This window comes from Triturus cristatus, chromosome 4_2 (genome assembly GCF_964204655.1).
Source record: "Triturus cristatus chromosome 4_2, aTriCri1.1, whole genome shotgun sequence".
NCBI lineage: Eukaryota > Metazoa > Chordata > Amphibia > Caudata > Salamandridae > Triturus > Triturus cristatus.
In genome coordinates, this window is record NC_140586.1 from 253,093,661 (window position 1) to 253,337,453 (window position 243,793).

General features: G+C 44.9%; 1 protein-coding gene and 1 long non-coding RNA gene across 2 annotated transcripts; one reads left to right on the forward strand and one right to left on the reverse strand.

Moving 5' to 3' along the window:
- Positions 1-98,554: 98,554 nt before the first annotated feature.
- Positions 98,555-230,370, reverse strand: VAMP4 (vesicle associated membrane protein 4). Its single transcript, XM_085601442.1, has 9 exons — positions 230,235-230,370; positions 209,689-209,793; positions 187,524-187,642; positions 186,931-186,977; positions 186,210-186,260; positions 154,244-154,344; positions 136,591-136,670; positions 119,338-119,389; positions 98,555-102,541 (listed from the first exon to the last, which is right to left on the reverse strand). Exons 3-9 carry the CDS (start codon positions 187,587-187,589, stop codon positions 102,513-102,515), a joined length of 426 nt encoding a protein of 141 aa, XP_085457568.1. The 5' UTR covers positions 187,590-187,642; positions 209,689-209,793; positions 230,235-230,370; the 3' UTR covers positions 98,555-102,512.
- LOC146833585 (uncharacterized) lies at positions 145,766-152,405 on the forward strand. Its single transcript, XR_014960601.1, has 3 exons — positions 145,766-146,535; positions 148,753-148,873; positions 149,531-152,405. It is a non-coding gene; the product is annotated as an uncharacterized LOC146833585 (long non-coding RNA).
- Positions 230,371-243,793: the final 13,423 nt, after the last annotated feature.

A 243,793-nucleotide genomic window follows, 5' to 3' on the forward strand; every position in this document is an offset into this window, starting at 1 on the left:
CCAATGGTCATAATGATAGAGATCTAATAGATATAAAAAAGGCAGGAGAAACAGATATTTTAACTGATTTCGAGATACCATCGGTGGAGGAATTCAGCAAAATGGCGCTAGGTATTTCCTCCGGCTCGCCGCTGGACCCCTTGCCACATAAAATATGGAAGGAGTTGGGAGCAGAATTGTTCCCAATACTCCGCCATATTTGTAATCAATCTCTTCTTAGTAGCCTAGTACCGACCTGTTGGAAACAGGCATTGGTGCCGATCTCCCTGCTGCCATACCCAGCATAAATTGTAGAATGCCTGGTTAGCACATCACTTTCAAATTATTTGGAAACTAATAACATCTTGGAGGATGTACAATTTGGTTTCCGTCCTGCCCATGGCACAGAGACTGCCCTGGTGACCGTGATGGATAAGCTTCGCATGCGTGCAGACAGAGGTCAATCGGTGGTACTTATCCTGCTTGACCTGTCTGCCACATTCGACACGGTCAACCATGACATTCTCTTGAAGAGACTCAAAGAGGTGGGAATAGCAGGCATGGCATTGAGCTGGTTTCAATCCTTCCTTTTGGATAGGAGGCAGGCAGTGGCTCTTCCCCCCTATCAGTCTTACTTTGTTAATATCATGCATGGCGTTCCTCGGGGTTCTGCGATCAGCCCGATTTTATTTAACAACTATATGAGACCTCTAATCGCTGTTATAAGGGCGCATAATATTAATATCATAAATTATGCGGGTGACACTCAACTTATTCTCTCAGAGGGAGAACAGTCTACATCTCTTGAAGTGTTTCATGCATGTCTGCGAGATACAGCGCAGTGGTTGAGAGAGAACTCTCTACAACTTAATGCTGATAACACTGAGATTCTCTATTATGCGGTGGGGAAGACTCCTCCTGTGCTTCCTTCGAATTTCTGGCCATTAGCTACTGATAGCCCACTGATTCCCGTTGAGAAGGTACGAAATCTGGGTATCATGTTTAACAATAAGCTGACGCTGGAATCACAGGTTAATAAAACCGTGGGGAGTTGCTTTGCTATCATTAGAGTCCTTAGAAAAATTCACGCGGTCTTGCCTACACATGCTCGATCATTGGTAGTACAAAATAGCATCCTAAGTAGATTGGACTATTGCAATGCCTTGCTGCTGGAATCGCCGAGATATCTAATAGAGAGACTCCAGAGGATTCAAACAATAGCAGCTAAATTAGCTTTGGGGAGGTCAAGACGCTCCTCTACCTCTGTGGCCTTGATGGAGTTGCACTGGATCCCGATATTGCAAAGAGTCCAGTTTAAATCTCTCTGCATAGTCTTCAAGGCCCTGCATGGATCTGGTCCGAAACTAATGCAGAAGAAATTTGCTTGGTATGTGCCTGGGAGGAGCCTCCACACCGCCTCAGCTAGAATGGTGAAGGTGCCAAGATTTAACAAAATAAAATCAGGAGGTAGAGCTTTTAGTACCTCTGCTGCCCGATTATGGAACAAGCTCCCACTGGAGATGAGACAACTGGAGGATCTCCTTCAATTTAGGAAGAGGCTTAAAACTTGGCTCTTCCCGAACGTTTAATCTGGTTATTCTGAGAATTCCTCGTAGCATTAGTCTTACTGTGCACACATATGTCAGCGCCAGGATGCCTGCTAGGTGATAGAGCGCTTTATCAGTGTCGAAAATAAATAAATCATCTGCATTGGGATAGTCAGGGACTTCCCATGGAAGGGAACGGCAGTGTGCATCATCTGAGTGTGCTTTCATCAATGTGTGCATTGCCTGACGTCAGAATTGTGAGGACTACACATCTGACAAAAATGTGCAACTGTAGTTGTGCCCCAAAGTACGACATGGTGGATGGCATGAGCTCATGGCCATTGTGGACTGTTATGATGGCGTCTGTATCTGTGTTGTCCTCTTCTGCTGCCTCCAGATGTGACTGTGGAAACATGTTGGGAGGTGCATCTTTTCACCCCTTAGGGCCGTAGGTGTGCTCAGAGGGATCTGTGTTCCTGGTTACAACGAGCCACCGGCAGGCTATTAGGCTGTGTGATCATCTCATGGGTCACTTATGCCACGTTTGCATGATAATAATCCGCAAAAATCGACTTTTGAATTGAGGTTGCACAATGTTACTGCACAGGGTGTTGTGCAATATGGGGATATCATCATCTTGTTTCGTGCTTTGCTTGCATATGATGTTTGTGTTAATGCCACTGAACTGACCCTACATCTCTGTCTCATGCAGCATCTCCTGTGGGCACAGAAGGACATGGGATGGACACCAGTGGTGAGGCATCAAGCACGACTGCTATACACGAGCACAGTGACACTGATGTGACCAGCGCATCGGAGGGGGACAGGAGTCTGCTTTAGGAATCACAGCCAGAGACACCAACCTCAATGTCATCTGACACCAGCGGTAACACATCTATGTTGGTGGGCACAGGGAGTGGGAACTCTGCCTCCTCTTCCACCACACAGCGTCCAGTGCCCACCCTCCCAGCTACTTCCACTAGTGCTGTCCATGTTAGCACCACTAAGAAGGGAAGAGTGTCTATCACCCCAGGCACCGCTGTCCCTGTCTCCCCTGCTGCCATCAGTGTTGAGTCTGTGGACCTTTTGCACCAGCTGTGTGTGGGCCAGACAACTCTCATCAACGACTTCCTAGTCCACGACAAAAAGTTGGCACAGGTAGTTGCTTTCATGGAGGGCATTCATTCAGACGTGGGTGGGCTACACTGGACTGTCCAGTCTTTGTCCTCCGCAGTGACGGCAGCCATTCAACTGGCACAATCTCAGAGTCCAGCTCCAGTCCCTTTGGCCATCCCCCTGCCAGTGGCTATATCTGAAGATAGTGACCACAGACCTCAAGCTCAAGATACAGCACACGCAGCACACAACAGCAGCAGCCCAAGCAGTCCATAGCGCGGACACCGTCCCCCAAAAACAAAAGCCACCCCAGAGCGCAAAGGCAAAAGCCCTTCAGACGACACTCAGGGGCATAAACCCAAAAAGCAGGCCTCAGGCTTACATGCCTCAGAGGCATCCCCATCCAAGGACTCTCCTGTCCCAAAAGCGTCTTGCAAAGCCAAGCAGACAGTTGCCATGCCCGCTAAGAAGCTGGTGCCTGCTAAGAGTCCACATAAAAAGGCTCCAGGGCAGATTCACCCACAACCTCAACTCCCATCCACACCCCTGTGAAGCAGGAAAAGGAGGGCACTGTAGGGGATACACCTGGTAAACAGGGGATAGAGGGGCAAAGGCAAGTCCAGGCCAAGCGTATCGCTGGATCCAGCATGTCCCCAGAGGGAGGGCCACCGGCTGCACCTGATGCAGCTTTGGTGGAGAGTGTGCCTGTTGTGTCCACCCCACCTCCCACTCCTACCAAGACAGGGAAGCCATTTAGACTCCCCAAGAAGTGGAAAGGCACCCCTCCACATTCTCCCACCTACACTGTATCTCACGGCAGCATGACTCCACCTCCACGTGCCACCACACCACCCGGTCCAAGCAATCCTCCGGCTTCCAAAGCCACTGATACCTCTACCTCAGCTGGGCCTCGCTTGCACCGGTCCAGTCCTCCAACTGTGCCCGACACTCAGCCACCTCCCAGTCCGACTTACAGCCAAGTCTGAGTGAAAGTCCCCCTCACACACCTGTTTCTCCCATAGCGGTGCTGGACTGCCCATTGTTATCCCCCTAACTGTGTTACAGACCAGGGCAGAGTACAGTCTCACCCATTCCCTGTGCAGGATCTAATGCACACATGTACCTACTCTGCACCTTGGACTGGCCACTGGCCATGATGTTCACTGCTGTTTGCCCATTCCCTGTGCAGGATCTCCTGTACCTACTCTGCACTTTGTACTGGCCACTGGCCTTGCTGTTTGCCCATTCCCTGTGTAGCTTCTCATGTACTTACTCTGCACTTTGGACTGGCCACAGGCCTTGATGTTCACTGCTGTTTGCCCATTCCCTGTGCAGGATCTCCTGTACCTACTCTGCACTTTGTACTGGCCACTGGCCTTGCTGTTTGCCCATTCCCTGTGCAGGATCTCATGTACCTACTCTGCACCTTGGACTGGCCACTGGCCTTGATGTTCACTGCTGTTTGCCCATTCCCTGTGCAGGATCTCCTGTACCTACTCTGCACTTTGTACTGGCCACTGGCCTTGCTGTTTGTCCATTCCCTGTGTAGCTTCTCATGTACTTACTCTGCACTTTGCACTGGCCTTGCTGTTTGCCCATTCCCTGTGCAGCTTCTCATGTACTTACTCTACGCGTTGGACTGGGCACTGGCCTTGATGTTCACTGCTGTTTGCCCATTCCCTGTGCAGGATCTCATGTACCTCCTCTGCACTGGCCACTGGCCTTGCTGTTTGCCCATTCCCTGTGCAGGATCTCATGTACCTACTCTGCACTTTGTACTGGCCACTGGCCTTGCTGTTTGCCCAGTCCCTGTGCAGCTTCTCATGTACTTACTCTGCACTTTGGACTGGCCACTGGCCTTGATGTTCACTGCTGTTTGCCCATTCCCTGTGCAGGATCTCATGAACCTAATCTGCACTTTGTACTGGCAACTGGCCTTGCTGTTTGCCCATTCCCTGTTCAGGATCTCATGTACCTACTCTGCACTTTGTACTGGCCACTGGCCTTGCTGTTTGCCCAGTCCCTGTGCAGCTTCTCATGTACTTACTCTGCACTTGGGACTGGCCACTGGCCTTGATGTTCACTGCTGTTTGCCCATTCCCTGTGCAGGATCTCATGTACCTACTCTGCACCTTGGACTGGCCACTGGCCTTGCTCTTGTCTACTTTTGGTGCCTATTTATGTAATATGTGAATAAAGACAGTTACTCCTGTTGTCTGCTTTGTCAGTGTCCTTGCTAAATAATGGGTTTTCTGTGTGGGTATGGTTTAATGTGACACATGCTCTGTATGCCAATTCAACATTAACAATGGCTTGTTTCACTTTTTCAGGCTTTTGCAGAGGTGACAGACACTTAAGTTCTCTTCTTGACTCTTGAGGCTTGGGGGTGCAATGATGATGGTTTGTGATGAACTACTGTTATCATAATCATTCTTTGGTCAGGTTAGCTAAATTGTGCACATGTCATGTATGGATGCACTGCCAGCACAAAGTGGGATTCTATCCACAGTATTGCAGGCAGGCTGGCCAGGGAAATCATGTCTGTGTGATCCTTCTTGATGTGTGAACAGCAGTGTTGGTGTATGCTCATCTTGTGATGGCCAGTCATCCTGGCCACATGGGTACATTTCAATGTGTGCACTTGGGTGGTCAAGAAGTGTGCAGTGTGAAGGGGTGACTTTGTCAGTAGTGTTGATGCGTGTGCCCCTGCAATGTCAACTGCACACATATGTCACCCAGGAGTTGAGTGCCTGTTATTTCTGTGCTTGTGATTGTGTGCACATGTGTGAGTTGTAGGTTGTGCACTGTGAAGTGTGTCCTTGCACTTCTGGGGGACACCTACTTGTTGTTGGTGGCAATTGTGAGTATGCAGAGTGTGTGACTGGCGAGTCAGTGTTGTGTTTTGTTGATCAGCCATGTGTCTTGATACTGTTGTGCTAACTATGCAGACCTGCTCAGCCACACTGACATTGTGGATGTGTTTTCTCATGCATTCCTGTCACTTGAGGCTTTTTTGGCTCCATTATGGCATGTGGGGTGTAGAGTCATAACATCCTCTGTCTGTGCTTCTGATGCCTACCCATTGTGAGTGTGCACTCCATCTATTTGTGTATGGGGCACTCCTCACCTGTCCACTACTGAAGAACACACCACTTCAATCTCATGTCTTCCACCCCATGGCTTGCCAGTGTGTGAGCCTCCCCGCCACTTTATAGTGTGACACTATACTGTGAGAGGCGGATCTGTATACAGGACCAATGTGACACTCAGGACAGTTTCCCAATTGGTTATATGTGATTTTCTTGTACTGTTTTGCAGTCATGGTTGCTCATATGCAGTTTAACTGTTTGTGCTGTACAGTCCTCTGGTCATGTTGTTTTCACCTGGGTGTCACAGACTTGTGCATCTGTGGGTGATGGGTGAGCTGTATGTGTGTTTGCTGAGGTACTTCTTCCCTCCCTGAGTGTGATGTTGTCTGTGTGCTATGGTGATTTGTGTTGTGGGGGTTCATGTTGTGGCACTCATATCTGTGTGGAACTGGTATGTTTGGTGTGCACACACTGCTTGTTGTGCATGCAGTGCTGAGAGTGTATTTTGCCTTGTAATTGCCTGGTGTGCATCCCCTGATGTCCAGCTGTGTTTGCAATGTGATGGATTGGCATGTGCATCTGTTGTCTGTTTGATGTGGATGTGTGCAGTGTTTGGCCTGTGTTGTCTCTTGCAGCTGACAGATGCCCTGTGTGTGATGTTCTATTTGCATGTCAGTGTGTGTGATTTGTTTGTGCGTTGTGATTCATTCAGATGTATGTTGCCAGTTTAGTGTGCATTACTTGTGTGACTGTCACATGCACTTAGGGCTATTCTTGTTCCTGGGTTTGTTTTGAGTGCATCCTTGGGGTTTTCTCCTCTTATATTTGACCTGTCACTTGTCAGGATTGTGCATGTGCAAGCATGTGGTACACTATTACACCATGTTGACTTGATGGGTGGTGTGGTATGTCTGTCTGTGTTTTCTTATTGGCCCATTGCTCCCAGTTTGTGTCCATGATTTTTTTGAGATGATGCACTTCTTGTCTGTGTTGGGGTATGTTGTCTGTGCATTGTTCCTGAGTGATGATGTTGTGTATTCATGTTCTGTCTGGGCTCCCATTGCCTTTCCACAGTTTTACTGCACAGGTCTGGGCTTGTTGTACTTCTGTGTATGTTGTTGATGAGTTTTGTGTTGGCTGTTGTTTTTGTGCCAGCATTGGTTCAGGCATCCCTGAGTGTGTGTGTGTGAGTGTGTGTGATGTTTGTGGATGCCCCCCAGGGAGTGTGATTGTCAGTGTATTGACTGGATATTATTGGCACCCTTCTGTGTGTTTGACACTGGTGTTGAGTGCTGCAGGTGGGAGGTGGGGGGGTATGTGTGAAGGATCCAACTTGTGTTTGACAGTCATGGAGTGTGACAATGGGCCCTGTGTGTTGTGCTGCTAACATACACCTGTCAAGTAGTTGGATACAGATGTGTGGCTGATCACTGTTTGACTTCAGAGACTTCCTTTCATCCCTGTGCCTATGCATGGGTTGTCTTGCTGTCTTCCTGATTTGTTGCACAGAGGTGACTGCGGTTTCGTTTCACTCACTGTGTCAGCCATGTGTGATTTGATGGGCTAAGGGTGTTTTTATATGTTCCTTCTCTTGCCTGTGATGTACACATGCTTAGTGGTTAGCTCCTTGGCCTTCCATTTGAGTTCACCTCACTTTAGCTCTCCCATTTCTTGTCCTCCATTGCTGCTGACATCTAGTCTGTGTATGTGGCTGTGTGTCAGTGTGGGGTATGTCTGTGTGACTTGACAGACTGTGTGTCCAGTTGAGTGATTGTTCCTATTCTGTATGAGTGTTCATTTTGTGCTTGGACTCAGTTTTTTTGACATGAGTGTAGTGTAGGTGTGGTGTGAGGGTTGCCCTGGACCTGAGCTTCTGTGCTGTGTGTTCCTCTGCAGCCCCACCTGCTGAGACTGTCTCCCTAGTTGCTTGGTGTGTGGTGCAGGGTGTGGGTTCACCTGGCTGGTTATTGTGCATGGGGGAGCACAAAAGGGGCACATAGCATGTCCCTTAATGTGTGTGGGGGGCCTAGGGTGTGGAGGGTGGAGGTGTGGCCCTGGGATCTTTGTGGACTGCCCATGCCTGGAGTTGGCCCTGCCTTCTACATAGTGCACATGGTTCCCGCGTCTTCACCGCTGCGGTGACGTGACCAGGACATTGCATTGATATCGCGGTTGGTGGGTGACCTGGATGTGGAGGGGTGATTTGGTGACAGATAGGACATGTGTGGGTACACTTGTGGATGTGTGCCTGTCCCCACCATGGTGTCTGGTGTGGACAGGAACCATATATCAGTCCTGGAGTTGTGTGGTGTGGTTGTGTGCAGAGTTGTGTTTGCGTACCTGCGGCGTCGTCCGCGACGGTCCATAACTTGCTGGTAGTGTATCAGGTACAGCACCGGGAAGACGTGTAGAGCTGGATCCATTGCGGTCGGGTCCGGGTGGAAGGGACCGGGAATCTGGTTTCGCGCTCCGCAGTCGTGATTCTGCCATCTGTGGTTGGGTGGTTTATCTGGTGCGGTGCGACTGGCTGTTTGGGGCACCCTGATTTGTACGGCGGTCATGACGTCATTCCGCACGGTGGTGGGTCTCCATTGGCTCCCACCGCCGCTGTGGCGGGGGCATTTTTATGGCTGTTCGCGTCGCACCGCGGGAGACGGGAAATGGGCTATATTTGGCCATACTAATAGGGCGGGTGTGAGGACCGCTGCTGTCGTGCGGAAAATACCATTTTCCACCAGCACCGCGGTGGTGCCTCCGCCCACCATCCTAATGGGCTCCTACCATCTTAAATCACATTAACCACAACTATTCACACCCTGCACCCATAAAACCCTAAAGAAAATGTTATAAAAATATACTGCCATCTCTGTTGAACAGGAACAGGCAACCAACCGCAGCCTACACAAAAGATTTTGACCTCAAAAATAACACTACTAGACTACACTACAAGTAATAGTAAGAAAATGGCTGTTCAATGAAACTTAAAAAAGACCCTTTCTTTAAAAAACAATAGAAATTATACAAAATGTTAATGGATGTACAAAATATGTAAAAATGTTTTAAAAAGTTTAAGAAATGTATTGAACAAATATAAATGTATTTGTAAAGTATTAATTAAATAGTACTAAAAATATAACTTTACATTAAATAATACTAATTAACTTATGCAACAAATGCATTATAAAATGTAAAAATATAAAATACTGTTTAAAAAAAATTCAGGTACAAAACAAATGTGTAGTATATTTGTAAAAAAGGTGAAACTATACGTATTTAAAGTATGCTTGCCACACGGTGCAGGGATTAACAGAAACTCCCATTTCTCTATGGGAGCTTGTGCAACGGCCGGTTTACGGCTGCAGCACAAGCTCCCATACAGAAATGGGAGTATGCGACTGCACCATGTGCGGTCGCATTGTAATAGTAGTGCCGGGTGGACATAAGTCCGCCGACATCGTAATAAGGCCCTTACTGTTACCACTCAAATATAAACAATTTTGGAGCAGGTGTTGGACACTGAAGGTGTGAAATTTACCATTCCTCTTCAAATATAAACCAATTTGCAGAGGGTGTTGGGTACCAAAGGATTTAGATTTACTATTCTCAATCCATTCTAATCCATTTTGGGGTAGGTGTCGGACAGTAAACTAATAACACTCAATAACACGATAAATTGTTTAAGAAATACAAAATATCAATAGAAATCGTATCAATCAAACTTACATTACATATTTACTATTTACATAAATAATCCAACAAACAATCAAATACAATATAAATTGAAATATTTAAACAACATTTAATTAAAAATAAAAAGATAACATTTATATTTTCAAAATCAAAACAAAATAGACAGCTTAAATTGTCCAAATAAAAAGTTATGCATTAATTTTATTATTTTTTATTTAAAAAAGATATTTACTCAGAAATATAAAAATGTTTTAAAAATCCAAACAAAACACAAACACAAAATTAAAATAAATGTTAAATACACATATAACACATTCAAAATAATATATTAAAACATAATATAAGTTATTAAATGTATAAATAATTTAGCCACCAAAAATAAATATATACAGTGTTAAATCGTACTTCTCAAAGATAACATTTTAAAATAACAAATTAGAAACATTAAAAATAAAATTTATTAAATTAAATACAAATGTAATAACAAATAAAAAAAATAATTCCCCAACCTATTCCCATATAAAACCAGCCAATAACAATACAAAAACATTATTAAAAATTAAAGCATTTAGATTGAAAACATACATTGAACAAACAACATATCTAAAATATAAAAATATTGAAATAAAATTTCTAGAAGAGACAAAATTAATTTTTACATAAAAAAGCAACATTTAAAATACATTCCTAATTTAACAAATCTATACATTTCACTTCTAAATACAAATTATACATCAAATAATAAACCAGACATACATTAAAAAAAATTATATTTAAAAACATAAATGTTCACATTAAAAGAAATATATTAACATTTAAATATTATTCAAAAGAAATCTTTACATATAGATATTTATAATTTTAAATTTTAAGAACTTAAAAAAAGAATGTTTACATAAATTAAACATTTTAAAACAAACATTTTTTTACAATCACCGTACCCAACATCCTGTTACTGAAAATATTACTAATCTCCCTACCCAACATCCTTCCACAAAAATATTATTGGACAAACACTTTTTTTTTAAAGTTAACAATGAAAAAATGTAAATAAATAAATATTAAGTTTTAAATATATATATACATATATAAAATATGCACATAAACTAAACAATTATAAAATTAAATAAGTAACAAAAAATACTAGAAACATTTAACAAAAACATTGTAAAAAACACAATTATATGCAATATTTTAATAAACTATAGATTTTACAACAATATTAAAATCACTAAAAATAAAATATACTTCTCTCTGATATTTATGTCAATGATATTTTGACTTCACAACATTCTTGCAACTATATTTTGGTACCACAGTATTTTTACTTGATAATCTGTCCAAACATTCATCTCTATGCGCGAGCGGCTAAGTGGACGGACCAGGGGGCCTTTGTGTGGAGGATGGTGTGAAGTTATCTTGTTTTATGGCTCATGGAAATGTTTGCAGTAAACAAAGAGAAGAAGGATTGAAAAGTGATGTGGGGATACTGTTAGTAAGAGGTCTAGACTAGGTGTGAGCGAGTGTCAAGAAACATTAGTGAGTCACCAGATCTACTCACTGGTTAAGGTCATACTGTGCAGGTTCATCAATTACTCAGCCTGGTTGGTGCTGTGGCATCGGTTGGTCCTGTAGACATGATGAAGGTGAGAATTTTAAAAATGTTTATTTTTATGCCCTGAACCACAAGGGGAAGAATTCACGTAAAAACTGAGAGACATGCTCTCGTGATGAGGCGGCACTCTCGTAGGGTCCTTGGAGGCATTAGCCATACTAATTTAAATACAGATGGCCCCAAGTGGCTGGAGCTGCAGCAACTCGAAAATTAATGGTCCTCATTGACTGGTGCTGTGGAAAAACGTTTGCAGGTCCTATGTAGCTGGTGCTCCCTTGCAAGTACCAGAGACGTCACAAATGTCAGTGGTCACTTATAGGACAGAGAGTATTCAAGTCACACCCCTGAAGGTCTTGATGCTTTGCATTGAGACTTGCCCTATGGCAGTGGATTTTGGACTCTGCTCCCAGCATCTACATCTAAAATATATCCAGTAAGTAACCAGATAAGTGGCAATCAATCAATCAATCAATCATAACATTTGTAAAGCGCACTATTTACCCTTGAGGGTCTCAAGGCGCTGGGGGGTGGGGTATGCTGCTACTGCTAGAAGAGCCAGGTCTTGAGGAGTCTTCTGAAGGACAGCAGGTCTTGGGTCTGCCGTAGGTGGCTGGGGAGGATGTTCCAGGTCTTGGTGGCGAGGTGGGCAATGGGCCAACACTGAGATTTGAACAATTATGCTTGCATAGAAATATTGATAGTATTTTTGGACGTAGGTAGTGCACATCGCTCATTCCTTTGTAGTGACAAGAATGAACCTTTTATGATTTGCAAAGGTGACTCTTAATAAATCCTTCTGAATATTGTAGGGGACCTGTGGATCTCTATCTGAACTAACCAACAGAGAACTGCAGCCCAAAACTGGCCCAGATATTTCTATTTATTATAGTTGATTTCTTTTAAGTGTGTAAGGGATCATTAATGAACGTTAAGTGTGCAGCCATTGATTTACGTTTGAATGTATTATTAAAACCAGAAGCTGGAGTGAATGAGAATGTTCCAACATATTGTGAAGTAAGCAGATGCCTTTAGTTGAAAATCCTGTCAGATTTATTGAGTGAGAAGTTGAAGCCCACAGGAACCATAAAGATTTTTTCATAGGTGTTTACATGAGTAGGAGAGGAATGGTGGTGTCGGCGGTCTTCCACCCCCGCTGTATTACACTGTTGTGGCTGGAGTACTCTGCTGCTGTCAGGCTAGTGGTATAATGCCAAGCCGATTTCGATGTTTCCAATGGACTGGCAGGCCCTAGGCGGCACAGTTCCAATGGAGTGACGTTTCTCAGCTGTAAAGATAGGTAAGTACTATCTGTGAATATCACAAAATTCATATATATGGTGTGTATGTGTCATAATGTATATGTAGGCCATGTGCACTGTATGTTTTGTTGCATATTAAATATCACAAACTGTTACCATGCACTACATAGGAGAAGTGACGGGGGAAACCTACCTTCGATTCTGGTGACAACAGGGTTTCAGAGCGTTGTGTTCAGGTGGCAGCAGCACAGAAGGACCTGGACAGTGGCTTCCAACACATATTCCAAAGTGGAACCCTGAAAAAAGGTGAGTTTTAACCTTTTTTTCTACCTCTCCGCCGAGTCACGCATGGCGGTGTCCCCGCCATGAACATCTCGGCAGAAAGACTGATCGTAATCTGGACAGTGGGAAGCTTGGCAGGACAACCCACAAGATCTGGCTCGCCCGCTGTCGACGCAGTAGCAGGAATCTCAGCGGTGGCGGCGGTACAGCAGCGGTCTTGTAGCGGAGTTCCTGCCAGGATCGTAATCAGATGGTCGGACCACCAAGGCAGCAGGTTGTAAGACCGCCAAAAAAGCAACAGAAGTCCCATTCTACCAAACTCATAATCTGCCCCCAAGTGTCATTAATACCCATGTGAAAATTACTCATTTTGTTCAATGAGGGAAGGATGAAAGGTTAAGTGGGCCAAATCAAAATTAAGCTTATAATATGCAGTGTAAACTTATGCTGACCAACCATCAAAGTAGGAGTAATTCCTCGTAAGCAAAGGGATCACAAGGTGGTGAAGCCACATGGCTGGCCAATATCGTCGCAAGGGGACCAGAAGGTCAGATCTTAATGCCCTCACACACCTGTTAGGGTGTCATGCTTCATCATTGGGCGCTGCTCGTCTGGTCGGCACGGCAATGCCTTATGGGCCTAGGGATTTTTTGTCAGAGAACTTATGCAACATGCACACTAAACCCCTGACTTGTGTTTTTAAAATGTTGGATGGTGTTTTCTTATAATAAATGACTGAAGAGCAGGAATTCATTATAGAGTCTGTTCGAAGGCACTGTTCTCAATACGTTGAGCAAGCAACACTTAATAGATATTTAGATATATATTTTTAGGGGGAAAAAGGAATTAGTGCTTGGGGGCTCAATGAGGATGCAGTTCTGTGCATGCTACATATAAATGCAAATATAAAAACCAGATTACTTTACCTGTATGACAACCACAGACTGGGTCTCTTGTTTTACTTTTACGGATATACTGTTGTGTAACAACAAAATCAGCAGTGCACATGGAAGGAGTCCTCGTGAAAGTTGCTGTAAAGAGCATGGTAGACCAGGTTAGAAAATGGGAAGAAATGTACAGAAACACAGGGAGACTAGCATTAGCAAAAAAGCTTGTCTTAAGTTTCCTATGTTTTCATATAAAAGGTGTCATGAAGGCTGCTAATTGCAGGAGCAATGCGATCATTTGTTTATTTCTTTGCAATTTTAAATAGTGTGAACTCGAGTCTGCAGGAGCGCTTACACGAGCACCATTGACATTACACAAGGACACGTTTTATTTTATTGTAGGCATGGTGAGATTAAGGGCCTTACTATGACATTGGCGGTCTTGGAGTGGGCCCGCCACGCTGCCACCCCACTCCAAAACTGCCAAAGCTATAAAAGAAACGCCCACCAGAGTACGACTTTTAAAGTATCCGGCGGCCAGTTATTTGGCGGTGCCTTTGAAAAAGGCACCGCAATTGAAGCGTCAAAGGCAATTTAGTCCATGCTCTGCAGGAACTGGGGATGCATACACCAGGGGGCACATCCTGCATGCATGCACCCCATGGCGCAGAGGCACAAGGGGACCCTATAGGGCCCCCTTAGCTTCCTCTCTGCCACACTTTTCCTGGAGGTCGCACCGCCATGAAAGGTAAGGCGGTTAGGAAACTCGTAATATGCTTGGAAGGGCCACAGCAGCCCCACCATGAATATTGCGGCTTCAAGACTGCCGCAACATCGCCAGGGATCACAGATCCCTGGCGGTACTGCAGGGTCAATGCAGACCCACTGCCCAAGTTGTAATCGGGTGGTCAGACCGGTGGTGCCCGCACCGCCACCGTGGCTACGGCGGTCTTAATAAGGCCCTTAATATTTTTGCAGAATCGCAGAATGTTGAGCCGACACTGAGACTCAACCTGGTTGCCCAGTTCCACAGTCTGCAGCTCTGGCCATAACACCTCATCCATTTAATTGACATGGCTCCCCCGCAGGCTCGGGGCATAGTTCTTCATTAACATCACTAAAGTTTTTGTAAGACAACATTAAGCAGGCCTCCCTCGCTGTGCTGCAACTCCTCCCTACCATTTACTGAAACAAATATTTCACTGGAACATCTCTTCAGCAAAGACTGGTCCATTGAGATCCATTTTATAACTTGGAGTTGTTTGTGTTGTGCACTCTTTTTATAACTTGTGCACGATGAGAAAAGAAAGTCTGCACGCCCGCACATGTGTGCGTTGTACAGAGAAGTATGACGACTACTGATTGTTGCCGTCATAACTACCTCCCCAATTTCTTTAACAGGGCAGGTCCTGAGCTATATACTTTGGAGGAAGTCTACTCACACACAAAGGAAAAAATGCATGTCTTGCAGAAGTAAGCATAGGGTACCATCAGATCAAACAGAATATTGATTTAAAAATTACCCAAATTGCAGGTCAAGCCAAGGCAGGAACATTCACTGATTGAGATTTGTTAGTATTTTCTTATTTTAGTTCGCTTTCTTCATTTATTTTTTGTTCCGGACCCCTTTCCCTTGGGGTCACTGAATGGTTACTGAGGTATTCAATTCACTGACCATCAGGTGTCAGCAGGGGATTGTGTGGTTGATGCGGCCTTTGTGATCTTATAGGAAGAAGAACGTGTTCAAACATTTAAGATTCAACAGATGTAATGGGAAGTCTCCAATCACTGTATAGTGGCAACAATGAGGATTCCTGCCAGAACCCAGGGATTGGAACTGCTCTTTAAGGGTCAAGTGGTTGGCCTCTTGTCTTCTGCTACAAAGACACAAAACAACAGAAGCATTTCTGTCTCCAATAAACTGGAACCCTGGGAGGAGAGAGACCTGGTGCCTGGAAGCCTAGCTTGAGGAGTGCAGGAGTGAACAGCAGTTGCAGTGAAGTGGGTCTTAGTCATATTTTCCACCTCCAGATGTTCATGATAAGGTCAGATTCCTCCCTGGGAAGGCGGCGAGGGCGACCCTCAGCAGACAAAAACAAACCAGTTCATCCTGTTAGGAGATTTTTTGCTACACTGTAAACTAGAGCAGAGGGGGCTCCTAGTAAACTTGAACTTAAGGTCATTCTCTGCAAAAGTGTCTGCTTCTTATGCCACAGTTACTGGAAATTGAGCAGAGTTTCTCGGACAATTGTGTTGTAATCTATGCAGGGTGTGTTTATTAAGTTTGAAAGGGTCACCCTCACCAAAATATTAACACAGATTCTGACAATGGGCAACAACAGAAGAACAGTGATCAAATCTCCTCAATTGTTTAGCAGTGGCCATGTTTTTTAAATAGTCTGTGTAATATTGTGAAACTGAACTGTAATTTGTTTCATAGGGTTTAAAGTATATTGCACATACTTCAAGGGTTTACTGCTTACAACTGTGTCCCTTTCTACACACCCTTTGTTTATGGCCTGGGTCTAGGACTCAGTCCAAGGAGCAACATCCACTCCTCCAGGGCCTCCTGACCCATTTGGAGATACTGTTGTAGTTTTCAGCCTTCTCACCCACCTCCATGTACCTTCTTACTTGATTACTACTCTTTGATTGGACAAAGCTTGCCATAATGGTGCATGAAGAGGTACCTTGTAGGATGACACTAAAGGAAAAGTTGAACAAATCAGCCCTACTTATTTGTCAACTATAATCTGTTTGGGCACTGTATGCCCAATATCTCTGTTAGTATGATATCACAGCATCTGTGGCAAGGAGAAGGCTGCACTTTCCACCCGGCACAGCCTGTGCCCAAGACCACTGCTCCCGCTCTCATTCAGGGTCGATTTCCTTTCAGGTGTCTGTGTACAACTTTGCAAAAGGGATTAGGGCGTAGGGGAGATGGGGGCTGGATAATATTTGGTTAGGAAGTTTTAGCGGAAGAAACAGCCTGACAAAAAGTGATACTTACAGATACTAAATGAGTTAACAAGAAAGGAAGTTCTTTTCTGCATAGTCACCTTGGATTATTTACCTTTTACTGGACCTAATTTTTGCAGTTTTATTTTTTTTTAAACTCTGTGCACTTTACCCCTGCTAAACAGGAGTATAGGTCATGTGCTCCCAGGTTATATTGGCTTGCATCTGATTGACATATTAACTTGGTTAAAAATCCTTTTTTAATGGTGTGGGAAATACACCCAGGGCCTGGAAGTTAAATGCTGCCTGTGGACTGCAGCACCTACGGTGTCATCCACATGGTTGTCCTGTAAAACATGGCTTCAGGGTCTACCATGTAGCCTGATCACAAGATTCTAAATCCTACTGTCAAACCTGTCAAAATGTCCCTTTTTAATAGGTGGGAAACTCTTGTTTTAAATATTGGTAGGTCACCCTTAAGTATACCTTGTCGCCCACAAGAAAGGGTGTCTGATATTTAAAAGTAGAACATGTGTGAAATTAAAGTTGCCATGTTCCTCCAGTGACTAGACCACAAAATCTATTTTCACTGGGCGCCCTGTAGTTGGCACCTGCAAAATGCCAATCTACAGATTAAAAACTTTAACCTAACTTTTGACATGAAACCGCTAAAATAGTCATTCAGGGACTATTTTCATATTTATTAAAAGTCCAGCTAATTGGTGAAGTTAGGTTTTTAATACATTTTTAGGAAAAGTAATATTTATAAAGTTACCCGTTCTCTGCCTGACACTCCCGTGGCCTAATTTAATTTGCATTATCCTGCCAGCAGCTGCCCAGCAAGTGCTTGACTTTAATGAGGTCTGGAAACTGCTCTCAAGGCAGACAAATGGCTTGGGGCTGGTAACACAATGGACTGGGTGTGGGGCATTCAATAGTTATCAGCCTAACCAGAACAGTTAGAATAGACCCAGGAACTTCATGAACTTGAAGGGGACAGAGGTGAGGCAATCCAGTTGATGGTTTAGTGTAAAGAGAGACCGGAAGACTGGAAAGCCTCTGTCCCCAAGGCTTACAGCAGCCAGGCTGTCTCCGAAACCGGTGGAAGGGACCCCCAGAACAGATTTGGAGTGGACACAGGGAAGGGGGCTGCTTATTTTCCTGGCCACTCCTCTGTGTGGATACAAGAGCTCTGCAAAAGAGAGAAGGGCTTCCCCATCTTGGATTTTAGGAGTGAAGGGCACAGTGGGATTGTTTGCAGCAGGGCAAAAGTAAACTTCGGAAAAAGTGGGTAGGGTTTTCCCTAGGAACTGTTACCCCTTTGTTTAGGGAGGAGCCAGGAACTACCCCTAACCACCAGATAGTGCCAACCATAAATAGTGAATCCCAAGAAAACCTCCTCAGAACACTGTATGGGCTTGCAGTAGATCAGAAGAGGACTCCGCTCTGCTTGCTGTTACCGGCTATAAGCCCTGAAGGACAGACCTGAACCCTCTTGTAACAAAGACTCAAAAGGTCAGTTGAATGACCACATTTTTGTTTAAAGGCAAACAATAAGCTGCAAGAGGCCTTTTCTGGAAGTGACCAGTTGACCAGTACCATCTGGACCTGGACCTGACACAACAGGTAGCCTCTGCTGGAGTGAGTCCTGGCCCCTAAGTGCTCCTTGAGGTCCTGTAAGCCTTAGAAGTGATCCACAGGAGCTGCTCCACAAACCCCAACAAATTGTGACTTAGAAATGTTTTGCACTTCAAAGACCTCCAAAGCCGTCAGGGGGGCTTTGCGGCAAAGGTGACTGATTTTCATTTAACTTCATCAGATACAGCTTCAAGCTTTCCCCGCTGAACGATTTTGAGCTCCTTAAAAATGACTAATTGCCTAATTACGTGGTGGCGGTCCCTGGTCCGCCAGACTGTCGGTCTACTCACTGTATTGCAACTACGGTAGTGGGACCGCCACAGGACCATATGACAGCTGGGGATCCCCGATCCTGCAGCGGTGTTAGGCTATAATATGCTGGCTGTGCCACTGTGGCATCACCAAGCATATCACAAATTTCCTCAATGCAACCCTTTTCATGGCAGTGAGCCCGCCATGAAAAGGGTGTCACTGAGGAAACTAAGGGAACCCTACAAGGCCCCCTGTTGCCTCTCTGCACGGGGGTGCATGCAGGGGGGAACATGTTGTGCCCCCTGTATTTTTGCACCCCTTGTTCCTGCACAGACTGAAATGCTCAACATTGTGCATTTCTGTCCCTGCAACAAATGGGCTGTGGCGCTCTTCTGGCAGTGCCTTTCTAAGGCGCTCATATAAACCTTAGAAAGGTATTGCCGTGGGACCGCCACCACAGGACTATCTGCCAGGATTACAACTCGTAATCCAGCAGGCAGACTGACTACGGGTTTGGTGATCTTGGAGTAGGGGGTGGCAGCCCACTCCAAGACCACACAACTTGTAATCAGACCCTAAGTCAGAAGGTAAAATATTTGCCCGTAACAAACCCACTTGGGTTATTCGACCCATACTCCATCTCAGTTGCCCTGAAAACACACCTAGGTCCCAGTCTAGCTCTTCTTCAGACTATCATTGGTGCTGAGTGCTTTTGAGCATGATCTTTACTTAAAACTTTTATTTTCAATCATATCTCTGGCTCCCCTTATGGTATTTTTGTTGCTTTTGCGTCATTCTTTTTATTAAAATGTACTCTATTTTTGTGAATTAGTTTGGTATTTTTATTCTTTGTCTTTTTAACTTTATTACTGTTTTGGTACTACATAATACTTTACACACTGCACTTAGTTAAGCCTGTCTGCTCTGTGCCATAGCTACCAGGGGATGGAGCTCATGTTAATTTAGTCACTTTGAGCTTCACCCTGACAAGTTAGTATTATTATTCCTTGTACTGGGCGACTGTTCAACCCAAATAATCCACTTTTTAATAGAAAGCATTTGCCATCTTTGAAGAAGTCATCTGTCAACCCCTTGCCTCATATATGTCACATGATAACCGCTGATACGGCGCCTAGAACTCGCCATTAAAAAGCATAGGTGTAAGGCTCTTTCTGGCTTGCATAGAGCGGGGCTGAGAGGCCGCTTTATATTAGCTGGGTTGCTGCAAGGCCAAAAGAGATTGCATATCAGCCCATCTTCCTTCTGAAATTGAATAAGTGACATTCTTGTGGATTCTTGTTGTCCTGGCTTTTCAGAGACTAAGCAAGTCAAGCAATCCGATTCTAAACCTTCATTTTATTAGCTATTTATCAGCTGTTATTTCAGCCCCTGGGGACAGTTGATTCGTGATTTCCAGGTAGCACTGCCTGTACTGGGCACGTTTAAATTGGCTCTGGGTATGTTTAAGTTGTCCCCATCCTCAAGCCTGAGTTGTGACTGGGCCTTGGTGGGATTTACCTCCAGGGATGATCTCAGTCTTTGGGGATATTTGAATAATTTCAGTAAATTTTGACTTTTTTGGGCTCATTTCAATGTGCTTTGATCATGTTTAAATGTGCTTTAAGTACCATGCTCTAACCGGCTTCAGTAGGTGTGACTGTTCTGCTGGGACATACCACAAATCACCACCAAGTGTAGAAGGCGCATCAGATGTGCTGATAGCTCTGCTCTCCTTTACTTCACTCCACACATAAGCACAACTACTGAAGTACCGGGTTTTTAGAACCCAGCGGTGCAGGGGAACACACCCTAAGACTTCGGATTCTTCCTGTTTCAGACCCACAGAAACACAGAGTCTTCTAGGTGAATTCAAAGAACGTCTTTATTGGCTGCAGACCAATCACAGATATCCGAGAAGTACAACACGATGTATGTTCTCAGGAGACTGCTCCTGTTACAAAACCAGTCTTCTCCTTATATACAAAATATCATGCTTCAGGCACACATTCCTCGTTTTACGATATGGTCATTCATATGTATTCATTACAAACGAAAAGGCAGAGTCATGATGACCATCCCACATTTCAGTTCAGCCAGCCCACAATTATTTACCCAGCAAGGCTCAGATCCCTCATCAGATATCAGCAGACCCCAATAAACACGGGCACCTCCTGCTCGTAAAACAAACCATAAAGTAGGAAACAGAGTCAGGTGTGAAAACAGCTTAGTCAGGGATCGTGTGCGAACAGGGGCTTTATGACGGGCCGAGCCCTGATGCAAATCACATTAGGGCGCTAGAAAGGAACCGGCCGGACAGGATTGACCTCGGGCAGCGGAGTGGGCTTGCACAGGTCAGAGAGAAGTCACCGAAGGTGTACGTGTCCTTTAAGCCTAGGCATGGCCTTAGTGCGCAGCCTATGTGAGGGCAACCACAAAAATGGCTACTACTGTAAAATGGAACCCATGGATAGTATTGTATACACGGTGAATGCATCAGTGGAACATGATGAAAATACTCATACATACCGCGTTGCTCATTTGCGGTTTGCTGATACCAAACTTGGCATGGTGGGACCATGCCACCTACATGGTTCCGATTTTTACAGTACCACAGACCCTCCTTTTGCCCTTACATAGGCAACAACTATACTAATCTGAGTCCAAGTCTACATTCATGAAGTCATGGAGATGTTGCTGTAGCATCATCCTATTGCTTAGCTCGTCCTTCAATATAGGTTTCCTTACACATGATGTAACACAGAGGCTACACATTACAGGAGCACACTGTATACATAAACTGAACAGGAAAAGAATGGCTAAGATCATTCCAATGACTATTAGAATCTTCCATCCCCAAGCTGATATCAGTCCCCAGAACCACCCCATCAGTGACCAATCTCCTTTGTCTACGTGCATGGATTCGGAAATCTTATGCAGTTTGGAAATGGCCTGGTAGACTGTCGGAGCGTTATCCGGTATGAAAATACAACAGCTTGATTGGATGACCTTGCATACCCCACCACGGTCTGCAAGTATGACGTCTAGAACCATACGGTTCTGTAACGTCATGAGGCGATCCGCTTGAAGCTCAGCTGTCAAGTTACCAAGGGCACCAGCCGTCACATTAACAGTGGATTCAACTACACGGGTCAGTTGTCTCAGGTTCCGGCTATTGACCATTGGTCCCCAAAACGGCAGGAAACCCAGGAAAAAGTCTCCCGCTTCCTGACCGGCAGTATCTTCCTTACTAACAACGCCTCTCACAACTCTTGTCTTGTGATAATCAGAGGCGGCAGTAAATGTTGGCGGTAGCAAATTCGCAACATAGCATGTGCCCGAGAAATCAGGGGGCAACCATGTATATGCTCGATCATTGCAGACAAAGTATGTACCCTTGGCAGCCAAAAACACAGGGGAAAACTGTGATGGAAAAGTGTATGTTTCAGTACAGTTACTCTTCCCCAGTTGAGCTCTTGGATTCTGACCATTACCTTGTAGACAGAACCGACCTATGTGGGGTACGACCCAAATCGGAGATGATCTTTTGCGCTGTTTTTCACCCAAACTGATGCTATACCCAGTCGCGTTCCAACCTACATAAGCTCGCAACTCGTCCTTGGGAATAGATTTATATGCATCGATATCTCTACTCATATCTGCAACTCCTTTCATCAAGGCTTTATTATTCGAGTTAGGTCTAATGGAACGCGGTGGTCGCTGGGAGTAGGTTTCAAGCGCAAAAAGAAACATGGTCTGGAATGCCCATGATGAACCATTATAGCTGAATGGCAGTACTAGATATGGGATGCCCTTATTAATGGTGTGCGGCATCAAACCACACACCCAGCAGTTCGTTGTATTCATAACTAGTTGGTGCTGGTGCAGGAGTTGAATGAACGAATTGTTTACAAATTCAGCACGTCTAGCTTGTTCGTGTTCTGGCAGAGGGTGGAAAGAGTGTTGGGAAACAGTAGGAAGAGGTGTGGGCTGTACAGTGGGTGCAAGTGACACTTGGAAAGATAATAATACGCAAACTACAGAAAACATCATTAGGCTAGAGAGTACAAACAGACATAATACTACAAAACATTTGTTATTCATTATTTTACATATTCTGCTCTTGAAATTAATTTCCTCGGTGGGCTTCTTCATCCTGAAAAACTCCATCCTCTAATCGTGCTGCTCGCGGCGGATGAGTATCTTCTGCTAAGGAGCACACCTGTCAGTTCAGGGAACGCCCTAGACCAACCAGAACCGTTGACCTAACGTCTTCGGCTTGTACCCCAAAGTCTTGGCACCGCGACCCTGCAGCTGAACCCGGATGGTGGTTCGAAAACCAAAAAGTCAAAAAGTTTCTCAGATGAGAGCTGCACTTTTGAAAATATCAAAGGAAAAATAATTTTTATTTGTCCATAGTTCTTGGCCTCAAATTATACCTATTTCTGCCAGACACTGTCTGGTCTTGAAACAAGAGGTCAGGCTCTGTGGTATTCAATCGAATTGATGGCGATATAGCTTCTTGCAGAATGTCGTCACTTTCTCGCTCTGTATTTGTCCCCTTTACACGTGCATCGCTAAATGGCACAAAACGAGGCACAGTCTCAGCCTCGGAGTCAGCGATCCCCTCCTGGACCCACCGATCATACGGTAGGGGCAAAGGGATCCTTTTACAGTGTATGCCGTGTATCCAATTCTTTTTCCCTTTCACTCGAACTGCCGATCTTGTTGATAGCAGTACTAGGTAGGGGCCGATCCAACGGGGCTAATCATTCTTTACACGTTGAAAATGTTTAACTAGGACCCACGTTCCAGGATTAATAGGGTGTCCTGGAGCTTCAGAGGCCTGGGGCAGAGTATCATGAACCTGTTGGTGTAAGACACGTAATTTAGCCGTCAATTCATACAGGTAATCAAGCAGTACTGGATATTCAATTTCACTGAACTTTGTCGGCCTTGGCACTCCCCATACATTGGCCGGACGGCCAAACACTATCTCATAGGGACTAAGTCCCACTCGCGAATGTACAGTCATTCTTGTTGACAGGAGTGCTAAGGGCAGAGCGTCAGGCCATTTAAGGCCGGAGCTCGCCTGAATTTTGGCCAATTTAAGCTTCAAGGTGCCATTGTAGCACTCTACTAATCCAGCTGATTGGGGGTGATTTGCAGCGTGAAACTTTTGCTTAATGCCTAGTCCCTCACACACATTCTTCATCACTCGGCCTACAAATTCACTCCCGTTATCACTCCATACCATCCTTGGCATTCCGAACCTAGGAAAAAAATCTTTAACTAGGGCTTTAGCTGTGGATAAGGCAGTATTGTCTTTTAGGGGATATGCTTCTATCCATTTTGAAAAGGCACAAGCAACAACCAGTACATATTTCAAATTGTTGCACCTTTCCATGTGGATGAAGTCTAGTTGCAGAACTTCAAAAGGATATGATGGAGGCGCAAAATGACCAGGTGGAGTTGGGGTTCCCCTACCAGGATTGTATTTCAGACATACCATGCAATTTTTGACTACATTCTCTGCACATTTAGGGAATCCAGCATTCTGCCATACTGGAGCCAACAACTTACAAATCCCTTTCACACTGATATGTGCCATTCCATGCGCCATCGTAACCACTGGAAGCACATACGCATCAGGTAACAACCAACGCCGGTGTTCTGACAAATCAATCCAACAACCGTTTTCATCTAATTTACCCTTACTCTCTTTCCACACACTTAATTCTTTTTCTGTGGCTTCAGCTTGAAGGGACTTCACACTCTCTATCGTGTCTTCACACATTCCAACATCACCAACCCATCTTGCGGGGCCTGCAACATATATTCGGGTTGTCACATCTTATGCTGTTTCTTTCGCGATCTCGTCAGCATATGCATTACCACGCCCAACATCATCGGTAACCTTCTTGTGTGCGCTGCATTTCACAATCGCAACTTGTAATGGCAAGGTCAGCGACTCAAGGAGATCATTCACTAACTCACCATTCTGAATTTTAGCTCCATGCGAAGTCAGGAACCCACGTTCTTTCCACAAACGCCCAAAACTATGGGCCACACCAAACGCGTACTGACTGTCAGTATATATGTTCACTTTCATTCCTTTCGACAACACGCATGCTCTTGTGAGTGCAATTAATTCTGCTGCTTGAGCCGAATTATGTGGTATGCGTGCAGTTTCAACAATCGTGTGCAGAGTCGTGACAGCATACGCAGCAGTCGTATCACCATTCGGAAGCTTGAAGCATGAACCATCCACCCACAAGGTACCATCACATTCAACCAGGGGAGTATCTTTAAGATCCACTCTCCCTTTTGTTTCTTCTTCTGTTCTGAACAGACAATCATGCTGTTCAACCTCATCTGTGTCTGCTGAAATTGGCAGTAATGTGGCTGGATTCAACGTATTGCACCTCTTTATGTGTACATGACTCGCTAGCAGCGTCAACTCGTAACTTGACAATCGAGCATTAGTTAAATGCTGTGTCTTGGTCCTATTTAATAATGTGTCCACTACATGAGGAACCATTACAATCAATGTGTTATTCATCACTAGTCCAGCAGACTGTCGAATAGACGCAGCTGCTGCCGCTGTAGCTCTTAAACAACTTGGCAATGCCCTCGCTACAGGGTCCAAAGTCGATGAAAAATACGCGCATGGGCGCGGTCTGTCTCCAAAAGGCTGTGTCAGTACTGACAATGCACAACCGTCTCTTTCATAAACATACAGGGTAAAAGGCTTACTATAGTCGGGGGTACCCAACACAGGAGCTGAACATAATGCCTCTCGTAATTCCACAAAACTTTTCTGACACTCTTCAGACCATGGGACAGGATTTGGTATATCTTTATATGTTAATGCTAGCAATGGTTTTGCCAATAAAGAAAAACTCGGGATCCAGTGCCTGCAATATGAAGTGATGCCCAGGAAAGCACACACTTCTCTCTTTGTCTTTGGCACGCTTAATTGTGCAATGGCTTGGATTCTTTCTGGGGTCAGCTTCCTTCCCTCCTTCGAGAAGAGATGACCTAAATAGGTCACCTCTTGTTGACAATATTGCAGCTTAGAGAGAGACACTTTGTGATGGAAGGTAGACAAATGACGCAACAATGATGATGTAGCTTGCTTACAAATCTCCTCAGTATCTGCGGCGATTAGTAAATCGTCAACATACTGTATAAGGGTAGCACCCTTAGGTAAAACAAGGGCATCAAGCTGTGCTTTTAAAGCCTGACTGTATATTGATGGGCTTTCACAGTAGCCCTGTGGAGCACGTTTAAAACGGAAGCTTCGACCTCCTAAACAAAAGCCAAAAATATCTTTGCTCTCCTCTGCAATCGGGATACTAAAGAAAGCATTCTTCAAATCAATTACTGAGAACCAAGCAGCGGAAGCTGGGATCATAGTCAACAAGGCGGTTATATCAGGGACCACTGGAAACTGTGGCACAACAACCTTATTGACCTCTCTAAGATCGATCACAGGTGGCTGTGAAGGGTCAGTACGTTTCAAAACAGGCAGAACCGGACTATTGCAAACGTTGCCTCTTGTCTCTTCAATGACATCCTTCTCAATTAAATCATAGATAATTGCTAACAACGCTTTTTCACCTTCCTTAGATATCTTGTACTGGGGAATGCGGGGCAATTTAACATTGGCTTTTAAAGTGACAACGTAAGGAGGTATTTCCAAAAGGCCCACATCGTTAGGGCCAGTGGCCCAAAGGGCGTCAGGAAGAGACGTCAATTCGGCTGGCAATTCATTCTTTGACAAATACATGGGAGAAATTACTTCCTTACCCAGTGTAAGTTGTACTGCTGAGGGAGAACAATATAATGTCGCATGTAATCTCTTCAACAGGTCTAATCCTAACAAGTTTTCATTACATCCTGTCGTTAGGATGAGGGGTGCTTTCAGCTCACAAGGTCCAACAGAAAGGGCCATAGGACTTGAGATCGGGTTCCTAACCGGGGCGCCAGAAAAACCTACGGAAACATTCATTTCGCCAGACAAAGGCTCGCCAGGGAGTTTGGAGCGCATAATAGAACTCTTTGCAGCACCAGTGTCCAGCAGAAAGGGCTCTGTTATACCCGCTGTAGTCACCTTAACATACGGTCCGCTCTGGTCCACTGGCACTGCAACAACTCCCTCTCTCTGTCTACGGCTGTCCTAGTAATCATCCCCTTCCGTATTATCATCTTCTGCATAGTAGTCATTATTATAGTACTGCGCTGTCTTGCCGGTCGCATTGGCTTGCTGATCAAAACTATTCATCGTATTTTGAGGCGGAAGAGGACGCGCGTTCTGGGGAACATTTCCACGCCCTCTACCTCTTGGGGCTTGCTGGCCACCTCTACCTCTTGTGCCATAAGCATTATTCGTGCGTTGTAACAATCTGAGACAATTATTTTTAAAGTGACCCTCCTCCTTGCAATATGAACATTGATTGGGACCGATAGGGACACGTGGTTGATAATACCCATACATTTGCTGATTATTCTGAAACTGTTGGGGTTGCTGATAGATACCCTGTGTTTGCCTATAATTATTCTGACCTGCACGTGGCGGATAAGCCTGCTGTAAAAGAACCTTCGTTTTCAACTCTTTTGTTTTCTTATCTGTTCTATCCTTCTCATCTTTATCCCTATTTTCGTAATACTGTGCAGTAGCCAGTATTTGTGCTGAAGAGGAAACTGCCCAAGAACTCTCCGAATCTTTTAATTTCTTACACAACTCTGGAAGCAAATTATGCACAAATTTATCGACAAATAACCGTTGGCCACCTTCTGTACTCATGTCCTGACCACTGTGGTCGACAAATGTTTCTTCAAACCTAGTGAAGAAATCGGACACTGTTTCATCTTTCTTCTGTTTGCACGCGGATAATTTATCCCAATTTACACGTATCGCGGGCATTAAAGTTTTCATATAATTAATTATTCTACCAGGGAGTTCTGCTACCACGGGATCAGGCTTGGCACCACCGACTTGTCCATTGTCCACATTAATGATATTAGCCCATGTGTCACCTAATTCTGCAGCATGATCTGCATTGCAAATCAATCCCCACAAAGGCTGCGGAACAACATTTCCGAACAACATATCTATGTCTGCCAGGTTCATGACACACGATTCTGCAGTCTGTGATAACTCCTTATAATATCCTGCAGGGTTCTTACGGGGGTCAGGCAATGTCTGTTTAAGGGCTAAAACTTCAGATCGTTTCCAGGGAACATGTACCCAAACACGCTGAAAATGTGCCAGAACAGGTGGATTAGCATTCGCATCACCAGGTCTCCAAACTGGAGGAACCTCACGCATCGGATATTGTCGCGCTTTTACTTGTTTCCCTTCAGGGAATTCCTGTCCAAACAACGATTGCTGACAATCCCCATTCCTGAAAGACAGCAGTGTCGCAACTGCTTTCTCAACATCAGAACCCACAATCGTACCTTTTCCAAATTCAAATCGCACTTGACACAGCTCTTGCGGACTGGAGTCTACATCATTATCTTCCAATTCCTCACATAGAATTTCACACATTTTCTCAAAAAAGTACCGCTGTTGTGGCGCTTCCCACTGATGAAAAACATTAACAACAGACTCTACATCATTTCTAGAAGGATAAACAATCCATCTACGTGCCATGCGGTCCAGTTCTTCTTTCTCCCTAGGACCAGGTATTTGACTACGTAACTGCTTACGCTGTGGACCAGGGGTCGTAGTAGACGACCCGAAGAGGGGTGATATAAGGCTAGTGACTGCACTAGCTATTCGCTGTCGTGCAGAAGGAGAAGTCGAGGCAAGAAAAACGGGTGCAGATACAGATACAGGGGTAGCAGTAGGTAGGGCACCAAGAGAGGTAGCTGATGTGCTTGGAAAAGTCGCAAGGGGCGCAGAAGTGGTCGGTAGCAAAATCGGCGGCCCTTGGGAAGGCTGTGCTACCGGGAAAGGAGCTGGCTGGGGAGGAGCTGGCGGCTGCTTGAAAGCTTGCTGCACATTAGCTGGAGGCTGCACATTGACGGGCTGTGGAGGCGCTGTAGCATTTTGCGCATAAGGGGGTGGCGAACTTAGCAAATGGGACATTAGGGAATCTTTCTCTTTCTCTTTTGACTCTTCTTGTTGAAGGGGTGGCAACACTGGGTAACATTTATCAATGACTAGTTTGCGTTGCCTATGCAACTGCTCATCCATTCGGTCCTCTTCATTATCCTTAAACTGCAAAGCTGCTTGCATGATCGACATACCTCTCTCTCTTTTATGTTTCTTTGCTAATTTAATTTCTTTTTTTTGGCTTCCTTTCGCCATAGGCGGAAGGAATCAAACATTGCCGGCCGGGCTTTCTTCTTGAGCAATTTAACTTCTAAATTATCTAGAATCTCTGTGTCGAAACTACCATTTTGGGGCCATTTTAAAACACCATCCTTTCTAGTGTATCGGACCCATACTTCATTATACGTAATGGACCCACGCCATGTTTCACATAAAGCTCATAAGTTGGAGTTCCAATTGGAGGAACCGGACACGAATCCTCCAATCGGGAGTCCCTTTTACAACCAAAACAAAACAAATTTCCAAATATACTAGAACCAGGCATCTTTGCTCACTAGTCTAGTTTCAAACTTCAAAGGATTATCGAATACGATAGTCTCGTGAATACACGAGTCCTCTGGCTTTGGCACTTGCAAGACCCAAATCATAGCGATCCCGAAGGATACCAAAATCCCGAAGGATACCAAACAAACTGGGAGACGCTCCACTTATACTTAACTGAAGTATCGATGACTTCACCAGAAGACTCTCTCAATTGTTTCGCTCTACTAAATCGTCAAGGGTCCAAAACAGGGCGATTAATCAGGGCAGCAGTCCTTAGTAGCCGTCGGGACGCGGAGAACCTCGCAGAAAAGACTTTCGGACCACGTCGACATGCAGGGGTCGATGAAGTGGCGGCCTTCCTCCAGAATTTCCACACGAAGCTCCTCACGAACCTCTGGCTTTGACCGGTACCACTGAAATCGCCCAACGTTGGGCGCCAACTGATGTACCGGGTTTTTAGAACCCAGCGGTGCAGGGGAACACACCCTAAGACTTCGGATTCTTCCTGTTTCAGACCCACAGAAACACAGAGTCTTCTAGGTGAATTCAAAGAACGTCTTTATTGGCTGCAGACCAATCACAGATATCCGAGAAGTACAACACGATGTATGTTCTCAGGAGACTTCTCCTGTTACAAAACCAGTCTTCTCCTTATATACAAAATATCATGCTTCAGGCACACATTCCTCGTTTTACGATATGGTCATTCATATGTATTCATTACAAACAAAAAGGCAGAGTCATGATGACCATCCCACATTTCAGTTCAGCCAGCCCACAATTATTTACCCAGCAAGGCTCAGATCCCTCATCAGATATCAGCAGACCCCAATAAACACGGGCACCTCCTGCTCGTAAAACAAGCCATAAAGTAGGAAACAGAGTCAGGTGTGAAAACAGCTTAGTCAGGGATCGTGTGCGAACAGGGGCTTTATGACGGGTCGAGCCCTGATGCAAATCACATTAGGCCGCGAGAAAGGAACCGGCCGGACAGGATTGACCTCGGGCAGCTGAGTCGGCTTGCACAGGTCAGAGAGAAGTCACCGAAGGTGTACGTGTCCTTTAAGCCTAGGCATGGCCTTAGTGCGCAGCTTATGTGAGGGCAACCACAAAAATGGCTACTACTGTAAAATGGAACCCATGGATAGTATCATATACACGGTGAATGCATCAGTGGAACATGATGAAAGTACTCATACATACCGCGTTGCTCATTTGCGGTTTGCTGATACCAAACTTGGCATGGTGGGACCATGCCACCTACATGGTTCCGATTTTTACAGTACCACACTACACATACGGAGCAACACATATGCAGTCTCTGCATTCTGTCTTGTCGAGGGTACTAAATGCTATATAAAAGCAAATGCTATACAACATAACTTAATATGGACACAGCCCACACCAAAATTTCTTTTTTCTTAGCTCATGCATACTTAAGTTGCCCAAGCATTTTTGGTCTCGCCTAAGCAACGCTTGCGCTGTCTCTTCGAGACATGCTGTATTCAGGTCCAGACTTGAAGCTCTACCTATTTTCCGCCCATCTTTTCAATTGGCTCCTGTTACTGTCCTTTGTAAATGGTGGCTTTTGATTCGCAAATAGGCTGAGTAGTCCCTTCTTAGTACCTCCTTTTGTATCCTCCCATGAGGACTGCCCCTCTTATGTGTATTGTTACTTGGCATGCTTTATTTACAGTCTGTGAGCATTTTCTTAAATGACTTTCTCCTATTGCACGCATGACATGATTTCCTGCAACTGCTTGTTTTTTTTAAGCAGCGTGGGTGCGCTTTTTTTGAGCTTATGTTTTTACTTCAGAAATGGCGGCCACGCCATTAACGCTGCTCACGCCATAATATTGTTTTTAAAGCACCACGGTTTTAAGCCGCGCTTTATGTTCTTTTTTCAAATGTGACGCACGCTTCAGGGTTAAGAATCGCGGCCACGCATTTCTTTTCTTATGTTCGGCTCGTCCAAATCAATCAACAAACACTGCACAATGGCATCCGTACAGCCCGCTGACCCTCGTACTCGTCCCGCCCCTGGGCGCTGTGCTTTATGTTTCAGCACAGCGCCCGCTTTCATATTACAGGTGCCCGCTTTTATGATTTTTTTTAATTAGCATGGCGCCCGCTTCATGGGCCGCAATGCGCAAAACTTTTTTTATTAGCTGCCTATTACTCTGCTTTCACTTTCACAATGGCATCTGTGGGACGATTAGGGCTTTGCTGTTGTTTCGTGAAAGTGGCTTTGCTTCCATACATCTTCTGTTTACTGCCACCGGTGTCTTTGATCATTACAAAAGTGTGTTTTTGGCAATCTTTCTCAGGAGGTGCTTTTCAAGCTACCTCCGAGGACAGCTAAAATACATTAACAAAGAGCAATTGGGCTCTAATAACACAAAGGCACAAGTTAGGTAGCTTTTAAACACACACATTTAGACAAAACTGTTGTAAAAAAACAAACATCGAGCGTGGGAAGAAAATAAAAAAATGAGTTTGTATAAAAAGTGTTAATAAAAGCACATATGTCCTACACTGGAAAATTGCTTTTATACATAACATTGTTAAAACAAAACTGCGCAAATGTTTTAATTTACAGAATATGCCACCAGAAAAAAAAGCAAAACAATATTAAGACACTCCTAGAAATGTGATCCTAAAATTTGTCCTACAAAACCAAAAGTGTGCGCTCAAAGACCAGCACAATCGCTTCAGTGAAGCAGCACCAAGAGCTCTGGGTAGGAATGAGAAAGGGGAAGCAGCCCACTGGGAGAAAGGTAGAAGACACATGCACTCTCATAGCATGCTGGTAGCAAAAGGAACAATCATTTACAATGCAATAGGTCTCGCATTACTGAAAGTTTGAGCTATTGGCTTTGCATTATTATTTGCAACGCCAATAGCTCAAACTTTCAGTAATGCGAGACCTATTGCATTGCAAATGCTGGTTAAGTACATCTTTCTAAAATCATGTTTAGAAACAACGAACCTTAAACATGGTCACTCAGTTTGGTAAACTAAATTAATGCATTACTTTGAAAAACATAAAAGTGCAAATGCATATATAAATATATATTTTAAGCAAGCTATTTGTTTTTAGGTTGAGCCTGGACAGCGCATGCGCTGCTCTGCGAGGCATGCTGTATTCGAGTATAGACTTGAAGCCCTGCCCACTTTCCACCCATATTTTCCATTGGCTTGTGTCATTGCCCTTCGTAAACGCTGGCTCTTGATTCGTTAATAGCCTTGTTTTTCCCTCCTTAGTACTGCCTTGTCTTCATTTGTACCCTCCCATGTGGCCAGGCCCTTTTACTTCTGTTGTTTGTAACACAGTATGTCTTATTTAATGTGCAAGTACTATTTTCTTTATTGTGTTCTCCTACTTCAGGCACAGCATGCTTTCCTGTAACATTCAGTGCCCCATGCACGCTTTCACTTTCCAAGCAGCCCGGGACAATGGCGGTTGCTTCTTTGAAGTGATATAGGTCTTGCATTTACAAGAGTTTGAGCTATTGGCATTGTAGATGACAATGCCTTTTATGTATGTGTTAATTATCAAAACAGATAAATAAAAGGCATTGTCATTTACAATGCCAATAACAAACTTGCGCGAATGCGACTCCTATTGCATTGCAAATGCTAGTTTACATGTACTCATTGGAATGATTTACATCATGGATCATTTGGTGGTATGGCTCGGCTCACTCAGTGATTTGGAAGCTTACATGCCTCTAACCCAGCATTGGCCAGCCCTCCATTTAAGTTTTATTAAACACCCGCACTGAAAGTAACAGTGCAGAAGTTCATGCAACCGAAAATGGGAAAAATAGCTGTTGCCTAGATTAGAGGCCGCCCCTTCCCTCAGCACTCCTATCCAGGGCTTTAAGTGGTCCGGGTCTCACCAGTGCTGACCACCGGCAGTTTTTTAAAGGGGGCCACGAAACGGGTCTCTGTTGGGCTCTGTTTTGTGCCCTGGCACAGGCTGTCCGTTTTTTCCAGACAAAAGGCACATTCCTGTGCGCATGCTCACACTGCGTACTTCTCACTAGTGGAGAAGTTACGGCATGACGTCATGCCAGGTGAGCGTTGTGGGGGAAGGGAAATCCTTTAAAGAGTCCTTTTCTCTCTGGATTTCCCTTCTCTGTTTGAAACATCGTTGTGGTGTCACCAGGGCTTTAAGTGGAAGCTTTTTCAATATTATATACAAGCCATAGTTGATGCTCATTTATCTTATGCAACTAACAAGCATTGACAAAGCCAACAGTCCTGGCTTGTTGTAGGTGTAATGTTACTTGTTGCATCATATATCATGACAGAAATAGCAAAATCAAAGTCGGGTGGCACACTATGCTACAGACAGATTTTTAGCCTTGGTGTTTTCAAGCCACACCCTTAATTACATTGACCACGCCCCTTTGAGAGACCCCAGTCTTTTCATCCCACTTAAAGCCCTGCTCCCATCCCACCTGATGTAGTCATCCTCACGATGAACTAAGACGCGAACTTAGGTTCAGGTTCCCCGGAGACAGCACATAAATCTTCCACGATCTGCGGCTTGTTGGATTTATGGCAGGTCACGGTGAGTTCTTGTACAGTCACCAGTCAGGCAGGCGGCCTCCAGTTCCCTTTTGTCTGCTATGCTCTCCGCGTTCTAGTCACCCTTCTCCGCGGGACATTCCCCGCGTGTTCCTCTGAGCTCACGAGCAGCTCTTAGCCCGCGCTAAACACTCTCACAGCTGTTTGTCAATAAACCTTCTATGACGCTGGCAGGTTAATCGAGCCAGACCCTGTAAAGAAAGACCGAGGCAGCGAATTAGCTAAGTAGACATTTAAACACATCCCTTGCCCTCCCTCCTCCCAATCTGGGGGGAGGTGTGTATGTTACAGCTGTGGCCTAACGGCCAGAGCTTCTGACTTTAGAACGAGGGAAACAGGTTCGAGTCTCGACGTCGACTCAACATCCTGTGATTCTGGGCAAACCACGTAATCTCCCCGTGCCTACAGAAATTAATGTGTCCTTGTGTAAAGACTAATTGATGCTCCATTTAAAGCGCTCCAATACCTACGGGTCGAGTTAGCGCTAAAAGAAACTGCACAAAAAACAAACATACTGTGCTCTCAATCAGTCCACCAAACTGAAGTACAATATGGGTTTAAAGATAACCAGTAGCAACAGTGTTGTCACCTTAATCTATGCATCCAACTCCTATCTCTGCCTCATTTAAAGCAGTGAAGAATCCATACATCCTTTATTCTTATTTATGAGTGGAATGCAGAATTGGGATGGTATTGAAAGCCTTTTTTTTTTTTTTTTTAAAGTACTGACTATGCCAAAGTTTTCCATGACACAGGTGATAAGGATGCAGACAAAACGTACAGCCTAATATTATATTTCCACGCGGTCAACATTACAATTTTGGAATATATTATTGACATCAGAAAGATAAAAATAGCATCTTACTGCAGAGAGGAGGCTGAGAGACTTGCGTGCAAAATGGGCTGCGAGGTTAAGAGAGCAGCTGAAGAAAACTGAAGGACATCTCCTTTTAGGCTCTCCCGTTTTTAACGACCCGTAAAATGCTTTCAAAACTTAAAATACAAACTAGGGCTAAGCAAGCAACCAGAGAAAGGGATTTTAGTTATTTATTATTGCAGCAATATACACCGTTGTGGGACGGACGGAGAAGTGGCACAGTCTTACCTTATATCTCAGCTTGACCCAATCTGGAAATCAGACAAGCGATTCTGAAATTTAGAACATGGCTAAATACATATTACGCCCGACCAGAGATGGAACTATGGTTAAAAGGAAATGGTATTTGTATATGCGGAACAGGAATGAAATGTTCTAATTCCCATATTTTATTAGATTGCTTACTTTTATATAGGAAACGTTGGAGTATTTTGAAGGTCATTTTGATGAAATATGGAGCAAATAATCGATGGGTTGCCATGATATTTTTATTTTCAATGTAGTCCTTGGATGATGATTGTGCAGTAGAAAGAATCTTATTAGTGGTTAAGGATTGTACGAATATATAGGTTGTTCATAATGTAAGTCTACAATCTGGTATTCTAAATAAAGTGTTTTATGTTTTGAATTCTAAGGTCTTAATAAATGTATATCTTCACTAAACTGAATTTATCCTTTAACTTTCTCGGCCAAAGTTACAAGTAATTCGCTCTCAGTTGAAGGAAGAGAGAGAGAACACACGTGAGGAAAGAAGTGGTCAGTGCAGACTCAAAGCACAACTCACAAAGTCGTTACAGAACTTTGTACTCACCCAACAAAGCACACATTGCAGTCTCATGCAGGCACACGTCTTTATTTAAAATTGCCACTTCCCAGGCAATGCTATTTTTCACCATTAATTAACTTTTGCCCTCCTTTACTAGTCAGTGTGCATCAAACTCCGAGGAAAAGACATTGATAAGAAACGCACTGAGTGTGACGAATTTAGCGTAGATTTGCCAAGTGGATCAAAAGTCAAAAGTAGGAGGGAAATTGCAAAACCCGTTACGCGCGGGGGAAAATGACACTAAAATGTATTTGCGCGAGCGCAGTGCTCAATTTTAGCAGGTATTTCCGGTGCTCTGCACCGGCAATTAATTGTCAACATCGGGACTTACGACAGCCAGCCACATGGTGGTGCTGCTTGACCAGTTTTGTGATGAACACAACAACAGTTGTTTAATAATTCTATATATATTAAAAATGACTAATACCCGCCACCCAAACCCATAAAAATAGTTTGGGTGGCAGCTATTAGTCATTTTTAGTGTATAACAAGCCTGAGTTGCCATTAGTAGCACAATGGGTGGTGCAAGCTGCTGTGGTATCCTGACAAGGGCCCTGGCGCTTAATTCTTTACAAATTAAGTACTGCGGGATAGCCTTTACATCACTCGTTGTCCTTCATTGCTATGCTGGATTTTCGACCTGTCATTTAGGAGATACAAGTCAGCCTATCACTGGCCAATGCACATGCGTCAATTAAGCATGTATCTGTGAATGTTGACAATCACCACAAAAATACAAATTAGAGAGCGCGAAAAATGCGGTAGCTAAGCAAGGCTGGCATAGGTTTGTCGCTTCCACATTTTACCCAATAGCAGAGAGGAAATTAGCTCAGACATCATTCCACACTGCCCAAGTACAGAGGAATTTTGACTACCAATCAGATCTTGCCCAAGGGTGATAAAGAGGCATCATTGGCTACAGTCGCCCTACCTTTGGAAAAGTGTGGGGTATTTCTTCAGAATCATACCCTACCTTGTACAGAGGGCGGGGGGAAGGGGGTCAGCCATCGTCCACACACTGCCTAAGTATCAAGGTGTTATCACCCCTGTGTTGCAGGCATATATTGTATTGCAGTATTTCCATAGCAATTATCTGCTCCTTGCTTTATAGATAGATAAGTGGCTACTCTGCTGTATATGGATGGATGCAGTTTCTGGGTGAGGTTTCAGCTAAAATGGGGGAGTTTTGGTGTCATGAGTAAAGCTCAGATATGTGGCTCAGACAGGATGCAGAGGCATGTAGCAGCACCTTACACACAAAGCAGTATACAGAAAGTGTGTGGGATAGCTTTTTGGTCTGCCTATTTTGGCCCCTTAGCTAAAGGCATGATGCCTTCCATTAGCTCAGCTTGAGGTCCTCTTGGAACTTCGAGCCCACAATGAGATGAGCTGTCACTGGTGGGGATGTGGCCTAGTGGCTACAGCTTCCAACCATGTAACATCTGTGTCCAGCTTCGAATCCTGACCGTGGCTGTCTATCCTGTCAATTTCGGTGCATCTCCCTGTGCCAGGAAAAAAATATTTAACAGTGAGTAGGATTTGAAGCGCTCGTATGGCCTTGGGCAAAGCTCACGCTATGGAAAACTGCCCAAAATGAAATTTGGATTTTGCCTGGCATGCTCTAATCTCATCCTCCAAGAATTAAGAACAAAGCTTTAAAGTTTGTTGTTAGAAAGGGATGCCCATCTAGTGGCTGAATTGCACAGCCTGACACTGGATAATCTGGGATTAAGCCTAGCTTCCACGCTTGGCAAAATTGTGTAATCCTAGGCAAAAACTTTATTTCACCAAGCCTCATTTTCATTCTTTACATATGAGAGCACCTTCAAATACCTGAGTTTAGGATCTGCAAGGTACAGAAGCCTCTTTAGTGTGAACTGCTGTTTGGGCCCCATTTTAGTTTGCGAGAGGGCTGCACAACTGCTTTAAGTTGTGCCTGCTCTCTGTTGTTATTTAAGAGATGGTAGGACTGTGGCCGCTCACCACTGTCTCACTGCCTGGTTCAATAAATATGCACAGGTCAACCTTTTGCCCAGGGTCATTGTATTTCTAGTGTTTGCACATGTGCAAGGCAAGGGTGTTAGAAGATATGCGCCCTTACCACTCTTGGACACATTAGGGAAAAGGGCACAGGTGGCACCTGCCCATCTAATGAGCTGCCTCATGCTTTTTGTTTTTGACCTTTTTTGTCCTTGAGAAAGGAGGGGTTTGTGTAATACCTCACTCATCACACTGGGGCACAGCAGTGGAGGGATGGGAGCACAAACAGCACAAGGGCAGCTGTGAGCTGCTCCATGATTTGTAACTTCTGCACAGAAGGTAGAGAGACAGGTATGAGCTGCCTGGTGCCTAAATTTATTTTGGTTTAAACTCCCTGTCTGCATCAGTTTGTTGAACTTCAAATGAGCACATTTTTTCCTTTATGGATATTTCGGCTTGGCGCTGGTTCCAGTCTTCGTTTAAGAGCTCTTGTACTTTAAACGTTAGAGGTACGAGGCGTACTATGGTTATTTACGCTGGTTTTGCGCTGTCGGGATGATGTTCATGGGTGTTATTTTACCACTCTCTTTCCTTTTGTCACTAAGTAGGGGTTCAGGCTCGGTTTATATTGTTTCATTGTGTTTTATGTTGGTTCACAATTAATTTTTTTTCTTGTTTTTTTCTTGTTTATTGCTCATTCACACTTGATTTTCACTTATATTTATTTTCATCTTCATTCTCTTTTAATTAATGAGACTGCTAGTTAACATTCCTCCTGCCCACCAATGATCCATATTGTCTCAGAATTTCATGTCATGATACTTTATGTGTTACAACTAGGTTATTATCGCTTTTGCAGATTCCCCTGACGAAGGGCTCATGTGGAGAGCCCGAAATGCATTGGGATATTTGAAACCTTGATGTTTCGCTGATTACAAGCAGAGTTTTCTGTTATCTTTCAACCACAACCATATCTGCACTCCTTAGAAATAAAGCAGATTTACATCAACTTCACAATTTGGACTGTCAGAATATTTAACTCTTCGTTATGGATTCATTGAACACTAATTTGATTATGATTGTTCACGATTAGAATTGTTTATGATTATTACATGTTTTGATAACGTTATGTACACTGGATAGTGTATTGACAATAGTGCACTTGATACCCCCAGATACATTTCTGGGTATTTGTCTTTCATTTTTTGAATCAGGCGGCCTGCAGAGCCCCTTATCTGGTGCACACAGGATGTGTTTAAGTTTGGTGAAAGTTTGAGTCAATATGTATATTGTCTAAATTTGATTATTTGAGTGCATCGCAGCTGCGCTTTATTCATTGTTGTTCAATTTTTCTGCATAGCAGCTATTGTTGCACCACTTTGCATTCATTTGTTTTACTTTGTGATTAAGCCTGTCTTTTGATGATATCCTTCATCTTACTGAAAATAGAGCACAAACTAAAGTTTATTCAGCCTCTGAAACGGCAGACATTTATGGACTTATTAAAGAGGTCAGGACTTTTGGTACAACTTCAGGTCCTATTCAGCAACAGATTCGCCAATTAGAGTACCTAATGCGTAGAGAGATTAACCAACGTCTGCATGCCACAACGCTGATTCAATATCATAAAGCTAGCTTAGCTTTAGTGAATGATACCCAGCTATCTCGTCCACCTGTGTCCTCTATGACCCAATTACCTGTGAGCGACATTACTACAACAGTTCCCGGTACCTCTAAGGTTTCTTTTTTGGCAACCAGCCCGGCTGCAAACCAATCACCTACGCAAGCAATAGTAGAATCAGTCAAACACGTAGAGGTCACCAATTTAACAAAAACAGGGACAACACGTTGCACAAAGAAACATTAGTTGTGAATATTTCTTCTAAAAGATTGACTAACAATCAGGTTGCAATACTGAATAAGGGATGTTCATTTGTACCCACTCATCACTCTAGGGGTTTGGACTCTTTGATTGCTTTATACAAATTCAAGAGAAAATTACGGTTAAGATATTTCTTTTCAACCATTGATACTGATTCTGAACCCAAAACTGATGAGGAATATCTTGAATTCAAACCACACAGTACTTTTGTCTCCCCTATTTCACGCAAAACTATTGATCTGTTTGAAACTTTGGTCAAACAAGATATTACCAAATTACCATTTGAAATGGCAGGTACCCCCAATTTATCCAAAAGAGAGAGATTTGCTTTAAAATCTTTGCAATCGAATGAAACCTTACGTTTCACTAAAGCGTCAACGGTGGCGCATTAGTGGTTATGGATCGTACACACTACGCGAATAAGATCGATCAGATGTTACAAGACTGTTCCACTTATGTACCATTGGCTGAGGATCCAACTGATGATTTTTTAACGGTATTGGAATCCATTTTGTTACATGCGGTTGAGATGAAATGGATTACTACCAAAACCAGAGAGTATTTATTTACTCGCTTTCCTCAGAGACCAGGGTTATATTTGCTTCCCAAGATACACAAAAATGTAAAGGACCCCCCGTTGAGACCCATCGTCTCCAGGTGTGGTTCTATACATGACCCGTTGGGCCATTATCTGGATGTTTTTTCAACCGATTGTTCAAAACAGTCCGTCATATGTTCAGGACACCACACATTTGTTGAATATCCTTCAAAACACTGACATCCCTGAGATAGGTGACACATGGTTATGCACGATAGATGTTGTATCTCTGTATACATCTATTCCTCATTTGGAAGGCATTGAAGCCATAGAATGGGCTCTGTTGAGACAGGACAACATAAGGGCCAACAAACTGTTTCTTCTTGAAATACTTAATTTCTGTTTGTTTCATAGTTATTTTCAATAGAAAAATCTGTATTTTCTTCAAGCCAATGGAACATCTATGGGCTTTTCTGGAGCACACAGCTACGTGAACATCTTTATGTTAAAATTTGAAACTGAACATATTCTTTCCAAAAATGAATGGACATCGAGATTGATAGCATATCGACGCTTCATTGATGACATACTCATCATTTGGCATGGATCACGAAGTGATCTAGAAACTCAAATCTTGTCACTCAATGGCATTAACCCCAGAATTCAATTCACTCATCAGATTGAATCCTGTAGCATTGCATTTCTGGATGTATTGCTCACTTTATCTGGTACTCTCATCAAGACTACTATCTTTAAAAAACCTACTGATCGTAACAATGCTTTGCTATATCAAAGCTTTCACCCTTGGCCGCTGAAACATCATCTTCCTTTTTCTCAGTTTTTAAGAATCAGACGTATCACTTCAGACTCAGCGTTAGGCCTGCAGACCATTGAAGATTCCAAAGATAAGTTTTTAAGCAGAGGTTATCCTGCACACATAGTAGATCAGGCAGCAACAAGGTCATTAGCTATTCATCGTGATGATTTGTTAAAAAAGAAAATCAAACAAACTGGTAATACTAGAGAAGTGTTTGTTTCTATGTTTTCAACCCATTCCTATTTGTTAAAGAAGAGTATATTACAGAGATGGGATTTGCTCCAATTAGAGTCTGACTTTAAAGGGTTGTTCTCTGATCTTCCTTTGTTTGCATACAAGAGGCCCCCAAATTTAAAAGAAATTTTAAATAAACCCCGAAAAAAAATTCAAATGCCCTATAAGGGAATGTCTAAATGCATGAACTGCTCACATTGTAATAATGTGATTGTGGGTAGTAGTTTACCACATCCTCGATTACAAGCAGAATTTTCTGTTATCTTTCAACCACAACCATATCTGCACTCCTTAGAAATAAAGCAGATTTACATCAACTGCACAATTTGGACTGTCAGAATATTTAACTCTTCGTTATGGATTCATTGAACACTAATTTGATTATGATTGTTCACAATTAGAATTGTTTATGATTATTACATGTTTTGACAACGTTATGTACACTGGATAGTGTATTGACAGTAGTGCACTTGATACCCCCAGATACATTTCTGGGTATTTGTCTTTCATTTTTTGAATCAGGCGGCCTGCAGAGCCCCTTATCTGGTGCACACAGGATGTGTTTAAGTTTGGTGAAAGTTTGAGTCAATATGTATATTGTCTAAACTTGATTATTTGAGTGCATCGCAGCTGCGCTTTATTCATTGTTGTTCAACTTTCTAAAAGTGGCATTTTCAGAATCGTGACTTAAAATCCTACTTTACTATTAAAGAGAATTTTAAATTACAATTCTCTGGACACCAAACATGACATTTCTACCTGCTCCCAAACAAACGTTACCACTTATTAAATGTAACAAGGGAACCCAATGCTATCCTATGTGAGAGGTAGGCCTCACAGTAGTGCAAAACAAATTTGGGAGTTTTTCACTACCAAGAAATGTAAAACTTAAGAGTACATGATCAACTGTTCAAATACAATGCACCCTGCCCTATGGGCTGCTTAGAGCCTACCCTAGGGGTGCCTTATATGCAACAAAAGAGAGCTTTAGGTCTGACATGGGGATTAATTTTCCAAGTAGAATTGACAGTTTAAAACTACATACAGGCTGCAATGGCAGGCCGAAGATGTTTTAAAGGGCTACTTAAGAAGGCAGCACAATAAGTGCTGCAGGCCCACTAGTAGCATTTCATTTACCAGCCCTAGGTATATGGTATACCATTTTACGAGTGACTTAGAAGTAAATTATATATGCCAATCCGGTGTAGGCCAATTTTAACATGTTTTAGGACATGAGCACAAACATTTTAGCATTGGTTAGCCCTGGTAAAGTGCAGAGTCTTAAGGTCAGCAAAAGCAAATTCAGCAAAACAGAAGGGGAGAAGTCTAAAGGTTTGTGGGATGACTTCCTTAAGGCTGATGGGCCTAACAGTTTGGGAAAAATATCTGGTTTTATTGTAAGAACATTCTGGAGACTGGGTTAGGACTTATTACCAATCATAAGTTAATGGCTACTACAAGAAAGTCAACACCTCCTGAGAAAACAAACTTAATGAAGATCAAAACTGGATTACCATTCTATCTGCCTGTTGAAAATATCAGTGGACTATCTGCTTTCTCCCCATAACCAAGAACTGAAGTACTTTTCAAGGGTCAAACCAAACCATCTAGCCTTCTGTAGCCCTTGAAACATAACAGACAAGACAGGGCACCCCTGAAGGAGGCTTCTGTAAGACTAATGGGACTGGAGTCCTGGTTACGGCCCCAAAGCACAAGGCAACTTAATGACAGACTCAGCAAGTCTGTAGAACTGAACTTTGCTTCCTGAAGGAGGCTGAGGTCAGGTTGGAGACCATAGGAGTATTCAGTCAGAATGTATTCAAAGTTTGGATAAATTGGGGACCTGATTTTTCGTTAGGGGAGAAAGCAGATGTGCATGGGGGGCGCACAAGCGGAATGGCCGCCACCGAGTGAGGCTCCCGCTGTCTGGCACCGTTATCCTGCAATAATCCTGCCCCAAAGCTGAGGTTCGGCCGCTTATGAGCGCCATTTAAATTCTCAAGCACTGGGGAGCAAGTGTCCTGAGTTACCGGGATCGCCGATGCAGATCGCGGCAGCAATCGCCGGAGGCAGCTGGGACGGCGGTGCCCATTGGAACAGCCTGGAACTCCCGCGGGGCACTGGCGTGCACGCAAGCACCGCGGCTCCCGCGAGGTGTCCAGGCCGCGGGGCTAACATAGCGGCAGTTGTGAGGTGGTGAGTGGCGAGTCTGACGGGCGCAGACATTTATTAAACAGCCGCCACTGCTTCCTCGGAGCAGGCATTGGAAGCTGGGGGGGGGAGCGGCTTTCGGCCCCTCTACACCGCACAGACGGCGGTTCGGCCGTTAGCGGCAGAGGCGCTCGGTGCATAGCTCACGGGGGACTGGCGCATGGGAGTGTGCGCGATCCTGGGGGCGGCAATAAGGAGCCTGCTGTGAATCTGCCTGGCTTGGAGCGGCGGACACATGTTATTAAAGTGACCACTTAAGCATACCTGGTGCGGAGGAAGGAAAGCTGCACAGCATATAGCTGGCGCCATACAGGAGAGTGGTGGGGGCTTATTGGATAGTAGAAGCCCTATAGAAAGTCACTGTGCTTCGCCTGAGCGGTCGGCACTGCGGGGAGCGCAGGTCACAGGCACTGATTTTCGCGCTAGCCAGGACTGTGGAGTACTAGTTCTGGGGTGCTGGCTGGCGGCGCGGTTCCCCAGCGCTGAGAGCGGAGGGCAACGTCGGAGGACCGAAGGCCTGTGGAGACCCCTACCCTGTGCTACCAACTCCCCCACGGGGGCCTGCTGCGCAGCCTGCTTAGCTGAGCACACCACGATGGGGAAACCGGATGCGAGGCAGCCCCGTCTCACCTTTGAGGCGAAGAAGGGAAATCGCCAGCCGGCAGTGGTGGAAGATGAGGGTGCAGACAATTTGTCGCAAACCCCACAGACCGCGCACGGAGAAGACATGAAAGTAATCCTCATGGAAATGAGGCAGGGCTTCGCCAGTATCGCGGATAAGGGGGACACCTTGAGCACACGCATGGACGCGATAGCCCATAAGATTGATGGACACGAGACGCGAATAAAGGAGGTTGAAACACGCATTTCGGAGGCCGAAGACACCATGGCCCGTATTCAAAGCACAGTGACACAAATGGACAAATTGGGTAAGATCATCGCGGCTAAAAATGAGGATATTGAAGCACGGAGTAGGAGGAATAACATTCGCGTACTAGGGATACCGGAAAGCACCAATACGGGCAGGATGGAGGACTACATAGAAAAGATGTTGAAGGCAGTGGTGGGGCTGGAAGCTCTCACCCCTCATCTCGTCGTCGAGCGGGCCCACCGATCCCTTGGGCCGCGGCCTCCCCCTGGTAGTGCGCCAAGACCCATCATAGCACGCTTGTTAAATTACAGGGATAGGGATGCGGCACTGAAGGTGGCGAGAGCCAAGCAACAGCTACACTTTGAGGGGATATCCTTCACCATATACCCTGATTTTATTCTGCACATGCAAGAAGAACGTCGCAAATTCCTCCCAGTTACACAAAAACGAAGGCAGGCGCAAATTTATTATGCTCTTCTCTACCCGGCGCGGCTCCGCATCACCTACCAGGGCAAGCAAATGTTTTACACAAAGCCCCAGCAGGTCGAGGATTTCCTCAAACAACTTCAGAGACGAAAGGCTGCTGCTGCATCACCGGACGATTCACCATGACAATACTTGTGGAACACGGATTGTTGAACATTAAGCTGTGGGGAGGCTGGCAGCTGCTTCGGACACTGTGTTACAGTGGCACAGCGGACACTTGTAGTGTATTACATGACATGCTTTCCCGGGAGTACATGCTGATAGAGGCAAAACCTTCTTGCTACTGGAACACAAACTTAGGAGGCCGCCAGATACCCTTGGCGTCTGTTTAGGGGCGTACTCCACAGCACAGAAGACCTGAACGACGCGAGGTACCCGTGAGCCACCTAGTAGGACTTCCCCTTAAGGGAGACCCCCTTGTTGGTTCACTCTGGCCATTGGCTAGAGATGTTCATAGGAAAGTTTTGTTTGATGGGTAATGGGAGGGGCTACTGTAACTGGCATGATTGGGATGCTTCAGTGGGAGGGGGAGGGGGTTTTTGGGGCTACTGAATGTTTGATTGGACTTAACATACAGCACTACTTTTGGCATCATAACTCAAGGTTTGTGCAATGGTTTTGTGCACGGCTCTGCAACTCGGAGGCTATCACATTGTTAGATGGTATGGGAGACATGGTAGATAGGACCCAATAGAAGGTAGTATCTTGGAATGTACGAGGTCTGGGGGACCCACGAAAGTGCAGACAAATTTTAGCTTATCTGGATCGTCAGCAGATCAGTATAGCTCTGATTCAAGAAAATCATCTCAACCCGCATTCCCCCAATACGTTCGCTAGTAAGTGGGCTGGCAGTAGAATATTTTCCTCCTATTCCTCTTATGCTCGCAGCACGGCGATCAGAATAAAAAAGCAGACACCATTTACATTGGCAGGGACGATTACAGATCCACAAGGGAGGTATGCCATAGCATGGGGGCACCTGGACAGGGAGTAGATCATGATAGCAACATGTTATGGCCCGAACGTTGACACACCAGAGTTTTTCACCAATGTCTGGGGAAAAATTATAAATGTAGGATCCACCCACATAATATGGGGGGGGAGATTTTAACGTGGCCTTTAACCCGGCTCTGGATAGGTCGAACACTGCAGCACATCACTACAATAATTCTCAAGCGACATTGAAGGGGATCCTAGATGAGGGTGACTTGATAGCTGGCGATATCTACACCCACAGGTCAGGGAGGGTACACACTTTACAATGTATGCTGGGACGTGAGCTCGTATAGACTATTGTCTGTTGTCCAGGGGCTTGGGGCCGGCACTTCGTAGCGTTGAACACCCCGCTCGTACATTTTCAGATCATTGCCCAGTGAAACTCACACTTACACTCCCAGGATATGAGGCGCCCAGACCTCGCTGGAGGCTACAACCTGCTGCCTTGCTAGATGCAGTCTTTCAGAGGGAACTCGGGGAAGAGATACAGGATTTCTTTAAAAGAAATAAGGGGTCGGTGGACAGCGTGGAGACGATATGGGAGACCTTCAAGGTCACCATCAGGGGGTTCTGTATCTCCAAGAGCTTTGGTGTCCTAAGGGATATCAAGAGCACGCTCCAAAAAACTGGAAACAGAGTTGAAGGCTTTAGAGATGCGGATGGGGACGGGAGAGACAGGACAGGCGCAAAAAGAGTTTCGGGAGAAATTGACTGAATATGAGGATACTGCGGCGCAGGAGGTGAAGTTCAGAGGACGGTATAGGGCGGCCCGTAGATATGGTGAAAGGGAACGTCCGGGGAAGGCGCTGGCTGAGATCACTAGGCGCCCCCGCTTCTCAACACATATTTTAGAGATCGAGAGACCTAGGGGGGAGATACAGCGGGACACTGAGGGTATACTAGGAACGTTCACCTCACATTATAAAGAACTGTACACTACGCAGCGCGATGGGGCCATGGAGCTGGATGACTTCCTTGGGGATGTGGCGCTCGGGTGGCTGGGTGATACGCAACGGGGATTTCTTTGCCTTCCCTTTGAGAATGATGAACTCAGGGAGGCGATAATGCAGCTAAAGAGTGGGAAGGCGCCGGGGCTTGACGGCATTCCCGCTGAGTTTTATAAATGTTACATTGACATCATGGCGCCAGTCCTTAAGGAGGTCTTCGAGGAATCCCTAGAAGTGGGCGCACTGCCCCCGTCGATGAGGGAGGCCCTGGTCATATCCCTTCTGAATCCCGGTAAAACACCTGAGTCCTGCGATTCCTATCGGCCGCTGTCACTTATAAACTGCGACACAAAAATATTAGCTAAGGTGCTGGCTAACCGATTGACTCTCTTAATGGATAAGCTTATTTTGCCGGATCAATCGGGGTTCGTCCCTGGGCGAGCCACCACTCATAATTTACGCACCCTGTTTTCCCTGCTGCAGAACGTTGAGCCTGAATTCCCGCTAGCTGCAGTTTTTTTAGATGCCACAAAGGCATTCCACTCCGTGGAATGGGATTATCTCTTCGGAGTGCTTCAGCGAATGGGGTTCCCCCCTCTGTTCATCTCCTGGATCAGATTACTATACACACAACCCACGGCCAAGGTGCTGATAAACGGACACCTCTCTCCCGCTTTCTCCATCACGAGAGGCACCAGGCAGGGGTGTCCTTTGTCCCCACTTCTATTCACCCTAGCCATTGAACCGCTAGCCTCTTAGCTCCGCCAACATCCTCAAGATAAAGCTTTTCGTTGCTGCATGCGCCCAATTTTGATTTCACTATACGCGGATGATATGACTTTATATATCAGACATCACAAGCAAAACCTCGACCCCTTGCTGAGGGAGTTCCTTGTATTTGGCAGACTGTCCGGGATTGGCATTAACTGGGGGAAATCTCAGTTCTTTCCTCTGACCTCAGCGGTCCCAAGGTTTGCTCTTGACTTCCCGTTGGAGTGGTGCGATACGGATCTTCGCTATCTGGGCATACGTCTGGCTGGGGACAGGGACGGCATGCTGCGGCTCAACTACGGCACGGCTATCACGCAACTTTCGGATAATATTACTCGGTGGATAGCTTTACCTCTCTCTCTGATGAAAATGGTGGTTCTTCCACGGTTCTTATACCTTTTCCTGAATATACCATACTATCCTGGCTCGCATTTTTTTAAAACACTGCGCACTGAGCTGCTTAGATTATTGTGGGGAGGCAAGCAACCGAGGCTCTAGTGGTCCATACTCACGAAGCCCAATGCGCAGGGCGGGTTTGATGTTCCAGATTTTGAGATTTATTACCTGTGCGCGCAAGCACATTATGCTTACTATTGGATAATTCCTCCCCGCTACATGCCACAGGTGGCGACGGAGGACTGGCTAGCAGATCCCATTCCTCTGGATGGTGTTATATACTCGCCTGCTCGCTCCCGTACAGACCCGCCCACCACGGTTACAGGTACGGTTGATGCCTGGCATTCTTGATGCCCCCTTTCTATATTCGTTGCGGCTGTCGCTGTCTTATCACCCCTGCATGCCACTGTTACAGGAAACAGGCTTTCATAAATTATGCGAGCGGATTAAGGTAACTAAATGGGGTGACCTTTTTCGCAATGGTATATTTCGCTCTTCTGACCAGTTTTTCCAGGGGATACAGCCCTCATCACTAGATATTTTTCTTTACATACGACTCAGACAGGGAATTCGAGCCATTATACCAGACTTCCCGCGGGAGCCAACTAATTTTCTCCCACTACACCAAATGCTGGGATCCACGGATGGAAAGCACCTAGTATCTAGGCTTTATAACAGCATACGCACACAGCAAAAGGGGGTCAGGACTCCAGCTCGCGCACAATGGAGTGCAGAGTTAAGGAGGGAGGTGACTGATGAACAATGGGAATACTGCTGTCTCCAAACTTCACACATCTCCGCCAGCTGTCGATTGCGAGTAATACATTATAAATTCCTGCATCGCTTATATTACACCCCCGCTAAAAAATATAGGCACAAATTGTCTGAGAACGATAGCTGTGAGCGGTGTAGACAACCGGGGGCTGGCTTCATACATCTAGCATGGGAATGTCCAGGGGTGCAGGAGTTCTGGGGACAGGTCTTGGAGGCACTTGAGAAGATGACGAATACTACATTGGGAGGGATCCTGTTGGGGTATACGGCACGAGTACCTAAGGCATGTAGTAAATTTTTAGCTATGGCGTTCTTGTTGGCCAAGCGTAGGGTGGCCTGCAGGTGGGGACGGGGGCGCGCCCCGAAATTCAAAGATTGGTTGGCAGATCTATTATACTGTCAGGAACAATTGACTGTCTATGCTGAGCTACTCCCGGAGGCTTCCAGACCTAGGGATATATGGGGTCCGCTGCAAAGTGATCTCCTACAGCGAGACTCTGATGGGTCAGAATCTCTGCCGCCGAGACTTGATTAATGTCTGTTGACTGCAGTGTGAAGTTCTTTGCGATCCAGTGTAGCGCCTCCTATTGATGATGTCTGCTATTGAGGCACCCCATGGGGGGTCGGGGAGCGGGTAAGAGCTAGGATATGAAAGGAGGCGACGATGAATATTTGCTGAACTGTACTTTCTTTACTGCTCTAGAGGTGATGTTGAGGGGCTCTCTTTTACCCGCATAGTCCTATGATGCACGAATACGGATTGGGTCTAATACCATTGTTGTCTCCACAAGAGTTGCAAAATGAAGAGTGAGTATATAAGGACTGATGAATATGCGGTGCAGGTGCTGTGTTTAATACTGCTTTGGTTGCTCGAAGCTGTAATGGTTTCTTATATATGCTGTAAAACAATAAATAAACGTTATAAAAAAATTAAAAAAAAGAAAGCAGATGGGCATAGGAGTGTGTGCACCCCCAGAATCTGTACGCCAGATCCGCACTCAAACAGCGGGAAGAAAGAACACATTTGAATGTACCTACCACAAGGTAACTGAGTGCTGCTGCAGCCTATATGTGGCCTGAGCATTGCACTAGTAACTTTCTTTTCTTTTTAGCACAAGTGCAGAATCTTGCGGCAGCTTTTTCGAATGCACAGCCTAATATTGACTTAACACAACTGAGTTCTATATGCAGTTTTTTTATTTACCGGTTCTTAAACAATCGTATCACGCAACTTACTTATTCATCATTTTAGTCTTTTAATAATTAAAAACATATTCTTACTAAACTAGTTACAAAACGGACTTGTTTCCAGCTTAAACAATGTTCTGGTCCTGCTTGAATACATTAGCATTTCTCCGAGAAAAAACTAGCTGGCTTTTACCATGCGCAAGCTTAAGTTTTCTAATTGAAACTGTATTTACATAATAAGGTAGCAAATGAGTTCTTAAGAGGGAGCATTTCCCCCAAAGTACTAATTCTCTCTTACACAGCAGAACATCTTAAGTAAAAAACCATAACATACAATCCAAACACACAGGTATGCAATGATTTGGCTGCTACTGTGCACAATAGCACTTTCTACACCCATGTACCTTACAAGCACACATTCTTCTGTTGGACAGTGGGCATGTCCACCATTTTGGAAGATTCATAGACAATTTTGTGCATCCCTCAAGTTTCTTCCATCAAACTTCAAGAACATTTAACCATCACCCTTAAGTTGACAAATGATCCTTCCATAGGAACATACCTATGTCTGCTACTGCTCTTCACCTGCTGAATCAGATTCCTGTCTGTGGTGCAGTCCTTGAAACAGATTATAAAGTCACCACCAGGCTACCTAAGTTGCTCTGATGCCATAACCAATTAGGCATTATGCACTAGAAAAATGGCAATAAAATAATAAACTATTACGATTACCAAAGTCAAGCTACTGGCTTTTCGAAGACGTAAGACAATATCAAGGACACATGCAGGGGTGTGAGGTGGCAGGAGCCCAGCAAGTGAATTAAAAGCATGGGGGCGGGGAAGATTTCTAAAAGTAGGCCTCCATGCACTGCTCCACCCTCTGCTACGTGATCAGAGCACATATGCAGAACTTGGTACAAGATGCACTGTGAACCCACAATGAAGCCTAAAGATCTATGTCAGCAAGATGAGTCTCCAACAAAAACGATGACCACATTCCCACAACAGCGTAACACTAAATGATGATGCAAATGGTCCCTAAACTTTCACTCAGTCATGTCTTACCCAGAAAAATTGAGACCCAGGGCCCAGCAGCTGCCCCTAAAGTTTGATTAGAGAGTGGGGTGAGGGTAAAGGGAAAGAGGTGATGGTTCCCTGCACTACAGGGGCAGTAGAGGGCTGCCTTCCGCCCTGACCCACCACACCTATACACAGTCAGTAGTTTGTAGTGTGAACCAGCTATAAACACTACGCACTTTGCGGTGGCATGCTTAAGGTAAACTGTAGGTGAGCAAAATTGACACAGTGGGGGAGACACAAATTTTTTATTGCCTTGGAATATGATATGTACCCAATGTAGGAGTAAATAACATGTTGATTACTTTCAGTGATGCTCATTCCTGTGGATGCGCTAACCACAGATTCCTCAACTTAGAATATCCCATGGTGCCAAACTGGTGGCGAAATACAGCCCCACATTGACTACATACCGCCACGGAAGTGATGGAGCGAAGGCGAATAGAAGCATCACCCCTCCATGTTGACGTCTGTTTCCTGTCTTTCCCTTTCCGTGCTTTCAGACAGGAGCAACAGTTGCTAAGAATGTGCTTAGCACTAACATGGGACCTTTTTACCTGTTAATCTGAAGCCACTCCACGGAAGACTGAGGTGGAAGGCAACAAGGAATCTGTGGCTAGATACAGTAAACAAACAAAGAGAACAAGCTCAAAGCATAGCTTTTATTAACCCAATAGTCAAGGCTATCAGAAAAAACTCCCTTGCAGGGGACCCATTTGGTTTTTAAAAGAACCCTCACCTACCAACCTAGTTGCTGGCATGCTACATCATAGGGTTCCCACCCAGGGGGCCGAATGCCACCTGGGTGAGCTTGGACGCCGGATTACAGTGGAGCTGGTTTTTGTTTTGTTTTTGAGTGAGATGTGGATACCGTGAGAGTGAGAAATTTTAAAACTACCTCCAGGGTACCAAGTTTTTTAATATGAGGTTCCTGGGGTAGGGTTAAAAAATAATTTGTTTGGACGTGAATGAGAGAGTATGGTCTCGCACGTCCCCAAGGATTATACAAATAATCCAAGTGAAGTTGTCTACATGTTTCAGCCAAGAAATTCCCAATTGATTGGCTTTTTTCAGGACCCGAAGTTCAGGGGTTTTTTTGCCCTGAAAATGCGTGAACTATGCACACACGCCAAGGTGTGCATAGGTGTGTAAAGTGCGTGACTTACGGGTATCACCGTCAGTTTAAGTAATTCCTGCAAGAGAAAGGAGACATAACATTATTAAAAACATAACTAGGTCCCCAGTGGTAGAAACCTATCTTCAATCATGTGCCCGAAGCCAGTGTTGAATCCTCTACTGCCTGGTGTGACCCTGAGTGTAATGGTCGCATCGTCTAGCATGCAGCATTGCATGCCAGATAAATCACAAATTAGCCTTTGACTGTTATCTAGGAGATTCCAGTTTGTATAAAAGGGCCCCTAGGTCTAAGATTTATGAAAATTAAAATTACACCTAATGTGCCATAAAACGCCCAATTGGCCCGTTGCATCTGTAATGAAGTAAATCACCATATTGAGCCGGCATATCAGGTAGTTGGGCAAGACAAAACAAAACAAAGGGCGTAATCATGTCCCAGTAGATTGTCAGTATATACTTTGCAAAGTGTGAACAAGAAAAGATACCACCTACTTAGGGTACAACATTTTTTTTAACATAGAACCCGGTGGAAGGCGGTGCCTGTTGTCATTCTCTGTATATATTAATCAGGGTAAAGAAAGGAAGTAAGAATTATGAAAAAAGTACCAGCACATGGATACCTGTCACGCGGCTTCTTGAGCAAGCAGTTTTAGTTTTTTGTTCCTCACTGCGTCAAGGACAACCACCTGCTCAGTTACCTACTTATTTGTCTCTACCAGGATTTCGGCGAAGTCGTGTCTCCGGTCCTGGGAGTATAAATGCCTGATGATTTCCCATATTAGCGCGCGGTGCGTGCTGACTTCAGGTGTAAGTCTTCCAATTGGTTGGTGCGGGTGAGCCCCTCTTGGGAGATTAACCCTCACCTTCCCAAAGAGAACGAGGTAAGTTTTTAGGTCTCGCCTAGCGTTGCTGCGCACATGCGCAGCTCGCTCGGCGAGATTTAATGCAGATGAGTACTTTTACAAAAGGGCTTTAAGCCCCGCCCCTCATTTCCATTGGCTGGCGTCACCGTTTATGCTAAACGGTGGCCAGCCATTGGAAAAGAGCTATGTATGTTGCCTACCTTTGGCTTTTTGGGACGGCCCACTTGGACTGCCTCGCCTGCTTTCCGTTCGTCGTAAACGTTTTCTTATCTTTATGGGGCCATGTGTTTCAAACACATGGCCCCATAAAGACAAGCTCCGGCGCGATCCTCTTTCGGGACCACGCTTGTTGGGGAGGGGGATGAATTGGTTTTACTGTCTTTAGGCGAATGTACCCATTGCTCTCTATCGGTGGTTCGGGCATGCTATACTCCCGGACTGAGGTTGTTAGACAGGCCGGTGTGAGGCACACTGCAGCTTTATGAGTAGAGGCTGCTGCGTGATTGTTTAATTCGATGCAGTTTGTTAAACCTCCTTTCTGCCGATAACACTTTTACGTAGTCACATTTACACAGCATCCATCCATCAATTACTTCACTTCCGCCCAGGCTGCCCTCAACTGTCATCTTGTATAGCTCCCCCTCTTCTTGTACCCTTCTGTATTCCTGTGCTCCTCGGTGTTAAGTTAGTCCTCACACGGCCCCTTCTCTAGCAACCTCCGCCCTCTCTATCATTCATACTCCCCAGCTGTGTAACGCAAAATGAGGGGGGGGGGGCGGTTTAGAAGGCGACGAGGGTGCCTGGGTCTCCCACATCTCACATATATATATTGACATTTGGCTGAATGCGGTGGGGTCTCTTGCACCGCACAGGCTTGGCTACGTCCCTGATGCTCCTATCAGAGAGTCATCCCTCGGACTCTGCCCGCAGGCTTGCTTCCTCTCTCCGCCTGCGCTCAGTGCTGAACTTTCTCTCCCCAGGCTCTCGGCTGCCCTCCTATCATTATCCACTTATTCTCAGTGCTCATCTCCCGGGCCCCCAAGTGCCACCTCCCCTCCAGCCACCGTCCATGGGCAAGTTAGGGCTGAGCCCTCTGCCCCCAGGCTCCATGCTGTCCTCCGATACGCCTGAAAGCTTGCCCCGCCTCCAGATGCACCAGATGATCCCCCGCGCTCCCAGGGCACCAGCTGCGCTCTTGTATTCACCGAGACGGTCTCCGCCCTCCGACCACATCTCTCACCGGGCAGCATTCTGTAAATCTGTATATTGACGTTTAGTGTCATCAAGGCAGAGTGCTCCTCCCCGGGCCCCCGGCTGCCTTACTCTGTACATCACGTTTTCGCAAGGTTGATCGGGCTCTCTACCCACGCCCTCCCCTCTGTTCTTGAACCATTCATAGATTATACTCACTTGGGGTGGGGGTATGCCCCCTCCCTCCATTCCTAGCTGTCCCCTCCCTCCATTCCTAGCTGCCCCCTCCCTCCATTCCTAGCTGCCCTCTCTGCAATCTTTGAGCCACGGGTTCTGACTATTTGACGCCGTTATTCATAAGCTTGTGGTCCCGCAGCAGCGCAATATGACTGAGACTCAAGCTAGACGCTGCCTGTTGCAGCCTTGGTGGGAGTTGGGGGGCTGCTAAGCGAAGAAGCGTGCCCCCTTCCCCCCCACCTCCTTCTCATGTCTGTGCCATGAGGCAAGCTATTCCTGAACGCTGTACACAGCCCAAAGTAAATTCTGACTCCTACATTTAATGGTACTCGATGCGCCGACTTCGGAAGGATGGAATGCTGATTAGGCCATGCCAGGATTCGAGCTCTAGAACAAGTCAGAGAAACATGAGTTAACTGAATACTGGTACTACCTCCGCCCCCGTCTCCTACTACGTATGATTCACACTGTGTGTGAGGGTGCAACATTTTTGTCTTCTGCGCCACACGTGTGACGTTCCCCATTCGAGAGGGGATGAGTGGCGAGGGGGTGTTCAGTGGCTCTTCCATGCCCGGCTACACCTGTCGCCCGGCGCCTCTAGGTGGGCTCAGAAGTCCAGACCTGCCTTGTGCGGCTGGTTGTGGCTCCGCAGCAGAGGACTGCGGAAGCGATGATTGTCAGCGAGGCTCAGATCTCGGGTGCTGTCCCTGTGCCCCACTCCCTCCCGCATTCAGGAGAGAGCAGCGCGAGATCGGCAGACGCACAAGGCTGGGCCTTCTTGGCCGCCTTAATTAGCGCCAATAATTATTTAATTGTGTGTCCCTGTTTATTCTTCTGTGACCACGGCATGTGAGCCACCGTCCACGGCCAGTCCATTTAAATCGAAGCCTGACTCCGAGAACGCTTACTGAAATGTGCAGTATTATTAAACGAGATGTATTCATCCAGCCCGTCCCCCACCCCTTCACAACACGCAGTGGGCGACACAGGGCTTTAAGTGGGAGGGAAAAACTAAGGGGTCTCCCAAAGGGGCGTGGTCAATGTAATTAAGGGCGTGGCTTAAAAACATGTAAGCTAAAAATCTGTGTTTAGCATAGTGTGCTGCCCCACTTGTATTTTGCGGTTACTGTCATTGCGTCCAGATATATGATACAAGTCGCATCATACCTACGTGTCAGGACTATTGGCTTTGTCAGTGGTTGTTAGTTGCATAAGATAAATAAGCAGCAACTATAGCTTGTATATAATATTGAAAAAGTGACACCACGACAATGTTGCTGCTCCTGAGTTTCAAAAACAGAAGGGAAATCCATAGAGAAAAAGACTCACTTTAAAGGATTTCCCTTTCTCTACAAGGCTCACCACGCCAGGCGCGCAACACCCATTGAACTCAAAGGGCTTCAGCCCCCCCCCCCCCCCCCTCGTGTGTGGCAGCCCGGGATGAGACCGCTTCCCGGGCAGGCACAAAGCCGCGCCCGAGCACTTCACAGGTCTTTAAAAAGACCATTTGCATGTTAATGAGGCCTCGCTGTTGTTTCACCCCTTCTAAGAGCCCCTGCAGCTCCACTCTGCCTAGATTGAGCCCCCCACCCCCGAAATCAGCGCCACTCTGCCTACTGTTTAAAGATTCAGCCCCCCCCCCCGAAATTTTTGGTCAGCCCCCCCCCCCCGAAATTTGGCTCTAGTTGCGCCTCTGCACCACGCGCACATCGAAGTGCTGCTGTCACTGCAAATCCGGAAAAAAAAACGGGCCGCCTGTGCCAGGACACAAAAGAGAGCCCGATAGAGACCCGTTTCCAGGCCCCCTTAAAACAAGCATTTACAATGCAATGGTCTCGGCATTGGTAAAGTTAGAGCTATTGGCATTGCTCATGACAATGCAGTTTCTTTAAATGTTTTAAAAACAGAAACAGAAACAAAAATAATGTCATGAGCAATGCCAATAGCTCTAACTTTACCAATGCCGAGACCATTGCATTGTAAATGCTTGTTTCATCTTACTACCTCCTACAGAATACCGGTCCATCGGTCTGCCTCCCGGATTCTTACCCCATTTCTCCTCATGTGCATGTGATCTCTATTGGACAGTCCAGGTAGAGTGCAGTGCCTCTCTGCTCTGGGACCAGCTTCTTTGATGGTATCATGGTGACAGGGTCTAATATTCACTCCATATTGCACTTTCTTTCTGGCACCACTATGTGAAAGGTGAGGAGCCTTAAGGATGTGAATGCACTGTATCTACACTCTAGTTGTTTTCCTTTTTGCACCCTCTTGTGATCTTCCTATTACTCCATGTTGGTGGCACGTCTCCCAATGTTACCCTTTTTTGATTTTTTTGTATCATGAACGTACCTTCCACCTGTATCACTTTCTCCTCAATGTTTTCTAGTTCATCGCTTCATCCCCATATAGTCTATACATGAATTGTTGTTCTTATGTTCCCCTGTTTGCCTCTCTTGATACTGCGCCCTGAAGAAGGTTAGACTCAATATTGGGGTCACACACCGAAACGCGCATCGGCACTGGAGTTCTTGTGTTTCTTTGCATCCCTCCAAGATTGTTTACATATAACATTTTACGTCTGTCAATAAATCATATATCAAAATGTCGATGTAACTGATGAAAATAAATTGTGTTGACGCCACTACCTAGTGAATCGGGATCCTGCGGCTTTCCAATATTGTTCACTTTGTTGTTGGAGAGCGGATTATTCACTAGATGTTATTATCTTAGTTTGCTCGCTGGATCTGTGTGTCTTTTAGGATATGTGGGAAAGAATGAGTATGCGTTGGTTCGAGTGAATGGTTGTGTGATATTTTACTGGTTGCGCCTGGTTTATTCATTTTTGGTATTTATTTCCTATTATTATGTTTCATTATATTTATTACAATAAACTTGATGCAATTGATTTTCAATATATTTGTTGACTCAGTTTCACCATTCAAAATTTTTTCTCTAATGAGTGTTTTCGTGTGGGGGGGGTAAGGCTTCCTTTGTCTGTTCATACATATCAGTGAGGATTAGCACTGCTACAATAAGCTGCTAGGCAGTGGGGTTACTGTTTGCGAGCATTACTGTGCTTTCCCCTGCTTCCCCTCCCTACTTATCGGACTAGGGCCCCCTTCTGTGCGACTGATCTCGTTGGTCTCTAAAAGAACTGTCTGGTAGACACAGTGGACGGACGGACGGACACAGACACACACAGACACACACACAGACACACACACAGACACACACACAGACACAGACACACACTTGCCCAGACACCGCACTACACAAAAAGACACACAAAAAGGAGAATGATTTAAACCAGCTGGAATGTGCCACACGTGATCTGTTTTTAAGGGTTTGAAACTCGGATCGCGCTAAGAGGATAATTCACATTTTCCAGCCGTAGTGAAGAAGGGACGTTTCACCCGTCTCCATAATTCTAAAACGCTGTAAGTCATCGGTAATTGTATCTCGTGTTTTGTGCACGTGCGCTGTAGTTTTGTAAAAGAGTTGCTGGCAGTGGCATGATCTGTGCGAGGGCACACACATTACCTGCCCACCTACCTGTGCAGCGAGAAACGCAAACACAAACCGAGCGAGTCCTTAATGTGAAGGGCTGAGCGGGAGGCAGCGCAGGAGAGAGCACTCACGGGGGGTGAGAGATGTAAATACATGGGGGGGGGGCGCACGGCCGCTGAGGCTTGTGAAAAATTAAACTCGGCGCATTCAAACTGGCCTATTTCCACTTCAAAAGGGACGAGCGCTACGCGCCCCACGCGGCTTCAAACACCAGCGCCCGCCAAGGCTTCCAGGAAGGAGCGAGAGCCGCGGCTCCCGGGCCCCGAGCACGGGCCGCGCCGGCAGCCGCCGCTAATTACACCCGAGGGGGACTACTAACTAGGCGCTAGATCACTGATGGAGGGGCCGGGGAGGGAGGCTCGCGGCCTCGCGGAGGAGGGCACGGGGAGAGGCACCGTCAGGGCGGACTGGCAGGGCCCGAGTGCTCACTGGCAAGGATCTCAGGCAGAGCGGAGAGGGGAATCACAGAGCAGAAATGCCTCGCAGAAAGGCAGCGTCCTTTTCGGATTCGGGGGCGTGTTTTGCTGTTGTCTCCTCCCTGAGACTTCTCGCAAAAAACACGCCCCCCGATCCGAAAAGGACGGGGCCTAATCTGAATGACTGACCTCTTCTCCAATGGCTGGCCAGCATTTACGAGGCCAGCCAATGGAGAACAGGGGAGAAGAGGGGCGGGTTCAAGCCCCTCTTCTCCAAGTCATTAAATCTCCGACTTCCGGTTCTGCCTTTCGGCAGACCGGTAGTCCTCGACCTAAAAAGGGAGGGGAAAAGGATGCCAATTTGCGCTGGGTATCATTTGTGGAAAAGAAAAGCGTCTAAGTGCAAAGTGCCCAACACATCAAAAAGGACTCAGCACTACTAGGGTGGGAAAAGTCTCAGTACCTCACGGGTGAAAATACATATACACACACGATAGACTACTACTCCGCCCAGAGGTGTACTTCATTATCACATCTTACTACTGACTGTGTGAAGCGTCATTCCAAATACTTAGGCGTTTGTGTACTCAAATGGATGGAGTACTATTTCACACCTCGAAAATACACTGCATCGTCACACATTCAGTTCTTTATCTCATTGATGCATCATGTGCAGAGTGCAATTTCGGTTCAGTTTTTTTCACTGCTGCAAACTTTTTTCATATTTTAGAGCAGACTTAAAAATGTAAGACTAACTAGTGGCTTTGCCAACTGCTGTGTGGGCCCTGCTCAGCTGCATGAACACAGGTTGCAAACGTCTCCCTGCGTGGAAGCCTTCAGACCAGTGCCAGCCTCAGTGTGCAGACCCTGCCTCCCTCCCTGTGCCTTCTGTGGGATCAGCCCTTCACCTGTCAGCGCCTTTGTGAAGCGAACGAAGGAGCGTGTTCTTCTGCTAGCGAGTCATCATGAGCAGTAGAATAAAGTGTTCCAGCTTTAACTACCTTTGGCTAAAAATAGCCCATCCACATACAGCCCCCAACTCCCCCCCAACTCCCCCCCCCCTCCCCCTCCCCGCCCCTGTGTGCTGCACCCGGGCGCTCCAGTATCCACCGTTTAGCTCTCAACTACTTCCACGCAGTCTACTGCTTAACACCACGTCACTACCCTGTTTCCGGCTCTTGCACCCCAGCCAATTGACCCCACCCTACCGCCCTGATCATGCCCGCTGCTCCCCATCTATTCTAGCTTCCCTCAAGTCAACCTCGAGTCTACCGCTGTACTCCTGCAGCAATGTATCACTCCCTACTGTCCCCAGCCATTCTGTAACTGCCTAATGTACGATCACAGATTAACGTTCCCACCTTCTCCTGGCCCTATCTACAACTCCCAACTGTACCCACCAAGTCTGAAAATGCCTACTCCGTCTACAGCTCCTTAAAGCTTTCCTACAGTCTTTAGCTCCCAACTGATGCCCAATGTTTTCCTCAGAAGCCCACGACCGGCCCTACGAATTTCAGTTGTGCCAAATACCAAGGTTACATAGTCTTGATTGCATCTCTATTCTCTTCGATCTACTCCCAGACCCAGACTCGTCCTGCCTCTATCTCACTCTTGCTTGTTCCCTTTCTTCCCGTCTTTATCTTCCTCCTCCTTTCCCCCTTTGTGTTTTTTCTCTGGCTCTGAGTGAAAGTCTCATGAAGAAAAATAAGTGCCAGTCCCAAAAAATGAGTTCCTGTCAGCCCCACCTTCAACCCCCAGCTGAAATTAAGCACTGGTTCCCAGACAGTTGATGGCCCAGGCCCAGTATGCAGCTCCACAAAATTACAATCCTAATGCCGTAAACCAGACTACATTTCTCCTGTCTCCCGACCACATCTATAGCTACTCATTTCCCTGACCAGGTCTGCAGCTCCCTATGCGGACTCTCACTACAGCGTCCGCTCCTCCCTACCAGTTTGCAGCTCCTTACTGGTCTCCTACTCTGTCTACAGCTCCATTTCCCTTCTCCACCAGTCAACCTACTCCTTGACCTAGACTACTACCTGACCCAGTCAGCCGGCAACAACTGCTATTACCCATTCAGCTGCCGACTACCCACCACCTGGTCCCCGACTAGAGCTTTTTGCAGCCCTCATCCATTTTAATGTTCTTATTTTAACCTCCCCTTTCTGCTCACCTCCAGTAACTTTAATTGTTGCCGTCTCGTGACCAAAACCCGCCGTGGATGAGAGAAGATCTGCCTCACATCCGACGCACGCAACAATCCCGGGACTCATGAGAACGACGGCTCACTATAGGTAAATCCTCTAGGATAGCCGTCAAGGGATACTGGTATGGAGTTAGTTAAGGACTCATTAAAATGAGGGGAAGCGCAATTTTCAGTACAGTTTAGCGTATAGAAACACGCACACAAGGCATTTATCGTGTGTTTTTTCTCCGTGTAAAGCGCCTCCGAGTCTAATGTTCAGCGGGCTACGCAAGAGAACACTTTCTTTCGTTCCTACCGCTAAAGAATCAACACACGGGATTATTCGTCGCGGCCTCGGCGGTACCAGTAAAATGAATATCCCATTAGGATCCGAGAAAACAGGCCGGCGCGCCTTCCCTCAGCAGGCGGGCCAGAGCGGGGGGAACCACTAATGATTAATTGGAGAAACACCCACTGGAGTCAGCCGCGCAGGGACCCCGTGCATGTCGACAGCTTAATTCTTAATTAAGGGTATAAGTGCTCTGCACCCATGCCTAAAGGAGTGATTGGAAACGGCTTGTGCAATAAGGTTAACCTTACAGGCAGACAGAACGAGCATCGCGTGTCGAAGGCTGTTTACGCTCACCTATTTTCGGCATGCTCATGACGCAGTTTGCTTTTCATTTCTCACATGGGGACATTTCCTCGTACCTCCTGAGCTTGTCTGGGTTTAATTTCAATGTTTCTTCCCAGACGACGCGCGCAAGGCTCGTAAAAACGATCTCTACTGTTTAAAGTCACACTGCGCGTCAGAGGACAGCCAGGAAGAGGTGCGTGCGTTCCACTGTGAACATCGGTGACAGCGGTGACCGCGGTGACCCCGTGCCCTCGCGGAGGAGGGCACGGGGAGAGGCACCGTCAGGGCGGACTGGCAGGGCCCGAGTGCTCACTGGCAAGGATCTCAGGCAGAGCGGAGAGGGGAATCACAGAGCAGAAATGCCTCGCAGAAAGGCAGCATCCTTTTCGGATTCGGGGGCGTGTTTTGCTGTTGTCTCCTCCCTGAGACTTCTCGCAAAAAACACGCCCCCCGATCCGAAAAGGACGGGGCCTAATCTGAATGACTGACCTCTTCTCCAATGGCTGGCCAGCATTTACGAGGCCAGCCAATGGAGAACAGGGGAGAAGAGGGGCGGGTTCAAGCCCCTCTTCTCCAAGTCATTAAATCTCCGACTTCCGGTTCTGCCTTTCGGCAGACCGGTAGTCCTCGACCTAAAAACTGCCGGTGCTCAGACCCGGTGAGACCCGGCCCACTTAAAGCCCTGGGGCGACACAACAGTCGCCAACTAAATGAGCAAGCATTAGCAAAGCCAATCGTTCTGGCTTTTGTGTAGCGAAAAGCTTTTCGTAAGCGCTAGTAAGATGCAAATGAAAGGTTTCCTAAAGTCCCCAGCATTTAGAGGAGCCCGGGTCAAATACAGAATGGGAAGTGTAAAAAGGTATAGTGCTTGATTTACACCTTCCAGACACAGTACAGGGAGCACTGACGAGCTTTCCTCACACAGAACATGCGCAACAGAACAGGCTGCGCTGTGATTTGATTGCCTCGCCTTTTTATCAGGCTTCATCAGCGTTAAGCTTTAACCAGCCGTACCAGCAAAGACGACGCAGCAGTAAAGTGTATGCTAGAGTACGGTTCTGCAAGCTGCAGCGCAAGCTTCCCTCCCACAGAACAGACAGGGCAGTCATGGACAGCTCTTGTAGGAGCAAGCGAGCTGCCGCTAGGTACAGGCAGCGTGGAGGTCAACTCACGCCATGCTCGGGTCAGGCGGCATCTACACAATCAACCTCACTACACGAGAAGGACGGATCCCTACTCTTACATAAAAGAGATAGAAAACTAAACTAAGAAAAAGGGGATGCTACATTTATTCAAGATTGAAGTAAAAGAGCTGTGATAAAAACGAATTGGAAAATCCAAAAAGCTTTTATGATTGCCCTCACCCACTACATAGTAGCATGCGTCAAAGACAAGTAGGCATGGAATATGCCTTACTTCCTTCACTTTATTAAATCAGCAGCCTTTAAAGAATATATTAAAGAAACACGCATTTGCAATGCAATAGGTCTCGCATTTGTGAGAGTTTGAACTATTGCCATTGTAAATGACAATGCCTTTTATTTATGTGTTTACAAAACCTGCAAGCGGTGTCTAAATACCCACTTTGTACTTCTAGTCGGTGCTTACGAGAAGCAAGGCAGGCAGTAAAAGAGATGCAGTTACTGCCAGCCTTGCTTCTCAGTAACCTCTATAATTACAAAGTATGTGTTTACGCAGCGCTTGCACGTTTTACAAACACAAATAAAAAGCACTGTCATTTACAATACCAATAGCTCAAACTTTCGCAAATGCGAGACCTATTGCATTGCAAATGCTTGTTAACAACTTGTGTGCCATTAAGTCATTAGAACCGAAGTGGTTCAGGGTGAATTTTTGACAAAAATGTTAATAAAAATATTAAGCCCGGTCTCATGTCTCCGGTTTGGTCAGAGGGAGAATCCAGATTGATTTATAATCTATTCCAGTACAACTAAGTAGATTGATGTCACATTTGTACTCAAGGGTAGATACAATAGCCGCCTGAAAGAGCATTACCAAAGGTAAGTAACTTGTTCTTCTGATGGATAAATTTAATTGCAGATTACTCACCTGAAGAAAGATACCAAACCAGTATCTTAAAAGGTAGAGGGTCTGTGGAGTCGGCTCACATCCAAAAAGTCCTGCTGAACTGAATTGTTTCCAGACCTGGCTACCAAAGCAACAATACTTTCTGAATGCAAGTATCAACGTCCATGTTACAAAATGGCAGATATCAATGACAGACACACTTTCGCCAACACAGTGGTAATGGCGTTTGCAGGAATTGACTCTCTGACTTTCTGTAGCTTCCTACTCAGCCAGCACGTATCAGATCATAATGCAGAGCACAGGGTCCCCTTCCTCACAGCCTCACCTTCCTTTGCTCTGGAAAACCACATAATAAGATAACCGTACTCTCAATGGTACTTGGCACGATCAATGTAACAATTTAGAATCCATTTGGATCCAAATGATGGAACCTATCTGTCTATTTGGAGGGAAGAGGGGCAGCAAAGAACAGCAGAAAAGTGATTGACTGCCAGACATGAAAGTTAGCCACAACTTTCAGCTGGGAAGGTCTGTAACTGACTCACACGATGGGTTGACGTCGAAGCAAAGAGGAACAGTCTTTAAGGTCAGGAGACATAACATGCAACTATGCATAGGCGTGCACATGAGGAATGTTAAGACCAAAGTAAGGTCCCAGGGTTTGGGAGTAATTGTGTGCCAAACCTTTAATAATTTTTTTTAAGTGCCCCCTGCAAAATCTTGCTGGGCTAATGACAAAACAAAAGGACATTCCACAGCTTTTCCTGTAGGGGGGCAATGTCCCAGGCACCACACGAGGTTACAAACTTGTCCCAGCATATATGGATTTTGTGCAGGGGTGTCTGGTAGAAAGGATAACATCTACCACTTCAGGTGGCAGATCAGAAGTAGTTGATTGCAGCCACTTAATCTACATGCATGGAGGTGTAAATTGCAGAGATTTGGGTGGAGGCCCCTGTCCTGCTGCTGAAATATGAATTCCTCCCGAAGTGGTAGCATGCTTGGAAGACAAATGTTCATGTTCTGAAGTTCTGGGTACCACACTCTCCTGGCCCAATCCGGGGCCACTAGGATGACGTGGGTCCTGCCATTCCTAATTTTCCGAATTAGAGGCAGAGGAGGTAATTGCGGGAAGACATACCTTGATGCATTCCTGTGTAAATGCATCTTTTGAGTGTTCTCACCGAAACTCCAATGTTAAAAATGTTGACACTGCGCATTGTCGGTGGTGGTGGAAGTTCTAGCCAGGGTTCTCCCCACTGACCAAATACGCCCTGTTCCACCTCAGAATGTAGGAGGCGCATGTGAACTGCCAGATGTCTGTTCAGTTTGCCCAATATTGAACTAAGCGACCTGCCAGGTGGTTAGCAACTAGGAAGATGTCATGCCGTTATAGTCACAGACAAAGATGGAAAGCCTCTTGTCACAGCACCCAGTAATCCACACTGCTATGCTCATTATAGTGGTGCTGAACGGGAGAACCTGCACCACCCACCCCTTAATAGATTTTAGGAATTCTTTCAGGGCCCGGTCTAAGGCCCATGGTTCCAATAGGTTTATGTGTAGCTAGCTCTCCACTGAAGACCCGAGGCCTATGATATCCCTCCATCCCCAATGTGACCTATCAATCTCAGTAACACTGCGTCTGCCACCACTTGTAGCTCTGGGTGGAGAAGGGATTGCAGAATGTCAGAGGTAAGATTGTATTTTTTTCAGCCCAAACTGTCAAATGTGGGCCATCTGCTCCAAAATCTGGAAGGTATTGGAAAGATGTCCTCGATGTTGGACCCTTTGCAGGATTTGCATGTGCCACCAGCCATAGTTGACGAGGAGGATGCACGAGACTAAAAAGTCTCAGAGTCAGTATCCCCTAGATCCATGATCAAGCATAAAACATTGGCACTACAGCCCAGGACTTGTTGCAGCGAAGGAAAAGCTTTGAACTCCACAACGTCCAGTATCACCATGAGTGGAAACCTCTGTGAAGGAGTCAGTGGAGTCTTAAGCTTGCTTATGGTAAACCCCAACAAAGTTAGGAGTTCAGCTGTTGTTCGGTGGTGGTCCACGAGTGACTGATGCAGGTCTACATTTAGAAGGCAGTCATCTAGGTATGGAAATGCAGAGACCTCTGACATCAGAAGAAGGGCAGAGACCACTGCCATCCTTTTCACGAATACCTGAGGTGCACAGGTGAGGCCAAGCTAAATAATCTGCAGGTTAACCTTGAACTGTAGGTAACGCCTGTGGGCCTGCAGAACCGATATATGAAAACGCGTGTCTTGCAAGTCCATGGACAGCATCCAGTCTCGTGGGTCCAGGGCAGAAAATAATCTGAGCTAATGTGAGCATTTTGAATTTATTCTTCTGCTTGAAGATGTTTAGAGGTCCGAGGTCCAAAATATGCTAGCCCCCCCCCCCTCTTTTTTCAGGACGAGGAAATAGCAGGTGTAACAACCACCACCTTTCTCAGAGTCTGGTAACGTCTCCATGGCACCCTTGGAGAGCAACAGGTGTGCCCTCCTGTAACCAGATGAGCAGATGCTCTTCTGAAATTTGTTCTTTTGAGGGAGGGATATGAAATTTGTTCTTGCGATGGAGGGATATTGGTTGGAAGGAGAGGCGGTAGAGTGTAGCGTTTTTGATCATTTTCCAAGACCCACCGTTCAAATGTGTTGGAACACAAACCTAGAAGGAAGAGATGAATTCTGACCACACCTGTTGGACATGTGTTATTAAGGGCAAACTAAAGCGGTTTGTTGGCTGCTGTAGCAGAACGAAGAGTTGGAGGACTGACTCACCTGCTGGTTTGCGCACTATCTGCTAGTTCTGTATCAGCATCCTCAGAGGACTGGGCTGCCTGCTGCATCACTGGCTCAAAATGCTGTCTCTGCCTATATGAGAATTCCTTGTAAAAGGTCAATCAGGGAATCTGTGGGGGCTGCATTAAATGGGACCAAGAGCTTAGATGTTGGTGGCCCAGGCTGTAGTATTTCTGGCAAACTATTTGCTATAGTCTGAGAGGAAAGCCGCTGCAATTTTAGTACTTTGTACTGCCTTCCAGACCACCGCTGAAAACGAGGCATGTTGTTCCTTGTGTGGCCCATGTGGAGAAAAAAATGGTTTCAACAAATTCCATAGTAAATTGTGCTAATATTTAAGATGGTTTTCTTCTGCATGCACAAACTGTTACTTTCAGCGCCAGGACACTTTTGGGTAACAACACACTCAGAATTAAATAGAAATAGATGGAGGGACAAGCTCAATCCCAGGGGGTGCTATCAATCGAGCTGGTGTTTTGTAAATGAAGGCATACGGCATCATCGTTATAGTGACGGAAGAGAAAGCCACCCCCCTCGCAAATATCAATATCCCGAGCTACACCCTGGCCTGGCACAAAATCCGAGTCAAAAGCAAAAAGAAAATGGTGTCTCTTTTGATAGCTGTGACGCGTAGAAGATTAGAGTCGCTGCATTGCGACTGGTTGCACTTTTGTAATTGTATAGCTTGACATCAGTTCGAAGTCTGACATGGATGTCGGCACCCGACCTTCAGCCGGTGCCAGTAATGTCCGTACTGGCATCGGGGACTTTCAGGATCTCAGGGCTGGAGTGGAAGTACGTACCAGGGTTGGGATGGGCCTGTGACCAAGGGGGCAGACAGCGCGGGTGGAATTACCAGCGGGAAACGAACTGGAGGCCCCTGCAGTTCAAGGATGCCCAAAGCCAGAGGTGTGCAAGAGGGAGCTGGAGGCACACTGAAGATTTGAAGCATGGCTTCTCTGAAGGCCTCGATCTGCAGCAGGGTAAACAATGGCCTGGGGAACTTGGGGCGCGTCTGGATCCACTGAAGAATAGATTCTCTGGCCTTTGACATCGAGGACGTGAGACTTGCATCTTCACCCGTTGCGCCTTTTCTTTGGTGTCAGAGTGGACGGATGGGGTTGAGTCCCGCTTTGCTTTCTAATACTAGAACTGGAACAGTTATGGAAACCACACGTGGACCGTGACTTGGAGTGGGAATAGGGCCTGCATGAAGACAGTCACTTCTCGGTTGGCAACAAACAACTTCCCCTTGCTTCTTTTCCTGCGTAATAGCAATGGTCCACACAGCAGGCCAAACTCCCGATGCCCTTGTGGGGGAATCCAAAGACCGCACCCTATTGCCAATGTAGGCTTACCTGCATCATTCAAGGCAATACCTCAAAGCAGTGTTTTGCTATGCAAGCCCCTGACACCAGATAGACTCCTGGTGGACACCAGTGGGAGCTCCATCTTGCCCGACACTAGGCCCTTCCCTTTTGTGACTAGAGCACGAAACACTGGTTGTCAATGAATTCAGCGGCGAAAGCTCTGAGCAGCAAATCGCCTTTCACCGACTTAAACAGCAATGACACTACAGCTCCCCTTAAAGTTCTTGCAGTTTCTGCCTAGCCCAGTGTATCTTCTTGAGTTGCAATTTGTACGTAGCACCTTGTACATCACCGTGTAAAGGCACTTGAGGATAATGCTTTTACTCTTGGCTGGTAATCACATTTTTAGGGCTAAAACAAGCACTCCGATTACCTTTCCTACAGTTAGTTTGGACTGGATGATGACCTTTTAACTGAGCTAACGTTGAAATGCCATAGACACTGCTCCAGTCTTCTTTAAATTAGGTGAAAGAGATGATGATGAATTAATATCCAGATCAAATGTTTTTTGGTTGTTTACTTTTAGGTTTACACACGTTTAGAGTCACTTTTATTAATATCTGTTTTGTGTGAACATGGGGTACCTTAATCACTCGTTTATTATTCTAGGTTTCAAACATTATACCATAACTGGTTGAAATTATATAAACTCTTTCGGATAATGGGAAGAGTAGCACCATGTTTATGACCACATACTGACATGGTCTTGTACAATTTGTTCAGTGGCGGCTCCTCTGCTAAGGAGGAGGAGTGTCGCCCCACTGGTTTTCAGCACAGCAACAAAGGAAAAATAAAATAACGCGCCGTTATTATGATTTTATTTTTCAGTGCGAAGGCAGGTCTGCTCAAAGACCAGAGGGAGGAGTGGTTGTAGCACTTTGTAAGTGCGCATGATGGTTTGTCCGGCCGTTTTGGGCATTTAGCATGTTCTCCACCAGGTTGTAATGCACAGCCTGTGTAGAGAACATGCAGTTTCGAGTCCCTGTTTGAGCACGAACAACTGCGCTCAGAACAATCACAATGCTGCAGCGTTGTGATTGGCTTAGGGGAGTCTAGGAGCCTGCGTGCTTCCAGTTCACACAGAAGCAGAGGACAGAGGTCAGGAAAGCAATCTTTTTTTTTTACTTACCCCCCTCCCCCCCCCCCCGCCCAACTACTACTGCCAAGGAGCAGCCGCCACTGAATTTGCTATGCCCTGCAAATACGGATGTATTTTTCAATTTAGTTCCTACTGAATCTTTTTCTTTGATAATTCTGTTGCATTAAGGAGCATTTATCACACTACTTCGACTCGTGTCTGGAGCCCAGGCACCGAAAACCATCCTTATGTGGGGTCCATCATCTGCTTCCTGCGGTTGGACATGGCTTGAATCCGGTCGTTTTGAGTGGGAATGGTTCCTATTGTTTACAGTGAGGGCATTGCATCCGGGCAGAAAGTGCAGTCGTTTTAGGAGTCAGAGACTGACATGGTAGGAGCAGGACTCTGGATCTGCATCAGGAGTACAACGAAAAGAATAAACTTCAGAGCATGGGTGGGCTGGCGATTACATGCGGGTCCTCTCAGCTCTTAATTCGTAAAAGAACGAGTGCCTGTGACCAAGCCTCTGCTCAGAAGCCTACAGCCAGCGCTATTGAATGCTGTGTGCCGAATACCAAGGCTTTGAATCTACCTCAGGACTATTTGATCCAATGCCAGAAACTCCCTCCCCTTTACCTTATCCCTGCCGTCCCTGCTTTCTGCCTTTGTGACAGTTTTGCCTTTCTTCTCTGAAGCACCGCTGCCTCTATGGTGCAGTTTGGAGACCGCACGGGCCACACAATGCCACCTGTTGGCATGCCGGCACACTGCTAAAAAAACAAATTTTCAGGAGGATCCAGTCTGACACCTGTGGAATATTCTAACAAGAGTAATCTGGTTAAAAGTATCCATCGGAATAAATCAATTTGTTTTGACATTTCCTCTTATTAACCAGTGGGGCCTAAGAGGAGATTTTAAACTTGCATTGTCAGTGTCTTCCTACAACAGTAGTACCTCAATAGGAGTGGAATCTGTGACATGCAGAATACACATAGTTTTCGACCTTTAACAAGCTACCCTATCTCAGGAGGGCAGGAACCAATTCTACAAAGGATACATCTAACACTTTAGGAATTGCACTCACATTTCAATTCATTACAAACAGCTCATAATAATTCTATGCCATGTACTTTCTTTTCGTTTTTTTACTAAATTCTCCGCCCCCACTTTCAACCTATAGCAGTAAATATTATTTATATAACACTTCTTGCCACATTTGGACTATTTGTATGTGCCTTCAATACCAATTGTTACTTTTCACCCTATTTAATTGTCTTTAATTTATGACACTGGAAGGATGGAAATCACAATTGTTTTAAACTGTTCCCTGTAGATCAATGCAGAGATCAGCAGCGAGTGCTCACTCAATGAGTCACTCTGCCATTTCCCCTTTTTTGACTACAGTTTCTACTTTCCCCTCGTTCCTCTTCTTTTTGCTGTTTGGTGTTCTTCACATAGAAGTGTACAGCCAGGAGTGAGAAGTCCTGAATGGGAATCCAATTGCTGTGCTGCTAGATGACTGCCACCCAAGACAAAGTGGTCGTCTCTATTTCAACATACCGCATTCTAGGATGTTGCATTTCGGCTTCAGTTTTGTTGATGTCATTTACTACAACATAAGGAATTACATATTTCAGAAGGAGAAGGCAAGGACTACAATAGGAAGGTGGAGAAATGCAGAACCTAAAGCCTAGAAGTCAATGTAGCAGAAGGGGGTAAGAGCCACTTTTAGGGGAAATCCAACATGGAAAGACCTTGGAGTTTGGAAATTCAAGCCTGGTCACAATCATGAAATAGTGGAACGATGCATTCAGATTATTATATCAGACACTCTCTCTGTGACACATGCACAATCTGTATTCTGGTTTTATGTTTGTTTAGTTATCATTGTAAAACTGAAAAGGAAAAGGTTACCCTGTAAGAATCTGCTCGTAGCATGTGGTGCTGTTGATTCCCATGCTCTGCATACTCTTTCCATCTAGTGTTAGGCACAGACAGATGCTAGTTGTTTTTCTGCAAAGATGTTTTTCGAGTCACAAGCTATAGAGAGTACTCCCTTCACTTGGGTATCGGCTCTAGGTTAAAATGTTTTCCTCACAGAGGCTGAAAGGAATGAGGAGGAAACACGGTATGATGCATGTGTGTATTACACAAAAAAAGGTAATGGATGACATAGTGAAGATCTAAATCACATACATCCATGGATGAGGGTGGGCGCATGCGACTCTACAGCACTACATACCTCAAAAAGATGCTTACAGGGTAAGGAACATTTTCCGTTCATATTATGTGTTGTTGTAGACACACATGCTCTGCACAGAATGTAAAGAAGTACCTTCGTATACGTGCTGGCTAGTGTGTAGATGATGCAGATGTCTGAAACAAGGTCTTATTTTGTCAACCATAGCCTGTTGTCCAGCTAGAACAGGGGTACTCACAAACTTTCTCTCGGGGGCCAAATTTACAGTGTGGTTTGTGGCAGAGGGCTGCACCGGTGGGGGCGGGGTCAGTGGGGGAGGGGGCGGGGCTAGAGCAACAACAAAAAAACTGTGACCATGAGGTTGAACACAGGCCCCTGCAGCACACGCCTTCGTCCACTGAGCCACCAGACCCGGCATTCACACATCTCTATCTATCTATCTATCTATCTATCTATCTATCTATCTATCTATCTATCTATCTATCTGGCTCCCTCCCTCCCTCCCTCGATCACTCTCCTTCTCTCTGTCTCCCCCTCTATCTATTTCTCGCTCTCTCCCTCTGTCTCCCTTTCTCTCTCCCTCCCTCAGTCTCTGTCTCCCTCTGTCTCCCTCACTCTGTCTCCCTCCCTCTCTCTGTCTCAGTACCTCCCTCCCTCCCTCCCTCTAGTCTCCCTCTCTGTCTCCCTCCCTCCCTCTTTTCTGTCTGTCTCCCTCCCTCTTGTCTCCTTCCCTCTCTCTGTCTCCCTCCCTCTCTCTCTGTCTCCCTCCCTCTCTCTCGGTCTCCCTCCCTCTCTCTCTGCCTCCCTCCCTCTCTCTCCGTCTCCCTCCCTCTCCGTCTCCCTCCCTCTCTCTCTCCCTCCCTCTCTCTCTGTCTCCCGCCCTCTCTCTCTGTCTCCCGCCCTCTCTCTCTGTCTCCCTCCCTCCCTGTCTGTCTCCCTCCCTGAAGGACCACACAGTGTTCGTGTGTGTGCAGTTCTCCCTGTAGAGTGCACGTGTGCAGACTTCCAGCCTACAGGCTATAGATATTCAATCTTCCCTCCTGCGCTCTATGCATGTAGAGCCCTTCCCTTTGCAGGCTATATGTGAGACGTTAAATGGCGTTCAATCCTCTGTGCAGCGAACACATACATCCCTTTCCTGCAGTGTTTAGTGTTCACGTTTCCAGGTGGGAATTCCCTCAGAGTCTTCCAGTTCACCCCGGTATGGAGTCTGGGCAATACTTTTGTGGTAGATCCTGGTTTGATATAAAATCGCCTCGCCTGCAGTCGGCCCTATCCAGAAAATGCAGACGTCCATAGACACGTTTTCTTTTTTGGATCCATTTCACAGGGCAGCAAATAAGGAAAGGAGGAAAGAGAAGGTAATACCCCTTTCCTGGAGTCTTGCTTTTCACTGAGGAGCGAGACCGAAAGAGAGGGAAGACTCGGAGGCTTAGAGGCCGTCACCGGGGCATGCGCTCACAGTTTAATTTATAGGGGCTTGGGGAGGCTGTGCGCAGGAGCCAAATGTACATAACGATTAAAAAACACATACCTGTGCAGGCGCTGCTGCGAAGGTTCTCCGGGGCTGGAAGGACGTCGTGACACCAGGGGCACAGGAAGCTCACCAAAAGGTCCTTTAAAAGTTAGCTGTAACTAGCGCTAGTTACCGCTGACTTTTAAAGGGCCTGAGCTTCCTGTGACGTCAGAGGCAGGCAGGCCAATCGGAGGAAAGCAGAGACGATGGCCGCAGGAGGAAACGTTGTGATTACGTATTAAACGCGTATTCACAACGTTTGCTCCTGCGGCCATCTTCCCTGCTTACTCCAGAGAAGTGCACTGTACTCTATCTCGATCAAGGTCCGCGGGCCGCCAATGAAGGCCTGGCGGGCCGCCAGCGGCCCGCGGGCCGTACTATGAGGAACACTGAGCTAGAACATAAATGCAATGGTGTTTAGTTAATGTGTGGGGTTGACCATGAAGCTGCCTTACATATGTCAGCTAGGGGAATGTTCCCTGAGAAGGCCTTGGATGCAACCTTCTTGCAAGTAGAGTGAGCCCTAGGACTAACGGGGAGGACTCTTGTTGCCTTTTGAAATCACATTTGCATACACTGCACTATCCATCTAGAAATTCTTGCTTTAGATATGGATTACCCTTGTGAGGCTTTGCAAAGGCCACAAACAACTTGCCTGCCTGGCGAAAGGGCTTGGTTCTTTCTATGTAGTACATGAGTGCTTTTTACATCTAAGGTATAAAACGTTCTCTCTGAAACGGAGTTTGGTTGGGAAAAGAAGACCGGTAGCTCTATAGTCTGGTTGAGATGGAAAGGGGAACAGCCTTGCTCAAGAACTTGAGATTTGTGATGAGTAATAGCCTATCCTTGTGACTTGGATGAAGGTTTCTTGCTACAGGAGGGTTTACAGCTCACTAATGTGACATAAGAAGTGATCGCAACCAGGAAGGTTACCTTCTAGGAGAGGCACTGGAGCGGGCAAGAATGCAAGGACATAAACAGGGGCCCATGAGTCTGGTAAGGAAGGTACTATGGTTCAACGCTTGTGCATGCAGAACCCTGGGAGGGATGACTCTTGAGGACTTCCATGAATGCCTCGATTACTAGAATGCAGAAGAGGAAGGAAGGCTCCCTGTTTTGCATATCTACAGTGACAGCTGCTAACTAAAGCTTTATCAAAGTGTAGGCTAGACCTGACACCTGGAGGTGGAGGAGGTAGGTAATAAAATCGTAGACTGCAGGCCTTAGAGGCTCTAGGTTCTCAGCAATGCAGTAGTGGACAAACCTTTTCCACTTTGCTGTGAAGCATGCCCGTATGGTAGATCTACAGGACTCCCGCAGGTGTCCATGCATTCCTGGGGAAGACCAAGGTAACTGAATTGTATGACCTCAGGTGGCATATCACTAGATTGAGCTGCTTGGGATCTGGGTGCGATTATGTTGACAGAGTTTCGGTACATTCCATCCGCACCTAGAGTGGTGTCACGCCTTTTCCCCCTGCATTGGGTATGACCTGTAGTAGAGGCAGGAGTCACACAAGAGAATCAATAAAAGGAATCCGGGAATACTCCTGTAGTTTCAGTAAAGTACCATTCATAGTTCGAGTGCCTCTTGTGCCATGTCGCTACATTACCAGGCCTACTGTTCCCAGCACTCAGTAGGCCACCAGCCAGTTAACAACATAATAGGTGCCTGACCTGTCTTTGGTTCCTAGAGAAAAGGTCCGCTTCTTGTAGGGGCTGATTGACATCGCTAGCAAGGCAGAATACCAAGGCTGCCTGGCCCAGGTTGTGGATACCAGGATGAGGGTTTGATTTGCCACATCTTCTGAACCACAATTGGAATGAGCTGGAGAGGCAGAGATGTGCAAGCAAAGATCCCTGACCAGTTGATCCATAGTGTATTGCCTGTGGGTGTACTATCCTGGAAGCGAAGTTTCGGCATTTCATGCTCTCTATGATGGAAAATAGGTCTATGCCAGGAGTGTCCCAGTGCTGGAAGTACCTGTAGGTGGAGTTCCCACTCATGGACTGCTGGTTGCTAACACTCTTGATCAGGAAATCATTGAGATAAAGAGGCGGGAGTCCAACTGTTTCTGTAAGTGGGCAGCAACCACTGTAAGGAACTTGGTGAAGCCCCTTGAGGCAGCGATGAAACCAAAGGGAATTACTATGAATTGATAATGATGACCTCTTACCACGAAGCACAAGTAGGTAAGTGGGCCAGATGGATGGGGATGTAGGCATCTTTGAGGTCTAATGCCACCATGTAGTCACCTTACTGAAGCAGCTCTATGACATCCTGCAGCATTACCATATTAAAAGTTTCTAAGAGAACATATCTGTTGAGGGTTCCGAATGGATCTGAAAGAGCAACCCTTTTTGGGGATTAGAAAGAGTGAGTAAACCACTTTGAATTGATGGTGGATGGGCAGCAGCTCTGTAGCATCCCTGTGAAGGAGTGATTGGGTCTTTTTCTCTAACATACGGAGATGTTCGTTGCTGAGGCAGTACTTGCGAGTTGCAGAGTGTCTGATGAGGTGATCTTCCTACCTGCCCTACACTGCTGCCTACGAAAGCACTCCCTTGGCTTAGATGTTTGGAGGGCACCGATAGCCTTGGCAGTGTCTGTGTCCTTTAGTCTCTCGAGCATCTGGTCAACATGTGGGTTGAAGAGTTTCTCACCAAAGGGAAGGTTAATCAGATGCTGTACCTCTGGTTTAAACTCAGAGATACAGAGCCAGGCGTCACGTCTTACTAAGATGCTGGTATTTATTCCCCAGGCCACAGTGGCAGCGGTATCCGGAAAACAGCAAATAGTGGCATTGGGATGGCCAGAACTGCTTAGGGGGGTCCTGCATTACATCACAATGAGCCCAGTTGCATAGAGAATGTAGGCCAGCAAAGTTGGCCCTGCCCAAAGTTTTTTTCCCTCTCCCTCTCCGTAGAGAGAGCATCTTATGTGTCATGGGCATTTATGTGTTTTGCTAACATGTGGACCACCAAGGGGCACTTGCCCATGTAGGTAGGGTGGGTCACTAGGCGAGGGCTTGCACTTTTTGTCCTCCCAGGTTGCGACTACCCTTACAATCAGGGCTCCTTAAAGGTATCCGTGGTAATCTTAAGCATACCCTTGAGCATATTACGACATGGTACTGGATGTTAGACAGCATCTCTATCAGGAAGTAGTAGTCATCCACCTTATGATATGTCTGCCCAAGTGTCATCAGCAGGCACAGAATTGGAAGGTGTGGCGGTGGTGAACAGGTAGAGGACTGGTACCCCTGTCCTTGTATCTTTAGAGCTCAAGAGGTTGGGAGCACCAAAGCAAGTTCCTCCTCAAAAGTGAGCTCCCTCTTGCATGGCAATGTCTCTGATGGGTTTGGGGGCATCTTGATGGTGATCTCGCCTGTCTAAGGATGGATGAAGGCGTTTGTCGATGAGCCAAACTTCTCTTGCAGCTGCTGGAGGATGGGTTTCTCAAGAGTCCTCAGAGCAGGCCATAGAAGGAGTTTTCAGCACCAAATGTGCTCTCGACGTTGAGGTCGATTTTTGCGTTGACAATTTTTGTGCCGAAAGAGGCCTCAGTGCGGAGCAGAGCGTCACTTCACCCTTGAACGCTTGTGCAGGATTGTTGGACTTAATGGACATGCCAGATCGGTGTCTAAAGAAGAAAGCATGGTCAGGTCCAACTGTTTAATCTGGTCCACCCATGGTCCAAGTGCAGTGATGGCCCAGGTGGCTGTTTTTTCTTTAGGTACGGTACCCAGCCCCCTTGGGACGCTGCTGTGCCTCAGCTTTGGATTGTTGTGCTGCCCTTCGTTGTTTGTCAGTGAGGAGAGTACTCATGATTATGGTCTTGGCTATGAGGCACCTAAATCCTGCTCTTAGGACGTGGAGGAAAATTGGCCTCCAGGTTGGGAGATGACTGGATGAGCTGTGTCCACAAGGGGCCAGCTTTCTCCTGTCTTTCTGCTGTGTTCCCTGAAGAGGACAGTGGTGTCATTCAACTCCTGCCTCTGCATCCTCTAATGGGTCTACATACGCTCGCATCCGTACTGAAGTATCTTCTTCAACCAGAAGGTGAGGCTGTTCTCACTTGGTTTCATTGTGTTTGGAGCAGAGGCAGAGATTGCAGACAATTCACTGTGATCCAGCACTCCATGTAATTAATCAATAATCGTAAAATATGACTGTCCATACGGCAGGTGTTACTTCAAAAAAATTCTTTCTTTATTAGGTGGTTCTTTTCTTCACATATAGAAAAGGTACATACAACGTAGCCAATGTAGCCGACGCGTTTCGTCCAAAAGGACTTCTTCAGGGCTACAACAGACAAATACAGAATATTTTTACCCACATAGTTTACAAAAAATATCACTAAATATATACATATCATTAAAATATCATCTAGAAACATATAAATGCATTTCCTATATACAATATTATTAAAAAATACACCTGGTGAAGTTCTGTATCTCCCTATACATATTACTCTGATCATCCAACAATACAAGATAAGTTCTCTAGAAATCTACACCTGCCAAAGAAAGATATTAGCATTTTTTACAAACATTTTATCTTCCAGTCAGCATCAATTCTTTAGATAAGTGTCCAACCAATGGATCGAGTGAAGGCATGAGGACAGAAGCTGTCATTAAATCTATTTTTTCAATAGAGACTTGAATCTATTTTTTCAATAGAGGCTTAATTGTATATTACAACTCAGCATTTCTTATCAGTCTATTCAGCATTTGACTAATTCTTACCAATTAGAGTTGGTTTTAGATATGAGACGGATGACTTTCTATTCTCCTCCATCTCGGGAAAAATTAGTGAGTCTTCTTCTAATATGCCGTACTAGATCACGCACCTTTTTAAATGAAAGAGAAAATATATATATGGGTATTAGCCTACCCATCAGATGATATGTTAATCACTAGGTTAAACTTCTTTTAAGATATATGAAAGGCCCACCAGTACCTTAATTGTTTTATATGGCTTGAGTTTCCTCTCCTTATTTAAAAAATTAATCACCATGTGTAAAATCCCTAGAAAGATCCACAGGTTAATTTTCTTTTTCGTGAATTTCATCAAGTTGGCTATCCTAATGTAAAAGAGAAGATAATGCATGTTTCCCATATTAACAATGTACAAGGGATTTTATTAAGGTTCTCCATTCAAAAAGACACATATTGCAGACAGTGCCTACCTACCTGATTGTTCTACATTTAAATATTCTGATAATGTTGTGGTTTCTTATTCTTCAATTGTAATTCACCCTTATACGGTTTACATCTGTGGATTCTAGGGAGAATGAGAAAACCCAAATTAGGGATATTGTTCATACTGACTATGGTCTGATCTGACACAAGAGTTATAGTTTTCATAACTAAGTTCAACCCAGACATGTGTTAAGGCCTTCTATTACTTCCTCTTTGTCTCCAGATAGATTTCAAAGCTAATGAATATTAATCTGTTAAGTTTAAGTAAAGAAGACATTCCAGTTATGCAGATTTTTAACAGAGCAAGAACTAGGTATCAAGATTATGCTAAAAATATTAAAAGTTCCATGTGGGAAGATAATGTAGCAATAGGATTCTAATTAAAAGGACTAAAGTTCTTCCAAGTCCGTATGGCTTACCAAAGATTCAGGAGCCGATTCCCTCCATATCCAGGTCCATGCAGTGCTGATCTGCGTTTGTGGACCACCTTAAGTACCCTAGAAAGGTACACACCTGAGGTGTGTTCATAATATAATTGCCTTAGGTCGTCAAAGTACAAAGACGCTATCTTTAAATGGTGTATTAACTCTCAGTACCCTGATTAATTTCTACAAATCTAGAGTTCGATTAGTCTTCCAAAACCACGCAGCTTGATGAATAGTCATCTCACCTGGTCTTGTATTCTTGCTCGATTTTAATAATCTACATTTGACGTATTAAAGAATTTCAATTAAACACCATCGTGTATATGGTTGCCTTAGATCGTACGCATACAGAGCCGCCATTTTTAAACGATGTGTTTACTCTAAATACCATTCTGCTGCTGCAATTCATATAATTACTTCTACTCGTTCAGAGTTCGATTAATATGCCAAAAACACACCGCTCGAATAGTGATAGATTGCCCTCATCTCGCATGGTTACTTGATTTGAGTAATTTGCATTTGGCGTGTTGAAAGGTTTTCTTTGATTAAACATAATCGTGTATATAAGCGCCATATTGTAATGGTCAAAATACCGAGCCGCCATCTTTAAATGATGTATGTTCTCTCAATATTAGCTAAATTTTGATTGATATGCCAAGGCCACTTGGCTTTATGAGCGATAGTATTTACGAATCTCACATGGTTATGTGATCATAATCATACATATTTGCCGCGTGAGAAAATTAATTAATTAATTAAATACGATCATGTAAATAGACGCCATATTGTAATGGTGTATAGTATTACCGCCATCTTGTGACCATATTTTATGGTACTATAGGTATAAACATTTAAGTTCGATTAATATGCCCAAGCCACATAACTTGATGAATAATAGTCTCACCTCAACTCGCATGGTTACTTGATTTTAGTGATTTATATTTGATGTGTTGAAAAGATTTCTCTTATTAAACATAAACGTGTATATAAACGCCATATTGTAATGGTCAAGATACCGAGCCGCCATCTTTAGATGGTGTCTGTCCTCTCAATATCGACTAAAGTTTGATAATATTCCAAAGCCACATGGCTTGATAAGTGATAGTCTTTCCGAGTTTCACATGGTTATGTATTTATAATCATAAACATTTACCACGTGAAGAAATTAATTAATTGAACAAGATCATGTATATAGACGCTATGTGGTAATGGTGTATAATATTACCGCCATCTTGTAATAATATCTTATAGGACTATAATATTAAGCATTCACAGACCTACATTTAATAATAGTGTATGGCAAAATATGCATTATCCACAACCCACTGATCTCAATGTTTACATAATGATGAAAAGGGAATCTAAAAGGTCGAAAAAGTATATTCATTTGAAAAGTGTATTTATTTGAAAAAACTAATTAAAGGCGATGTCAGTAATTTATGTGATTGGCTTTAATGTTCTTGAGTTTAATTGTGTATTGAAAACAACACACAGCCCAATGTGTAAAACCCAACAATATTTCGTTATTACCATAATGTATTGATTTAGCTCTGGAAAAAGGAGAATGAAACGGGTCATACACAGAACGCCATGTTGACATAATGTGTAGTATCGCTATCATCCTGTGTTGGTATACGAGAATGAATATAATAATGCCCAAAAAGTTATTTTTTTCGATCTCTTTGAAATTTTCGAGATTTATTATTATGATATTCTAAAGATGGTTTTAAGGAAGACTAATTAGTCTTTATCATTAATAAGGGCAATTCGGATATTTCAATAGTTAAAACAGGAGATCACCATCCTATGATTTCATAAAGTATTACCAACATTTTATGATGGAATACTTCCCCATTTTATTTCGTCACAGACTCAGATAGTTTGGTTGAGGTTAAATCAAATCGGGCTGATGTATTTCCAGACATCAGATAAGGATATTTTACAGCCCTAGTATGTAGAAAAGAACCCACCCTTTATAAAAAGAAAAGTGATACATTTCATTATTGATGTTCAATCCTCTACTGATAGTTCTAAGGCGGCAAATCCAACTTGCTTCAGCTTGCCTAAGTATCTTCTCTCTATCTCCACCCCTCTCTGGCACTTTTATATGATCAATTGCATGAAACCAGATTGCTGTTTCTTCGGGATGTGATTCAGAGATGTGGATGGCAATAGGATATTTAATATCCCTATTTCGTATCGCTCTTACATGTTCCTGTATTCTAACCTTGAGGCAGCGAATGCTACTGCCCACATAGATTTTAGCACAGGAACATCCAATTACGTATACAGTGTGTGTCGTGTCCATACTGAAGTATCTTCTTCAACCAGAAGGTGAGGCTGTTCTCACTTGGTTTCATTGTGTTTGGAGCAGAGGCAGAGATTGCAGACCTGATGATGGTCAGTCCATGGGAATTTGGAGTGGCAATACTGGAAAGGCATCCTTTCCATCACAGTCCATCCATTCTGGATGTCAAAGTCATCTAGGCAAGGGGCACAGTGCCCTGGGGAGGGCCCTACAGTGAGGCATCGAAAGGCGGCAAATGTGTGTCGAACGTCATTTGGGAAATAAGTGGTGTTGAGATCTTAAAACTGAGTGGATTCTCTTTCGGTGCTACCAGAGTCGGAACAAACAAATAGGTCCCCAGGTAAGCGCTACAAGTCAGCGAACAATGAACGCTGTTAGTACATGTCAAAATCTGATGAGGAAAAAACACAATTTACCATGGAGTTTATGCCTATGAGCATTGCCAACTAAGGGAGGAGTCACAATACCTTGTGACTCGAAAAACGTCTTGGAAGAAAAAGAACTGGCAAAGTTAGCGCCCAACACTAGATGGTAGAAGTATGCAGAGCATGTGTACCAACAGCAACTCACGTTACCAACAAAGTTACTGAAAAAAGAAAGGTAAAAAAGCACCCAGGGCTACAGACCTAATACCATGTCACCTGTTAACCTCAGGCTAGGGTTGCAGATATTAGTGCTGCAGGTAAAATGTGTTTTTCCAAAACAAAAGCTGCAAACAAAAATGCATCTGTTACATGTGCACCCGTAAGCAACAGCCAAATCAGGCCATCTGGTGGCAACACAATTAGTAAAATAAAATTACTTTAAAAGCAGACGTAAATTGGTAGATTTAAGAGTGTATGTGGTAGGGGGTAGACTACTTTTATTTTTTTAGCAATCTACTGCCCAAACTATTAGAATTATGAACATGGGAGGTCCAGTTGTGCTGCCCTAAAAAAGAAGCTCGGTCTTTCAAAAGGCTTTACCAAGAGGCTCTCTGGAAAAGACCAAGCTACAAGAGCAAGGCACACTTTGTGCTATGCCCACTCTGGCCTGCTCATTGTTATTATGAGAATTTAAAACGAGCTGGCTCAACAGGATATGCTCTGGCTTGCAGCTGCCTTCAGGGTCATGTGGATGAGGCGCAAGCCAACCTGCACACCATTTAACGGAGAAAAGCATGTGCTATTGGTCTCTTGGGTAATGGTTTATTGCCCACAATGCCAATCAGACTGTACTTTCTTTCTGGTAGAATGGGCTCTAGGTGTTACTGGTAGAGCTCTTTTTGCCTTGTGATAAGTTTCAATACATTAACTATCCACCTGCAATTCCTATCTTTGATATAGATTGTACTTTGTGAGTAGATCAGTTTTTTGCAAGAGAAAAAAAAATGTTCTAGCAATTTAGTACATGAGAGCACGTTTTAGTATGTAAGGTTCTCTTTGCTACATGGTCTGGGTTTATGGGGAAAAAACCTCAAAAAAAAAAAAAAAACTGGGAACTCTATAGTATGATTAAGGTTGAACGGGGAAGCTACCTTGGAAAGGAAGTGGGGGTTTGTCCTGAGAACTACCCTGGCTTTTTGAACCTGTACAATGGTTCCTTTAACGTGAGAGCTAGTATTTCACTAATGTGGCCTAAAGTTATTGCCACTAAAATGCTACTTTGCAGGAAATGTACTGTAGGTGACCTAAATATAGTGGCTCAAATGGAGGACGTATGAGTCTGGTACATCCAAAATAAGTAATTCCATAGTCAGGCATGTCGGACTCGGAGGACTAACCCTTTTAAGGCCTTCCATGGAAGCTTTAAACACTGGAATGCAGAAAAGGAAGGAATGTTGCCTGTTCTGCATGTATGCCACTACTGTTGGTAAATGAAGCCATATAGAGGTATACACTAAGGCTGACTTTCATACATGAAGTAGTTAATGATGTCCTGAACAGCAGGTGTAAGAGGATTTATATTTCGTGTGGTATAGTAGGGGACAAGCCACCGTTTCCACTTGGCAGAACAGCAAGCACATGTAGTAGGTCTATGATACTCCTTCAGGATGTCCATGCATTCTGGGGGTAAACCTAAGTAGCCAAATTCTAAGACCTCATGTGCCAGGTTCAGCCGTTTGGGATCTGGATGTTTGATCTGTCTGTGCCTTCTGGTGAGCAGGTCGACCCTGTTTGGGAGCTTCCCATGTGGGCTGATGAACATTTCTAAAAGAGAAGAGCACAAAGGCTGCTTCACCCAGGGGTGAGCAGCTAGCTTTCGGGTTTGTGAAGTTTACTGCATCTTCCGTATCATTTGTTGGAGTGGGAGCGGTGGAAAAGCGTAGGCAAATATTCCTGACCAACTGATCCATAGAGAATTTCCCAGGAAACGTGGGTGTGGATATCTGGAGGCGAAGCTTGGACATTTTGCATTCTCAGGGTGGCAAATAGATCCACGTCAGGAGTGCCCCAGCAGTCAAAATACCAGTCATGATCTGTGGGTGGAGTTCCCACTCATGGAGTTGTTGATTTGTCCGGCTCAACAGGTCCGCAAAGTTATTGTATGCCCTCTGCAAGTATTCTGCCAACAGGTGAATCATGTAATGAATGACCCAATGGCAAGTGGATTGTTCTAGGAGACAGGGCGAGGAAGCAAATGGATACCTTCCTCCCCACCCCCCGTTTCCATAGGTACTACATGGCAATAATGTGGTCAGTCATGATAAGGTCTACTTTACTGCAAATAAGTGGACGAAGGCTTTGAATGTAAGGGGGACTGCCAGAAGTTCTAAGTAGGTGATGTGGTGAGCTTGTTGGGTGGGACTACTTAGATCATAAACTGTGTTCTGATTGAGGTGAGCTCCCCACTTGGTTAAAGAGGTGTCCAAGGTAATGGCCACCTGCAAAATAGGGTCCTGAAAAGGCCTACCCCCCAAAAAATTGTTGCTGTGCTACCACTGCAGAGAGCAACGGGCACTGACTTTTACCAACACTAGATCCGCCATGTGGCCCTCAGCTTCCGACCATTGTACTGCTAGGCACTGTAGTAGGGGGCACGAGCAGCCACACGTAAGCAACAACTGCAATACAGGAATTCATTATACCCAACAGGAGCATTACGTTTTTGATTGAGGCTGAAAAAGAGATACAAGCACTCCAAAGGCTCCCACTCTTTGTGGGCTGAGGTAAGCTCTTCCTATGACCGAGCTTAGAACCACCCCGAGAAAGGGTTGTATCTGGAGTGGTTGTAGGTGGGATTTGACCTTATTTATAGTAAAGCCGTGATTGTGGAGTAGTCAAATGGTAGCCAGTGTATGGTTTAGGCACAGTTAGCAGCTTAACCTCCTGATAAGCCAGTCATCGAGCTAGGGTAATACATGAATTCCTTATCTCCTCAAGTGTGCAGCGACAACCGCCAGACACTTGGTGAAGACATTTGGGGCAGTGGTAACCTCAAATACAAGTAATTTGAACTGGTAATGCTGGCCACCTACCATGATCTGCAGGTGGGCAGGATAGATGGAGATGTGGAAGTAGATGTGCTTGAGAACTAGTGCTTTCATGTATGCACCTCCTGTAGCATTAGCATTAACATGTGAAAATGCTCCAACAGGATGCATCTGTTGAGTGGTATGAGTGAGCCGTCCTTGTTGGATATGAAGTAGTGTGAGCAAACTCCCTTGCCCAGCTGATTGTGATTTACTGGCTTGATTGCACCCTTTAGAAGGAGGGGCTGAACCTCTTCCTGTAGCAGACAATGGTAGTCAATACTTAGGGCCAGATTACGATGGCGGTGGGCCCACCCCCGACAGCCCACCGGTGGCAGTCCCCTGACAGCCCATCGGTGGCAGTCCCATCGCCATCAAGTTCTTTGCCCGCCACATCTGGATGGCAGATGGCTGTGTGGCAGTTTGAAAGACCGACCGCCACGGATCTGACGGGCTCATGGAGCCCATTGGTGGCTGAGTAACACCTACAATGGTGGCGGTGCCTTACGATGTTCTTTTCCTCCAGCCCTTTCATGGCAGTGAACTCGCCATGAAAAGGCTGGCGGAAAAGAACATTGAGGGCCCCTAGCAGGCCCCCCTAACTCCTGGCTCCCAGACACGGAACCGGGGGGGCACCTATGGTGCCCCCCCCCCCATATCCTTGCACCCTGTGGCAGGCACTGCATGGTGCCTGCTACCTAGTGCCGCAATATGTAGAGTCCCTTTTTAGGTCTCGGCTAGCGATGGCTGCGCTTGCGCAGTCTCGCTCGCGAGACATAATGACTTGGGTGAAGAGGGGCTTGAACCCGCCCCTCTTCTTCCCTGTTCTCCATTGGCTGGCCTAGTAAATGCTGGCCAGCCATTGGAGAAGAGGTCCCGTCACTCTAATCCTGCCCCGTCCTTTTCGGATCGGGGGGCGTGTTTTTTGCGAGAAGTCTCAGGGAGGACACAACAGCAAAACACGCCCCCCAATCCGAAAAGGAGGCTGCGTTTCTCCGAGGCAGTTTTTCGCTGCCTCTGAGAAAGGCGGTGGTGTCCCGGCGTTGCTCCCTCACCTGATCTCCTTGTTCTTATTGAAATCCCACAGCTCTTGTATTCACCAGCCCTTCTTTAACAATAGTGCACAGTAAGATTTGTAAATATGCATGTCTTTTATTTTAAAAAGTTGCGCTCGTTTAAAACTAATATTTTAAACATATATGTAACATCTCATTTACCTCGCTGTGTCTCATGTGAATTTTATTTCTCTCCACTAAAGAACGCACGTGTTACCCCGGGTAGAGTCACTGCCTCTTCTCTGTGCCCTCAGAGGCGGTATTTGCTGCCTTGTCCAGTGTGCAACTAATTGTGACACCAGTCTGGAATTCCTGCCTGCTTTCCGAGTCCCCAAGGCTACGGGATCTGCCTCCTTTGCATGGGTGGATCCCGGCAGCTGCCTGCTCCAGAGCAACAGGTTGCAGCGTGTGTGGTCCCAGGCTGGAACAGCTGCCTGCCTTCTCTCCCCGTGACCCCAGGCTCGAGTTTCTGCCTGTTTTCTCTGTGTGCCCCAAGATGAAGTTGCTGCCTGCTCTCTTTGTGGTCACCGAGGAAAGTTCCTGCCTGTGCTCTTTTAGATCCGCTGCCGCCTGCTGGCTGAGAGCTCCCAGCCGGCGGTGCTGCCTGCTCTCTGTGTGACCCCGGACTTCGGCTCCTGCCTGCTCGGTGTGTGTAAATACGAGCTTGGAGGCTGCAGTGGATGCGAGAGTGTAGATCAGGCTGTGGGCTGCCGAAGATCACACGCAGCCCCTCCCCCTCGCCTCCGGATTGGTTTCCCTGTGGCTCACATTACCCTGAGCAGGGCTGCTCTTCCCACCGCTGTGCAGCAGTGTGAGTGACCGAGGATTGCAGCGGTGCTGGTGGTGGGCGTCTGTGGGGCCCCTCCCCACCGGCACCCCCACCCCCTGAAGTGTACGCACCTCAGCTGGAGCTACGGCTTGTCAAACTTCACTCCCCCGCCCCTCCCTCCTGCACCCCCACCTCCAGGGCCTCTCAGCTGGCTCCTGACCCCTTCCCGCCCCCGAGGTGGCACTTGTACACACTCACGGGAGCCAGAAAACCCTCCTCCTAGACTAGTTCTCCATTTATTTGTCTTTTTTCAGTTTTATATAGCGCAAACTCCACTGTATTCTAGCGCTCTATACCTGTGCCTACATAAGGCCAGTGTTTGTTTTAAAGGTAACGGGGATATTAAATGATGTGCCCAGAATCACAGGCTGTAGAGCCGGCGCCGAGACTCAAGCCTGGTTGCACAGTTCTACACTCAATAGCTCTATCGCAATGCCTCATCTTCTCCAGTTTTGTTCCCAATATTGGTGATAGTTCTGGCTTTCACGGGCAGTGCAGTTGTGCTACCGTGTGCTTTGCCTGTGACCCGCCCCGCGGCCACCAATCTAAAAACAGAAAGTGCAACACCGGGTCAAAGTACTGCCCGAAAAAACATATTTAACACTCGTAAGCATTAGAACATTTAGAGAGTATGATTCGTAGCTCGAGAAGCATGCTTTGCACACCAAACCGCTCAGCACTCTGGGACTTGTAGTTTAGCATGAAAACAGTACAACGATAACGTGAATGCGGAGAGTCAAATAAAACGAGGGCTGGACCAGCTGTTCGCGACTGAACTGGCCTAATTTCAGAGCTGTGCCTAAAATTATAATTCCTGTACAGTTTTCCCAGGTCCATGCGCGACTAGTTCTGCCAGGTCAGTTATTTTGCTTAGAACTGTAAAGCGCTCCAATATCTTCGGGTCTAGCTAGGCGCTTTATAACACTAAAAAAAAATCTTGGCCATTTAGTCTTGGGTTTATACGTGGTTAAATGAGACTGCAAGTCACAGAATTGCAAGGAAAACCTGGCCTGGCCTGACATGTCACTCAAGGACCTGCTAAACCTAGCAGCTATGTACATGTAAGATGCGTGGCGATGAGAGAGAGGACAATTTATATATCAGTCACATTGGATCGAACGACTAGATGTTCTTTTGATTTTTGCAGTAACTGTGACTTTCAGTGTTGTGTAGTGTATGTGGTGTTGGTGTGTGCGGCTGGCTTTTAGTGGTTATTGGCTTTGATGTGTGGTGGTTGTCTCTGTTGTTGATGCGTTGTGTCTATATGGCAATAACCTTTGGGGTTCATTGATAATGCTGCTAGGTTCAGTACTTAATTTGTGCCGGTGTTTTCAGGGGGTGGGCACTGGCACTTAATTGTCAACACCGGCACATATGATTTTCTGACACTTGGTGGCGCTGTTTTTCGAATTTAACACAGCAACAGTTGTTTATTAATTCAATATTGATTACAAAAAAAAATATTAAAAACCTGCCACTCAAGTCATTCTTATAGTTTTAAGTGCCTGGAATAGTCTGAATTGTCACACTTGTAAGAGTGTGATGGTTGGTTGTTGTGTTGGTACTGCCAGTGGTAGAGCTGGCGGGGGTGCAAGCTGCAGTGGCTTCTTGAAGAGGGCCCTGGCACATTTTTTCTTTGACAAATTAAGCACTTTGTGATCTTTGGAGGTACCGCTTATGTCTGGCGTTTTAGGTCTCGGCTAGCGATGGCTGCGCTTGCGCAGTCTCGCTCGCGAGACATAATGACTTGGGTGAAGAGGGGCTTGAACCCGCCCCTCTTCTTCCCTGTTCTCCATTGGCTGGCCTAGTAAATGCTGGCCAGCCATTGGAGAAGAGGTCCCGTCACTCTAATCCTGCCCCGTCCTTTTCGGATCGGGGGCGTGTTTTTTGCGAGAAGTCTCAGGGAGGAGACAACAGCAAAACACGCCCCCCAATCCGAAAAGGAGGCTGCGTTTCTCCGAGGCAGCTTTTCGCTGCCTCGGAGAAAGGCGGTGGTGTCCCGGCGTTGCTCCCTCACCTGATCTCCTTGTTCTTATTGAAATCCCACAGCTCTTGTATTCACCAGCCCTTCTTTAACAATAGTGCACAGTAAGATTTGTAAATATGCATGTCTTTTATTTTAAAAAGTTGCGCTCGTTTAAAACTAATATTTTAAACATATATGTAACATCTCATTTACCTCGCTGTGTCTCATGTGAATTTTATTTCTCTCCACTAAAGAACGCACGTGTTTTATTGAGTTCATTTCCTGGGGCCTGGATGCCAGGGCCTTCTCCGGACGGTGCCCTCAGAGCCCCTCCCCCTCCTCCACAAACACCCATGAATCCAATCTTTGTCTGCAGCTCTGGAATCCCTTGCACGGTCGGGGGCTTCGGCGCTATGCCCACCTTACTCTGCGGCGCTATGCTCTCAGCGCCGAGCTGGCCTTTGGGTGACTTGGGTAAGGTATCTGCTCTGTCCCCGGGGTGGCCACGGGCGCACCTGCTCTCAGGGTTTATTTTACAGCCAGAGGACAATAGACCGCGGTTTTTACACACATCTTAAAGACAACTAGCGTCTTGCCGGGGGCTTCCGGCCGCTGCATCGCTCCCACCGGACCCCGATGCAATAACGTCGGCCGGATACTGGCCCCAGGTAGCGGAAAGATCTCTCGGCCCCCGGGACTGCGCTTAATTAAAGACCACAGGTATTCCTGGGGGATGCGCAGAGCGCACGGCGCGCCAGCTGCGCGCCGTGACATTAAACAATCCTATGGGCAAACATTGGGCCTCGCTGCTGCACCTGCGAAATGTTATTACATACGAGTGTTGCGTGCACCGAGGAGGTACAGAAGCGTGCCACGAAGGCGAGGGGCCAGGCCTCGTCTGCGCCGTCCAGCGCATCTCTGAGCCAGGCACAAGGAGGCCCCGCGCAGTCTGTGGAGTCACGAACCGTGAGGGGGCCCCAAGCGAAGTACATGGAGGGGGGCCCATGCTCTGCTCCCAATGAGGAGCTCTCCGTCACCGCCTCTCGCTCGCGAGACATAACAAGCATTTACAATGCAATGGTCTCGGCATTGGTAAAGTTAGAGCTATTGGCATTGCTCATGACAATGCCGTTTCTTTACATGTTTTAAAAACAAAAACATAAACAAAAATAATGTCATGAGCAATGCCAATAGCTCTAACTTTACCAATGCCGAGACCATTGCATTGTAAATGCTTGTTTGCATTGCAGCGGGTGCTGCAGCCAGCAGCACCTTACAATGCAAAATATAGGCATTGCGACCGCTGTGGTGGCTGTCACATCAAAATGCCTACTGCGGGACCACCAACAGCCTGTCGGGCGCTCCCAACCCCCAATAGGGTGACGTCCACTGCCATCGTAACGAGGCCCCTAGTGTGTGCTTGCGGGGGGGGGGGGAATGTGATTTGGTGTGGCAATGCGTTCTAAGCAATATCCTTGCTGAACTATGCTTACTACCTAATTGTCTGTTGTGATTACATGCCAGTGGGATCGGCATCTTAAAAGCAGCCTCAACAGATGTTAGATGACCTGGGGGTTAGAGGTGGGGTTTGTTAGTGGAGGCTCCTATTCAAGTGAACAGAAGGAGATGATGAACGGAGCGCTGAAACTTTTCAAACACACCCCCAGTCACAGATCTGGATTAAATCCATCATCATTCTTTAGCTCACTTCGCCACCTCAGTTCAGACCCAGCTATATGTAAATCAGTCTTGATCCTATGCCTTATGCGAACAGTCCAGCCCGAATTGCCAAGCCAGGAAACAAGGTCTTCCCTGGACCAGAAACAAGCATTCTGGGACCGATTTCTGGGTAACACCCTTCATCAGCCAGGCTAGCTTGAATCCAGTGGCAAAGTGAGCAAGGGACCCATGTCACGGTCTCTGAACTGGGGTGGCGAAGTAAGCTAAAGAACGATGACGGATTCAACCCAGATTTGTGACTGGGGTGAGTGTCTGAAAAGTTTAAGCGCTCAGTCCATCATCTCCTTGTGTTTGCTTTGTTGGCCCTAAGTTGGCAGGTTACGCCAAGTCGTAGGTACCTTGCTCACTTTGCCACTGGATTCAAGCTGGCCTGACTGATGAGGGCTGTTAGCCCGAAAGGGGTCCCAGGATGCTTGTTTCTGGTCCAGTGAAGACCTGGCATGGCAGTTCGGGCTGGACTGTTCCCATGAGGCACAGTATCAAGCCTGATTTGCATATAGCTGTCTGAACTGGGGTCGCGAAGTGAGCTAAAGAACGATGATGGATTCAACACAGATCCGTGACGGGGGTGAGTGTCTGAAAAGTTTCAGTGCTCCGTCCATCATCTCCTTGTGTTTTCTTCCTTTTCAAATGCATCATTACCTCTGTTAGTGTTTCTATATGCCCATTAAGAAATCCATTTAGGACGATTGTTGAGATTAGCTCTGTTGGTGCCTCTGGTAGGGAGTGGAGGGGAGGGGGGGGGGTTGGAGTCTGGAGAGGTAGCTTTAGTACATGCTCTATAATGATTCCTAGTAAAGGAAGCACCCATGAACTTTGCTGTGTCTGCATTTTTCTTTTAGCTTCTGCAACATTTGGTGAACTTTGGATTCAAAGGGATGCTCACCAAACCGCAAGTAGAGCAAATGTTGTTGAACTTCTGGCATAAAGCTGGAGACATGCATTCAAGGGTGTCATCTAATCAGGACACTGGTATTAATACACCCCGCCGCAGCGTTAGCTACGTGAAGGACACAGCAAATAGTTGTGTTGGAAATGGTCTTTCCTCAGCTGCAAGTTCCTCCACCTTCTTGGTCTAAACCAGGGGTCTCCAACTGAGCTACTATTAGTGATGCAATAGTGACTACCCCATCCAAGATTGTCAGCAGTGATCACATCAGTGCATGAGGGACAGTGTCCAGGACTAATGTGAAAAACATACTTGAACAATTTAAAATGGCTGTAGATGGGAAATACATAAAAGTCATAACTGCCATCCCTCTGACACAAAGTTAATATGAGCAAAAAGCTTCCTCAAGTGAATAATGGCTTTAAATACATTATGAAAATTCAATCATTTTTCTCCAATTGTCAGCTTATGAGTTCTGAAAATACACACATTTTCGTCTTGAATATATATTATTTCATATTTTTGTATACATATAATAATTCAACCAGCCAAAAGCTTCTATATAAGTAGGCTGGACTTCGTACAGGAGAACTGCTCACAAGTAGCTGGAGAGCTACTTGTTGGAGACACCTGGTCTAAACTGTGCTGGGGAGAAATTTGAGGAGATTGTGTACCTTATTTAAGTGTGCCGTATAGCATCTGGAGAGAAACCAACACAACTAGAGATTCGCCAATGTGTAGCTGCTTGTACTGCTATCCTCTTTCCTGCTACATCTAGCTTTTTGCTCTCCTTATCTGCAGAGGGTGCATCCTCTGTATTTTTACAGTATGGACTTCTAACTAATCCACTGGTAACAGTCCTCAGACGTAAGATGGATCCTTTGGGGAGGTTTTATATTTTTTGTGAACGAGAGAGGTGACATTTCTAGCATTACAGTATCTTTAAACATCTCAGTTGATGTTTTTTATACCTCTTTAACATGGAACGGTATTGGACTGTGCAGTGTGTTCTACATAAAGTCTCCACAATGAAGTCTTAATCTTCCTCCGGGACCGCCCCTTGGATGACCTCAAGGAGGTAGTGTCATCTGGTGGGGATGGTTTAACTGGACACACGTTGGTGGATTAATAGTGTAATCCTCCCATGGGGCGTCTGTAAACACTGGCCTATAGGGTGCATCCTAGGAGTCCATAGGCTAGCTTGGGCTCCCCCACCATGCAAATATTCAGGGGAACCCTCTATGGAGAGCATAGGAGGAAGTGATGGAAGAGGTGGAGGAAGTGATGGAAGAGGTGGAGGAAGTGATGAAAGAGGGTGGGGAGTGGATGTGGACAAGGGGGGAGACTAGTGCCTCAAGCCTTGCCTTTTTATCTGCTTGGGGTGCTGGAGGCTTCACAGCAATATACTCTTCAAATGTTAGCCTTCTTTTTCTAGGCAGAGTTTCTGTTGACTTTCCCTTGGTATCTAGTCTCCCAGTTTGGAGGATGAATAAACAAGCGCTTCTGCCTGGCTTCAAGCTCGTCTTGCAGACGTTGAAGAAACAGTTGTTCAGAATGGTCATTTTCGGTGCCAATTGGATTCTCAGAGGCAATTCTTAATTCTACGTTGAACTTGGCCTCAGTGTCGAAGCTGGTTTCAGTGCCACTAAGCTGGGCCAAAGTGACCCTCAGAGAACACAATACTCCGTCAATGTCTTTGATGTGGTGTGGACAACTCCAAGCTCTTCCTGCTGTTCTTCCTCAGATTCAGAGGAGAGCTCAACCTCGACATTTGGAGACAACTGGGCAATTTCTGGTTCTGACAGCCCAAAATACTGTTTTGATGTCGTGGTCCCTGAAAATATCAAGGGTGCCTGGTTCCTAGTGCTGCATCCTATTAACCCTCCTGCACTCCTGTCGGTGCCGACAGGTCTTATTAGACCGAAAGAAAAGGCAGGCCGAACACGTGGTGCTCCTGGCAGTGACAAAGGTTACAGACTTGACGGTGTCAGTCCAAAGGCAGTTTGAAAGGACACCTTTTTAATACTGTCCAATCATTCCAGGCACATCTTTGTCGAGAAATTTCAAAAGAAGGAGCGAAATACCCGAAGAAGATCCGAGGCCCTAACTGTTGAATAGGGAGGGTCTTGTAGGTTTCTAGTACCTTGATTTGCGATGAAAGCTGAATCGATTTTCGAAGAGTTTTCTAACGCTACCAGGTTTGAAAAGATGCAAAGAGATGGCCCAAAAAAACTGTGCTGTTCGCACAAAACACTGAGCTCCCATCAGACGTCCGGACCCAATGGTAGAAAAAAAAAAATCTAACACTATTTAATTTTTATTCTCCCTCATTTTAGGTGATTGTTGGTTATGTATTTTCTGGTTTTATTCTAGATTTTTTTCTGATTGTATCTAATGTATATGCATAAACTGCACAATATAATGAATTTGAAAATAAATGTAACAAAATGATGACTCCAGCTGCATATACAACAAGAATTGGCAAAGCCAAAAAAGGTCTGGCTTGGACCACCACCCTTTTAGACTTGGTCAATGATTACTTTGTTTTGTTATGGTTTTTGCAAACCTCGATTGTTAGAGAAGCTGCGGGGCCGACGTCAATTAAGAAAAACTGATAAAAAGCAAAAATATTTCATTGTTTGAAATTCACTTTGCTATAATAGTCCCTAGCACCTAAGGGACCTACTTGGTGTGTGGATGTGCTCCTTCTGAAAGAGCAGAATGTCCTCACGTAGTTACATTAACCAACGCTGAAGTGGGTTGACCAACTAGCTCATGTTTTATGTTTTAGCGGGCACAAGAAAATTTTGAATTGCTCACCAACGGATGAAGAGAGCAGACTGAAAGCCCCTACATGTATATTAAAAATATAATTTCAGTAAAATCAAACATCTTGTCTAACACCAGGCCAAAACAATTCTAAACAATGTTTGGGGATACTTCTACAGATGCAGAACAACTCAAACTAAAGCTGGTGTGTTGGTTTGTAATGGATATGAAGGTATCAACAGTTTATAGTTGGACCACGAGCACCAAAATGTTGGGCGTATTTAATATGGATGTGAGAGCGAGAATGTGTGTCAATGTAGACTCAAAAGAAAGGCTCAACAATAAGAGAAAACTTGCAAGCACAGCCATGATCTTCTCACAAAAGAACAAATTACTTACCTTCAGTTACGCCTTATCTGGTAGAGACCTAGTATAGCTTCAAATTCCTTACCTTAGAATTCTCCCCAGGTGCCAGACTGGATCTGGAAAGTTTTTCAGTATTACCCCTACGTGTTGGTAGAGGGCGCTGTGTGAATCCGTACCCATGTCATCTACGTATGCGATGTCACCAGAGTCATTATAAGCCCCTCCCCAACACATTGAACGTAGCTTCTTGTATGACTATTTACTGTTGTGGTTCCGTGAATTCTGAACCCGTTCAATGAAGGTTGTCGTATCGTGATGATTTTGGTATCAGCGAACCGCGACTGACAAGTGCGGTATGCACGAGTGTTTGTCATGCTACACCGATGGATTCACTGTGTATTTAACGATCTAGTCTGCACCCTTGGGTTTCATTTTGTGCATAACCGCCATTTTGTGGTTGCCCTCACATAGGCTAATGACTACAGGATGACTGTGGCCGAGCGAGCCTCTAGGGACACATACACCTTAGCTTGAGTTCGTGTTGACTCCTGTTTGACCTGAGTCAACTGACCCTGTTGCCCGAGGCTAAACTTGTTGAGCCAGTACCTTGTTAAGTAGCTGGTCAGATAGAGATCAAAGAGCAGGACATTATTGATTCTATGGCACACGCACACACCCCTCCATCTTGCTTCTCATCTGTTTCTGCTCCTTCCTTTTATGGCCTTATGGCCTAATTATTGATTTGGGTTGAGGTCTTTTATGATGGGCCCGTCCGGCCTGTTCGAGCAAGAATACTGGATTTTTACCTTGTCATTGGCGATGGGTTGGATAACTGAAAGTGGGTTTGTCGTTATGTGATGCCTCTGTAAATATCATCCTCTGATTAATCAAATTTGTGAGTAATTGATGCTAGCCAGGAACTTGGTTTTTGGCATAACGATGCTCCGCTCTATTATGCTGAGAACATACACCGTGTTGTACTTCTAGGACCTCTGTTACTGGCTGCAGCTAATAAATTTGATCTTTGATGTCAACAGAAGAAACCCGTGTCTCTGTACACTAAGACAGGTGGACCCGAAGACTTCGGGCGTGTCCCCTGCGCCGCTGGGTTTAAATCCCGGTTCTTCACTGTGCCAAAAAACGTGGAGCAATTATAGAAACAAGCTGTGGAAACAGTGTGCCATAAAAGTAATCGCTCATTGAATTAACAATTCTGAAGTCGTAATGCACGGTGTGCGAATACCAAGAAAGAGACTTTTTAAGTAAGAAAGAAACAGTTCGCAGAATGGGGAGGACATGTGGCTCAGTACGGAATCTATGGCTAGATTATGTCTCTATCAGATAAGGTGTTACAGAAGATAAGTAACTTGTTAATCTAATAGAGATGTCTAGCAGCAAATTCCTTACCTGAGAATAGCTACCCAAGCAATACCATCCCCAGAGGAGGGTCTGCGAAATGATCTTACTAAAAATCCCCGAATAGAACTAGCCGGTCTATATTAAGACAGATGAGACAGACTTTGTTAGGAAGGTAAGTGAACAAGAACATACACTTCACCCTAAGAACCGTGGCAAGAACCACAGGCAAGTAAAGTCATAAAGACATTGAAGAACATGGAAATAGAGTAACCATGGCAGAGGAACACAAATGTGTCCATAGACAATATTCAACACAAATACAATACTAGGTCGCTCCCAAGTTGGAATCTGACCCATGGTTGACCATGACTTGGGAATTCAAGCCAACGGCCAACGCCACTAAGCTATAGGGCCTTGACGTAGGAAACCATTATGTCAGTCAAGCGTACTCTGCAAAACATGAAGAGAATAGGGCCAAGAACTGAACCCAGGGGCAGCTGGGGCTCGGAGGGCCATAGGCAATAGCGAATGTTAGAGGCAAACCTGTCCTGAGAGACATTGAGAAAGGAATCTTAGAATAGATCCACAGTGGAGGAGAATGGATTAATGCAACCACCCAAAAAATTGCGAAGCTAGAAAAACAAGTATTGACAAGTGCAATCCAGAGACAGAAAGACACAGATGGTAGTCATTAAACGCGCAGAACCCATAGATGTAGAAAGAGCTAGTGCATACATAGCGACTAAGTTAAGATGAGTGGAAGAATAGAATGAAGGGTACACCCATGCAAGCCCTTTTTACGAAAGGTAGAATAACACATATATAAAGATATACACAATATATATGCACCGCTATATATACACACACACTAACCTCCATTCATATAAATATATCGATGATTGAAGAAGCCATCACCTTACTGAAGCTAAGAAACATGGGTAGAAAGACTGAGTAATCAGCAACATTACTAACCATAAAATGGTGATAGAGGGAAAGAGAGGGAGATCATACCCCTCAACAAAAGAAATAGCCAGCAAACATTGAAAAGAAATAGCCGGCGAACATTGAAAACAAATGGTAACAGATTAGCCCTTAATGAGAGTTTAAGAAAAAGAAGATTATAACTAGGCCCAGAAGCAGGCCAAGGTGAGAGAGGCTAACCCATGGAGGCCTAGAAAAAGGTATCTATCCTAATTATCCAACGGTAAGGCATATGCAACAAAAGAACAACAGAGTAATAAAAGATAATGCATAGGTGTAAAGACTAACCCCGAGGGTAGGATATTAGGACACCATACAGAACAAAACGAAGGAAAAAAGAAAAAAAGGGAGTTGTCCACGGAGAGAGTTACCGAAAGGGAAATACAATCCAACAAGGAAACTTAGTCCAAGAGGACAAAACCATAATGTTCTGCGAACAGTTTCAAGTAACAAGGAAACCACCAATAGGTGGATGAGTCATTCTCACACAAAAAGAGACCACAGTGTCTTTGCAAGGATAAAAATGTAGACATCTTGATGCCACACGTGTGTTTGAACTCCGAAAAAAGGAAGTGGCAATAAGGGGAAAGAGACTTGTCTGTAGGCAATAAGTGAATATGACATGTCCTGACAGGAAAAGGCAGATCAAGGACAGCAAGGCCGGTGATGGAAAAGAAAAGAAAAAAAAATAAATAACCCCCATTTTTATTTTAAACACATATATATGCGCATGCATGCATTTAAGTACTACCACACAGATAAAGAATGTGTAGGAAACCACAAACAAGACGATCAGCAGGACAGAGGAAAAAAAAAAAATATAGAAAAAAAAAAAAAAAAAAAAAACACAGTTGTGAAGTCACAGTAAGTGAATGAAACCTGTGCACCAGAATGGCCCATTAAAAGCGCACCCTGCTGAAGAAGAGCGAGAAGCTCGCTAAAGAAATAAAGGACAGAAAAAAAATGTCCTAGCAGGAAATAATGGACAAGCCAGTAACGTGGACAACAGAGCAGAGAATGTGGCATGTGTCCCACTGCTCCAGTGGAAACCTAGAGCCTTTGACGAAACAGAATTACACAAGACTGGTAGCATAAAGGGCACTACCTGTAAGATCGAGGAGAAACGAGAGATTCACAAGAGAGGGATCTCATTCAACAAGCTATATAGAAACTCCTCCATGGGAAGGAAAATGAAAGGTCCCTACAAGGGATACTAAACGTTACTTATCAACATGAAGTGCTGGGGTAAAAATGTCCTGCAGTTAGGATGAGAGTCAGAGCTCGTAAACTCTAGACCAGAAGTGGCTCTCATAAGTAGTACGTAAAGCATACAGAAGTGCTCTGAACAGCAGGTAACACAAGTAATGATTCTTGTGCGAAAAAAGAATGCCAAAACACAATATCCTGGGCACCGAGGCCAAAATGAAAGAAACAGAACACCGATGCAACAGGTGTGCAACCCCACATAGGGTCATAACAGAACCATAACCTCACCAGTAGGTTCGTTAGAAAACAATGAACACCACCATGGAATGCTCAAACGACAAAGAAATCAATGACCAACATCCCCCATACAAACTGAAATAAATAGGTGGATTCAGGGAGATCAAGAGGAGCAAGAGCAGAGCTAAGTTTCTGTTCCACCCATCCCACAGCCGATGATTAATTCAGCTGCCCATCTTAGACCAACAGGGTAAGCTTGTTGCTGGTATCATATGGAGGCAACGGAATCCCACAAAGTATGGGAAAAGCGACCAAGAATGCAAGATGTATTAATGGAACACAAAGCAGAACTTGTGGAGGAAAAGATATGCCTGCCACAAGAGCCATGTCAACTTGAATCTCTGTCTGATGGAACATGAGGAAGAGAGTTGATATCATGCGAGGCTGAAGCAGCCTGTACCACCAAACTATAAGGGGTAGGGTGCCGAGGAAAAAGGCCAGATCACCAGGGAACTCCACTATAGGGAAGCAACGTCTCCACCGCTGTATGGCCCTGCTCGAGAATGCCAATTAGGGGATCAGTTGATTTTTCTACAGAAGAACGAGTTAAACCCAAAATCAGAGCAACTCACCTTGGCATATCATCCTCTGTAGCGAGACAAGGAGGGGAAAGAAGGCCTGAAGCTAGGTAGATGACTCTAATCAACTAGCTTAACTCACTTCAGTTAGCCAGCTATCCTCCACAGGAGGCTGAGCAGCATCAGATATGGGGTGTAGAAACCCCGAGTCATCCCCATCACCTCCTAAAACGTGTTCATCAAAATAAAAACATTGGAGGGCTCCACAGAAAGCAGAAGAAGGGTGTTCGAGATAGGCAGCACCATTTGCTCCGTACTAGATGTTGACTGTTAATGAGTTAGTGATGCCTCGACGTCAGAAAGGGGAAGTGGCGCGGTGTTGATCAGCGCCATCGTCATCTGAACAGACACAAGCGGCAAAGGTGAGAAACCCAAAGGGTTGTGCACCGGCGCCAAGAAGGAGTGACAATCGAACCCGAGGGCCTAACTGAAGCAGAGGGTGCACATGCCAGCATGAACACAGTTGAGGCATCTCTCGCCTCATTGGGGCCCAAAGGTGCTCAAGAGAAAGGCGAAGACCCAAAGATGGCATGCAGAGAGCAATAATATACTCGTATCTTGGTCAGAGCCACCCCGACTCCAGGGTAGACAGGGAGGCGCGGGGTAACTCGAACACGGAGCTCTCAACCGGCAAGCGGGAGGAGGGGTGAAAGTTGGAATCTGCCAGGTGAAGTTGGGGGATGCCGCAAATTCGACCACCCACATCGAGACTTCTTATTGGACACGGATGGAGAGTGCCGTTCACAGGAAGGGCTCCTAGACCGGGCCCGCAGATGGACCGTGCAGTGACTGCAAGAGCCGCGCTGACAGGAGTTTTATCCGATGCTCACGCAGTGCTTTTGGTCGAAGTAGATGACAGGAGTCATACTCCTCGGAGTCATGGTGCTGTCCCAAGCACCACATACAAATGGAGTGAGGGTCCACTAATGACATTTGCCGTCAAGACCCACAAGGTTTGAACCCTGAAGGCATAGAAAAAGCACACTGTTGAAAACAAAGTACACCAATAAAGGCCAGAGGTAACCGCTTCTCCAGATCCGCATTGTAAGTGTGGAAAAGTAGAAACTGACTTCAGCTCATTGGGGAGGGACTTATATGGACTCCAGTGACATCACATACATGGATGACGTCAGTACGGAGTCGCACAACGCCCTCTACCACTGCACAGGGGTACAGCTGAAAATATTTCCAGATCCAGTCTGGCTCCTGGGGAGCATTCTAAGGTAAAGAATCTGAGGATAGTCGTCTCTTTCAGATAAGAACTCTACCATCACATGCATCACTCTCTTAAGGGAATTATCCCAAAGAAAGAAAAGCAGCCTACTTCACCTGAAAAGCACCAGCTGTTAAAAGGAAATCACTGAGTGAAATGCGCAACAATTCAATTGGTAATAGATATTCAGTTGAAGAACAGCCAAATTGTTTTAAGCTGATGAACAATTGCAAACAGTGAATAAAGAGACTTAAAATACACACTTTGGGTTATAGAACACAACTCTTTAATGCTTTCTTTACCTTCATTTCATAGTCATGCCCCACCACACACTCCCTTTTTAACAGTACAAGCAACTTTGGTGGAAATATAAATAGGAAAGAGCACAAATACATTATCAGACAACATCAATAACTATATACAAGTAGAAACCCAGCAGAGGCAGGGATGAGGGACTGCACTGCAAGCGCTCGGTACCCGAATGCTAACCCTGAAGTACAGCAAAGTATGTCCCAAACATGGCAACTTCAAATCAGTATAAGAGACATTATCAGTAAACAATCTCGATACAGGCAATATCATATCAGAAAGTGGCCATGCAGGCACAGTCCCTAGACAGCACTTAATCACAGTGCAGAACTGTAAGGCAATGGCACACTAAGAACAATTTCAGTACCAGGGGAGGACTGGGGGGTCCCGTTTCGGGCAGAATTCTGATTAACCATCAGTCAAAGATAAAAAGTTTTGAGAGATATTAAAATCACAATTTTTTCTTTAAGACCCCAAATATTAGGGACATTAAACCACACTTGAATTCTTCAATTGGCTTTTCTTGCAATTTCATGCCAAAGCATGGATTCCTACTAGAAGTGCCACAGCGCTGGGACTATTTTTCATGAAAAAACAACGTCTTGTTCTGCTTCTACCACAATATTTTCCAGATGCGTACTACAACAAGGTCATTGAGCCTTAGTAGAAAAAGACTAATTTCCCATCTTGTAAGCAAGGTTTGCTTTGCTGCCATGAAAAGCTAGCAAGCACGCACTGCACACTATCTGGAGGCCTTCGTAGTCACACTGTCGAAAAAAACGTATCCGTTGAATGTGCGACATTCAAATAATAATCTAAACATGGGTGAAAAACGTCTCCGACACAAATGTGCACCTCTTGTCAAACGTTAAAGTACTCACCCTGGCATGCATGCATGCCTTGCCTCAATTGATGCAAGCCGTTGGTGAATCTAAACTCACAACTGCTCAACGCCTGGATATCCTCATTAGTAATAGTGCCCTCTACACATATGCATAACATAACCTTACGCGTCTGCCTCGCTAGAAGACGACTGCATTAACTTGGTCATCTCAAAAAACCCCTAGCTTGCACCCACATTTTTCAGAACCACTGATGTGTAGAACGTGGAATGTTTATTGGCACAAGCAGAGTAACTTGCATGATACTCTTAGGTAAGGCGAGTTAAATAGTCAAGAAATTCAAACCTTCATCTAATGGCCAAGGCTAGCAAAAGCTAAATAAAAAAAGCTAAAAATCTTGATGCCTAGCTTATATTGTTTTGGCAGTAATTATTCAATGTGGGTTTAATTATTTTGCCAGATACTTAGTATATTCGATTATCACCCAGATTTAAATTCTAGCCATTTTATTGATTTTGGGTGAGTGAAAGCCTAGACTGGCTTAACCAGCACTAGCACATGGGTCTGTACTAACTTTACATCCGTTGAAAAACCAACTTAGCATTGCAATTGGATAATAGGTGGCACGGAGCTGAAACAGTACTACTGTATCGGTGTGTTAACTAGGAAAACCTGCATGTTTCTTTAAATCTTACTAACGTTATTAAATTATCAAAAGAATATCAAATATTTTTGCCATTAGTTGTATAACAGACACTTTCTGTTTAAGTGACATCTGCACAACACTAATGATTGCAATGTAGGAAAATGCGAATTATAAGGGGTCTGAAAGTAAAACATAGGATAATTCTTAAGGCTGTGTTTAATAACATTTGGAAGTTGAACGCTGCCTTTTTTGCTTCCTAAACCGATTTCCATCCCTTTTCATGGTCGCAAGGCTAGGTATGCTTAACCCCAACCCCCCACCCCCGCATTCCCCCACCTGCCGTACAAGTGATGTAAACATCTTGGGAATGTAATACTGTCATGATTTTAAATAAGCTTTAACAAAAAAATGATCCTTAGGAAGCAACGGAGACAATTGTATATACAACGTACCTATCAGAGAGGCTAAAACAGATCTTAGATGGATAAAAAGCGAAATGCACTACAATAAAACATTGGTTAAACCTTACAAATATCGGCTCATCATTACTGCTCATCATGGATACGGTTTCCTGGAGAACCAAGTGGGCCCAAAGATGCTCAAAATTGGTCACCATTTCCGTCAATATTTAACTTCCATGCTACACTCTCTTAAATTATGATTGCACCTACAATCCACAGGAGACGGTGGACAAGGATCCCTACAACAGATGGGCCATGTGAAATTAATCTGTTGCATCCTCCGCAACTCTGCATGCAGAATGAAAAGCATGAGGCCACCAACAAATAAGAGGGATCTCAATGTTGTCCTCAGAGGAGCATACACGTGTGACAAATCGAGTCACCAAACAACACTTTAAAGTTAGCCCTGGTGGAGCAAAGTGGTTTTCTAAAAAGCAATCTAGTTGCTTTCCAAGACCAAGTAATTGAATGGGATTAGAGCAAATACAGAGCAAGTTCTGTTGTGAGACTAAATCTGGTGCTTGTGAAAAGTTAGACCTTTGATAAGAATAATCTTCAAAGCCTGGACTGGAATGGGCTCACCATTCTGTTACAAGGACTCCATAGAGATCAACTGTAGAGAGGGTTGCAGCAGGTTCAAACTAGAGGCTTTGCCTCGGTTTCACAACAGCAACATTCTCGCCTAGTGAAGACAGTGCAGGTTAGTCTCCTTAATCATCAATATTAAATTCAATAACTGATCAGGGGACTGTATCCTTAGAGATTAGAAATGGTCTTCAGTCTCTCCAAACACCCCGCCACTTGTATCTAGAGAAGAATCAGGCAGAGGAATGGACTTGCCAGACAATCTCTCTCAGAAGCAAGACGTGTAATTTGGACTAACATGCTCATCACATTTCTGGCTAGATGCTGGAATGGTCTCGTCAGAGAAGGGACATAAGCATGTTCATTTGCCCCCCCCTAAAGAGTTTCACCACCGAGTAGGGCCCAACCAGATACTGAATCCCCCCAACTTGATGTCAATCAACACTGATCGGGTCAACTGGCCACTTCGGATAGCAGCTACCCATCAGTGTCATGACAGCTGTCACAGACACATTGTACAGGCACTGAAGAATGGCTTTGTACTTCTACAGACAAAGACAACACATTAAGCTCTTCAGACCAGGAGCAACCACTCAAGTTACGCAGTCTCTTAACGGAATCAGGGACAGAAGCTGTAGAATATTTTTTCTTGTCATGTGTTCCTGATGCATGATGTCATACATGCACAGGCAAAATAATCAAGAAAATGAGGAGCCTTGAAAAACAAACCATGGTGATTTCCCTTTTAAGCGTCAAATAATCTTTCCCTGGTGCAACACAGACAAGGGTCTTGGCTGCGAACCAACAATCTCCTTGACAAGTGGATACAGAGCAGCAGCCAGTAGACAGATTAGGCGAGAATATGAACACGGATCAAGCCCACTCAAGACCCTTTTCGTTACAGTATATTCATAAAACTTAGCCTCAAAGTGAAAATCATTTCTTGACTAGTAAAAATACAGGCGAGAGAAAAACAGGCAAGTAATGGCTGTCGCTTCGTAACTGGGTTTTCTGGAATCTAGAATCCCAATTGGGTCATGGCGTATCATGAAGGCTGTGATGTAGGAGAGAGGAGGTCAGCTCAAAATACAAACCATAAGCAAAGAAAGCTGAAGCTAGCTAGAAACCGTGAGATCTCACTGGCTCAGACTGCAGTGGCATGTTTTTTAATTTAACTTTTATATATATATTATTAATGTATACATTTGTCATATCCTGGAATTGGCAGCAATTCGAGAGTAGCAGGGCCAGGACAAGATCTTGCATGTACAAAACAGAACAGATCCGGGGAGTATGTACATGGGTTAAGCTTAAATAATGCAGCATTTTAATTTCCTAAAGTGGCTTTTAAGCTAGGATCCTTTATTCAGTCTCCGTGTCAGGTCCGGTACTTCAATACTATGGGCACTGCAAAAAACACATAGAAAACACTTTAGCAATTGATAACTACATTCACCAAGATAAATAAAAACATGAGTCAAATTCAAATCGGTCAAACAAAATCTTCTGGTCGCACATATGTTAGGAGAAGGGGGCGAGCTGAAAGTAGGTCAGGTACCTCTGTACAGTCAGAGAGAAGACCCTTTTCAAATATGGTGGACAGTCCTTTAACAGAGTGGCACTGCTTTGTATTTACCTACGGAAGCTAGTTAAAAAAACAAATGCATGATCAGTAGTTTTTACTCAGAATGGAAGTCTGGCCAAAGAACAGTCTCCTGGCACAAATAAGCATGATCAGCAATCACCTAGAATTAGGAAGTCGATAAAGAAGAGCTGGCTGCTCCCTGAGCCACGATGAGTCAGCCGCTGGTCGCAAGATGTACTGTACATATACTGAACACTGCTGTTTACATGTCATAAGCACATCTACAAGCTGCATGAGTAAAGCTTACCTCCGAACGTCACAAATGATACTAAACATACTACTCTGGCTAGAACTCAAAGCAATAATTTACCAATCATGCACAAAAATCATAGAAGCCATTTAACCATTCAGACGGTACTTTGAGGCCTTGCTAGTTCTGGGAAAACAATATAGAAACGCTACAATACTATACGTATTGTTGTAGCATTCTGACCATCACCTGGTGGGACCTCTCTCATAAAGCAAACGTTATGTTCTCCAGGATATTCTGTGTTGGCTAAGTACAGAGGAACACCTCTTGGAATCATGTAACCAGCTTGGAAGTCTATGCATCTGATGGGGCACCCATATGCACTGGTAAACTACGAAGACTACATTTGCCAGATAGGGAAATCTGTGCATCCATGTGTCTATGTCCAAAGGAAGAAGCTCATGTATGAACTACGGTAGTCTACAAACATTTATACAACTACCATTTGCTTATAACAGTCAGTGGGGTATTGCAGGTCCAGACAGGACCTACTGCCCGGTGCACATGCCTCAACACTAGGCCACTACAAGGTGGCTGGAGGAGGGCGGTGCACCTTGGAGCTTGCACTTAGTCAGCCTGCAAGTCTCAGTTGACCTCTCTCCCTGCCACACCACAATGAAGTAGCATCCAGTGTTATTCCGGTCCCAGAGTACCTTTGCAAGGCCACTGTGGGACCACAGCCAATGACACACTAACTGGCAATAATGAGCACCAGAAATAACCTGCACTTGCATCCTTGTCACTTTTAAAATCCCTAAATCCTTTAGAGGGGTCAAAGAAGCTAAATCAAAAAACATAGCTTAGAGGAGAGTATACACAGCACTCCTCACTAAGCAACATCCACTTCCTAAAAGAGTACCTGCCCTACATATTCTTTGTTCGCAATTACAGACTTCAATTTGATGCTAGTTGAATTCCTGCACTTGTGGACATGGACATGTGACACACAACACCCCCACACACAACGCCCCCCCACACACACAGGTTTAGATGTTTGGGTCAGAAGGAAGAAGCACTGCAGCCACATCACATGGATCTCTACAGCAATGAAGAAGATTGGAGACTGCACCTCCTGTGCAGCTAGTGAAGAGCATAATACAGGGATTGTTAGGTCTAGATACGCCTGCTTTTACCTTTTCCATCGCATCTAAATTAACAGTTGCACCGTTCAAAGAGGTCAACTGCCATCTTCAAAATGGAAGAGCCAGACTCAAACACCATAACACAATCATGGTTTTCATATTTTTCCATCTTGGTCTCTTGGGCTAACAACTTCACTCTCTTCCCTCTTCTATTGACCACTCTCTCCAAACGATTTAATTGCACTGTACAATTTAGATTGAAATTCGTTCTTTAAAAAGACCAATAATCATATAGCTTGACCACTGATGTAGGAGATATGGTGGCAAGACGAGTGATCAACTTGGAATGCACTGCTCGATAAAGCTACACAGAGGTCAATGCAATGGAGTGTCCCTGTTTATATCTCCAATTACATGTTGCTCCTGAGCCAGGTCCTAGCCCGCATCCTCCTACATTGATGACTTAGGCTATTTTTCCGGAGAATATATACTTTACAGAAGCTCCCTCTTCTCTTCCAGGGTATCCTCATCAATAGTCATAAGCATTCGAATATTCCCGCCCATGCGCGGGACCCCGGAAACACTATATTATATGTGCCCCACATATATATATCCATATCTATATAAATAAAAATAAGCACTTGCCGCCTAATAAACACCAGAGCTGAATCATGCTGTAAGGAATTTCCACCATACATGAAAAGCATGCATTAGAAACAGGAATAACAACAACAAAACTCGTTTAGAAACTGTTTTAATGCTCAGCAAACAGAAATTCTCATAAATCACTGAAAGCATAGGAAGCTCCCAGGCTGCATTGCAAATACCCAGTCTAAAAAGACTGAAAAGCTAACCTGTAGTTGCATAGCAATAAACTGACACCGTGCCTTTAAGGCACTCCTGACCCCCAGCTTCCCGTCATGCCTCAGGGGTGACAGTTCGGTCAGGTGTTCTTTCCGGCTCCTTCAGGAAGGATCCTGGCAACACAGCTCCACTCTTTTCTGCTTTTTGTCAGAATTTTTTTTCACAACTTTTATTCCTTACTTCAACGTTTAAGAAGCTGTCTTTTTCTGACAGGTTTGGGCATTTTTTAACAACTTAAAATACCATCTCTTTTTGACTCTTGCCCTTCTTGTGGTAAAAAGAAGGCCAAAACAGACTCTCATGAGGTCTGTATTCTTTGTCTACCTGAGGATCATGATCCTAAGACCTGCCCTCACTGCCAGAACTGGTCCAGACGAACCTTAAGACAGGGAAAGAATTTGCCTGTATGGCCTGGCAGATAAATCATCTAGAGGAAGATCTCCGGTAAGGAAGGGCTCCAAGAGGTCTAGAATGCCTTCTAGAAGCAAGTCCTCGCGTCCTTCTGCTTCAGCGTCGGGCTCGGCGCTGAGGCAAGATCTTCAGGTGGATCATTTATCTAAGAAAAGACCTTCGACAGCGGGCTCGCCGTCGAGAAAAGGTACGTCGTTGAAGATTCGGGATCCTCCGCCGGCATCAACCCGGCGACGATCGACGTCGAGAGACAAGACCACTCCGCTGTCGTCAACCCGGCGACGATCGGTGTCGAGGAGCAGAGACCCTCCGCCATAGTTAACCCGGCGGCGGCGGCGAGGGCAGGCTCACTTCTGTCATCGCAGTCCCATCAGCGATCGATGTCGAGAGCGAAGACTCCTCCGCCGTCGTCAACTCGGTGACGATCGGCGTCGAGGATGAGGTCTCCGTCGTCGTCTCGACGGCGTTCGGCGTCGAGGGCGAAAAGTACCCCTCCGCCGTCGTCTCGCAGACCTTCGATGTCAAGATTGGACACAGCTCTGTCGTCGTCTAGACGACGCTCGGCGTCAAGTGAGAGTCCCTCCGTCGTCAGCTTCACATCGCCGTTGAGACAGCATTCTTCACCTGCTTCTCATCGGCACCGGTCGCCGTCGAGACGGCGTTCAACGTCGAGCAGACGGGAGGTCCAACTAGCGAGAAGTCAGGAGCCAAGATCGACGTCTGGAATGCGTGCAGGATCGACGTCGAGAGCAGGCGCGACGTCGAGACAGGCCTCGGTGAGGTCTGGGGATAGATCGGTGGTCCTGGTGACGGAGTCAGCCTCGCGCCATTCGTCCTCACTCTTCCAGGAGGACTTCAAGGTCAGCCACTCTCCGGAAACTGCTAGCCATGTCCACAAGTCTCCTTCAAGACAAAAGGAGGCCCCTTCGGCTATTCAGTTGTCCCCAAGATGGCAGCTACCCTTACGTCACTGGCAGGACTCAGTGGCGACAAGGCGAATGCAGGAGTATGCCGGTCTGGTTCATAGATCTCCTCTTCAGAGATTGGTGGACAAAGTGGACAGAGTGAGTCCTCCCAGGCATAGGCATGAGAGGTCCCCTGAGAGACGGCACTATAGATCGCGTTCCCCCAGGCGAGAAGAACGCGCAGTCAGATCACGACAAAGGAGGCACCGTGCTCATCGGCGAAGTAGAAGAACACCATCTACTTCCTCGACTTCCTCTACCCGGTCCTCCAAAAGAGATTATTCCCCCACGATATCGGACAGCCCGGTTTCCAGGGTCTCTCCCATAGATTACATTAATACATACCATGAGGTTCTGCAGAGGGGTGCTCAGAAGCTCAACATTGAGATGTCTGTCCCGCAAGTCACGACGACAGTGATTTTCGAAATTCTTCATCAGAAGACTGCATCTCGGCCATTGCTTCCATTGGTTCCTGGGATCCTTGACCCGGTCATGGATACTTTAACTCCAGCAACCATCAAAGCGGTGCCGGCTCGCATCCTAAAGAAATATAAGCCGGCTACCTCGGACCCGGTCTTCGTCAAGACGGACCCTCCTGCAGACTCAGTCATCGTGGCGGCAGCAAAGAAGACGCATGCTGTAACGGCCACTTCTTCAGTTCCACCGGATAAAGAGAGCAGGTCTCAGGACTCGTGGGGGTCGCAAAGCCTGCACTTCTGCTGCTGCATCCCTTAAGGTCTCCAGCACGGCTGCGTTGCTAGGTCGTTATGACAGAGCTCTCTAGGACTCTTTGGAGCGGTTCAAAACCAAGCTCCCAAAGGAAGACCAAAAGGATTTTGACGAGATAGTCACCGAGGGATCTTTGGTGGCAAATCAAATGATTAGCACAGCGGCAGACGATGCGGTGCTATCAGCGCACTCTTACGCGCATGGAATATGTGCCAGGAGATCGTCCTGGTTAAGATTGACAGGACTAAAACCAGATGCGCAGCAGAGGATCTTGAACCTCCCATCCTCTGGCTCTTCTCTCTTCGGCACACACGCAGATGAAGAGATGAATAGACTGAAGACCGAGTTGGACACCCTCAAGGCGGTTGGGTTGGAGAAAAAGAAGGAATTTAATCGCCGCTACAGATCCAACCAGCACAAGGGGCCTCAACAGAGGGTTCAAACCCCTCAGTGGTCCCAGAACAAGAACCAGGGGAAGTCCCAGTTTCGCGGAGGAAAGTCCAACAGATGTAGAGAGGGTCACCAGCAGCAGTCCTCTACCATGGCGAGAGCGGGAGGGAAGTCATGAGCAGTGGCTTCCTCTGCCACCATTGCCCACTACAGTGAGAGGAAGTGCTTCACAACATCTGGCAGAGTGGGACAGCATCTCAAAAGATCGCTGGGTGCTGAATATACTGTGCAATGGATATGCGCTACATTTCCGGGCGCTTCCAAAGGACATACCACCAAAAAAGTCTCGTCTTCACCAGTTAAAGCTGCTTCGAAAGGAGGTGAGGGCTCTTCTTCAAAAGCAGACTATAGAAGAGGTTCCGCCCTCTCAAAGAGGAAAAGGAGTTTACTCCAGGTACTTTCTTGTCCCCAAAAAAGATCAGGAGCACAAGTTTCGACCAATCCTGGACCTTCGACTTCTGAACAAGGTCATAGTGAAGGAGAAGTTTCGCATGTTGGCCCTTCACCAAATATGTCCACATCTGCAAGTGGGGGATTGGATGTGTTCGGTGGACCTCCAAGATGCGTACTTCGACATTTCCATTGCAAAGCGTCATCGCAAGTACCTATGGTCGGCCACAAACATTATCAATACAAGTTCCTGCCCTTTGGACTCAAGTCGGCCCCGCGAGTCTTCACCAAATGCATGGCAGTGGTGGCAGCTTTTCTTCACAGAAAAGGTCTCTTCATCTATCCATACTTAGACGACTGGCTGCTGAAAGGTCCATCCCCGCTGCAGGTGAGGCACGACTTCCAGATCTGTCTACAACAGTTGCACGATCTCGGCCTTCATGTCAACATGGAGAAGTCAGTGCAGCAGCCCACCCAGACCATCCACTACCTCGGCTCCATTCTGGAAACAAGCGTGGGAAGAGCGTATCCTTCGGAGGAGAGACTGTCTTCGATGAGACAGAAGTGCAGGCTTCTGCTCCAGGTGCAGAATCAGACAGTCCGGCAGGTGGCATCCCTGCTAGGATCCATGGCGTCCTGCATCTCTCATATTCCTAACGCCAGGCTGAGGATGCGGCCTTTGCAGCAGACTCTGGAGGACCAGTGGGATCAGTAAACAGGTCGCTGGGAAGATCAGATATGTCTCTCCCAGACGGCGAGATCCTCCCTCACATGGTGGACTCAGCAGCGGAATCTGATGGTGGGAGTTCCTTTTCAGCAGCCACTTCCTGTGCAATCGGTGGTGACAGACGCGTCTCTGCAAGGCTGGGGGGCACACATGGGGTACCTTCAGATACAAGGACATTGGTCGGCGAAGGAACAGACCTACCACATCAATATGCTGGAGCTACGAGCAGTCCACCTTGCTCTGAAAGCTTTCCTACTGGCAATCGAGTCTTATTCGGTCCTGGTCCAGACCGACAACACGACGACCATGTTCTACCTAAACAAACAGGGTGGAACTCGGTCGCGTCCTCTTTCCCTGGAGTCACAGGCGATCTGGCACTGGCTTCTCGCCCGAAACCTCTCGGTGGTGGCAGTACACCTTCCAGGAGAGCTAAAAGTCAAGGCAGAGGCACTCAGCAGGCACTTCGAAGATCAGCCAGACTGGGTGCTACACGACGAGGTGGTGGCGGACCTTTTCCATTGTTGGGGTCGTCCAGAAATAGATCTATTCGCAGACGACGAAAACACAAAATGCCATGCCTTCGTGTCCAGATTCCACCGTCCAGAGACAAGGGGGAATGCGCTTTTGATGGACTGGTCAGGGACATTTGCCTACGCCTTTCCTCCTCTGCCCCAGATCCCGAAGGTGGTGTCCAAGCTACTCAGATCCAGCAGGACGATGATTCTGATAGCTCCAGACTGGCCACGGCAGTGGTGGTACCCGGACCTTCTTCGTCTGTCGGTACTTCCACACAGGAGAATACCTGCTGACCAAGATGGGCGGGAGGATTCTTCATCCCAACCTTCCCTCACTGAACTTGACAGCATGGCTCCCGAGTTCCTGCAATACGGACATTTGAAACTGCCTCCTGATTCCATGCATATTTTGAAAGAAGCGAAAAGACCCTCCACAGGAGCGTCATATGCGTTTAAGTGGAAGAGGTTTTTTCTTTGGTGTAGAGAACATCACCTTGACCCTACGAAGGGGCAGGAGGATGTCATTCTCCCTTACCTTCTGTACTTAGCAAGATCGGGTTTAAAGCATGCTTCTATCAGGGTGCATTTATCTGCCATTACGGCGTAGAGGAGATCACCTAGTCCGCCCTCTTTTCTCCAAATGCAGGTGGTCAAGGACTTCTTACAGGCTTTGAAGAAAGTGCATCCCCCTGTTCGAAACCCTTCTCCTCCGTGGGAGTTGAACCTGGTGTTATCTAAATTGATGGGCCCACCTTTTGAGCCAATCCACAGAGCTTCCTTGCAGCATTGGTCTTGGAAGGCCGCTTTTCTGGTAGCCATTACATCAGCGCGCAGAGTAAGCGAGATCCAAGTGCTGTGTACCAATGAGCCTTACACTGTTTTCCACCATAACAGAGTAGTTTAAGGGCGCATCCATCTTTTCTCCCTAAGGTGGTGTCTGATTTTCATATCAATCAGTCCATTTCCCTTCCATCTTTTTTCCCAAATCCAGCGACCCCGGCTGAGCGGTCGCTTCATTCCTTAGACCTCAAGAGGGTGCTTAAGTTCTACTTAGAAAGTACCACGGGCTTAAGGAAGACAGATCAGTTATTTGTCAATTATGGGGCCATGAGAACAGGCTTCCCAGCCGCTAAGAGATCAATTTCGAGATGGATTGTATCCTGCATTACCTTAGCTTACCAGCTGGCGGAAAGACCCTTACCGTTGCCTCCTAGGGTGCATTCCACTTGGGGGAAAGCGGCCACAGTTGCTTTCTTACATGAAGTCCCAATGTCAGAGATTTACAAGGCTGCAACCTGGAAATCGGTTCATACCTTTACGAGGCACTACTGCATAGAATCTGATTCCAGGACTGATGCTCAAGTAGGCCAAGCCTCCTTGAGGAATCTGTTTGGATAGTTTTTCTTTTTTTGCTCCATCCGAGTTTGGTTTTCTATGCTTACTGATCACATTTCTGTGTTCTCCTTTGCCCGCAGGGAGATGAGGTGAGGCTCGCTATTCTATTCTAATGCTTATGACTATTGATGAGGATCCCCTGGAAGAGAAGGATTAGTTACTTACCTGTAATCCTAGTTCTCTTCCAGGGGTATCCTCATCAAAGTCATAAGCAACCCTCCCGCCTCCCCGGGCAAAGGACTGTTATATTTTGGAGATATTGTTAACTCTTTGTACCATGGCTTTTTCAGTCTCCGCAAAGAACAACTGACCTAACTGTTACCCCTGAGGCATGATGGGAAGCTGGGAGTCAGGAGTGCCTTAAAGGCACAGTGTCAAGTTTATTGCTATGCAACTACAGGTTAGCTTTTCAGTCTTTTTAGACTGGGTATTTGGAATGCAGCCTGGGAGCTTCCTATGCTTTCAGTGATTTATGAGAATTTCTACTGTTTGCTGAGCATTAAAACAGTTTCTAAACAAATTTTGTTGTGGTTTCTCCTGTTTCTAATGCATGTTTTTCATGTATGGTGGAAATTCCTTACAGCATGATTCAGCTCTGGTGTTTATTAGGCGGCAATTGTATACATCACATTTAATATAGTGTTTCCGGGGTCCCGCGCATGGGCGGGAATATTCTAATGCTTATGACTTTGATGAGGATACCCCTGGAAGAGAACTAGGATTACAGGTAAGTAACTAATCCTTTTGGCAGACTATTCGGTATCCATGGGGAGGCAACATTATTGCAATGTATTGGAATTTTGTATATAGCCAATGTTCCATTTTACCAGTAATTGGCCAAACTGAACCCAAACTCATGAACTAGGGGTACAACAGAAGTCACTGTAGCTGGAAAATGGAGGCTCCACCAGACACTTTAAGTCTGAACAGCAAAATAGCTTCAGCCACAGGTGGGCTACCAGAACCATTCAATCGACTTCTGAACTTGACATTGACCCTTGGAATCCCAGCAAAGGAATGAAGAGACTGAAATACAAGTCTTGCAGTGAAGTTACTCCAGGGAAATCCCAATCAAAAAGGCTGCCTCACTGTTTTAAGACCATCCTAGATGAATACCCATCAGTGAGCTGACCTGAGCAAGTTGCAAGTCCTGCAGATCTGTTGCTCCTGTACCTTAACAGAGAACCTGGATGTTGTGCTGTCCATGAGTATTTAAACTATTGCCTCACATGGAGATCAGAAAGAGACTCAGGGTTATATAGACTTATTTCAACTCCTGCACGATGATGTGATTGTGGGTGTACGTTTGGTTCTAAAGTTCATGTTGCTGCAGAGAAACTGTGGTTCCACCATAAGGATACTCTGACAAATCATAGGCATGAAACGTGAAGATCAAGATTAGTATTTGGTGGAATCATGAAAACATAGTTGCTTCTGAAAGACCAGGAACTGAGCTGATAGGAAGCCCAACTCCTGACACCAGTGAGTTGTAAAACAAGTTACTTACCAGCAGAAACAATCTTTCTGGTGGATATTCCATCTACTTACAGATTCCTCATCTGTAGAGCAATCCCAGATGTCAGACTGGATCTAGAAACTTCAAAGTTCTCATGTCACCAGTAGAGTGTGCTGGCTTCAGTTTAAACCAGAAGGGATGTCAGAGGACAACCCCCTCAACCCCCCCACCCCCAAGCCATATCAGGGCGCACAAATTATGTCAGTTTCCATCAAAGGACGGATCGACATTAAATGAGTAGTGCAGTACCAAAAGATAACATGGAATCTTATTAGCCAGATCTTTTAACCAGATCTATAACTCCTCCATCAAACTTGGAGGGGGCCGGTGAGGAATCTGCAGGTAGAGTATCCACCAGGACTATGTAAAGCACGTGAATCTACATCTGCTCGAAGCGTGGGTGCTGTAGATACACATGCTTTGCATTGACTGTAAAGCAGTCCCTTTCCCTATGCAGTGGTTGACTTGTGGGGGTTGCAGTTCTTCCATGGTGCATTGCCTTTGGATTGATGGTGGTGATATTTTCCTGCGAAGTGTGGGCATTTCACGTTTTCTTTTGTTGCAAACAGGTCTATCTATAGGAACCCCCACTTGTGAAAGTATGGTTGAAGAACATGGAGGTGAATCTCCGAAGCGTGGACTTGTGATCTGCTCAGATAATTCGCAATCTGATTGCTTGTCCCTGGGACATGTTCTGCTAACAGATGAACGTTGTGGTGTATTGCTAACTTCCATATTTTCTGAGCTAAGTGAGATAATTGGAGTGTGTCCCCCTGTTTTTGTAAATAATACTTAGTTGCCATACTGTCTGTTCAAATAAGGACATCTTTGTGCTATAGGTGAGTTAGGAATGCTTCTGATCGCTAGATGAACAGCTTGCAGCGCTATGTGATTGATATGGAGATTCTTGTATTTGGAATCCCATAGTCCACAAATAGTAAGGTTGTGGAGATGTTCTCCCCATCCTGTAAGGAAAGCATCTGTTAAGTTTATTTGGGGAACTGGGGCTTGAAACGGCTGCCCCTGGAATAGATTTTGTGAATTCCTCCATTACAGACAGTGATACATGCAGCTCTTTACCAACACTAGATCTTCAAGTTTACCCAGTGACGGAGTTCATTGTTGAGAGAGACATTGTTGTAGAGGTCTCAAATTTAGTCTGGCATGTGGGACTATGTAAATACAAAATGCCATCATGCCCATAATCTGAGAAATGTTTTGGCTGGAATGTGAGCTCCTGTTTGAAATTGTTGAATTAATGTTAGTATGTTGTGTATTCGGTCTGCTACTATCCCACTTTTTGAAGAGATTGGAGCACGTCAGGAGACTCGTTTGGTCCCGGCAATTTGTTCTTCAGAGCTAGAAGCCTGAACGAGTGGTGTTTTAATGTATGAAGAGCTAATCCAGGACTAAGGAAAGTATCGCTCAATATGCCACAGCTCCAGCAGCTTCAATAGCATAAAATCTAACTAAGGGCTTGAATCCTGTTGGTCGTTACATTCCAAGGACACTGCCAGTTCAACCTCTGAGGCAAACCAGAGAAGAACCTTTAAAGATATAACGGGAAACTTTTGAACGTCAATCCACACCCAAAACTGTGTGGTCCCGTGAAAAAAAGCAGCAACCACTAATACAGGACAAGACAACTTACCCCATTTGTATCTACGCCCTACAATCACAGATATATAAATTTATTTTGGGGAGGATGTAACAACGCAAATACCCTAAAAGAACGGTGCTAGAGAAATAAACAGCCACTGCCACTTGATGAGGAGACAGTTTCCCTTTCTTATGCAGATGTTCTAACGTCACGGATTGTGTTGGGAGACACTAAATCAAAATCAAATTTATAAGCCTGAAGAAGGTGGTGAATCATACTAGTCCACCGAAACGCGTCGCTTTGTGCTTAGTGTCCACCAAGCACCCAAGTCCTGCCGGGGTCTAAGTAAAACAAAAAGATATGACCAACCGGGGCAATCTATTGTAAAAGATATAGACTTGGTGTGCTGAAAAAGTTTTTGTGGGCTCTGTTACATGCTCCTAAAACTTTAATGAAAAGTTTTTAATCACTGTTATTATTCGCAGGAGAATAATTGATGCAATTGAATTTTAATGTTTCTATTGTAAAATGTGCTTACATTTTGAATCCCACTAGGATCCTATTCATAACAAATAAAATTGTATATGTTTTTTTATTATTTTTTTGGGCTCTATTCTGTGGTGGTAACCAAATAGTGTGTGCTTGACAAAGGATGCGTATGGTTGATAGCATTGTGTTCGTGTATGCTTAAAAAGAACCCAAAGGGATCTTATTTCTGACAGAATTGTCGGCTACTGAATTCAAGCCAGCCTGGCTGATGAGGGGTGTTTTCCCGAAATCAGTCCCAGGATGTTTGTTTCCGGTCCATGGAAGATCTGGCCTGGCAGTTCGGGCTGGACTGTGCCCACGGACAGGGTCAAGACTGATTTGCATATGGCTAGGTCTGAACTGGGTTGGCAAAGTGAGCTAAAGAACGATGATGGATTCAACCCAGATCTGAGACTGGGGATGAGTGTCTGAAAAGTTTCAGCACTCCTTGTGTTTGCTTTCCGATGTTGTACAGTGCCTTGTATGCATGTGTGAGGAGTTTGAATTGGCAGCGTTTGTGTATTGGTATTGGCAGACAGAGGAGGTCTCTAATCACTTATCCACCGACATAAAGCCTGACCTCAAAGTCAGAACCGTATAAACTAATAACTCCTAATGAATATACTGAACAAGGCACTCAGGAAGGCCTCCAGATCGGTGTCTGTAGCCTGGAACTCTGGCAGAGCCGTCAATGGCAACAGGGTGTTCGGTAAGTGAGGTACCAGAGGCTACTGATCTGAAAGGGAGGGGACCAGAACCAGTTTTGCCGCTCAACAGAATGCAGCATCTGCAAAGACAAACTCAGGGATGAGGTCCGCATGAGGAACAGGCACGGAGCCACCAGGAGCAGGTTCACTGGGCTCCAAGGGGACTGAAGGAAGAAAATCCTGGGGGAGTCCGGGGCTGTCTGGGAGATTTAGCTTTCCACAAGCGATTCTTAATATTCTTTCTTGTGGTCTTCGATAAGGAAGGTGATTTAGAGTGGGGTCAACACAGACAACTTCTTCTGCCTTCACTAGCTTTGGGCATTAATAGCTTAGCCTTGTGCCTCTTGATGGCCTTCAGGTTCATTCGGAGACAGGAGTCACAGCAATGGCCATCGTTGTCTGGACCCAAGCACCACAGGCAAATAATGTGGGTGGCAGTGATTGACATCTGACCCTCACAGGCCCTACAGGACTTGAAGTTGAAATGCTTGGTTGGAGACATGATAATGAAAAAAGAAAAAAGTGAAGAAACTCCCAACCTAGATCCAGGTCGAAGGTGCGGAAAAAAGGGAACTGAACTTGCTGCCACAGGGCAGGCACTGTATGGCTTCAGATTGGTCATAGGGCTTCACTTCCAGTGTCGACTAAAGCCAGTGCTCCCCTACTGGAGACATGAGAGCTTTGAAGTTTCTGGATCCAGTCCAACACCTGTGATTAATATACAGGTGAGGAGTCTGTAGGCAAAAGTATCCATTAGAAGATACTATATCCTTAAAATACCATGGCAGCTTATGGGCAAAGACTATGAGATCAAAGACCCTCTGGAATCGCAATACAGTGACAAAGGTGTGGAAGTGGAAACAGGCCATTGGAAAGGGCAGAACTGTCTGAAGGAGAAAAAAAATACGTGTTAAGCAGTTCTGTGGTGAAAGCTATTGTCTCGTCAGGAAATCTTTCCAATGTTCAGGCACAGACTGATTTGGAAAACCAAATGTAGAACATGGAGGGAACTAAGAATTTCCTGGGAGTGGTGGCGTTAAGAACTAGCTTTCTACAGGTCAGTAGTTCTGGACCACTGCTAAAATAACTGGATTTCACCACCTACTTCACTTTGCATCCCTTCATTTGTTCACCAAAGTGAAACACCTTATAATGGTAGAGAAAATCCTCTGCTTCAAACATAAGAAACGCCCTGCGTGGAAGCCACATCTGGATATGAAAGTTAGAATCCTTGTGGACGGATCACATGTGTGGTCTTGCAGCTAGACGTGCAGAGAAAATCATTCCCAGAAAAGGTTACTGAGCTTAACTTTCTCCAGTTGGGAATCATAGAAGCGGTTTCTATGCTTTATTTCTCACATAGTTGTTGCTGAATAGAGTCTGCCAGCTTTTGCATTTCATGAAACTGTGGAACTCTGAGAAGGGGAAGTAGGGTCTCTATAGGAATTTGATACCCTCTGAAAAAAGGCCTATAAACCTTTTTTTTCCAATTCTAATAACTCAGCAGTGAGAGCCAAAGACTTTCACCTCATACTGTTCATCAGTACACAACCAGTAGCTCCTTCACATCGAAGGGAAGGCCAGTGCTACGTCCCAGTCTGGAAAGACAGGACATTTAAGTCCTGCTTCGTGACTCATCTACCTAGATGTTCATGCTTTGAGGCCTGAGTTCAACATACTCCTGGACAACGGTGAGCAGTAGAATGGCGGCCTTCTTGTTTCATTTGGCAAATGGCATTTCGTTGTTAAGTTATCTTGAATGTCACATGAATTATATTGGAGACCTAGACATATACTTGGTGGACCTACCGAGCCTAACATCTGTGATTGTCGGATGAAGGTTCTGGTAGGAGTTCTCGTACACCTTCTGCCATTCATCAACCCAGGCTCAGAGGTAACGAATGTAGATCTGTGGAAATCTGAAATAATTTGTTAACTGAAGCTGAAACCATCTTGGTTATGGTATCCATTTTGTTGGCTTTGTAATTCTCCCATCCTCTGCTGCTAGTCTTTTTTCCTGCCTGTGCTGCCTATTTTAGTTGACTTCCTGACTCAGCTAAAAGCAATATGCATGCTAAAGAGTTTGTAGCTGCCAGAACACCTGGTCTCAGACTCAACTGTTAATCTCCCATCTGCCCATGTTTGTCGGTAACTATTCCTGTGTATGTGTACCTTCTATTTGTATCCACATGCTTACCAGTGCAGAAAAATCCGTATATAAGGCCTCTTTTTCCTGTGACTTCAATGTACTACCTCAGGCAGCACTTGGGAGTGCTGTGTGGACGTACTCCCACTCATGAGTGATTAATAAACTTATTTGAATTCCAGCTTCAGTGCCAATCTCTATTTTGTTGGTCTAAGGACCCGTTGACAGAAGGGTGACCCCTGCACCGGTGTGCTCATTGAAAAGCACATTTCCACAGATCTCTTACCTAAACTAAGGATACAAACCACAAATTACTGCGTGGGTTCCCGTCTGCAATGGAGGTCAAGGAGAAGGTATGCGTGATAAAAGGATCCAGGACCACTGCTGTCAGGTTGGTACCCAAGGACAAGTGTGACATCTTGTAAAGGGCGCACTTCAGAAAATAAAGAGTTCATCCCAAATGGGCCAACACTGCAGACCACAAGCAAGCATATGTACTAAAACTTCAGAAGCCTACTTCACAACCACATCTACCTTGGACAACACACTTTGAGCATAGGGAAAATATCCCTATATGTGGATGGAAACAATTTTTTTGTTGCATCATGATCTATTTGACCCTATGTGTTAGCTAAAGAGCCCAGCAGCAAGAAGAAGCCATTCTTGAACTATTGGAAAACTGGTAACATGTATGGAAACTGTTTCAGAGCAAAGGAATCGTTGTACCAGTGGAAAATGCACACTTGCCTTTTGGTATCTGTTAATTTATTCTTAGGTCACTGCTTGTGGTGTTTAAGAAATAGCAGAGGCTCACAGAATCTAAGAAGTTAGAGGTGAAGTCATTTCTTTCCAGCAATGTGCCCAGAAGAAATTAATTGTAACCTCCGTACTGCGAAAAACAGGCCAACAGGTTTTTTCAGTATTTCAGACAAAACTTCGTGGGAATCGACACCTAACAGATTACCACCACACCTCACATCAGTACACTTCAGTAGTCTGGTTGACTTAAGCTATTAGAACACCTCAGGGCAGGGACCTTTGGTTTTTACTACTTTTCCCTCCTGAATCCCCTCATTTGACTAATCCCAACCCTCATTATACTCCTATGATCTCCCCAACAACCCTTTCTAGACTTCTGTTCTCTATCCTTCCTTTATCCTATTCTATTAAACAGGCTCCATGTCCACCGCTCAAATTAACTTCTATTTTGCTATACTAATCCACCACTAATCCTTTGGACTCTGGAGTAACGTGCTGCTCCCGACAAGCAATTCAATGTAATTAGGTCTTAACTGCAAACTGGATCATTCTCTGTTAGATGTGTGACAGACCTCAGTTCTGCCTAGTGTCAACAGTACCAAGTGGCTTTTGGTCCTCCAACAACTGGGAGTCCAAGAATAAATCTCTTGCCCAAGACCTGTGAAAATAAGTATTCCTACACCTGAAAACACCAAGGCCTTCTCTGCTCACACACTCCTCAATATTTCACACGTAAGCAAATCCAAAGCAGGGTGACAGAGAAATCTGATTTTAAAGTGCCCTATAAGAGAGGTTCCTATAGTGCACAATCACTGAAGACATAAAATGTTTTGGTTGGCTTCAAAAACGGGCACTGCATGAAAGGCACTGCTTGAATTTGGTCATCCAATGCACAGGTAGAGGCAGGCAGGAGAAGATGGTGCAGGGCAAGATGCATCTGAAGGAGTAAAATAAAAAATTAAAACAGGAGAAACAAAAGTTCTGAAGCTGTATCCATTCATTCTAAGGGGAAACAACAGGACTGCCACCAGGAGATAATGGACAGAGTCCATGGTGTGCACATGGCTCCTAAACCAAACTTTTGCTGTGGAATGTTTTGTGCCCATGTACAGCAGAAGACGTCTCTTGCGTTTCGAGGAAGGAGGGCTAAAAATTGACACTGTGGTACTAGAGTCTGAGCATCTCCTTCAAAGGTACAGTGGGATGCTACATTCATGCAGGATGAGAGTCCATGGCCCGATTAGGTTGGCAGCAGCAGGCAAAGCCAATGTTTGGTCAGTGAGGTTTTCCAATCAATGTCACATAGGAAGGAGTCACATTAAAGATAAACCCCATGCTAAACACCCATATTAAATTTGAGAACAACTGAATTTTCTGGATCTAACCATTATATGGAATATTTCAGCACAGCAATTTAACCTGAAAACGGACTGACTTTTGCAGGTTACATAATTTAGAAATCTACATATAGAAATAGACACCCGCTGTATGAACATTCTACAGATCGCTGCAGGGGCTACTCACCAATAATCACCAGCAACATCAGTATAATGACCGCGGCCACAATTGCTTTCATCTGAGAGGGAAAACAAAAAGGGTAAAATTGATTGTATAGTGACCGTTACTTGAAGTTTGCAGATTCTGACATTATCAACTTCCTGGTACCAGAAGTGCCAGAACTTTACAGAAAGTTAATGAAGCTCTGCAAGAAAGAAAGGAGTATACTACCTGCACATGTGTGCACTCATTGGCTGCTACTACAGAGGTGAGCACACTTGCTGAACTATTAGGTATTTCATTTTTGCCGTAGGCAAGAGGGGCTGGTGGTAAAGTGCCAATAATGAGAACCTACAGACTACGAGTAATAGAGTCACTATGAAGGTAGCTTTATTCCAGTCCCATGCAGAGGCACCCTCCCATTCCCTACGTGCGGATAGATCTTCCAGCATAGATAGGGAGAAGTGAAGGCATAATCGTACAGCTTAGGCCACTGCAAACTGGTCCACTTAACATACTGGTAACAATTAGCATCACTCGGAGAAGGAATTTGCATCTGCAGTTCACTTACCCACTGCGCAGAGGGGATGGCTATTAGGACGACTATTCTGAGTAGTCGCAGTGAGCAGCTATCTAATGGCTCACAAGGCATGCATGTCAGAAAAGTCAACACTAACTTTAAGTTCCATTGAGGAACAACAGGCAGATTCAGGGGAAAGACTTGTGTTTAAATCACCTGTTGCAATTCGTTTTTATCAGAGATGGCTGAACATGTAAATAGAATAGCCAAAAGGGCGGATAGCTAACTGTCAACTGTGCCCACTGCAAGGTTTTGCTGGGCCAGCAATAAAACAAAGTACACTTCCTACAGTTTGGCCTGCAGAGAGAGGGTATGATGAGCACAAAAATGCTCCCAGAGCCCAGCATAAATGGACTTTGTCCAAAGGTGTCAGGCTGCAAGGCTAACATCTGCTACAGTAGCTGACAGATCGGATGCATTTAACTATGGCTGCTTATATCTCCAAAGATGAAGGGGTCAGTTATTGAGACTCCGGTGCAGGACTCTCCTGTTGCCGAGACAGGAGATCCTTCCAAAGAGATAGCCGAATCAGAGAAGAAATGCTGATGCTCAGGAGATCTGGGTACACTCTCCTGGCCCAATACAGACCTGTTTTGATGACTTGAACCTGTTCAGTCCTCTCTTTCCTCAGAACTCCAGGTAAGTGAGATTGAAGGGATACAGGTATCCTGTACATGTACCTGCCACTGTCTCCCTTACCTAGAGCTCCGTATCCCACAAAGCCGGAATAGATCTCCTTGTGACTTTCCTGGAAGAAATGCTAGTGTGCTGCAGCATTGACACCTTACATTGTTTCCAGTGAGGAACAAATCTAATCAGGGAATATGCCACGGCTCAAAGATGCCACTTGCTAGGTTAAGGTGGAGATACCATTTGTGATCGGCCAGCCCTCATCTGCTCAGCTCATTTACTATCTAGTATGGTCTCTGAATGCCCGAGCAGACTACCAGAAAGTTGTTCTGCTGATCCAGCCACTTCAATAGCATAGGGCCTCCTGTCAGAAGACACAGAGCCACACTCTCCTCTGCTAGTTTCAGAAGTATTACATGGTGGTTGTGTTGACCATTAGGACCTACACCAGCAGCCTCCTCATGATTGATAGAGAAGCTTTCAGGGTCAAACAGATCACCTGAAGCACCAAAAGGCTGATGTAGAGGTGGATCTCTGCTAGAGACCAGAGACATCGGATCCCAGAAACTACCTCTGACCTCCCCTTCTCCCAGTTGACCACACCCACTCTAACAGTCACTCGCCTGGCACAATCGTGAAGTAGATGTGTGAGGGGGGGGGGGGGGCAAAGAATGGCCTGCCGCAGGTAAAGGCTGGTGTTTATCTGCCACCACAGAAGACTGGGGGGTATAGGGAGGTCTGAATTGTGGGAGCTCAGGGTAAGCTGTTCATGTCTGAGCTGTATGGGGTGTGAGTGAACCGGGTGAGAAAGGGGGGGGGGGGGTTAGCATCGAACTTTCCCATGTCAACAGGGCAGTGGTGGGAGAGGGGGAGAAGGAGTGGCACGGCACATGGGACTGCCTCTCATGCCATGTTTCACACATCTTCGTCTGGCGACCTTGCTGCAGCAGAGGTCAGATTCCCGAGCTGTTGAACATTTAGGCATACCCAAGATCCATTCATAGTCAGTGGCACAAAACCATAAACACTTATTGTTATAGGCCATGGCGAAGAGACACACACGGATACCGCAATAAGGAGAAGATAGTTTCTGCTTCAATGGATGAAGCTCCCACTTAAGATCCTCAAAGGAGAGGAAACGCTCAATTTCAGGGTGCCTATGAAGGGCGACATAGTTGGAAAAATAATCACCTCCATCGTTGAGGCCCACTTCTACTAGTGAATGGCTTCCCAAAACTCCCCTCACGATGCCCGTGTGCTGAAGTAAGAGGCAGTGGTGGAAACTGGTCAGACAGAACTTGAATGACACTCCCTGGGGTGGACTGGTTAAAAGCCTTTGGGTGAAGATGGAGCACCAGCAGATCCAACACATTTATATGTAAGCGCCTCTCTGATACCGACCAAAGTCTCCTTCCCATTTCGTCACCCAGCCCAGTTTGAAGGCATCCGTAACCATGGTAGCCAGCAACTACTGAAGACTACGACGACCTATTGACAGACTGGAGTTACATGTCCATCAGTGTAGATCCAGGATGACAGTTGAAAATCTGCACCACAGTTGAGAAGCTCTATTGATGCACTGTCTGCGGAATCGCTGACGAGCTCTCATTTAGATTGGAGTTTGAGCCGAAAACATTTCAATATTGTCCATCCTCTGAAGGGCACAAGAGGTATTCATATGGGATGTGTTGAGAACTGCTCCTATGGCCATCTTCCTGTCTTTCCTGAGATACATACTCCTGATCTCCGCTGTGAACCTGCAATCAGGGCCATCTCATTGGTGAGTAATCACAGAGTAGTCATCAGTCCAAACAGCAGAACCACTAACTGGTAGTGCTGAGAGCCCAAAGTAGATCTCAGGTACCATTTGTGAGTGGGTAGGATTGGTTAAAGAAAGTACGCATCCTAGAGGTCCATTTCCAAAACCCAATTTCCTCCACTGACCTACAGCAAGACCTGGCTCAAGAAGTGGAAGTGATGGCCCTCAGACCACCATCCATCTTGGGGAGTAAGTAGTAAAGAGTAAAAACCCATGCCTCTTTCCTTCGTAGACACCATCTCTTTTCCCTTTGTTCAGCAAGGGAGTATTTCTACCTCCAAAATCAAGTTGTACCAGAAAGCATGTTCAGAGGTGGTGACAAAAAACGGTAGGGTCTAGCCTTCACACAATAGCCGTATGACCCAGCTATCCACCATGATAATCTACAAATGTACGTAGGAATGGGATACCCTCCACCCCAAAGGAACTTGGTGGTGTAGAGAATGAGGTACTAAGAGGTTGTGAGGCAGCAGTAGCAGTAAAGGTAGCGGTGATGGAGCTGGTGATGATGGCATCTACCCCATGCCCAGAAAGGATGGTACATTTGTTCTGGTGTTTGAAAGAGCTGGAAGGATGGCCCTAATGGGACTGTTGTGCTCTGAAAAAGCCTCAGAACATCCTGAACTGCTAAAGGAATTGTTTTGCTGGGAAGGCTAAGCCCATAGTGCGCATGTTGGCTCTGCTGTTTTTGAAGCGCTCTAAAGAGGAGCCTGCCTGCTATACGAACAGCTGCTCTTGATGATGTCCTTGAAGGTTTCTTGGATACCTCTAGAAAACCCAGCGTAAACCATCCAAGCATGAAGAAGTATATACTCAAGGACAGAGCTTATAGCATCCACAGAATCAAGTACAAACTTCAAAGATGTTTGGAATCAAATAATCAGTGACCCGAGAGAAAAAAGACTTTTGTCGTGTGGCCAGGTAAACTGATAACTGTCAGTTTACCAGCTCCCACAAGATGTATATATAGCGACTTAAAAGGCACATGGCATTCACAATGGGAAAGGCAAGGCTGCCAGAAGCAAAGACCTCTCGCTTAATGAAGTCCACACACTATGTAGAGGAACCATAGGAAAATGATAAAGGGTCAGCTTCAGAGAGAACGGCTGGAGTACTGGGCTCTCTGGATAGGAGTATGGCAGCAAAATGTTTTGGTGATTAAGTGCAGGCCTTCGTCATCTAGCAATCTGTTTCTCGACTGCTGGGCCCAAGAAAGGATGCACCAAGGCCAGCCACAATAGGGTCTAAGAGGGACTGGAAAGCTAGCAGAGGTTCCAAGACCCCAGAGGAATAATGAAAGATTTCCCTCAAAATGCTAGATTTAGCTTATGTAGTAGTCAAAGTTAATTCCAGAGCTTTTCCTGCTTTTAGTACCACCTCTGAAGGAGAGTCAGTTAGATTGTTTTCCCCACAGATGGTGAGAATGGCATTAGAAAGATTAGAAAAGAGATGTTCATGCATATGTATGTAAGTAAGCAGAACTGCAACAGGTATAGGTACCCGGGGAGGCAGGTGGGCGCATCTGAATCTACAGCTCTAAATGCCAAGAACAGATGCTTACTGGGTAAGTAACATTATCGCTCGAGGCATGTGAGCTGTAGATCACATGCTTTGCAGAGACTATACAGCAGTATCTTTCCAAAGCAGTGGCTAACCTGTAGCTGTTGCAGTGGTCTGAAAAAGTGTTCTAAGTACTGCCTGGCCTACATTAGCTTGTTGTCTTGCTAACACATCTACACAACAGTGCTTGGTGAATGTGTGCGGTGTAGACCATGTTGCAGCCTTACAGACGCCAGCTATGGAGAGGTTTCCTAAGAAAGCCATAGTAGCCCCTATTTTACGGGTAGAATACACTCTAGGGGGTATTGGTAATGTCCTCTTTGCTTTTGCGTAACATGTTTGGATACATTTAACAATCCACCGAGCAATACCGGATTTAGAAATAGGATTGCTTTTGTGTGGTGGAGCAAAAGCCACAAAGAGTTGTTTAGTTTTACGAAAGGATTTTGTTCTATCAATGTAATATAGTAAGGCTCGCCTAACATCTAAAGTGTGTAGAGCCCGTTCTACCACTGAATCTGGTTGAGGAAAGAACACAGGTAACTCAACAGACTGAGTGATGTGAAAGGCAGATACCACTTTGTGTAAGATTTTGGGGATAGTACGAAGAACTACTTTGTCTTTGTGGAGTTGGAAAAATGGTTCTTCTATGGTTAGTGCCTTAAGCTCACCAACTCTCCTCAGTGATGTAATAGCAATATAGGAAAGCAACTTTCCAAGTGAAAAATTGGAATTCACACTTATGCAGTTGCTCAAAGGGTGGGCCCATTAGTCTGGTAAGGACAAGGTTAAGATTCCATACTGGAGCAGATGGAATTGTTGGCAGAATAACTCAAGTCCTTCGATAAAAGCCTTGTTAACGGGTAACCTGAAAAGGGACATGGTAGACCTGTCTTTTTCAGCGGGTTTACCCCAAGACTTTTTGCTTTTTAGCCTCCTGTTTGACCTGTTTTTGTTGGTTTTATGACTCTGGGCACTTTACCACTGCTGCTCAGTGCTAAAGTGCATATGCTCCCTCTGTAAATTGTGTTATGGATTGGGGTTTCCATGATTTGATATTTGATTTACTGGTTAGTCCCTAGTAAAGTGCACTGAGCGTGCCAGGGCCTGTAAATCAAATGCTACTAGTGGGCCTGCAGCACTGATTGTGCCACCCACGTGTGTAGCCCTAAAAAGGTCAATCAGACCAACCATTGCAAAGTCTGCGTGCAATTTGTAACTGCCATGTTGACTTGGCCAGTGCACACACTTGCCAGTCCCTAACCTTCCCTTTTCTTACATGCCAGGCACCCCTAAGATAGGCCCAAGGTACCCCTGTGGGCAGGATGAAGTCTATGTGAAAGGTAGGACATGCCATGGTGTGTGTGGCATGTCCTGATAGTGAATTACAGCCCATTTAGTTTTTCACTTTTGCAAGGCTACGTGTTACCCATAGGACAGAATGGGAAGTTTGTTTATAACACATAACTGGCCCAGGGAACTAGGTAAGAAAATAAAGTTTAGTATGCCTGAACTCGGAATCTAAAGATGCATCTTTTAGTGAAGGTGATTTTTACATTCTGTGTTTGAAAATACCACGTTTAGAAAGTAGGTATTTTCTTGCACAGTCATCCCGTGTGCCTCTATGGAATGTGGATTGCCTGTCTGGTTTTTGGATGACAGAAGGCTGGGGAGCAGGAGTGGCTCCAGATAGTCTAGGTGTGTCAGGAAAGGGCTGAATAGACCTGGGCTGCCATTGGGGGAAGGAGGGGAGATTTCCTTGCACCTCAAAGGGCCTGGTCTGCCTCCGTCAATGCAGTCTCACCTCCTGCCAGGAAGTCACAGAGAAGGCAAAACTGATTCTGGCTGGGCACAGACACACTCTGCCTAAGATATCAAAGGATTTTGGGATATAAATATTGGGGCCCCAACCCCTGAACTTTAGAACTCTTTTGGACCAAGAAGACTGCCAAGAAGAGCTGGAGGAGCTGTGAGGAGTAACTACCACACTGCTGTGCGCTTTGGTGTGTTGGCCTGCAGTGGCTGCTTCGGTCTTTGAAAGGACTGGACTGAACTTTCTGCAATCTACTTTTGTGAGTTTCTCCAAGGGCTTGAGGTAGAGCTTGCGCCCTGTTCAAAAAGTCTCAGGAACAGCAAAGACTTCACGTTCTTTTACCCTCAGCACTGAGGACTGTGTTTTGTGCTGCAGCAGAAGAAAAAGCAACCAGACGCCTTCTACAATGCCGCTGCCAACTCCGTGTCCTGAAGGCACTGCAGAGGGCACTGCCGCAACGTGACCCTGGTCTCACCGACGCCTGCTGACGCCGCCACCGAGCCGCTGCTCGCACCGCGACCTGTGGGCACCGCACTTAGCACCGCCTCGCTTTACGATGACGCCTTGGCCTCCCCGACAATGCTCCACGCCGGAATAGACGCCGCTGCTTGCACCGTGGTTTGAGGGCACCGCTCGTAAAGTTACGATGCACCGCCCTCATCCCACACCGCAGCCTTGGCCTACCGACGCCATAGACTCCAGTAAGTCAGACGACCACCGCGTTTCGGCAACGACGACGACGCTGCTTGCACTGTGACCTGCCAGCACCGTGACGAGCACCACCTTCATCTCGCACTACGACCCTGGTCTCACCGATGACATCTGATGCTGCCACCGAGTTGCTGCTCTTACCGTGACCTGAGGGCACCGCACGCCGCACCGCAGCACCCGACTGTTTGAATTTGTTTGCTCATGACGCCGTGATAGCCCCGGATAGAGCTATCGACATCAAGGAACTGTTTTGCAAGCATATGTTGATAACTGAAGATTTTTAAGTACTGTATTGTGGATTTGATCGTTTTTGGTCTTTTCTTAAGTATATAAAAATATTGACTATTTTTCTTAACTGGTGTGAGGTCCTTTTGTAGTGCTTACACTGTATTACTGTTGGTTATGTGCAAATGCTTTACACCCTGCCTCCAAGATAAGCCTGCTCGTGCCAAGCTACCAAGGGGGTGAGCAGGGGCATTTTAGGAGTGCAACGCCCTTATCCTGACTAGAGTGGTGGTTTATGCCCGACTTTGGCAAATGCCCTAGCTGACTAAAAATCCCATTTCTAACAGGACAGATGTCTATTTTGACGGTATGCAGCTATTGCAGCGATATGTAAGCGTATGGATGTGTAAGCTAACGCAGACTATGGCAAATGTACTAAGTAACAAATTAGATTTTGAATGGAAGCATCCAAGGGATTGATATGGTTATTACAATATATAACAAACCACTTCCACTTAGCTGCATAGCAAGCCCTTGTACTAGGCCTTCTGGCCTCTTTAATAATGTTCATACAGTCTGGTGGAAGGTTCAGATAATCAAACTCTATGACTTCAGGAGCCAGATCTCTAGGTTGAGCTCTTTGGGATCTGGATGTCTTATGTCTCCGTGGCTCTGAGTAAGGAGACTGGATGTCAGATGTAGTGTTTGATGGGGAACTAATGAGAGCTCCAACAGGGTGGTGTTCCAAGGTTGACGGGCCCATGTGGGAGCTACTAAGATTAGTGTGAGAGATGTTTGTCTGAGTTTTTGAAACACCACTGGAATGAGTGGGAGAGAAGGAAAAGCGTAGGCAATTATCCCTGACCAATTCATCCATAGTGCATTGCCTTTGGACAATGGGTGTGGATACCTGGAGGTGAAGCTTGGGCATTTTGCGTTTTGGTGTGTGGCAAACAAATCTATCTGTGGAAAGATCCACATTTGAAAGAACAGGAGGAGAACTCGAGGGTGAAGTTCCCATTTGTGGATCTGTTGTCTCTGCCTGCTGAGCAGGTCTGTTATTTGATACCTAGGAGGTGTTCCGCCAGGAGAAACCTTCTGTGATGCATGGCCCACCTCCCGAATGGCTTGTGCAATGTGTGACAGTTGGAGTGTGTGTCCCCCTGTTTCTGTATGTAATACATGGCTGTCATGTCGTCGGTGCAGACTAGGACAGCTTTGCCTCTAAGGCGAGACTGGAAGGCTTTGAGCTCTAGAAATACTGCTAGCTGCTCTAGACAATTTATATGAAGTTGCTTTTGTTTCTGTTTCTAGAACTGGGTCGACGAAAGACTGCCCTTTGGATAAATTCTGGGCATTCCACCACTGCAGAGAGTGATGAATGCGTCAGTCTACCAACACTAGATCTGATAATTGAACTTGAGTGATTCCACAGACGTGCTAAGCATTCCTGAAGGGGAGACATTTGAAGTTTTGCATGAGGCGCAATTAAGATGCAAGGTGACAAAAGCAAAAAGAACAATTGATGAACAGAATGCAGAACAATGTCGTACATTTACCCTAGTACAGAGATCTGGGCCTAAATCCATCTTATTTTGCTCACCATGCCATTCCAGTTTGGACCCAGCCATATGCAAATCAGTTTTGACCCTGCGCCCAATGGGAACAGTCCAGTCCAAAGTGCCAGGCCAGCTCCTCCCTGGACTGGAAACAAGCATCCTAGGACCGGTTTCGGGCTTTCAGCATTAAGATGCAAGACACTATCATTCCTAGTAGCTGTATGTATACACGCGCTGGAAGTGACCGGCTGGGCTGAATCGGAGACTAGAGAATGAATATTGGAGATTCTGGCTGCATTGGAACAGGCTAGAGCTTTCTGAGTATAGAGAGTGGCTTTGAGATTTGTTTGTGTGTTGGAGGGCTAGAGATGTGACTTGACACATTCAGTGTGAAACCTAGATCGTGCAGTAATTGCAGTGTTATCGGAGCGTGCTGGAGACACTTTGGTTAAAAGCTGGCTTTGAGGAGCCAGTCGCCGAGGCTGGGAAGACATGGAAATGCTGTCTTCACAGGTGAGCAGCGACTACTGCCAGGCATTTGGTAAATATTCTGGGGGCAGTGGTGACTCCGAATGGAAGCACCTTGAACTGGTAGTATTGTCCCGCTACCACAAACCTGAGGTATTTGCGATGAGCGGGACATATTGGAATAAGGAAGTATGCGTCCTTTAAGTCTGAACTGGACATAAAGTCGCCTTGCTGTAGAAGTGGGAGTACCTGTTGAAGTGTGACCATATGAAAGTGGTCCGATTGGATGTATTGATTTAGTTCTCCGAGGTCCAATATAGGCTTGAGAGAGCGTCCTTGTTGGGTATGAGAAAATATAGGGAGTACACGCCTGATCCTTGATATTGTAGTAGTACGGGCCTTTTGTTTGAGGAAGTGTACATGCTCTGGTGACATTTTGTGATAACGTGGAGGAATGTTTGAAGGATTGTTGGTAAGCTCCAGGCAATAACCAGATTGAATAATTCCTAGAACCCATCTGTCTGAAGTTATTGTATACCAGACGGGGAGGAATTGAGAGAGATGTCCCCCGAAAGGTGTGGAATGATCGGGGAAGAGGAGGCAAGTCACTGTTTGTGGAGGGGGAGGTGCGGGGTGTGGAACCTTTACCTCTTCCCTGGCCATTGCTGCCTCTAAATCCACCTTGAATGTAATCTCTTGAAGAGGATGACTGAGTGTTACCTTTGTAGGATGTAGATGTGTTGTCCGCAGAGGTTATTAGAGCCCCCTCTGCAGAAGGAGCGACGAAAAGAACCCCTATTGGATGGGGTCTGTAAGGCCCCCATAGATTTCGCAATGTCTGTGTCCTTCCTCATCTTCTCTAAAGAAGTGTCTGCAAGGGTACCAAATATATGCTCCTTGTCAAAGGGCAAGTTTAAAATAGAAGCCTGTACTTCGGGTTTAAACCCTGAAATCCTAAGCCAGGCGTACCTTTGTAGCAAGACACTGGTGTTGATTGCACGAGCCTCTGTGTCCCCTGCATCTAAAGCGCATCCAATAGATGTGCTTGAAATTAACTTTCCTTCCTGAACTAGGTCATGCGCCTCAGCCTTGTGTCCGTCAGGCAGATATTGGAGCAATTGTTCCATTTCGTCATAGTGTGCGCTGTCGTATCTAGCTAGAAGAACCTGGGTATTGGCTGCCTGCGCAGCTATTCTCTTTCCGGAGGAATCTATAAGTTTAGATTCCTTGTCAGGGGGCATCTCCTGACGTTTGTGAGTTTGCCCGCTTACGGACAATTAAAAATGCTGTCCTCATGTTTAAGCATACCCTTAAGCATGGGTAGTGTGTGAGTGGATCTTTGGGAAGAGCTTAATGTTTCAAAAAGAAAGTCCTCCTCAATGGATTCTTTGTAAAGTTGAACTCCATGATATTCAGCAGCCCTATTTATTAGATCTATGTACCCTATGTTATCATCAGGTGGAGAGAGTTTTGTAGGGTATAAATCTGGATCATTGTCTGTTTGGATCTGTATTATAATCGTTCAATGGATCAGGACAATTATCCTCTACCCCATCATCCTGGTTATCAGGTGATCGTGGTGGTGCTGAATTTGTACATTTTATCAATAAGTGTGGGTTAGGTGGGGAAGGAGGAGGAATAGAAAGAGGTGAGGGATTAGTACTAACATTTCTTCTCTTAAGAGGAATGCGGTAAACATCCTCTGCTTCTGACGTACGTTTTACTGGCAATTTTGTTTCAATATGTCCAGTTTTGGGACTGATGATCAGTGGGGCGTTGAAACGAGGCTTCTTTGATGGAGTAGGAGCTGTTTTATCTTTTGGTGCCAATATTTTCGGAGCCAAGGACTTCGGCGCCGAAGTTTTTGGATCCGAGAATGGTTTCAGTTTTGGTGCAGAAGGAGTGGACGCTGAAACAGGTTTCGGTTTAGATGGCGATTTCGGCTTGGTGCCCTAATGCGATCGACTCGATCCTGAGCCGGAAGGCTTTAATATTTGTTTTGGTGCCGGGCTCGAAGGTGGGGCATCTGAAACATTCTCGGTGCCGACCTTGGCCTGAAGGCAGAGGAGGGCCCGTGTCCTTTTTTTTGGGCAGCGCTGGAGTTTGTGGCAGGAATGGCTCAGTATTCATGGAACGCTGACCTTGCGGAATCTCCTCGTCCATGTCAGTCGGCTTCTGGCACAGGAATGGGCCCCTTTTCTTCCTCGGCTCCTTGCGCGTTGTCGACGTCTTGCTCAGAATCTTCTCCGAAGACATCTGGAATGGAGCCGCTATGTTGCATTTGGTGACGTCAAGCCCCGACGGTCACGGAGCGTCTTTTTTGGATTTGCACGAGTCGCAGTCTTGTTCGTCGTGTTCTGGGGAGAGGCACAAGTTGCACACTTGGTGAGTAAGTGCATGGGTACTTAGCGTGGCGCAGAGGACAGAATTTAAAGGGAGTCCGTTCTATCGACTGCAAGATGTTTCGGCACGGGTAGGCCCAACGGCCTTCCACAAAGTTTCCAGATCTAAAGAGTTTTTATGAACTCAATGCGATACGCGGAGAATGGAGAACGCGATCAAATAACAATAGCGTTGAGGGTGAGTGGATTGCGTACCGAGGGGAATCCAAAGAACGGTTTCGATCCGGAGCGCAGCACATCCGAACCCCATGGCGGGAAAAAAGTATTGATGCCCATGTGCACTATCACCGAAATGAGGAGTCACCTACCTTGTGACTGGAAAGAATTCGTCGAAGAAAAACAACTTACAAACATCCGGACCAAACACTAGATGGCAGGAGTATGCAAAGCATGTGATCTACAGCTCACACGTCTAGCACATATGAAAACTGTGAAAGGCTTCCACCTTGGAGGCCAAGGAGTGGAACAAAAAACAGGTCCAGTTAAAACCTCTACATGTAAAACATTAAAACGCTTACAATTCATGTCTTGTTAAATGGGTGGGGCAGTGTGTACGGACTGGGCAGGGCAATGTCTGATGCCTACCTGTGCACTTTGTGTCTGGTACACAAAATACCCCCAAATTTAGCAGCTTGGATGGGGACAGGTGCAACGGGTCAGTTCTGAGTGATAAAAGATAGCATTTAATTTGATTTATGGGACCCAACTTTGATTGCAAATGTTGCTCTCAAATACCAGTGAGAGTATGTGGGTGAACAAGTTGAACAAAAATGCACGAAAGAAAGGTTCCAAAGGAAGGAGAGATGGAGAAAAAGATGGAGAGAGATAATGGAGAGAAAGAAGGAAGGATTAAAAACACAAAGAAGGGTAAAGAGAAAGAAGGCACTAACAGGAGAGGATGGAAGAAGGAAACAGCAAAATAAATGAAAGAAGGAAAGGAAGATGGAAACAGTTTTGAAAGGCAGTAAAAAGGTAAATAAGAAAAAAGGCAAAATGAAGACAAAAATATTAAATGATGAAAATGGCAGAAGTTTGGAAAAACATAGAAAGATTAAACAATGTAAAGAAAGAAAGCAGGAAACAAAACATTAAAAAGAGATAGTAAAGAAGAAAGAAAATAAGGAAAACACCTGGAAAGGAGGAAAAACATGGCTTTTTTATTTTTTATTAAAGAGAGACTTGAAAGAAATTGGGAGTACCCTAGCCCAACCCTGCAATATTTCTTAAGGGGATAAACCTTGTTTTGAGCTGAGTGCTCCTTCACATCTGCTAGTAAAACCTATTGCCCTTTTAATCCACTTATTTGTAAACTGTTCTGTAAAATGACCAATGTGGTTCTATTTTTCTTTTGAAGGAGTGACCCATTTAATATCGGAGGAAGGCCTAGTTACCCCTTGATGTATTTGATTATTTCCCAAGTGCCCATACAGAACTATGTGAAAAGCTAATCTTCTGGTCAAATTCTTTTAAAATTGAGGTGCAATGCACAATTTGGAAAAACTGTATTGAGGACATACACGTTGACAATGGGAGTGAGCAAGGACAATGGGGGTGGGTGGGTGGGTTTCTAATAGCAATTATATCTGTATGACTGCAAACTGTCCAACTTGAGGCATTTAGCTAGCAAGCCTGGATCTAAACTACGATCAACCCCTGTGCCAAAATGATGGTCTTTAGTGAGGAATACAAGTGATAATGACAAACTTTATTTTGCACTTCATGTAGGTCTACCTACCTTGGAAGCCCAGGAAGCTACTAAAAACGGACCATTTTCTCCAAGATATATTTTTATGCACATCTAGGTTTCATACTAGAAAGAGGAAATTGGAAGGTGACACCCCGTCCCACCTCCTGAACGTTACCTCGTAGCTGGTACAAAAGACAAGGACTTCATTGTCGTACACTTTGAAGGTCCATGTGACGCTGTACCAAAGGCCTGTCACAAAACGGGACAGTTCCAGATTGCGAGATTAGTAGCATTGGTGGCATGAGATTTAGTAGGAGAGCTGCATGGGCAATTAACAGGTAGGAATATGGGTGGTTTGCTCGTGTGAATGTTAGGGGATGGCTGTTTTGCATATAAGAGAGGAACTGGGAAGGTTTTCTACTGTGGTAGACCGTTTTAAGCAGAAGTGTGGGTATAGTTTTTCTGTTCATACAAAACACTAGGTGGCTGAAGCGCACAGTGGATAGTTTTTAGGTTTTGGCCTGGCGAAAGCAGCGCATGCACTGCTCTCGCTATGCGAGGGCTTCTTGGAATCAATACGGATTCCGAAGCCGTGTCTCAGCTCTGCCTTCAGTTTTAATTTGTGGGCGTCGTTTGGCGTCACGAATTATGCAAAAGGCAGTGCAAAGATTGCACCGGAGGCATTTCAACCCCCCCTGGTTGCCACCCTGTCCCCTTTTGGCCCCGCCCAGCGGGACTGGATCTCTTACCGGCCGCGTGACACAGTAGGCTTAATATTAACTTGCTGCACTTTTTTTTTTCCAGCCATCGCATGCGTTGGTTATCGCCGGCAGCTTCAATTGCACAAGCGCGGTTATCGTTACATTTTCGCGGCCTCCACTTCAGGGACACCGCGATCTGTTTGTGTTTGTTTTTTAACTTTAAAACTAAGCGCGGAGGCGCTTCACGGACACCGCGCTCTATATATTTCTTAACTTTAGCACAGCACAGCGCCAGCTTCAAGGACACCGCACTCAGTGTTAAAGTTAAGAAATATACAAAGAAACCGAGCGCGGTGTCTGTAATGCGGCGCCGTGCGCCGCACCCACGCTTTAGCTTAAGATGTTCAAAGATTAAGCGTAGGTGCCGCGATTTTATCAAAGTTAAACAAGCATGCGGCCGCCATTGGTTTTATTTGCTTACTGCTGTTTACAATAGCGGCACCCCCGCTTTAGCTTTGAAAATTTCAAGCTAAAGTGTGGGTGCTGCGATTGCTTCAAAAGTAAAGAAATAGAAAAACATTATTTTTCTATTTCTTTACTTTTGAAGCAATGACGGCACCCGCACTTTAAATTACAATGTTGAAAGCTAAAATCGCGGGTGACACGAATAATTTTTTTTTATTTCCACGGTTTCCCTAGAGTAGGTTTTCTGAGGTAATTCGCAAGGAAACTTAGTGATTCTTTTGCCTTTTTAACTCCAACACTGTTCTCTGAAGTCAGTTTGACAAGAGAACGATAGAGCCATAAACAGGGGCAATTCTAACATAACACAGCACCGATCTACACTCATTCCTTATTCTGAAGTTGTTTTAACCCTATTGTTGGATATAATGTTTTCCGCTTCTCCATATGCAGCAATGAAGACTGTTTTGAATGGCAGATGACCGTTCGGAATGCCAAACATCTAGGAAATGTATATTACCGACTTTTTTGATCTGTATTTTTAATTGTGGTGTTGCTGGTCTATTGAAACGCTGCTGTTGCTGCGAACATAGGCTATGGCACGTTTTAGTCCGACTGAACTCTTTATTTTATTAGTTTGATATAGCGTTTCTTCACCCAAGTGGTGTCCAAGCGATTAGCCTGCTTACGCAATGATCTCAATCCCAGTCACTGGAAACAATAACATTTTAACATCCATTCACAATTTTACTGATGAGGGAAGATGGTTCTAGTTCTAGGTCGCCCCATTCATCAGCGAGTGATCTTGTGCATTATAAACGGAGGGCAGTTCAAAAGAACGTTTATCTGCCTTAAGCGCTATGTGCAGCTGGGAATTATCTTTAAAGCGCAAGGGTTACCAACAAAGACGCTTTTGCTGTTCGTAAGGGCCACCAAGCCTAAATCACTAAAACCAATACATTATATATTACATTCTTCCATTGGAGATAATGCTGTAATAATGCTCACGGCGACGGGGGCCCTTTTGCATTTGGCGCGGTTAAGAAACCAGAAGGATTCATAATTGCAGATAATTTTATGAATATGCACCGTTGCTGTGGAATTTTACCCTGGGCAGGCTCGAGAGACCGGGGCGAGGGCTGGCATCTTGGTCAATGGCTCCAAGTTTACTGGCCAGTGCCAAATCGGCCTATCAACTGGTACCTCGTGAAAGGGCATCATGGGGCAGTCTTTGAAAGCTGGGAGATCTAAGACGTGCAGGGGAGTCATGGAGCTGTGGGAGGGCGAAAGGCTAATGAATGCAAAACACAGCCTAATTAATACAGCTCTGCAGTGCTGCTTCCCCAGCATAATCAAAGCCTAGTTCCAAGAAAGCAGTTTATTGCATCTGTGCTTTGTTCTTAGTGGTAATGAGAACCTAACCATTCTCCCAAGTGCACAGTTATACAGGCTGAGTAATGACATCTGATTTGTGTTTTCATGCCAGCACTCTGAGCATTTAAGTGTGCATGTATTTACTGTAAGCCTTTCAATAATGCCTTTTTACTCAACACAGACAAGTACAGCAGGGGTATGGTGATCAGCCACTCAGCTGAGCTCAGTACTGCCCGGCCACCGCCTCTCCTCCCATGCAACAGCTGATCTACTGTTATGTGGACCGCAGGAGAATCCAAGTGTACTCCTGATTGCGGACACAAGCAGCCACAATCAAAATGCCACGATCTATTGCCCGTTCCTCTTTCGGCTCTCCTCCCCAGTTCCTCTTTTGGCTCCCCCCACCCGTTCAACCTCTCCCCCTCGTTCCTCTCACCTCCCCCGTTCCTCTTTCACCTGTCTCCCCCGTTCCTCTTTCACCTCTCCTTCTCCAATTCCTCTCCTCCCTCCCTTCGGCGTGATTTTGTCAATAATGTTAGGGAGTATAGGCCTGAGATTTTCCGTAGAGTGTTGGTGATTTTTGCTACAAAACACAGGGGCCTGCTGTGGCAGTGTGGTGGTACTAAGGGGGAGGTTAAGGCATTAGTGTTGAGTTATTTGGTATGTGAAGATATTCGTAATGTTATTCATTTATACATTAAGCCATAAGCAGTCACACAAGTTACCCTACTACTTAGAACATCTTAACTGTTAACGAAGTGTGGTATACTATCTCATGGTGGTGCCAGGGGTCCTGTCTAAACAGCAATGTGTGAGAATAGCTTGATATGAATGCATCTTTGAGTAACAACTGCTAAGCCTGCTGGCGGCTTGTAGATTTTTCCGTAATTGAGGATACCAGGAGTGGGGTTTCAAGCACGCTGTTGTTACAGGCTTTGTCCAAGAAGTTGGGTGTTGGAATGTCTTGTGACAGAGTAGCATGAAGAGAGAAAATTCAACATCATAAGTGCATAGATGCCACATCAGGCATTTAGTTAGACTGAAGATATTAGCAAAGACTGCGTAAAAATGCAATAGGTCTCGCCTTTCATTAAGTTAAAGCCATTTGCTTTGCTATTCAATACCATTAGCAAAGCAAATGGCTTTAACTTAAAGGCGAGACCTATTGCATTTTCAATGCTTGTTAAAGATGGATGGACTTAGGGAGCATGATAATTTTCACTTTGGAGGGAGGAGTGGAGAATGGAGTTGGGAATAAACAATCCCATGTGATGTTATTCTTCACTCACCTTACATTCCCGCCACCACATCTGCCTTCGAAGAGATTTGGCTCGGCTGCTAAAAACGGTAGCATTGTCCGATAAACTTTCTGCAAAGATGAAAAAATAATGGTCTGAGAACATATGGCCAATACCCTAAAATAAATATACCTTGTACTGAAAGGATGCACAAATGATATACCTCTGTACAAAAGGGAAATAATTCAAGAAGTCCACATTTATTTAAACAATAAAAGTAATGACAGGAGTGTAATTTGGCTTTGTGGGTAGTAACTGCTGCCTGACTTCCTGCTTGCAAACACCACTATTATTAGATATGCAGTCTCTGTGATTTAATTAGTTTAATCATATGCCGCATGCATTGACTTTTCAATAAAGTTAAATGATAAATAGTCTATTCTCTGAAACAAAATGTTGTGCAATATTACTTTCTGTAAAATCACGGAGATAAAAATAGCAAGTGATTCAGAGTCTGCAAATTAACTATTAGTCACTCCTTCACACCATGGGGTCAGTCTCAAATGAACAAGTTACTTACCTTTGGCAACGTTCTTTCAGGTGGATACTCTGTCTAACCTCAGATTCCTCACCTTTAGAATATCCCCAGGAGCCAGGCTGGATCCGGAAGATTTAAAACAGTATTGCTCCTGGGCACCGGTAGACGACATCATGCAACTGTGTCCCCCCTGAAAGTGGCAAATGAAGCCACATATAAACTGCACCACTATACCAGTTACTCTCTTGACTCTGTCCACACCCTCAGACACAGAGCCAAACAATAATCAATACCAAAGCAGATTTCTTAATATGGGACCTTTTTAGATTGGAAAGGAGACATACCACAGAACGGGGAGGAAGAAGGGGGATGAGAAATCTGTGGTCAGACAGACTAACCACCCGAAAGAGCATTACTGATGGTACCTAACTTGTTCTTCTGATGAATACTTCATATCCCAGATTTTTCACCTTTAGGTACCAAAGCAGTACCTCCCAAGGAGGTGGGTCTGTGCAAAGGCTTACACCAAAAAGTCCTTTAGGAATGGACAGGATAAACGTCCTTCCTCTGGGACCTAGCTGTTGATGCAGTAGTTCTTACTGAATGTGTGAACCAAAGCCTATGTCGCAGCTTGACTGATGCAAAATTCAGGCTCTGGACATACCAGTACAATAGTAGCAGCCTTGGCCCTAGTGGATTAGGCCCTCAATCCCTCTGGGGACTGTTTCTTGGCCAGTGCGTAACAGATCTTGATTCAGATGACTAGCCACCTTGGTAAAAGTCAGTATATGCACCGCCTTGTCCTTTGCCCCAGAGAACCCTACAAAGAGCTGATCGTCCACCTGATGGTCTCTGGTGCAATCGAGCGAAATTCAAAGCTCTTTTAGGATCTATCTGGTGGAGTCTCTCACCCTCCTTTGAAGGGTGAGGCGGGGCAAAGGAGGTTGGAAAAGGGATGGACTGTCCAGTGTGAAAACCCATAACCACTTTTGGCAAGAAAGCTACCTCCTCTTCAGTAGCAATTTGTCTGGAAGGATGATTGCAAAAGGTGGTGGTTGCACTGAGTGAGCTAGCTCATGCGATGAAGTCACTGCGACCAGAAAGAATCTTCAAAATCAAAAGGCATAATGGGCGGCTGTGCATGTATTCAAATGACATGCACCTGTGGCATCACAAAGCGTTTTAGGAAATAAACTATTCTAAACTTTCAAAAATCTCCTCACAATGGGTTATTTTAACACAATGGTTGGCCCGGAAACACTAAAAAGGCCAAGAGATATCCCTTATCTTTTGGCCAACAAGGATTTTCATTGGGCGCAGTTACGACAAACAAAAGGATATCCGACAGGGTGGCCTGTAGTGGATCAGTATTGCGGGTGCTACACAAAGCTACAAACTTGTCCCAGTGTCTGGCATACAGACATAACAGGACACTTGGCAGCCAGGATGATATCCACAACGTTGGGATAAAGATCAAATGCCATCAACTGCCACCTCTCAATCTCCATGCATACAGTTGCAGACTGGGATGAACCCTGCGCAGCTGATGCCACAGGAGGTACACAGGAAAAAGTTAGCCTGGATGAAGGAGAGAAACTCATGACCAGAGGTCCGCATATCACACTCTTCTTGCCCAATCTGGAGCCACTAGGATAGCTTGGGCTTAGTCGTTCCTAATCTTCTTCAAAACTACAGGCAGGAGAGGTATCTGTGGCAAAGCGTATAGGAATCCCCTGTGCTCCACGCTATCAAGAAGGAGGTTCAGACAGAGAAACTTCTTGGAAACACCCGCAAGCACAATTTTGACACTGTTCTCTTCAGTGGTGAGCAGATCTAGCAAGGCTTCTACCCATTGCAGGAAGATACCTTGTGACATTTCCTCGTGATCAGCCAGGCGCTGCTGCACGCCCTGGTATTCAAAGCTCCCGCCAGGTGGTTTGCAACCAGGGAAATGCCCTCGCACTGCAGCCAGTTGCAAAGCACAGTCTGGCGCAGGACCCAGGACACCATCCTGCCCTGTTTGGTCAAGTGCAACAAATGGCGGTGTTGCCCGTAAGCACCTGAACCAGCTTCCGTTTGATGGACAGTAGGAAAGGCTTCAGCACCAGGCGAATGACCAGCAACTCCAGCATGTTGATGTGGAGATGAGTCTCCACTGGAGACCATGGTCCTCTGAACTTCACCTCTCCAGATGCCTTACTCCTCCAAGCAGTGAATCGGTCCCATCTGTCACCACCGCCAGTTTCTCAGTTGAACATTTAATGTTGGTTAATGTGTTTTTTTAGTAATAATTGTAAAAGTCAAACATCATGATAGCCAAAACAGCAACTAAGTTACTCTACCTTGGCGTTCAAAGATCCTATTAGGTGATGGACCCCAGGAAAATCCATGGGGTTTTAGCCACATCCAGAGGCATAGGGCCTCCTGGCACAAGGATCATGCCCCACCCAACCCTGCTTGTTACAGGAGCACATGGCGATCGTGTTGTCTGTTAACACTTGAATCAACCTCCCTTTGATGAATGTCAGGAAGTCTTTCAACGCCAAGCAGATGGCTCTCAACTATAACAGATAGACGCTGAGCTGAGCCTTTACCCAAAGACTGGAGGCCTTTGACCTCCAATGCTCTCAGATAGCAGACCCAGCAAGGGAGTGATGCATTAGTCACCACTGACTGCTCTGGGTGAGGTAGGAACAAAGGTCTGCCATTGACCAAATCGCAGTACAGCAGTCACCACTGAAGATCATTTGAAGTCTCCTTCGAAATCTAAATTAGGTCATAGGGGTCCCCCTGGGACTTCAAATTACCATACAGAGCCCATATATGCCACCTGGTGTGACTGAACAGCAGGATGCAGGAGTTCATCAGTTCCAGAAGCCTCAGAGTCATACTCACTGGGATCCAGGTTTGGAGAATAAACATGCAAGACTGAAGGTCCTGGACTCTTTTCTGTGAGCTAGGCGTAAAAATGCAGTGTACATAATTGGTTCAACCAAAGGGAGCATATGTGAAGGATGCAGGTGTGTGTACACGTTTACAGTGAAACCCAACGATAGAGAGGTCCGCCATAGTCTGGCGGATGATGAGAATGCCTTACTTAGATGACAGAAGCAAACAGGAACAAAGGATGGACGGAAAGCAGAGCAGTGCAAACATTCATGCCCAGTCACAACAAAGATCTGGGTTTAATGCATGGATTGTTTTCCCCCCCCACCAGTTTGGACCCAACCATATGCAAATCAGTCTTGACCCTGTTCCTCATGGGAACAGTCCAGCCAGAACTGCCAAGTCATGTCCTCCCTGGGCTGAAAACAAGCATCCAGGGACCAGGTTTGGTGCATCACCCCCCCCCCCCCCCATCAGCCAGGCTAGCTTGAATTCAGAGGCGCAGTGAGCACAGGACCCACGTACATAGGGCATACCCTTCTCACTTAGGGCAACAAAAGCAAAAGGTACAATTGATGGACGGAATGCTCAACAACGCAAACATTCACCCCCAGTCACAAGGATCTGTGTTTAATCCATCGTTCTTATGCTTACCACACCACCACAGTTAGGACCCAACCGTATGTAAATCAGTCTTGACCCTGCTCCTCATGGGAACAGTCTAGCTCGTACTGCCTTTCGAGTCCTCCCTGGACTCTAAACAAGCACCCTGGGACCAGTTTCAGGATAAGCCCGGCTGATATGGAGCGATGCCCTGAAACCCGTCCCAGGATGCTTGTTTTTGGTCCAGGGAAGACCTGGTTTGGCAATTCTGCCATGAGGAGCAGAGTTAAGACTAATTTGCATATGGTTGGGTCCAAACTGGGGTGGCGTGGTGAGCAAAAGAACAATGGATTAAACCCAGATCATTGTGACAGGGGTGAATGTTTGCATTGTTCAGCATTTGGTCCTTTTTTTTTTTACTTAGATGACAGAGCAACCAAGAGTGGGACTGCGCAGTTGAGCTGTAACCATCACTACTATGAGCACCTGAGGGGCACTGGTGAGTCCAATGGGAGCAGAGCAAAACGAACATTTTCCTGGCGCACCTTGAACCAGAGATAGTGCCTGTGGGCCTCCAGGATGGAGATATGAAAAATAAGCATACTGAATTTTCATCCAGTCGCCAGAGTTAAGTAAGGTCAGATAAGATCTGGGCCAAAGGGAGGATGCTGAATTTCTCTTTGCATGGGAAAGTGTTTAGGGCTAAGGTCCAATATGGGACCGAGGTCGCCATCCTTCTTAAGCACCGGAAAATAGCGGGACCAACAACCACATCCTACTTCTGCCACCGGCACCCTCTGTTCCTTTGCCCAAAAGGGTACTGCTTCAAAGGTTTCTGGATCCAGTCGGATGCTTGGGGAGTATTCCAAGGTTAGGGATCTGTGGTTAGAAGTCCATCAGAAAGAGCAAAAACAAGAGCACCTCTGCAGCACATCACTACATGATTAAGCGCCTGCTCAACCCTACACCCCTCACCCCCATTCCCCGCCACACCCATTGCAGACCAGCGAACAACCAGGGCCTCAACTCTAGCCAACCCACTAAGAGTAGCATGATCCTGGTTCAGACCAGGAAAGGCCCTTTCAGGCCTGGCTCTGCTCTATTTGTGCCATTTCTCGGTCTCATTGGCCCTGCCCCAGTTTCCTGCTCGTTTCTCTCCTCCAGTGCTCCTTATCCTTTTCCAGCTTATCACCCACAATCACTTGCACTCCTCTTCCAACTTCCAGGACCTCCTTAAGGGTGGACAGCAAAGGCAAACCATCTGCGCCCATTCAAGCCTGGCCCGCACCCAGCACCAGGAACCCTGGTCAAACATCATTCCCCCCGTTCTATCCTGCACCACCACCGGACATCACATCTGGAAAAACATCACAGAAGAGGACTGGGTTTACATACATCCCGCACACTGGCCTTAGCCATCAGCAGCTCACTAAAAACCATCAAGAATTTCAATAGCTGGATCGCCACATGCACCGACACCCTGGATCCGCTCATGTGCAACCCAATGGCAAGAGCTCTACCACAGGTCCGGTGGTACACAGAGGAATTTAGGCGGACGACATCACTGCAAGCAACTGAAATGCAAAAGTAGAACAAGCCACGACAACACATACAGAACAAAGCTTCAAATTTACTTGAAGTCACTACCAACAACAGATCTGGAGTACCAAGTGCACAGATCTTGCAGACCATAATGAAGCCAGCATGACCAGCAGCAAGGAAATCTCACCATCGTCAAAGATTTCACCATGCCTCCAGCAACACCAATCCTTCACAAGAGCTCTGCAACAAACTCTCAGAATTCTTCTGTACCAAAATCTCTTCACTTCACAGCTGAAGGCTGAACCCTGACCATGTGGCCCGCCGTCTCTGCTGACTAAACCATCACCACAATAAAGACCATCCACTCGTGCGTCCCACCTGAGCCCCTTAACCCCACCACACCTTCACCAAAGGGCTCCTACTGATCAGTGAAGTACTAACACCCATGTGCCATCAATTCAGCCACTTTCCCAGATACCTGGAAACACATCACTCCCCTGCTCAAAAAACCAAACCATCCGTTGACATACCCATTCTTGTCAACTACAGACCTATCTCCCTCCTACCATAACCAGCAAAGGCCTTAAACAAGCTCATCAACCAACGCCCACCAGTCCTGCTCTGGCCCAACAACATTACAGAAACAGCACTCGTCAACACCACAGATGACATGCACTTCATCCTAAACAGAGAAGATACAGCAGTCCTCATCCTCCTGGACCTCCGCAGCATCTGACATGGTCTCGCACCCCATCTTCAGACGCTTATACAAGATAGGCATCCAAGGACCCTTTCTACACTGGACTGAGACGCTGGCCTGGCATATGCTCCACTAGTTATAGTGGGCACCTTGCACCAGACCAAACAACCCTTATTGATGAGAAGTTTAAAGACAGCCTTTATTGAAAGCTATCCTAGTGGTAGCTATGGAGAACAGCCTTCAGGCTAAGACTTGAAGGATTGTAAAGCAGCTTGGTTTATCAGATTATAACTTCTTGAATTACTAAATGAAAGGAGAACCACACAAGGTATATATAAAATATATGTATTTATTTTTAAACACTCACTACTAATCTCTTTATGAGATTAGAGTCCAAGATACACAATAATACAGTTCCAAAATGACAGTAAATAGCACAATATACAATGGGCCCTAGGGGCGGACCAAACCATACATTAAGAAAGTGGTATAAGAACCACGACTTGACTGGACACAGTGCCTAGAGCACATAGAATCGCTAGGACCCCAAGGAACCACCCAAGGTAGTAACACAGGAGACCCACGGGGGGGCGTGTACAGTGTGAACACAGCCGCGAGCCCCGTACTATTCTATGGGAAAGTCGCGGTTGGAATTTTAGAAGTTAAGGACACTTAAGAGAGGCCTTTGAGCAAACCCTCTTTAGACTTGGGGGGGGTTCTAGGGCCAGCACCCACGGGAGCACCGGAGTACTCGAGTTACCTCACCCAGGGAAGCCCGGTGCATAGGTGTCAAATGGTGTCTGGAATCGTCGATTTCAATGGCGATCTGCTGCAAAGTGCTGCAGCCGGGAAGGAGAAAAGTGTCCGGTGTGATCCAAGCCTGGATCGAAGATCAGAAGAACCTGAAAGCAGAGGGGACAGAGTCTGGGTCACTTGCCAGTGACCACAGGCACGACAGACAAATGCCCACAGATGTAGGGTGTTTCAGGTGCGAAGAGGTGAAGCTGGACTCTGCAGCCACGAGGACCAGGAGGTGTCGACGACAACCAGGAGCTGATTTCGAGCTGTCCCACAAAGGATGTCAAGTGCTGCGGTGTCAGTGCCTGGAATGGATCCAACAAGCCTTGGCAGCAGCAACCCACGCAGGAAGAGAAAAGATGCTTCGGTGCGGACCAGCAAGGTCCTGGGGACTCCCCAAGCGATGGAGTCAGGGCACGTCTGGAGCAACCAGGTAAGCCCAATTAGAAGTAAACTTGCCTTCACAGGGACCCACCAGTCGACTGACTAGGGATCGAGACGGGACCTCGAGAGAAAATGCAAAGGACCAGCTCACGAAACACTCGTGGAGTGTAAGCGGGCAATCTTCGGTGCAAATGCTGCTCGGGGTCAGGGCTACAAGTAACCCAAAGCTCAGCTGTAGGAGTCGTTGGAAGCTGATGCTTCTACAAATGGTCGCGTTGTTCAGGGGTTCGGGTTGCACGGTCTTCCACAAGGGACACAGGCCTCAGAATTGCTGAGTGCACAGATCGACCTCAGACCATGGAAACCCACCTCCTGTGTTGCAAAATTCTTCAGAGTCCGGCGGGAGCTTCGGAGATGCAAACCGGACAGATGAGTCTTTGGTGCCTGCCTTGCAGGGAAGTAACTCCTTTACTCCAAGGGAGATTCTTCAGTCATCTAGTTCAATATTGATCGTCGAAGTTCCAGGATTCAATATCAGAATTTTGTTCAGGTGTAATCTAAAGTCCAGTTGCCAGGGGTTCCCATCTTATACCCAAGGAAGGGGTGGGACAAACTGTAGGGACCCACCTATGGGAGGGTCAGGAAAGAGGGGTGGCTACACCCATTTCCTTTGTCCAGTTTCGCACCAGAGCATAGGCTGGTAGCCCCTGCAACCGGCTTGAGCTGGACTATCCACAGGGACACCAAATGTGCCCCCAGTGAAGACTTCAAAGCACTCTTGAGTGCACCCACCCAGCCCCAATACACTAAAGCCTGTCTAGGAGGTGGTGACACCTCCCTGTGACCGGAAACCTATTGTCCAGGTCTCGCCTTCCGGAGTTACATCCAGCAGCAGAAGGGCAGACTCGTGTCTGTGGCTGGCAGCATCCTTTTTGTGATTCCAGGGCTCTGTTAGCTGGTACTGGGTATACCGGTGCTGTCATTTCTCTCCCTCTAGAAGGGTGGGATCATACCCCCAAACCAGTTACTGGTGTGGGGGTATGATTCCAAGGTGTTTGACACCAAACACGACATGTTTCAATGCAGCCATTCCAAAGTTGGCATTTACTGTTTGGTTATAATGCACTTAAGAGTATATGTCTGGCTGCATCACAAACCACCCCAGAATAAAGGTTCCGAAAGCTGCAGAGGGGCTCTGCTCATGCATGGGCACCCTCTCACATGAAACCCAGCACCCTGCCTTCAAGATTGTTAAAGCCTGCCATATAGGTGACTGATAGGTTTACATGTGCAGTGATATGGAGAGATAGTGAACCTATATCTTATTAAGGGGTGCATGCACCACCTTACCCAGGCTGCAGTAGCAGACCTGCGGTGTCATTTTGGAAGGCTTCCCACGGATGGCATAATACATGATGCAGCCCCTGGTAGGCCTCTGGGGTACCTATGCCCTGGGTACATAGTATACCATATACTAGGGACTTATAATGGTACCCCAGAATCAAATCTGGAGTGTACCTAAAGTACTGGTAATTAATTTAAAGGGGAAAGCAGATAGGCTAGGGTCCTGAATAGCAGGATCCCAGCCAAACTAAGTCACAAACCAGCAAAACACCAGGAAAAAGGTGGGGGCAACTATGCAGTCAGATTCCACCTTCCTACACCGACTCCTGCTTAACAGATAGAACAAAAGCGGTCTAGCCTGGTTCTTGCTCCTTGGAAGCCAGGAAACTCATCAGTGGAGTGCTGTACTGCCCGATTTTCCCGGCCTTCCCGTGTTAAGGGAGGCCTAATGTGACTTCAGTCTCTTTCCATTCAAGTCTAAGGGTTAGAGTAGTGTATAGAGCCTATTTATTAGGCACTTCAACATGATCCTGTGTTCTTCCCCATAGATCAGGGTTTGCATACATATCCTAGGGGATAGATTCGTTAGCATTAGGGGTAATATGTTCTGTAGTAAGGGTATCTAATGGAGCTGTGCTGCATTCAGGCCTGGTAGGCCTTAAACGGGAGAGACTCCATCTTTCCTCCTGCTCTAGCAGCTTGGGAAGTTTCTAGGTCATAGGCAGTGTTTTAGTTAGGAGGTGTTATTCGCTTGGAGAGAACCGGTTCAGGCCGGCCCTTATCGAAGGATTGTATTCTCCTTCATGCTGAAGACACTACAACAGGCCGGCCGGCTGGGAACGTGTCCTTGGCACGGGGAGGTACAGGAATTTGGTGGGCGGCAGGTTTCGAGCTGGAAATTTCCATGAGAGAATGCACATCTATATTAGTGAAAGTCTGAGGCAGACACTGGCACTTGCTTCTAGACCATAGGCGGCATCTGGCCGTTAGCAGTAAAGCTACTACTTATTCCAGGGAAGACAGATGATGAACCTGAATCTAAAGAGGAGAGATTAGCTGATGAGGAGGAGGTTCCAGTGACTCGGAGGAAAAAGAGAAGGGAGTAAATCTGTGACTGCAGAGGTGTGACTTCCAGGCGAAGCCAAGGCGCAGACGGGAAGGGAACCTAGATGACCTTTGAGTACAGGCTGAATATAACCAGGTGACGTTAACCCTTTACTATTAGAGTATACAACTTAACCTTTTACTTTCCTTGCAGGTTGTCTATATATATATAATGTATTCTGCGAATGTGCATGTGGCATTTAAATAAAGTATTTAGCTTGTTGTACGTTAGCATGTGTTGTGTACTTTTGTATAGGAGGATAGCCTATTCCTTAGTCAGAATTGCCTTAAAATGAACAGAGGTTAATCCTGGTCAGGTAAGTGGTAACTGGATGAGGGGGAAAAACAAGCCCCTCGAACTAAGAGAACAGGTTGTGCTCAACTAATAGTCTTTGTGTGATCGGATATATAGTAATCCCAATTCCCCTGTCGTGAACCACGGTAATAATAGGATGAGCTCGTGCTAAGGCTGCCATGTAGGTAGGAGATTCTGGACCTGACTGACTTAGGTCGCGAGACTTTGTGTGTCGCTGCCTAATAGGTAGGTAGGAGATTCTGGACCTGACTGAGGTCGCGAGACTTTGTGTGTCGCTGCCTAATAGGTAGGTAGGAGATTCTGGACCTGACTGAGGTCGCGAGACTTTGTGTGTCGCTGCCTAATAGGTAGGTAGGAGATTCTGGACCTGACTGAGGTCGCGAGACTTTGTGTGTCGCTGCCTAATAGGTAGGTAGGAGATTCTGGACCTGACTGAGGTCGCGAGACTTTGTGTGTCGCTGCCTAATAGGTAGGTAGGAGATTCTGGACCTGACTGAGGTCGCGAGACTTTGTGTGTCGCTGCCTAATAGGTAGGTAGGAGATTCTGGACCTGACTGAGGTCGCGAGACTTTGTGTGTCGCTGCCTAATAGGTAGGTAGGAGATTCTGGACCTGACTGAGGTCGCGAGACTTTGTGTGTCGCGACCTAATAGGTAGGTAGGAGATTCTGGACCTGACTGAGGTCGCAAGATATAAATATATATAATAGGAATTCCCTGTCCTTAGGTGGTACATATATATGTGGTTATTTAGGTGTAAAAAGGCCCTAGGGAGGGGGTAACGTTCTGGTTTGGGTTAAAAAGGCTCTGTGGAGCAGGTTCTATCAGGAGGAAAAACCAAAGCAGAACATTTGGCGTCGTGAACCGTTTACGTATTCTGTGTGCGTTGTGTTGTCCCGTGTTTGCTGCTGGCGTGTGCGTGACTTTGTTTGTATGTTCTTTGTGATATACTGGTGTGTCTAGCCTTTCTTCTTCTTTCTTTTCTTTCTCTTCTTCTCTCTTTTTCGCGATCTGTTTTAAACACTGTATATATGCTTTTAAGTTGCCCATTGATATTCCCGGCTGGGATTCACTGCCTTATGAAGCCTTAGCCCGTGAGTGGGCTGAGTACTTGGAAGCAGACTGTTACACATCACTTGATTTATTTGAATGGGGGCAGACGGTATGATGTGCTGGCTCGTGAAGTGAGCTCATTGTGCTGATTTTGAATTGGTATGTGTATGTTTCAGCGTGTCTTGTAAAGGGTGCTTATAAATAGCTTGCTACGTGAGGCAGAGAGGGCTGGATCCCTTTCAAGTGTTAGTTAAGGAATGCATATCTACTGTTTTCAGTTGTAAAGTGCATGTAAGATCTCAAACCATGGCTCTGAAACGTGGGACTCCCTTGAAATTCCAGTCTCCGTAGTTGCAAGGAAGGGTGTTATTCAGCAGGTGATTGATGGCATTTTGGAGTGAGACAGCGGTGTTATTTTCATGTGTTGGTTACCATGCATTACACATGTGGGCATTTGCAATGAGAACGTAGTAAGTTGAACACAGAGCTGGTTGATGCCCAGTTTGCTAATATATCTTTGACGACTAAATTAAACGTGTACTAGGCTGTGAAGTTGTTCACTTTGCCTTGCCAGAATGATTCAGGTGTGATAAGTGTAACAGAGAATGCTGGCAGGCTGTGAGCTACACAGGCGGTTTTAATTAATTCCTCTAGGGAGCTTTCTCAGCCTGCATGGAATGTGCATAAAAGTAAACAGACTAATGTTGTAAGCTTCTCGATCACCGGTTGCGGACATAAATTACACATGACTCTGTATGATATATTTTGCTTTAAAAGATGATTGCAACAATGTGATTTTGGATGTGCACAGCTGATTGTGTACAATAAGTCTGATATGTGGTCTCTTCATTAACATGTACAGTTATTTCGTAAGGTGCTTCTAGAGCAATGTGCCCTTTTTAGTTACAGGAAAGTGCAGGGAATTAATAGGTCCCTTTTAATTTCAGATGCTGGGCACATATTGTGCTTTTGCGCCCCAACAAATACTGAACAAAGCTGGGTTAGAGGCTATGTGATTTGCCTATGGGAGAGCATTTTCAGATTAAGACATGTGCAGTCTTGCTGGAGGTAAGGAGTGGTTACAGCTATTTTTCCTCTCAGACCTGTAAAATAGCTGTTCTGGAAGTGGGTCATTTCACAGCGTCTTTCAGATTGCTGTTTGGGAGTCTTGCAGTGAGATCATCCAGCAACGCTGGGCAGGGCTCAGGCTTTCTGTGAAGTCCGAGAAGGAATTCCTACGGGAGGGGTCATCTCATCTCAGCTCCTCTCCTCCGTAGGTAGGGACAGCTTCCTGGGCATAACTGTCTGGGAGGCTTGCACAGGCGCAGGCCCCCCCCCCATGAGCAGAGTCGCAGACAGTCCAAGTAAGTTGGCAGGCGTGCAGTTCTCTCCGACCTTGAAGGAGATAAGGTGTGAGCTACAGACAGCCGGAGAAGTCTCTGCTTGTTATCTTTGGCAAGAGGCCATTTAGAGTCCGCGGAGATTTGTGAAGGGGGGCTGCCCCTGTGAGGGGTGCAGTGAGAGAAGTCAGAGAAGGAGACTGCCCCAGCCCTTCTTGCTGTGTATTGAAACAGAGGGATTTTATCAAGACTTTAGAGGCTAAAGTGTTAGTAGTATTATTACACGATTCCCCAGAGCTGGAGGAGACCTATATAGACAGAAATTAAAATATTGTACTTTTGAAAATGTTCTTTGCAAGAAAAGTGATTCTTGTTTCTTTTTCAGATTCGCCCAGTTCTCCGCGTGTGAGTGGGACTCCCTTCTCCCGTGTGAGTGGGGCCCTCCCTCTCCCCTCCCCTTCCCTTCCCCCCCCAAGCCTGGAGTAATACGAGACGGTGGCGGCTGATGCCGGTGGCTATCCAGACTGCATGGGGTCCTCCCTTATCAAGAAGATACAGCTGCTGATGTGTACCGGAGAGCATGATGGCCTGCTTCTTTCCAAGCGACATGGGATCGTCGAAGTATGGAACTGTTTCCTTCACGTGCGGCCAACGTTGTTTGCATGAAGGCGGTGTGTTTTTTTTTTCATACTGCAGGACTGTTTTTTTTTTTTTTTATTAGGGATGGAGATCAATAGAGACGCTTTGCAGCACTCAGAGTAGATATTTTCTGAGTTAGTGAACAGTAATAACTTGTAGCTGTTGCTACTATATCTGAGTTTGACAGTGGAGTCTCCAGTTTAATCATTAGAAGCATTAGGAGCGTTCAAAAGCTTGATTGATTTATTTTCTGTATCCATTCCACATGTATCCGGATGTCTATGAGCTATTTTTAGCTGCACCTGAATTATGGCTACTACATGTGTTTGGAGAATGCGAACTTTATTTGCTCTACAGTGATTATCACGTACCTTTGATGAGTTTTTTGCTGCTTTTCAAGTCATGCTTTGTTTTGAACTATGTATTTTTGTGTAGCAGCTTCACAACATGAGTTGCTGTTTCAACATGTGCTTTTTAGTAGTTGTGACTTTTAATTTAGACATGTGGTTTTCAATGGTTTTTGCTTTTAAATACGATATGCAGTACTTTAATGATCATTTTGCTTTTCGGTTCTGTAATACAGTTGCCATTTGCTAGATTTTGTTTTTGATATATGTGAATGGTGATGATCGAGGGTCATGGGGTGCAATGTTGTGAATCAGCCACTTGTGGTCTGACACTCTATGGTGACCCTCAACCACCACCATTCTGTACTGACCTAAGTGTGTTCTGCCTTTTAGTGAAATAGTCTTTCCAAGAATAGAAGGTATGGTATGTTGAGGTGCAGTCTTGTGGGTGGTGGTGCACACATGTGCTCAATGTTGTATACTGAGGGATTTAGCGTATAATGTTATTTGGGTTAGGTGAATTATGATTTTGACCTATTGGCTTTGACGTGGTCTAATGTGATTCTGCCTTTTGACTCTACCTTGCTTCAAATTTCTCTGTGGGTGTAAAGTTGTGTGGATGAAAATTATTGGTGTTTCTGCTTTGGCAGTCTATAATGCCAAATCTATTTAGAAAATGGCCTGCTGGATGGTCAAATCTATTAATCATACTTCTACAGTCTTATCCGACTTACTATTAGACGCCCAGGGTGAACGTAGAGCCATTTTGCAAAATAGAGCAGCCATTGATTATCTTTTGCTTAAACATGGACACGATTGTTAGGTATTCTGATTATTATCGGCATTTTGATTTCTATCTGTTGCTTTATTCACGTGTATTCCTTCAATGCTTCAATTCTGCACATTTGGTACTAGACATAGATCAGTTCGTTTTGTTTATAATAGACTGAAGTCAAGGGTGGAATGTACTGCTCGATTTTCCCGGCCTTCCGGTGTTGCAGGGCAATCCATATGACTTCAGTCTCTTTCCATCCGAGTCTAAGGACTGGAGTAGTGTATAGAGCCTATTTATTAGGCACTTCAACATGATCCTGTGTTCTTCCCCATAGATCAGGGTTTGCATACATATCCTAGGGGATAGATTCGTTAGCATTAGGGGTAATATGCCCTATAGTGAGGGTATTTCATGGAGCTGAATTCAGGCCTGGTAGGCCTTAAACGGGAGAGATATTATTCACTTCGACATGATCCTGTGTCCTTCTCCATAGATCAGGGTTTGCATACATATCCTAGGGGATAGATTCGTTAGCCTTGAGAATAACTTGCCCTATAGTGAGGGTATTTCATAGAGCTGTGTTGAATTCAGGCCTGGTAGGCCTTAAACGGGAAAGATATTATTCCTCCACCGATGTTAGTCATGTTTATTGAATGTATAATAGACTGAAGTCAAGGGTGGAATGTACTGCCCGATTTTCCCGGCCTTCCCGTGTTAAGGGAGGCCTAATGTGACTTCAGTCTCTTTCCATTCAAGTCTAAGGGTTAGAGTAGTGTATAGAGCCTATTTATTAGGCACTTCAACATGATCCTGTGTTCTTCCCCATAGATCAGGGTTTGCATACATATCCTAGGGGATAGATTCGTTAGCATTAGGGGTAATATGTTCTGTAGTAAGGGTATCTAATGGAGCTGTGCTGCATTCAGGCCTGGTAGGCCTTAAACGGGAGAGACTCCATCTTTCCTCCTGCTCTAGCAGCTTGGGAAGTTTCTAGGTCATAGGCAGTGTTTTAGTTAGGAGGTGTTATTCGCTTGGAGAGAACCGGTTCAGGCCGGCCCTTATCGAAGGATTGTATTCTCCTTCATGCTGAAGACACTACAACAGGCCGGCCGGCTGGGAACGGGTCCTTGGCACGGGGAGGTACAGGAATTTGGTGGGCGGCAGGTTTCGAGCTGGAAATTTCCATGAGAGAATGCACATCTATATTAGTGAAAGTCTGAGGCAGACACTGGCACTTGCTTCTAGACCATAGGCGGCATCTGGCCGTTAGCAGTAAAGCTACTACTTATTCCAGGGAAGACAGATGATGAACCTGAATCTAAAGAGGAGAGATTAGCTGATGAGGAGGAGGTTCCAGTGACTCGGAGGAAAAAGAGAAGGGAGTAAATCTGTGACTGCAGAGGTGTGACTTCCAGGCGAAGCCAAGGCGCAGACGGGAAGGGAACCTAGATGACCTTTGAGTACAGGCTGAATATAACCAGGTGACGTTAACCCTTTACTATTAGAGTATACAACTTAACCTTTTACTTTCCTTGCAGGTTGTCTATATATATATAATGTATTCTGCGAATGTGCATGTGGCATTTAAATAAAGTATTTAGCTTGTTGTACGTTAGCATGTGTTGTGTACTTTTGTATAGGAGGATAGCCTATTCCTTAGTCAGAATTGCCTTAAAATGAACAGAGGTTAATCCTGGTCAGGTAAGTGGTAACTGGATGAGGGGGAAAAACAAGCCCCTCGAACTAAGAGAACAGGTTGTGCTCAACTAATAGTCTTTGTGTGATCGGATATATAGTAATCCCAATTCCCCTGTCGTGAACCACGGTAATAATAGGATGAGCTCGTGCTAAGGCTGCCATGTAGGTAGGAGATTCTGGACCTGACTGACTTAGGTCGCGAGACTTTGTGTGTCGCTGCCTAATAGGTAGGTAGGAGATTCTGGACCCGACTGAGGTCGCGAGACTTTGTGTGTCGCTGCCTAATAGGTAGGTAGGAGATTCTGGACCTGACTGAGGTCGCGAGACTTTGTGTGTCGCTGCCTAATAGGTAGGTAGGAGATTCTGGACCTGACTGAGGTCGCGAGACTTTGTGTGTCGCTGCCTAATAGGTAGGTAGGAGATTCTGGACCTGACTGAGGTCGCGAGACTTTGTGTGTCGCTGCCTAATAGGTAGGTAGGAGATTCTGGACCTGACTGAGGTCGCGAGACTTTGTGTGTCGCTGCCTAATAGGTAGGTAGGAGATTCTGGACCTGACTGAGGTCGCGAGACTTTGTGTGTCGCGACCTAATAGGTAGGTAGGAGATTCTGGACCTGACTGAGGTCGCAAGATATAAATATATATAATAGGAATTCCCTGTCCTTAGGTGGTACATATATATGTGGTTATTTAGGTGTAAAAAGGCCCTAGGGAGGGGGTAACGTTCTGGTTTGGGTTAAAAAGGCTCTGTGGAGCAGGTTCTATCAGGAGGAAAAACCAAAGCAGAACAAGTGCCTGAAGATTCGTCCCTCTTTCTCACCCTCTTCAATGCATACATGACCTACTCTGTCCAACTTAATCTGCGCACACATCAACATCCTCTTCTATGGCGATGACACACAACTCATACTCTCTCCTTGACAAGTCCCTCGCCAGAAGAAACAAGTTCACTGCCTTAAATGACCAAAGTGGCTACCTGGATGAAAGCCAACTGTCTGAAGCTCAACACTGACAAGATAGAAGTAGTGATCTCCAACAAGACCACCACACTTCAGGGAGCTCCACTAGCCCCTTCAACAAAAACGCGCTCACTGCAATCTCCTCATTCATACATTAAAGACATTACACAATTTAGGCCCCCCACATAAACATCCGCACCTCCTTCCATCAACCACCCAGACACCTCTACAGGACTCCTGCTCGCACACATTCCTTGAACAAGATCTGGAGAGTGGGTCTTTTCTTACATTACTCCTAACAGCGGGAACAACCTCTCACTTCACATCAGAGAATTTGCTTCGGTCGGAAGGAAGGAAGGAACCCCACCCCCCACCCAACCTCCTCCTCCTCCTCTTACGGCTCATCTAAACAACATTAACATTGTCATTAGAGTTTATTATTCTTTATATTTATATTGTTTGCTCTACTAGATCCCTCTTGTGATGTCACAACAGAGAAATCACTTGCCTAATTTACACTACAAATAAAATGGCACTTTATACCATGAAGAAGCAGCACACAAGTATTTGTAAACATAGAACCACGAAAGAGTCTTTGAAAATTAGGACACCACCATCAAAACCCTGAGATGATAAAGGCTCCGCTTATGTCATCAAGGAAGCAGATCTCTCATCCCTCACCAGATTTGTCCTGCAGTTCATCAAGCCGCTCTCCTCGCTCGATCACCTTGGTGATATTCTCTTGCATGACATCGATGACTTCGTCCACCTGGTTCTGGACACTGGCAAGAAGAACACAAAGACAATTACAAAGAAGCGTGCAAAGGCAGTTCCGCAGCAGACATACCATAGAGACAAGAAAAAGTAATCAAGCCCCTAGTGGGAAGGGTGGAAAGTTGGTCAGGATAAGAAGATGCTTGAACCAGTGGGCTCTAAATGCTCGGTCCATGGAAATGCAAATGCTCAAAATTACACTTTAAGGGGGATGGATGATCATGTAACCGCATAGTGGCATCTCTGAATTGGATGCCACCCTTTCAGACATTAGCTCGTTGGGCTCCCAGATTTACATAGCAGCAACCATTTGTGGGCTCAATCATTTCTAGGCGTCAACGGTTTTAAACTTTTGGGCTTAGGCTACTTCATTTGACAATTCGGTTTATGTATCATACTACAGAACAACCAATACAGAGGTGCATTTTGTGGCAGTGACATCACAGAGTGATGCACACAATGGGGGAGACTAGTACTGAAGGTGTGTTTTTCATAAAATTATTGTGGTGGCATCATCACTGCCATAAGAATGGCTGGATCATAGCCGACATGTAACATTTAGGGATGTGGTGAGGCTACGAGCCATCTTTATCACCCATTTACTACGTTTCTATAATAAAATCTATACAAGCAAAAGTAAAGTTTACAATAAGAAAATTTCACAAGTCATAGACTCAGATCAGTTACAGGCAGACTGCACTACATATGAAATGCATTACTTACCTGTAACTGCAGTTATCCAGTATTGGTATCTTTCATAGATTCAGATGCCTGAATCATTCCCCATCATCGGGATGGGAGTCCCCGGCACATAAATAAAGTAATGTCCCATTAGACATAGAGTAATAGGCCAAAGGCCTCACATTAGTAACATAACTTGGTCCTTTTATAATAAGGACCAAACTCTAGAGAGCAACCAATCAGCCGCCACCACCCTCTGGAACCTTCCTGGAAGGAGCTCTAGTCCCTCAGATTTTTGTAAGCACAGTGCTATATAGAGGAACAACTAAGAGTACTAGGTGAGCCCTTCCAAGGGAGGCGGGTGGGTTGCATGTGAATCTATGAAAGATACCAATACTAGATAACTGCAGTTACAAGTAAGTAACGCATTTCTTATCCAGTATTAGGGTACCTTTCATAGATTCATATGCCTGAATCAGAGTAGAAAGCAATGATCAGCATATTTCCTTTTGCATAAAGAACATGAACCACTGGTTAACAAATACATACATATCTATGTATATACAAATGCATACATTACAACATTAAAAAGCAAAGCAATAAGTTGCAAGTGTAGCAAAAGGTATAATAGTGATAAGGAAATGTGCGTGTAAAAATAAGGGAAAGGTTGGTGGGAAAGAAGGAAGGCTCACCTTTATCGAAATAGATGGCGCAACACCGCCTGTCCCACTGCAGCATCCTTCGTGAGTTCTGTATCCAAACAGTAATATTTGGTAAATGTATGTGGCGTCTTCCATGTTGCAGCTCTGCAAATCTCCTTGATGGGCACACCTGCAAACAGTTCCGTAGAAGTAGAGACTGCCCTAATGGAATGGGCACGTATCCGTGATTGTAAAGGCTGACCAGCCTGCTGGTGTCAGAAGACAATAGCACCAGAGATCCATCTGGAAATGCTTTGCTTTGTGAGAGGGGAACCCTTCCTAGGTAAGCTGTAGGCTACAAAAAGTTGGTTGGATTTGCGGAAAGTTTTTGCTCTGTCAAGGTAGAATTTAAGGCAGCATTTTAAATCCAGAGAATGTAGAGCTCATTCTGCTGCTGTTTGAGGATTTGGAAAGAAAGTTTAAGACAATAGGCTAATTTAGGTGGAAATCCGATGGTACTTTCGGAATAAATTTTGGATTAGTCCAAAGAATTACCCTGTAATTTTAATTTGTAGAAAGGGATCTTGTATCGTGAAAGCGTGAAGGTCACTAACTCGCCTTGCGTATGCAAGGCCTAAAAGGAGCGCAGTCTTCCAAGATAAGAACTTGAGGTCAGCTCTGTGTATCGGCTCAAAAAGGTGCTTCATCAGCTGAGCAAGTACTGCGTTTAGTTGCCATGTTGGAGGCGGCGATTTTACAGGAGGGAAAGTCCGAAACAGACCTTTGAGAAACTGTTTTATTAATCAGTTTGACCAGAGAAAAGGCCCAGTATAAGATCTCCTGAAACGGGATATTGCTGCCAGGTGAACTTTGATGGAAGCGTGGGCAAGGCCCGAAGTAGCCAAATGAAGGAGATATGGTAGTATCTCTTCTGGAGAAGACGTGAAAGGATGCACCTTAGCCGACCTGCACCAGATACAGAATATCTTCCATTTAAAGGAATAAGTCCTGTTTGTGCTATCTGCTCGAGCGCGGGATAGGACAGCCCTGCATTCCGGAGGAATGTTAAAATCTTGAAACTCGTGGAACTCCGGAGCCAGGCCGATAATTTGAGAGATGCTGGGTCCGGGTGCTGGACTTGTCCCTGGTTCATTGTGAGGAGGGATGGAAACAGCGGCAATGGAATTGGTGTTTGCAGGAGGAGATGAAGCTCCATGAACCAATGTTGGCGAGGCCATGCTGGGGCTATTAGAATCAGCGTGCAAGGTCCTGCCTTCATCTTCCTGAGGATCCTTGGGATCAGTGGAATCGGAAGAAAGGCGTAGGTGAATACGCCGAACCATGCTATTGAAAATGCATTCCCCAGCGATCCCTGTTGGGGATGCCAGCTTGTGAAGTGTTGGCATTTGGCGTTTTGCCACGTGGCGAAGAGATCCAACGGGAGTTTGCCCAACAGAGAGAAGATGCGGTCTAGAGTGTGTTGGTTTAACTCCCACTCGTGGCAGGTGGTCTGCATTCAGCTCAATGAATCTGCCAACGCATTGTCTTTTCCTGGAACGTACTCCGCTTGTAGAGAAACTTTGTTCCGAAGTGACCTGGTCCAGATTTATTGCGATTCTTGAGTGTGAGAGCGAACGAGTCCCTCCCTGCTTGTTCTGGTAGTGCATTATTGTAGTATTGTCTGTCAGGACAAGCACTTGTGCACCTTTTATTCTGGGAAGGAATGCCAGGAGGGCTAGGTAGACAGCTCTGAGTTCTAGGAGGTTTATGTGTAGTCTCTGCTCGGGAGGCGACCACTTCCCGCTGATCCGCAGCTCCTGCAGGAAGGCTCCCCAACCTTCTAGAGACGCATCCGTGGTTATAACCTGTGGAGATGCTGGAGTCATGAAAGATAGGCCTCGAGACAGATTGTGTGGCTGAATCCACCAGTTGAGAGCGGCGACCATCTGAGGAGTCACCTGTATGGTGTCGTCGATGATTCCGCGGACTTGAATCCATTGTGCGGAGAGAACCTCTTGAAGAGGTCGCATGCGGAGATGACCGTATGGAACCAGGAGGATACAGGAAGACATTCTGAGGAGGGATTTGAAGAGGCACACTGAAAGAGACTCTTGTGTGCACGAGTTCTGCCAATCATAGGAGTCTTTGTTGCCGCTCCTGCGATGGATACACTTTTTTCAGGACCGTATCTAGGACAGCTCCCAGAAAGGTTATCCGCTGAGAAGGCTGTAAAACTGACTTGTCCGGATTGAGGGTAAGACCCAATCTTCTGAAAAGCCGTAGACAGGCTTTGGAAGACCTTCTCGCGCGGTCGAGAGAGGGTGCTTTGACGAGCCTGTCGTCGAGATATGGAAAGATTTGGTGATGCTGTTGCCTGAGAAATGCAGCCACTGGCGAAAGGCATTTGGTGAAGATGCGTGGGGCTGACTTGAGCCCGAAAGGCACGACCCAGAATTGGTAAGGTCTGCCCGCTACAGTGAACCTCAGAAACTTTTTGTGCCTTCTGTGGATTGGAATATGAAAGTAGGCATCCTGGAGGTCCAAGGACGCCATGTAGTCGTTCACATTAAGAAGTTGTAGGACTTCTTGGATAGTGACCATGCAAAATGATTGTTTCTTCAAGTATTTGTTTCTTCAAGTATTTGTTTAGACTTATCAAATCTAGGATTGGTCTCCATTTCTTTTCCTTATGTCGCACCAAGAAGAACCTGGAGTAAAAACCTTGCCCTCTTTGATGGACAGGTACCCGTTCTATAGCACCCTTCTGGAGCATCGCTGATATTTCCATGAATAAGGAGGTGCAGATGCTAGTGATTCATAGGTTGAGGGGGTGTTGGCGGTGGGGTTTGGACGAATTCCAGGGAATGTCCGAACTGCACCAGTTGAACCAAACGATCTGTCGTGATTTGACTCCAATTGTGAAGATAATGGGAAATTTTTCCTCCCACTCTGGAAGGTGGAAAAGAAACAGAGATTGGCGGTAGAGAGAAGTCATTGACGTCGCGCGGAATCCTTCTGCCGTTCGGCTTTTCCACAAAAAGACGAATTGTTGTATGAAGTCTGCGCTTGCTGCCTCTGCTGAAACTGCGGCCTGTATTGGTTAGAGGAGGAATATGAAGACCTATATTGTTGGTAGCCTCCTCTAGTAGAGTATTGTCCTCTACCCCTTGAGCCACAAAAATTGGTGTTCCTATATTGAAGGGTACCCAGGGCTCTGGCCGTATCTGTGTCTTTTTTAATACCTTGGAGGGCCTCAACAATATGGGTACCAAAAAGGAGTTGTCCGTCATAAGGCATATCAAGGATTTTGGTTTGAATTTCAGGTCGGAATGATGTTGCCTTAAGCCACCCCTGGCGCCGCAGAACTGCCGCCCCAGCCAGTTGGCGGAAACCAGTTGATGCGATGTCCATAGCACCGTCTAGGATTTCAGAAGCCGACCTTTCGGCTTCCAGAAGCAGCTTTTTTGCTTCGTCTTTAGAGTCTTGCAGCAAGGATTCCAAATATGGTGCAATATCTGACCACATTTGTCTGTTGTAACGTCCCAATAGTCCCAGTGAGTTGGATGCTCGTACTGTAAGCGCCGACATAGTGGAAAACCATTTCCCCGAGATTGTCCAAGCGCCTGCCCTCTTTATCCGGAGGAGCTGAAAGTGGGGCAGAAGGATTTTTTGATCTGCGTTGCGCTGCCCGAGTAATTACTGAATCAGGTTTTGGATGCCCAATGAGACCGGCTGGAGCGTCGTCTGGAGCCCTGTATTTGTCCAATCGTGGCAGAACTGGAGGAACTGTAGAGGGATTTTGCATGATCTTGATGCCTTGATCCCAAATGTAGTCTATGATGGGCATAGACCTAACAGACTTTTTAAAAGGTTCCTTGAAATCGTAAAGGAAACAGTCTTGGTGGCGAGACGGCATTGGTAGTTTGAATCATTGGACGGCTCTCTCCAGGAGATTATGGAAACCTCCTATATCCTCCGGAAGAGAGACCGCCTGAGGAGGTAAAGGCAATGTGGGAAGAGGGATGACGTAGTCGTACCATTCGTCATGGTGAGGCTGCGCATCTTGAAGCTCCCTCTTCCTGACCGTCATCCTCATCGTCCGTAGATGGAAGGGGTGGCACCGGCACCTCAACAGGAATAGGAGGTGGAGGTGGGACGTGCACTCTCTGTGGCGGTGAGAACGCTGGAGCAGGAGACGGCACAGAGGTAGGAAACCTCTTTTTGTAGTCAGAGATCATAAATTGCAGGTCAGAGACCAAAGCTGAAGGAAGACAAACCATCTGCGGTTGTCGCTGAGGAGTGTCCTCATGATAATAGTCCTGATCATCCATGTTCTGATAGTCATAATCAGAATCTTCCTGATACTTAACATTAAGTTCGGAGGGACTTCTTGCAGCCCTAAACATGTGGTCATCCGAATCCTATTCCTCATCTAACAGGTGCGAGGGTGGCAAAGGCTGAACCCTACTGGGTGACGCAAGAGAAGGCGACAGCCTCTGTTTCGTAATTTTATTTTGAAAATCTGCACTTTTTGGTCCTGACGTAGGTGTCGTCGACGAGGCCGTCGTAAGTATCGTCGACGAAGGTGACAGAAGCTACCATCGACGAGGGACTTTGTCGAAGCGGTCTTCGACAGGATGGGCGTCGACGGTATATCCATCATCGACGATGATGCACTCGTCGTCGAGCGAGTAGTCGATGCTGCAGTCGACGCGGTCGTCGATTTCTTGACAGTCGACATCAAAGGGATACGTGCCATCGACGAAGACGTCGTCGACGAAAGAAACACCGACGAGACTGATAACGTTGAACTCGTCGGCGGCGACAAAGTCACTCCAATGGCAATCTGTGGAGATGTCGTCGTCGTCAATGCCATCGTCGACGAGGTGGTCGTCGACGGGGCAGAGGAAGGCTTTTTGAAAGTGTGCTTCACCCTCGGCGGTGGAGTTAGAGGGTCTGGAGCTGGCTTCTTCGACCCTGGAAGGGGAGAAGATTCTTTTGCAGGCAAATCTTTAAGCTTTGGAGCCTCTGAAGAATGTTTTTGCGTCTTCTTTTGAGGTTGCTGCATAGAAGGACCAGGAGTAACTTCAGGGCCTTTTCTGAGGCGTTTTTGAAGAAGATTTTGATGACGTTTCATTCCCCTCAGAGGACAAGGGGTCTTCTTTGTCCTTAAGTCTCTGCAGCCAAGTCAAAAGCCTTCCCTCATGATCTTTTAAAGTTTGTAGAAAACGTCCTACATACCTTACAGTCCTTAGGAGAATGATCTGGATAAAGACAGTAAAGGCAGTCCTTGTGTTGGTCATCGACGTGCAATCTCTTCTTTTTGCAAGTCTTACAGGGTCTAAAAAGGCCTTTTTTAGGGGTATCCGACATGAAGAGACTCCACTCAGAGAAATACCCAAAGAAAATACCTTAAATCCAAAGACATTGAAAGAACCTGAGCACAGCTCAGTGGAGACTCCCTTAGCACAACGTGCGGTAGAAAATCTGAGGGACTAGAGCTCCTTCCAGGAAGGTTCCAGAGGGTGGTGGCGGCTGATTGGTTGCTCTCTAGAGTTTGGTCCTTATTACAAAAGGACCAGGATATGTTACTAATGTGAGGCCTTTGGCCTATTACTCTGCATGTCTAATGGGACATTACTTTATTTATGTACCGGGGACTCCCATCCCGATGACGGGGAATGATTCAGGCATTTGAATCTATGAAAGATACCATAATACTGGATAACGAACAGTCGCTTTGTCACAGAAATTGCATACGTAAAGTTGAGATGCAAAATTGCCCAAACGAAGAGCTTTCAACAACACAGTTGATACAGTTCTGCTTCTTTTACCCATCTAGTTGTTCCTCATCTGTGAATACTATTGAGTAGACTGGATTGGGCACACCTGCTTTCCTCAGTTTGCCCATCTGTTTTTTCCTTGGTCAAGCATGGGTTGCAGTAGCTTATCAGCATCAAGCGCATGCACTAACATAACTCTTCTTAATGACAAAGGGCCTGGGTCGGCCTTCGTTAAAGGATGGACAGCGCTCATGTGACAACACGGACACACGTTTAATAATTATACACCAGGCTTGAGGAATAAGGACTAACACTTTGAGATGGAGAGGACCGCAAAAAAACAGCCATCGTCTTTTGCGAACGTCACAAAAGGTGATGGCCTGTAAGTCTGGACACCTATTCACAAACCTCTATGATAATGATAATTTTGGTTCCCTGTCACTGCAAAATCAGTTTTGGATCATGTTAATAAGGTATGTCTACATAAGGTGTCCACTCCCCACTACAATAATGTAAACAGTTTACAATTAGTGTAAGTGTGGAACATAAGCGGTCATACAATAAGTAAGTTTAAAAGTATTTAGTAAGCATGTCTTCAAATAGCAAAAGTTGCTTTTATGGATTTATTCATGGACATGATACTGAAGTTACAGCTTGCAGTTCTGCTTTGGTGCTTGAATCCCACGTAACTAGTAGCTGGCAAGCTTGGGGCTTTTTCAAGGTATATTAAGTACATGTGAATACTTTGAGTGGACATAACAGTGTAGGAGATCATTCCGAACTATAGATATATACTCACAAGTGCCTTAGGACAGGGAGATCACAACGACGTGAGAACTTTAAAATAAGGAGCAAGATAGAGTATTTCCAACATAATACTTGCCTTCCAAAAGCCCCAACATTGTCAGCTACTCTGCACTGGATGCTGTTAAATACGCCCCTCCGTCAGCCTTCTTCTGAACTACTTACAGTAAATCCCTTATGTAACAGTGCTTTGCAGCATATGCACTGGCCATTGATCAGATGCAACTAAGCGGACACCAAGTTACTCTTTTTTTTTTTTCTGCCAAGATCTGGAATAAAAAATTTCAACATATTAAATTGTTGTGCAATCGATTAGGGAACCTAGGTCTCTTTGTTCTGTGTGCATAGTCAGAACGAGGTGGCAACTCTATACTAGCCAATGGGGGACTAAAATTTACATAGGAGACTGCAACACCGCATATATGTGCTAGCCCAAAATAGTTTGCAATACAAGTGGAAACAAACTGCGTTTCATTCTTGCTTATAAAGGCAAACGGACAAATCATGTGCTAATTAAACGGTGTATTGATTATATTGAGCTGCGTGTCAAACTAATGAATATACAAGCTTCTGATCTTTTGGATAAGAGCATGGTTAATTGGTATGCAAGTGCAAAAGTCACCGGTTGATGCCATAGTCAAACATGAATGTCAATAAAACGCTGAAATTGTTATATAAAAAAAAAGAATTAAAAAAAAAAAAAAAGTGTGGGGTCCTAAAGTGTTTTTTATACAGGTGCCACTGGAAGGTATAAAAACTGCCAGGTTTTGATTTCACCTTGTGCCTTTCTTCTACCATCCTACACTTTCTAGCTCCATCTCACACTAAAGATTCTTTCATTCCCGGTTTCTCAGTTTGTCAAGGTTTCCCTATTATTATGGTCGTATCCTTTTTACATCGAGACTAACAGCGCGCATGCTCCGAGAGGCAAGGTGGATTCAGTACATGGGCTTCAAGCCAGCCCATTGCTTGTTCCGGGTGCCTTACCAAATTACTTACTTTTGAATGATAAATAGTGCCCATTTGTCATTCCTTTTAGTCTGTCCTTCCCTCCCATTGCGACTGGCATTGTTACAGGGTCCATTTCCCTTCTGTCCATCTCAGTTCATTTTGTGCACTATTTATTTTTTTGATTGCCTGCCTCATGTTCTGGAAATGTTGCAAATGCGAGCAGTGGGCCAGTGTTACTGGTTTCCCCTCCCATCCACCGTTTCATCAGGTGTTCTCTTCGCACCTTAGCTTTCACTAATGATCTACAGTGTCTGGGTCACTGAAGATCCAGTTGAGCAGTCACAAAGTTAGAATGTTAGAGATATGAATACTCGCTAGCTGCCTTTCACCCAATCTTTTGGTTTTAGCATTAATTAGGTTTCACTATTTCGGAGCTCTGTTGCCCCGTTTTTGTAAATGGGCTGTAAATCTTGTTCTTTGGCAGCTGTCTATGTTACCAGTGGTAATTCCTCCTAAGTCCTTTACACAGTGCTTCTCTGGTCCCAGTGTTAATTCCCCATTCTTAGTCCTCTAGGCAGTGCTGCAGCTGCTTCTCTGGTCCCAGCGGTGATTCCTCATTTTTAGTTCTCAAGGCAGAACTGCGTCTCTGTTCATACATCCACTACATTCCAAACCAAAACACACAGATAAGACATTGCTGTTTACAGCAAATGCGAAACCTATTGCATTGCAAATGCGTTTTTCCTTTTTTTTACCTCTCTCTTGCTTGGAGTCAGTCTGATGATCAGGAGTTCTAGTCCCCAAAAAAGAGCTCCGGTACCCATCAGCAAAAATTAAGTTCAAACGTGAAAAACAAAGCTAACTACCAGTTACCCTGTAGGATTCTGGAGTTCTGAATCCAGCAGTGCTTACTTCTGAAAGCACATTCCATGAATACTTACCTAGACCCTGGCGTGCAGCAGCCCAGCTTCCATCCAGAAATGCATTTTATGGCCATAGCGTGGCACTAAATAAAACGAGAAATGTATACTCCGACACAACAGTTCGTATGCTTCATTTTTATGGGCGCATATGTTAAGGAAACATCTGTGCAATCAATTACAGTTGCGCTTACGTTTCCATGAATGTCAAGAGTCAAAGGTCGCCTGTCAGGAAGACCCTTGTGGATACGGTCTCAGGGACTACCAGAGTGTAAAACTAATGGATGTATGCTCAGCATGGCTAGCTGCTGCAGAACCCTTAGACAAGCTTTCATTGGTCACGGAGCTACACGCAGCACACGTTAGGGAGCATGTTTAAAGGCTACATTCCTTGGGAAAACAATTCTGTAATATATTCAACCACGAACATCTCTTCTCCCACCCCCGCAAAGAAAGGTATTACCCCACCTTGAGGCTTAAAAACCAAAGGCATGAGACCACTGGGAAAAAACACCCACCACAGATGGTAACACAATCTGTGGAGGTCAGAAACGCTTGACCTTGGTCCAAAGGCACCTAGCGTGTACTTAGTAAAGCTTCCCTCGAAGATTTCTGCATGAGCAAACAAAATCTAATAAAAATTACTCCAAACCCTGTAGACCACACAAACAGACGTGAAGGTACGTTAAACAATAACACGTGCTTGAAGACCAACTAAAACAGTAGCACAAAGGAGCCTGTCATTTGTGACAGTACCGGACTCTCCACTCCAGTGTCTCCTGCCATCTCCAACAGGAGACTAGAACCTCACAGTTGATAAATATGAGGTGGGTACTAACCAAGTATGATGTAGCCCCCCTTGAAATGGTAAACATTCTGTTGGAAACACGAATGGCCACACGGAACAAGACCGTCGATTCTTAGCAGAAGCGGGTACAAAATAGAGAAAAGAAAGAAGTATTAGGAGAGGTGTGCGGTTCAGGGATCACCTCAGTGCAACTGGACCATCAGCGCTCCTTCCATAGGGAACCAGGGGCTGATACGAAGGTAGCATAGAGGAAGGACAGCCGCAGTAGCAAATCACCTCTCTAGCAGCTTCGAAGGCACTAGAAGTGATGCGAGCAACCTGAATGGACAGCCCATCAGGGGAGAAGACAAGTATCCCCTCAGCCAATCATTCATTCACTCACTCACTCCATGAGCCATGGTTTGTGGCAACGTTAGCTGTAGTAGTGAGATCAACAGAAATTAAAAGTGACTAACCACAGAGGATTTGTTAAATGCTAACCAAATTAAGGAGTGGTATGTGGAGTTTAGGACTGGATTCCAGCACCAAATTAATGGGACTGTATCCACGTTTTCAGTAATCAAAATCGTACACACTTTAAACTGCACACATCTTCAGGCATACATCTAAAGTTAAAGTAAAGCACCGACTCACACCTGAAGACTAATGTAGTACACAACACAACAAGTAAAGACCACACTATTCCAAAACATGGATAACATTTAATGAACACATAAGGATAGATACCAGAACACCAGACTGCCAAACACCCATGCACCATACTACACTGGAGGGGCCAGACAGTCTTTACCTGGCCTGAATCACCACACATACATGAAAAAGAGCAGTGTTGAAGCTTCCAGAGGAAGAGATGAGAGGCATACGCTCGGATGTGGATATGCTGTGGCCTAGGCACTCAAGCTGTACAGCACCAATGAAGCCCCAAAAGGCTAGAACATGTCTGGGCTTCTTTGGTCCAATAGACGGCAGACCTAGCAACTCGGCCGGTGTCGCTTCTTTTGGGTCAAACATTATTTGAATATAATTGGGCTCCCTTCTGTGTAAGCTAAAACCATGTAATGGGATGCTTCCAGGGAATTCACATTAGTTTAGGGCAGTGGTTCTTAACATGTGGCTCAAGGAACCTGCAAGGTGAATGGGGGAAATGTCCACGACGGCTTTGAAAATTAAACATTACCTCCCGTCCCTATCACGCCTTTCTTCTTAACATGGGAGGCCCCCGCCTCCCCATCCTATAAAAACTCAGCTGACCCCCACTGCCTCCTGTACGTAAACAAGTCAAGCTAGCACTCAGTTGGATCGCACCGGGAGACTCCTAGAAGGAAGGAGAGGGAGTAGGACTAGGCGTAATGCCATTATCAGTAGTAATGGACGCATTACCTCTCGTCCCTCCCTCACCTTCCTTCTTAACATGTGAGGACACAGCAAGCAACAAAAAAAAAAAAACAGACGGACAACTGAGTGATAAAGAACACCAATTTATTAACATGCCCCAATCACAGTACAAAAATACCTATTCCCTCATAGAGGACAAGACCCTGTGGCCCAGAACGTTATCCAAACGTTCCAGACCAGCAATCCAATAGTGTCGGACAAGTGTGGAAGGAGAAGACCAGGTTGCAGCCCAACAGCTCTCCACCACCGAGGTACCCTGCAATTCAGCAACCGTAGCTGCCATACTGCGAGTAGAACAGCCCTGAACTTCCATAGGAGGATCCACCCCCTTAATTTTGTACGCCAACAAGACTGTAGACCAAATCAAACGACTCAATGTAGCGGAAGAAGGCTTCACAGCCTTCTTAGCAGGACCAAAGTTCACAAAGTGTCCCCCTTCTGTAAGGACTCCACCACCTGCAGATACCACAGCAACGTCCGCCGCACATCCAGAATGTGCAAACGACAATCCTCAGCCAAGGAAGGATCAGGACAAAACTCAGGCAAAATCACCACCTGACAGATGAAAAGCCGAATTAACCTTAAACAAAAGGACGGCGCTGGCACCAGAACCACCCGGTTTGAAAAGATCTTACCGAAAGGATAATTACAGGACAAAGCCCCCAACTCACCCAAGCGCCTACCCGAAGTGATGGCGACCAGAAAACAAGCTGTAAAAGTCAAGAGTTTCAACTCAAGACCCTCAAGGGGATCAAAAGGAGGGTCCATCAGGACATCCAAGACAAGCAGCAGATTCCAGGAAGTAAAAGAACGGACTGGCCGCGGAAACCGGTTCAACAGACTCTGAAAAAACCATAGCATCAGGCCCCCTTTGTCCAGCAAATTACACCAGGAGCCCCGAAAAGCCTGAATAGCCACCCACTGCACCCGCAGAAAAGCCACAGACAACCCCAAATGGACCCTAACCTGCAGGAACTGCATTACCAAAAAGAGGTCAGCCACGGTGGGAATCAACCGCCTTAGCAGCACACCAGGTCGAAAAGGCCTGCCAATGTCTAGCATAAGAGAGAAGTGTAGAGGACCTAAAAGAAGCCTGCAATGTAACAGCCAAATGGTCACACACCAACACAGCTAAGCCCCGCCATTCAAACACCAGGCAGTCAAGGGTAACTTCCTTAAGGTGTCCAAGGGAAGTGCCGGAAAACTCAAAGGAGACGGAACCACAGGAAGGACCCACCACTCCTGGTCGCAACACAACTGAGACAGGAGAAGAAACCAATTCACCCGAGGCCAACGGGTGCAATCAGCACCACCTGAGCACGGTCACTCCGGACCCAAACCAGAAAAGCCCGCAGTAGCAGAAAAGGAGGGAAGGCATACAGAAGACCCCAAGGACAAGTCAAGCCATCGACGCCCAGAGCCCTGGGACACAGACCCAGAGAACAAAACAGACCGACCTTGGCATTCCCCGGGTCCGCAAACACGTCCACCACTGGGAGGTCCCACCAACTGGTCGAACAAACTGGGAAGGAGGGAGAAATCTTTTGACGAGGGAATATCCCTGCTTAAGCAATCGGCATGAACATTCTCCACCCCCGAATGTAGACAGCAGACAGACCCAGAACTGGCCCACAGGAAAATGTCTCTGGCTACAAAGTTCAAGGACCTGGACCTGGACCTGGTCACCCCCCCCCCCCCCCCCCCCCCCGTCTGTTGACATAGGTCTTCACCATCAGATTGTCTGTCTGAACCAAAACCATTTGGCCCCACAGAGAGTCTTGAAAGTGAATCAAAGACAGCCAAATTGCCCGCAACTCCCTCCAGTTCGATGACATACGGGAGTCCCTCAGGGACCAGCACCCCTGAACCTGCTCCGACCACAGTCAAGCTCCCCACCCGGACAGGTTGGCATCCAAAGTCACCACAAGTGGAGCCGGGGAGACAAGGAGATCCCGGCCAGAAGAGGACGCCGGCAAAGCCACCAGGAGAGATCCTTCTGGATCAGAACAGTCATTGGCAGAGGAGACAATAGAATCTGGGCCCCTGGAGACCAAGCCAACAGGATTCAGTTGTCCAGGCCAAGAAGGTGAAAACGGGTGGGCCCAGGCCACCAGAAACACCACAGAAGCCAAATGCCTCCTGGGACATGAAGGCCAGAACCTGTGACTGAAGGGAGGTCAGGCGCCAGTCGGACAGAGTGACATGGCCGACCAGAAAACCCGATGAAACCCATGTCCTGAGAGGGGGACAAAGACGACTTTTCCAAGTTCACCAAAAACCCGTGCCCTTGAAGAACCTCCAAGGCACTCCCAACCTGAGTGAGCAAAAGAGACTCTTCGGCTGCATCCAGTAACAGGTCGTCAAAATAGGGATGAATGAACACCCCTTCCACATGAAGGAGAGCCATGAGAGGCGCCAGGACCTCCGCGAAAGCCCTGGGAGAGGAATTGTGGCCAAAGGGGAAAACACAAAACTGAAAATGAGCGTCTAACGTGAAACTCAGGACAGGAAACGCTGAGAAGAGGTGGCGAACAGGACGTGGAGATAGGCGTCCTCGAGATCCCTGGTTTCCCACATACCAACTGCTATCCCAATGCGCTCCTCTGAGTTCTCAACCCCGGCCGCTCGCCGAACCGCTGCCACGGAACATATAAGGAGCATTCACTTGTGCCACCTTCAAGTTTTCATGCACTCCCACCGACTGCACCCAGTATCCCACTCACTCTCAGAAACCAGCTACCTAAAAGACATGTCCGATGTGCAAACAGCAAAATTAGATAAGTAGTGATGCATTACTAAGTCTCAGCCTAAGAAATGGCCATCAATTGTGCAAAGAACAAGGTATATAAACAAGGATACTCATGTGAGACTTAAGACAAAAAATGGCCAAAAGACAATATTTTGCCTTTGCGGATGGCAGACTTTAGAAAACAGCCCACGTAAAAACAGATTTTAGGATTTGTGAGTCGGTACAGAAAATACACAGCTGGCCTGTACTGGGTAAAACCACACATTTTAAGAATAGGTTTCAAAAACTTTTTTGTTAAGTGCGTTCGTAATATTTACAGAAAAAGTGCTTCAGGATCGGAATTGATTACTCGTCACATGGACACACGAGAATGGAGGCTTTGTCAAACTGGCCTAAAGGGAAACAAAGCATTGACCTGACTGTGCCTAGTCGGAGTTTAGCCAGAAGGGACCTTTCCCATGAGCTGGGGACCCAAGAGAGACATGGCTCTTTGAGGGATGTTTGGACCAAGACAATCCAACAGGGAAGATTTTTTCAGCTCCTCTTGCTCTGTGGTTGGGGTCATATGTTTGAGAAATAATGTCTTGGCTTTGAGAATGTTCCATTTGGTCAGGTTGTGGGGGAGAGGAACATAATTCCAGCCGATGGCACGTGCAACAGATTTCACATAATTTATCTAAGGAATACGGATACCCTTTTCGCACCTCAGACAATCTTGGATTATTTTTCGATTTAAGCCAGTTTGACTGTTGGATCAGACTGAAATCCAGAGAGTTAGGGAAGTGACCTTAATGGGATCAGCTATATAGGTCAGCACTTGTTCTTCGTGGAGGAAATAAAGCGGGATCAAGCAGGGGAGACCTAGTAATCACCATCAAATCTATTCTCCTCCACCTGAACCTTGGAGGCCTCCCAGTAGCCCCAGATCCCATCCCAACACACTAATATTGGCAAGCATTTTCTTGAATAAACTTCAAGGGCCAGTTTCATCTGCTTATTATTTACGTGTTGAGCAAAGTTAAATAGGGCCCTGACCAAATAGTTAAGGTGTAAGTAGAGGTTGGTAATACATGGGGTCCAGAAGTTAATGGAATCAAACAAATTGCTGAGATAAGGGAAATTGGGGACCTTAACTATGCGTGTGCCCTTGAACCAGAAAGAGCCAGTTTTCACTAATCTCTTGGCAAAGACAATGTATTTAGTTTTAGAAGTGTTGAAGTCTACTTCTAAATTGTCCATAAACGTGAGAAAGCTGTTGATTAGTGACTGCAATCCAATAGGGGTGCACGACTTCAGGACAGCGTTCTCCACATAGAGAAGAGCTGGGACTAATCTTAGTAAGGTTCTTCCCTTCAGATTGTAAAGTAGTGTTCATACTATATATCAGAAGAAGGGCAAGGACACACCCTTGTCGGACACCTCGCTAAAGCTCAATAGATCTCATACACTCGCCCCCTGCCCCATTCCGAACGGAGGTATTAACCCTGCAGGGTAGGGCCCACAGTAAGTTAACCAAATCCTCCTCAATGCCCTGCTCCAAAAGTATCCGCCACAGTTGGCTGCGGTTAACCCTATCGAAGGCGCTGCTAATGTCCATGAAGGACAGAAACAGCACCCTCTTCTTTGCTATTGCGTACCGATTAATGATGAGACTAAGGTTGAGACATTGCTCGCTAAAGCCATATTGTACAGGAGAAAACACTGGATTGTTAGGTGCCCAAATTTCAATTCTATTTAGAACAATCCACCCAAGGATTTGAACCGTTGAGTCTAGGAGGGATAAGGGGCGATAACAGCTGGGATCCTTACGGCAACACTTTTATAGACCGGGACGATGACAGATGCGTGCCAGGAGTCCAGGAGGATGCTTTTAACAGCAGCACTGACCATGTTGGTGATAACTGGGACCCAGATATGTAAGTTTTTAATAGCGGTCTATCGGGAACCCTTCAGGGCCAGGGACCTTCCTTAAGGGGCTTGCACAGAAGGCATCATGTACCTCCAGCTGATGGACTTCCATATTCAGGGGGAAGCAGTGGGCGACTCAATTTGGGAAGTGACCGTGACAGTGGTCAGGGAATAGATGGCTTTAAAATGCTCGGCCCAGTACTAGTGTTATTTCCCAACCCATCTGCTAGGGTGTCGGAGAGTTTGACAGTTTACAATGTCCCAGAAACCCCAAGTTTCCTTGGTATCGAGGGCAGAAACTAGGCAGTCCCACAAGTGTTTTTTCAACTCTTTATAGCAAGAAAGCCTTCTTATAAAATCACTGCGGCAATACTACAAAACATCCAGAACTTGTCAGCCAGGGTCATCATCAACCTCCCACACAACTCCCATCACACCACTCCTCACTTCAAGAAGCTCTACTGGACACACACACACGGACACACACACACGGACCCCCCCCACTTCCAAAGGCAAGGGCACTCAGACGAAGTCTGGAAAATCTTCACATAAATCTTTATTGCGATGGGCCTCCCTTGACCCAGCAATTAAATGAGACTAGTTTCTGCAGATCAACTGCCTTTATCAATCTAAAAATGCCTTAACAATGCTTCCTTTAAATACATAACAAATGGTAAACACAAATGATGCACTTAAATTGCGTTCTAGTTCAGCCCCAGACCAGATCATTCGTTTTTTCATGCGCTGTTGGTGTGGGAAGCAACCTTCAATTTAAGGTGACAGTCTCTATTTTGGAAACTCGGACCTACATTAGTAACTACCAGAATAGTTATTTATTTTTCGTTTAACAACAACAGCTGTCATCCCTTATCAGTCCACACGTTCAGCATTGCTTGAAAACTTAAACCGGAATGTCCGAACTAGGACTAGCTTATACTCCTCTTTTGTCCATCAATGTATTTATCATCAAGCACGGCAACACCCCAATGACATGCTGCCTTTTGTCATGTATCCCATTGTCTGTTACACCCTGGACCTCATCAGGTATATCAAAGGAGGTTTTGTTTTCCACTCGCCATTAATACTGTGAGTACTTCAAGTCCCATATTCCTTAAAGTGAGCTCCACCTGAGTGATTGTAGTCCACAACTAAAAGCAGCATAAAAGTGTTATTTGGGGTGTGAAAGGAGGTCCATCCATGAAAGATATACAGTGAATGTTCACAGAAATCACCGCTGGAGTATATATCTATCTCTCACACACACCTTAAGCCCCATCTACCTGAACAGTCACATATCCTTCCACCAGCAACAGAGGCACCTGTGCTTCACAGGACTCCTACTTGCACACATCCCATGCATACAAAGAACCAGATCAGGAGGACGGGAGTGATTTTACATGGCTTCTCAAGCAAGAAATGGCCTTACACCTACATCGGAGTCTCCTCCACTGCTTGAATTCCACAAGAAGGGGAGGACATGGCGAGGACATGGCTTTTCAATACCAATGTACCATAGGTAGGGGTATATGAACACAGCAGCTCAGCAGCAGGATATCCTTGTGGGTGACAGTGAGCTTTACTAATACAAATAACATTCTGTCCCATCGAATCCCTTGGATCTTTCGTGATTTGGACTAACAGGATTATTGAGCTTCTTTTGTGGGTGTGTCTTAATACCAGAGTCTCACTCCCATTGTAAGCCTGGCTATAATGAATTGGGAGTGCTAAATGCCAGTGTTTGGCTTTTAAGATGAGGTCCGCTACTGTGCAGCTAGGGTTAAGATGCTGTGGGCAGGTTACAAGTGGACACGCATGTTCAATTTGAGCATGTAGACTACTATCTAGCTCTCCGGTATCTGCGCACAGGTAGCCAGTCACAGAAGAGTCTTTAGTCATTGGTGCTGACAGATACAGTCCTTATTAATAGCAGAGTGTAGGTACATCTGTAGTGCATACACTTTTAGTACTGTATTATACATTGTGGGCACATTGTGCACCAAACTACAGTTTTATCATCATGAGGCCTACAGACTTGTGTGACGTACTGATCATAAGGTAAAAATTAACCCAAGCTTAAATCTAATGTCAATGTTGTCATTTCTGGACACCTGGCATACACACTTCATATTTCTCAGACTCTGTTGCTAATCAGGTTTCATGCATGTGTAGCACTTAGTGAACCTCCCTAAAACTCTGGGATGGCCAAGGCCCCAGATGTGGGTGTAGAGGTAGAGACAATCTGAAGGATGCGAGGGAGATTGTGTGGAGTAAAAAAAAGACAATTGAAGCCGTTAAAAAAAAAAAAAAAACACATGCTTAGGTACTTAGGAGAGGTATTTGGAATGGAAGTTTTGTAAAAGAAAACAAGGTGAGGTATGGGGCACAATGGTGGTGATGTAAAGGTCTTAGTGATGTACAGCACGGTATGTCAAAGTGTATGATTCGGGAAGAAAATGTGGAGAGTTATATGTACGAGGAAGCTGTGGAAGGGGATGAAATGACATGCATCTACATAAATAGGGCTGTAAGCTTTTAGAAATGTTCAACTGCAGGGAACGTTTTGCATTTTTGTCATAAAGTCATAGGCTGGCTCTTAAGACTGCAGAGTTTGAATATCCCGTTTAGATGATGGTCTGAGGAATGAGCTCTTGGCACTTAAATGTATTATATATACCAAATGTCAGAATAGTTCTTTAAAATAGGCCCGGACACATTCTCCAGTCTAGTGAGGAAAAAGCCCATCGTTGGCAGAGCAGCTAACCACAACCCAAATATAAAAATTTGCATCGGAAAGAAATGCCAGTGAAACACAGCAAAAAAGAAAAACAAATCAAGTAAACCCTAGTTACTCCAATATGAAATGTTTACATGTTGGGTAATCACAGGTTAGTGTGGAACTCTACTCCTGCTCGCTCAGAGGCTGGCACAACTGCAGATTTCTTCTCAGACTAATCCAGCATAACTTTGATGAACAGAATGTATCTTTTAAAGTTGTAACAGACTACATACTAATGCAATAGTGGTCCTAAATGAGCCCTTAATCGTAAAAGAAATCCCCTGAAATTGTGAAACAAGCTTTCACATTCATTCAGTATGTTTTTCTATACAGCCTATGTACAGATTGTATTTTCTTTTGAAGAGTACTTGGCTCTCAAACAGTGGCCAATGACATATTGGGTACATTGGTTTACGCTACACAAAAAGGACAGCAGCAACCCACTATTTTCAAACTCACCTGTCCCTTTAAAGTTTAGGACTAAACCTATTCAACATCGGTCCTAATCTATACTATGAGGAGTCCTTTAACCCATTTGCATTATCGTAGTCACCATTAATAAGTGGCAAGGACACCTAACATTTTCTTTATATAAAACTCCACACAAGGGAAGGGAATGTGTACCCCGCCCCTGCTCCATGTGCTGTCGTCTATGTCAATCAGGAACAGGGCTGTGCTGCATAAAATTCAGGATTTCCTACGGCAAGCAAATGTTTGGAGCACAAACAAGTTATTTTTCGTGTTGTACAGATGTTGCTTCTCGGCCACTAAGTGCACTTTAAAACATCGAACGAAGAAGAAAGGAGTGAAACAAAAATAGGATTAAGGGAAGATTATATGGGAGCACGACGCTCCTATCTTAACTCCAAGTAATTGTTTTCACTGTCGTCAAATCTCTTCATATGTGCGCTGGATTTCTCGGCCTCTTTTTCATGTCTCCATTTTTACTAACACCCCTTCACCATCCCAGCTCTTCCAATCTCCATGTTTACATTTACATCCTCTTCAAAGCCCTAAAGACAACTTCATAACACACATTGGTTAAAAATTGTATTCTAAGCAGATTACATTAGTGACCAGACCTACTGCCCTGTATCTCAATCGTAAATCCAGACAAATCTCCTTTGCCCTTTTGTTTTCTTCTCCCCCTACAGTGGCTCTAGCACATAAAACATAATGGAATTTGCTAGTATTTCTTTGTAGAGGAAGGTTTCTGCGTCAACTGGTGTTTCATGCCAGTCTTGCATACCACACAATCTTGAAAAATGGAACCTAAGAAGAGTAGGTGAGTTCACAGTAAATAAGCAATGGGGCTTACACAATAAGTAGGAGAAAGTTTGAATGAACATGCATGATTCCCCTCGGTCCTAAATCCCCAAACTCCAGCCACAAAATAACCTCAGCTATATTAAAATCGGAGCGGTACAAAATAATGCACACCGGGCACGTCTACAATGGTGCTGTAGACCTAGAACTTGACTTCATTCACCGCCCCCCACCCCCGCCCCTTCAAGGAGAAACTTGAAAATTACTTGCTTGAATTGATAAACATTATAGAACTCACTCCCTTATGATGATCACTTTTGTAACATTTCAGCTGCTGTCCACTTTTCGAACTGTTAATCATATTCTCTTCTTTCACTCTATGTTAGTAATAAATTAAATTTCAGGACTCAGAAGTGGCCAAATGTGAGTTATGGCACTTTGTAAGATTCAATTACCCACTTGATCAAGGTACCTTCCATATCCTACACTACACTTCAGTGTCTCCAGTGATCAACTGCACAATGCATGATATGCCACAGACGTTTCGATGCATCTATGCTTCATGAGCCATCTTCCTTGACTAAGTTGTATACTAATGTAATTCTCGATGAACAGTTAATCCCTTAGTAAGGAAGTCAAACAGACGACCGCTCTCTGCGGCGCCTAAATGAGGCCATGTACAGGAACCTATTCTAGTAATTAAACTCTGTTTACCAGCCAATGGGCTCATCGAATGGTGCACACACTAACTTTCCTGGCACCACAAGGAACGCAAACACGCGAAAACACACACACACACACACACAAACACAAACTACCCCCCCCCCCACACCCACGTTTATACATCACTAGGATGACCGGCCATTGACCGTAATGAAGTGTGTAATTACTATTCTAACTCCACGTGCGCCTTGATAGTAGGGAAGGTTATGAAGCGGACCGAAGCTCTACCCTCGGGCTCCACTGCTCAGAGTCCTAAGATTCATATAACTTTGGTGGGATCAAAACATCAACAGTGGCATGGAACCTTAAAAATATTTTGTATCATGTTACCGGGCCGTGCTGTTCTTGTATATTTGACATGCGCTATGATCACCATCATCACAGGTGCATCACGTTTAAGAGCACCAAGCACGCTTTATTCACTGACACCCATGTGTCATCGTAATATATTCTCGGTTTTGTATTTTATGATTAAAGCCCATTTGAATGAGTTATTCAATTGTTCTCTATTGGTATATTAGAGACCACAACTTGGAATATGATTTAAAAAAATCCAAACCAAAAGCTAGTAATGTTCTAGCTGGGTGCTGAAATGAAAAAAGACCAACTTTTAAAAATAATAAAACAAGCCTGAAATTCACTATTTACAGTTTAGTGAACTGACTAAAACTTGCGCCCCAGTCATGTGTCACATATAACATCATTCATTATATGACAGTGCATTTCTGTTTTTTAATTTTTTAAACATAAGCCATGACCTAATTACCATACCAGACTATAAAGTCAATTTAACCTTTGGGTTTTTTTCAGGGAATAATATATGTGGATTTTTGATCCTATTTTAAGTTGAATATATGCGCAATCCCTGCAGCCAGGCCTTGCCCGCAAATCCCCTGGGAGCGGCCAACCCTATGAAGCGCACAGCCCTCAGCAGTGTGCAGTTGTGGGTTGGTCATGTACCCAAACTCCACTGCATTTGGGCTACGGCGTGCAAAATGGCAGGCAGTAGGCCTATGACCAGAATTATTTATATTTTTTACTTTGACTTACGGGAGGGGTTGTTCTTTTTCCTCCGAGCCCCTCCACCCAAAACCCATTGGATCTGCGTGAACAGCTACAGTGGGTGTAATTTGCTGACCGACTGGCAGTCACATTTGAAGGAAATTCAAACAGCACTAAATATATAAGCAATTTAAAATGTTATTGTTTCCCTATTAACTTGGCCACTTTCCACAGACAGACTTCCACAGAAAGTGACATCTGAATCGAAAGCCAATTCTTCCAAGCTTCTGCCAAATTTTAACAGATTTATCACACAATGCCAATGAACAATGTTTTGCAACCACTGCACGCTCTTAACTTAAAAATACCAAAACAGGCAGAGGCACTGTCAAATTTCATACAGATCATTCAAAAGATGCCAACATTGATATATCAAAAATATTTTAACACTCCCCCAATGGATCTTCAGAAACCTTGAAATACATGCACCAGATGTAACTGCTTGCGACATTTAATGAAGATCCTGTAAAAAGTCCCACTGTAATTAGAATTTTATTGAACCCCCTCCTTAAACGTCGCTCCTCCCTCGATGGACACACAAATCTTGAAATACCAACAGAAAACTGATCTTTTCAAGCTTCTGCTAAAAGTATTAGCACATTAACACTGGTTTGTCCTTTTTAAATTCCCCCTTTGATGGATCTGCATACGTCTCAAAACAGCAAGAATAAGCTTAAACGGTCAGCCAATTTCATGCATGTTCGTCAAATGGTGCCAAAGTTAAAAGCAAATCAACAAATGGATTTTGTAACATATAAAAGTATTAACCTTCCAAGCTCACACAGCAACTTTTCCAAACACAAAAATCTCAAAAACTGACAGATTTACATCAAACCAACAAATACACGTTTTGACTTACAGTTCTACATTCAAATCAAGTTTAGTGTAAATCCTTTCAGTGGTTTTGGTTGCAGGCGTGAGCAGAATTTCCTATGGGAGCTGAGATGCGAAAACACGTCTTTCCAGACACCACTTAATTTTTTTGCCCTGAACGGAATTGCACAAACTTTGGCATGCCAGAACCTAGCTAACTATGCTAAGTGAATGCCAAATGTGGTACCTTTGTTGATGAGGACAAAGGTAAAGGAAATTCAAAGAAATGCCTTTTCTATGGAAAGTGCGCCTGTATGTATATATATATATATATACACACACCTATATACATACATACATATACACACACATACATTCACACTTTTTTTTTTTTTTAACCACTGATGTGTGTGTCTGCCAACATAAACAGTTTTTGCATCTCGAACCAGAGTGGCTCTTTATCCTTACCTGGAGTGCCGAGATTATATATTTTATTTTTATCACTGATGTGTGTGGAGGGGCATTGACCCACAAAGATACCAAGCCTCGAGAGAAACACAATGCCACATACTCCATGATAATAAATAGCACATTATACTATGCACATGTGCATCCAGGGAATAAGTCACTCATTTGAGAGGTCAGTGAGGTCTTCAAGGAGGTAATTAAACATTGCATCAGTGATGGAATATGTGAGGTCATAGGCATAGCATGACAGGGGTGGACATTATAGCTAGTTGGTTAAACTGATTAATTTCAGTGGTTTAGGTGATGTGGGCTACTACACCAGCCCGCAAGTATGCAATAAACACCCAATAAATCATTGTCCAGTCATTGCTTTTTACATTTAAAAAAAGGAAAAGTAAATAAGCACACACTACTTAATAGTATGCATTCATTTACAATGAGGCAGGTGGAAATGCCTATGGGGACACTCTTCTCACAGTCTACACCCATAAGACGCCCTGAACCATAAGATCACGATACACGAGGAACAGTCTTTCTATTTTCAACATGCTGCGAGCACATCCTTTGAACCCTCCTGCACCCCAGAGCTTTTAAGCAAAAGTCCAAGCTCTAGGTGTGCTTGAAACTGTAATAACTCTTTCAGGGTCACTAACTGAACCTGGCACTGTACTTCATCGTGGTCAATAAAGCATTACACTCTTAATAAAACATGCACGAAGGTCTCTTACTTTCAACAGGCTACAAGTGCAGCATTACAACTCATCAAAACTGGTCCCTACACCCCAGAACAAAAACTCAACCTAGAGGGGTGCTCGAAACTGAAACCTTTTGTAGGGTCTTTAATTGAACCCCCAAAGAGATAAGCTATGAAACTTGGACTCTGGGGAGGGATAGTAGGCATTGCTCCATTGAGACTGAAGCAATATAACTCCTGGGTGAGGGGTCAGTTAGAGCAAGGAGACACAACAGGAACATATCCTCGATATTCGCTCAAGAGGCCGAAAAATCAATTTGCAGATAAAGGTACCAATGGAAATCTGATAAAGTGGAACAGTTTTAACAGCCTTAAAACGTAGAAATTGCACAAGACACAGAGGCTGTCAGATTATTGCCTTCGCTCATTTGTGTGTTCTTTCCAAAGTTCTATTTACCTCTGGGCATTCCTGGTTTGCGATTTTCCCTATAAAAACCCATGTAGCCATTGTTCAAGCGTGTTCTATCCTTGGGTATCTTGATGGTACTTGTCGGATGGAAAGCACGCTGACGTCATTTCACTGAAACTAAATGAGCCACACAAGTCACCCCATCCTGGATTCCCCAGGATGTCCAGTTTTCCAATATGTATAGTTTTTCTAGGATTCCCTAGGTACTGGCTGAGTTAGGGTCCAAAATCCACAGCTAGGCACAATGCAAAAAAGGGTCAGTTTTCACTGGAAAAAAGTGATAAGTCCATGTTGGGTTTTGGGCCGTTTCCTGTCGCAGGCACTAGGCCTACCCAAACAAGTGAGGTACCATTTGTATCGGGAGACTCAGGGAAACACAGAACAGTGGAACAAGTATTACCAATTAACTTTCTTTGCATTTCTGTCTTCCAAATGTAAGACAATGTGTAAAAAAGTCATTTTGAAAAATGTCCTCGAACTCACATGCTAGTAGGAGTACCCACAATTTCGGAGATGTGAAACTAACCACTGCTTCCAAACTCCATATTTTGTTCCCATTTCGGAAATATATCGATTTACTGGACACCTATTTTTCACTCTTTATATTTTGCCAAATGAATGGCTATATACCCGGTACACAATGAAAAACCTTTGCAAGATAAAGCTTTGTTATTGGCTCTGGGTACCTCTGGTTCTTGCTGAACCTACAAGTCCTATATATACACCTGCAACCAGATGGGTCCAGCGGAGTTAACGGCATATTGCTTCCAAAAATCTGCCATTCTTAGGAGAAGTTACAGGTGAAAACGTTGGCATAAATGGCTGTTCTTTTCAACTCAATTTCAATTTTTTCTTATTTCAACTGTTAGTTTCTATGTGAAAACCTTGAAGGATCTACACAAATGACCCCTTGCTGAATTCAGAAGTCTGTCTATTTTTCTGAAGTGTATAGTTTTCCGGGATCCATTATTGCTTTCACACCCATTTCTACCACTAACTAGAAGGAGGTTGAAAGCACAAAAAATTTTGGAAAAATAGGCTATGTCCCAGTAAAATGCCAAAACTGTAGAAAAGGTTTGATTTCTGACAAGTTAGCCCGTTCCTGGAAGCTGGCGATTTTAGGACCATAAATCCTTTGCTAAAACCTTTTGCAGGGGAAAAATAAATAAATACTGCAGCACTTTTCCCCCCCATTTTTTCCCAAATAGAAACCCAAAAATTTGCTGTATTTAGGCTAATTTCTCGGTCCCCTCCAGGGGAATCCAAAAACCCTGGGTACCTTTTGATTTCTCAAGATATTGGAAGAAAAGGACATAAATTTGGTATGCATATGTCATGTAAAGAAAATGTTACAGGGGCCCAAGCGCGAACTACCCCAAATAGCCCAAAAAATAACAACAAAAAAACGGCTTAGCACAGGGGGGGGAAAGGCCTAGCGGTGAAAGGGTTAAACAAGGAAATTAAAGCAGTTTTACTTAACTTTCAAAAAACAGTGCCCTGGCAGTCTACTGGCATCAGGTGAGAATCTATGCTGCAATGGCACGATTGGTCTGGAACTGTATTATACAACAGCTTTTTGGGAATAAGGAGGACACCAGAACAATACTCTCTACCTTGAAGAGACTTGGATGTACAATCGGCAACTGCAGATTGCAAGACGACAGAGCCCCTCTCTGGCAGAGTTGTCAGAGGTATCTATGCACCATGTTGATGCCAGTTATTTAGTGACCATGAATGGGCCCTTAAAATTGTGCTTCCCAACTCGTGTCATATTCCATTAGATTATTGCCTAGCGCTTACTAGTGGAAGACTGACAGCAGAGCTGGAATGAGGGGTGAGCTAAAAGATAGAATTACAAAGCAGACAGAGTTTTTCACTATGGGCTCGTTTTTATATTCGAATCACCATGCTTCTCATGTATTTAAACGTTACACAGTCAATTTAGAATACAGCGACAGAATACCTGCCACACATTTACATTAGACCACAGATAGTTTAGTCACATAATAATAAACGTTTATCTAGGCTTTTAGTGCTCATCAATGATCACATTGAGCTGGTGGGGGTGGGAATACACATAAAACTGTTGACTCATGAATCAAAGGAAGAGGGAAATGTCCGTCACTGAAAAAAAATTCCCAAACCAGGAGATTCTATTAATGAGAAGGGTCAAGGCATCTGACCGTCATTCAAATGATATCATTTAGGCATTTGCAGGAATTTAACGTAACCATCAGGGCTGTGAGGGTGTAAACATGTCAGCATGTGGGTCAATAGGTCCCGAAGAGAATAACTGAAACAAGCATTGCCATAGTCAATAGGCCGTGCCTATGCAAGGCCTATTGGCTTTGCCAATTTGTTTTAGCTATGTTGTACACCAGTGAGGCTGCTTTTCTGCATGGCTAAAAGTTAGTGAGTAAGGGAATGGCCTGAAGTGGAGTAGAATGTTAAGGTGTGGAGTGGCATAGAGTTGAGTGTCAAAGAGCGGAGTGGAGTGTTGTGGAGGGAGTCGAGTGTTGTAGAGTGTAAGGCCAAAGAGTTGGGTTTTGTAGAGTGGAGTGACAGAGGGGGTTGCGTAGTGTTGTACAGGACGGCGGAGTAGATTGTCAGTAGAGCGCATATAGTGGAGTAATGGGGGAGAGTGGAATCACAGAGTAGAGCTGAATGGAGTGGCATACAGTGTAAGAGTGTAGCAGAGTAGTGTGTTGTACAATAGAGTGGAGTAAAGTGGCATAGAGCAACCTAGAGGGAATTGCATAGAGCGAGGTTGAGTGGAGTAGTGTTGTGGAGTTGCACAGAGTGGAGTAGAGTGTCAGACTGGAGTATTGAAAGTGGAATGTCAGAGTGGAGTGGGCTAGTATGAAGTACAGTGGTGCATAGTGCAGTGCTTCAAAGTAGAGTGAAGTGGCTCAGGCGGAGAGTGCAGTAGAGCGGCCTAGAGTTTGGGTGATGCAGAATAGAGTGCAGGGGCACAGACTGCAGGGGAATAGAGTGGTGCAGAGTATAATAGGGTGGTGCAGAGTATAATAGGGCGGTGCAGAGTGCAGGGACGTAGAGCACAATGGTTTTGAGTGGCATAATGTGCAGTGGCATTGAGTGCTGTCTGACAGAGTGGGGTGGCGCAGAGTAGAGTGACGTGATGTAGAGTACAATGGTGTAAAATGGCGTAGAGCGGAAAAGTTTGCAGTAGCGGAGAGTGCAGTCTGCAGCGTAGAGTGGAGGCGTAGAATAGAGTGACGCAGAGTAAAATAGAGTGGTGTAGAGAGCAGTCAGAGTGCAATGGTGTAGAGTGGCATATCGTGCAGAGTAGAATGGTGTTGAGTTCAGTGGCAAAGAGTGCAGTTTGGCAGAGTAGAGTGCAGTGGTGAAGCGTGCAGTGGCGCAGAATAGCGTAGAGTGCAGAGGTGTAAAGTGGTTGGTGTAGAGTGCAGTGACGCAAAATGCATTAGTTTTGAGTAAAGTGGTCTTGCCTGCACTGGTGTAAAGTGCAGTGGTATATAGTAGAGTGGCATGGAATAGAGTGGCTTATTTCAGAGTAGAGTGAAGTGGCGTACAGGAGGTGCTGGGTAGAGTGGTGCAGGGTAGAGGCACAGAGTGCAGAGGCATAGACTAGTGGTGAAGAGAATCTTTGGCTCTGGAGTGTTGTTTTACCCACAGTTTGAAGGGGACTAGTGCCACTAGTCCAGGGGAAATCGGAGGATCGGCAACCGAACCCCTTCACTCAACACTGCATTAACATGGAACTCCATCCGACCTGTGACCGACGTCAACAAACACTCAGTTGTCCTTTTGCACACCCCCTTCCCCCGCAGCATCGTTACTGTGGTAAAAGCAAGTCTCCCACAGCTCCATTTCAGCACCACGGACAGCCAGGACAACTCTGCACCAGGGCTCCATGGCCCAAGGAAAATTGAACTGAGTGTCATGGCTTGGTCCAGGGACCTGCTTGACATTTTCCCTGCAAGGGTACAATGCAATTAAACTTGCAAGTGACAGATTGTCACTAGCGATTTTTCCTCATTGACCACAATTTGTATTGATTTTCTATTACTTCTAAAATCTATAACTCTGGTTATATGTATGCTATTCCATTCGTTTTGGTGTCTACATTAAGAGAATACACAATTCTTATAAACTGGTTTCCCTTCTCTTTTTATTTTATGGAGTTTTATATAGCAAACTTGACCCGAAGTCACGTCAATTACTTACCGTCCATGTTGGTACTCTGAAATGCTTAGCACAGTTCCTTTAGTAAAGCCGGACTGCTCTTTGCCACTCTACCAGGACTGAGTAAAGGATTTATTATTGTGAATCCAAGGGCCATCTTTGATGTATTGTGAGTATTACAGGGCTAACCCCCCAGATCATGTAATACTTGACTTACCTACACCCATTCTCAATGTACAAAATGGATCCTACTAGACAATACGAGACTATTGGCAAAAACTACAGAGACAACTTACACCCCCCTCCACCCCCCCTCCCCCGCAGACTACTGTTGCTGGGATACAACAAACCAGTTCCGAAATTAATATCCTTGTACGCGGACGATATCCTGTTATACCTCGCTTCTCCCAAAAGATGCCTTATTGCACTCTTCGATATCCTTTCCGTCTTTGGTAGGTACTCCGGGTTCAGCATCAACTGCCAGAAGTCTCACCTCTACGTCTTAAGTAGAGAAGTCCCCCCAATACCCCGAAACTGTTCCATACCAATAGTTTGACGGTTTTAAATACCTGGGTATTTTTATTTCACTAGACAAATCTCTCCGTTTCACCCGAAATCTTGTTCCCCCGATACAACGACTAAAGCAAGATTTTGCAAATTGGAAATCACTTCCCCTCTCCTTATTAGGCAAAGCGGCCCTCTTCAAAATGATGTCCTTACCCCGCTTTCTTTATGTCCTTCAGAATTCGGCAGATCTAGTACCAAATTCTTATTTTCAACAAATAGAGGGGCTTCAACGAGACCTTCTTTGGAATGGGAGGCCTCGTATTGCTCTTAAAAAACTTACCCTTAGCTGGTTCGATGGGGGGGATAGGACTGCCCGACATGGGGGTGGAGAAGTGTGGCTCAATGGTTAGAGCGGCAGACCCTGATGCAGAGGTCTGGCCCGGGACCAGGGTTCAATTCCCGCCTCGGCGGGTCTTGGGCTCTATTTCCTCGGACCGGTTAATTCTCGCCTCGGTGCCTATTCTAACCATGGGTCCCACTCTGCAACTCTGGGCAATAGCTTGTTTAATCTCCACAACGGCCCCAACAGCGCTGGGATGCCTGGCTTCACCTTGGGGGTGTCCAGGAGTGGACGTTTCTCAGGGAAAAGCCAGGAAGGGTTCCACAGCGGTATGAGTACAGCGCCAGGACACCCTTGGGTAACAGTGCGCTATACAAGTACAACACATTTACATTAGGAAATACTACTGGGCCTCACATCTAACGGCAATAAACCACTGTACCTATGGGCGGCCTGACGATCCCGGGTTTGGCATGGACAGACACCTCCTTCCCAACGGTGCCTTTACTAAGGCCCTCTACTCCAAGCCAAATAGATACCCCCTCACTGGCCCCACCAAGCACTCAGTTCACATCTGGCACACGGCGACCGCCTCGCTGGGCTGGACCAATAAACGGACTCTTAACACACCCCTGTGGGACTCCCAGAAACTCGGGGACTTGGGCAACTCGCAGGGTTTCGATAAATGGGACCCAATTGGCATTTCACATATTAGGGATCTGTGGGATAAAAACGGCGTTAAGCCTTTTGACTCCCTCCAACTTCAGTATACCATGGCGGAATCAGAGCGTTTCCGCTACTTGCAAGTAGGCTACGCACTGCTAACGACACTGACGCACGAAACTTCCCCACCTGATTATTCACCACTGGAGGACAGACTGCTAGATGGCTATTTGCCCGAGAGGGCCATCTCCTTAACATATAGGAAACTCATTAACAATATGGACGACCCACTGACGCCCTTGCGAGAGAAATGGGTGAAGGATGGTATAGAGTTGGACGATGAAAATTGGCAGACCGCAGTCTCCTCCCCCAAAATAGTCACCATTTCGGCGCGCCTCCGTCTTGTGCAACTGAAAATCCTACATAGAGTTTACATCACGGGGCCCCAATTGATTCACATGGGTAGTTCAGCAGATGGTTATTGCAGAAGGGGATGCACCCAGCTAGGCACATTCACGAACATAATCTTGCACTGCGACCCATTCACAACATCATGAGCCAGGTACTCGAACTTCCCGTACGGCCGGAAGCCCCCAGATGCCTCCTCAATATCTGGGAACCCACCGACCTGAACTCAACCGCTATACAATGGGTTACACTGGGCTGCATGATCGCCAAAATAAATATCTCTCAACTCTGGGGGGCAGTGCAAGCCCCAAGGGTCACAGATTGGGAAACGGACCTTGACTGGTGTATGCTGAGGGAAAAGACAGTCTACGCAGCCAGGGGCTGTCCCCGAAAGTGGTCTAAGACCTGGTCTCCCTGGAATGCATATCGTGGTTATATATGTGCCCCCCCAGATGATCCCGAATGTGAGAGTCCCCCCACACCATAACTCCCAACCCTCATTCTTCTAAGTCTGTATACATTGATGCCGTTGTATGCCCGGTCATTGATCGGATGGAACTGTACCCATGTTGAATATGCTGAATATATGTTTAATAAAAAGAATTAAAAAAAAAAAAAAAAAAAAAAAAACAGTTCCGAAATCGATCAAAGGATTAAGTGCAGTTCCGATCCTATTAGCTAAGCGAACGTGGATGTGTTCTTCGATAAACTTGGACAGAAGCCATTGTTTAAGGAAACCGCTTAATAATAATCAGTTTAAAAAAAAAAATATGCAATTAGTGCCAAGCAATACAATAAATGACAAAAGTCAGAGAAGGATTGGATCAATCAAAAGTAAATCCTACTGGTTTCAGTGCAACGACCACATAGAACTTACTGTCTGATCCGGTCATTATTAGGTCCGAATTTTGGGCCAGAAGGTCCTCTCCTGAAAGAGGGACAGAGGCAAAGTAAAATTAAGAGTTAAGTGGCACATGTTACTTCCATTTATCATGCAATTCCTAGCACCCATCAATCTATGTCCCATTATTGTGCTCCCAACAGTCTAGGAGGGTAATTTGGAAGCCATGGAGATTGTAAGTGCTACCTTTTTGCCCTGTATATTTTTTTTTTTACAACTTTTTCAAGACAAAGGCTCAATCAACAAAACACTACACAAGTCGAGATTTGATAACAGGCTGGAAATCCACCACTTTGCAATGTAGTGCAGAGTTATTCAAACACAGAAAGGACAAGTTAGGGGGGGGGGGGGGAGGGCGTGAAGCCTTTGCTGAGCATCAAGCTGGTCCACAAAATAAATCTTAGTGCCTCGCAATCCTGAATATCCCTTCAGTCTGAACGACGATGGGAACTCCAGGGGGAAAGGGGGGGGGGGGGGTTGGAGGGTGACGAGTTAAAAATAAAACTACATTTGGAATACACAAACTAGTACTTCCAAAACAACTTAGACTCGAAAGTACATATACTGGATATGGAACTGAATGTACAGACCAAGACTACATATAAACTGGCTCTAGCATTAGGAAACACAATGGCGACTAGCGGCCAATACCCACAAGCACTTCCTCAGAAATGAAATGCGACATGTGAATACTTACAAGAAAAAGTCCTCCTCTTCATCAGAATCCTCCTCAAGTAGATTTCTCTGCCATTAAAAATAGGAAAGAAACACTTAGATCCCCTTCATACCGTGCTTTTAATGAACAGATTCAATTCTTTCCATGTGGTAGCATACTATGTATGCCAGCAATGTCCAAACCAACAGAATTAAGTGTACCCAACAATAAAACCACAATTCTAAATGCATGACGAATTCAGACAAAAACAAATATAGTTTGGTTTCTTACTAATCAGAAAGAGTAAAGATCTTATTTCAGGCATTTTCTACATTTCAATTTTTTTCTCTATTTTGGTGCAGTCCTGGGAGATTCTTCTGCTGTCAGCGCTACAAAGCAAATATGCTTGTTTTCCTGAGATTCTGATCATGACATATTTTGAGCACAAAACATCACTTAGCTTACACGTGAAAAGAAATGTTGGAACCCAAGAATTAAATTTTAATCCATTTTACTTGTTTTGTAACCGATTTGCCTCGATGTTTTGGCCTTTGTTTATTATTAACCACAGTGACTGAACATTGAACTTCACTTATATATTGGGGTTCTAAAGCTGGTATCAAGATCAAACTCACCCTCTCACTCTTCACTGACCCCGTGACCTCCTCGTCATTCAGGTGGCGTTTGAACTTGGGAGGCATTGTAGCCTCCCGCGACAGAGCGCCGTTTGGTATGTAAAGAGGGTAGACTTTGCCTATGGAAGAGTAAAAAACAGTAAAGTTAGCGTACTCCGTCTGGAGGTTGAAATAGAGTTGATCAGCCCTCCTCCTGTTAACCTCCTGCGATAAATGCTTGAACATTCTTCCAGAAGTAAGTTATAAACTAAAACCTCGACCTTTATTTCTACAATATCCAACATCATTTCTAGTACTGATTGAGTATCTATGTTAAATGATTCTCTGCTGTGATGTATTTATCGGTCTACAATTAGTCTCATTCATTGGAGCGAATCTGTATGAAATTAATAAAAGCAGAATATACGGAGACTAAACAAAAACCGAATAATAATCCAATTTTATCAAAATGTGGTTGATGGGTGCAAGTACCCCATTAGCAAATTAGAAATCTTACATTCTACTGATATGGGAATTGGGGGGGGGGGGCTGCATGAGGGTGCCAAGCAAGGACTCACTTTCCTCTTATGTGCTTGAGTGACTAACACAGTTATCCATCCTGTCAGAAGGAAATGACAGCCTAGTTTACAACACTGGCCGGTGGCAGAAAGAAGTTGCCAATATCTGTGAAAAGACTGATACCCTCAGTATGTTGCAGACAGCGCAGGGGGAGAGGGGGAGGCAGAAGGTTTCTTTTACAGGAGTAAATTAAAGAATTATGGATTAAAAGAAGGCCTTTGTAAACTAACTCCTAGGATTCTAGTTACAGGGACCAAAAGACTATGTTCTTTGTAGTCTACAGTAGACCATAAACTAATACAAACAAAATAGAATCCTATCCACAGTTCTAACAAGCATGGACAATTCAATAGGTCTCGCCTTTAATTAAGTTAAAAGCCATTTGCTTTGCTAAAGGCTTTAACTTAATAAAAGGCGAGACCTATTTCATTTTTAATGCATGTTATTTTTTTTATTTTTTAAGCACGGGCTATGCAGAATAACAGTGTGAGGAGAACAATAAACATCTTTAGCTTGTGTGGAAAACCTTTCTGTACGTATTGCATAGCTTAAAGATCTCTTTTTGTATGTGTTAACACGGGTGCAAAATAAAGTTTCACCGTTTTCTAATTTTAAAAAATGTACTTGTTCGTTCAGTGCAGCTTTAAAGGTATCCTACTTGCCACCAAGGGCATTACTTGCCCACCGGCACCTTTTGACGTGGAGACACGACGCGCACTAGTTTGCTTAAAAGAGGGTTGTCATGTTTGGGGTGTACACTTCGGAGGCGAGGTGAGTCAGGTGAGTCTGGTAAAGTCTTGGTGCAAGTAAGTACCATAGAAAGGATGCTCAGGTGCAAACATGGAAAACGGGCCACGTCGCTGCTGGGGCGGTAGTAAAATGAGCGATTATCAGGGTTTATTTGCCGCTTGGGGCCCGGGGCCACTGCGCCTGCTGTAGCAGCACGTCCGAGTGATGCAGAGAGGATGGGGCGCATGGGTTGTTGGCTGGGAGGCAGGACTGCGCCAACCCAAGGGGGTGGGTGTAAGCAGGGCAGAGGAGAGAGCCGTTTGTAAGCAGGGAAGGTGAGAGATGGTGGTTGTAAGCAGGGTAGGGCGGTGGGGCCGTTTGTAAGCAGGGGAAGGGGCCGTTTGTAAGTAGGGCAGGTGAGAGCTGGTGGTTGTAAGAAGGGCAGGTGAAAGGGGCCGTTTGTAAGAAGGGCAGTTGAGAGCTGGTGGTTGTAAGCAGGGAGGTGAGAGATGGTGGTTGTAAGCAGGGCAGGGGAAAGAAGGTGGTTGTAAGGAGGGCAGGGGAAAGAAGGTGGTTGTAAGCAGGGAAGTGGAGGGGCCGATTGTTGTAAGCAGGGGAGATGAGGTGGTTGGAAGCAGAGCAGGTAAGAAGAGGAGGTAGGAACCAGAGCAGGTAAGAGGAGGTGGTTGGAAGCAGAGCAGGTAAGAGGAGGTGGTTGGAAGCAGGGCAGGTGAGAAAGGAGGGTTGGAAGCAGGGCAGTGGGCCCGTTGGTGTGGAAGGCAGGTGGTTGGCAGAATGGTGAACATACGTGCTGGTGGCGGGGCAGGTGAGCCCCAGGAAAGTAACCCCCCCCCCCGCTTCCCTGTGAGACACGCTGACGCGGAACCTCACCTAGAACAGGAGGCTGACGTTCTTAAAAAGGCAGCGCCAGCCGCCCCCCTCCAGCCGGTCCGCTATGGTAGGGCCGTAAAACGCATCGATAAGGAAAGAACTTTAAGTAGTAAATGCAGCAGGGGCATGAAGTCCGTGCACGTGTAATGTGCCGAATCAATCAGGCACCTAGTAACTTTATCGTTAAAGTTATGAGATGCACTCCTGTTTCATCAATCTTTATCCGTTGTCATCAACATCCTCCATGAATGCGTGCACACAGGAAAAGTGTCTTGCCCTCATGACACTCCGTTAAACATATCATTAAATGAGGCACTTCTGCTCCCCTTTCCTGTTGCACAGCTTAAACAGCGCCTTTCCTGCGCCTGCTTCTAGTTTACAGTTTACTCCATTCTTCTATTTATATTCTCCGTTTTTAAACCTCTTATTTTAAAATCGGAGTTCCAATTCAGTCCACGCGTAGAAATAATATGCTATTTCCAAAGTTTCCCATGTTAGTGTTGTGTCACTCCGGACCTCTTACAAAAACACGAACAGATGCAAAGTTCGTCCAAGACAGTATTTATTGAAGACCCAATGCATTTCGGGCATACCAGTGCCCTTCGTCAGGGGTAACTAGAATTAACAATAGAAACATTTGCGTTAACACATTGTACATTGTTGTGATATTACCTCTACTATATTAAAAACATATTTTGCTCGTAAGTTACCAATACGTGTGCATCCATCGTGTAAGAGATTCTACCATCAACTTGCTTTTAAACTAGTGAATCAATGAAGCCTGAGCGGGCCGCATGCTATTAACTCTGAACTCTCCCTATTTGCACATTGCAACTTGCCGTGTACAGACTTAGATGACTAGCGCAAATTATTACAGTCTATCATTTTACTCTACTGTATACCATCTTAAATAGTGCGATATTTTACCAGTGTCCCTCTTCATTGCCACTATACCATTTGTGTGGCAGCCATCTGAATGTGACCCACCTTTCTCCCATCATCATTTATTCAAAACTTTACTAACGGTCACATAACTTACACTTTCTGCCAATAGATGTTAACATCTACCCTATACACACTCACTGGCTACCTCCTCATTTAATACCGCTATATTTCCAAAGCATAAACATACCTGCCACAAAGATTCAAACCATACGAGCCTCATCTCATGGTAAAAGAAATTCACTCACTATTCGTTCGCTCTTTTTTTAACCTCGTACACCTGGCGCAAGTCCCACCTCCTATGTATGATCTGATTTGCTGGTTATTCTGCCCTATCGTCACATTCTAATTTTGTCATGGGAAACTGCACTACCCACAATGCACTAAGCTCACTCAGAATTCACATAAAAATACGTAAAAGAACAAAATTATAGTGAAACCAATGTACTGTTCGTATAGCAACATTTAAAAAGGTAAACCACAATCAGTGCCAAATAATGTCCAAATGTGTATAACGTTGATGAACATTCACTATCATATTTCTTAGACACAGTCTTGCTTGCCGAACAAAAGATGTTTCATCATACGCGTGGAAAGTTACTCGATGGTTAAATATGATACTTTGTATGCCTTCTTGTTTGCCGGGTGCTATCTCATTGGGGGCAATAATGTAATTCATCGTTAAAGTTATGAGATGCACTCCTGTTTCATCAATCTTTATCCGTTGTCATCAACATCCTCCATGAATGCGTGCACACAGGAAAAGTGTCTTGCCCTCATGACACTCCGTTAAACATATCATTGAATGAGGCACTTCTGCTCCCCGTTCCTGTTGCACAGCTTAAACAGCGCCTTTCCTGCGCCTGCTTCTAGTTTACAGTTTACTCCATTCTTCTATTTATATTCTCCGTTTTTAAACCTCTTATTTTTAAATCTGAGTTCCAATTCAGTCCACGCGTAGAAATATTATGCTATTTCCAAAGATTCCCATGTTAGTGTTGTGTCACTCCGGACCTCTTACAAAAACACGAACAGATGCAAAGTTCGTCCAAGACAGTATTTATTGAAGACCCAATGCATTTCGGGCATACCAGTGCCCTTCGTCAGGGGTAACTAGAATTAACAATAGAAACATTTGCGTTAACACATTGTACATTGTTGTGATATTACCTCTACTATATTAAAAACATATTTGCTCGTAAGTTACCAATACATATGCTTTGGAAATATAGCGGTATTAAATGAGGAGGTAGCCAGTGAGTGTGTATAGGGTAGATGTTAACATCTATTGGCAGAAAGTGTAAGTTATGTGACCGTTAGTAAAGTTTTGAATAAATGATGATGGGAGAAAGGTGGGTCACATTCAGATGGCTGCAACACAAATGGTATAGTGGCAATGAAGAGGGACACTGGTAAAATATCGCACTATTTAAGATGGTATACAGTAGAGTAAAATGATAGACTGTAATAATTTGCGTTAGTCATCTAAGGCTGTACACGGCAAGTTGCAATGTGCAAATAGGGAGAGTTCAGAGTTAATAGCATGCGGCCCGCTCAGGCTTCATTGATTCACTAGTTTAAAAGCAAATTGATGGTAGAATCTCTTACACGATGGATGCACACGTATTGGTAACTTACGAGCAAAATATGTTTTTAATATAGTAGAGGTAATATCACAACAATGTACAATGTGTTAACGCAAATGTTTCTATTGTTAATTCTAGTTACCCCTGACGAAGGGCACTGGTATGCCCGAAATGCATTGGGTCTTCAATAAATACTGTCTTGGACGAACTTTGCATCTGTTCGTGTTTTTGTAAGAGGTCCGGAGTGACACAACACTAACATGGGAAACTTTGGAAATAGCATAATATTTCTACGCGTGGACTGAATTGGAACTCAGATTTAAAAATAAGAGGTTTAAAAACGGAGAATATAAATAGAAGAATGGAGTAAACTGTAAACTAGAAGCAGGCGCAGGAAAGGCGCTGTTTAAGCTGTGCAACAGGAACGGGGAGCAGAAGTGCCTCATTCAATGATACCTAGTAACTTTAGACAGGGAGGAGACAGCCTGGAGTGTGATCAGAAATACCAGCAGGTTCCAAAGGATCTTAGAGTCTGAAGAAGAAAAAAAAAAATAACACGCGGCACCATGGAGGAAGATGACGGTTCAAGAGCACAGCACATTTGAAAGAGGTGCAAAAAAGTGCTTGCAGAAGGGACTTGCTTTTGTCTCCCTGCCACAGAGATGGACGTTGTGCACTCTGGAAAATGATAACCGACAAAAGGCGAATACCCCGTAAACAAGCACGGACTGGGGGAGGGGGGGGGTGTTTAGCAGAAGTGCTGAGTGGGAGGGGAAGATGGAACACAACAACAAGTAGCCGTGAAAGCGATCGCGCGAAGGCCATGTTAATTAAAAAGCACACGCGAAGCGGCATTTTCGTTGCTATGACAACAAACGCTTCGCAAAATGGCGTCGGACTGTCCACAGTCCGTAGGGACACGCGCATGCTGTCTGCTTTGGTCAGATGGCGAGAGCAGTCATCTTGGTACATGCAGGCGCGTGCATGAGCCCACGGGGAGAATGGTTTCCAAAAGGTCCTCTCCATGGAGAGTGCAACGCATGCGCTGCTTTCGCAAGGCGAGACCTAAAAAGGTGAGAATGGGTTCTTACTTCAGACTTTTGTTGGTCAACAATGGTGGAAAAACAAATACAAGCATGACAAGTGAGTCAAAGTTTAAGAAATGTTGGAAGTTTCAATTACCAACTCTGCTCACCTCGTTAGTGCTCCCAAAATACCGGTTATAATGGTTTGGGGACCTTAGCAGTTGCTGTTAAAGTACAGGGCTCATGATGACAGGAGGGTGAGAGGTACACAATCTTTCGTGATTTCACTGTGCTGCCAATGTGCCACTGATAGCCAGAGGGCAGAAAAAGCTGACATTTCTGTAGCTTTGGGGGTACAGAACACGATTTACAGTGGTCTCTGCAGACAGTAGAGACTTTGGTAGACGAAGGTGGACATTCCTCAAGTTGACGAGCCCTTAATTCTGCAAATGACTAGAAGAGGAAACTCTGGATCCAACTGGCGAGTACACTAGGGTGCTGCTGCTGGGGCTTTGTACTCTAGGAGGCTCAGAAATATGGCTAAAATCTCAATGATATTTGCCACAGAAGCTTCAGAAATAGTCGAGGCCAATTAATTACACCAGCATAGGCCTCCTAATCCTAAACATTTAATTGTGATCTCTATCAAGACTAACAAATCACTCTGCATCTCTTGCATTGTTAGCACTAGACAAAGAGCTCTCTTTGGCTCTAAACGTCCAAGGTGCACAAGCACCACAAAAGCCTTTTTCATCCCCAGCGTTTGTCAGCAAGTAAGCAGACCCATCCGAGTTCCTAAAACGGTCTGCAAATAAAGTCTGTTATGGAAGCCTATATGAGCCGCATATACAAAGTCTTTTTGAATGTCGCAAATGGGCAGAGTTGCAGAATTGGCCTGTTTGCGTATGTAAAAAGGCATTCCGACATGTGCCAACCCAAATAGCGACTCGGTAACCTGTTACAGAATCGCAACTTGAGTTTGCGATTTGGTATTAGGAAGGATGTGTTGACGGACCTCCCTTCCTAATACAGAATCGCAGTGGTGTGTATGAATGTTATACAACCGAAATTCGGTCACAGAACATTCGCATTTCACCAACAAACTCATTTTGGTGGCAACTCCATTCGCAAATGGGAAGGGGACCCCTTTCACTTTGTGAAAGTTAGTAAAAGCATTTTTTAATATCAGGCCTACTCTTTATAAAAAAAAAAAAAAACTACAAAAAAAATTGAGAAAACCTACTTTTTCTTTTTTTGTTAAACGCAGCCAGTTTCTCTACAAGTAAAACAGGCTGCATTTTTTAAAAAAAAATGCTTTAATAAAAAGCAATCTGAGACATGGTGGTCTGCAGACCCCAGCAGGCCACCATGCCTGTGATTTTAGCAATTCCCAATGGGTTGCAAACTGACACCTACCTCATTAATATTCATGAGGTAGGTCTATTTACAACCCACTGGGAATCGCAAGTGAAACTCAAAAAAGAGTTTCATACATTTGAAATAGCAATTTACCAATTGTGATTCGCAGGAAATCGCAATTAGGAACTAGCTATTTCAAACTTTAGTACATGTGGCCCTATAACCCTAAAAGGATTTTCTACAGATAGAGTAGAAACTGTCATCCATAACCATAAGTCCAATAGACCTCAACAAAGTCTCTCGCCCCCATAAGTTTAGCTGAGTTGCATAGCGCGATTAGTTAACTCAAGAAATAGAGACCTCGCCTCAGCCCAGTGTTCGTTCCAACACCAGTAAAGACCTTTGTCTTATTAACCCCTTCGGTGCTCATGACGGAATGGTTCCGTCATGACCCACGGTTGAGCTGTGCTCATGACGGAACCATTCCGTCATGACCACGCCCGCGCAAGATTCCGCCAGCACAGCGGCGGAATCTGCGCAGCATCGAAGGGGTTAAGGTCAGATTTGACAATATTGTCCTCTTCACCCATAACACTTTTAGCAGTACAGACACCACACAGCTCTCTCCCCAGAGCAGTGTTCCCTTTATAGATAGATCCTAGGAGTACCTTTTTTTCGTCCCTTACAACTTTTATACACAAGCACCTACTTTTTACTTGGCTTGTTTGGTCCACTGTCGTCAATGCTTTCAGTTCTCACAAGATCACACCAAAAGACATCCACATGACCCTTCATTTCCCAAAACATTAGCCCCAATAATCCACTACTAAGGTTTGCCCAATGCAGATATAACATTGCACAAAACATGAACAGTGCATATATTTGGGCAAAACAGGTTGAGCAACCACTGGTGGTCATAACTGAAGATACCACGGAGGCCCTCTATGAGCTACTATGGGAAGCTAAATAACCAGACCTCCATTCTGCCCCTGTGCCCTTCCTATAGAGTTCAATCAGTTTGATAAACAATTGTGACAGAGCAACTTCACATTAGGAAGAAAGGTGAAGGAAATAAGGCACACTGTCCTTGGTTATCGTTTCTGCCTTTGTAGTTTACCGCTCTTGCCCCCACTTTGAGCCACCACCAAATCAGTCGCCCTTTAGTCCTTTATTTCACCACAAACAATATTTCTCAAGTCATTAGTAAAGGATCACCACTATCAACATTCTATTCACCCTCCCAGAGGATGGTAAAGTTCCAGCTCTTACATGTCCACCTTGCTGGCTGGTGAGTTGTGGTTGCTAAATTTCTGTCACAGCTCCAAGGATCTTGTCTCAGCCTAGAAGAGTGTCTGAATTGCCAATATTCTGGCCTGGTGACCTCATAAAAGGGTTGCTACAATGGGTCAACAACCATAGAAACCCCAGTAAAGGCCAAGAGCTGTAGACTTAACAGGGGCAGCTAACTGACTCAAAGAAATGGGTAGAGCTATTCCTACAAATCAAACACATGAAGCCAGAAATTAATTCACACAAGTCGCTGACCACCAGTCAAAATCCAGCAGGATTTACCAGGGATCCGACATTGGTGGCACTTACCACTGATTTCCGGTGCCATTTCTACTAAAGCATTGCAAACTGACACAAGTAGTCCCCTACTGTATCAGCTCTCAAAACAGAAAGCAGTTAAAGATGTTTCAGGGAGATAGTGTTGGGGGTAAAGACTCAGAACTCAGTCACACAATAGTCAAAATAAGATACTGTCCAGCCCTCTGCTTTTCTTTTTAGAAAAAATATGCACTTTAACCACATCAAAAAGCAATGCAGTACAAAAGCAAGAAGTAGCACTACTGGGATGTTACTATGGGATCTATGAGTTCCACTACACATAACAGCAAGTTATAAATTAGCACAAGTGCTCACTATGGGATCAGTGGAGGAGTTTTCCTGTAATTGGTGATCCGCAAGTAAGGCACACAGCATTTTACTAGGCAGTTCTGATATTGCTGCAGATAGCACCTACAGTCCTACCAGAAAGAAACATTTAGCCAATCTCAGTCATTGTCTCTCAGAAGAGGGGCTAACTTGTTGGTGCGAGAGTGTGTGGTGAGCAGCTGTTACTCGCACAGAGCAAGTAGATGTGCTCACGGTCTCTGGATCTAGACTCTGCAGCACAGCCTCCTCTCTGTGTCACCGGTAAAGGTTTAATGAAGGCACATTACTCCAGCCCTTGCAGTGGGGAACCCTTTCCCTGCGGTAGAAGTTGTTGGTGTGAGGTATTATTTTATAGTAAAAGCAAAGACAGCAAAGTTCCTCCATATTTGGCTGTGGCAGTCAGTTGACTTGGTAGTGACAAACTATTGTCTAACAAGTACAGAGCTTGAGAAGTACCGCTCTCAGACACTATGACAAACCTGCTTCTTCTTGGCAGCGCCTCTTGAATGAGGGACCCTTATTCTCCCTTCCCAGAAAGCAGGTAGTCTCCCATGTTTCAGGCAGACCTACAGCTTCTCCAGTAAGACGTGCAACTTTCAGGCCATGTTCCTCGTCTCTGGGGGACCGGCTAACAGCGACGCCAGCCCTGGATCACTGCAGCTCTGTGAATACTATGCAGAGAACACCCATTCTTGAGCAAAGCATCTTGAACCTAGAACCAAGTGGGCTAACAGCAACACCAGCCCTGGACCACTGCAGTTCTGCGAGTGGTATGCAGAGAAAACCCATTATTGAGCAAAGCAGCTTGAACCTAGAACCAAGTGGGGAGGGTGGAGTGTCACTTTTATAGAGAGTTTCCAAATAGCAGATGTGTATCCACGGTCTACAGTCCAGGAACTGTTTTTCCTGAAGGGGAAGAGAATGGTGTTCCTGTTCATAATTTTATCTTCGTTCTGCAGAGCAGACAGTTTTGTGTAATCTGATGGCTCTCACAGCAGGTAGTGATGATGCTTGTTCCAAGCAGGAGCACCCATAACACAAGCCCAATCTTGGCAGCCAATTGCAGAGCTTCACAGTCCATCTGCATAGAGTGGCCACTCAAGGTAAGACAAAAGACCCAGCCCCTTCCTATAAAGTTCTCTCTAAAAACGAAGTCTCCTGAATTACCCGCATTTTTCTACCACTACTCAAGTGGCAAAGTTAGAAAGAACTTAATCAGCAAACCACTGCCAAGTAAGACCGATCAAATATCTAAAGGCATTCCGGTCTCCTATTCTCCACATTTGTATGTCCACATTGCCCAGTTCAGGAATGCAGGCAATACATTACCGCTATCTGGGAAGAAGTTACCTGAAGTAACACACAGAGCCAGGTGAGGTGTCAGAGGAGTCCCCGAAGAGCTTGCACAAACCCAATAAATCTCAACTGACAGCCTGCGAAACGCCTACAGGCAACATTCATAAAACAGTCCTAGAACATTGGGAAAAGAACATTCCAATACAGAGATAGCCTAAAACAAACCTATCACATTATCTCTTTTGGCAAGGGGAACCAAACAGACCTTGAGCAAAAGACAATATGAGAAAATCATGACAACCAGGAAAGATAAATAATCTCAAAATACAATAACAAAACAAATTCTAGGAGAAAGACCTTAACCCCTTCAGTGCCACGCCCTTTCCCCCTCCTGTGCCGGGCGTTGCACTAGTGGGTGGGGTTCATGACGAGATAACCTCTTCAGTGCCCATGACGAGACTAACAATACAGACAGTAAGCATGTAATATGACTGTCATGCTACATAGTTATTTCATTTAAACTCCCAAAGCACATGTGTCTCCAAAAAGAAGTTTCCAACAGGGGAGTCTGCCAACCAAAATATCGTACTTCATTTGTACATTTAGACAGTATTTTTATGAAGCTTTAGCGTTCCACCACCGACCACCATTGACCCAGACTGCATTGCCACACACTTTCTACAGTAACAGGGTCACCAGAACATGTACTCTTTTCTAACAAGGCAAGGTTTCTTAGGAGCAAAATGTCACCTACAGAAATGGAAACCTGCTTAGTGTGTTTTCTAGTTTTGTGTTATATCCCTTGCTTAGCTGGGGATTTTCCAAATCTTGGGAACATCTTCATTCAGAACGGTTTCCATACACTCAAACCCCCCCCCCCTTCCTTTAAAGCCACTTGGGCATCCAGGCAGGAATCAAGGATGTTGGTTTGCGCCATCTTAATGCCAAGGGTGAAACCATAGTCACCGAATGAGGGGTGGTACAACACAAATCACAAGTGAATCTTTCAGTCTGATCAATTACACATCCAATATTAATATTCCTTCCCCCAACAAGGTCATTGGTTTGTGAATAGTAAAAAGAGCTCTTCAGATGCTTCACACTAGAATCTGCCAGAAAAGTATGCATATCTGAACCAATAAATGGTAAACAATTATCTGAAACTTGGAACACTGGGACTCCCTTCTCTTGAAAATATATCTTAGAAATTCAGCAGCTTTATTATTATTTATTTTTTGCAGTGGGCTCAGATACAAAGCGTACTTTTGGCCATTTACTACTCAAGTCCATCTGTACAATTCATTATGATATTGTGGCGACAGAGGTGAAATGGACCCACCTTATCTTTCCCTTCTTGATTCCACATTCTAGAAGGAAACTATAGAATTTAAGGAGATTAAGTCACTTTACATTTTTTTTTCCTAGTGGTTACAAATACAATTTCTTAATCAACATTGTCAAAATCCCTACCCATAGAAGGGCATCAAAAACCTGCTCGAATCCTTTTCTTAGTGCCTTAAAGAGTGCCCAGCTCTCATACTCTGTCAAGTGTGTCTCCTGTAGAATAATAATTTGTGCAGGAGAGCCCTTCAGATACTGCATTATTTTCTCTCTCCTACTCTTCACCCGAAGACCGTTTACATTCCACGACAGAATTTTTTAACTCCTTACTTCCATTCCCTGTCATCTCCTAAAAACCCCTCTCTGCCCACAAACTATTGATGAAAACCAGACAAATGAGGCATTTATTTTTTCCCCCTAAACCACCATCCCTGTGCAGCCCACACCCCACCCCCCTCCCTTGGAAAACCCTAACCAACTTCCCATGGCAAAAGCCCTGTGAATTACCCTTCAGCGTGCGGTGCACTTACATACACACCCTCATATAAAATTGAAACCTATACAAAGCAGGAAATCATTATCTATAAAATATAACACATAACGATTCCCAGCCTGGAGCTGTTCAATAGAGCGGTCAACCTCCTCAACAAACCGAAAGGAGTGCATCTTATTATTCAACATCACTTTGAGTAGAGCCGGGAACTTCAGCTGGACCGAAGAACCTAGCTTCCTTAGCTGCTCAATTCTTTTCCCCAGTTCTCACTGCCTATTAGTGGTTACTTAAATTCTTACTCCATCCACCTCCAACACTTTCTTCTTCAGAGCTTTAGCTAGGATCTTCTCCTTCAAGGAATAAGTGAGGAAATTAACAAGAATTCTCCTAGGCTTAGATCTATTTGCATTTAACCTAAAAGGGTCTCTATGTATCCTCTGGATATCTCTGGCAATTTCCTCCTCAGTCTCATCCAGCTGAAGCTCACTTTACAGCCACTGAACCACAAAGCTTTTAATATATTCTCCTTCTTTACCCTTGGGAACTTTTAAAACCTTCAAATTGTTCCTCCTTTGAAAGTTTTCTAATCTTTCCAGTCTTTCCTCGTGCTCTCTCCCCCTAGCTCCGAGTCCTTCGATCTCTTTCCTGTTAGTCTGTATCTCCTCCTTTAGGTCCCTAACTTCGCCCTCTATCACCAATGTTCTTCCACTCAGGTCATCCATTTTTTTCTCTAACACCTCACATGCAGACCTGATGCCTTTCTAATTCAGCTCTGAAGTCTCGAATCTCCCTCGCATCTCAAGGGTAAAGGTTTTGAACAATGTACCTATAGAAGGATCTCGACTCCGAGGCTGCTCCCTCATCTCCTAAAGCCTCTTGCCCCAATCGACAATCTATAGTCCTTACCGGGCGCTGACTCGCTTTGTACCTCCTTCGATACTTGCGATTTCCCTCCTTCCTCCAAAATAGACTCCGCTGGAAGATTAAAACTACTCTCTGGATCGTTCAAAGTAACTTCATCCCTTGTGGCTCCCACTACCTCCCCCATCTCTACAGACAGCACATGAAATCGGTTTGGGCTCAAATGTGCAGATCAATCTTCCAGATTAGTTATCCCCTCAGGGCTCCACCCACCTCCTGAAAAATCAGGAGGTGGGGTCCGTCACTGCTGCTGACATGGGATTGTTTCTGAACACTAAAGTTTTCGGGAGCACCTTAAAATAAGTCCTAAAGGACGGTGTCACCTTAATCTTGCGCTGCAAAGAACCCCCTCTTGCCAGCTTAGTATGCACCTTGTTCCCCTTATTGCACCATCTGCCCCTGGGCTTCACCAGCTTCACCTCCTCCTCCACCTTCTTTGCCCATTGCCTTTTATTCCCCAGACCTAGGCGAAAGATCCACTAACACCAGGCAATCCGTCGCACACCCTCTCGCCACACTTCAGTGAATACCTTGAAGAACCAGTAAGTAGCCCGGCCACCTCACCAACACTACATCCACTCTCAGACCTCACTACTGCTCTTTTACCCTTATCAGCACTCTGGCTCTTTCCATGAATCCCCTGCTCCTGGGCAGGAGCAAACTGTACCTCAGCGTTTTTAGCACACAATGAATGCTCCAGTCCACTCCTACAAGCATGACCCCACTCAGCCCACTGGCTCCTCGACCGCTATCTCGAAAGAGGACCCTGGCAGCAGCACGACGCCCCCTCCTCAACTCCAGTGCCGCTCTCGTCCACGGCTGCTCCGCCGTGTTCCCAGACTCCGCCTCCAGCCTTGCTGCCTCGCTACCTTGCTGATCCACACTCGGCTCCAAGAGCCCCCTACCTCCGTGGAAGCTCCAATGGCTCTCTGGAACGCTCAAAACGCCCGTATGTTCTCGTTGAATCACAAAATTAGACCTGCTCAGTTAATACCGCATACACTGGCAGGTTTCACCACTTTCTCTGCCGCTCGCCTTCCGAATCACGTCAACTTCGCCGCACGCCTCCGGGATCACCCGCAATCCGCCGCTAGCTGGCCGCCATGTTTTCCCCCCCTTCCCGACCGAACTCTAAGGCACAGAGATGGGTTGTACATGCAACTTACACGAGGCAGACAGCAGTTACCAAAGGGGTTGCAGTACTAGTTAAGCGAATATTTTGATAGAAGGCAATGTTTCGAGTATTACAGGAAGGTGGCTAATAGTTAAGTTAAGAGTTCTTGGGCTGATCTTCAATCTAGTGGGTTATTATGGTCCAAATCAGGATGACACAGGTCCATTGGATGAAATAGCAAATGAGCTTTTGAGTTTCTCTGGTCATATTATGGCTGGGGACTTTAATACAGTTTGACCATAAATTAGATAGATATTTGAATAGTAGAGCGGCGGTAAACCCAAAGATGTCAGATTGGGTGAGAGGCTTGATGGTGCAGTGGGGTCTCTGCGATATATGGAGATGTAAGGTAGGCTCCCGTATGGGTTTCACATATTACAATAAAAAATATAAAAACATAGGTCAAGGATAGATTATTTTTTGGTGGAACGAGCAGTGAAAGATTCTGTTTTGGAGGTTAAACATATTGGGGTTCACCTATCAGATCATTCAGCTATCCTTTTTCGGATGAGGGTGGGGGAGAGGATTACTAGTTCAACATGGAGGCTGGATCGCATGATTTTGTCTCAAGATGAGACCATGCAAATTTTGAAAGCGGAATCCCAGGAATTATTTTAAAGGAACCAAGGCTCAGCTAAGATTGGGATTGTATGGGATGCCTATAAGGCCTACTTAAGGGGCAGACTAGGTGCTGTGGCAGCAGCGTAAAGGAGAGTCTATCATCGAAAGGTGTTGGAGTTAGAAGAACAGATTCGGAGGCTGGAAGCGGTTTTGCTTACTGCAGGGAGCCATGAAAAGGAGATGGATGAAATATTAAATTTAAAAGGGAATCTATCAGGAGTTCTGAGAGATAGAGTCAAGGAGAAATGGGAGTCCAGCCAGCTAGCACATTTTGAATATGGTGAGGGCTGTAGCAAGCTTCTAGCTTGGAAGGCAAAGAGTGATCAGGTCAGAAGTTTGATTAAAGAAATCAGATGTGATGGTAAAGAAACTGCTTCAGCGTTCTATAGACATTTTGGGAGGGTATACAAGGAAGATCTGATAGTTACAGAGGAGGATGTGATGATTTGGTTGGAACATATGGAGCCATTATCAGAGGAGGTGATGGAGGTGTTGAACAGGGAAATCTCTGTTGAAGAGTTCGAGGAGGTTATTAAAGGGGGCATAAGGGGAAATGCTCCAGGGCCAGATGGTCTTCCGGTGGAGGTTTATAGAACTTTGGCCAGTGCCATAATACCTGCTATGAGGCAGCTCTTTAATGCCATATTCCTTTCAGGCTCTGCTATGCCGGACTCTTGGAAAGAGGCTAATATAGCTTTGATTCCTAAGCCTGGAAAGTCATTCAAAAATGCTGACTCGTACAGACCTATTTCTCTTTTAAATGCCGATTACAAGCTGTTCACAAAGGTCATAGTAGGGAGGTTAAATGGGATTATGTTGAATATGGTTCATGAAGACCAGAAGGGTTTTATTAGAGGAAGAGCATTGAAAGAGCTGGAGTTCTCTTATTGGTTGCATAGACATGGCTACGGCTTTCGATCTTCCGCTGGCAGTAATAGCATTAAATGCTGCCAAAGAATTTGATTGTGTTAACTGGGTATATCTGTAGACCTTGCTCAAATATCTTAATCTGGGGGAAACATTTTGCAGAATGTTAAAAGGTATATATACACTACTCCGGTAGCTAGAGTACTGGTTAACGGGGTACTGACACAGCAGGTGCAGATTATGAGGGGTACAAGGCAAGGGTAGGCCATGTCTCCACTTTTGTTTGATCTTTATATTGAGTCACTGGCGAGGAAAAAAAGGAGCTGTGAGGGTATACTGCCTTTTAAATTCTTTGATTGGAGTAGGAAAATCTGGCTCTATGCTGATGATATTGTAATATATACAACTAATTTACAACAAACCATGAGTTGTCTTCTGAAAATAACAAACGGGTTTGGCAACATTTCGGGGTATGGTATTAATAGGCAGAAAACTGAAGTCATGGCATGGAATATCGAGACAGTGGGCATCGTATGCAAAAAAGAAATGAGATATTTAGGAGTCAGGATAACCCAGAACATCGCAGAACTCACTGAGGCAAATTTTGATAGGGTTAAAAAGGAAATTAGTGTTAGTCTACGAGGTTGGATGCAACTCCCACTTAAACTATTTGGGCGAGTAAATTTGGTGAAGATGGGGGTTCTTCCGAAGCAAACTTTTCTGTTTGAAACAATCCCTTTAACCTTTAAGAAAGAATGGTTGATAAAACTGCAAGGGGAAATTAGCTCTTTTATCTGGGCGTCAAAAGGTCCCTGTCTAGCCTGGAAAAAGCTTAGAAGGAGGTTAGTGAAGGGGGGTTTAGCTCTTCCAGATTGGTTATTTTACGCGTGGTCATTTCTTTTGAAAAAGGGAAGGATGTCATTAGGTACCCCTACGAATACAGAGAAAGGTAAGATGTTTAAGGAGATGTTCAGGAAAGTAAAAGGAGCTGAAAGCGGTTTTATGTTCAAGTATGCCGATCCAACATATTTATAGAAAGTTAGATTAAAAGTGTTAGCGGGCATGGCGGAAACTTGGTATAGAATCAGAAAGTCCTTAAAAATTCTGTTTTTTAGTCAGTTGGCTCCGATTTGGGATGCTCCAGGATCTCAGTCTTGGACTAGAGATTTATTGGCAAGACCCTTAAAAGGAGGCAGGCATTTTGATGTGGAAGCAGTTATTTCCAGAGGGCCAGTTAATTTCGTGGAGTTGGTGCGAACAGGAACAGGGCCCGAGGTTTTCAAGATTTAAGTACCTCCAGATTCAAAGTTGGTACCTGGCGTCAGGGGAAATGATAGGAGGACCGAATGAATTAGAGGGAAAAAAAACTTGTGTCCAGTGTCATGTTTAAAAAAGAAATCGCACTATGGTACTTGCTGATGCTGGAGACAGAGGATGGTGCTTTCACTCTACCAAAAGATCTGTGGGGAAGATGCTTGCAAGAGACTGCGATGGAAGATCAATGGCAAGTATCAATGTCTATGCTTTATAAAACAGTTAAACCCGCATATCTGAGGAGGAATCATTTTTTTACATTGCACAGGGCATATTGGACTCCACGGAGGAGGTCTAAATTTGGCTCAGGTGGAGTGGTGGCACGTCCTAAGTGTGGCAGTCCAAACGAAGATGACCTACATATGTTCCTGCATTGCCCAAAGATACAGTCTTTCTGGGAGGCCGTGAGTAACTGCCTGTCGAGTGTTTTAAGTCTGCAGATCAAGGTAAGCGTTGGGCTGATCATATTTGGAAAGCTTGATCTGCAAGGTATAATTACGAAAGATATTGCAAAGTTGGTATTTTATGCTGTGCTGTTGGTCCGCAGAGAGCTATGTAAATTATGGGTCTCTTCAGCCTCCCCAACGGAGGGTAGCTGGAAACAATCAATGACATTTATTGCAAAGTTAGATATTTGGGTCGGATGAAAAAGAGATTAATTATGGACTCCTTTCTTGTCCTTGTGTGGTTAAAGTTGGGGTACTCAAGGGGGGGGGGGGGGCGGGGGGGAAATCAGTCCAATGATTAAGCCTTTTGAAAGGGGTCTTTAACCTGCACTGTTTTGTTAATGTAGATGGCGCTGGGTCTTCATGATAATGCCAGCATCATGCAACACTAGATTAACTTAGTTTGTTTCCGACTAAAACATCAGACGTGTTTAGGTTGTCCCTGGGAACATTTAAAATGAAGAAAAATTAACAGGTCTGCCGATCCATGTTGAAAGGCTGTAATAGTTTGAAAAGAAATCTATTTGTTTCACAAAATATCATTTGGTGTGTGTATACTAGGGGGATGCTGTAATTCAGAGCAAAGCTGTGGCATGCAAATTGTTCGAAAGTCCAAAGATCACTGCCACACACAGTAAAAGCGTACTTTTCAAAGAGGTAGAGCATGCAAAATGGGATATCCTAAAGCGTATAGATGGGTGAAAATTGTGTGGTAGTGAAAGAAAGTTGGGCCATTAACATACTTCCCAACCTTCAAAGATGGCCATTGGATGGGGTTACGCGCTTTAAGAGATATTGCCTTATTAGTCAAGCACGCTGCTGACCTATATTGCAAGCGAACAGCGCGCAAATAGCTCACCAGATTAAAGTTGCCACTCGTGGATTCTCTCACACTGCTCACCTCAAGACAGAACTGTTCCAATTGTTTGAACAGCGTCTTGCTGCCTTCAATAACTTGTAGACACAAAGACAATGCTTTTTGGAGGAGGGAATGCATGATTACAGCATGGATTTTTGTAAGTGGTGGCAAAGGATCATCCTCGTCACCACAATTAGGTTACAGGGAGGAACACACAGAGCAAACACAAGGAGATGATGGACGGAGCGCTGAAACTTTTCAGACACTCACCCCCAGTCACAGATCTGTGTGGACTCTATCATTGTGCTTTAGCTCACTGCGCCACCCCAGTTCAGGCACAGCTATATGCAAATCAGTCTTGACCCTGTGCCTCAAGGGAACAGTCTAGCACAAAATGCCAAGCCATGTCTTCCCTGGACTGGAAACAAGCATCCTGGGACCAAAGATAGCCTAAAACAAGTATGTAACTTAGCCTATATCAAACCCTCCATCTTGTGCAGTTTCAGAGCGATCCCACTAGCTCAAGCAAACATGCACTCACAACCAACATGGAAGCCTGCTTGAAGACACTGTGCAAGCAACATGCTCTCAACATACATGTAGGATTGTTAGGGTGTGACACTCGAGTGAGCTAATAGGTCTTTATTTTCTTGTTCTGAACTGAATATGATGCTTGTCCTTGTACTAAAAACTCAAAAACTATATGCTGCCACAACGGCTCATTACCCATTGCCCAGCTATACAGACGGTAGTCCCATCTCTCATGGGGTACACTTTTGGCACTCCCCACTTAAGACTCACAACAGGCTCTGGGGTTCAGGATCAATTTTAAGCCTAGGCCTCTGCGCATACAGAGGATTTTGTGGGTGCTGGGCAACAGAACATCAGGATGTCATTCACTTGCAGTTGGATAGTTCAGGTAGGGATGCACATTAAGTTAGCATGCAAGGGACATTCCTGTCCCAAAATGGTCTCTACCCTATGGAGAGTGGTTGAACTTGGGAGGTTCCGTTAAGCGTCAGTTATTCTATCCACCTTTCTCTTCCCAGCACTCTCCCAATCCTCTCAAAATCAGCAGAACTACATAACTGTAGAGCTCAACGAACCACAGAATCTTGAAGACTCCAAGTATTTGTGACACCAAAATATCACTGGAAAGTAATTTAAACATGACCTAATGGATAATGTAAATGGATAAACTAAATTGGTCAGCTTAGCTCCCAAAGTCTTTAGTGAAAGATAGCCTTTTAGAGCACCCACACGCACAACAGCAGCAGGTACACAGATGCACATTGTGACCCATCAATTTTCCCCTTGCCCAATGGCCCAGTTAGAATATCCTTGCAGGAAGCGCCTTTATTGACAAGGATGAAAAATTAAGCCCACTGACACCAGAGTGCAGACGCACAAACGCAGCCACTGCTTGCTTGAGATCATGGGGGCAACCGAAGGTAAAAGTAACTTCTATTTGGTCCTGTTAGGGTGTTTAATCTCCTCAACATATGCTTCCCAAAGTAACAAACTGTCTGTGCCTCTGCCTACTTTTTCTATCAACACATCCACAATCCCATATATGTGAGTATATTATATATCTTGTCTGTCATCTGGGAGAAAACTCGCGTGTCTGCATGTCCAGTTTGGCGCACAATAATCTTAGTGTGCACAAGCATGAGACAATTACATGATGAGGGGTGCAATTCACCCCTTAACAAAAATGCTTTTAGGTTTTCTATTTCGGAGACCACTAGAGGGAAAAGGTCCTATATGGTCTGCATGACAGCATGCATCACGTTTAGTGTAAAAGGTAAACCAGAACTAGGAGTTGGTATTTAACACAATCTGTAGAAAATGTATAGATTTAGTCAGTCCTGAAGAAAGACTGCTGACCCCGAGTGACACTAGTAACAGGCTGATACATATCGACCTTACTGAGGTATAGATGTTAGGGGTCATTACACCCATAGAACATCACACTGTTTATATACCAGCTACAGGATCTTATTAATAAACTAGAATTAAGATCCTGAAGGCTTTTTTAACTTGCACTTAGGTTTTAGTAAGAGCTCTGCTTACAAACCGCATTGAGCCCACACACTCACACGTTAGGAGTTCATCAGTTGTAAGGATTTCCCTCTTTTGTGTACAGATTACAACGTTTAAGGGAGGCTGAAAGATGTCCAAATTTAGCTTCTCGCTCTTCCTTGTTTTTCTACATATTTTCTTTAAAGCCCAGGTACATAACCATCCTCTTCAGTGGGTTGACAGTGTGCAATTCTTCATTTCTGTTTCACTAATGGGGTGCATACACACAAACATTTAGTAACCATTGTATAAAAACAACACACCAGCACACCATACATTTGTTGACATCTACTGACTAGAGGTTTCTCCATTCCTCCTTTCCTTTACACAGTGCAGAGATTCCCTACTAAATACATTTCGTGGGCCATTTTAAAGTGGTGTCACAAGAGCGCAATGGGTATTTGCACCTACTTCTTGCATATCCAGTGTACTTCGGTGTTCTATAAAAGGGGCTGTGGATGCTTGGGCAGTCCCTTCCATAATACAGATCAAGACAGCGCACATTTGGCACCAACACAATCATAATGAAAGACCATGCAAGTGAGGAATTTTTTTTGTCCATGTCCAAACCAGATCACAGAAACGGGAGAGCAGTAAAGGAGCTGCTGGGAGGCACACTATGTGCCACACAAAGGCAGATCTCAATCAGTGTGTCTCCGTGAATGAGGGGGTGGGGGAAGAGAATTAGAAGTGGTAAGGTGTCAGGGATCTCTCTCACAGCACCCATCTGCAGGAGGCACCCTCTAAAGTACCAGTCTGCAGAGGAATCGGTCATCATTTCAAATACAGGCAGGTTAGTTGCCTGCTCAGTGAGAGGCAGACAAGACCGCTTCAAAAAGCCAGTCCACGTTTCACAAATGTGCTTCCTTCAGGGGATAGTGTATGCTGTTAGGGTACACTGTTCGATCTGCACCAGGCACACCCAGTTAAAGGTGTGCTGTGGTGCAAACAGGTACAGAGAACCCTACTAGTAATTTGTCCTGGAATTCTGGGTCTCAAGCCCAAAATACCTAAATGGTTATCTTATGCCTCTTCAGGTCATCACCAAGGAAGTAGCAGAACTGGATACTCCTACCACAGAAAGCTACCAAGGCAAACATCTGGAAGCTATATGTTCTGATGCCGGCTTCAAAGCAAAACCAAGGTGTACATTTATTTTATTTCGGTACCCATAGACATCTTCAGTATGATATTTTAATGAAAGACAGCATTACTTACTAAAGTGCATCAACACTTTATTGCAAGGCTACTGTCCTCCAGTAAAGGGAATTTTTAGGATCCTGATTGTTCCAGGATTATCAGAGGAGTGTTAGGAAACCATTAATCTATTGGACATTGTTGTTCGGTCATCGGGCGTGCAAATATGGTCAGGACTGTGGCTGAGACTTCGCAATACTGAATATCTTCCTTTGGCTTTCGTTTACTTTTTAAATATTACTAAATCTCAAAAATACTGGCCCTCACATGGATAGCACACCACCACTAAAAAGCACACAATAGTCACATCAACAGACAATGTCAGTTCTGTGTACAGACATAACAATTGGATACAACTGATAAAAGCAGATGGCAACAAGCGATTCCTCCTCAACTGGAAGTGGTATTTCTCAAGGGTATCTCACAACCATATGAGGGCTCTGAGGCTATTTCGAACGCAACCACATTTCAGTCTGAGGGCGGAGTAGTATATGGAGGTCAAAAAATGCCTAGTTCAACAGATACTTACCAAAGTCAGAAGAAGTACACTTCCTCCAGTTCTGTGTACAGGTGAATACAGATCTAGTTCTTCACTAATTCAACATAAGAAATCCCAGACTTACACAAGGTTCACCTGAAATAGAAGAAAGAACAATAAAGATTAGTGGTACATATGAAAGACTAAAACAAATTGCAATCCACTCATGATCTCACTGGTCTCCTGACTAGAGAAGGATGCGCCAGGTGGACAGAAGCATTTCTAAAAATCATAATCTTCACAGGGAACAATCTACATCTCTCCCTCCAACCATTGCCACCCCCCCTTTTCTTATGTTACTTCCCTTTCGTAGCTATGACATCTCAAGTGATAGTAAAGGTCTGGGGTCGTCTCAACTAATCAGGTTTTCATCCCCAAGTATAGCTAGTGCATCTTCACTTCCATACAGTGACATTGTTAGTTTTAAACATGGCAAGTACACATTAAGAAAAACGTTTGGAAACCCCTCAGTATCCATTTAAACCGAATTGAGCTTCCTCTGGAATTCTGCTAGGTTTGCTTAATGGTTTAATTTAGATTGGTTTAGACAGAATGCTGGCTCAGCAAGATTTACACGAGACAACAGTGTGCTTCCAAACCCAAATAAGCTCTTGTCAACTTAACTGCTTTTCAGCTAATAAGTGGGCCTCTAGTAACAGAGTTCCATCTGTCCTTGTGGTTGTCAGAAGGAATAGTGTATTTGTTCTCTATCACATTATTCAAGCCATTTACATTCCATGAAACTATTTTCAGAACTTTTATTTTTACAAAAATAAGAGACATTTGCCAATAACAGAACTGAATGTAATCCTTCATTTTGTGGTAAAATTTGTTCTTAAGTCGTTATTTGAAGACTAAAGAATCCAACTTCCCAAGACTACTCATTTTATTTTTCTGCAGAATAAATAAATACCAGAATTCTTATCTTACAAATAGACACGTGATAAATTTAAATTAAACTTCAGTCTGCAGTCCTTCACCCAGCAAGAGGCAACTCGCGTGTCGCGAACACATTCAACACAAGCAGTAGACCTCTTAACGGTGACTAACTGCTTTTCAGCCACCCACTTGGTTTCCTTGTAATGTATGGGTAGCAAATACCAAACAGCCTCGTTTGTTTTCTTTCATTTTAAATCTATTAAGGTCTTAGTTGTTTTAATCCTTGATAAAGTATTAGTTGCCCTTTTGATTACTTACTGCTGCTTCCCAAGTTGAAAAGAATGAAGAGGTCTGGGCTACGTTTTGAGTTAACACAGGCTCCTTAGAAGAAAAGAAGCATGATCACTACTATGCAAAGCTCAGTGTACATGTTTTGTTAGCAGGAGGCAACCTACTTAGGGCTGTGTTAACCCCCCAATCCCGCCAAATACATGACATTCCATGGTTTTCGGCAGTCTGGCTGGGTACAGGCCACCACCGGTATGCTAAAATGAACTCCAACACGAGGAGAATCACCTACATTAGTGGGCAACTAATAATCCTATGCCCCAACAGAGAGGTGAGATACATTAAATGGAAACGTTTGGAAATGTAATGCTGAAAAGGGAATGAGAATACTATTCGAGGGTGGGAAAAACATGGTGTAGGAAAAGTAAATATGCTCAGCTCAGAGATAATTAAAATTCACAAAAGTTTACAAGTACAGTTTCCAGATCTCCTTCTGTAAACTTATGAATTCCTGAAAGTCGTAAACCTGCACCAATACAGAGACAAAACTGCAAGTGCACTTCTGTGACTTTCTTTAACAGTTGAGCCCAGGGATGTGGAGTTCCTATTGCTCGACGTGCTGGACATATTGTTTGTGGGTCAAGGCAACAATTGAATTGATCAGGTTTACTTTGTCCAACGGACAAGTAGGCCCAACCCCCTGAAACACAAACCTTTTGTCAGTTTACAGTATGGATGTGTGGAAGGATTTGCTGCAAGTAAAGCAAAATTGGTATTTATGCATGTAACGATTCAAACTTGTATATACGATTCATCAAGGCGAAGCATTTACAATTTGGGCCAGTCTTAGGAGAAAATGCAGTAAACAGAGAATTTAGTTCTAATTACTACAGTGGTCCCAGTACAAAAACCTGTACATATGTGCAAAATGTAACGCTACCTATATTGCTTAGATTATATGCAGAAACCTGAACACTAGGTTGGTCATGTTTTGCTTTCACCAAAAAAACAACAACAAAAAAACGTTAAAAGTGTTTGGCTAAACTGTTGCATCTTTTAGTTAAATATTTGATGCATATATATATACACATATACACACACGAGATAATCAGTGTAAACCCATTACAGACATTATGAAAATATGTTAGACACCCAAATCTTAAAAGGTGAAAAAGTGCACCAAAAGCTGTATGCCCTTGCAGTGGTGCATAAATTGGACTGCACAACGTTTTACGAAATTACGTCTAGAACAAGCACTCCTAGCAAACCTTTTTTTAATTCGATTTTTGCATGATCAAAAAACATTGTCAGGGGTTCAGATCCCGGTGCATCCACTTACCCACTTATTTATCGAAGGTTGATTAAATGAGCACCATTGAGCTCGGTAACAATAAACATCTGTTAATTTAGGGTCAACAGACCCTAAGGTGAACATGCAAGTTACAAATACACGTGTTAAATTTGCTCATGGTAAAAAAAAAAAATTCTATTAAACGAGTACAAATACACCTTTAACGCCACTGCCCCTCCCCCCACCAGAAAAAAAAAAAAAAAAAAAAAGAGTCTTCTCTTGCCCTTATCAGGAGTAAACCTCAAACCTTTTCTAGGTGTGGGAAGAGACTGGAACTGAGTGGGTGAATACCCTTCAGCATGCAAGTTAGTGTGTGTACACAGACTCGTAGGCAATTCTAACCCTAGAACTAAAACTGCCAACCTACTTCTAGCTCCTATGTGTAGATTTGTTGGAAATGTTGATAAATCAGAGCCTTGCTGGAATTAAAGTCCCTATACAATATATAATGCTGCCATAAATTGTCGCCTTACTCCACAGCACAAAAAAAGAATTCTTTTTTTTTTTTTAACATAAGTAGAATGTATTAAGCATATGGGGCCACGTGTACAAAGTAATCTGTTTAAGACTCCCTAATTGCGAACCTGTGCAATTCGTAATCAGGAAGTCGCAAACAGCGTTGTACTAATGTCTCTCAGACACATTTCTTGATTCCCAGTGGGCCGCAAACGGAACAACCTCATCAATATTTATGTGGCAAGTCGAAATTTGCAACCCCTTGGGGATCGCTAAAAACGGGGATGGTGGCCTCCTGGGGACAGCAGACCACAAGGGCTCTTTGGTTTTAAATAAAGCAACATTTTCTTTTTTTTTTTTTTAAATGCAGCCCATTTTCTATAAAGGAAAACAGGATGAGTTTAAAAAAGAAAAACGAAACATTGTCAGTGTAAATTTTCTTTATATATATATATATATATATATATATATTCACTGAAAAAACCATAGGTTTCACACATGTTATAGTTAGCTGGACATTTTACTGATAAAAAACCAATGAAATTCCCCCGTTATAGTTACTGTAGGCAACTATAACTCACGCGACCGCAATCCTCTGCTGATGCTAATACTGTATTTAGACACTTATTTGCCCATGTCTTCTTCCATTAAATTTTAGCTATACATATATTACAAATATTTTTTTTTCATAAAGACACATATGTCATCAGCAGAGGATTACGGTCGCGTGAGTTATAGTTGCCTACAGTAACTATAACGGGGGAATTTCATTGGTTTTTTTATCAGTAAAATGTCCAGCTAACTATAACATGTGTGAAACCTATGGTTTTTTCAGTGAATTAGCAAGGTTTTTTAAATGCTAATTCCTAACTATAACGTGTGTGAAACCTATGGTTTTTTCAGTGAATTTGTACGGTTTTTTAAATGCTAATTTATTTATGTATTATTTTTTGTATATTTATTTTACAATAAATTACGTATTAAAAATTATTATTATTTTTTTTTTTGGTTTTCACCCTGCGAATTATTTTTTTTTTTTTGTAAAAAAAAAATTTTTTTTGTGTTTTTCAGGGTGCGCGCACCCCCGAGATTTTTTTTTAAAAAAAATTTTTTTTTTTGCCTTCGGGGTCCTTCAGGGACCCCCTGACAAAGGCTAGGGGGTCAGGAACTCTCTACCCTGCCCCCTTTTCACGTTCGCCACCTTCCTTTTTCACTCTCGCACTGAAAACAAACAAAATGGCGGCCGACACTTCCTGATTTCGACCGATTCGAACGTTGACTAACATGTAACCACCAATCAGAATTACGCTCGCGCACGTTAGGGTGCTCGCACGGTGCGCGCACCCTGCGCGCATATATATATATATATGCTTTTAAATGCTATTTTCTCCGGAAATACTGAACAGATTTACACCAGACCTGCAAAAGGCACTCCCTTGACCTTATGACTACCTCTCTGCCAAATTTCTAGTAATTCTGTTCAGCCGTTCGGGCTGTAGCTCGTCCTAAAGGTCCTATGGAAAAATGCATGGGAAAAACGCGTTTTGGGACCCCCCTTTTATCTCAGCCCCCGCTTGACGGATCCCCCCGAGACTTTCAGGGTAGGAGCGGAGCGTAGCGCCCCACCTATTTTGAGAAATTCGCGAGGATTCGTCGACCGGCGCCAAAGTAATTCAAAATAGAATGTTGAGGTTTTCCTATGGAAACGTGGTCCTAACTATAACTACCTACTGGCGACCGCCAGTAGGTAATATATATATATATATATATATATATATATATATTCCAAAACCCAGGTTTCTCACTTCCTAGGAACCTTTTACAATAGAGCGCACTCAAAGCCATCAGCGTTAAGTAAGCAATTTTCCATTTATTTTCGTCTCCACTGCTTACAAGTAGACAAACGCGTTTCAGCGTAACCGCCTTAGTCAGTGTCTATTCAATAGTTGCATAATGAGTTTTTTTAAATAAAGTTTTCATGCAATTCATGGAAATGGAAAATAACGTTTTTAAATAAACATAGAAGGTACATTGATGCAGACACCGGTAACATTACTGCAGCGGCCATCTTTGAACGATCAATACATTACATTCATGTATGAGTTCATAACTTGGATCTACATATATAATAGATTTGTATTGTCCATTTAATGTAATAATGCAGACTCCTTGGAAGGTAAGCCCATACAGGGCGTAATTTTCATAAAATGCGGCCGAAAAGTCAAAATATTATTTTAATTGTTCTAGTGGCAATGGAGGGCTAGAATAGAAATTCATAATTGATGAATAGTAATCACATGAAATGCAAATAAGTGATATATATATGTAGATCCAAGTTATGAACTCATACATGAATGTAATGTATTGATCGTTCAAAGATGGCCGCTGCAGTAATGTTACCGGTGTCTGCATCACTGTACCTTCTTCTATGTTTATTTAAAAACGTTATTTTCCATTTCCATGAATTGCATGAAAACTTTATTTAAAAAAACTCATTATGCAACTATTGAATAGACACTGACGAAGGCGGTTACGCTGAAACGCGTTTGTCTACTTGTAAGCAGTGGAGACGAAAATAAATGGAAAATTGCTTACTTAACGCTGATGGCTTGGAGTGCGCTCTATTGTAAAAGGTTCCTAGGAAGTGAGAAACCTGGGTTTTGGAATTGATTTGCGCGTCCTCCAAGCGCTGAGCAGCACCCGTGACGCTGAGGTGCAACGGCTGGTGGACTGGTGTTGGATAGATATATATAGATATATATATATATATATATATATATGGTGGTCCATGGGATCACTGCCTGCTTTTAAAAAACGTTTTTTGCAACATTTCACAAAGGAAAAGGGGTCCCCGGGTCCCCTTCCTGTTTGCGACTGGCTTACCCCCTACTTGAAGTAGGAGGTAAAATGTGATTGTATTGCAACCTAATTTCAGTCGAAAAACATTCAACCTGCAACTTGCTATTAGGAAGGGCCACCCTTAAAATGCCCCTTCTGAATACTGACTCGCAAACCCTATTTTGCGATTCGGTAATGGGTTAACGGACTCATAAAATGGGGTTAGTTAATGCCAAAAGGCTATTTAGCGGTCGCAAATGGCTCGATTCTCAGTTTACGACCACTAAAACCTTTTGTACATGTGGCCCAAAGTCCCTTAATCAAGTCATGTTTTATAAAAGTCTATGCCCGTTAGCCTCGGAAATAGTTTCATGCTGCCCATAATTGTTTTATGCTGGTTTTCTTTTTTCATATTTTGGCATGCATCAAACCTGTTTCACTAAATGATAGCTCAGAGAAATAGTAGATCTGGTTGAGCAATAGTTTAGACAAACTCCTCACCACCCCCCCACCCAGAGGTTGCTTTTTTTGTGAGCATTTTATCTAGAAAATAAACAATCCCAATCTTGATTTCGGGCTTCTATCATTTGTATATAATCAGGGTGAATTCTTGGAGAATCATAAGAGGTCTCGATTTACTAAATTTTGTAAACAAACATACATGTTTATGTCTCTATCGACTTTTAGCTGCCTGTTTGAGACCATACCGAAAGCCCAACTGTGGGCATAGTGCCCATCTATAGCTTATAATTGGTTGGCTTACTATCCACTCTTTTGCTTACTTCTTATTCCATGGCTTCTCTTTTCTTCTGTTTGTGCCTACCTTCAGCACTCTCCCCCTACCATCCGCTTGATTCACACCTCCAAAAATCTACTCTCCCACTAGCATTTGGAAGTACAATGTTATCAGGTCGAGTTATTTTTAGCTCTACTAGTCCCATCTGGCAAGTAGACTTAGACTAGAACTGAACAGGTGTTCTGTTAGTTCAGAAAGTGAATGAGCAATAAAGATGCCATTAAATCTTATTTTTATCTTGACACATTTGCTGTTCAAGGAAAGAGGTCAAAAGTCTGTTTGTATTTTAACTAACTGCTGCTTGGAAAATTAGGTTTATTTTTCTCTCTTACCAGTGTTAGAGGTTTTTGTCAAGTGAGCTGTCTTAAGATGTCAGTTATTTTTCTCTAACACATAACATTTAAATAAATAGCCACTAAATTATTAAAAATATTTCTAAATATATCAGGAATTACAAAAGCAAATTTTCTGTAATTAAGAAGTGTGATGCAAACAAATAGTTAAATAGGAGCAAAATAAACCAGAACACTTTACTTGGCAATGTGCAAGTGACACATATTTGCAGAAATCATTTCCAGACATTGTTTGTACACTATATAGTTTTAATCAGTAAAGCCATGTTAGTGGGAAAGTTTGGGGCTATTTCAATGTAAAATCTGCTGATTACAAATTTATTTGATTTATGTTTAAGTTTTGTAAAAAAGTGCCTGAATCACCCTCGAAGGGGTATCTCTGCGCTGCGAAACTGCTACGAGAAGGCTGACGGGACAAGGTTAGAACAGAACGGTCTTGAGAAGCATTATACGTTGGAAATAATCAGGGCATTATAACAGTATGCTACCACTTCACGCTTTAGTTATGTATTTATTAAAAGTGATACTTTTTAAACATGATTTGAAAAACATTCCTGCACATGCTCTGATGAAAATTTTGTTAATGAGCTAAGAGGCAAGTCAGGGGTCATGTGTATCCTAGATGTGGCTAGGTTTGTATTATACATGGATAAAAAAGTTTAGTCCATTAAATCAAACATGAGTTTTTTCCATACAGCAGACATGCTGAACTTGCACATTTGAAGATGCGCTCATATGAGATAATGAAGAAAATTATTTGTCCATGATCACATCCTTTCAAATCAGTTTATGGGTCAAGAGCATTACAAATAGGTTGAGTAGATAATTTCGTTCACTAGACCTGCAGGCCCAGTAACATTTTTATGATTTTGAGGCAGTGATCAGATCCTTCCATGGCTCAAATTTAGAACACTTTTTCTTTTCCATTCAGCACTCCATAAGAGTGCATGTTTTTATCCTCTCTACCAAAATGTGCTTCAACTCTCTCCCCTTCCCCCCACCACCGCCACTGAATGCCCCCAGTGGTCTGTCTTGCTCCGCATCCGTCTGTGAAAGCACAGCAACAGGTACATTTTTGCCAGGGTAGGACTAAAGCATATTATGGGTTTTGTTTTAGTTCCTGTATTCCACATTTTGCATGGGCGCACAAGCCTTGAAACAGCAAGGTTTTTGTGGCACTGGGGAAAAGTCCATGGGCTGCACTCACTCAGCCGGTGCTTGAGGCAGAAGGAGAACTTAGCAAGACTGAACAGGACTTATTACAAGGGTAAGAAGTGTTGGCTTTGCCAATGCTGGTTTTAATCTGGAACCACTGTCAATAATGCACTCTGAGCTAACAACATTTCTTTAGAGCGCTCACTTTAATAGTAAAGGCTACGCATTGACATATTATGAACTGATGTTTAAACAACTAATACATGAAGATACAAACCTTGGTTTAGAGGCCTACAATCCCCTTTCACAGATCCCTCCTGTGGTACTGTACACGGGCATACAAAACGTTTATGATGCTGCGGGTGGGATCTACTTGTTCAGTGAGTAACACTAGTCTGAAAAGTGGTTCTTGATGCCATACAATAGGTCCTTGCCATATAGCAATAGGAATACTACACCCCTGTGAATGGACCCATGCATGTAGTAGGAAACACACAGGGGCCTATAAGGATGAATTACTTTATTGTAAATTTGGTAACCTGCATAAGACTATCGCACACTTAGTCCCTTTTTTTCACGTTGAGAAAAGAGGCCCAGGAGAAGATAATCTCTTCCTAATCACATCAACAGAAGGGAACGTTGGTTTTTTTGGGCTGCTAAGACTTCAACCACGACATGAGAAAATGAACACAAATACTAGAAACTTTTATCACTGGCAAGTAAGTATAGACAAGATATAAAAGGCATGTTAGAATATTAATTTTCATCTAAAAACCTACAGAAAATAATGAACCAAGAGTGCACGTAGTGACTACAATTAACCCCACTGATACAATTTCAGATATATATAAGCACTGGCAAAGCCAAAAGGTCTCCTTTATAATGAGCATGCAGAGCTGTTGGCTCTGCCCCTGTTTATTTATAAAGTATTGGAAAAAAATGTAAAAGAAAACAGTTCAAAATGCTGCAGGGAAAGCAGCCATGTCATGGTATCACAAAACCGTATACTGAATTCAATCTTTATAAAGGGCATAATTTATTTTTCAAATACTCTTCATTCAGGAAACCCTGAGTTGACTGCGAAAGAATAAGGTATAGCCCAATTATAAAGGGAAACGCAAGCCCAGGCCCAAATCATTTTCCACAGGATTCAGACGTGTGTTCCTCTGCAGTAGTCCCAGGAGCAGATTTATGGGACTCCGGAAGAATAATCATGCTAAATAATCTTCTGCTACAGAACCCAGTTGAGGGAGTGCAGCATATGATCCTTGACCCAGTGCCATAAAAGCATTTATGTGACGAGGATTGTGCTTTCATGAACCCGGGTGACGTGGGTGGTTCGCAGGTATTGAGGGAAGAGGAACATAAGGGAGAGCGCGAGAAAACAAGCACTCTCATGGAGTGCTGAGTGAAAAAGAAAATAGTAGTTCTTCATACATGCACAGTGGAAGGATACAAGTCAGCCATTGAATAGGAAGCAAAGCAGATGAGTGACAACAAAGCTCTCCAATGGCAAGAAACGGGCAGGCTGTAAGCCCACTAAATTCACAAGAGATCTTTGGCAACCAGACAGCTTTTGCTGCCTGGTAGGAGAGTCCTAAAAATAGGATGCAGGGAATTAAATTGCTCACTGTTTGTTGCGGACATGCTTATTATATCTCCTGGAGAAAAAAAAATCCATATCTGGAATGCTATTGTGGGCCAAACATGTGTCTCATTTTTAGGACATAACTAGAATACAAATATTTGGGCAAACTTTAGAAAGATACCACTTAAGAGGTCTACCGCCAAAATGTAAATAAATATTAGTATTAAGACATGACAATTTGGTGTGAAATCAAGTATCTTAAATGTCCAGGAGTTCATATTACCAGAGGTTTGATCAACTTTGCTTCTAAATATAAATTAAGTTTCCCTTAGATTTTATCTAAGCCGGTCGTGTCACCGTTAGTTTACCAAGACACGGCGGGGGTGAAGAGCACGTGGGACAGTACGCGCACCGATTGTGGTAGAAGCCGAGCATGAATATAAATCACGCGGCGCTGATAAAGGAAGCGTCGCGTGTTTAATTAAGCAGGAGGGAAGCGGGGGGCTAATCTTTCACACTGGAAGCCCCGGATGCAGGTATACAGGATAAAGAAATGGGGAAGCTAACACGTTGAGTGAAGCAACATTGTGTGTTAAACAGGAAGTTATGCCTCATGAAGTACTGGAACAGTGTGCTGCCCGATTACAAGAATAAAATCTGTTGCACACAAGAGGTGGGAAGAAATTCACCGGGTGAAGTGAAGGAAAGGAAAGGAGAACACTCCCTTTACACAGAGGAGCAGCAGTATGTAGGCAGCTTTCAAGCAGTTATGGTAGCTGCTGTGTCATTGCTGCAGTGGAAAACCTTTTCATCGGTCTGAATTGTGGTAGAACCAGCGGATTGGATGCAGTCACCATATAAGAGGACTGGTCATATTTTCACTGTACAAGCCAATCAAGTGAATTATACAGAGGACTTAGCAAAGGAAGCGTGCATAACCAAATAAAGCTTATTAAAGAAAGAAAGGTGAAAGACGCCTTGCCTTTGCAGGGGCCTGGACACAATCCCCAACAGGTATATAAGAAGTAGATAAGAAAGGTCAATAACAGCTGATGTCGAAACTGCACCCTCAGAATAGATTCATGCTTTGCCAAGATTCTGTTGTGATTGTATAAAGCGTAACTTACAAAAACAACTGTCTGCACTTACGTATTCCAATGTAGTTCAAATAGTAGATCAAGATTGTGCCAGCTGTGTCTGACAAGAGCACACTTGTAAACAGACTACTATGTATCTCTCAAACTTGAGTTTAAACAAACATACCTCCACGACTGTGTGTGATCGCTATCGCTCATTAAGACAGAAGTGTATCTGATTTTTGCATTCACACTCATCTCCGAGTGCATTCGTGAAAGGTTACCACCAAAAAAGCATGTAATTTACCAGGCCTACATAGGAAAATAATAGCATTTCAGAAAGACACTTTTCAAGACAAACTCTAGTGAACAGGAACAACAAGCATTGACATAGCCAATAGGTCTCGCCTTTGGGACCTTATAAGTATTTAGTTATGCAGCAGGTCCCAAAGACGAGACCTATTGGCTATGCCAATGCTTGTTTAAGACTGGAGTCTAAAAGAGACATGCTGCTGGAGTCAATATACCGTCAGAAGAAGCCTATAAAAGGAAACTCTTTGAATTGATGGATGTACAGGAAAGCGAGGGCACAAAGGGCTACAGGAGTGGCAATGACCAAGGGAAAACCTGTCGCACTGGTCCAAAGCGAAGACCATGTAAGTGACATAGGTCTCCACCATCCAAAGACCACCAATGCTCGTGGAAAATGTCAACGCGGACATTCATTTACCCAGCAGAATAGCACACTTGAGCTTCATGGTGTTTCTGATCTATTTTGGATGTACCTGAATTCTCATTTGGGAGCAGCATGCAGTTTATTGTGGGAGAGAAGTTATTTTTCAGGTGGTAGTTCAGCTTAATGTATGTGTGTTCTCTGTGGATCCACCCACCCTGCCACTTTCTCTTGAGTACAGGCTTGACTATTTCAAAAGTGGAAAATTTGACCCAGAGAGGGTGCATAAAACCTGTTTTTATTTAACATTTACATGGGGGTTCATGTCTGTGCGGTCCCCTTGTATATCAGGGACTTGGGACAGAGAGTTATTGGGGTTAGAGTGCTGGGGGCAGAGAGGACTCGGGGGAAGAGAGGGCTCGGGCCACCTAAGGCTTGGGGCAGAGAGGGCTCTCTGAGAAGCTCTCCGTAGGGGGGTGCGTTGGGCAGTTTGCAGACGAGTATCAGGCGCGAGGGGCGTAAAGCCTACGCTGTCGTGCATCGTACACGTGCGGTTAACGTGTGACCTTAGCCAGATGTGTACACAGATGAGCATTATCTGCGTGTTCCAATTACATGCCACACTTTGGAGTTGCGTGCGTGGCTCTGCAGTGCGTGGCTCTGCAGTGCGAGTAGTCTAACATTGTTAGATGTTTCACATGACGAAGGTGTGACAGGTTTGCATATGTTTGCACAAAGCTCTTCAATACCTAGTGTAATGAATCGATGTAAAGTTTTTTTTGTTCAGAGTTTTTTTTTTTACAATTTTAAATCCGTTTAAAGTATGTGGCGTGAAGACTTCTGATATTGTGTATGGGTTTTTTTTTTTTTAAATGTTACCTGCTTTGATGAATAGACCAGAACTAGCGCTGAAGAAGGACCTCAGGGCACAAGATGGGACATTTGTTAACCAGTGTTTTGTGCCAGTGATCTATGCTAGGCACAAGAAAGGGCAGTGTTTGTGAGCAGAGAGGCTAAAAGTGCCTAGTGTTTGGATGTGCAAGCTGTGAGAGTAGGGTGCGGTGTCAGGGTTTGATGTATGCACTGGGACAATGTGTACTACATTGTGCGAGAACCACTGTGCCGGGCGTCACAGACAGCGCGTGCCTTAGGAAAAGAGGAGGAAGGGCAAAGTTCAAGCAGCAGCTGTTTTTAAGCACTCATGCTTGTGCTGGCTGCGGGAGCGAGCAGAGGCACTTGAGCCATTTGTTTTCAATTAGCACGCTCGCCGCCGCTCGCTCCCTCAAGGTGGATGCCAGCATAAGCACGAGTGCGTGAAAAGAGCTGACCGATTCCTAAAGGTCACTCCTAGAGCAACGCTGCGTGCTACGCTCTAGGCGAGACCTAAAAAGGGGGAAAACAGTTATGTTCGTTTATTTTTATATAGCGCTAAATCACCGACCGGTCTCTAAGCGCTTTTAGAGAGAGAGAGGCCAAGGGCCAGATGGAAGTAACAAACAGCAACGGGAGGGGAAGGGATAATTTAACAGTGTTTAAGGCCTCCTTAAAAAGGACAGTTTTGAGTTGTTTCCTGAAGGGGAGGAGTGCAGGTTCTCTGCAAAGGTGATCCGGCAACTGATTCCAAAGTTGTGGGAGTAGGAAAGAAAAAGCTCTGCCCCCTTTGGATACGGTGTTGCAGCGTGGGGTGGACAGGCGGCAGGCCTGTGATGACCACAATGTACGGCCCGGAACATAGTTCTTGAGGCGGTCTTTAATATATGTTGGGGCATTTCCATAAATTGCCTTATGGGCAATGCACAGACCCTTAAACTTCGCTCTCTGTTTAATGGGGAGCCAGTGCAGCTTGCATAGTAAAGGGGTGGCGTGAGCACTTCTGGGGAGCCTAAATATCATCCTGGCTGCGTCGTTCAGTACCACCTGTAACTTGTGGATGAGGCTCTGGGGGAGGCCGATGTAAAGGGCATTCCCATAGTCCAGTCTGGAGACAATTGTGGCTGACACGATCGTCTGTAGTGAAGTTGTTGAGAGGATGGGGACAAGTTTCCGCAACTGTCTCATGAACCCTATACAGGTTCCAACCACTGTGGTTACTTGATTGACCATGGAGAGGTCGGAGTCTATTTTTATGCCCAGACTTTTCACCACTGGTATTGGTGTGGGGGTCTCACCTAGATCTTGGGACCAGAAAAGATTATTCCAGGGGTTATTTTTTGTGGGGATGACAAGGACTTCAGTTATATCAGGGTTAATTTTTTAGTGAGTTTGTTGTCATCCAATTTACTATAAATCTAAGGATGTTTTACGCCAGCTCCTGAGTGTGGGTGGAATTGTCGATCCGAAGGATGAGTTGAGTGCCATCCGCGTAATTGAAGATTCGGCAATCCATACTGGCTAGGGCTGCCACCAGAAGCTGTAGGTATATGTTGAAGAGGAGCAGTTGTTCCTAGCAAGAAGAAATGTGTGGTAGTCTGTAGGGAATAGCCCTTTTAAGTCATTCCATAAAGGGCTTTGTGATTGGCATTTTAAAAATAGTTCTATAGCATCTATTTTGTAAAACACGTGAACTCTGCCAATTTTATAATCGGATTGACGAGGTCAACCATGACTTTTAAAAGTGTAATAAATAACATACAATGAACAGCACAGTGGCATGCAATAGGTGCACATAAAAACAAGCATTGGCATAGCCAATAAGTCTCGCCTCTGGGACCTTATAAGTGTTTATTTATCCATCACAATATCCTTCGGGCAACAACATCAACTGTTGCATGGCTAAACACTTATAAGGTCCCAAAGGCGAGACCTATTGGCTATGCCAATGCTTGTTTTAAGGAGTTGCTGCAGGCCATCGAATTTGAGAGTGCAGCCTGGAATTCACATTGGAAAGTGCAGAAAGAAAGGAACAAACATCAGCGCACAGTGGTAAAGCTTACGTGCGCTCCACTCAGTCACTTCTGAAGCAGTACAAAGCAGGGCAGAGCTGCATGGCATCACCTAGTGACAGGCAAGCATTGCTGGGAGAAGTTTCCGGATCCAGCCTGGCACCGGGAAAAGTATTCTTATGTGAGAAATTTGCAGTTTCAAGTATCCATCAGAAACAGTGGCAAATGGAAAACGTTGGGAAGAGAAAAAAACTGTTAAGAGAAAGATAAAGGGCTAAAAGGGGTGTGTTGGTGGATACAAAATAAATATTGTGGAATCCAGACTATGTTGCTTATCATTCACTAACCCTAACATTCGGCAGCTCAGGAAGCAGGATTCTGAGAACAGCTTTGGGCACCAGGACTGATTATTTTACAAATTAACCTCTGCTAAAGGTGCTTCACCATACAGCCTGTAACTAATCATTTGTAAAACTCTTCCTAATTCACACACCTTTAGAGAAAGGAATAACAGAATAGGTAGATAATATGGTCAAATAGAAGGAGAAAAAAAGTCTGAAAGCTGAACTTCGATTCGTAGATTTGTCTGAGGAAATAACGTACAATCAACCTGACTCACTAAATGTGCAGCTTCGCACGGTCCTAGGTGCTTGAGGGACAAAGGCATAAGGAATAGGCAATCAATCCTATGTCCAGGCAAATTCTGCCTGCCAGGGGTTGCTGTCAACTTGTTACTCATATATAAATATTTTAAAGGGTAAGAAACTTTCATCTAAGCCCACTCCCATGGGTGGATAGCCAATCCTGTATCAGTAATCAACAGCAGCTGGCCCTTCCCTCAAAGCTCACTTTGCTTCCAGAAACTTGGATGGTAAAAAGGAAAGCAAGTCTTGCATTCTCTATGAGGCATGATCAGAAAATACGAGGGTTAGCAGCATACATAGATCAGCAGCACTGTAGATGCAGGCCGGGTGAAGAGGCAGACCAATCAGTGATCCCACTAGTGAGAGAGCAAATGTTGAGGCAGTTGTCACACTTAAAGCTAAGGGTGCCTCAAGCACTGTAGCAGCAGCTGAGAATACTTCAGTCCTGAGGAGCATCAGCAGGGCCCTGTCATCATGAAGGTCTGCCGAGAAGAGCTGCTTTTCACGTTCAAAGGATCTTAATAGCCCCTCACCTCAAGGTGATTTTAAAGACCTGCTAGCTAATCCCCGAGAAGGAAGATCAGCCTTCAGCTATGGATTTCTTGCTCCGGTAAGAATGTGTCCAAACCTTTCCAGTGAAGGTGGGCTTCTGTTTGCAAACAGGCCACCCAATGTGCTAACTACCAGCACACTGACGAGCACCTCCCAAAAAAAAAAAAACACACAATGTGGAGCTGTAGTATCCTCTTAGCAAACACAGTTATAAAACAAGGAGTATTTTGGTAAGCAACCAATAATGCTAAAACCAAGACGATCTAGGTTAATGCTGTGTTAGCTGCTGAAGAAGAAGCGTGGACATGTGGATTTAGGACTAACCGGGGACCGGGTTTTCACAAGTATCAGAATATAAAAGGCTGATGATGAAAGAAGATGCCAGCGCGTCTTCATGACACAGACCTTTCAAGAATAACACAGTGAACACAGGTACTTTTTCACTGGCCAGAGATCTTAAAGAGCAATATAAGAACCTGATTAACGTATTCATAAACGAGTACAGATTTGGATGTGAGCACAGTTTTCTGGTAATTCCAAGCGGTGATAAAACAAACCAACACTAGGAGAACATGACAATGTACCACAGCACACTGCATTCAAATCAAAACACAACTCGCAATCCTAAAGCAAAAGCCTTGCTGCACAGCAAAAGAAGCCATATCGCACTCGCTCCTGAAACCGGTTTCCTGCGAGTGAAGTAAACTAACGTAATAAAAAACAAGAATTAAAGCCCTGTTTTAAAGTCAGAGGAAGCTGCCACATGCCTTTCTGTTACCAACACGGTACCCGCTTCATGGCCTCTGCACTTCATGAAACATGAAGCACGGTGCCCTGAAGCGGAGGCTGTGTTGATAAAAGGCAGGCGGCCGCACACGAATCCACAGAAGTGGCAGTTGTAAAGAAAAACAAGCATTGGCTGTGAAAGTGAAACCACCACGTGAATAAACAAGCCGAGGTGACAAGAAGGGCTGGGCGAGAAGGGAGGGGGGGATGCCAGCATCAAAGGTGCCTGAAGCGGACGAAAAGGGAGGGGGAGAAGGGAGGAGGGAGTGCGAGCAGCAGCTGTGCACGTCATCGTGCACTCAAGCTTTAGGCCTGCCAAATCATGTGGGTAGCACTTTTGAAAGCCCACTTACAAAATAACTCAAAGAGACAGCTTGCGCTGTCTCAGCGAGACCTAAACAGTGCAGCACTGGACAAAAACACTTCCTTTTAGCAGAACCTTAAGAGTCATAAAGATATAAAAACCAACATAATAGGTTTTGAAATATTGGCAGATGATCAGAATTAAGGAATCAAGTACAAATTCAAAGTATGCATTGCAGGTAAGAACACACAGCGGCTTCAGATTCTGCAATCATACCCCACTTGCATCCCCTACAAACTAGTTATTCAAGCCAAAGCTTTAAGCTGCTTAATCACTTAGTTAATTTTCGTCACCCATTCTCAGAAAGTGTTGTATTTTTGAGGTTTCAGTTCTCTGCATTTAGTAAAGATTTACATACTGAAAACGTTTTTTATACACTTCATTAAGACACACATTACCAGTAAAGCAAGCTTCCTAAGTAAACAGAACAAGGACAGCATAAGTAGCTGCAATGTAAGCTTTCCTCACACAGCGCAACTACAGAGAAGTAGAAGCAATGCATTTTACCAGGAGCCAGAACCCGGAAGGAGGGGCCTCCCAGTTTTTCTTTTGAATCGAGGGATCACTGCCACATTCAGTTCTGTAGAGTGAAGAGCTTTAGCAGATATATAGGGGAGCATGAGTTCTGAGAGAATGGTTGGCTTCTGCAGCATACATGATCTTGTGAGCATTGCTAAGAACTTTAAGTTGAATGTGTGTCTCCTTTGGCAGACTGTGAAGCTTCTGAAGGTCTGGGTGTGCTTTCCGAACAACAGGATATCAGTTTTATTAGAGTAGAGTAAAGTTTAAGACAATTATCACCCATTCAGCTGGCCATTGCCAGCATACATTCCTGAAACTTAACGATGTCTTGAGAGGCATCAGCAGAGAAGGAGACAATTAGTTGAGTATCATCTGTTCATGACACTATGAAGAGCCCAAAGTCCTTCAAACACTCCAAGGGCCTGACGTATAGGTTGAAAAGAATAGGGCTCAGCGATGAGCCCCCGGGGGACACCATGCTCCAAAAGGTCTATGCGAAGATGAAAGGAGGAGAAGTGACCTGAAAGAAGCAGTTGCTGTGGAAGGAGACAAACCAAGATGGAGCCTTGCCACCGAAACCTATATCGCAGAAATACTGGAGTAGCACCTTATGCGACACAGTGTCGAAGGCGACACTCCGGTCCAGAAGAATAAGGGCAGCGGAGCAGCCTTAGTGCGCTGCTCTTCAAAGAGAATTTCACTGTCACTTCTTCCATTGTTCCTCTGTAATCATTAGTCAAAACAGGTATATTTTAACAGGTGCAGTCCACTACTCTTTCTGGAGGCCACACCCAAGAACTTATATTTTGCCTCGTCAGGCCTAGTCGCCATTTTGCACTCTTTGGCCCATTTTGTGGTCCAACCACTTCCCCTTTCAGTGTGACTTCTGACTTCCTCTCAAGAACCACACTTCCACAATCCTGTTCTGAATACACATTGAAATTAAATAGGCAAATTGATCACTGAAATGGGCATTCCTCTCTGGATAATGCACGTGAGCATTTTTTGCCAGGCCATGTACTTGTCTAACTCACTCGACAGGCAACGCAGTAAAATAGTTCAAACTTATTTCTCGGATTGATACAATGCTCCACCAAAAACACACCCATTTCCTACGAAGTCAAATACATCTGGATTCAGAAACAAAATCACTGTGGAGAGGCAATGGTGTTAGAAAGGGCGTAGATAACCATATTCATGTATGCATGTATGCAGGCATTATAGCCCTCACACTCCAGATTGGAAGGTTGCTTGCTTCTAATTTCCAGAACGCTTAGAGTGAAACAGGCAGCGTTCTGTGCCACAGACCTATTACACCCCCACGTTGCGTCGTGCACTTTAACACTTGTCTGGTGAGTCAGAAGTCATGGCCTGAGTTGCCACATAAGCAGCACAGGTTCAGGGGCCATGGACTTGCTTATTACCATTCCTAGGGACTATCACTTGAATTATAAAGTTCGTGCCCTTCCATACGTGGGAAAAGGAGCGACTGGAATCTCTAACTCGACCTCCTTGCATTTCTCTAACCTGCTCTGGGCTCTGCAAGCCAATGTTGTGATTAGTGAGAAGTACAAGAAAAAACTATCCCTGCAGTCTCCATTCAGAAGAGTACTGAAAAAAGCTATTACTTGCATGGGGGAGAGACTGGTCTAGTTAAAAGAATGTCACACTGGTCAGCCAGACAGACAGCAGAGCTATCTCTTGTTTAGTTAGCTTATCCACCATGCAGATTAGACCGAGTAACCACTCACCTCCCAAAGACAGCATAAAAATCGATCAATTGCCACACACTGGAAAGATATAACTGGGTTGTAACTAACAGCAGAGAAACAGATCAATTGTCAAAGATAGAGTAATCCTCCACGCGTTGGACAGACGAGAACCTGCCTTGCTCCACCGATTTATCCCTAGTTAGGTCCACACATGTATAACTGCCTACGCCATCAGTTTGTCAAACCTGAATCTATCCATGCATCCCAACTCTGGGATAGACAGCCACAAGGACGAGAACTCTAGTGGTAGGCAAGATGCCTGGAAAGGGAGCTCACAATAACTCTGGTAGGCCAGTGTCGTGGATGGTGCTGAGGACATACGTTACGTACAACTGGTTTGATTTAGATTTATTTTCCTTTTTTTTGTCTTAAGATTCTTCTATGTAACATTGGAAAAATGTATAAACAAAAGGTGTTTAAAAAAAAACACACCTTTGGTATGACAGACAAAAACATTGGGGCAGGGGACATCGGGACTCTCACACAGAGTGACACCGGGCAATTAACACTAGATACTACACAATGAGAATACATCTGAGACCAAAAGATATGGGGCATGAATGGGAAGGTTCTGTCCCAAGAACACACTAGGGTGATATTGCATCCATAAAAGCCCAAATCAGAAAAATACCCTCGATACAAATACAACAATAACAAACAGTGCATTACAAAGCATAACACACATCTTAAGTGGCTGTGTCTTATACTTGGATAGGTACAAGAGCCAGACGGTTGGCGAGGGTTAGGTAAAAGGCTTTTAGAACCAAATATAGCCTAGAGTACATCAAACAGATTATTCATGACATAATTTTCACTCAGATTAGTTAGGCTGGAGGGCCGCAAGATAACACCACTACGAAATACCATCACAGAGAAACTCCCTGCCTAGCAACCACCCCTCCAACACTTACTGGTACCCTGGATAGGTTAGCTACAGAAATCCGTTGAAAACTAAACCAACCACAATGGACACCGGGCTTCTCACGAACATATAAGTGACACGAATCCAATGGACTGACAAACACAGTCCAAATCCTATTTCAAACGCTCACCTAAACGCACACAACTAAACACCAACAATGCAGCAGACATTATCGCACGATAGCTTTATCAGTCAGGTTGAGGGTCTTCTCAGGATCGAACGAAAGGCCATCCAAACAGAGGATGGGGTGACTGACTCTTACAAATAACAATAACAAAATAAAACGCATAACAACTGACTTGCCCTAGCGCGCTCCTCGCCATCAACTTGATAACTTCACCTCTCAGCGACAGTTCTCCAATTTCTCTTCCTGGGAAGACTCCTCTTCTTGGGCTGCGGCTTCATAGGTCTTCTTTACTGAGCACTGCCACTACATATATCATACTAATAATAAAAAATAAAAAAAACTGCCCCTGCATACCACCTTCATTACTACTTCGTCAGCCGTTCCCAACACAATTCCTACGTCACGAGTTCAATTATCACCATAATGAAGAAAACCTATTCAATTGCAGCTGTTAACAAAAACATAACGAATACAAAAACTGTTCCAGATATCGTTTAGAGTATGCCTTTTTACCTCTCAGTGCGGTGGCCACCTGCCCGCTATTTAAACAGATCCGTGAATTCAGCATCACGCCCGTTGTCCCTATCTAAGGTTTTATCATTGTCATTTGTCCCTAAATTTAGGGCTTCCGGGTCGCATAATAACCAATCCCACTGTTGAATATATCCTGTCAGTAGTCTGGGGCAAGCCGGGACTGATAATGTGTAAAACGATCTAGGATTGGAGAGTTGGGGCACCCCAGCCAATCCCACTGTGACATACGGAATTCTGAAGTGGTAATTGGCTGTGTAGTTCTCAAGTGCAGGTGCTTGTTCCACACTCGCTCGTCTCGCGCGCTCTTGGAAGCAGCAGTCATGGACTGTTCGATGAGAGCCTGTCTTACCTTCACCCAGTAGCCGCACTGAGCAGGAGCGTTTTTTTCCAAGTACAAATGGGATAGAAAGCGTTTGAGGGGAGGGAAGAGGGTTCCGAGAGGGTCGTGGCATCTATTGTGAAGAAGAGTCACCAGACATACGTAGTAATATGGTAGAAATACGCGTTATTTTTTTACAACATTCTACAAACATATCAAAACACAAAATAATTCTCTGAAAGATGTGTGGCATAGTTAAGGGTGTTACACAACGTATGCAATTTATTTTGCAGTTTAATATAGCCCAAACCCTACTCGAAGATATTTAAATACTTTATAGGAGCACAAGTAGTACAAAATGTCACATTCATTTTTAGGTTTCGTCTGCACAACCCTTGCGCTTATGGGTGTGACTTAACGGCTAGAGCGGCCGAATTTGAGGCTGGGAAACCAGGTCCGCGTCTGGCAGGAGGCTAAACATCCTGTGATTGTGGCAAATCACTTAATCTCCTCATGCCTAAAAATAAATGTGCCCCTCTAATGCAACTGGTGCTCATGAAAAAGTGCTCCTATACTTTTGGGTCGAGTTCATTCTATATAAAACTGCAAAATAAATATATTTGTTAAAATGTATTATTAATCTTAAAAGGGGCTCACATCTCGCTCTTACTTTTCATTTGTTCGTGTGCTTGCCACTTACTTTTCTTCCGTTTCTATTCGTTGTAGCATACTATTTTCTGTTGTTACTGTGTGTTTCTCTCATCAGTATTCCATAGCCCAAGTACTCATTTTTATCCACTTTGGTGGGTGGGATTTCTTTTATTAGGTTTCACATGCACAGCATTTACTGTGTACCATCCCCTTTATGTCGCCCTGGCTGCATGCATTTCAAGCGTGCTTGTCGGCTGCATTTTTTTGTTTTGTTTGTGCAATGCCTTTTATTTAATCCGTTTGCAAGCACAGGTTTCAGGTGTGCTTGTTCCCTCCTCGCGCCGCATACTTACACACACACACCCCTGCCTCGTACATACACACACCAGATGGAGGCACGTCCCAAGCTATCTCCCCACTCATAAGCATAACAAGCTAATCTGTTTTATAAAACAAAGTGTTGGTGTATGCTGCAAACATGTTAAATGTTGGTGTGCGTTAAAAGCTTAGCTCCGAAAGGAAATAAGACTCCTCCAGAGACCAGTTAATTTTTGTTTGAATCCTGTTATGCGCACGTCTTATGTCATATCAAAATATGTTCCGATCATGTCACACATGATATTCACAACCAGGGGAAAAGACACAAAGCTACAGAAACTTAAAGGACTGACGTTGTCATACATACCTGTAAAGCTGTTTTAAAGCTGTAATTTTGAAGAAAGATTTGATGCATGCACCCCAGCGCTCTTTCTACATCATCCCAGACTTGACTGTATTTCCAAAATTCACTGCATCAGTTTCGCACAGCCTATTTCTGCTCGTTTACTTTTGTCTTTGCACTCTGAACCTGCGCTTCATCCCAGTTTGCAAGTTACGGCTGTCTGTCTATCCCCTGCACTGCGAAACGTTTGATTCACTCGCTACGTGCATGCATTGGAATTTGATGTTCAGTTCAAGACCCTAATGAAGGTCGTATATCCCTCACAAAATAATCTCAAACGCAACCCATTGAAGATGGAATCGATCCTGTATTCCAATTCTGTGTCAGGACCAGAGGCTCCGATTATGCTTCTCATTTCTTTGCTGAAGAAATCTCAGCAGCCAATCAAATAACAGTAAAAGAAATAAACACTACAATACCCATGAACACACACTGGGTATCACATGACAACCATAGAGAATCCCCTATAAAAGGTCCATAAGAGAATACCACATCCTCTTTCTTTGCTGCGCCGCAGCCAGTTAAGTGCTTTGCATTTGTACTTACATTATTTCATGCTCGCTTTGATTGCAGCACGTTTACTATCGCATTCTTGTTTGCTCTGTTTGTATATTGCCTATTTGTTCTCCGAGTGGCGCTCAACACGCGTTGTGCTTTGTACTTCATTTTGTTTCTGGTTTTCGCCACTATTTCTTTCCTGGGAGCGTTTGTCACCTCCCCGGTTCGGGCGCTTTGCGCCCCGCTTGATTTATTGTGGAGTGGGAGTTCGGGGGCTAGAGGACGCGCGTACTGGCATCGCGCAGTCCTCTTTCTATTATGATCAGGCGGTCGTTACCGCGCATGCGCGGCGGCCATTTCTTTGAAGATTTGCCAGCATTTACGCATCTCAAATTAGCGCGGGAGCCGCACTTTTCATGCTGTTTGCGCACTTGCCTGTCACAGCCCCAGTTTACGTCTAAACTCAAACAATTACCAGTTTGGGCTGGATAATAGTGCATAGGCATTGCCTAGAGTGGATCTTGGCAAGCCCTCCCTCCACGCTTAATTTGTTTACTGAGGGTTAATTTGTAACTGTGTTGTTGGCTTGCATGGGGTTTTCCACTCCCCCTTATTTTGCCTTCTGGCAATACTCTTGATTACAGTGTTTACACTTCCTCCAGTGGGCATTATTGACACTTTCTTGTGGTATTATGGCTGAATATTATGATGAGCATGGTTACTCTTATGACGAACTGACCTCTGTGTCCATGGAGCAAGAGTTGGTTGAAGCACTTGATGTGGGTGTCCAACACTCTGTTAATAAAGCGCTGGTTCGCGCTATTGAGCCCTTGAAACGTCATCTGTGTTCTTATGCTTTGCAACAGGGCTGGCTACCTACTTCCTCTGGTCATCCTTCCTCTAATGCTGCTAAGGTTGCCAATCCTCATAAATCTTATTTTGCTAAATTAGCCAAGGCTCTCTCCAATGACCATTCCTATGGTCATTCTTCCAAGGACATTCTGGCTTCGCATTCTCATCAGACTGACGATGGGAACACTTCCTCTGACACGCCTTCGGACCAAGAAGAGTCTCCTCTTCCAGCTAAAAAGTCTCGTAAGGAGCATTTTGTTGATGCACCAATGCATCCTGAACTCCTTACCCTTGACACAACCCAAATTGTACACCCTAATTCATCTTCCTTGCTTCCTTCCGCGGAGGTAGCGGATTAAGTGCAGTCCCATATTCGCCAACCTATTGACAAAGATGTGAGAACGCACCTGCGTTCTGAATGTTCTCGGGCGGATTTGGCTTATAAGTTGGCGGAAACACCCGAAGTCGATCCTTCCATGATGACTTATCTCAAGAAGAACACCAAAGACCCGAAAAAGGGGATTGATAGAGCATGGCGTTCTTGTCAGGACAAGTTGTTAGACTTGCTTGGCCCCCTCACCAAAATTTTGGAACTGGGTTTTCGGGATAAAGAGTCCGCCTCCGCCATTGACCCAGATGATTTGATTGGGTGGACTCAGAGAGCCATTTGTCAGTTGGGTAACGCCAATTGTGCCATGTCTTTTGAACGCAGGAGATCTATGCTCTTGAAATTGGACCCGAAGTTAGCAGAATTGTCTTCTTCTGAATCTGGACCGTTAGCTCAGGGTTTGCTGTTTGATCATCCTTTTCTTAAAGAACTAACCAAATTTGTTGCCACTTTCAGTGGTCTTGATAAAGCTTAGTCCTCCCTTAAATGGGCTTTTCGCCTGGTTTTTGGATGGGCCGGACGATATAGGGGACGATCCTTCGGCCGCAGTTTTAACCAAGGACTTAACGTGGCTCTCAGTCCCATCGTGGAGGTTATCAGGACTCCAGATATAACAACACCTCCTCCTTCTATCCCACTTGCAGAGCACAAAACAGGTTCAGGAAAGGGCGTTATGGTGGAAATCAAGGAGGACAACAGGATTCCTCAGCTTCGGGTGAGTTTGATCGCATTTTCAGAAGTTTTGTTGGGGAACAGAATCCAATTTTTTCTCCCCAGTTGGCAACAGATCTCGAACGATGCATGGATTTTGGATACTGTGAAGGGTTACAAGATAGTTCTCCAGTTCCCCCATTCAAACTCTACCTCCTTCGCCCCTGATTTTTTCACTTCAAGATCAGGCTGTCATTTCCACAGAAATAGATTCTCTTCTGAAAAAAGGGGCCATAATTCGGACCACCCGTCATTCTCAGGGCTTCACCAGCAACATCTTTCTGGTTCAGAAGAAAGGGGGTGGGTCCAGACTGGTTTTCAACCTCATGGACTTCAATGGCTGGGTCGTTTATCGACACTTCAAGATGGATGGCATCCATCTTTTTCAAGACCTTCTTCAGGAGGGGGACTGGAAGGGTCATCTAGATCTGAAGGATGCATATCTATCTGTTCCCATTTACGGTCCTAATCGTCGATTTCTGCAAATCCAATGGCAGGGAGTCTGGTTCGAGTACAAGGTTCTCCCTTTCGGCCTCTCGTCAGCACCTTGGTGCTTCACAAAACTTCTGAGGCCTGTCATGGAGTCTCTGAGAGCCCTGGGTGTTCGCCTAATAATTTATTTGGACACAGGTTCAATGCCCTCGTCTGTTAGCGACTCATTTGGAGTGGTCAATCGATCTTTTGCAGTCCCTCGGTTTTCTAGTGAATCCACAGAAGTCAGTTTTCGCCCCATCTCAATCGATAGAGTTCCTGGGTTTTCTGATCAATTCCCTCAGTTGCCAACTCCTCTTACCCAATCAGAAGATCAGATCTATCAAGAGAGAGTTGAGATTGATTTTGCACAAACAGATTGTATCATTGAGATCTGTAGCCCGGATAGTCGGCCTGTTAGCTTCCTCGATCCAAGCAATATTCCCGGGTCCTCTCCACTACCGAGCACTTCAGCGATTCAAAATCTGCCATCTCCTGAAAGGCCTCAAATATTCAGATCAGATTCCTCTTTCAGAGGAGGCGAGGTGGGAGATGTTGTGGTGGTTAGAACACATGGAGTCTTGGAATGGTCGAGGCCTATTCGGAGTGTCTCCGGATGTGGTGATAGAGTCCGATGCCAGTCGGTGGGGTTGGGCAGCCCGTTGCGGTCAGGTAACTACAGGGGGCCGGTGGTCTCAGGACGAATTGTCACTCCACATCAATTGTCTGGAACTTCTGGCATGGTCCTTTGCGATTCGTTGTCTTTCCCCGCGCAAGATGAATTGTTGCATACTTCTCCGCATGGACAATGTGTCAGCGGTACAGTATGTGAACAAACTGGGAGGGACGAAGTCCAGGATTCTAGCAGAAATCGCCAAAGATTTCTGGCACTTTTGCCTTCAGAGGAAATTCACAGTGATTGCGGAGTATCTTCCGGGGTGCAACAATCTGATTGCCGATTGGAATTCTCGTCATCTCAGAGATTTCAGCATTTGGAGGCTTCATCCTCGTGTATTCAAGTCACTAACTCAGCTTTGGGGTCCGTGTCAGATCGATCTCTTAGCCTCTCGCCTCAACAGGCAAATTCCAATGTTCTTCAGTTGGCGTCCAGATCCGGAAGCTCTGGCCACGGATGCTTTTCTGCAGGACTGGCCGTCACGTCTGTGTTATGCCTTTCCCCCGTTTGTGATGACTCCCAGGGTCCTAGCACGCACAAAACATTATCAGTCAGAATTGATTCTGAGCACTCCTCTTTGGAGGGCTCAGGCATGGTTCCCGGTTCTTCTGGAGATGCTTTGTGCAGTGCCGCTACTTCTTCCCCAGTGATGGAATCTGTTGCTGGACCCTCTCATAAGCCCGCATCCCTTGATAGAATCGGGACAGCTCCTTCTAGTTGCCTGGTGGGTTTCGGGAATCGCTGGAAGATCCCAGGCCTTACGCTACCAGATTTATCAGTGAAGCTTGGTCTCCCAACACACACAAGCGCTATTCTACAGCCTGGAAACGATGGTGTAGTTGGTGCGCTCAACGGGAGGTGGATCCCGCTACAGCGGATGTCTCTTTGATTGTGAATTTTCTTGCATCCATTGCTTCTTCCGGTCTTGCCTATAGAACGGTTAATAATTTTCAGTCTGCCATTTCTGCAGGCCATGTAACGGTCAATGACAAACCTGCTGGTGAGCATCCTTTGGTCTGCAAGCTATTCAGGGGTATCAGGTTGATAAAACCTCCTTGCCCTAAATACTTTGAACTATGGGATGTGTCTACTGTTTTACGGTTTTTGGAGGCTTGGCCCTCCAATAAATATCTGTCACGTAAACAACTTTCTGCAAAATTAACTATGTTATTATGTCTGGTTTCTTGTAAGCACGTTTCTGATATCCGTGCGCTGGATCTTGCAGGTCGTGGATTTTCACCAGAAGGTGTCACTTTTGCTCTCGCCAGACACACTAAGTGTAATACTACTTCTATTACTTATCCGATTTTTCCTAATAACCCTAAACTTTGTGTGGTGCAATGTATTAAGGATTATGAGGTAAGTACTGCTGAATTTCGACAAGATATGAGGGGTCAGTTGTTGATTGCTTTGCAGAAACCTTTTCGCCCAGTGACCCCGGCTATATTATCAAGATGGGTGCAATGGCTCATGGGTGAGGCAGGAATAGATGTTGCAAAATTTGGTGCACATTCAGCTCGTGGAGCTATGGCTTCAAAGGCTTTTTCTATGGGGGTTAGTTTACTAGACATTATGAATGCAGCTGATTGGTCATCTGATTCTACGTTTAAGACCTTTTATTATAAACCGATTGTGGATAATGCATCTGTAGTGGTGACGCAGCTTTAAACTAGCATAATCGAAACCGCCGGTCCTGACATAGAATTCAAAATTTGCGAACATACGTGACAAGAATTTTCAATTCTATTAAGTACACGGAGGCGAGGATTATCCCACCCAATTCTGTATTACATATGGTTATTTACATTATCTGCCTTGACTGTATTTATATCTTATACGGTGTATAAATTCCTTGTGTTTCCCTCCCTTTTTACTGTACTTTGTTCTATGAGGGAATGGTGTATTACGTCTCTATATTTCCTTCCCAGGTTCTGATCCCAAATGATGCTCGTTGGTCTTTCTCCATGAAGTGTCTTATGGATACCAGCATGTTTCGGATCTCTGACGATGCACGCATCAAGTCTTCTGTTTCCAGCCCTTTGGACTGCTGTTTTACGTTCTCAGACTTCTTTTTCTTTCCACGTTTTTCGCAAATGTTGGACTGTTTTCATCACGTTAACTGTTATGCTTAACAAAGAAAGAGGATGTGGTATTCTCTTATGGACCTTTTATAGGGGATTCTCTATGGTTGTCATGTGATACCCAGTGTGTGTTCATGGGTATTGTAGTGTTTATTTCTTTTACTGTTACTTGATTGGCTGCTGAGATTTCTTCAGTAAAGAAATGAGAAGCATAATCCTCGCTTCCGTGTCCTTAATAGAATTGAAAATTCTTCTCACGTATTCTCGTAAATTTTGAATTTTTCTCACCAGGCAGCTGCCTCTTCCTCCCACACCAATGTATTCTTATGGCTCTGGTTTAGGTGTGACATGCAGTGCTTCAAGCATGAAAATTGTGCAGCACCTCATTTCAAAATATAAGCGTTAAAGCACCCAGTTTCAAAATATTAGCGATATCTGTGCTGTTTAATGGAACACATATTTTACCTGCTTAAAAAAGTCCCCACCATCTTGTTGAAAGCATTGCAGCCCTGGTGAATAGAATATGTGTGAAGTATGTGGCAGTTCTGCGAACCAGCCACCCCCTCGCTATGTCCAGCACTGTCTTGACCACACCTCCCTGCACCAACAGTCCACTGCATTCTGAGTTCCCATTGTTTCACCCCGCTGTAGTTTAGCCCTCACTTGTGACTCCCTGACTCAAGACTGTGTTGCTCTCTTATCCTGTTAAGACATGTTTGCCTTCAACACCTAAACTCATCAACACATTCCTGCATTTACTGCCTTTAAAACAAGCATTGGCATAGCCAATAGGTCTCGCCTTTGTGACCTTATAAGTATTTAGTTATGCAGCACAATATCCTTGGTGCAACAACATTAACTGTTGCATGGCTAAACACTTATAAGGTCCCAAAGGCGAGGCCTTTTGGCTATGCCAATGCTTGTTGGATGTTGGTGGCCCCACGATGACACTAAAGTTGGTGTCCTCTACGTCTTTCACCTTGTTCCAAGATAACTACATGTCGCGATATTGCGCTAAGTAACTTGAGGTTCTTTACTTTTAGACTTGGAAAAACAGGTGTGAGTCATTCTCTCCAGGCACGAGCTGCTAAGGAAGGAGGAGGGGTCAGTGAACAGGTAGAACAGGATGAAGGGAGGGCGGTCGCTGAAAGCAGAGACACCCGAGAAAAAGCTGAGGGAAACTAGACCGCATATGTTCCACACAGAGAACAGGCAAGAGTGGAATTAAAATTGGTGAAACACTACGGGAGAGAAGGGCTAGAGAGGCGGAGAAGTTAACAATTCTGAAATAGAGAGACAGAAAGAATCAAGGAAAAGGAGAGGAGAAATAGAAGAAAGATAGAAAAGAAAATTATAAGAAGGAATAGATTAAAAGAAGAGCGTGACGGAAAGACAAGTGCCTAAAAAACAGAACGGGACCCTAAAGACAAAGGAAAAAGAAGAGTCGGAGAAAAGGGACTGGAGAGAAGCTAGAAGGGCGAGAAAGAGAAGCTGAAAAAAGAGAGACAGGAAGAAGAGAGAGACAGAGAGAACTGAAGACTGACATCGGAAACACAGAGAGGGAAATGGTGATGTAAGAAAGGTGAACATAATCATTGCAGGCAACCAAGTATCATAGCTCTGAGACGCAACGCCGGCATTCTACAACTGTAGCCTGTGGATGCGCATAAATAGTCAGAGCAGGCACGTGGCACCACCTTACCTTTAGTAAGTGTATCCCCATACTTTCCAAGACCTCGGCCCTTAAAACAGATCACTTCTAGAACATGCGATCGCTCTGATCTTGCCTGCTTAGCAAAGCCAAAATTAAGCATCACAGTTTTTTCCCCCCAATGAGGCTCACTACAGCAAAACGTGAATTGCCGATTGTAGGGCACACAACATTTAAATTAATATCAATACACATTCATACCTGCTTGCTATATGCAATCTTGCTGTGCAGAAAATTGAAACAGGGAGTGTATTATTCCTTTCTCTTTATAGTTCCCAGACCGGAAGTTGTAAGGAAGCCATATTTGTATTTTTTGGTATTGTTTAGTTTAAACAGGTAATCTATGTCTGCATATGGAGAGCGGTGTCACGCTCAGTGTGGACTGGGAAGAGGAAGACGGACTAGAAGAAAGTGCCCAGTAGCTGCTGGCTGCAGTCGGATTCCAACCAAACGCCTCACACAGTGTGTAAGATTGACCTTTTTACTAGAACTGTCCGACTAACCCTGCACAATGCCTCGGGGAAAAAAATACAACTTAATGAACCCGTCACAGAAAGATTTAAATCTACCTGGATCACAGCAGATGATGTTAATTAATGCATCACATTTAGTGCTTGTAAATTTAGGAGGCTGGGAAATGGCTGTTAACCGTGCGGAAGTGCTGAAAACAATTTCACGCCTGTGATTATATTGTGATAATAAAGCAAGCCACAATAAAGAAAGCTAAGATGGTGGCAAGGGCTGCGCGGGCTCCCAACAGAAGTAGCTGCGACCAGACATGTCCATCACTGGAATCAAGGGAGGCTCGTGTCAGATTCCGCGGGAAGCCGAGGAGCCCGGATATCACCCGAGGGCTGATAGCGTTGAGAACAGCTGCCAATGAAATGTATGTTTTTGCCTTTACAGATGATCAATCAGAGGTAGCCTGTCAGTCACTTTGTATCTCAGTGTGTTCGTGTTCAAGAGCGCTGACGCTCTGGAGATGTCGCCCTGCAGAATACACGACTGGTTAAAAGAAAAGCAAATCGTGAAATAACTGCGATATTTAGGCTTGCATTGATTTTAAAGAGCACCTATTTAAAACCAGTTCCTAGTGTTCGGCAGATGTTAGAACCCTACATCAAAGAGGATAGGTTGACAGACCGGAGCCGGGCCATATAAAGAGGGCGATAAAGAGACGCGCTCTGTGGTGGGGGAGGGGCAGAGCGAGGCGCTTGGGAGAGCAAGCGAGGGGACAGCCAGATGGCGCCTGATCGCGCGCTGCAAGGGTGCCGCGAGGAAAGCCAGATAGCGGCTGCGCACGTGCCCACGCGCGTAACCGCAAGATTTAGGCCACAAGCAAAAGCTTGTGGTCGGATTTCTAAAGCCCACACACTAGATGTCTCTTCCCAGCACATGCGCTGGCTCAGGCGAGACCTAAAAACTCTTCTTGTCCAACCAGGGAGGCTAATGGATGAGTCTTGCACGGCTGGTCCTTTTGCAAGCAGTAAACACAATCGGAGAACTCTTTTAAACGTATGCAAATCTTAACTGTGTTAACAATTAAATCTCATTTGTGCAGCATGTTGTAATAGGCTTATTGGAGAGTTAGAGAAACGTGCTCACAAGTTACATTTAACTGCAAATGATCGAAGTAAATAAACAATAGCATGGTGCCGTTGGGCATCCTTGACTTGATTTTTTTTTTTATTTGCTACAATTCTCATGAGCGGAACAGTCTATTTGCTAGAATAATAAGTTGCATAAGTTAACTGAATGGTGCCTAGTCAATATCCTTTGTCTGCTTCGACACACTTTGTGACCACTGTCATATATAATATAACATATCTGAATGTTGATTGCGTCCGTGCAGCGCACAGTGTTCTATTGGTATGGCATTGCATTCTGTTGTCACTGTGTGATTTTCAAAAAAGTTCAACATTTTCCGTCGCATATTGGAGCCTGGTTCAGCATAAGGATGTGCTTTTGTGTTTTTGCTGACTTGGGTTTTCGGAGTCAGGGCATTGTTTCCCACAGATGAGACACAAGTGAAAAGGACTTTCTCAATCCTACTTTACCCTCGCTTGATCGCTTCTTACACTGAAATCACGTGTTGCTTAAACAAATGTTAGCAAAGCTAATAGGTTTCGCCTATTGTCCGTGTTATTGCATATTTTTTAACTTTAAGTTATATTGCACAGTGTTGGACTTGGCCCTTTTTGACAGGTTCACCCCTAAACTTTTTGCCTTAAGTTCTGACATGGTGTTGGTGGTTCTAGGCATCTGGGCACTTTAGCACTGTTGTCCAGTGTAAAGAGCGTGCACTCTCTGTGTACATTTGGTGAAGTTGGCCTGCCCTTCCATAGGAATGCATTGGGGATAATTGTGTCCGTGGTAATTCCTGGTATGAGAGGAGCGCAGGATCGAGTTTAGTATGTATGAACTCGTGAGAATAAATGCTGCGCAATGGGGTGCGCAGATTTATTTTTACTGTTGGAGAAATGCCACTTTTAGAAGTTGGCATTTCTGTGTGCTATGTGTCTGCCTGCTTGATGTGAATTGCATGTCTGACTTGTGAGTGAAGGGCTGGAAGGCCCTGGGCAAATTTAAGAGTTATTCCCCTTATTCCCTTTCCTTTCTTACCTGTTGTCCATTGCTGGTGATATGTTTGTTGGAATTTAATATTTGCCTTTAGAAAACTTCATGTTGTTTTGAGTTTTTGTCCCACATGGTATTTAGAGTATGTTATATTACTTAATATTGTTTGAATTGGTCACATTGCTTACATATGAGCACTTATCAACTTTTTTGAATTAATTCTTTGTCTTTGTTTTTATGTAAATATGATTGTAAATTTGTTTGAATTATTCTTTATTTGTCGCTTGTCATATGTTTGTCTCAAATGCTTTGTTATAGAAGTTATACATACTATTCGACTCTACAGGTATAAGATACAAAATTGTTCTTTGTGCTGTGTTTTTTTGTTGGGCCATCTATATGTAGTATATTTATGTTATATTTTTGTGGTATTTATTCATATTTGTGTTGTGAATTGTTATGTGATATTTATGTCGTCTTTTATGTAATTTTATATTATTGCAGCCCTGACGAAGTTCCCACTGGCAGTGTAATGGGAACGAAACGCGTTGGCTGTGTGCCAGTCTTTGAACCGAATTGTTGAATAAAAGGACTTTTATGAAGAATAAGCGACTTATTTTACCTAATTGACTCCGAATTGAGTGCACCTTCCAATTTTCCTTTCCTTGGTCTCTATATAACACCCCTGGACGGCGGGTGTGTGAAGAGTTTGCACCACTTCATAAAATATAACGCTACACGGATTGGAAGTGCTTGACTTTGGTTTGCCGTTTGCTCTTTTCTGTGTAAGGTGTGTGTGGCTCCAGGAGGGGCAGGGTGAGTCAGCGCTGGGCTGAATTGGACATCTGGGCTGGGAGTAGTGGGAGTGGTAATCCCCTGACTGAATAAGATGGTGCCTGCCCTGTACAATGCTGGCTCCACCCCCTGTGGTGTGTCTGATCACCTAGCCCCCACCTGACAAAGGGGAAAAGGAGCTTGCAAAACAAAGCGCTCCAATTCCCCCCAAACCAGTTGCATCTGGTTCCCCCATGCCCTGCACTAAAGACAAAGGAAATGTTGGTATAAATGTAGGGGCTGTGACCCCATGAAATTGTTCTGGACCTGTTCCTAATCCTGCAGGGGCGTGCTGCTGCCGGGGCCCAGGAGGACCTGCCAGAAGGGCTGCCTCCCTGGGCCCAGCAGTGCCCCCTTCATCTTCCTGGATTTTGTGCAGCTAGCGCCTCGTGAGCGCTGTGCTTTATTTGCTTAACTTCCCCAAGGAGAGAGGAACGCGTGGGCTTTGCAGTGCTGCGCTGCATGACAAAGAGAGGGAACCCCCGGCATAGGGATTCCCCAGAGTTGCCGCTGAGCGGGTGCCCACCCCGCTACAGAGATATTCATGGATTGTGGGTGCCCACCCCGCTTATGCTGTTTTTTTAATATGGTGGGTGCCCACCCCGCTGGTGTGTTATGTTATTTAACTGGCGCTTGCCTACCCCGCATTCTACGATGGAGGAATCACCTCTGCGGCCCGAGCTGCGGCAGGAGAGGAAGTCAGGTGGCGTGATGCCTGTCGTGAGGCGGGACTTCCGGGTCCCCAAGGGAAGCGCCGAAGAAGTCCGGAGCCTCGCGGTCTCCATGTTGCAGTCCCTGGTCCCAGGAGGGGTCCTGGGTGAAGAGGAGAGGCGGCTGAGGCCGCCGATGGCGGCGCAGGCTCCCGAGAGTAGAGGGAAGCCCCACGGAGAGGAGAAGCGGCTCCAGCGCGAGGCAGCAGAGAGCGAGTCCAGCCACATGGAGAGCCCGGTTAAGTAGGGGCTTCTCCGTTTTGTGGTGCTGATCGAGGCACAGGCTCGATGGTCAGATTCCGAGCAGCCCCGTCTGGCAGCGGGCCGCTCCAACGAGG

Bases quoted from the DNA above. Each gene is read 5' to 3' on its own strand.
- VAMP4 (XM_085601442.1), bottom strand. From the start codon at position 187,589: ATGCCTCCCAAGTTCAAACGCCACCTGAATGACGAGGAGGTCACGGGG. The intron at 154,345-186,209 runs GTAAGTTCTATG...TCTTCTTGCCAG, and splicing joins AATAATGACCGGATCAGACA to TGTCCAGAACCAGGTGGACG. The intron at 119,390-136,590 runs GTGAGTGAAGAA...TTTCCCTCTCAG, and splicing joins TGTGGTGGCGGGAATGTAAG to ATGAAAGCAATTGTGGCCGC.